This window comes from Dermochelys coriacea, chromosome 4 (genome assembly GCF_009764565.3).
Source record: "Dermochelys coriacea isolate rDerCor1 chromosome 4, rDerCor1.pri.v4, whole genome shotgun sequence".
Taxonomy (NCBI): domain Eukaryota; kingdom Metazoa; phylum Chordata; order Testudines; family Dermochelyidae; genus Dermochelys; species Dermochelys coriacea.
In genome coordinates, this window is record NC_050071.1 from 14546316 (window position 1) to 14834673 (window position 288358).

General features: G+C 44.4%; 5 protein-coding genes and 1 long non-coding RNA gene across 17 annotated transcripts; 3 read left to right on the forward strand and 3 right to left on the reverse strand.

Annotated features, from left to right (window-relative positions):
• Positions 1–3354: 3354 nt before the first annotated feature.
• Positions 3355–8060, reverse strand: LOC119855155 (16 kDa beta-galactoside-binding lectin-like). The gene is made up of 4 exons (XM_038400700.2): positions 7905–8060; positions 4330–4409; positions 3926–4097; positions 3355–3563 (listed from the first exon to the last, which is right to left on the reverse strand). Exons 1-4 carry the CDS (start codon positions 8040–8042, stop codon positions 3417–3419), a joined length of 537 nt encoding a protein of 178 aa, XP_038256628.2. The 5' UTR covers positions 8043–8060; the 3' UTR covers positions 3355–3416.
• Positions 8061–40873: 32813 nt separating this feature from the next.
• On the reverse strand, positions 40874–46972 carry SOWAHB (sosondowah ankyrin repeat domain family member B). Its single transcript, XM_043513668.1, has one exon. It carries the CDS (start codon positions 46422–46424, stop codon positions 44418–44420), a length of 2007 nt encoding a protein of 668 aa, XP_043369603.1. The 5' UTR covers positions 46425–46972; the 3' UTR covers positions 40874–44417.
• Positions 46973–60861: 13889 nt separating this feature from the next.
• Positions 60862–132514, forward strand: SEPTIN11 (septin 11). 5 transcript variants are annotated; one of them, XM_038400688.2, is made up of 10 exons: positions 60862–60989; positions 98062–98176; positions 105174–105369; positions 109216–109402; positions 111520–111681; positions 114834–114930; positions 116693–116861; positions 120425–120557; positions 122497–122684; positions 132191–132514. In XM_038400688.2, exons 1-10 carry the CDS (start codon positions 60963–60965, stop codon positions 132285–132287), a joined length of 1371 nt encoding a protein of 456 aa, XP_038256616.1. In that variant the 5' UTR covers positions 60862–60962; the 3' UTR covers positions 132288–132514. The 5 variants fall into 5 exon arrangements, with proteins under 5 accessions (XP_038256616.1, XP_038256620.1, XP_043369604.1 ...); XM_038400692.2 differs by having other exon boundaries at positions 131171–132213; XM_043513669.1 differs by lacking the exon at positions 132191–132514 and adding an exon at positions 131386–132178.
• LOC122460007 lies at positions 65776–69990 on the forward strand. The gene is made up of 2 exons (XR_006281017.1): positions 65776–66085; positions 69957–69990. It is a non-coding gene; the product is annotated as an uncharacterized LOC122460007 (long non-coding RNA).
• Positions 132515–142684: 10170 nt separating the features above from the next.
• On the reverse strand, positions 142685–193881 carry CCNI (cyclin I). Of its 8 annotated transcripts, none has more exons than XM_038400699.2 (7): positions 193779–193881; positions 172036–172192; positions 153376–153510; positions 147481–147555; positions 147171–147311; positions 145300–145530; positions 142685–143732 (listed from the first exon to the last, which is right to left on the reverse strand). In XM_038400699.2, the coding sequence occupies exons 2-7, from the start codon at positions 172147–172149 to the stop codon at positions 143274–143276; spliced, it is 1155 nt and encodes a 384-aa protein (XP_038256627.1). In that variant the 5' UTR covers positions 172150–172192; positions 193779–193881; the 3' UTR covers positions 142685–143273. The 8 variants fall into 8 exon arrangements, with proteins under 8 accessions (XP_038256627.1, XP_038256624.1, XP_043369608.1 ...); XM_038400696.2 differs by lacking the exon at positions 193779–193881 and adding an exon at positions 193052–193360; XM_043513673.1 differs by lacking the exon at positions 193779–193881 and adding an exon at positions 193061–193209 and having other exon boundaries at positions 172036–172194.
• A 33691-nt stretch (positions 193882–227572) lies between these two features.
• On the forward strand, positions 227573–237333 carry CCNG2 (cyclin G2). Its single transcript, XM_038400850.2, has 8 exons — positions 227573–227925; positions 229740–229877; positions 231454–231591; positions 232554–232804; positions 232978–233056; positions 233141–233239; positions 234289–234494; positions 235752–237333. The coding sequence occupies exons 2-8, from the start codon at positions 229740–229742 to the stop codon at positions 235879–235881; spliced, it is 1041 nt and encodes a 346-aa protein (XP_038256778.1). The 5' UTR covers positions 227573–227925; the 3' UTR covers positions 235882–237333.
• The last annotated feature ends 51025 nt before the right edge of the window (positions 237334–288358 follow it).

Below are 288358 nucleotides of genomic sequence, written 5' to 3' on the forward strand. Positions count from 1 at the left end.
GTTCTGCAAGATTCCCAGAGAACTTAAGAGTGGCCTACCTGGAGGTAGTGTGTCGTGGACCTATCTACCAGAACCAAGACTGGAATGTAGTAGATTTTGGGAGTTGGCAGGGGAGTGTAAAATCAGCAGTTGTGGATGCATTTTGAGTGCCCTCTAGTGGCGGGGCTAGGCTATATCTGCGCTATGAGCTAGGAGTGATTCACAGCTTGGGTACACCTATTTGTGTTAGCTCAATGAGAGCTAGTGGGAGTGTAAATAGTAATGTAGCTGGGCAGCATGGGCCGCGGTTGAGTGTAATATTTCTCTCGACCTATTTTATCCTGTTCTATTTAGCAAAGGTTTTATTAAGCTGCTAGTACAACACGAGCCAGCCTAGGTGCCTATTGTTAACTTGGTACACCAGCCTCCTTGGTAACAACAGGAGTAGTTACAGCTCTGGAGCTTCAGCCATCTCACTTCACTTCCCCCCTCAGGGCTTCCCGCAGGAAGTACTGCGTACCACACCGTTCCCTCCTACTGTCGCTCGTTGCAGTTGTTGTATCCAGAGCACTGGAAGCTGCCAACCTCTGTGAGCAGGTCAGTAAACCCAACTTACCCAACAGTGAGAGAAGAAGTGGTACCAGCTGGCCCTAGATGGGTCAAATGAACAGGTATGATCTTAAAGGGTTAGAGGGCAAGGCACCTACCATGCATGCACCAAACAGCTACCTCCTGAGCACCTGGGGAAAGGCAATAGAGAGAAGTCTCCCCTGTCCTGCAGGGGACCTGAGTTTCCATGGTTTTCCTTTAAGGCCTCTCTTCCTTCCTCTGCTATACCTCTTAATGACAGGTTTCAGAGTAGCAGCCGTGTTAGTCTGTATTCGCAAAAAGAAAAGGAGTACTTGTGGCACCTTAGAGACTAACACATTTATTAGAGCATAAGCTTTCATGAGCTACAGCTCACTTCATCGGATGCATCTGATGAAGTGAGCTGTAGCTCACGAAAGCTTATGCGCTAATAAATTTGTTAGTCTCTAAGGTGCCACAAGTACTCCTTTTCTTTTTGCGAATACCTCTTAAGACTCCTTTCCCCACCTGTGCTTTGGCTTAAAGCACAGGGGAAATCTGAGGGGGGAGAGAGGCAGCCAGTGTTCCCCCAGGATAAGGATGGAGGCCATACCTTAGCCAGCCTGCATTACATCCCTCCCATCCTGCTTGGAGTTGCGCACTACGACCCTGGTGGAAATCAGAGTGGGTTGAGGTGCAGCACTAGTCCTTCCCCACATTCACAGCAAGCCTGGAGGGGCAGGGAGCAGAGAGTTAGACACCTGCACCGTGCCACCCCCAGCACTGGAGCCATTCCCATGCTGGGCTGCCATGGAAACAAACATGCCTTTTGGTGTGGGAGAGAAAAAACTCCCAGAATACTCCATGCTCACCCTGCCCCTGAGCTTCGCGCACAGCTAAAGGAGGAGAGAGTGTAGCTTGTGGGAGGCTGTTTTGAATGGGTTAGTTGGAGGGGCAGCCCCCATCCTTTCCCTAGGAGAAAGGTATTTCTAAGAGCCAGCCTGCTCCCCGCTTACTCAGGCACCCTGCAGCCAGGCTGAGGCAGAATGCTAGCGCCTCTGGTCCTGGGGAGTATGACAGCCTTCTCCCCTCCAGCCCTAGGTTCTTTGGGGAAAGTGGCACCTCAGTTGCTGTAAGACATCAGCTCAGCTTGATAGAAAACCTCTAGCTTCCCATCCTAGGAGGGGATAAAGTGTGTGAGGCCCCCCGCACACTCCAACCCTCCAGGAGTTGATTTAAGTGGAAGATCCAGGTATAGTCCTTATGTCGGAGCCATCAGATCATTCTGCTGTCCCTCCCTACCCAAAAGGCTTGGGGTATTCTGCTGTGAAAGGCCCAGCTACAGAGCCAGAACTTTCCTAGAACCCCCATCTTTGATAATGACCTTCAGCTGAAGGCCTAGCCAAGGCATGATTGGGCCTTATTTGGCCAGAGGACCTAGCAGCAGTTGCAGCAGCATTGTCTCCTCCAGCTTTGGGGAGAGGAGTCTTTTCTTGGCTTTGAGGCACCAGCTGGGAGGGAGTTCCGCCTGGGCCGTGGGGAAGCAGACAGTTTTGCTGTAAGTGTTCCTTCTGCATGCCTAAATCAGAGGGCAAAGGCAGGTGATATGGAGAGGAAGTTTGAGTGGATCCCAAGTTTAGCAGGATTAGCCCCTATCCTGACTGTTCTCCCTATTTTCAGGGGCTCAGCCAGGATAACAACTAGCCAGCTGCATTGATTCAGTCTGTTCTCTGCCTTTCCCAGCTCTTCTCCTCCCTGCTTATTGAGGAGGTCAGCTCTAACCCCACCGGCAGTATCTGAATGCTGTGTGTAGTGGCCACAGAGCTCCTCTGCCATCCCACTCTTATTCTCCTACATGGCTGTGAGGGAGGCTGGGGCACTAGCTGGAAGAGGGCATTTAGCAGAGGCAAGGAGAAAGCTGCTGCCAGAAGCCAAGGTAAGCAACACTTCAATCAGCAGAAGCTAGAAGAGCAAGCATGCTCCCCCCCACCCCACTTTGAGCCCCACCAGAGATGGTTTTAAAAAGTCTCCTAGAGTTGATGTGTCCCCTTACCCCCCAAAATATTGACTACTAGAGTTGTTAAAAAAAAAAAAAACACTAAAATATTTCACAAGTTCTCATTCCACTCCAAGAGCCCCATTCCACCAACAGGATCTCCCCTGCCCTGAGCTGGATCATTTTCCCAATGACAAGTCCCCATTGACACCTGCCCAGTTAACACCCCCGACTTTCTCCCCTCCCCAGAAGATGCATAAGAGACTCCTATGTAGCCCTCCCTCCCAGTGAGGAACACCACTGGTACAGTTGTGAGGAGAAAGGCAGTCCTTCAAAGCCTGATCCACTCTGTCAAGAACTTCAGACCATACCTACCTGTAGTGCATCCTAGTCTAATAACCCTAGCTATCAAAGAGCTAGGACTTTTACATTGCCTGAAATCCAGCAAGCTAGGACAGCCAGCCACGTCCAGGATTCAGCCCTAGCTCCACAACTGCATTTACATAGCTGAGCAGATGATCACTGCAGGAGGTGGGGGCGGTATCCTTTAACAGTGAGAAGTTCATGGGGGTGTGGAGGGGGAAGATGAGTGGAGTTAATAGCCTCTTTCAGCTAAGAGGTGGCATTTACACTAGGCAGCAGCAGGACTGTTAGATTACCATCAGTTTTCTTTAAGGGGGGAAATAGGTGTCTCAGGGCTGGCGATTAGGTAAGTGTTGGCTCCTGGTGCAATTAGCTATTCCTATTTAGTGCAGGAGAGGCAAGCTGGCTCAAGCAGATGAAATGGCAAAGAGCGAGCAGACACGGCAAGCTTGAGGGCCAAGTTTAGATTTATTTCACTGAGCAGAGAGGTGGAAGGAATAGGACTAAGCAGTTAGCTAAACTTAATGGCTTTTATGGCAAAGTCACCTTCCACAGACAGGTACTCAATGTTCTGCAGGCCCAGCCGATTGGGGAACATGATCTCCTTGTCACCAGCTAGTTTCACCCTCAGCTCTGCTGTGTCAAAGGAGATACAGATCTGCAAGGAGTAGACACGTTAGAACCAACAACACAGGCAGCCAATCCCCATGACTTCTTAGAGACGGGTTAACCAGGAGCTTCCCCCAGACAGCATTAGCTACTCTTCCCTCAACTAGCATCTGTCCTGAGGGGGAGAAAGTATGATCTCCCCAGATCTGGCTGAGAGGGCACCCCAAAATCTCAAGGGGCCTCACCTGAGTGAAGAGAGGCCTATTTCATTAGTGTGAAGTGCTTTGCTGTATGGTGTGAAAGGTGCTGTAGGAATGTAGGGCTAGGAACTCCCCAGATCCAGAAGGACCCCAGCTCCACAAAGCAAGTGCCCTCTTAGCATAGCTTTGTTCCCCACTCCCGGGTCCTCACCTCAGTCTTGTCACCCCGCTGGAAGGGGAAGTCAGTCTCCCTCTCCTCTGTCCCCCACATCCCATCCTCCATGGAGTTGCACACAATGATGTTCACATCCCCATGGCTGTCGAAGCGTGGGTTGAAGTGCAGCACCAGGTTGCTGCGGTCCTTCCCCACGTTCACAGCAAACCTGACATGGAGGAGACAATCAGACACACAACCACACTACGCAGCCCCTCCCACCAGAGTCCGGACCATTCATCTCTGTAATGCAGAGACAGATCTAACAAGAGAGAGAGCTGTAGCTGTCCGGAGGTAGATTCACCTCTAGCACCTACCCCGTCATGTGCTAAGGGAAGAATCCCCACTTGTTACCTAAATGATGATGCAACATCTAACCCTTCCCAAGCTTCCCAACTCACCCCTTGGCTTCCGGCAAGATCTTCCCCTTCACTTTGATGCACTCTCCAGCCTGGACATTCAAGTGAGTAGCAACCAATCCCTAAGGGAGTCAAGCCACAAACGTATTAGCCTCCCCCTTGAGGATCAACAGACCTACTTCCTCGATTTGAAGGGAGAGGCAATACCACCAGGGACACAAGAAATAAATGCTGAGCATGAGCTAGAGACAAGACAAGTTCCAAACCATCCCCCTGATCAGTCAGCGACCAGAATCACTAACATGCAACCACAGTTCCGTGGCCTACGGAATGAGGTTTGTTGGTCTCGGCCCAGTTCCCATGGGGCAGGACTCCAAGTGTTCCCAGCCATAGGCACTAACTGGCCTGATGGCCAGCAGTCTGTCCAGAGGTCAAGGACTGAATGGACTAGAGGCACACATTGGTCTCATTAGCTGCAGCCCATAGGATTTGGGGATGTAACACACACAGGGAAGCCTGCACTGCTGTGCCTGCCACTGCTTGGGCTTTACCTGCACTGGAGTTAAGAGGGCTCAATTCTTCCCTGGGAGTCTGATTAGCATTTTTCCCTAGCTGCCTTTCTAAAAGAAGCCACTGTTCATTTCTTAGGCATCCGACCCTTTAGCATGCAGAGAGGTAATTTCCCCAGCCCTCAGGAATTTGAGACTTAATCCTCCTTTAATCTACCCTCCCACATTTAAAACCATGGCTGTTACTGTGCAAATCTACAACCCACCAGCTTGATGTGCACACTGTCTTATCCGGCCACTGCTCCCATGCACTGGGAGCCCTGACTGGGGCTTGGCTTGCTAGCTGAAAGCGCTTGCCCATCAGCCACCTTGCTTGCATACATCCCAGCCTCTGCTGCAGAGGAGCAAATGAAGTACATGAAAACACCCACCTTCAGCCCCTCGCTACCCCATCTCCACGAGGTGCCACCCTCCTCTTGCAAGGGGCAGCCATTAACCCTGAAGGGAGCTGACCTAGATAAACAGCCTCCATATCCAGCCTGTGTCTGGCCAGAGGCCCCATTCCACCCACTGCATCAGAAACACAAGTGCCCTCACCCGAGGAGCTATTGGAATTTAGCTCCAAAGATACCGCAATAATGAGCTTAAGACAGAGACCTGTCACAGACGGGGTTATATTGCATTAGACCAATGGAAACAGTAGCATTTGCACCAGTATCACCTCCTCCAGTTTTGGAGAAAGGGTCACTCTCCTTCATTTGGATACAGTTTTTCCTTTTACCCCTTTCTCTAGAAGGTGGGGAGAGACAGTTCAGAGCCTGGGAACAGCTGCAACATTTCTCGCTTCACACCCCACTCCCAGGCAGACCTTCCCAATCCCTATGTTACAGGGCACAGGGAGTCAGTGACAAATGGAGAGGCCAGATCTCTCCGTTTAGTGGAGCTGCCTGTTCTGGAAACTTGAACTGTCATCATTTTAGTTGGATCAGCCAAAAGGATATCCAGCCACCTGCATAGTCTATTCTGTTTTGTTCAGTTCTCCCATTCTCGCCATAATGCTGAGGTCAGCCCAGCTACGATCTGCAGATTGCTAAACTGCTTATCACCATAGTATCTAAGCCCTACTTATCCTGGCTCCCTACACATCCCTCTTTTATTCTGTTTCTGGAGCACAGGCTGAAACTTGGTCGGATCGCAGAGCCAGGGAGGAGGTAGCCACCAAGACTGAGGAAGGTAGGCAATATTTAAGAGCTGCATTTCAGAGTTAGAGAGGGCTGAAAGGCCAAGGTTGGGTCAATGACATGCCCCTATCCTGTAGTGCCCTATAGGGCTGAGCTGAAGGGGGTTTATTTTAAGTTAAAAGAAACCAACAAAGGCTTTATACAGGCATGAAATGTTTTACAGTATTCAACAACTATTTTATAAGAGTTCTCAAGGAAAAAAAAAATGTGTACTTCAATATCCTTTCCAGACCATCTAAAACATTGGAAACATTAGTATAGTTAGGTTTCAGAGTAGCAGCTGTGTTAGTCTGTATTCGCAAAAAGAGGAGGAGGACTTGTGGCACCTTAGAGACTAACAAATTTTATTTGAGCATAAGCTTTCGTGAGCTACAGCTCACTTCATCGGATGCATTCCGTGGAAAATACAGTGGGGAGATTTATATACACAGAGAACATGAAACAATGGGTGTTACCATACACACTGTAAGGAGAGTAATCACTTAAGATGAGCTATTAGCAGCGGGAGAGCCTGTTGCCAACTGCGTCCACATATCTATTCAGGGGACACTATCATAGGGCCTAATCACATCAGAGGCTCGTTCACCTGCGCATCTACCAATGTGATATATGCCAGCAATGCCCCTCTGCCATGTACATTAGTCAAACTGGACAGTCTCTACGTAAAAGAATAAATGGACACAAATCAGACATCAAGAATTATAACATTCAAAAAACCAGTCGGAGAACACTTCAGTCTTTCTGGTCACTCGATTATAGACCTAAGAGTGTCAATTCTGCAACAAAAAAAAAAAACTTCAAAAACAGACTCCAACGAGAGACTGCTGAATTGGAATTGCAAAGTGGATACAGTTAACTTAGGCTTGAATAGAGACTGGGAGTGGATGGGTCATTACACAAAGTAATACTATTTCCCCCCCCCCCTTCCTCAGATGTTTTTATCAACTGCTGGAAATGGCCCACCTTGATTATCACTACAAAAGGTTTTCTCTCCCCGCCCCCCCACCCCCCCCTGCCTGCTGGTAATAGCTCATCTTAAGTGATCACTCTCCTTACAGTGTGTATGGTAACACCCATTGTTTCATGTTTTCTGTGTATATAAATCTCCCCTCTGTATTTTCCACTGAATGCATCTGATGAAGTGAACTGTAGCTTACGAAAGCTTATGCTCAAATAAATTTGTTAGTCTCTAAAGTGCCACAAGTACTCCTTTTCTTATTAGTATAGTTACTGACACTACAAGTGCTGAAAACTGTCAACATAAATAGTAAGTGGCCCACCGTGAACACTTCAAAACAAAGGCTACTTGGAAATATCTTGCAAAAATAAAAATTCATCCATCTCTAGTGTTCCTTCCCCACAATGTTATAATCCAATCATGCATTTTTCTCCATTACTGACATATGGCCCAACCCAATACCCACAGCTACTAACCCTTTAGCCATTTCCCCCTCCCTTAGAGAAATTCTTTTATTCCAAGATGCAACAGAAAAAGAGCCCTGCAGCTCACCCTGGGAGAACCTTAAGAAAGAAGTCAGATGAGTAGGGTGTATGCGTACCAGAAGTCTGGTCACCCAGCACATGATCCACAGCTCTCCCAAAAAGAAAAGGAGTACTTGTGGCACCTTAGAGACTAACACATTTATTTGAGCTTATGTTCAAATAAATTTGTTTGTTAGTCTCTAAGGTGCCATAAGTACTCCTTTTCTTTTTGCGGATACAGACTAACACGGCTGCTACTCTGAAAGCTCTCCAAACACACTCACCAGCAGTTAACCTTCTTCCAGGATTCCATACCTAGCTACCTATCCCCTTGTCTTGCAAGTAAAGCCCTAACCAGTCCCAGCTACAAAGAGACAAGACTCACCCATTCCATGCTGCTGACTGAAGCCACACCACAGTTAGGACAACTGCTTGCTTTCCAGTTCCAAGATTCAGCTGTGTGACTCAGCACTACCTCTACAGGACCTTTAAACAGCTGACCTGGGCAGCAAAAGGCTCGCATGATTAAACGGGTGGGTGGGGCTGGTGAAGAGTCAGTTGTTCTTCTTCCAAACTTCAGGCATACAAAGAGAGACTAGCAGACCAGCGTCAATACACTATTTGTTTTGGAAGACTGAGCTTTTTTCAGCCGAGCAGTAGCATTTGCACTGGCTGGCAGCAGCGCGGTTTCTGATCAATATCCCTAGTTTGCTTTAAAGAAGCAGCGAACATGCATGAATCTCAGGGCTGGTAATTATAGAATCATTTGCTTCAGGAACAATTCACTGTACTTATGCTAGCTAACTGAAAGCCAGCCTGTCCACGCACAACCATCCCGCCAGCAGCTGCTATGCCAGTGTATTGTGGCATCTATTCCACAATTCGAAGCCCCGCCAGCTCCATGCGTGCAGTGTTGGGCTTTTGAAAACATACTGGCTAAGGCAGAGGTGTGGGAGCCTAAAGGATATGATTCTAATCCTGGCTTTGCTGCTGTATCTCCTTTTGCCCATCTGTAAAATGGGAGAAATAATTCTCATCCCTCTCACAGAATGTGTGTAACGAGGCCTGATGCTTGCAAAACATTTTGGGATTCTTTGGTGGAAGGGGTTATAGCGGCGCAAAGTATTATTGCTATTGGCAATTAAATAAAAGTGTTGCTATAGTCAAGGATGGTATTAAAAAGCATGTCTAAAAATCGAGGCCGTTCACGTGGGGCACCAGTAAACAAACTGGGTATTCAGACCCCAGCTTTTTCACACAGCGTGGCCTAGCCAGTTTTGATCTGCATGCACTAGAATCCGGGGGTGGGCAGGAGCCAGACTTTGGTGTGAGCTGGGGAAAAGATGTGGTAGAAGGAAATGCAGCCAGCAAGGGAAGGATTGTTTTTCAGCGAGCTGCTACCACACATTATTCCCCTGTATGGGTCTCTTGGCAGAGCCATAACATGGCCCCATTAGGATTCTGCAAAGAGGAGTCAGGAGAGCTGGGTTGTGTTCCTGGCTCTGCCATGGACTTTCCAAGTCACTTAGGCCCAGATCCACACACAGTATATCCATGCTGCAGCTGGGAGCCAGCTTCCCAGGCTGGTACACAGACAGGGACTAAAAAAAGGATTACTTGTGGCACCTTAGAGATTAACAAATTTATTTGAGTATAAGCTTTCGTGAGCTACAGCTCACTTCATCGGATGCATTCAGTGGAAAATACAGTGGGGAGATTTATATACATAGAGAACAATGGGTGTTACCATACACACTGTAACAAGAGTGATCACTTAAGGTGAGCTATTACCAGCAGGAAAGCGGGGGGGAGGGAAACCTTTTGGGTGCGAAGGGTTGACAGTTGACAAGAACATCTGAGGAACAGTGGGGAGTGGAGGGGGGAATAAACATGGGGAAATACTTTTATTTTGTGTAATGACCCATCCACTCCCAGTCTCTATTCAAGCCTAAGTTAATTGTATCCAGTTTGCAAATTAATTCCAGTTCTGCAGTCTCTCGTTGGAGTCTGTTTTTGAAGTTTTTTTGTTGAAGAATTGCAACTTTTAGGTCTGTAATCAAGTGACCAGAGAAATTAAAGTGTTCTCCGACTGGTTTTTAAATGTTATAATTCTTGACGTCTGATTTGTGTCCATTTATTCTTTTACGTAGACTGTCCAGTTTGACTAATGTACATGGCAGAGGGGCATTGCTGGCACATGATGGCATAGATCACATTGGTAGATGCGCAAGTGAACGAGCCTCTGATAGTGTGGCTGATGTGATTAGGCCCTATGATGGTGTCCCCTGAATAGATATGTGGACAGAGTTGGCAACGGGCTTTGTTGCAAGGATAGGTTCCTGGGTTAGTGGTTCTGTTGTGTGGTGTGTGGTTGCTGGTGAGTATTTGCTTCAGATTGGGGGGCTGTCTGTAAGCAAGGACTGGCCTGTCTCCCAAGATCTGTGAGAGTGATGGGTCGTCCTTCAGGATAGGTTGTAGATCCTTGATGATGCGTTGAAGAGGTTTTAGTTGGGGGCTGAAGGTGATGGCTAGTGACGTTCTGTTATTTTCTTTGTTGGGCCTGTCCTGTAGTAGGTGACTTCTGGGTACTCTTCTGGCTCTGTCAATCTGTTTCTTCACTTCAGCAGGTGGGTGTTGTAGTTGTAAGAATGCTTGATAGAGATCTTGTAGGCGTTTGTCTCTGTCTGAGGGGTTGGAGCAAATGCAGTTGTATCGTAGAGCTTGGCTGTAGACAATGGATCGTGTGGTGTGGTGTGGTCTGGATGAAAGCTGGAGGCATGTAGGTAGGAATAGAGGTCAGTAGGTTTCCGGTATAGGGTGGTGTTTATGTGACTATCGTTTATTAGCACCGTAGCATCCAGAAAGTGGATATTTTGTGTGGACTGGTCCAGGCTGAGGTTGATGGTGGGATGGAAATTGTTGAAATCATGGTGGAATTCCTCAAGGGCTTCTTTCCATGGGTCCAGATGATGAAGATGTCATCAATGTAGCGCAAGTAGAGTAGGGGTGTTAGGGGACAAGAGCTGAGGAAGCGTTGTTCTAAGTCGGCCGTAAAAATGTTGGCATAATGTGGGGGCCATACCCATCGCAATGCCGCTGATTTGAAGGTATACATTGTCCCCAAATGTGAAATAGTTATGAGTGAGGACAAAGTCACAAAGTTCAGCCACCAGGTTTGCCATGACATTATCGGGGATACTGTTCCTGACGACTTGTAGTCCATCTTTGTGTGGAATGTTGGTGTAGAGGGCTTCTACATCCATAGTGGCCAGGATGGTGTTTTCAGGAAGATCACCGATGGATTGTAGTTTCCTCAGGAAGTCAGTGGTGTCTCGAAGACAGCTGGGAGTGCTGGTAGCGTAAGGCCTGAGGAGGGAGTCTACATAGCCAGACAATCCTGCTGTCAGGGTGCCAATGCCTGAGATGATGGGGCGTCCAGGATTTCCAGGTTTATGGATCTTGGGTAGCAGACAGAATACCCCAGGTTGGGGTTTAAGGGGTGTGTCTGTGCGGATTTGTTTTTGTGCTTTTTCAGGGATTTTCTTGAGCAAATGCTGTAGTTTCTTTTGGTAACCCTCAGTGGGATCAGAGGGTAATGGCTTGTAGAAAGTGGTGTTGGAGAGCTGCCTAGCAGCCTCTTGTTCATATTCCGACCTATTCATGATGATGACAGCACCTCCTTTGTCAGCCTTTTTGATTATGATGTCAGAGTTGTTTCTGAGGCTGTGGATGGCATTGTGTTTTGCACGGCTGAGGTTATGGGACAAGTGATGCTTCTTTTCCACAATTTCAGCCTGTGCACATCGGCGAAAGCTCTCTATGTAGAAGTCCAGTCTGTTGTTTCGATCTTCAGGAGGAGTCCACCCAGAATCCTTCTTTTTGTAGTCTTGGTAGGAAGGCCTCTGTGGGTTAGTATGTTGTTCAGAGGTGTGTTGGAAATATTCCTTGATTCGGAGACATGAAAATAGGATTCTAGGTCACCACAGAACAGTATCATGTTCGTGGGGGTGGAGGGGCAGAAGGAGAGGCCCCGAGATAGGACAGATTCTTCTGCTGGGCTAAGAGTATAGTTGGATAGATTAACAATATTGCTGGGTGGGTTAAGGGAACCACTGTTGTGGCCCCTTGTGGCATGTAGTAGTTTAGATAGTTTAGTGTCCTTTTTCTTTTGTAGAGAAGCAAAGTGTGTGTTGTAAATGGCTTGTCTAGTTTTTGTAAAGTCCAGCCACGAGGAAGTTTGTGTGGAAGGTTGGTTTTTTTATGAGAGTATCCAGTTTTGAGAGCTCATTCTTAATCTTTCTCTGTTTGCTGTAGAGGATGTTGATCAGGTGGTTCCGCAGTTTCTTTGAGAGCGTGTGGCACAAGCTGTCAGCATAATCTGTGTGGTATGTAGATTGTAATGGATTTTTTACCTTCAGTCCTTTTGGTATGATGTCCATCTGTTTGCATTTGAAAAGGAAGATGATGTCTGTCTGTATCTGTAAGAGTTTTTTTCATGAAGTTGATAGATTTCCACTCCATATGGCTAAATTCAGTGCCTTGCATAATGACAGGTTTCAGAGTAGCAGCCATGTTAGTCTGTATTCGCAAAAAGAAAAGGAGTACTTGTGGCACCTTAGAGACTAACAAATTTATTTGAGCATAAGCTTTCGTGAGCTACAGCTCACTTCATCGGATGCATTCAGTGGAAAATACAGTGGGGAGATTTATAGGTATATAGAGAACATGAAAGAACATGAACATAGAGAACATGAAACAATGGGTGTTACCATACACACTGTAACGAGAGTGATCACTTAAGGTGAGCTATTACCAGCAGGTACTAGTGCACTCAAAATAGCAATGTGGAGGTTGTGGCATGGGCCAGCATGACACTCCGGGACCAAACTCAGGTGGCTAGCTACATCGACACTGGTACTTCCCATCAGTCAGTCTAGTCTACCCATGATGGGAGACATGGTCCCAGCTGGAGTGTAGACATACCTAAAAGTATTTAGGCACTTAACGCCGATTGTGGTAGTTATGTGCGGCTAAATACCTTTGAGGATCTTAACTCCTTAACTCCTCTGTGCTTCATATTTCTCTATGGGGATAACTAGACCTACTTCACAGTGGTGGTGTAAGAGTTGGTTAATGTTTTGCAAAGTGCTTTGTGAGTCCTTCAGATGGAAGCTGCTATAGAAGGGCAAAATACCATTATCTGTTTGGTAAGCAATGACTAATGGCTGAGATGGGTATCCATCTATATAGAAGGGCTGTCAACACTGGACATGTTTAGGGTGTGGGTGAAATTGAGCAAAGGAATTTATGGCTGAATAGCAGAGGGAAATGTCCTGCCAGTGGGATCTACATCAAACTCCAGTGTCCCAAATTACTCTGACCCTAAACAGACTCCAGCCCCCTGACTTCTATTAATCACCCTGAAAAATCACCCTCAAATCCCAAACCTTAGTTATCTGAATGTCCAAATGTCCCCATGACAGAGTGGGAATCACATCTATATTGCCTTTGAGCTGGGAAATGCTCCCACTCCCATGGGAAGTGCTGCTGAAAGCCATATCCCATCAGACATTTAAAACTGGACAAAGTACTAGAAAAAATACTGAAGGAAACTACTTTGTGATCTCAGAAGATGGACTGTGGCTCTGAGCTCCATGTGGGCAGGCCTCTTAACACATGCAGAAGCCCCACTGAAACCAAAGGGGCTTTGCATGGGCACAAGGGGTCTCTGTGTGTGGAGCTCGTTGCAGGATCAGAGCCTTAGTGACCCATCTCCTGCCTGCTTAGGGCCTGATCCAAAGCCCATTGAGGTCAATCTCTAGAACCTGATCTACACACCAAAGCTGTACTGGCTTAATTAAAGGTGTAGTTTTTTGACTGATTTAGTTACACCCTCTCAATCTCCTGTGTGGAGACTCAAATAGGTTTCAGTCTGATTTATATGGGGTTAACTCGCATTAGTGAATGTACAGGTGCAAGCTCACCAGACTAAAAACTGTTTTAAACCAATATAAAAGTTTCAACACAGGGGTTTGCCCCAGTTGAACTCAGTTGGTTTTCAAACCGACGTTAATTAAACTGGCGTCAAGTCTATGTGTGAATGAGGCTGAGAGTGTTCTGATTTCTGTTGGTGGTGGTTGAATGTGTGCAGCCCTATTCATGGCCACTCCTGGGCTACTATAAATTCTGTCCAGGTTCTTGTGGTGTTTTACATTCAAATCCATGGCCTTGGCTACATGAGGCAAGTGACCACATGTAGATCAGAGTAATTGTTCCAGAATAAAATCACTTCTATCCCAGAACAGAAGAGTTATTCTGGAATAGCTAAATTATATTGGAATAGTTATTCCAGAATAGCTGTGCTGGTGAATTTTGTGTCATGTGGACAAGGCGTAAACAACCTGGAAAGGTCCTGCCACTAGCATTTTCTCTTCTCCCTAACTCTCTGTTCTCTCCCTTCACTATTCCTGGAGCTCTGCCATGAGTGTCTCTGCAAATCATGCTGTTCCTTCCCCCAGCCCTGTGGTGCCCCAGACATGATTTGCTGGTGTCACTGCTTTCACTGTTAAAGCACATCTTTCTCACGAACAGCCAGTCTAATCTCTGCTATCCCTGCCCTTAAAGGCTGTTCCTTCAGACAAGGAGATATAATTGCAGAGTCAAACTGAACTGAGTATTTTCCTCAGCGCCCCAGTGACAACGAGGGGTTGGAATGATGTTCAGGACCAGAATGGGGTCAGCAGCAGCCCCTCTGCTCTGTGCTGATGTAATGTGCCACCGCTCTTATGCCAGGCTGAGGGAGCAAAGCATGGGGCCAGAGAAGAAACCCGACAGCGTCTGTGATGCCAGACTGGCTCCCTCCTCCCTAGAAGGTTCTTCCACAAACCTCTCTTCTATGTGGAGGGGAAGGAAGAACTCAGCCCCTCCTTACTTTTCCACAGGGTGAGAGAAAGAAAAGGACCTCTGGCAGCTCCCCATCCCCTCCAAGGGCTTTGTAGCAGGGCAGATGGGGAGCCCTCCTCTCCACATGAAAAAGAATTTGCTCCAAACCTTGGATCCTCTGCACCACACACGAGGGATGGGAGGGAGAACCCATCACCATCACCTCCATCCAGGGGGAAGAGGGACTAAACCAAAGCCCTTTTCCACCCACACCTCAGACTCCTGCTGCTGCTGTGGGTGGCTCTGTGCCTGGGGATGCCAGGTGGACAGCCTCACCAGCAGTGAGTGGACTAAGTTTTCCCTAGGATTTCCTCCCTGGAAAATGTATGTCTGACACCAGTGCCCTCAGCCCTCCTCTGTGTGTTGCTGCTCACTGTGACCAATAGGTGTCACTCTCAGAGCAAACACGAGCTGGGTGGGGATATGGAGAACAGAGAGGCGAAGAGAAGAAATAAAGAGCCCCTCATAACACTCTTGCAGCAAGAAGCCTCAGTGCAAAGGTGCCTGGAGTAACCACACGCAATTGCTGCCAGGGAGAAAAATGCAATATCCCTCACTCTGTGTGGCACTAAATTCAATCCTCACATAAATACAACTGACATATGGCTCTGTGCACCTCCCCAAAGGCCCAAACTATCCCCACCACAGGGATAGTAAGGATTTCCCTCAGGGAAATTGTTTCCTCAGGGGCAAGGGTAACAGGAGCTTCAGCCCCCTCAATGCACAGATCCCCACATGCCTGCGGCTTTCAGAGGAATCTGCTGGATGCCGGAGCCGACCAAATGGAGGCTGCCTCCCCACGCCCTCCTGGCTCCCTCTGCTGCTCACCTCCTGGGACCGTGCCTCCAGGCTTTCATCTCGCCTCAGCCCCCTCGCCCCTTCTGTGTGGGGGTCAGCACGGAAGGGCCCCTTGCACCATTTGCCACTTGTGGAGCCACTGCCTGGAGGGGTGTTCATGTGGGGCCACAAGGCAGCTCTTGGAGAGGATGGCGGGTTTGAGCCATGTCTGCTTCTCCACTGCCCCATGCTTGGAGAGCTACCGCTGAGAAGTTTTATATAAGAGCTAGGTGGTATTTATCATTAAATACTATTAGTATTTATCACCATTATCCGAGATGAGCAGCAGCCCTCAGAGGCTCCATCTGTTTCCCTGGCACCCATGCCCAGCTTTGTTGCTTTGTGGTGCACCCACACGCAGCACCACTTATTTGTTTATTTGCATTTTTTTCTAAATTACTAATTGTCTGAGTGACTGAAGTTGAGAAAGAAAAAACAAAGGTGGGATGAAGGCCCAGTTTCTCGGGTTTAAAAAAGAAAAAACCCAATGGGTTTGCAGAAGCTGCAGTCTCCGTGCATCTGTTCCTGTATGAGGTAGGACTGGCATGCTTCACAAGCTGCGCTGAGGGGGGTGGCTGCCAGCTCAGCAGCTCCTTAGAACTGGAGTAACAAAGGGAATTCGACGCCTTAGCTTATCACAGGTGCCTTGTGAGCACTAGGAAACAATCAGCCTGTAGTTCTCCCCCGCTGGGGTTTTGCAGCAGCAGGGGAAGGCTGGGCTTATAGCTAAATGCACTGGACTCAGGAGAACGGCGTTCAAGTCCCAGTTCTACCAAAGACTCCCTGGGTTACCTGGAGTAATCACTTAGCACTTGTCTACACTGGAAAGTTTTGCCACTTTAACTATACTGGTATAATCAAAGGGACACCACCACTCGTGTGGAGGCAGTTCTGCCCATATAAAAGTGCTTTTCCCATCTAGCTTATCCTGGTTCAGGAAGTGAAATAAACTATACCGGGATAACTACAGTCACATTGGGATTGTTCCTGGATCATTATATCAGTAAAAAAAAAAAATCACACCCCTAACCACCATATTTTTACTGCATTATCTCATGTAGACCAGGCCTTGGGCACAGAGAGTCTATGGCCCAGATGTGCAGAGGGTTTTAATACCTCTCTGTTCCCCATCTGCAGAGTGGGCATAATAATCCTTCCTTTCTTCCACCCTTTGTCTGTCTTGTTTAGTTAGGCTGTGGAGCAGGGACTGTCTCTTACTATGTTTATGTGCAGCACCTCGCACCTGATCTCAGTTGTGGCACCTAGGTGTTACTGTAATCTAAATAATGAGAGGTTTCAGAGCAGCAGCTGTGTTAGTCTGTATTCGCAAAAAGAAAAGGAGGACTTGTGGCACCTTGGAGACTAACAAATTTATTTGAGCATAAACTTTCGTGAGCTACAGCTCAATTCATTGATGCATCCGATGAAGTGAGCTGTAGCCCACAAAAGCTTATGCTCAAATACATTTGTTAGTCTCTAAGGTGCCACAAGTCCTCCTTTTCTTTTTTTTGTAAATAATGAGAGACAGTGTAGATAGGGCTTTTTCCTCAGCAGGCTGTGTAATAACTAATGAAAAGGAGAGAGTTATTTTCAAAAGCCAGCTCCTGTTCTGACTCACCCCCGTGAAACCTGCCTGAGGGCAACAGGGCTACCCAGTTGTGAGAGAGCAGGATTTGCCAACATGCCACCTCCCACCTGTGTTAGAAGCAGGACACCTTCATTCCAGATGTAACCAGGCCGGCCCCCTCAGGGTTTGGGGTCGTGCTACAGCCCTCCTGCCTCAGTTTCCTCTCTTGGCCTGTTCAATAAACTCAAAACCCACTTTTGTCCATTCCTATCCCTTCTTGGGTTCTGCATTATTAAACTCACCAACATCCCAAATCACGTTTTCAAGGCCAGCCAGGATTCCTTGCTAATCAGAAGTTTCTCTTTCTCCTCCTCGGCTTTTCCTGTTTTGCCTTAGTCCTAACTCCCAGGACTCTCTGCTAGAGCCTGCTGGCTCCTAACAATCTCCAATCCCAGGACAATCACCCTGATCGCTCCAGGGTGTGGCTCCTTCTGTAATCAGGGGTGGCTAGCTCCAGCCCTTAAAGAGTGAGCTACCCTGTTACAGCAGGTTATTTATAAGGCAGTTTCTGCAGAATCTCACTGGTGGTGAAAGGAGTTGGCTGGCTCTTGTTCTTCAAGATACTGAAAATTTCACTCCTCTTTTTTATTTTTTTTAATTTCCCTGCTTAATATTGACCCAGTTTGACACGGGTTTGGTTTAAATCCCATCCCCGAGACAGAATTGCTAATCAGAACAAGGGGTTAGCAACCCACAGGAACTGTGGATGTCACCGTTATTTTGGGTTTCTTTAACTTTAGAACCACTCTGCACACCTAATAAATTTGCAGCTGCCAAGCACACCCTCCACCTTTATTTTCCCATGTCAAATGGACTGTGTTCTTTTGTTTCTTGGGCCCTGTCTACACTGGCAAGTTTCTGCGCAGTAAAGCTGCTTTCTGCACTGCAACTCCTGAGGCATACACACTGCCAAGCCATTTAGTGCGCAGAAACCGCACAGTTGCAGCACTGTAAAAAAAACCACCCCGACGAGAGACGTACAGCTTTCTGCGCCGGGATTACAGAGCTGCGATTGGCCTCCGGAAGGTGTCCCAAAATGCCTGTTCTTGCCTTTCTGGGTCATCGCTTTGAACTCTCCTGCCCTGCCCTCAGGTGACCAATCATCAGCCCCACCCCTTAAATTCCTTGCGAATTTTGAAAGTCCCCTTTCTGTTTGCTCGGTGATGCGTACAGTGGTCTCAGCGCATCTTTCCAGGTGACCATGCCTGCTCCACACACCAGGTGATCCCCCGCCTGGAGCAATGCGGAGCTGCTGGACCTCATCAGCATTTGGGGAGAGGAGGCTGTCCAGTGCCAGCTGCACTCCAGCCGTAGGAATGATGATACCTTCATGCAGATTTCACGATGCATGACAGAAAGGGGCCAGGGCCAGGACACACTGCAGTGCAGGCTCAAAATGAAGGAGTTGCGGAACACCTACCACAAGGTGCGGGAGGCAAACCGCCACTCTGGTGCTGCGCCCACGAGCTGCCAGTTCTACGAAGAGCTGGACGCGATACTCGGTGGCGACCCCACCTCCACTGCGAAGGCCCCTGTGGATACTTCAGTGGCTTACGTGCCAGTCAAGAGCGGACTGAGCCCGGAGGAGGAAATCTTGGACGAGGATGTGGAGTGGGATGGGGACCCAGAGGCAGAGGATGACTTTGAGGTCAGAGATGCATGCAGCCAGGAGCTCTTTTCTACCCCAGAGGAAGATAGTCAGTCACAGCTGTCAGATCTTGGTGAAGCACAAACAGGAGAGGAGGCCCCTGGTAAGTGGTTCTGATTTTGGGAATCACTGAAGCGAGTTGCTGCGGGCAGGAGGGTTGCAGAAAGCAGGCTTGTGTCTGTATGATGCATGTACCACCGCATGCCTAGTCTGAGCGGCGGAACAGGGTGTTGATTGACTCCCTCACTTCACGAGAATCTGCCTCAGAGATCTCCACAAAACTCTCATGGGGATACTGGGCAATCTGCTACTGGAGGTTCTTTGGCAGAGCTGCTTTGTTTCTTGCCCCATTAAAGGTAACTTTCCCACACCACTCTGCTGTCATGGGGCTGGAGGGGACCATTGCTGCACACAGGTGAGCCACATAAGGGCCAGGGCGGAAGCCACAGGCTTGGAGAAGACCCTCCCTTGATTCCCTGCTCACCCTCAGCAGTGAGATATCTTCCATAATGATCACCTTCTGTGGAAAGTGTGGGGACAGGAATGATTATCAGGCCCCCCCTACAGTGCTGGCTCTCCCCAAGAGCCATGTGCCCAGTGTACAGCAGGGTCCAGGAAGAGTGATTTACCCTGCCCCTGTGGCTATTCACCATTTTGGGGGTCTTATGGCTCATGTGTGCTTGCCTGGGGTCAGCCAGTTAGTGACAGGTGTGTGTCTGTGTTTTAAAGCACTGAATCAGTGTTGTGTGTGTTGCAAACAATACTGCTTCTGTAAAATGTTGCATTTAAACTTCACAGAGATGATCTTGGGAGCCCAGCCTCCCTCTTTGTTATCACCGGCTGAACGGCTGCAAAGAATTAGAAAGTGGCCACGAAGAACTAAGGAGGACTTTCTGCGTGATGTTATGATGCGCTCCGCAGGTGAAAAAAAGGAATCGAAGGAGTGGCGAGAAGAGGGACCAGAAGGAGAACACAACACACCAGAATGAAGCCACGGAGCGGCTCTTAAACATTATGGAGTGCCAAGTGGACACGGTCCAGGCAATACTAGTTCGTCAAACGGTGCAGCTCCGCACCTGTTCTCCCCTGCAGCCATTGTCGCAAAACTATTTCCCATGCACCCCCCCAGATGCCACCAAAACACTCTTGTCAACCTCCTGGCTTCAGTCTGTACCCGCAGCATTCCACTCCTCTCTCATCACAGTCCAGCACTGCGGACTCCCACTACCCACTCCACTCAACACCCATCCCACTGTAGTTTAGCCCGCTGCACTGTACTCCAAAGGAAAAGGTTGGATATGATCCCTGGACATACACAAATCTTTAGCCGTCCCAGGACCCCACCTCCTCCTGGGACGTTCCCTTCCCTCATCTCCCTCAGTGCTGGTGGGTTTTTTGTTTGACTCTCTCCTCCAGTTGTTGCTTTTTAATAAAAGAATTGTGTTGGTTTTAATGCAATCTTTATTCTATTAACTGAAACCAAACAAAGCCCTGCAAAGCAACAGACAATGATCTTGAACCTTCATATTGAATCGTCTACACCAACCACAATCACCTCCTAGCATTGCAAGCACTGCAATTCTAAGAATAGCAACAAATATTAGTGGCTTTCAGCTTCAAATTGCTGCATTCATGATCCTTATGGCCCCGCGCTGCACCCCTCTAATAGCCCTGGTCTCTAGCTGTTCAAATTCAGCCTCCAGGTGCTGAGCCTCAGTGATCCAGCCCTGAGTGAAGCTTTCACCCTTCCCTTCACAAATATTATGCAGTGGACAACACGTGGCTATAAGCATAGGAATATTGTCATCGGCCAGGTCCAGCTTCCCATAGAGGCAGCGCCAGCAGGCCTTTAAATGGCCAAAAGCACACTCAACCATCATTCTGTACTTGCTCAGCCTGTTGTTGAATGATTCCTTGCTGCTGTCAAGTGGCCCCATGTGTGGCTTCATAAGCCATAGCATTAAAGGGTAGGCGGGGTCTCCCAGGATCACAATGGGCATTTCAGTTTCCCCTATGGTGATCTTCTGGTCCGGGAAGAAAGTCCCTGCTTGTGTCTTCCTGAACAGGCCAGTGTTCCGAAAGATGCGTGCTCCAAGCACCTTTCCAGACCAGCCTGCGTTAATGTCTGTGAAACCCCCACAGTGACACACAAGCGCCTGGAGAACCATTGAGAAATACCCCTTGCAATTAATGTACTCGGTGGCTAGGTGGTCTGCCAGAATTGGAATATGCGTGCCATCTATCGCCCCTTCGCAGTTAGGGAAGCCCATTTGTGCAATGCCATCCATGATGTCACGCACATTGCCCAGAGTTGTGGTCTTTTGGAGCAGGATGCGATTAATGGCCCTGCACACTTCCGTCAATACAAGTCCAGCGGTCGACTTTCCCACTCCGAACTGGTTAACGACCGATCAGTAGCAGTCTGGAGTAACCAGCTTCCACAGTGCAATTGCCACACACTTCTCCAACAACAGGGAAGCTCTCATTCTCGTGTCCTTGCACTGCAAGGCTGGGGTGAGCTCATCACATAGTCCTGTGAATGTGGCTTTTCTCATCCAAAAGTTCTGCAGCCACTGCTCGTCATCCCAGACGTGCATCACAATGGATCCCACCACTCAGTGCTTGTTTCCCGAGGCCAGAAGTGGCGTTCCACTGCGGTCAGCACCTCCGTGAATGCCACAAGCAATCTCGAGTCGTAGCTACTACACATGGTGAGATCAATGTCACACTTCTCTTGCCTTTGTAGTTTGAGGAATAACTTCACTGCCACTTGTGACATGTTGGTCAGAGCGAGCAGTATACTGGTCAACAGTGCGGGATCCATTCCTGCAGACTGAAGAGCCAGAGCGCGCAGTACACAAACCGTTGAAAGAGGGCATCAAATGCAGATGGAAGCACAGGGATTGCTGAGATGCGAAGCAATGGATCACGGGGCATTGGGACAGGACTCAGGGTGCCCCGCAGCCCCCTCTGCCTTTCCACAAGTCTTAGAGGCAGAAGAGGAAGAGATGCTCAGTGAGATAGCTGCCCAGAGCGCACCACTTCGAATACCGCTGCAAGTGCCGCAAGCGTGAACACGCTATTGCGCAGGTAGCTGACAGTGTGAACGCACAACAGCGGTTTCCCTTCAGTGCTCTCTGAGCAGCGCTGTAACTGCCGGTGCTGTAACTCTGCCAGTGTAGACACCTCACTATGTGTCACTCGAAACCTTTCTCCAAATCATGAGTCAGCTTTTCTTTCCTTAAACAGCACACTAAGTCATGGGAAAATAACCCCCCTTCAAGCTCTCTCTTGCCATGATGCCTGCAATAAACTCAATACTGCTTAGGCAGCTGGTATGCTGAGATCACAGACTATCATGCTGACCAGTATCATATCACTGGTTCCTGGTATTCCTCCATCTGTCTGTTGTAGCTTGGCTTATCCTTGAATTATAAATTCTTTGGGGGCAGAAATTCTCTTTTTGCTCTGTGTTTGTACACTACCTAGCACTATGGGGCCCTGGTCCATGACTTGAGCTCCTGGGTGATACCACAATAGAAATAATAAGTAATGGATACCTTGTAATTGACAAATCCTATAAGAACTGGATTTGTTCTTCAACTAGACTGAACTATGTCAGAGTCATGAAGGATTCTTCCATTTTATTTTTAGTGTGTGGGTTTTGCTACAGGAAAGTTTGATGCAGTTATTATTGGGTCAAATTGTGCCCTGACTTGTACAGCCAGTGAAATCCCATTGATGTCAATGGAGTTGCAGGGGTGTAAGTCAGGGCATAAGAACTGCATAGCTCTGGTCCCCAAGACATCTGACCACAAAATCTTGTGAGTCTTTTGCAGCACAATAGAATTTACAGCTATGACAATGGAATATTCCATGTGACAAACTTCTACAACGTATGCCAGATTCTGAATTAGCTTTTCATTGTGATTCCAGTGGATTCACATGGTTTTGAATAGGAAACAGGTATTGGTCTTTCCATCATAAATTTTGGGTATATTCCTTTGGACTTAACAGGCTTGATTTCACTTGTTAATTGTGACTCACTGGTCTGGAGGAGGGGAGTGAGGAAATGAGATTTTTTTCCTCCATCACCTTTGACCCCTCGTTTCATGCCCATCCATGTTGGGGCTACTGGAATATCAGCTCTAGGTGCTCGGGTAGCACGGGAGCTAGATGCTGTTACAGGGAGCAAGGGAGGGGGGAGGAAGGAAGGAGAATAGGTGGCGCTATGGCTCCGCCTCCCCCTCTCCATGCACTGGCCAGCAGAGATGGTTGGCTGGCTGCACATGAGGAAAGTAAGGTGCACTCTGAAAAGGGGGGGTGTCAAGGTTCCCTCCCCACTCTGAACTCTAGGGTACAGATGTGGGGATCCGCATGAAAGACCCCCTAAGCTTATTTTTACCAGTTTAGGTTAAAAATTTTCCCAAGGCACAAACTTTGCCTTGTCCTTGAACAGTACGCTGCCACCACCAAGCGCTTTAACAATGAACCAGGGAAAAGGACCACTTAGAGTTCCTCTTCCCCCAGCAATCCCCCCAAGCCCTTACACCCCCTTTCCTGGGGAGGCTTTTGAATAAACAAGTTGAGCACAGACCAGCTTGGGTTTCTTAGGACCTTAGAAACCCAATCAGATTCATTAAAAAACAGAACTTTATTAGAAGAACAAAACAAAGATAAAAGAAACACTCTGTAAGATTAGAATGGAAGATAATCTCACAGGCAGTCAGATTCCAAACATAGAGAATCCCTCTAGGCAAAACCTTAAATTACAAAAAAACACAAAAACAGGAATACACATTCCCTCCAGCATAGCGAATTTACAAGTCAAAACAAAGAAAACCTAACGAATCTTCTAGCTAGATTACTTACTAACTTTACAGGAGTTGGAGGCTTGCATTCTTGATCTGTTCCTAGCCAAGGTATCACACAGACAGACAAAAGCCTCCCCCCCCCTCCAGATTTGAAAGTATTTTGTCCCCCATTGGTCATTTTGGGTTAGGTGCCAGCGAGGTTATCTTAGCTTCTTAACCATTTACAGGTGAAAGGGTTTTGCCCCTGGCCAGGAGGGATTTTATAGCACTGTATACAGAAAGGTGGTTACCCTTCCCTTTATATTTATGACAGCGGGGGAGGTTGCAAATTACTCCTGCCTCAGTGCAACAAAGGTGTCTTGGGAGGAAGTGTGCCTCTGAGGAATGCCCTCCTATGTCTGGCCCTTGTTCCGCTTCTCAGGAGGTGTAAATCCCCAAGCAGGAGCTAAGATAATGGACAAGAATGCAGGTCTTTCCCCAGCAAAGAAAATACAACCTGTGCTCCTCTTTATCACTCAGCATCTGCCATTCAGAGGCAGTTCTCCACAGAGCCAGAGCTCCTGGGTTAGTCTAAGAATAGCTGAATGCTTTACAGGAAGATGGCTGTAGATTTGTACAATTCCATCCCAAAGGATTAGAAGCTCAACCGTAATGACGGATAAGCCGGAAGCGTTATTTCCTGCATTACCTTCCACAGTGTCTGAGCACTTTCAGCAGAACTGGAGAACAGCCAGAAATATTCGCTTGTGTCAGCTACAGAATGCGTGCCGCTGCTCAGTCAGCGAGGGGCATTACGGGCCTGAGCCAATGCCTCCAGGAGAAGGGGGTCCCATTGACTGCGGTGGGTATTGGATCAGATCCAAGGTGCAGTGTCCGGTAACATTAGGAGTAGGTCCTGCCTGGAAGTCAGAGCTCCTCCCCAGAGCAGCTTCTAGGGCACAACCTCAGTGTACTGGCCCTTACATAAGACCAAGCCCAGAAGCTCACGCTAGACCCATGGCACTGTGCTCTGCTCTGAGCACAACACATGAGTTAAAGCACCAGCAGCTGGCTGAAATAAAACTCACTTCTCCATTCAGCTGGTCATATTTCACTTGTCAGAAGGCCCCTAGCCTGCTAGTCCTTCACTGAGCATTTCAGAAAAGACAGGGCAGGCATGATCAGACCCTGCAAATGTAAAAACACAAGCGGAGGGGAAGCTTCCTATGTCTGAATAACCCTTTCAGCCTTCTCACAGCAACATAATAAAGGGCACAACAAGTCCCATTTATCTCTCCTTTGCAGCTGGGGAGGGGGAATCGTGTCAGACCTCACACCGTTTTTTGAGGTTTGATTTCCTTTGTGTTGCTCATGGTAGAAAAAAAATCCCTGTCAAGGAGTCAGTTAATTACAGGCTTACAGCTCACTGATTTGGGGCTTGAAACGCCTGTTGACTTGAATGGAGCAAGATCAAGCTCTTGGGCTGGGCCAGCATCCATTATAGCACCAATTCTTTGGTCCATCCCGAACACATCCCCTCCCTTGCATTCCCATGTGACAGATGTGGAGGAGCCACCTCTATCGGAATTAGACCAGGGGAAAGATCCTCTTCACAAGGAGAATTCGCTGCTGGCTATTTATAGCTGGAATCCAGCCCCTTTGTGCCACCCCAGCCATGGAAAAGGGGCCAGATAGAGCTGGTTGGGATTTTTCAAACTCAGTTTCCAGAGAAAGCAAGGTGTCGCTGCCCAGTCTGAGAATGGTTTTGATAACATCGGTGATTAAAAAAATTAGCAACAACTTTTGAAATGAAGAAAAAAAACCCCACAAATGTTGGATCCAAAACCTGTTAGATGGAAACAACTTTGCAATTTTGATCTCTTTAGTGATTCCTGCTTTCCCCCCGCCCTCAATTTTTCAACCAGCTGTAGGGTTGGATCAAAAGGGAGAACCTGGCCTTGACAGCTTTATCGCTACAGAAATATAGTCTGCCTTGAAATATTTAAAGGAAATCTTATCTATGTGCACAGAGGGGCACACACACTCACAGGGAAAAATAAATAAAAGTCAACACATGCTCCAATTGTAGGACACATTTCTTTGAACGATCCCATTTGACACATCGTGATCCCATCGTGAACTCAAATGACTGCAAACAGACATGAAAATAGGAGCTTCTTCAAAGGCCTATTCCTGACCTCATAAAATGCCTGACAATATATATAATCATATTACATAATCCAGCGTGGCCTGGCTCTCACACCAGCCATCTGAGGATGTGTGACAGCAGCTTTGGAACAAAGGGCTGCCAAGGGCTAGCATTCCAAAGGGCACTGCCACAGGAAACAAGATGTTTAAACAGATGCTGGGAAGAATCAAGGATTCTGGCTGCGGGCCATGAAATCCAAGAGGTCGTAAATGTTGAGACAGGAAGTTAAAAAAAAAAAAAAAGAAAAAGGATGATGTGCGGGGCCGCAAGAGCAGAGGGATGAAAGAAAGCCAAGTGTGGGAGCTGGAAGCATGTCTCAGTAACAGGGGGCCAGATTATGGCCTTTTGATCCATGCCTGAAGAGAGGGAGTAATGCACAGGTTCTCATCCCACGCATGCCAAAGGAGGCCAGTCCACCTCTGCAATAGCATCCTACTTCTACGAGTTCAGGGATCCCTGTGGGTCAGGGTTTGGCAGGCTGAGGGACATGTATCACCCCCCTGTGCTCAGGAGAGATTCCCTGGAACTATGATGCCACTGTGAGGATCATCCAATTAAGTTGCACCCAGGAGAAAGCTAGGACTAGGAGAATCCGTGGTGAACATGCTGCTGGGACACAGGAGCAGAACTGCAGGGGCAGATGCTACTGTGGATGTACAAGGACTCTGTATGGATCACCCCGTGTCCATTCCAGAGGAACCCCAAGATCCCTGCAGAGCTTGGGGTACCCCAGATTTTGGAGGGCCAGAAAAATTGCTTAGTCTGCAGGGTGCAAACCCTGTCCTCTTGGAGTTGACTGCCCCTGGGTGGGCACCACCCCAACCAGCCCAGTGGAATTAGAAAACGGGGAAAGGAAAATTGAGATGACTCAGTGGAAGGATTGCATGTTAACCCATTCCAGAGACTAAATGAAAAATAACAGCAGCGGGGGGCTCAGCCATTTAATGCTCTGGCCTTTTTCTGTTCTGGAGATTCGTGCTGAGCCGTGGAGCAGGGGTGCATTCATTCTAAGTGCTGCCGGCCCCTTCTTGTTGGGATTACCGAACGGCAGAAGGACATTATTGAGACAGGACGGGATAATGAGGAAAGGCCTTTGGTAGCACTTCCTGGTGTCATCAACCAATCGTACCATTCTGCTAACTATTCCAGGCATTCTCTGCAAGATCATCACATAAGAACATAAGAACGGCCCTACTGGGTCAGACCAAAGGTCCATCCAGCCCAGTATCCTGTCTACCGACAGTGGCCAGTGCCAGGTGCCCCAGATGGAGTGAAGCTAACAGATAATGATCTAGTGATCTCTCTCTTGTCATCCATCTCCACCCTCTGACAAACAGAGGCTAGGGACATCACAGTGCAAGACAGTGTGGGCACTGCAAGGAACGGGGCTTAAAATGACAGGCAGGGCTAAAAGCCTTGCAGGAACGAGGAGTGGGCCTCATAAGGGGCATGTACACTGCAGCCAGGCATGTGAACGGCAGCGTGTGGAGACGCACCTGTGCTAGCTCTACTCTAGCTCCTTAAAACCAGACATGAGAATGCCGCATCTGAGCCTTCTTGCTTGTGCAGCCAGTGCTGCAGCCTGTGCCCTGGCTTCCTCACTTCTCTAGTTAATAAACTACCTAGAGTACAGCTAGCGTGGGTACATCTAGCCATTCACAATCCCAGCTGTAAGGCAGACGTACCCATAGGCCGCATCTAAACTTTTCTTTTCTCTCCCCCGATGTCACACCGTTGCTGCCACCAGTTCATCTCCAGCAGTGGTGGGAGCAGTGGGAATGCTCACGGAGGGTACTGAGAGCCATCAGCATTTTCAGCAGTATGCTGTTTAAAACGGCTCTGCTCAGGATTAGCCAAAGCGACACGTGAAAAGCCAGTCAGAACCAGACAGAAAAGGGGAAAACTTTTTGTTAACAATGTAAGTGATTATTTGGGGCTTTTGTTGAGAAACTTTGTGGTTGAAAATTTCCCAGCTAGCCCCCTTTTCCTGCATGCATCGCTCTATGCAAGAGCATAAAGCACTCTCGGACGTTCTTAAGGAAACTCCATCAAAAGTAGAATTGCTCAATTGGTTAACTTCCATAATTGATGACAGGTCATTTCAGAGACCTAAAACATGTGCTCTTGGTGGATGAACGGAACAAGACATCCAAAAATCCCTGTGAGAAATATAAATGGAGAACAGAACAGTGCCAGCTTCCCCAAACTGCCATGTCTGAACCTTGAACTGGAAGGGTCACTTCTAGAGACACCGTAGTTCAGTTTCCATCAGAAACGGGCCTGAGCCAAAATCCTGCTTCAGAACACGCCTGTTTGAAACTAGATCTCAGCTTGGCCACTGGCTCTTTTCTCTCAAATGGTCTAAACCAAGGAGAAGGTCATATCCAGAATCAGACCCAAACTTGAGGACCTGACCTTTCCTATATGGGCCATGGCCCATTCCTCCACTGGCCTCTCTGCTAAGACTGCCAAGGAGGGGATTGATTTGTGCCAGCTGTGACAGTGGTTTGTAATAACAATGCTTAGTCACTCACCGCTGAGCTGGGCTGGAACAGAACCAGCGTTCAACCATTTCCCCTCCCTGGATAGGCCCCTCACCCTGCTGAAAAGTCCCCTGGATAAGTTTCCCCCCAGGCTGTATAGGGTTGTCCCACCAACTCCCAAATGACGGGGAGCTGCAAGGGAGAGGCTTCCCTCTTTCAGAGCCTTGTCGCATCAGCAGAATTGATCCAGACACAACTGCCTGTCTTGCTCAAACTGCCAATGCTGGGCGCTCATTTCTCCAGCCCAGTGTCACTGCCACTGTGCAGACATTCCCACTTACCGTCCGGCAGCAGCTAAAGGCTATCCGATGCAAAATTGATACGGGAGAACTCGGGTGAGGAGCGACATTGGATTGTCAGAGAGCCGCAGTGGAAGGAGGCCAAGGAACGGGGGCGAGTGGGTGGCTGATATTGATAGGACTGGCGGTTCATTTTTCATTTACGTTTCTCCTCCTCCTCTGCAGTGGCGGAGGGCCCTGGAGGCAGAGCAGCCAGTCTCATGCTGCATTTCACCCACCCTTGGGAATATGGCACTGCTTCTGCCCACTCAGCCAAAGGCTTTTCTTTGCTATTGCACTTACCCGGGATCCAGCTTCTTTCAGGGTATTCTGTCCCTTTTCACAAGTCTGGTTCCTGATTTGTTCTTCCCCCATGTCACCTAGCATTGAATTTTGCTGGTAGTTTGCCACCACAGCATAGATCCATCTTGTGCAAATACTGTTGCTTGTCCTGCTTTTCTGCCCTGATACATAATGGTTTCCCGACCTGTGCACCAATAGCTCCTGGCAGCATGGATAAATGACACAGAAATACCACCTATCAGGCCTGGGGTAGAAGCAGCTAGAAAGAGCCAGCCCAGGTATCTGCTTTGTAGGTGCAGCTGTCCCACCTTTCATTTTTAAAAGGGGAGTCCAAATCCGTGCTGTGCTAGGTTAGTTTGTCCCTTGTGGAGATGCAAGGAAGCATGTGGGGATCTTGGATGGGTGAGCTGTGTCTCCTGAGCACTGCAGAGTCCAACTGTGTGAGGTACCTTCATGTTTCTGAACAGCAGGATTCGGGGGCTGGGATAGAGCTGAGCACAGTGAAGAATGGGACAAAACCAGTGGCCCATTGGTGGATGCCAGTAAGAGCACAGAGCAACCTATGGATATGATTCCCCACCCTACAGCTGCACAGTGCCCCTGTACCAGGCCTATCTACCTTGGCCAGGCACAAACTGTGTGACCTTAAGAATGTGCCAACACTTTTGAGGGCTACTGCAGTGATAAATCAAGCCCAATAGCTGTGCCTGGATTAGTAAACCCAGTTTCTTGGACTGTTGGGGAATAGGTTAAAATAGCATTAACGAACCTGAGTCCCAGGAGAGGGTAGCTTAGAAAGACACAAGGAATCTGCCTACAGCACATACCAGCATATCAATCATGCATGCCAATACACACTCACCCTCCTTGTGTAGTGTTGCATCCCTTTCTAACTCTTTCCAGGCAGGCCAATTAGTGATGGGGGGAATCCCAAAGGTTTGCAGGCTCAGCTGGAATAAGCACCCAGTTTGACAGTGCTTCATCTGATCCTCTTATGTCTGTAAAATTAGGCTGAAATCTCACAAGGACAGGTTTGCTCATGAGCTTCCTGGTGCTTCTCAGTTTTGGATGGGCCAGAAATAGCCTGAAAGCACCCTTCCCCACAGCATCTTCCTTGCTGGCTAGAACCAAAAAGCGCCACGAGATGGAAAAAAATTTAAAATGGGAGAGGAAAATGTTAACCAATATTTTTCAAAGCTCAAACAAAAAAAAGGTTAGAGTCATTGGCTAAAGTTTGCAGGTTGATCACGGTTTATCCAGAGCAGTTCATGCTTCTTTAGTGTTATATGTTGTACGACAATGTAAGAGAACAGAGAGGATGGAAACATGGAGAAGAGGTTAGTTTGGTAGAAACCTATGGCATGGATTTGCAGCTCCATGCTCAACAAGTGGGTCAGGTATAGAGTGAGTTCAAAAAGTAGAAAAACTCTGTCCCACACCTACACACACACATAAATATATCAACATTAAAGGGGATTTCTATTTTGCAGGGTTTAAAACAGATTTTTTTTTCAAAATATTTTTTGAAATCTGTTAAAATTTAGAAGGCATGTGTTTGTTGTTTTTTTTTTTCCCAGGGAGCAGAAATGATGTGGCATCAGTGACCTATCATCAAGTAAGTAAATAAATAACAAGTAAGTAAATAAATCATAATGAATAGTGTTCTGGCTGATGTCACCAGGTGGTACTGTTGAACATAGTCCCCATAGTCTTTTTCTTAATGTGGGAAGACCTGCTGTGTTGTTAATTAGCATGTGATGCAAAGTTCTGGGTTCAGGGAGCTGTGGCAAGCAACAAGTGACTTTGTTTTCTGGCCTGGACTCTGATTAGGGTCAACTGTGGAGGCAGAGTTGCTCTCTGGGAGCTGGCACAGGTGCTGGGCTGTGAGTCCTGGAAGTAGGGATTTGCTTGCATGCTGTTTGTGACCATCTCTGTTCCAGGCCTAGTTTATATACTGTAAATGAAACAAGTTAAACTTACAATGTATCCAGATTCTGTGTCACTAATTTCTCCTCCACTGGAAAAGCTGACCTGCAAGGCCCTTGAAATCCACTACTGCCCATTACTTTGCAAACATAGCTGGGCTTAGAGTTGTTTGCGCAACCCGTCCATCCAATATTTACAAAAAAGGCACTAAAAAAAAATCAGGATGAGTCTGCAGATGATTCATAAACTGAAAAAGGGTTGTATTTCCAATGAATATTCTATACACCAGATACTTCCAATGGATGTATCTGTCTGTCTATATTGTATAAGAGAAGTAAACAAGCTAGATAACTACTACAAGGCTACTTCAGTTGTTGTCTTCTTTCTGGAAAGTATTTATTAAAGCTGCTCTGTAGTTTGGGAGTTGCCCTGGAGTCTTTCTTGTGAAGAGCATTTCATTGTTTTCATACCTATCAAACCACATCTTCTCAAGGAGCTACAGTTTCACCCAGTTTCATCCATCTGCTCATTTTCCTGGAAGAGGATGTGTTCTGACGTGTGCCTAATATAGGTTATGAAATTGGGGTAGGATGTCGTTCATATCCTCCAGACCCAAAGGAACAGTATAGGGAAAGCTTTTGTTGTTGTCATCAGTTTCTTGTATTTGTGATGAACGAGTCTGCCTAGTGAATTTCTAGTCATTGCTGTCTCTGCCCATGCTTATACAATATAGCAGCTTATCAAGCAAGACTCTGACTCTAAAAACAAATAAGAGATAACAGGCTTGCAGCACGAGAACCTCTGGCAAGAAATGTGCTAAAGCAAGACTCAGACTTTACCTTCCTTGTCACTAACTATGACTCATAAGTGTAGCTGCGAATCCAGCTGACAAACCATTTTACTGCAAGGACCCAGCTGACATTTAGGAGGGGAAGATTTTTATCTCCTGTACATTTGAGTTGTTTGGGGATTTTATCTACAGCTGTTCAAGCTGGAGCAAACCCCCTCCTCTTCCCGTGTCCAGCATCAGCAGTCAGATTGTAATAATGCCCAGGCACGGTATAATGGCTGTATGTCTTCTGCCTGTTCTACAGGTGCTAAGGGCAAGGTTGTTCTTCTAGCGCAGAGTCGAGTAAAGAGGGGTGCAGAGGGGCACTCCCCCACTGGGAGGCATTGTGCCTTAGACTCACAGTGTCTTCCATGGCTCCCGGATTGCACAGGGCAGCAGGGTAGGGTTAATATTGGAAGTAATTGGCTACACCTGTCCGGGGTGTAACACACCCTCCCCGGGCCCCCAATCAGCTCCATTTGCCAACGTGTAGTGGGATGGCACTATGTCTTTGCTGCTCCCTGCTTCTCCCCACCTTCTTTCCGCCCAGTTGCTGTCTCTGCAAGGGGAAAGTATCTGAAGAATCTCCTTGTGTTTCCCCAAATGCCAGGGCACAAATATGGCTGGCTCGTAAGTGGCCTTGCCTGGCTGCCTAGGTGCTGATTCACTACCCAGAGTGGGCCCTCCAGCCCTGCCCACGTCTCACCCCCCTAGGTCCAAGCTGAGTTGCATCGGAGGGACAGCCAGGCATTAGCATTTTGGGATGAGCCTGGGAACCAATTTTTGCCACTCCCCCAGATCTAGCTGATCGCCGTAATCACATCACCATGCCCAGGGCCAGCCTCAGGGTTTGGGAGAGGCTTTGTGATACGAGTCTTTAGGGCACACTGACTCACTGTACATCAAAAAGTGTGTGTGTGTAGGGGGGTAATCTCTAAGGCCCCTGCCCAGCCTCCTGCTGCAGAGATGGAGTCCTGTTGCTTCCCCTTTTCCATATGATTGGCTTACATTGATCAGCTGCTGGCGAGAGCTTCGGGGCAGGAACAGTGTCCTCATCAGGGTGCGTGAATATGGCACCAAGTGTGTCATGGGCACTTCCAGAATGCAAATAATAAATAACCCTAATCATTACGCAGAGGAAAGAAGAGCAGGTGGTCAAAGCTCTGGGCCTGGACCAAAAGCATCTGGGATACTAGCCTGTAGAGCAGGGGTGGGCAAACATACATTGGGGGTGCGAAACTGTATGGAGGGCCGGGTAGGGAAGGCTGTGCCTCCCCAAACAGCCTGGTCCCTGGCCCCTGCCCCCATCCGCCCCCTCCCACTTCCTGCCCCCTGACTGCCCCCCTCAGAACCCCCGACCCATCCTCCTATCCAATCCCACCTGTTCCCCATCCCCTGCCCCCCCGAACCTCCTCCCTATCCAACCACCCCCTGTCTCCTGACTGCCCCCTGGGACTACCTGCCCCATATCCAATCCCCCGGCCTCCTTACCATGTCGCTCAGAGCAGCATGTCTGTGGCCGCGCCACCCCGCCACTCAGAGTGCTGCCCACACGGCAGCGTAGCTGCAGGGAGGGGGAGCAGCAGGGGAGGGGCCGGGGCCGAGCCTCCCCAGCCAGGAGCTCAGGGGCTGGGCAGGACGGTCCCGCGGGCCAGATGTGGCCCGTAGGCCGTAGTTTGCCCACCTTTGCTTTAGAGGGTGCTGCTATATTTACTGTCTTCCCCAGTGCTCTAGCTGGGGGAAAAACCTGACCCCAGCCCTTCAGCACAGGGTCCGGAGTACATTGAAAAAAGAAGTTCTACTGCCTGGAGTGGGCACAAAGCCACGCAGGGGCCTCTGCCTCTCCTGTGGTCCCGGGAGCGTGGCCTGGAGCTCTCTGCAGCAATGCAGAAGGTTTCTGTGGGACAAACCAGGCAGTGGGGTGATAGCGTAGCGTAGGCAGTGGGGCCCCAACAGTGGAGCTCAGGCTGTGGAATTGGCTGAGGAGTAGCTCTCTGATGGTGCTTTGGGGGAGGCTTTTAAGGGAGCTGAGCGGTTATTTCCTCTCCCCCATCCGAATGGCATGAACAAACCCCACTCACTCAGTCCTTGCGCTAGGGTTGAGACTCTGGAGAGGACAGTGTGCTCTGGGCACTGGACTGGGCAGCAGGAGACCAGGACCGTATTCCTGACTCTGCCGCTGCCCTGCTGAGGGACCTTTTCGTTTCTCCCCTCAGCCTTTGGCTGCCTCGTCTATTCAGACTGTCAACTCTTCAAGGCAGAGCCTGTCTTTCAATACGCTATATGTGCCTACCCCAGTGGGGCTCTGTCAAAGTGGCAGGCCCCTATAGGGGAAATGGGTGGTATAATTGGCTGCCTCCCAGCGTGAGCACTAATGGTGTCAGGGGCTAGCCTCATGAACATCTGGGTCTCATAAAAATGGGGGCAGGGGAGAGGAGACTACAGGAAACAAGTCAGGCTCCTGTAGGAGGCCCTGAGATAGGGGGGCTATAAAAAGCAGGGAAGTCCCATGGGGAAGCTGCCAGAGTCAAGGAAGTAGGGAACCTACTAGGAAAAAGGGTCTCCAGGAGAAAGCCCTGAGAGGCCGTGTTCAGCTGACAGAGTAGGGAAAGCCTTCAAAGTAGCCCGGAAGTGACTAAAATGGCCACTAAAGAATGGAGCCCAGAAGGCAGACTGGCAAGTAGGCCAACTGGAGTGGAAGAACCATTTGTTTGGAGGTTGGTTTGGACTTTTATTACCCGGGAGGGAACTGAAGTTGAAAGATGACCTGGCTGGGGACTGGACCATGAAAGCTGCAGGCTACTGCAAAACCAGAGCAGACAATAGGGCGTGCTAGCGTGGAAGAACCCCCTGCAATGCTGGGCCCTACTTTGGGATGGGATGCTCAGGTGGTGAGCTCCCTCCAGTACAGGCCCTCACCTTGGCTGGGGCCTGTAAGTGCTGACAGTAAATCATTTGCACCTTAAAACTCACACGCAGCAGAACTCAGTGCCAACAGCCTGCTTCTCCTCAATGTGCAGACACTTGGGCAAGTAGGAAGAAGAGAAAAGCAGAGGCAAGGGCCACCAGGCGGGTCTGAGAGAAGACCTTGCCCTTAGGCCATTAAATTAATTATCATCATTGCTGTGCTTTCAGGGCTGTGCTGGAGAGAGGAATAATAACCGCAGTATCTATTGGTTTCTGATGTCAATGGGAGAATACACTGAAACTCATTGACCCGATCCATGACTGATTTCAGTCTTTGGGAACTAGGCAATTTCATGGATAGAAACACACATGTCTGTAAATGGGGGCGGGGGGCGGGAAATCATTCAATTTTAGACCCTGTCATGGTCTGTAGCTATGGAATCCATTCCTGTGAAGTGCTTGTTAGTGGCGTGAATACAGTTCTAGTCATTAGATCATCTAGTCTGACAATAACAGGATCCACATTTCCCCTTCATCCTCCCTCCTTAGTAAGAGTTTTCTCTTCCCTTTCTGTACATGTAAACAAGAACTAAGTCATTCTCCCAGTTCCCTGTACAAGCCCATGTACTTGTGCACTCTTGCTAACTGCTCTGAGGACTTTGGTCAAGCTGTGATAACATCTCCTCTGTGCTGCATGGGAATTTTATTGCTATGCAATGTAGACAGGATCATTTGTTTCCTTGTCATCCATAATGGGACCCACATAGCTTGTTAATTAGTCTCCTTTGCTATATAAGGAAGATTCTGCACCATGTAAGACACTGTAAAATAACTTGCTATGTCAGACTTGCCATTCTGTTCTGTAGAGCTATGGAGTGCGATGCCAAGAGAACTGAAAGATTAGATTGGCCACAAAACCCCAATAAACAATTCTGTGCGGGGGTCCAGTGTTCATTGGCAGCTACTTTGACTTTGGGTGGATTTTGACCAGTAATTGTGACCCTTTGGAAGGTAATGCCAACCGGTCCGACTGAATTACCTGTTTAACTGTCTGGGGCGTGGGACTTTTGTTTTTTTATGTCCTTCCTAGGTAAAAACAGCAAGAGGCCATTTTAAAGAGCACGATTTTCATTTATCTGCTGCTATTGAGTGCACACAATGCACCTGATAAAGGAATAACATCATGTTAAAAGACAAGATGATAAAAAAGCATTTCATAGAAAAATCTTACTCTAACCAAACCTGCCCCATGTTGTTGTCCATTGCCATTTCTGGTGGTATCGCCACACAAATGTGAGCAAGGCAAAAAAGTCTATTTGCCAAGTATGGATTTTTTTTTATTTACTTATTTTTTTGCATGACTAGTGTGATCTGTAGAATATCTGCGGCCTGTGGGAGATTTAAAATTGGAATCTCTTTATCCCATCCACTTGTAACTCTCCTTTAAAATGCTATGCACACTTGATTACCTAATCCTCATTTCTTTAACAGAGCGCTGGCTTCCAAGGTCCATGACATGAGACCAGATCAGCTGGCCAATATTACCTTCTTGAGGGATCCTCTCCATTTTCTACTTTTATTATTCGTACTCCATGTTTATTACCATAGCGCCTACGGACTGGCCAAGAATGGAGCCTTGTCATGCAAGGCACTCTACAAACAATAGTAAATGGCCCTGAAGAACTTGCAATCTAAATAGACAAGACAGACACAGGGTGGGAGAAGGGGTAGAGCACACAGGCAGAGTGAACTATGTGATAGCAGCCACTGTCCTGCTAGTTCCACAATGGTATTGATTTTTTGGGGTAGGTTTCAGTCAGGAGGGGATCAACTAAAAGGAAAGACGGGGAAGACAGAGGGGACACTGAAGGGGTGAGGGGGACAGGGCAGGTGTTGAGGGAACAGGAGGTAAAAAGACTGTGAAAGAGAGAGAGGGTTGGAGCAAACAGCCGATCAGCACAGGGCAGAGAGAGTTCTGTCAAAACCGTAGAACGTTCTCTGAATGTCTGAAGGTTCCTGCTTAGGTGCTTCTACCTGCTGGTGTCCCGGAGTGGCTCATCCTTGCAATTTTTCTCCAAGGCCACATGGCCTCATTTCCCACAGAGGATCCCTGAAGGAGGGTTTTCTATCCACAAGATCCTCTCAGGTGTATATTTCCATGAAGGAGGAGAGGGGAGGGAGTGATCAATGCTACTGAAAATTACCTCTGTTGTTTGAAATCCTGATCATCTGATCTAAGGACCTGATCCTGCAAACATGCACACATGCCTACCCTTATTCACATGAGCAGCTCCATTGACTTCTATGCCCCCAGTGACAGTTAGATACTAGAGGATGTATTTGCAATGTTTCGTGCCCAAGAACTGCTTGCCAGATCCTCAGATGTCTTAGTTACAGGACCACTGACTTCAAAGGAGCTATAACAATTCACACCTTCTGAGGCGCGGCCCCTGGAGGTTTTCTAATCAGGGTTGTATATGTAGGTGTAGTGAATACACACACATTACAGCATCAGGAAGTGCTCTCTTCACTGTGGTCAATAGCCATAGCGAGACCCTAACACCAAATCACATGTCAGAAGCACTTTGTATACTGAACGAGTCTGTAGCACAAGTGATGTCAATATGTGTCTGCTAATATTGACAGATGGCCAAGGAAAACACTGGATTTGTGCATGAAATTGTATCATTTTTCAGCTGTGCTTTAGTGGCTTAAAAGGTTTTAATTGCATATTCATATTAGGGGAAAGGCTTGCTCATTTTCACCTTCTTTCCTGCCCTTCCCTGCAGTTTCCTCTTTTAAAATAATAATATTAGAACAACTTTTTCTTTTCAGTTTCACAGCTGCTTTCCTGTAATCAGCAATGTGCCTCCTTCATTGTCCTATCACTGCAAACTCCCATCTCCTGCATCCCTTTGCAGTGACTTGGAGCTGCCCCAGCTCATATTCCAGATCTCACCTCACCCTTAGCCCCAAATAGTTATTTATAAACCTGGTTGAAATGTTTCACAGCAGACATTTCTTTGTTCCAGAATGGTCTTTTCTCAAAAGTGAAACTTCTCATGAAAAATGACTGTCACTGAAACATTCTGGTTCTCCCGCCCTCCCCCAAATTTTCCATAATGCTTTTAATTTTATAGAACTTTTAAAAAATAATTATTGAGATTTTTTCCACTTACTAAAAGCCTGGTAAGAAAATTTGCATTTTGATATACAAGAAACTCTAACAACCACATTTAGAAATACCACGAAAGGTGGAGCTGCTTCAAACCCAGCACAACTGAAACCACTTCAAGATCTTAAACTTTTTTGCAAAATGGTTTTCTTGTTTTTCAAACAGTTCTAGTTATTGATCCCTCCTGGAGCTCCCACATTGTACTGTATCAGGGTGTAAACTTGCTCTGTCGCTTTAAAGGGTGCAGCATAAGGCCATGCAGCTCCACCAGCTGGTGTGTGTGAGGGGTGACCCTGGCTCTGCCTGCTATCCACCCCCTTTTAGACAAGCTGCTCGGAGGGGGAGTGGGGAAGCAATTTGATAGCAGCTCCTGTGCTTCCCCCCCCATATTCAGGGGCTACACTTCTGGCTGGCAACACATGGCCTATGCGAGTGGGGAAGGAGGTTTACTCTCTCTCTTTACCCTGTGTGGCCATAGAGGATGGGCTTTTCCAAAGTCCCCAGAGCCCAGATCCTCAATGAGTTAGGCATACAAGTACCTTAGAGGATCTAGACCTGAGTGATGTAGAAGCACAAGTCTCATAGATATTCAGTGGGATTTGTGCTTCTAAGTCACTTAAGCATTCTTGCAAATCCCACTCAGAAAGGCTAGCCTCAATCTAGCCCACTAGGGTATGCCTACACTGCAATAACCCAGCGGCATGTCCAGGGCTGGCCTAGGTCAGCTGACTTGGACTCACGGGGCTTGGGCTGGAGCCTGGGCTCTGAGACTCCCTCAAGGGGGGAGAGGTCTCCGGACCCAGGCTCCAGCCCAAGCCTGAACATCTATATTGCTATTTTTAGCCCTGCAAGCCTGAGTCACCTGACCCAGGCTCTGAGACTTGGTGCCACTGGTTATTGCCCTGTTATTTGTACAACGAAGCCTTGCTAATACTCACATTGCTAATCTGCCACTCTAGTTATTTTCACAACAGCCCTGTCATCTCAACCTATTATTTCAACAAGATCTAAACAGCTGTAGTGAGGCTTCCTGCACTTAAGAAACCACTGCTCATTCAAAACAGGCAATACCTTCACTAGTGCACCACCAAGTACCGGCATAAATAATTTTAACCAAATAGCACTTGTCAAAGTCAAAGAAGAAAGTATGTTCTCTGAGGCAGTTTCCTTGATTTATTCAGATCTTCACATTGCATTTGTTCCCTTACTCTCTGCTTCGCAAAATGTGCTAATATGCAAAGAATCTCCTAGTCATGGACTACATCCACCCTGATTGAATTGGCCCTGCCAGCACTGGTTCTCCACTTATGAGGTAACTCCCTTCTCTTCATGTGTAAGTATAATAATGCCTGCATCTGTAATTTTCACTCCATGCATCTGAAGAAGTGGATTTTTTACCCACGAAAGCTTATGCCCAAAATAAATCTGTTAATCTTTAAGGTGCCACCGGACTCCTTGTTGTTCTAGTCATGAAAGGGGAATTGGGAAGGTTTAACTGTATTTCTTTGCACAGGAACCATTTTCCAGTTGCACTGGATATTTGTTGTACTGAAAGCTCACCACTTCTGAGGTAGTCCCCAGTCATTGGCCCCAGCCCCCTGCTCATAAAAATAGAGCTAAGACAAGACAGTACATTACCAGCGTGGAGTCCTTTGATTCAGAGTGTACACTTAGCACTTTGAAAGCAGATTTCTGTTTGCATGGACTCTCACAAAGCCGAAAGGCTCTGTCTTGTCTAGGTGGTTTTCATACATCTCTTGCTAGCGTCGTTCTAATCTGAAAAGTGACTGTATGTGGGGGTTCCGTGTTCATGTGCCTCAGAGGGTTCATGGGAAGTTTACTCAGTTTTATACACAAAGGGGCAGCAAGTTTAACTGGACCGCTTTGTCTGCTCCCCGGCTCTGGAAAACAAGCTGGGATCTTTCTGGCTTGAGCTTCATCACAGGTGCTTGTCCAAGATAAAGCAGCATTTTGAACAGCCTGAAGGGGAGATTCTTTAGAACTTGCTTCTCAGACTGCGCTGGCAGCAGCACCAAGATGCAGCCATCAAATCTGTTGCCATATACTCTAGAAATGGTGGGTGAAATCCTGGCTCTGCTAAAGTCAATGGCAAATCTCCCATTGACTTCAACAGAGTCAGGATTTTCCCCTTTCATTGCAAAATCCATTTAATTCTTTGAATGTGAAATGCACTCCAGAAGCCTCATGTTTGCACCCTGTGAGAGGGATGGACACGGGGGTTCTAGGGAATCCCCACACTCTGCATGTTGAGGGGGATGCTCTTCGATCCACAGATCTGCTGACCCAAGTTCCTGGAGAGGAAAGGTGCTGCAGTTGTAGCAGCTACTCCAGACTATAGGCTGGTTTGCTAGCTAAGGGGGAGTGGGGAGGGGAGGGAACTGTCCTGTGACCCCATGCTGTACCTATAGGTTGAAGGATGGATTTCACCCTCTTCACTCCTGTAGACTTTGCCTGCAGAAAGCCTGACTACTCAGACTTCGTGGGTGAAGTGAATTTCTGTGCCTATATGAAATGACTGAATGCTTTAAAAAAGGTGTCAGAAGAGCTAGATATTATTAATGTCAGCAGCCACTGGGCTCATAAACAATCCTGTAGTAAAAGATCAAAGAGATCCATCTGCTGGCCCCATCTGAGTGAAGGTTCTGTCAGCATTCCCATTACACAATCACTTTTTCAGACACTTAAGAACATAAGAACGGCCATACTGGGTCAGATCAATGGTCCATCCAGAATACCAGTCTCTGACAATGACCAGTACCAGATCTTCAGCGGGAGTGTACAGAACAGGGCAGTTGGATGGATCCACCCATCTTCCTCTTCTGGCAGTCAGAGGTTTAGATACACCCCAAGCATGAGGTTACATCCCTGACCATGTTGGCTAATAGCCACTGATGGATCTCAGAGTAGCAGCCGTGTTAGTCTGTATTCGCAGAAAAGAAAAGGAGTACTTGTGGCACCTTAGAGACTAACAAATTTATTTGAGCATAAGCTTTCGTGAGCTACAGCTCACTTCATCGGATGCATTCCGATGAAGTGAGCTGTAGCTCACGAAAGCTTATGCTCAAATAAATTTGTTAGTCTCTAAGGTGCCACAAGTACTCCTTTTCTTTTTTACTGACGGATCTATTCTCCGTTAAATGACCTAGTTGTTTTTTGAACCCAGTTATACTTCTGGCCATCACCTCAGCCCATGGCCCTGAGTGCCACAGGTTAATTATGCATTGTGTGGAAAAAGTACTTTGTACAATTAACCTGTGGAACTCATAGCCAGGGGATGTTGTGAAGGCCAAAAGTACCACTGGATTCAAAAGCAAACTAGATAAGCTAATGGAGGAGAGGTCCATCTAAACTTGTAGTTTAAGTACTTCAAGTTCAAACAAGGTCTTGGCCAAGAAGTAGAGTTCCTGCAGCTGATGCAGGGCCCTGTCCTACGCATGATGTTGGCAGGGACTCAGAACAGTGCACATACCTGATACAATGAGTTGCTGCAAAGGGCTGGGAGCAGGAAGGAAGGGTTTTCAGCTTTTATTCAAATGCTGCGGTTTTGCATGTGAACATTAATATAAGCTGAGATTTTCAAAAACACCCGTGGGTGTCTGGTACGCAGTTCCCTTGAATTGGACACCTAATTCCCTCCGATTGCTTGAAAAATCTCACCCTTAGTACACAGAAATATAAACATAACCAAGCAAAGGCTAACAAGGCAGAACTATACAACCGTTCTTCACCAGCTGCTGGAGGATGCGTCTGGAATTTCACCTCAAGGTACAACTATACTTGTTTTTAGTTGCCGTGTGAGACTTTCTTAAGGGAATTAATAGGTGAAATTTTATTAATATGATTCTTCTCCATTCTGCTCTGTTGATTTTTATCAGATGTAACTGATTCTTGCTGGGCCCATTCCTTTTGCCTTGACTGAACTTCCAGAAGCCAGTTTAAAAGTTCCTTCCCTGTTTTTGGATAACATCTTAGTCTATTAAAAATCTAAATTGCTCTTTGCTATTTATGCTCTCTTGGTTTAACTTTGTGCCGTTTGCTCAGCTTGGATAATTAAAATAGACTCGGCAGTCTCATTTTCAGTATAGTCCGCTTCTAGCCAATTTCACTTTCTGGTACTAATGCTTTACAATGCTGCAGCCTTTGGGTTGCAAATACAGGGCAGATCATGCCTTGTTCTACTGAAAAACCCATGCAACGGGTAAAGTCAAGTCAAGTCAGGAGTTTTGTGCATTCATGCTCATAGAGCTCCTGAGATTACGTGATGACAGGGTATATGGCATAGGTTATGGGAAATAGTTGGTTTTACTATTTGGGTGGGATTAGTGATGGTAGTAAAGTTAAGCACATGTTTGTAGGATCAGGGTCTGTGTGATATCATCTGGTGGTTTAGGAGAGAGATCCTTGAGCTCAGGTGATGGAAGCCTGTGGGTTTGGATATTTTTTGTAAGATGAAGGACCAGGTTTCTAGCCCTTCCTCTGCAGGTGATTGATCTAGCAGTAATGGCTGTTGCCTGCCACACATGAGCATGGTTCACCCACCAGAATGGGCAGGGAGCACAAACCTCAATATGTACAAGTGTCCTGGTAGCCTTGGAACAGCTGGGTAGAAGGGTCGAGGCTTCTAGGGAGAGCCTAGCCATTTCTGTGGATGGCTGACCTCACTGCTGCCCTTATCGACCCATATGGCCCTTCCCCTCTCCACTGTAGCTGTGCCCCACTCATCTACCCCCAACAGGGACAGACAGGATGAAGCAGGGCCCACGGGAGTGAATGCTAGAAGAACCCATTCTCCATATGCAGGAAGTAGGCGTCACTCATATCGAGGGGCGGGAACGGGAGGAAATCAGGCTCAGGCTCAGTATTGACTGCAGGATATTTGTCAGGGACTAAGTGGGTAAGTGATCAAGGCTGCCTTGGCCCTACTAAACCTACGTGATAGAAAAATCTGCATAAACGTCAGTCTCGGTCTGTAACCCTGCTGCGGCCGTGACCCTCATCTGCTGCCATTGTGGCCTTCCACCTTCAAGGGACTGGTTGAGGGCCCCCCGTCTACAGTATGTAGCATAGGTACAAGATTCCCTTCATGCCTGCTCCACTCAGCATGCCGTACCCTGGGGGGGGGGTTTTGGGGGGAGGGGTGTTAAGAGGGCCTTATGTGCCAGGGTGAGTGTCACCCCTGAAGTGAGCAGGGAGGTACAGCAGCAGACTGTTAGCATACCCCGTGATGCTGAACACCATAAAGAAGGTGGGTGTGGAATGGCTTGGAATGAATATCACACCCCCGAGTGTCTGCTCTTACCTCCACCCCACCCAGAGACTTCACAGACAAAAGGCCCCTGGAAACTGCAGGGTGCTCGCCACACGCTCTTTAACCTCTTTGGCTTTAAAAGTGAGTTAAGCCCTTGATCGAAATATTAAAATCCATCGAGGTTAAAGGGCCAGTGTCTAAACTTGCCCCTCCCCCCTAATTTAGGTTTTGTAAAATATTATTCCAAAGCTTAAGACCCATGAAATATTTCCTTTAAACTGAAAGAACAAAAAAAATTGCATAGAATATTCAAATGGAGAATTCATCTAATTTTCAAAAGTATCAAAAACCAGTCAGTTGCATTTAGGAATAATTGCCTGTGCAAATGTGAAAGACAGGCCGATGGCATAAATGCAACAGGACTAACAAAGCTGGCCTTGGACAAGTAGCCTAGCACCAAGATGCATGATTGCTGATTGTGTGCGTTGTGTTAGGAAGATGTGAAAGCCCTCAAATAGTCCTCAGCTGTGGATGAAAAGAATAAGAAGAACATCAGACACCCTGCTTTGTTGATCATTTTCTTTCCAGAAAATGTTTTAACACTAACTAGCAGCATGATGAATGACTAATGAATCCACATTATTTAAAAAACAAAAAAATAAAACCTTTATGAACCTTGTTAATTTAAAAACATTGTTTTTTAAATAGATTAGCCATATTTCTCATCTTTGTGACAGTGCCTTTTTCAGTCACTCTTTTGATCTACACTGAAACAACAAGTCTTGGATTTTCATCAAAGCAGCTTTAAAGGTTGGGTCTCTAGGAGGACGACTGTGCCAGGGATTCTTCTTCTCTCTCATTAACATTCCCAAGGGAAGAGTCTCCATTCTCTCCTCACACACCCTTGGCAGCTAACATGAATTATTTGCCTGTATAACTAGTGCAGTGCACATGATGTTCCAATTTAACAGCTTTATCACCTCCCCCTCCCCTCCCCCCACGACACGTGAATATTTCTGTTATTGTTTTGGTGATGATCTGTGCCTCCCTCCACAGCAGGAAGTACCTGAAGGTGAGTTTTGGCTCACTTTCTGCTCTTGGTTTCAATCTGGAGGCCAGGTCAGATAGGGATGATTTAGGGTTTCTCAAATCTTTTCCTCTTGTGATCACTACTTACTCCCTTGCATATCTTTCACCACCACACCTTTCCAGCATCTAAAGAACTGCTTCTGAGACTAACCGCCTGAACTAGGGGCCATGGGCGGGGGGAGGGGAAGTAGTCTGAGATCTCAAGAACGGGTCATGGCTAAGCTTCAGGGAGCGAGTGGCCCCAGCTGCCTCCCAAAGTTGGCTGTCTCGTATGGCAGGGAGTTGTCACAGCATTAGCTCACTGGACAGAAGGTTTCTAGATGGATTTTCTATTAAAGATAGGCCAGAAAAGGATCCCCAAGTAGTTCAAGTGTAAGAGTCTAAGTTAACCAGAAAGTGTCCCCTCTCCTCCACTTCTAGACTGACCCCACATTGTGCAAACCAACCTGCCTAGAAAGGCCCTGTACCAAATACCCAAGGGTTGTACATGTGCTCCCCACCTTGGGGTGGCTCTGCTGCCTTGTCAGTCACTATACTCCTCCTGCTCCCTCAGGGCAGGGTACTTGGGAGCCATTTTCCACTTCATGTGCTTTGGTTTCAGGCAGGCTGCGAGGGAGGTTTTCCTGCTGATGCTCCTGGCCACCTCCTGGCTCTTGGCCTTTCTGGGGGGCGAGGCATGTCTGACTAAGGGCTGGGTAGGGAAGATTGTCTTGCCCTTTGGAGCCCCCAGCAGCTGCCACACTTCTCCAGAGGTTGAACTGCTCAGGTATTGCCAAGGCCTCTTTCCACTGCTGTCCCGCACATGGACCCTGGAGTTCAACTTCTGGACCAGCAGCTTCATGATCGTCTGGTGTCCATGGATGGCCGCTAGGTGCAATGGGGTGTAGCCACAGCTGGACTTCACGTTCACATCCACGGGGGTGCCTGCTTTCTCTGCCCCACTGACCAAGTCCTGGAGCACTTGGTTGGCTCCATGTTTGGCTATCCAGTGGAGTGCGGTGTAGCCCGAAATAAAGTCCTTCTGCAAAGCAAGCTGGGGATCTTCCAGGAAGAGCGTCTGGACCTGCACCCAGGAGCCAGCAGCCACCATGATGATCCAGTTGTGTTCCTTGGGGTCTAGCGGCACAGAGGAGGACCTGGAGTCCAAAGGTCTGTGTGGGACGGGCAGCACCTCCTCTGCGGGCACACAAGTCTGTCTTTGCACAGAGCCCAAGAACTGGAACGTGATGGGAGTGTCCACATCTGGGGAAGCCAATATTGCCCCCTTGGCCATCTTCCTGGACCTCCGGGGGCGCCGGCTTCTCCTCCCCTGGTCCTGGGCCCTCAGCTCATCCTCCGAGGAGGACACCCTGCTGCTCCCCTGGGCGCTCTTGCTCCTGAAGGAGTGGCGGGTACAGGGCACGGTGCCATTCACCTCCACCACCTGCCTGTTGGCTCTGCGCTCACTGCGGAGGCAGCGGTGGCTGGGGGCCCCGTTGCTGAGCAGCTGGCAGCCCGAGGCTAGCGCCCCTGGGTCCCTGGGCCCTTGGCCTGCTCCCCTGGCGGGGCTGGCAGCCCTGTCCCCCGCCTCCTGCGGGGAGTCGCTCCCCTCGCTGCCGGTGCCACCCCTGCTGCCCTCTTCGCTCCCGGGGCTCGCCTGCTCCACGAAATCCTCCAGGTCCTGCAGGGCCAGCTGGCAGCGGATGCTCCTGAAGACGGGCGGGGGGCACCTCCAGTCACCCTCGAGGAGCGGCCGGGCCGGGGCCGGGCAGCTGCCGTCGGCCGAGCGAGGAGCGGACCAGCTGTCCCGGGCCGCCTGCCCCGCACCTCGGCTCCTCTCCACCCATTCCTGGGTCCGCTGCTGCTGGAGCCAGGCGAGAGCGCCGGGGCCGGGAGCCCGGGGCGCCCCGGGGAGGGCGTGCGGGGCAGCTCGGCGCAGCTCCGGGCCCGGGGCGCAGCGCTCCGGGGGGTGCCCCTGGCCGCCCGCGGCCCAAGCCGGGGCAGGAGGCGGCTCCGCTCCCTGCCTCCCTGAGTCAGCCTGGGGGAGGCCGGCAGCCCCCCGGCCAGCTCCGCCCGGGCAGGAGCGGGGATGATCCCGGGGGAGGCGGCCGCGGGGGGCCGGGCGCTGCTGCTCCGGGAGCCCGCCGTGCGCCCCGCTCCCCCGGCCTCCCGGGGAGCCCGCTCCGCTCCCTGGCTGGGCGGCTGGAGGAGCCGCCTCCTTCCCTGGGGGCGCACCGGCCAGGCCCTGCCCCTGGCACCGCCCGGGCCCCGGGGGCGGCTCCGCGGCAGGTGGCCTCAGCTCCTCGCCCAGCAGGTCCCGGTACCTTTTCCTCAGCACCACGTACTTGGGGCCGCCGCCCGCCTCCTGCTTCACCGAGGCCACCGAGTTCACGAGGCTCTTGAACTGCTCCCGGCGCTGCTGCACCTGCCCGGCCGCCCCGGGGTCCCGCAGGAAGCGCTTGAAGTGCCCCAGCAAGGCGGCGTTGGTCACTCGCCCCCCAGCCTGGCAGAGGAAATCCAGCAGCTCCTCCTGGCTCAGCTCCCTGGCCATGGCTCTGCCCCGTCTCTCGGTGCGGGTCACCGCCACCGGGCAGGGCAGCCCCCGGCCGGCCGGCCGGCGCAGCAGCGGGGGGCTCGCACCTCGCCCCTGCCCCTGCCCAGCGAGCCCAGCATGGCCCCTAGCCTGCCCCCCTCTCCCGGGCAGGTGCTGGCACCGCAGGGGGACGCTCGCCCTTCTCCCTGAGACCAGGCCCTGCTACGGTTCCTCCTGGCGTCAGTTTCACCTGCTCGCCTCTGCTCCGCCCAGCCACCCCCAGCTCCTCCCCTCTCTCAGGGGCGAGCCCTTCCCTGCTTTCCCGGGATGAGTCAGGCCGGGGTCACACCGAGTGTGAGCCCAGGAAGGGCAAGAGGCAGAGAAACTCCGCTCTCACCTGTAGGCAAGTGGTTGGTTTTGCTTGCACGTTACCTGCCCCCTCCCGTTTCCTTTGATCACAGCCACGCTCAGGGCTGTCACCGAAAGAAGGTGGGGAGAATGATGCGGTTGAAATGTGCTGCTTTGCCTGGCGTTGAAAGTGGCGTCACAAGTAAGTTTCATATGGAGGGGGAGGTGGTGGGATCATCATAATCTGGGGGAAAGAGATTTTGGAAAACGTGCCCCTTCCCTCCCCCCCCCATTTTCCTCTTAAAGTGTGTGGCATTTCTGCCGGTTAAAGGCTGGCTGTCCATTCCATTTTGGAAAAAATAATCCAGTTTCTTAAGGTAATGTGGCCTGAATTTAAAACAAAAACCCAACCCACTTATTTTTGAAAAAGGTGTGTGATTTGATGTGTAAACAGAAAACAACACAGCGTAAAATTATATGAACAAAACGAAATTACATTTAAAATTTGCTCTGAGGGGTTTTCTGCTCCTCTGATGAAGTTCGAGGGCCTGATCTAGAGGTTTTTAAAGTCAAATGGGCTTCAGAGCAAGCACTAGGTATGCATAAGGGTTTTTCCATGAGAAACTGATTAAGGCCCTCAGGCAAACATTTAGGTGTGGGAGTAACTTTGCACAGCTGAGTAGCTCATGAGTGCCAGTTACTCAGGTGCCTAGATATTGGCAGAATCAGGGCTTAAAACCTTGCTCCTATCATGGGCATTACTAGCATGTTTCCCCAGTACCCTGGCTGAGCCCCACGCATCCTTATTCTATCCCATTGATATCAGAGGGTGAAGCATGGCCCCATGCTAGCAGATCCTGTTCCAGGATTAGAGTACTTGTGGCACCTTAGAGACTAACAAATTTATTAGAGCATAAGCTTTCGTGAGCTACAGCTCACTCACGAAAGCTTATGCTCTAATAAATTTGTTAGTCTCTAAGGTGCCACAAGTACTCCTTTTCTTTTTGCGAATACAGACTAACACGGCTGCTACTCTGAAACCAGGATTAGAGTGTAACTGATGGGCATCACAGGGAAAATAGAGCAAACTAAAATAAAATTAAAAACTTGAAACATCAGAGTAAAATACATTTATTTTTGTAACTCCTGACAGTTATCGTTATCTTAAGTGTAATTTATAGGTATGCAATTTTCAGACAGGAATGTGATTTTCAACTGGATGGATTTAATTTGAAAAATTTATGTGTTTGAGATGGAAGGATTGACTGAGGGGAGAACTGGATTTCTATTCTCCTTGCCTCCGCTCTTATATTTTAGTGCCAGATTTCATTGTAAGACGCAAGGAGAGAGAGACACTCATTCATAGGTATTTATTATTAAATTCCTTCCTGTTGCGTAAGACACTAGGTATGTGAGGCACAATGTCTAATGTGTAGGATACTGGCATTCAAGAGGGTATTTCAAGGAAGGCTGAGAAATACTATTCTGCAATTGACAGTGCACAGGCAGATTGCTGTGAGCCTCATAAAGTTAATGGGGCCCGGCCTGCATTTAGCACTCGGGTTGCATGCTATCAGTTACAAGATTGTATCCTAGGAGTGCAGTTGGCAGGAAAGGGTTTAAAGTGAACTCCCAATGCTGCTGGACTAGTTTTATAGAAAACCTACAAAATTCCCCCTGGACCACTACATATAACTCCAAACATGCTGAACAGCTCTGCAGACGGACTTCAGGAAAACGAAGGAACCACTTACTGCCCTGCACATACTCCAGAAGGGACTGCCTCAAACAAGAAATCATCACTTTCTCTCACACACTGGAAGAAAAAAAATCAGGAAACTTGCCTGGAAATCATGCAAGAAACCCAAAACAATTAGGAAAAAAAACAAACTCATGACAGCCATCCAACCACTAAAACAAAAAGTGGAGCCAACTACAACTCCAAAGCCCATAGAACAGCCTCTCCATCAGAAAACATGGCACCAGGACTCACCACATGGACACTACACAACACCCTGACATCAGCAATTTACCAAAACTACGCCTAAGTGGAGCTGAATTATCTGTACTCTGCAAGAGACTGAACTTCTGCCGCACCACAGAACCTGATACATACTAATATGTGGAGAACTAGAAGACTTCTTCCACTGACTCTGCCTCAAAAAATTCTTTCACAACAATGATAACACCACCCACAATTGCTACATTCCCACTGCCTGTAATAAGGAAAAAACATCATCTGACTGCACATCCCACAACAGATGAAACCACACTCTTGGTCATTACACTCTTTGGTTCAGAAAAAAATTGACTGTGAAATCCTTAACAAATGTCACATCCATTACAATCGCCACTGCCAAGAGGAGAGCTCTACTGCCCCTGAAATTCAACCACCAAATAGTGATCAAACCACAGGGGGAGGTCATCATAGTCCTCAACCATGGTGACACTATCTGCTATAAAGAACACAAAGACCCCACACCACCATTTTCCCAGGAATTTAAGGATATCATGAAACCCTTCTCCAAACAGGTCCTTGAGAAACTCTACAATTTCATCCCCCTTGAATCCACCCCACCTCCTACATACTTCCCAAAATATAGAAACAAGAGGACTCAGGCAGACCCATCTGGCCACAGCTCTCTTAATGAAGGAAGACCAGGACTCATAGAAACCATCCTCAAATCACTCACCACACAAAGGCCCAGCTTCCTCCAGGACACAACCAACTTCCTCCAGAAACTCTGCAACCTTAACATCCTCCCTCAGAACACCATCCTTGCCACCATGAATGTCACCTCCCTATACACCAATATCCCTCACAATGACAGCATCGCTGCCTGACTCGAATATCCATAGGATAATGGACCACCCTCAGGTATCCACCCCAAACACTGGGAGGGAGGGGGAGGTGCTGATCGGCGGGGCCCGCCGGTGGACAGGAGGTGCTGGGGGAGGGGGAGGTTCTGGTAGAGGGGCTGCCAGTGCATGCTCAGCACCCACAGGCACCGACTCCATGGGTGCTCCGGGGCTGGAGCACCCATAGGGAAATATTAGTGGGTGCTCTGCCAAACTCCCCTTCCCCCCGCCAAGTGCGCCGCGTCCCCGCTCCTCCGCCAACCTCCCAGCGCTTCCCACCAGGCCACCGCTAAATGGCTGTTTGGCCACTCCGGGGTGGGGAGGGAGGAGCGGGAACCTGGCACACTCAGTGGAGAAGACGGGGAAGAGGCCAGGGCGGGGATTTGGGGAAGGAGTCGGAATAGGGGCAGGGAGGGGGAGGAGTTGGGGCGGGGACTTTGGGGAAGGGGTCGGAATGGGGGCAGGGCAGGGGCAGGGCCTCATGGAAGGGATGGAGTCGGGGCAGGGCCGGGGGCAAAGTGGGATTGAGCACCCACCAGCGGGAGCAGAAGTCAGCGCCTATGGCTCCAGCCCCAGAATAACCATGGAGTCAGCACCTATGTGCTGACATATCTCCATTGCAACAATAATCAACACCCCCCCACAACACACCTTTCAAGATCCATGGGTCCTACACATGCCGATCACAACATGTGGTGTACCTCAGCCAGTGCACTAAATGCCCGAATAACAACTGTGGGAGTGAAACTAGACAATCACTACACCTTCAAATGAACTCACAGAGGAAAATGATACAAGACAAAAACACCCTATCACCTGTGGGTGAACACTTTTCATGAAGCAATCACTCTATATCTGAGCTCTCAGTCCTCGGCCTCAAAGGAAACCTGCACAACACCTTCAAAAGAGGAGTCTTGGAGCTTAAATTCAAAATTTTGGTAGGAACTAAAAATCATGGAGTGAATAGAGACACTGGATTTATGGATAATTGCAACACTCTATAACCCACTTAACACCCCCTTCTAGCTTTTTTTCCCTCCCCCCCCCCCGACTGGAGAAGTGTTAATGGGCCACTTCACCTTGAATGGTCCCTTGAAATAATCTTGACTTTCGCTAAACAATGGTCCCTTGAAATAAACGACTTTTGCTAAACAATCTGTTCCACCTTGTGTTTAGCTATGACACTCTGAGTATATTTCCCAGACCTGAAGAAGAGCTCCGTGGAAGCTGATCCTTTCACCAACAGAAGTTGGTCCAATACAAAGATACACCTCACCCACCTTGTCTCTCTAATATCCTGGGACCAACAGGACTACAACACTGCATACAAAGTTCCCCTAAGTCACCTCTAGTCTATTGAATACTTTTGATGATGACATTTTACCCTATTTTTTTAAGGACTGGCAAGCATCTGCTTATGAGAATAATCTACAGAACATCTGTCTAGTACAGAGGTGGGCAAACTGCGGCCCAGGGGCCACATCCAGCCCTCCAGACATTTTAATCCAACCCTTGAGCTCCAGCCAGGAAGCATGTGGCTCCCAGAATCAGCGGATGTCCCCCTTCTGGCCCCATACATGTAGGGGCAGCCAGGGGGCTTCACACACTTTCCTGCCCCCACAGCTCCCATTGGCCAGGAACTGTGGCCAATAAGAGCTGTGGGTCGGCACCTGTGGACAGGGCAGCGTGCAGAGTCGTCTGGCCATGCCTCCGCGTAGAAGCCAGAGGGGAGACATGCCGCTGCTTCTGGGAGCTGCTTGAGGTAAGTGCCACCCGAAGCCTGCACCCCTGACCTCCTCCTTGCCCCAATCCCCTCCCACCCTCCAAACCCCTCAGTCCCAGCCACACTCCAGAGCCCTCACCACCACCCCCAGATCCCAATCCCCTGTCCCAGTCCAGAGCCCGCTCCTGCACCCTGAACTCCTCATTTCTGGCCCCACCCCAGAGCCCGCACCCCCTTGAGGAGCCCTCACCCCCTCCCACATTCCAACCCCCAATTTTGTGAGCATTCATGGCCTGCCATATAATTTCCATTCCCAGATGTGGCTCTCAGGCCAAAAAGTTACAGGGTTGTGAGTTCAATTCTTGAGGGGGCCATTTCAGGATCTGGGGCAAAAATTGGGGATTGTTCCTGCTTTAAGCAGGGGGTTGGACTAGATGACCTCCTGAGGTCCCTTCTAACCCTGATATTCTATGATTCTAAGTTTGCCCACCCCTGCCTTAGCCTAGCTGCAACTCAGCATAACAACTAACAGAGTGAAGAGAGAAGAAACAGAGCAACAGGACTACAAAGATATTTTTCTTGCTTTCAGTAATATTTAAAAGCACAGAGACTGAGTCTTTCTCTGTTTGGAAAGCACTTTGAACTACGTAGGTGATACAAGCATCTAATTATATTGCAGTATTTAAAAACCCACCTGTTTGATAAGAAAAGGAGTACTTGTGGCACCTTAGAGACTAATAAATTTATTTGAGCATAAGCTTTCGTGAGCTACAGCTCAAATAAATTTGTTAGTCTCTAAGGTGCCACAAGTCCTCCTTTTCTTTTTGCGGATACAGACTAACACGGCTGCTACTCTGAAACCTGCTTGATAAGGTTTCCAGGAATGGGTGAGTGTGTGGGATTTTGGAGTGGAATGAAGTTTACTGCTGTGTTTATTGGCTGGCATATTAATTTTTATATTGTGTTAGGTGCTAGGTGATATTTTGTTGGTAAATTCAATTGGTAGGGTGCCCAGAGCTTAGATATACACATTCTTTAAGCTTGTGTTAAATAATGGATAATAACACAGTAAATATTAAGTGTTTAAAATATATAATATTTTTAAAAGTCTCATAGACGTTTCAAATATAATTTTTCATTGCTGACTTTCCCCCTTCATTATGCACAAAGTTATAATGAATTGCTGTTTTTCATAAGGAAATAAAAACATTGAAATATTTGCTTTTGGGGGAAAAACGCAGAGAGAATTATATGGCCTCTTTGCAAAGTGATAATAGGAAACAAACAGGCAAAATTTTGCGCCTACCAGTCTTGCCAATGCTAGTGAGGCATGGTAACACAAGGGAGTGGGTTGCTATTGTTCATTACAAAATATACAACATAAAAAAGGAAACCAATTGATGGAATTTATGCTTGCAAGGATATCTGGTATTACAGATGCAGGAACTGGTATGTATCTGGTATTGTAAATGTGCTTAAATGCTACATTGAAACAAAAATATCAAAAACACTGAAAGTGAAGTTATATTAGATACCTGCATTTATCGTTTCGCTGAAGGCAGCTGGAGCACCGCTCCCAGTAAAGAATGGGGTCCTTAATCTTTATTATTATTATTGATATATATTACAGTAGCACCTAGAGCAGGGGTGGGCAAACTTTTTGTCCCGAGGGCCACATCAGGGTGTGAAACTGTATGGAGAGCCGGTTAGGGAAGGCTGTGCCTCCCCAAACAGCCTGGCCCCTGCCCCCATTTGCCCCCTCCCACTTCCCACCCCCTGACTGCCCCCCTCAGAACATCCAACCCCCCCCCCCGCTCCTTGTCCCCTGACCATCCCCTCCCGGGACCCCTGCCCCTAATCACCCCTGGGACCTCACCCCCTATCCAACCCCCACTGCTTCCTGTCCCCAGACTGTCCCAACCCCTATCCACATCCCCACCCCCTGACAGGCCCCCGGGACTCCCATTCCCTATTCAACCCCCCCGTTCCCCATCCCCTGATTGCCCCCAAGAGCCTCCGCACCATCCAGCTGCCCCCTACTCCCTGTCCCCTGACTGCCCCACCCCAGAACCTCTGCCCCATCTAACTGTCCCCTGCCCCCCCAGGACCCCGTGCCCCTTCTCCAACCCCCCCTCGCCCTCTTACCATGCCACTCAGAGCAGCAGGCGCTCGTAGCCCCGCCATCCAGATGGAGGTGGTGGGTGGCAGAGGGGGACAGGGACAGCAGAGGAGGGGCCAGGGGCTAGCTTCCCCAGCTAGGAGCTCAAGGGCTGGGCAGGATGGTCCCATGGGCTGGATGTGGCCCGTGGGCTGTAGGTTGCCCACTGCTGACCTAGAGGCACAGGTGAGATTGGGGCCCCACTGTGCTAGGTGTTGTATATACACATAGTAAGTGATGGTCTCTGTCCTAAAAACTTTAGTCTAAGTAGACAAAGCAGACAAAGGGCGGGACAGTAACTGAAATAGGCAATTTAGGCACAAGGGGACTGAGGCCCTAATCTAAGGCTCATTGAAGTCAATAGAAAGCCATTGGCTTCAGTGGGCTTTGGATCAGACCCTAGGTTATATGACCTAGGTCACAGAAGAAGTCCATGACAGAACCAGGAATGGAACCAAGCCTTAACCACAAGACAGGCCTCTGTCATGTCTCGCGTTGCGTCAGTGGCATGCTGGTATCCATATAACTGCAGATCTTTTAGGTGTTTGGCTTATATTACCACATATCCACAAACGTCATGAAGCATGCACAGTCTTTGCAAACACCATACATATATCATGATGATGATAAATCACAATCACACACACAGAGTTTTTATTTTTGGTTGTTTTAAGTATGGCTATAACAATTAAGGGTCAGTCCGTGCAAAAATGTATCAGCATCAGACGGGCATAAGTGTTTGCAGGACTGAGTCTTGAGGTACTTGTATTCATTCAGGGGACTGATTCTATACCATTAGGTATCAGTGGCAGTAGTCTATCATACTGGGTTGATGTAACACATGGTACTACATAGAAACAGTAATCGTAAGTGTTGCATTTGTGGAAGTATCTCTCTAAGCATAACACCGTCACTATAAAGAAGCTTGAAGTTCCTACAATAAAAGTTACAGTTCAGCAACAAATAGCAGAACTGTTCAAGAATCTGTCAGCACTTTTCATGAGGTTCTGCTGCAGAGCACGCACAGATCGCAATGTGTGATACTATCTGTCTGTACCAGATACTCTTTCATTCTTGCCCAGGGTATCTTTTATGAACGTACGTTTACATCTTCCCAACAATATTCATCTGATGGAGAGTATGCACTGTTAAAATGGGAGTACGCCATGGGAATACTGTGAAAAGTTAATATTTTTATCAACATCAATTAATTTGGATGCAACTTTTCTGTATTTCCTTGTTCACTATTCAAAACAGAAGTAGCTCCAATAATCCCATTCTGTCTCCACAAACAGCTTTTCCTTCTGATGAATCCTGCACTGAAGTCGTAATCCGGTGCTTATGACATCAGTGCATTGCTGAGGAAATGACTGACTAATGCTGCCTAATCTCATAACTGCAGGATCAAATAGGAGAGAATGATAGATTATTAGGGTAAAAAAAATTAAAAGAACTATATTTGATTCTGAAGATAGGGTGACAGTTTTAATGGAGTTATGTGTAAGAAGGATATATTTTTAAAATCCCCCCCCCCCTCGATGTGGTAGTTCCCCTTAATTTCTGGCTGCATTTTCCTGCTTGATATATTGTCTATTATAGCACTCAGACATCCTGTTCATTCTAAGCTTGGAACATTCCCAGCCAGGCTCGTTCCTAGCTTAGAATTGATCAAAAACAGCAAAGAACATTGCCATCAGTAATACAGCCAAGGATAAAGATGGGTAAGTGGAGTTTACCCACTTCTCGTTTGGTGACTTAGTTTAGTTTAGTTCAGGAATTTCCCACTGCGTCACTTCCCTGTCTCTTCCTACTCAGATAATCCGTGATCTTGCAAACGCTGTCCTTGAAGTTAATGGAACTGCCCATACAAGTAAAGCAGCTACATAAGTGTTTTCAGGATGGGAGTCGTACTCAAAATTGCATCATGAGGTCAGGTATATGTATAAATTTGCACTGCTTTAGATAAACTGGTTTACTTAATCTGGTGCAAACCCCTGCATGGACACACTTCTATTTTGGTTTCAAAGTGGCTAAATTCAGTTCAGCTCAAAACAATTCAAGCTGATTCAAAATAAGCCTGGTTTAAACCAAACCATGAATGTCCACACAACCTTTTGCACTGGTTTACTGAATCAGTTTAAAATCACACCTTAACCTGGTGCAATGCTGCAGGCAGGCAAAGATAATGGCTAGGGTACAGTTAGTGTACAGCAAGCCGGGTGTGGATCTACAGCTCTCTATCTTGCCATACACTAAATTGCCGTGTGGACCCAGCTACAGTCCACAAAAAGGTCTGTAGTGCACTTTGATCAACTGCTGTTTGAAATGGGAGTCCATGCAGCTAGTGCGCTGTAGAGTCACAGCCTAGCTTGCCATGCACTAAGGCCTGAGCTACACTCAAAAGTTAGGTTGACCCAGATATATTGCTCAAGAGTGTGAAAAATCCACGCCCCTGCGAGGTGTAGTTAAGCCAACCTAACCCCGGTGTAGACAGCGCTAGGTCAACAGAAGAATTCTTCCATTGACCTAGCTGCCAACTCTCGGGGAAGTGAGATTACCAACACCAATGGGGATGGGAGTACCCCTCCTGTCTTCATAGGTAGTGAAGTGCCACAGTAGTGAACATGCCGATGTTGCATATTGAATGTAGACAAGTGGCTATGTCGCCATGTAGACAAGCACTTAGTACAGTCCTGTCACCTATAATCTTTTCCTTTGTCTATTCCAAGCTAAGTGGTTTAAAGAGATACTATTGTCTGTCCTTGGCAGTTTGTAATTGTTTGCTCTCTCTCTTGTTGGTAATACCCTTCTAGATTCTTGAAGTTAATAAAGTTTAGCTCTTCATCGTTGCTGGGCAACTCTACAGCTCCAAAGGTCATTTCTGACGGTTCTGGAGAAATTTGAAAAAAGCCCCTAGTAGAGTTGGTCAAAAATGATGGAAAAAAAGATGAATCAGTATTTTAAAAATAATAAAAAAAAAGTCAAACAGCTCTAGCCCTTGACACAGGCTTTCTAGACGCTCCCCTTTTAATGATACAGACTCCTCCACATGTACTATACAAACAGGGCTGTCTTTAGGGACCCATATTCCTGGATTTTAAAGCACCAAGATTAAACAAATGGCAAATAATATTTCAACTTATCTTAAATGTCTATTTTCTCATTCAGTTTCATCTGAAAAATAGAATAGTCCCATAGTTACAATGAAACGACTAAAGGACTAGGCCAGGGGACCCCTTATTTGCAAAATAATAGAGCTAGGAAAGTTCTGTTAGAGCAATGATCTGCTTTAGGAGGAATAACTTGCAGTTCTCTTTCCACCAATGTCATTTTAGATTTGGTGAAAGGAAGGTCTGAAATCTTTAAAAATGTGTGGTCCCCCTTTTCAACTGAGCATAAGGGACACCATGCGCTACACTAGAATAACCCAAATCCAAATGGACTCTAGAAAATCTTTTTTATTTATTTGTCAATCTCTCTGCCCTAAACAACTGTATCCAGGAAGTCATCTACATGATTCTATAAGAGAGAAACCTGGTTCACAGCTCTCATAGTTGAAGAAGAAGTGGATGAGTCATCCCAGGGCTTGTCTAAGTGAAAGATTTGTGCACTGGTGTAGCTACACTATAGCAGCCCAGTGGACGGTCCTAGTTCAGAGAGGAGTTAAAACCAGGCTTCCACTGGTGTAGCTGTCCCAGGTATTACAAAGGAGATAAGCGGCACAGAAGCAAGTCACTTATTAGATCACAGCAACATGTCTGCACTAGGGGGTTGTGCTGGTCCAGCTACATTCCCCCAGCATAGGCCAGACCTGAGACTCGACATCCATTGAACTGAGACCTGACAATGCTTTTCCTCTAGGAGAACCACAGCCTAAGTTTCAGCTTCCTCTCACGTCAAGGGTTCCCAGGCCCTTAAAGTGGGATAAAAATCTTTGAGGAAAGAAAGCAGCCAGGCCCAGATAGTCTTTTAAAAATAATAATTAATTAATCGTTAATTAATACTAATTAACAAAAGGCAGATTCCCCCCCCCCCCAAAATGGAGAAAAACTTGTGCAAGAACTTTAAGGCCATCATTACACATCCTGACTATAAATGGCAAATACAGTGACAAATAGCATTGTAGTTACACGTCATGGGACTGCCTTTGGGCTAGAATGTGCACCAAGGCTGCAGCACCATAAGGTTGCTGCACCCCTCCAGGGAGCCGTGATCCTTTCCTTTCTCCCCTCTTGGTCCAGCAGGATAGTAATTTCCTGCTTGCCTAGGCTGACAGCTAACTATTGCCCCTTCCTTCCCAACCCCCTGCTGCTCCTGGCTCAGCTTTGCTGGCCAGAGCATTGGTGGGGGGTGGGGTGGGGGGGGACAGAAAACTCTTCCCATATCCCTCCTTTCCCTATGTGCTCCAGGTACAGAGTAAGGGGGCATACAGAACCACTTGGACCTGAGTGGCTTGTACAGGGGAAGCAAGATGTGAGCTCACTCCCCCTGGAGCATGCTGTCTGGGCTATGAGCTAGCCTTTTGTAAGAGATTGTGTGTGCATTGCACTGTGTGGTGTGCATCTCCTTGCACAGTAGTATGTAGATAACTTTCTGGATAAAAATGTAAAATATTTAGTTAAAGGAGTGTACATATGTACAGATATACACACAACATTGTATTATTGAGCATTATATTACCAAGACCTGGTTAATTACCACCCTGACCAATTTGCTTATTTGATGTCCCTTTTCCCTTATCCTTTGTTGGTGTGTGATTTTGGCCTTCATCCTGGACACACACAAATGTGTAACTTTATGTACTGCTGTAGTGCAATCGATTTCAGTGTGACTACTTGCATGTGTAATGTGAATGTGTTCAGGATCTGGTCCTTACGCTGTAAGCTCTTTAGGGGCTCAATTTTGCAAAATGCTGCGTAATTTGGTCCTGGTCCAGCAACCTTTAAGCATCTGGGTCGGCCCATTGAAGTAACTTGTACTGCTCATGTGCTTAAACTGGTGCTTAAGTGTTTTGCTTGATTGGGGGCAGACTGTTGAGTACTTTGCAGGACTGAGCCTAGGGTGAGAACAGTGCCTCTTCTCTGAGTTTGGAAACCTCAGGCAGGAGCAGCGAGCCACAATTGCAGTGTTATTATTTAGTAACACTGTTTAAAAGCAGAAAAAAATCTTGACGAGACCATCTTTACACATCATAAAGGAGCAGCAAATTGCACAATTTTTCTTTGTTGTACAAAGAAAAGGAGTACTTGTGGCACCTTAGAGACTAACAAATTTATTTGAGCATAAGCTTTCGTGAGCTACAGCTCACTTCATTGGATGCATTTGGTGTACAGTTCGCCTTTGAGATTGCAAAGATGTCGTTAGCTGCCGTTCACAAGCTGCTCCAGCTCTGATGTGCTTTCTAATATTTTATGAAATCCGTGTCCCCCTCATTATCCAGGCGCTGATGCTGACCTCATTGTGCAAAGGCTCTGCAGTGGTATGTCCATCGACTTTCAAATCCTTTCCTCATCTCCACATTTGTGATCTTAAAAAAAAAACAGATGAGTGATATTGCGAATGTCCCAGCTGAAGCAAGACAAATTTAGACTGCAAATAAGGTGTAAATTTTTTAACAATGAGGGTAATTAACCATTGGAACAATATACACAGGGTCATGGTGGATTCTCCATCACTGACAAATTTGAAATCACAATTGGATGTTTATCTAAAAGATGTGCTCTAGGAATTATGTAGGGGCACTTCTATGGTCTGTGTTATACAAGAAGAGGTCAGACTAGATGATCACAATGGTCCCTGCTGGCTAGGGACGCTATGAATCTATGAACACCGCAAAGCCATTCACCATACAAAGGGGAGTGCCCAATAAAGAGGATTTCTTTTCCAGCTGAGAGTAATGACAGTTCTTTTTCACATCTCCACCCTTTTCCTTACCCACTTTAATTATAGGGAAACCTGTACAAGAGATCATCCCTGTTAGGTAATCTCCTGTTTTAAGAGACTGTGCCACAGTGTATCCAATGTAATGAGTGATTCTATTCCACCTGTATGAGAGGGCCACTTCCAAATAAATGCTACTTACAGGTCTTGGGGTCAGGAATGATCTGTGTTTGCATAACAGAGGCCTGGTCCAGGGCTGGGATTCCTAGGTACTACTGCCAAGTAAATAATTGGGGTGAGACCCTTCCCTAATGATTTAAGATGGGATTCACTGTATTCACTTTGATTATGAAGGATTGTTTATAAAGCACAGTGTGTGTGCTGGGTCTGTCCATATCCAGACAGAGAGACAGTCCCTGCCCAAGGATCTTACAGCGTCAGTTAGTCCGGCAAACGATAATTGGTCCTTTCCCAAGCACATATGTTTGTCTGGCAACACTCAGGAGGGAGGGACACGGATTCCAGGTGCAGAAGACTCTGTTTAAAATTCCGGTAAATCCTTTACAGGCCTGGGAAACGCTGTGTGAAAATGTGAACCAGAAGCAGAACCCACCGCAGCCACCCAAGAGGGGGCTGTGCAGCCTGGCTGGGCTTTAATCCCCCTGCTCCCAGCGATCAGCTCTGCAAGGGGGGGGGGCAGCAACTCCCAATCCAGAGCACTGTGTTGGAGGCCGGGGGCATGTGTGGGGCACTGGCCCTCGTGACCCTAGTCACCAGGTAACCCCACAGGTGCTGGAACTAGGGATGCAGGGCACCCCCCCCGGCTGGACGTGGTTCCCAGGCAGCACAGCCAGGGACACAGTTTGTTTCAATGGCTGGCAGTGCCCCCCCCCTTGCACGCATGGCTCCCGTGCCCCCCCTTGCACGCATGGCTCCCACGCTGTCCACCCCTTGCACACAAGGCTCCCGTGCCCCCCCTTGCACACAAGGCTCCCACGCTGTCCCCCCCTTTGCACACATGGCTCCCGTACCCCCCCTTGCACACATGGCTCCCGCGCTGTCCCCCCCTTGCACACATGGCTCCCGTGCTGTCCCCCCTTTGCACACATGGCTCCTGTCCCCTTTGCACGCATGGCTCCCGCGCTGTCCCCCCCTTGCACACATGGCTCCCGTGCTGTCCCCCCCTTGCACACATGGCTCCCGTGCTGTCCCCCCCCTTTGCACACATGGCTCCCGCGCCCCCCCTTCGCCTTGCCCCGCGCGGCGGCTGCCACTGTCCCCCGGCCCCGGGCGGCGGCTGCAGCAGGCCGGGCGGACGCGGGCACTTGCCGGCGCGCAGGGGAGGGCGCGTCCCGCCCCGCCACACGCCCGGGGCTGGCTCTGCCCGCGCGCGGGGGGGGGGGGGGGGCTGCAGCGGGTCCCGGGCGCGCGGCCTGCGCGGGGACTGGGGCGGGGGGCTCCGCTCGGCCCCTCCCCCAGCCCAGCCCCCCGCCGCGCATGGGCCCGCCCAGCCGAGTGGCCATGTTGCGGCGGCCGCCCAGCGGGGGCAGAGCGCGAGCGGCGGCGGCGGCGGCGGCGCAGCGCGGGGATGGCCGTGGCGGTGGGGAGACCCGCGGTGAGTGAGAGCCGAATGGGCCCCCCCCCCCGCGTCTGTACAGCGCCGAGCACGGCGGGCTCCCAGCCGTCGGCTAGACGGTGCTTCCCCAGCCCAGGGCTCAGACCGTGGCGCCTGCCTGGGGCTTCCAGCCGGGCTGGCGGCGACTCTGGGGCGGGAGGCGCGTGGGGAAGGTTTTCAAGCCGCCCTGGTCCTAGCGGCAGCGGCAGTGAACCGAGCCCCGGGCGGAGACGCCTTCCCGTCCCCCCCGCCCGCCCGAAGCGTTTGGTGTCTGCGTGACCCGGGGAAGGGTAGGCTTGGGCCGGAGCCCAGAGGTGCGGGCAGAGAGACGTGGAATGAATGTGGGGGGAACGCGGCGGGCCGTGCCCTCTCGGCTTCCTCCCCAGCCGCCCCCTAAAGACCAAAATAAATTAATAAATGCTCAGGGTGACGCCACGCGGTCATTTGGCAGCTGTGCTTCCCCCGAGCAGTTTCCCACCGTCAGAAACCCCACAGCTGCTGGGTTTCAGCGCAACGGTGCATTGGGTCTAGGATTCATGAGGGAGGGGGAAACGCCCGGGCTTTCAGATTTTTTTTTTTAAGGGGGGGGGGAGGGATTTGTTTGTTTTGACCCTTTGCTGATGGATAATCCATTGAGTTTAGAAACCCAAATGATTTCTTAGCACAAGCTTATGGCTTTTGCGAGTTTTCATGTAGGCCAGTTTGTTTTGATCTCGGGTTCCCACCGAGGTTTTCATACATGTTGGGAAATACAAGAGCATTAAAAGTGATCTTACAAAAAAAGCTTTTATTATGTCTAACTCGCAGAAATGGGGGAGAAACGAAATGTCGACCAGATGAATGCGCTTTCATACATTGTCGAGAGGGGGGAAGGGAAAGAAACTTGATTGACTTTTTCCTGTGCGCACCAGTAAAACAGATGTTGCACATGGAGCTGAAGATTTTAAATGTGGTAACTTTCATAATGTGAAAATGGTGTCTGTGTTCAAGATGTGACCTGGATCACACGGTTTCTGTTAGCATTCATTACGTAATTATGGATCTAACAGGCTAATAAACTGCATATTCTGTGCATTAGATTCAATGTATAAGGTCCCTTAGCAGGGTTGCTGTGGAACGGGAAGTTACGCTGCTAAAGAAAACAAAACAAGAATTAAGTTTAATAATAGAACAACTATAATTTATGCTAGCTACTAGAGAGCCATAGCTGACTGTGAAATGGGTCGCTAAGATCCCAGTTCAGCAAGGCATTAAGCAGGTACTTACATTTAAGCTTGTACTTCAGCACAGGCTTAAATCGCATTGAAATCAGTGAGACTTAAGCACAGGCCTAAATGTGTAGCTGAATGGGAGCCTACGGATCAGATTCTTCCAGGGCTATCTCATTAAGTAGGCTCAGAGCTTGTCTACACGCAGACTTGCACCAGTTCAACATAAGATGATATATAGAACTGATGTAAAAAGAAAAGGAGTACTTGTGGCACCTTAGAGACTAACAAATTTATTAGAGCATAAGTTTTCGTGAGCTACAGCTCACTTCATCAGATGCATCCGATGAAGTGAGCTGTAGCTCACTAAAGCTTATGCTCTAATAAATTTGTTAGTCTCTAAGGTGCCACAAGTACTCCTTTTCTTTTTGCAAATACAGATTAACACGGCTGCTACTCTGAGAACTGATGTAGTTAAACTGATGCAAAAAGCTGTGGGGGGCATTCCTGTGTTGGTTTAGCCGACATCTGTTCCTAATGGACTTAAATTAAACCAAAATAAGCATTTTTTAAACCAAAATAACAGTGCCCCGGTGGAAATTTGCACCAGTTAAACTGGCTTCAAGTCTGTGTGTCGTGGAGCCTTCACTGATTTCAGTGGGACTGCTTGCAGAATAAACTCCTACTCAAGGGGAGAAGAGTGGGGAAAATCTTTGGTTTAGAGTTAACATTGCCTAAGTGCAAAGCCTAAGGCAGTGTCCAGTTATGTAACCTCTGTATAGCACACAGCCTGTTAACCAGTTGTACTGCTAGACTCTGCTACTGCTCTAGAATCTCAGTTTCTGGGCTCTGCTGCTGAACTAGAGCTGAGTTCTGCTCTCCTGGTTGGGCCTGAGAGCATCTCTAGAGAGTTGAAGTCTCACAGCCATTGTGGAACATTCTGTATGTGCAGCTCCTTTTATCTAATCTTCTTTTTCCTACGTTTACTCCTATGTGGGTATTGGGTTGGTGGGAGGGAGAGCTGGAGAAATGGTTAATTGTTAACACGTTATACATGAGGAGAGGGTGAAGTTCCTCCTGTTAAATGTTTGCCTTTCAAACTCTGAATTTGGCTAATTTGTGTGTGTGTGTGTGTGTGTGTGTGTGTTTTAAAGTATGTTTGGGGGGTGGGAAATGGAAGCAGAAGGAATGAAATTAAGAACAACTTGATCTGATTTAATGAGCCAAGGTAGCATTCTTGAGTCGTAAAATTTTACGGCTGAGATGGCCCATGCAGGATATGATCTTCGTTACTTGTGAAACATGCATTAAAAAAAATAACTAGAACAAATATCTAACCAACCACTCCAAAGGAACTATATTTAATGATAGTCTAGTAGGCTGGCTACGAGTACTGAAAAGATGAAAGATTTTAAGGCCCTGATCCAGCAAATGCTAATTCAGTTTATGCCCTCCAAGCAATCTCATTGCTTTTGGTGGTACTAATTACAATGTGTAAAGTTAAACATGGGCATATGGTTTTGCAAGATAAGAGTCAGGGACTCCAGTGAGACTTTGCATCTGCTTAATAGTATGCATGTGCTTAAGTGTTTTCAGGATTGTGACTTGACTTTTGTAGGAAGACCAATAGCTTAAGTCCAAGAACACTGTGCAGGATGAAGCACTACTGGAGTGCAAGTTTTACACATGGGCTTTGGAAGATGTTGTTATAATCTGAATAATTTTTAAAATGGTAGGTTTCAGAGTAGCAGCCGTGTTAGTCTGAATTCGCAAAAAGAAAAGGAGTACCGGTGGCACCTTAGAGACTAACAAATTTATTAGAGCATAAGCTTTCGTGAGCTACAGCTCACTTCATCGGATGCATTTAAAATGGTATTATCTTTATCCTTGACAATATATTAAATATACAGGAAAAGGGCTACCAATCACACCCATCAGAGAAAAATGAGAGAGAAAACAAAAGCACGGCTAATGGACTATTAGAATTTGTGACCTCTTTTAGGATCTTTGAGTATTTGTTGTTGCTGGAAGAATGTCAGACTTCATTTTAAAAAAAAGCCATTGAGCTGAGTGCCCATGGCACCCACTGACATCAGTCAGAATTGTGGGTGCTCACCACCTTTGGAAAGCTAGGCCTCCTTGTGAATTAGCGGAAGGGTACTCATACCTATGTGGTGTCTTAGTTGTTTGGACAACTGGAAGAGTAGTTTATGGAAGGTGTTATGGAGTTGCAGATGGCTCGGGGACCTGGGAGATGGGTCCAGAAGCAAATGTGGTTCACTCCCACACCTTTGTATGGAGTGGGATGTTCTGCTTCTGTCATAGGTCCTTGTATGGTCCCATTACTGTGATAGCTGAGCACCTCACAATCCTCATAGTACCCCTGTAAGGTAGGGAAGTGTTGTTATCCCCATTTTAAAGAGGGGAGCTGAGGCATAAAGAGATTAAGTGCCCAATGTCACACAACCGGTCTGGCAGAGCAGGGAATTGAACGCATGTCTAACGAGCCCCAGGGAGTAGCACCTAACCACTAAATCAGTCTTTTCCCTGCTTTCAATCTTCGTTCGTTCTTTCTTTAATTGTTAGGGAAATTCATTCAAACCTTTCTCCTTGTTGCTCCCACTCTTCCAGCTGGGCCCTGTTGTGAATAGTGTGTCGTGCCCCCCTTCTCCCCTGACATTGTTGCCAGTGCTATCTCAGGTTGAACTACAAGTGATGTCGTCAGGCCATCTTCCTTAGCGCTAGTTGCTCAGTGAAGCAACTGTGGGAAACTCTTGGAAGATGTCCCTTGCCACAGAGCAGTTGGCTTTAAAGTCAAAGGAGGACCATTGAAATGCCAAGGCTCATTAAGCAGCTTCAGTCTGAGAAACAAATGTTTGCTTAGAGAGGAGGCATTTTGAAATGTCCCCTCCCCCGCCCCCAGATTCTGCTTTTCTGGCTCATTGCCCACACTGGAAGCAATCTGGGTTTTTATTGCTTCTTCCTCCTTGGAATCTTTGCGTCTCTAACAATTGCAAATGTAGGATGGGCACAAGGTTTTTCTGTTTTTTTTTAATTAGTGGCAGAAATCCTGTCGTGGGGGGGAGGGGCGGAGAGAGCCGGGGGAGGTGCTGGGAAGAGACAGGCTTATCCTTTTGTCTGATCCTCAGCAGACTTGTCTACCTTTGCAACATCCATTGTCTTCTCTGGTTGGATCTCCTCTAGGTTCTGAACTATGTTAGCACAATGGTTCTTCCTGGAAAGGCATTAAAACAATTTCAGGTCCCAGCATAGATGGGTCCCTCTCCAGGAAGTGCATAATGATGATCCAATCCAAATTCGCCTGTGCTATTAGGGTTCACAATTAATACCAATGAAGCACCCTCCTGACTGGATGGGAGACACACACACAGACAAGCATGTTGCAGGGAGCCTTGTTCTCACAATAAATGAAGTGATAGCAAAAAGATTCCCAGATCACTAGTTACAATAAAAAGAAAAGGAAGACTTGTGGCACCTTGGAGACTTACAAATTTATTTGAGCATAAGCTTTCGTGAGCTACAGCTCACTTCATCGGATGCATCAAAGTGCGCCAGTTCCAACCATGTGCCCTCCTCAACAGTTGTATGCAAAGAGCTCATTTTAGAAATCTGGTTTTTTTTTGATCCAAACATCCTTTTCTTTGGAAATTGGTTACTCAAAACCGATTCCTGAACAGCAGCTGCAAAATCCTTTTGTAAATCTGTTTGTATTTGGTCCCTTGCACTCCTGAGGAACGGTAATTGCTCTTATCGTAAGAATGTTCCATTTTTTTTTTTTTAATTCTTCCACTGAATCCATGTATTGAATTCTGAGGGGAGTCTTCAGAAATGGTTGACTGGTTCCAGGCTGATATTTTTTCCCATTAGGTGGCTGATCCAGCTCTATTGAAGACTATGGGAGTTTTGCCACTGAGTTCAATGACAATAGAATCAGGCCGCAGTTAACTTTTGCAGTTGACGAAGAGATTCAGTGTCTGGGCTGAGTATATCAAAAGCTTGACTCAAACAGCTGAAGATAATTCCAGTCAAGTTTCCAAGATCTCTACCCATGGCATCATCCATTTATATTTTTAAACAGTATAAAGATGAAGCAGGGATCAGCCTTATGAAGACTACTTTGATAATTACAAAGAAGCTTTCCATCTTTTTTTTTTTCCCCCAATGATAAATTGCAGAGCGTAAGCTGCACTGAAGAGTGAACTGAAAATCTCTTATTACGTTGTTAGATGGTTGTACACACTGCTTCCTCCCAACAACCTAGTCTTTCCATTTCATATCCTCTTCCTCAACTGATCTGAAAACCCATCCCTTGGAATTTGAGTGTCAGTATCAGGCTGTAAGAATTATGGTTTTTGTTTTTGTTTTTGGACCAGGCTCATGTGAATGAAGAATGCCATAGTTACAATTAGGGCTTTTTTTCCAGTACACTATTTGGCAGGCAACAGCTTGGTTTGGCAAGTGAGAGACTTGCAACCTGGAAAGACAGTGGCATCTGGCTATCATTGAATTGGCTATCACCTTTTGGCACCCTACTGTAATAATAGTGATTACCCAAGATACTTTGTTACCTGGTAGCTACTGAGGCTTCACAAAACTGGAACTGTCTTTTCTCTTGTTTGTTGCTTCATATTTTTGAGAGTCTCTTGTCTTGATTTTTTTTCGATCAGTAGTATTTGATCTAGAAGACACACGTTTAAAAAGAAACTTTATTAGTAATTTTGCGTCAAGATTTTAAAAAGTGGCTAGTTTTTGTCTGAGTTTTTTGGTTCCCAAGCTGAGATGTATTTTAGTCAGAAAGTGCTGAGCACCCACCTTCAGAAAATTGGGCCCCTATAGATGCAAAGTTGAGATACCAAAATAATCCTATAATTTTCCCAGCTGTGTAACACAGGCCATATTTCACCCAGTGACCTCTGCGTTAAGCCCACTAACCTGGTGTAGAAGGGGCGGTGTGTGTGCATGTGTAATATATTTATCTATCTATCTTAGAAAGACCTCTGATCTGATTTAAATGATGGAGACTTTACCACATCCCTTGGTGATCTGTTCCATTGATTAATTACACATACTGTTTAAAAAACAGAACACCCCTCTTCCCTGCCCACCAATACGACTTATTTCCAGATTGAACTTTGCTCAGCTCAGCTTTTGGCCATTGGCTCTCTGTTTGATTAAAGAGGCCTCTACATCTTCTTCCTGGGCAGGTATTTTAGGGTGTCTTAAATTGAGTACCTGAAATCACTAGTCACTTCAAAATCCAGGCCAACAGTTTCAGTTTTGAACATTTTCCCATCTTGTGTCCAAACAAAATAATGAAGTTAAGGGCTTTACCAAATAGGGGTGGGGGATAGCTTTTTCCCATGGTTTTAGGGGTTTTTTTCCTAAGGCATTAGATTTCAGTTTAGTACTGAAAATGGCTTTTTTCAAGTATGTTTCCAATATACTATAGGTAATACTGTATCTAATCTGAGAAATCCTTCATGCTTTGAATATTTAAAGGAATTCATGTCTGCCACAAAGTGTCTTTTATTACAGAAGGAGCAAACCTAGTCTCACTGCGTTTCATCTGTCTCATTAATATTGAGTACGTGGCACTTTAATATGGCAGCTGAGACAGCGCAGGAGTTTCAGCAACTATCTGACAACTGCAAGCTGAGAATTAACTGGCATTCTAGTGCAGTCTGTTCTATATAAAATAATTTGCACTTTCCAGTAGCATTTGACCTAATTTACAATTCCCTTTTTAACCTGTTTTTGGAACCCTGGATTAGTCAGACACAAGGAGACTGAGTGTTAAGTGTCTGCCAGCCTATGGCACAACTTTCAAAGGTGCTGAGCACCCACAGATCCCGTTGAAATCCATAAGACTTGAGGGGGCCAAGCACTTTTGAATACTACCCCCAGTAGGGCCTGATTCGGCTGTGTATACTCCTGTTCAAGTGCTGACTCTCACAAGGAGTCCCAAAACGATGGTGGAAAGAGCTCCACTGGCATGAAGGGGTGTGAACCCAGCGGATATGTATGTCTAGTATGAAGTTGATATGGCTAGCGCTGAGGATATCATGGGGCATGGAGACATAGCTGTTGTAACGGCCCCTAAGGGCAATCAGCAGCTGTGCAGAGCTAAGTTTGCTGAAGTGGTCCCTAGCTGACCTAAGATAAGAGGACACAAAGGTCTCATGAAGCTCCATCTCCATCCCTGTGTGTCAAGCTCAGGGACCGGGATGAGCTTTTTATTTCGATGGGTGGAAAATGTCTTGGCATGGATGCACTGATAGAAATTAGAACTGCAAGAACCCTCGCTGCCTGCTTCGGGTAGAATGTGCTTTCTGGGTTCGTGAATGTCTGTTGAGTTGCTCGTTTAAAAGTTTGAGATGAGCCCTAAATACACCCCCAGTTTCAAACACCCACAACCTGTGGGCCCAGTCTCTGTAACAGGCTGAAATGAAACTGTGGGGCTGTCATTGTGTTGCTGGTGAACATGAGTAACCACTATTGACTTTAACGAGAGTTACTCACATCCCATGGAGGGGAAATGTGGGTCTGGATATGGCTTAACTTTGGGAAAGTTCAGGTGTGGATCTGAACTTTGGCTTTGAGCCAAAGCAGTAATAAAGCCCTCCTGATGCTTTGAATTTACAAGGAAGCTGAGCTGAAAGATGAAAGCAAGCTGTTTCTCAGAGACGTGCCATATTGTCCTGGATATGCACTGATTGTCATAGTGACAAGGAATGTTGTTTAAGCAGACTTCACAAATCTAGAGTTTCTCATATTCTTGAGCCTATGTGTGTCCCCCCCTCCCCCCGAAGCAATTTATACCTTTCTGTTTGAAGTAGGGGTATCTAGTAATAGTACTATGTGTTGGGTACTATGTATTTACTCTTCCTTATGTAATTAGAGGCAGTGGGGTGTAGTGGACAGTGCACTGACCTGGGATTCAGAAGGCCTAGGTTCTAGTCCCAGCTCTGCTGCTGGTTTACTGGGTGACCTTGGACAAAGTCATGTTGCCTCCTTGTGCCTCAGTTTTGACAATCTGTAAAATGGAGACAATTGAACTCCTTTGTAAAATGTTTTGAGATCTATGGATGAAAAGCGCTATAATAAATTATTTAGAACCTGAGCCAGTTCCTATTGAACTTAATGGGAGTTTTGCCACTCAAATGTTTCATCAGCCTAATTCTAGTGACTACTTAATACTGGCACAAAACTAATATTGTGCAACTGCTTTTTTGAGAAGATTAAATGAGTGATTTTAGTGAATAGCATAAATAAACCTGTTCTGTGAAAATCCAAAGCAACTCCACTAGTGGAACTGGTGGCAGGATTTGGCCAAACATTTCAACCATTTTGTTTGAAAAACATTTCAAAACTTTGAGCACTCATCTGCATGCTCTACGGAAGGGCATTCTTTTAAATACATAAATTATTCCACAGCCTGTCTGCTGCAACATCCATTAGCTGTCAGTGGAGCCTTGCAGAAAGGTTACACGAGAGCCAGCGACCAGCCCTGCAGCTGCACTGTAGAGCTTGCCACCAAGTTCTGCTTTGAATGCCCAACCCAGTCTTTACTTTACTACTTAAAAAAAAAAAAAAGTCTCTATGCCGAATTATTTATTATTGTCCTTTTGCCAAGGCTTGTTGTGAGGTCGCAGGCTGTAACCACTGCTCTTAGTAAGGAAACATGAAAATAAACTCCTCCATTTTTAATATAACATTTTTTGTGATTTATCCCCAAGAGATTTCAGAGTAGCGGCCGTGTTAGTCTGTATTCGCAAAAAAGAAAAGGAGTACTTGTGGCACCTTAGAGACTAACAAATTTATTTGAGCATACGCTTTCGTGAGGAAGTGAGCTGTAGCTCACGAAAGCGTATGCTCAAATAAATTTTAGTCTCTAAGGTACCACAAGTCCTCCTATCCCCAAGAGAAAAAGAGAATTTTCAAGCTATTTTTCAGATGCTTCCAAACACGTATTCCAGCTACCACAACATGCAGAAGGAAAAGTCTAGAGCAGTTATTCAGATTCTATTCCTGGATACTTCAGCTAAACACATACCTGCCAGCATCTGAAATCTTGTGACCTTATTTATGAGACAAAAATAGGGCCAAACCTCCTCACTTCGTTGAAATAGCCTGTAAAAGGAGGAGAGATTTTTTTCAAATGATGAAATGGAAAAGACTGCAGCTCTACTGCCAAACAAGAACAAAAAATCCCAGGGGACTTGATCCTCCATTGCTTTGTGCGTCTGTAGTCACCTACTCCGGTGCAAAGCAAGTCTCCTATATTACACCCACTTTGCATGGAGTAAAGTCATGGAATCACAGAAATATAGGGCTGGAAGGGACCTAGCGAGGTCATCTGTCCATCCCCCCATGCTTAGACAGGACCAAATATACCTAGTCCAGCCTTGGGAGCTGTTTGTCTCTCTAACCTCGTATTTTAAACCTCCAGTGAGGAGGCCTTCATGGCCTCCTTAGGTGCGGGGGGTAGTGAGAACCTCAGGGACTCTTGCACAATGACAGCTTCATGTGGTGAGCATTACAGCACGCGACCGATGTTTTCCGGATACGCTTGTAATCTCAAACAACACCGTTTCAGGAGAGGTGCTGGGCACAGACAGCCCAAGCAGGGTCACAGGCCTGCAAACTGCATCCACACGGACAGAGTCAGGTCTGTGCCAGGGCAGAGTCCCGCGTGGCTCCAGCTAGGTGTCAGGATATTCCCAGCTGACTCCAGCTGCACAGCCTGGGCCTCACTCTGAAGATTAGATACTAAAGTAGGTAACCAACACAACAGGTCATGGCAATTCATTTTCTGGCTTGGCCATCAACAACTCAAGCAGATAATTGTGAAGCGGGTAATGGCCTCGCCAAAAGTCAAACACAAAAGGGTGTGTCACAGAGACTGAGTCAGACAAGACCAGATGCACAAAGTTAGTAGGGGCAGACACTATTCTATTACGTTTCATCTCCTCACAATAGTGTGGATTAAAGGACCTGATAAAGATGCACAATAAATCCACAGCCTTATGAGCCATACCAGTCCTAGAAGACACACCCACCCAGAGGAAAGTTCGGCTTGCTCCAGAAAGATACAGAGACTAGCTCAGTAGAGGTCATACAAAGGAGCTCCCTGCATCCCATGGTCACAGGCTTACTAGTTCTCTGTCCCTATAACTAGGGCACAATTCCCATGTGTGGCCCAAGCTTTACCTTGGCTTACTAAAGACAGATGTTACTAAAGTAAATTATCTGTAGTTAAATGTTTCATACTATTTGGAAATGAGTAAACTTGCAAATAAAGTCCACACGTCTGTATTAGCGCAGTCAAGGGCAAGTAAACTCGATTGCAAATTCTTCTCTAGCTGGCTGAGTTTCATCTGCTGACTGAAGAGCCTGGCTAAGCATCAGGAAGTCAATGTAGGTTCCTGTGGTCCTTTCCAAGAGCAAAGCTCCAAAGATTACCACATATGGCAACGGGCAGGGTGAGTTCCAGATGGTGCTCTTAGGAATGGAGATGCCATGGACCACCTAACATGGCATTCCACAGTCAGGAAAGAGGCATGGGCATTCTTCCCTCGAGACAGGGGACCATGGACCAAGTTCGCTAGCAGCTGTGGAGACTCATCTCAGCTCGATCATGCCCAGAGCACCAGCCTTGATTGTAACGTTTCCTGGGCTTGAGCCAGTCTGAAAACATCTACTCCCAGGCTAATCCCTACAGTGTGACTGGTCCCGTTGATTCCCATGGGAAACAAGTGCCATTTTTAAATGGGGAGTGGAGTGTGGAGGCGATTATTTTGTTCTAATTTCAGAAGTTTCCTTTAAAAAAAAGGGGGGGGGGCATGTCTCAAACATTTATGCAAGAGATGGCAGCAGCCCCAGCCATTGGTTACATAGAGGCAGGTAATGGGAGATAATTTTAAATGTATGTGATTTACTACTTATACGCTGGACCATAACTGCTTGGGTCTAGTGTATAGAGTTACTTTGGACACTTATTGTGCATTTAGAAGGGCACACAAGTTCCTTATTAAGGGTCTGATTCTGTTCCCCTTCCCCACATCCAGCTGTGCTTTTTATTATGCAGGTAAGTCCCACTGAAATCAAGAGGAGTGCTTGTAGTAGCCACATCCTAAAGTCTCATTTCCCTACTCATGACACTCATTATTTACTGTAGTTTAGTTGCTTGGCATTTTTTATAATCATCGCCTCAAAGCACTTAGGCAGAGCCCGGCAGGCACACTGTGACTCAGGGGGATAGAGTGCTGCTGGAGATGCCTGGCGTGCAGACAGAATGAGCTCCTCAACACCTTCCATATTGCCAGCCCGCTCTGCTGCCCAATGAAGTGCCATAGCTACTCCCCATCCCCTTCAGAGCACGATGCAGCCCTGAGTGTATAATGACAGATGTCCAGATCTTCCCACCTCCCTGTGGTTCAAACCCCCATTATTACCGCACTGAGTAGGACCCCATAGTGTTAGGTGCTGTACAACAATGCTTCTCAAGCTATCTGATGTGGGGGACTGGCAATTTTTTTTTCCAGTGTGCGCGTGGACCGGCACCGGTCTGCGGGCCACCACTTTGAGTAGCATTGCTGCTATAAATCCCAGCAAACTATCGTGTGAGAGCAGGGAGCACTACGGGGAAAGATGGCAATATCTGCAAATGCCACACCCCTGCGCTTGGGATCAGTTCCTTTCACAGAGCAGTGAAGGGCTGTGGAAAGACTGCTCTGCGGCTTGAGGGTGGCAGGGAAAGGAGGTGTGTTCAGAACCTTGCAGCCTTTGCATGCCCTAAGATGTGGGAAGCAAAGGCCTGAGTAGCTTGCAGGGAAATACTTCAGCTGTTGGCCCCTCCCATGCAGCCTTCCTGCCCCAAGTTGTTCACTGTCAAGAAAATCTCCAGCTCTGAGTGCCCCACAGGCACTGAATCACTTTGTCTCGCCACTGCTGAGGCTACATCAGTCGTGTTCTCAGTGAAATGGGGATGCGTCGGCTGAGGGCTTGCCCAGAAGTACAGGTGCAAGCTGAACTGATATAAGCCAGGTTTCTACCAATGTAAGAGTGTCCACATACAAAACTGCACCTGGTCAACATCACACCGTTCCTTCAACTGGTGCAGTATTGGGTGTAGAGCAGGCCTGAAATACAGACAGGTTAAAGGCCAGGTTTACAAAGTGTTGAGGCAGCTAAAGATGCAGATAGGTGGCTAGTGGGATTTTCAGACGTGCCTAAGAAGGGCCCATTGACTTGTCCAGTGTTACTCAGAGTAACAGAGCTAGAAATGGTGTGACAGTGGGAATTTTCGGTAATACTCTTATGACCCCCACTCCCCATGTTTGCCTCAGTTTCCCCAATATGCTGAATTGTTTCCCAGTGGGTGGAAAAGGATTGTTTGCTCTCAGGGCAGGCTAAGGAGGTATGAATGTCACTTAGTTATTTGAGTTGGGATGGGTCAATAAAAGGGACTGGCCAAGGCCAATCTCATATCCGCGAAGACAATCACCAAGACATTGACACTTAGCAACCAGCGACCCAAAGGGAGAAGGATTTTCCCACCTCTCAGCAGGGAAGCTGAGCAGCATCCCCCCAGCTCAAGAAAAATGGACGGGGGAGATGCAAAGGGGGGAGGTAGGACACAAAAGAGTTGGCTGCTGGAAGGTGTCAGAGCTCTCACCTTGGATCTGATCAAGGAGGTCAGACAGAGACCCCTTGAACAGGGGGATTCACTACAGCTTGGCTGGGCTCTGGGCTAAGCAGAAAATACTAGAGCTGTGCATTTTTCTCTCTGCTAGCATAAGGACTTCTTATGCTGGGTTCCAGTTGATAAATAAACCAGACTGTTTTGACTATGCTATTTGAGTGTCACTGCAAATGTTTGGTGAAGTGCATTAATCTGAAGAGTGTACAAGTCTCTGCCAGGCATGTCTCTCAGTTGGAGTCGCTGAGTGACGGTGTGAAGCCAGAGTGTTAGAGCCCCAGAGGTTCAGTCTAAGGAGGCAGTGATGCCGCATGCCTTGCCTTGGAGGAAAAGTGAGACCCCCTTGGGGGTCTGGAACACTGAGGGGGTTCCTCCTATGGACTGTAGACAAGCTGGGAGATCTTGTGGATCTGTGACATCAGGGTGGATTGATTTTATTTTTTTTTTTTTTAAATCAAGTTGATTTAATTCTGTGATTGAAATCCTGGCATAAATCACAAAGTAGAAAGCCTTGAGTTGAATAATTGAATTTAATTAACTTTTCCCTTTGTGCATCAGTTATTTTCTAAGGAAAGGTGCATTCTCATTGGTTGACATAACCATTAAAACATGTTGATTGAGAGCTAAATGGATCCTTTACCCTAGAATTGGTACATCTTTTTGCTACCTAGGAGGGTACACTATAACTATGCATTTATTTAAGGAATTATATAGCTTAATATTTTTCAATTCTTATTAGTTGTACAATTTTAGTATGTTAGAAAATGGTGAATGATTGCTTATTTACTAGATAATTAACTTTTTGCTTATGATTTGTGTCAAGCTGTATTAGAATGGTAACTGGAATTTAATTAAACACAAAACATACACAATTTATTTTTATGAAACAAAACCTTACATCTTTTGGAAACATGAACTTCTCTTTTCAGAACTTGTTTCACATTTACAGTGAAATGATTTATGAAACAGAGGGATTAACTGTAGTCAGTGAGTTAAACTGATTGTTTCAGGTCAGCCTAGGAAAATTTTCAAATATACCCAAGTAAAAGTGACTGGGGCTTAAGTTTCTTCTCACCTAAGTCTCTTGAAAATGATGGAGTCTCCTAAGTTACTTAGGCTGAGCTATTGTTGCATATTTATAAAGTCTGACCTCAAAAGTTTGATGTTCCCTCCAGTTCTTTCTTTACATGGCTAAGCAGCCTTTAAGACAAAGTTTTTGATACGGGTTCGTGGATTCAGCAAATTTTTTATTTAGAAGTTTTAAGAGATTATAAGTTTAGGATTTAACATGTTTTGTATTAAATTCAGATTTCGTTGCAAACAGGTTTGCTTTAAAAAAGAAAAACATTATAATTAATAACAACATAAAAATCTAATTCAATAAAAAATTGATTCCTCCATCCCCCCAAAATCTTTTTATATTATTTGTATCCACCCTGCTAGAAATAGACCACAGGTCTTTAGGCTCCTGGCCTGGTGCATTACCCACAAAGCCATCCTTCATGTCCTCTTGCTTAGCTGCTTCAGGAGTGCCAGAGGTGGCAGCTATCCGCACAAGACTTTCATGTGTCTTCAGCTTTTTGCCAAGTGCCTTCTACGTGACTGAGCTATGTGAATAATTAATATTAGCATTACCTCGTGTGCCCAGCGGCCTTTAAGGGACTCAGTCATTTATTAGATGGTGCAATGTGCCCACTGACGTTGGCTACAACCACCAAAGAGAGCAGCCCCTGCCCTGCAGCGTGAGGGATGAGTTTGAAGCTGTCAGGAGAGAACAGTTCAATGGGTTTTGGGGGTCAAAGCAGTTTGGCTCATAGGCCAGTATTTATTACTAGGTGATTTATTTGCTGCTACTCTTTTTGTTACAAATAGCACTGCTTTCTGTTGCAGAAAGCCACCTGTGTTTGATGGGATAAAATGCAGTGCAACCCCAGAAGGTTCTTGAGCTTTGAAATGCATCATGAGATTGCCAGACTTATAACTCTAATCAAGTGTATTGTAAAACCAAGAGCCTTTCAAATATGCTTAAAGAGGTAACTTCTGTAACAACTGCTTGAACAAAACTGTAGTGGTAGCAAGAGATATTGAAACAACCCAGTAACTTTTTTTAGAGAGAGGGGATGGGGATGGGGGTGTGGGTGTTAAAGGAACCCACATAAATCTTATGTTGACTTATTCATTAACTGCTTCAAATAGTAGATGTAGCTTGTATTTAATTACTGAACAAAGGGAGTTTGGACCTGATTCTCCCCTCCAACTTGTGCAGTCGTGTTAGTGCAAAGTGCTACCAAATGAGAGGGGCAGTGTTTTGCACTCACTTTGCCTAGTTGCTTACATCAGTACAAGGTGCAGAGCAATGAAGAAGCAAGCCTCTTGAGTTTTAGAGGGTGGTCAATGGAACTAAACCTCAAACATAATTCACAGAATAGCCTTGATTACTTTAAGTATGGCTGTATATTTCTGTCATGGGCATAGAAACATTAAATGTTCTGTCGGAGTGGTACCAGAACAGTCTCTGCAAATTCTAAGGGACTGCAGCGTAAGTCTAGCTGTTTGTCAAATCAAGTAGATGCCATGAAAGACTTTCTAAGTATAACTTGTGACGTTAGTAGTACCTGATAGTCCTTTATGGAACATACAAACTCGATGAACTTACTACCAGGGATGGGTCCCAGCTAAATGCCTCAACAGTATATCTACCATCTCACTGGAACACCTGGGTTGTATGCAGTAGTGATCTGGAGGGATACATGGAATTGAAACATGATGGGGGCTTGAGTCTCTGACTCCTGATTTACACAACTGTAAGTAACTCCCCTGAAGTCAATCTTTTTGCTCTCTAGGCATGTACGCTATAAAATATATATTTATGTAAGCAATTATATAGCATAATATTTTTCAGTTCTTATTAATTGTACATTTTTAGTGTGTTAGAAAATGGTGAATGATATATTGCTTATTCACTAGATAATTTACTTTTTGCTCATGATTTGTGTCAATTCCAGTTACCATCTCAATGCAGCTTTAAGTAATGCACACAACAGCACATAACATTTATTTTTATCCAACAAAACAACCTTGTGTGTTTTGGATACATAAACTTCTCTTTATCAAAACATGTTTCATATTTACAACTAAATGGTTTATTAAACAGAGGGATCAACTGTAGTCAGTGAATTAGACTGATTATTTCAGGTCAGCGTGGGAAAATTTTCAAATGTGCTTAAGTGAAAGTGACTGGAGCTTAAGTTACTTAGGCTGTCCTGTTGTGCCATATTTATAAAGCTTGACCTCAAAAGTTAGATGTCTTCCTCCACAATTCTTTCTTTATATAGAAAAACAGCCTTTAACTTTTTTTTTTAATAGAGACTCATGGATTCAGCATATTTATTTTTTATTTAAATGTTTTAAGAGATTATAATACATTTAGGCCTTAATATATTTTGTATTAAATTCAGATTTCATTTTGAAACAGGTTTTATTTTTTTAAAGAAAAACTTACTATAATTTTAAATAACAAAATCAATTTTTTCCCCAAAATCATCCATTTTTACCCATCCTGGTTTGTGGGATATTTTTATGTTTTGGGGGCTTTTTTTTGGTTTTCTTAGGGATCATGTGCAACAGTTACTGCATATCTGAAAGAAGGATCAGCCACTTTGCAGTTGATGCTGTGCTTCGGATCAAGCTCTAAACGTTCTTTATTAAACAATATGAATATGGTTGCATAGCTGTGTGACCACTGATCTCATTAGCTTTTGGAATATATCCATTAATTCGGGGTTATTTATAGTGATGCTGTCAACTGGAAATCAGATTTCGCATTTGAAACTTTTTTTTTTTTACCTGCATTTGTTCAAATAACACTTAAGGTTACTCCAACTGAACAAAAATGGAGGAAAAAACCCTATTTATCTTTTTTTTTTTTTTTTTTTTTCCCCCCTTCCCACTTCACATACACTACATTTGAATGCTCTTGGTGTATAGTCAGTTTCATTGTCTCTCCCACACTCTTGGTCATAAGCTTTCATGAGCTACAGCTCACTTCACTGGATGCATTCAGTGGAATGCATCCACTGGATGCAGCCGATGAAGTGAGCTGTAGCTCACGAAAGCTTATGCTCAGATAAATTTGTTAGTCTCTAAGGTGCCACAAGTCCTCCTTTTCTTTTTGGGAATACAGACTAACACAGCTGCTACTCTGAAACTCTTGGTCAGTTTCCCTTTGCACACATTAATAACAGAGAGAAAAATATTTAACAAAATAGGAAGATCTGGTTATAAAACCACAAAAATTGCTTGGGAATTTCAGGGGTATGCATAGCATCTGAAACTATTTTTAATTTACTTGTTAAAAAAAGAATTAGATTTCAAGTTGGTGTCCTATTTAAGAATGTATTTAATGTGGCTGATTCTTCTAAAGAATGCTGGCATATAGTTGCTGGATTTTGTCAGCAGTTGAAGCAAAGTTTAAGACTTTGGTGAGCCTTAAGTGTTGAAAAAGTCTTCTCCTCTTTGAATCCTAAGTAAAGTTCTTAGAATCGTGAGGCGTCCACTCAAACTGCACAGCTGCAGAAAAAGGCATGGTAGACCTACAAGTGGGACGTGGACACTTTAAGTACAAGAAAAGACAAAATGAATGTTGCATCTACTATCTGTAGTGATCTAGTACTGCCGCCTTGCACTCGCCTACTGCAGAATAGCAGCCCAGAGGGCAGTCACATGTTACAGACAGAGCATTAAATGTAATTATGTTGTTCAGAAAACCCGCAGTGCCAGATTGATTCTTGTGCAGCCGCAGTATAAGGAGGGTAGGCTGTCACTCACCTCTTCCTGACACTTAACTCCATCAGTGTCAATGAGTCAGAGCTATAGCTGGTGTAAATCAGTGTAGTTCCATTGACTTCACTGGACCTATGTTGACCTACACCAGCCGAGGATCTGGCCCAACAGTTACATCAGGGTAAAACTGGTGCAAGTTTGAGCAGGATTGTGCCAGATTTCTACTAAATAAGCAAAAAAGCTCATGCTCACCGAGCCACTGAGAGCAACACTTCTCTGGTTTCAGGAAACGGTTGCTCTTTGCAGATCTAGCTTTTATTATACGACTGTAGCTGCTGACTGAGGTGGTGTTTCCTTTTTAACACCTTAATCAGTAATTCGACGTCCATATTTTTAATTCTCCCAATTATGAAATAATAGCTGGTCCCTCCCCGTCCCGTCCCTCCTCCCCCACAGTGTTACTGACTCTGATATTCTCTGCAGCTCAGAATCCCTAGCTGAAGCCATTGGGTGATGGAGAGGGAAAATGTAGAGGGCCTTTTGGGTTAAGTCAGTATCCGCCAAACAGAGGCTACAGGAGGTGGCCCTCTGTGTGTTGCAAAACCATTTTAAAATCCTGGAACCGGATTCGGTATAAATCCGAGCTATGCCAGATCTACCCTAGCTGAGAATCAGTCCTTGTATTCCCAGAACTGGCTTCGTTGAGGCCATAAATATTAAAGCTTTGCACCTTGTGTCATAAAACATTTTGGTCTTTGCATGGAGCCTTTAGCATAGAAAAACTGCAGTTTCTACTCAACCACTCCGGAGAAAAGAATTTCTTCAATGAGTGGGGCAGACTGTAAAGCCTCTGCTCTGTGCTAATGTTTTGTTTTTCTGATGGGTCCTCATCCACGGGTTAGCATTTATATCAAGACTGACATTTGCCTTGATAATAGGCAGTGGGGAATTTTACAGCAAGTGTAAAGTACAGACCATGGTGTAAAGTGCATAATTTTAACAGGACTTGTTTTCTCCGTGTGCAGATCAGAATGTTTTTGCAAAAATAAACATGCTCGATGTATAACCGTACTGCAGAGGATTTGGCTTGTTCTCTGGCTTTAAGGAGCCCAGGAAGTGGCAGTTTCAAGACTACCCCTTAGCTTCCCTGGACTGCACACCATATTGCTGCCACTCCAAGACATCCTGGCGATCCCTCTGCTCTTGCTTCAGCCTGTAACAATTCACGATCTCCATTGTACTGTTCCCATTACTCGGGAGGGGGATTTTTGGGTGGTGTGTGTGGTTGCTTGTTGACAAGAGTAGGGAGTCTGGATTGAATTAACTCAGTGCCTCTGTAAAATGGTGGTGGTGATGTGCCCTGTGTCTGTCATGCCTAGATCATAGGCCCTTCGGGGCAGGGACCGAGTGTCAGAGCTGAAAATATAAATGGTTGATAGTTAGGTGTAGAATTGATTAAATCCCTTTTTGCTGTTATCAAAAGAGCCCTACTTACCATGGCAAGCCAGCACCTTCCAGCTTCTAAAGACGTGCCATTACATGGCTTTTTAAAAAAAAAAAAAAAATGGAAATTGGTCAAAATTTTAGGCTGTCCAAACCTGTGCGTGCATAAGTTTGGAGACCACATAAGTATCCTGGGGTAAATCTGAGAATGACTTGTGGGGTCTCCATTTTGCCACAGATGATTCAGAAATCTTTAGCCTCTGGGCTGACGGTCTGGCAGGAAGCTTGTCAATGCCTAGCAAAAGAGAGGGAGAGCAAAGAAAGGCAGACAGCTGTCAGAAACAGCTTCTGGCCTTAGCTGTGGCCACAACTACTGCACTAAACTAAACCTGCTCTTAGATTGGGCCTGCACGTCCCATTGTGGTCAAATGGTCGTGTTGCTGCCCTGATCACTACAAAATGCAGGTTCTGTCTGACCTGTTTGGGGGAGGTAGGGGGCAACATTTGTTGTGGAGGGTTTGGGGTTTGATTTGTCTTAAATATAAATGGTCTGTGTTAGTTAAGGGCAATAATGTATTGCTGATTTGCTCTGTGAATGGCTTAGTAGGATTTTATAGTGCCCTTTTGTTATCTACGACCTATAATGTGCCCCTTTGGCGCCCTCTTCCTCAGCTCCGTCCTCGGTTCACCGCTGTTTACGAATGACCTGTCCCAGATCAAGCATGAGAGAAGACCCAGAGCCTGTGGCAGAAGTTTCATGCTGAGGCTGATCAATTGCACTGTAAAGATTCTTTGGAATTCTTCTGCCCTGGCTGCGTGGGAGGCAGTGAAATGTTTCTTTGCCTCCACCATAGTATCTGCCTAGCATCACTCGGCTGATTTGTTCCAGGTGGTAGGTAGTCTGGTTAATCTAGGCTGTCTTCACTTGGTTGCTCATGTGTGCTCCTCCTGTTGTGAGTTAATTTGCAGATAAAATCGATCATAGCCAGACTTAACTGTCGGCAGCCATGGAGGTGGGTGAGCCTCTAAAGAGGAAAAACACTAGGTCTTCTCTGTGTGGATGTCAGCCAGTGTCACATCTGATAATTCTGGCTGGTCAGGGAGAATATCTGCTCTTGATCCACTTTATTTCCTGGTTGGGGCTGTCCAGTAGGCAGGGCATCCTCTGTGTGGGCCCTATGACTGCAATTTACTCTTTCCCCCACCAATGCACTGCTACAGGCTGGGGACCAACTGGGTAAGCAGCAGTTCTGCAGAAAAGGACCTGAGAATTACGATGGATGAGAAGCTGGATATGAGTCAGCAGTGTGCCCTTGTTGCCAAGAAGGCTAATGGTGTATTGGGCTGCATTAGCAGGAGCATGGTGAGCAGATGGAGGGAAGTGATTATTCCCCTCTATTCGGCATTAGTGAGGCCACAACTGGAGTATTGTGTCCAGTTTTGGGCCCCTCACTACAGAAAGGATGTGGACAAATTGGAGAGAGTCCAGCGGAGGGCAACGAAAATGATCAGGGGACTGAGGCAGATGATTTACGGGGAGAGGCTGAGAGAACTGGCCTTATTTAGTCTGCAGAAGAGAAGAGTGAGGGGGGGTTTGATAGCAGTTGTCAACTACCCAAAGGGGGGTTCCAAAGAGGAAGGAGCTAAGCTGTTCTCGGTGGTGGCAGATGACTGAAAAAGGAGCAATGGTTTCAAGTTGCAGTGGGGGAGGTCGAGGTTGGATATTAGGAAAAACTATTTCACCAGGAAGGTGGTGAAGCACTGGAATGGGTTACCTAGGAAGGTGGTGAAATCTCCATCCTTAGAGGTTTTTAAGGCCTGGTGTGACAAAGCCTTGACTGGGATGATTTAGTTGGGGTTGGCCCTGCTTTGAGCAGGGGGTTGGACTAGATGACCTCCTGAGGTCTCTTCCAATTCTAATCTTCTATGATTCTGTGAATGCATTGGGAATGTGTTGACTTCTTGTAGCCTGTCTGTCTGAGAGGGCTTCTGGGGAAGGCTGAAGACTGGGGGGTTTTTTTGAGCGAGAGAGAGAGAATGTGAAGGCAATTCTGCTGGTTTGTAAGATGTTCTGGTGGCTGGTATGTGGTGGAGTAGGCGAGGAGAGAAGTGTACCGCTATTGTGGTTCTGCAATGATTTATATATTGTTTTAATTGACATCAAGATCACCTATAGTCCAGGATAGGCCTTTTTATATTGCTCAGTACAAATAAATAAAATGGAAAAACTGGAAAGAGAGAATCTACCTGATCATGGTTATTTTAGCACCATGCTATGTAAGGACAATGCCTCCAGCAGTCTCAAAATGAGACTGTTTGCAGTCTCTGCATTGCCTGGTTATGAAAGTATTTATTTTTCTTCCTTTGCTGTGGAGGTTTGATTATCTGTCTCATTATAAGATGTAATAGGAATTTAACATTTTACGGTGTCTGGTAGGCTTTCCCTAGTGCCCCATTCAAAACTTGGAATATCAACATGATTAGAGTGCTGATCAAATGCTTCCTTTGCAAATGACAAATGTGGGGAATGCTGTGGGAACATTCCTTTTATGCCGTCTGTATCTGAAAAGAATGTTTTGTCTTCTGCTGCTGGTGAAGTCCAGAAATGTTAAATATCTGTAACAATCTATCAGCATAGTAAAGCATTGAGATGAGGAAGAATGTTATAATATGGCCTCGTGCTTCTGACTTTTTCTAAATACACCAATGTTATGACTATGCCACAGGAAGATCTCTCATTGATGTGCCATTAACATTTTCAAATTGACAGAGTTATCCATCCAATTTTAAAGGCAACCACTGAAATCATAATTAGCACGCCCACAAAAAATAATCAGCTAAGGTTGGCACCTCACTCCTTCACGCCATGCATGATCTCATAACTAAAAACTTTAAAAAGAATATTCCAAGTAAAATATAAATGTACAAAAATTAGAAAATTCAAGACTGGTTGAGAATATTATAATATTAAGGTAGCTTACAACTTTAATTCTAGAAAATGAACACTTTTTATGCCGAGATAACTTGTGTCGGCAAAAGTCTGTAGTGTAGATGTGTCCACGGATTTACAAGAGAGTCATATGAGCCACAAGATTTCCTAAATCAATCAATCTCTCTCTCTGTGGCCAGCATTTCACCCTGGTTGTGTTTCACCCATGACTGATGTATGTAGTGTTGTGGAAAGCTGGCCAAGATTCAAACACCGCTTTCAAAATATCACCGGGAATTCTTCACCAACACACGACTGTCGTATCGGGGCAAACTGCAAAATCCAAAGTCTTTGAAACAAACCAGATTTGCAGCTGCAGAGATCAAACTTTTCTCTCTGGGTTAATTTCTCATGGTGTTCTGACTCCACCTCTGGGTTTTTTGGTTTTTCTTTTTGAGCAGAGGCTACCTCCATTTATTTGTGAGTAAGTAAAGTAGCCCTTTTGGGTGGGTGGCAGCGGTGTTTAGGAGGAAATGGTTCATATTTTTCTTGCCACTGCCTTGCTGGCTGAAGTCTGCTCCTCTGATTACATGGGCTGAAGTACAGGAAGGGCTAGAAACTTGAATGGTGACCGAATAACTGAAAATAAACTGTTTTCCAAAGTTCCTGTTCTGAACACTTGCTTTCCCTTCTGATTATGCCTCTTTCCTTCTAATTTGTTATTGAACTCTAAGGGCCAGATCTTTAGCTTGTGTAAATCGGTGTAGCTGCACTATGCTGATGTGCACCAGCAGAGGATCTGGCCTGAACTGTGCATATGTTCATAAAAAGTATTTGAATGAATGGTCCCACAGCTTTCTTTTGTGCTTTGTGTGTGGGGGAAGGATGGGTGTGGGACATAATCTGAGAGACGGTGTACTTGTTTTCTCCTCTTGTGACACTTTGGAAGTCAGGGGGGAAATTAATTTTTAAAAACAAACTGTAGGCTGTTGTGGAACAAAGTAATTTAGCATTCCCCCTCCCCCCAAACCTGGGAAGCTTGGAATTGACTGACTTCTGTTCTGTCTCATCAACTTAATACAGCCATTCAGAATGGCAGTGTTGCACATTATCCGCCTGACACTACAGACCCTGGGCCAGTGAGGGGAACAGCATCTGTTTCTCATTGGACTTTGTCTTTGGAAATTCCTCATGCTTGTTTGTCACATTACTGTCTCTTTCTCTCTCATTCCCTTCAGTAAGTTTACAAGACTCGCCAGAATGCACATATGGTCCTTATCAATTCCCAAACTTCAGCTTTCTGCTGGTTAGCAATTTGTGACATTAGGGCTGTTAGAGGCATTAGTCACACTTACTCCAAATAGAAATGTTCGTGGTTTTTGGAAACCGAAGGAGGAAAATACTTTTTATGTCCGTTCTTGGTGTAAAGGGAGATGTTACTGCTCCGAGTTTGCACTGACCTTTAAGCTAAACCATTTGCCTTGAAGATAAATGTTTGTTCCCACTCTACAGCCACTTGTGAATTGTCACATTTTACTGACTCTTCTCCTACAGCTCATGTGAACTGTACCCTTTTCTCAGCCCCCCTCGCTCAGTTTTTACAGGGTGCCATGGTAATCTATTCCCCTCCCAAGTGCCTTTATGCTATAGGCCGCTGTCTGAGATAGTAGCAACATGGGCTCTATCAACTGCAGATGGGCGTGTGTGCGTCTCGCAGGCTGTGGTTTGGTCCTCAGCAGCCCCGATTGGCTCAGAATTCACTCTCACCAAATACAAATGAACAAGCCTTTTGATGCTGGGCTATTAGGGAGAGAGACAAATATCTCTTGGTTCTTATTTTCTTTGGGGGAAGGTGATGGGGAGAATAATGGGTTTCAGTGGAAAGAGGAGGTGAAGAACGTGAAAATTAGAATAAAGGCCCCACCCTGCTGGGCTTTCCTATTGTGGCTGCCTTTGTACATTTTGTCTATGTGGCAACTTGCAGTAACATTTAAAATGAATATTAACTGAAGAGAGAGCCAGAATGGGAGTGCAGAGGGAAGAGCAGTCTGACGCATGTAACAGGATGAACCACGAGGGGGGCCCTTTAGGAACGGCTACTGCAGAGAGGATGGATACTGGGCCCAATTGTGCTCTCTCGTAGCAGTGTCCATCTGGAATAACGCCATTGGACTGTAACGGAGAGCAGAATGTGGTGCATGAATTGTAACCATCAGTCAGTATGCATGGGGAGAGATTTTGGAGGAGAAATACATATCACACTGTACTAGCATTCAAAAGTCCAAGTACTCCTAGCTTTTAAAATTGACACGAGATTACATTGGATATTTGTAGCCTGATTCCAAGGATGAGCTGAACCATTGATGGGCCTGATAGGTTGTTGCACTAGGGCTCATGTCAGCCAGCTCTGGTAGTGCAAAGGGGCTGATCCAGCCACTGGAGAATTTTTGTATGTGAAAGAAGTCCTTGACTTCTGCCGCACACACTGCCCCATTGAACTCCGGCTATTTCTGGCTGCCACTATGTCCTCCTGAGACCATACATAGCTGGGCACCTGCTCAGGCAGCCCTGAAGGTGTGTTAACTTGTGCCAGAAGCCAGAAGAGGGCAGTGGAAAGGGACCTCTTTCCCGCTCCCTGGGTTCTGCACCAAGCACACTCAAGCTGCACCTGGCTATTTATGTTCAGGAAAATGACTCTTTGCTAACAAGGAAACAGTGGGGGAGACTTCTGGAGAAAAATGGAGGCACTGCAGCCTTGGGATAGTCAGTGCATCAGGGAGGGAAAAGCAGCATTTGCTGATGGATGCTGTGGTAAAGATAACTAAGACTAGTAACCTGGTGTATCCAGCCAGCTCCAAAGTTGCTGAGACTTTTTCTTCCAGGAGGCAGGAGCTGTTGAATGTCTAATTGTGCTTGTAACTTGCATGAGGGAACCCTCCTATTTTGTATCCTACCCCCAGCTTCCATATATACTCTTAGGCGAATATCGGTTATCTTAGGCTGACCCCAGTGCAAATCTGCAGCCATATTCTCATTGGAATATCACTGGTATAGTCAGCATTGGACAGACACCCAGGAAGTAAAGATCTCTGCCCTCAGGAGTTCATAATCCAAACAAAAAGAATCGCGCCTTGCTAGGGTAAAAAGAGCCTCTCCACCAATCGCAAGCACAATCTGTCCAGCTCTAACAATCACTCCCTGGTCATGTAGTTGTTGTCCTACCTGCTTGTCCAAGTTCTTGCAGCCTCCAAGAGTTTTCTTAAAACACATCTCTGAAATGACCCCTGTTTGTGGAATTATTCGCATAGTAACATCTCTGCAGCAGAGTTGCTTGTTTTGCCTGTTTGCAGCCTCCTAGGGCCAAAGGCTGCTCCAGTTTAAGCCGATGGAATGGTGAGTAATTCTGTCTGCAGCCAAGACCAGTTTTGTCTCTTCGTCCCCACAGCTCTTGTTGGTCACACTATCTAACTATACACTGTGTGTGCTCGGGTCTGGCTATCGGCCAGCTCCCTTCCTGCCTCTCTTCCACAAAATAACAAATTTTTACTGTCCAAGTGCTCCAGGATAAACAGAGGAAACAGTAACTATATTCAAGGAGAAATGTCTCCCATCCCCCGAGGGCTCAGCGGCTGTGTTGAGATGGAGCCAACTGTAGCTTAATATTTTGCAATCCTCCTGTTTGGGAGCCTTAATTCTCACTGAGGTGGCTGAGACCTCTTTCCTCCCTTTCATCTTAGAAAGCAGTAGTGGGGCTGTCCCCAAGGGAGGCTCGCCCTATTGTTACATGCTTGTAGGGCGGCAGCAGCAGCATGGGCCAGCTGAGGGGCGTACAACTGATGAGCACTGTCTTGGCAAAGACAGGAGATGGCCGCAGAAGTTCTAGAGGGAAAAGACCTGTTTATAGCAAATCGCTGCATGGGATTGTCATAGGGCAGAGATGCTGAATGTCTGGCTGGTACACCTGCTTCGTATGTCTGTACGGCCCATGTGGCATATTCCCAAACTACAGAATGTTAAGCTTTTTTTTTTTAATGGTGTTTCTAGCCCTACTGGTTTCACAGAGAACCTTCCAAACACAAAGCAAATGTAACCATGCAGAGATGTCTGCATGAGTCTGCAGACAGCCTGCAACAACAGCTCTTAGCAGCACAAACTTCTCAGCCTCCATTAGTCTTTGTGAGATGTTGACTCCGAATCCTTAATGAAGATGCTTTTCTTGTCATTGTTAATGAATGCATAACTGATTAGTTTTTCAGATAGCATGGGTGGATTTAATCCCAAGCTGGATAACTGAGAGTTTCTAGAAAGAAGGAAGTAATAGTCTATTGGATGTTTTCTCCATAGTATTATGCATGGGTTCTCTAGAATGGAATACCTTCATGGTGCAAGGCTTTCAGCATCACTTAAGTCAGCATCGGGAACCAGTGGGGATCACCTATTCCAAACATGCACAGCAGCCTGGCTCACTGTCCCTGTGTTAGGGATGGTTGTGGATTCCTCCACACTCCACGTATATAGTCCCTGAGTACTCTGGTTTTATGTAGCAGCGGATGAGAGCAGTGCTCCAGTCCTTTTAAAAAAAAAACAAAAAACAAAAAACACACACACACAAAAATAAGAGTGCCAAGATGTAAGTACTGTTCCAGCTTGCCCCAAAAGTGCCAGAGCAGTGTTCTGGAGCATTCCCACTTGACCCAAGTGCTGGGTGAGAGGTGGTGGATTTCACCCTCTATTCCTAGCCTCCATTCCCCAAACACCTCCAATGCACTTTCTGCCTGTGCAAGGCATGAAGAATCCTTGAGGTTCCCAGCTTTGGATCCAGTATCCTAAGTCGCATCAGAAATTGGGAAATGTGCTTCCAGTCATCATGCAAAAATGTAGCCTGCTTGAAATGTTGACACTGATAAAAGCCTAAGAATATTTTTAAAGTTATTCCTAAAATGTGTTGCCTCAAATAACTAAACCCTTGCTTCGTATTTGTGGTTTATCTCAGTATTTTACGTACTGGCAATTTTCCCCTCCCCTTGAATTTGCAGTTCATTTATATTTTTTTAACTCTTAAAAGGCATGTGAAATCTCAGTCAAACCAATAAGTGAATTAGTCCTCCATTTAAGGCAGTTGTAAGGGGCCACACCTAAAAGAGAGCCTAATAGATTCTGCCCAGAAATGAGAGCGCGATGGGGTGGAGGGTTTGACTGGGTTTTGTGAACCGGTGTGTGTGTGTTGGAAGGGGTGTGCGGCGGGAGGAGAACACACATGGGAGAGAGAGAGAGAGAGAGCCTGAAGGAGCAGCTGAAAATGGTGGCTGACTCTGGAAGAAACCTGAGAAGAGGTTTTTGGGTCAGGGGTGCAGGCTGAAAAGAAGGCTTTTGGTGCTGTGAGCAAAAGAAGCTGTTTCCTGCTATCTGATTCTTTCTTTATTCAGAGACCCAGGGCATCTACATTTCTCTGTAAATAAATAAACTGCATCAAAGAAAACAGCAGACTCCATCTACTTCCCCTGGTCCTGAAATTTGACTAGCCGCTCGGATGGAAAAGGGACAGCAGCAGGCTTAGTCAGATGCAAGTTATTGGGCTCAGAACAGGGATAACTAATGCAATTATTGCCCTGTAATAGACAGGAGGTCAGACTGCATGATCTAATGGTCCCTTCTGGCCTTCATCTCTATGACTCTCTATAAATTATCCACAGGGCCTCCGATTCAGCCGCATGTTGGAGGCAGGGCTCCCCTGCATGTGGGAAGAGAACAATATACTCTGCTAAAATAAGTTCTTCCTCGTTACCTTATTCAATGAAGTGATGAGAAAAAATGCCACCTTCTCAATCTTCAGGTCAGATTTTTTTTCCCCATTCTGCATGGAGAATCATGCCTGCTGAAAAGTCAGGAAAATAAGTTTTGTATTGCTTTTTATTCCTGTTAGCCCCGGAGAGCCAGCGCACCAGGGCCCCTTCCTTCACTCATCTCAGCAACCAAACAGTTTTACTGAGTTCCAATGAATTTTACCCATGCAAGCCCCTTGGCAACAACAAGAGGTCACTCAGGGTATTGTTTGATCTGCAGAATCGATGTTATGTTTGATGCATAAGAAAAGAACCCTGGTTGAGTTTTCAGGGCTAGCAGTCAGACGCTCCCCTGACTTTTTACTTGTAAATTGAACACATGGGATCTTGAAATTGAAAGGTTGTGACAGGAACAGAGATCATAAACATAAGAACGGCCATACTGGGTCAGACCAGTGGTCCACTTAGCCCAGTATCCTGCCTTCCGACAGTGGCCAGTACCAGATGTTTCAGAGGGAATGAACAGAACGGGACAATTATCAAGTAATCCATAACTTGTTGTCCAGTCCCAGCTTCTGACAGTCAGAGGTTGAGACACCCTGAGAATGGGGTTGCGTCCCTGACCATCGTGGCTAATAGCCATTAATGGACCTACCCTCCAGGAACTTAACTTATTCTTTTTTGAACCCAATTATATTTTTGGTCTTCACGGTGTCCACTGGTAACGAGATCCACACGTTGACTGTGCATTGTATGAAAAAATACTTAATTTTGTTTGTTTTAAACCTGCTGCCTATTCATTTCATTGGGTGCCCCTTGGTTCTTGTGTTTATGTAAAGGGGTAAATAATACTTTTTCTCCACATCATTCATGATGTCATTGACCTCTAGCATATCCCCCCCCCCCTTAGTCGTCATCTACTCTAAACTGCACAATCTGTCTTTTTAATCTCTCCTTTTTGTAGAAGTCCTTGACAAAGCCCTGGCTGGGATGATTTAGTTGGTGTTGGCCCTGCTTTGAGCAGGGAGTTGGACTAGATGACCTCCTGACGTCTCTTCCAACCCTATTATTCTATGATTCTAAGCTGTTCCATACTCCAGATCATTTTTGTTGCCCTTCTCTATAACTTTTCCACTTCTAATACAGCTTTTTTGAGATGGGTGACCAGAACTGTATTCAGTATTCAAGGTGGGGGTACACCATGGATTGATACAGTGGCATTGTGATATTTTCTGTTTTATCTCATTCTTACCTAATGGTTCCTAACATTCTGTTCACTTTTTTGACTGCCACTGCACATGGAGGGGATGTTTTCAGAGAACTATTCACGATGATTCCAAGATCTTTCTTGAGTGGTAACAGCTAATTTGGATCCCATCATTTTATATGTATAGTTGGGATTATGTTTTCCAATATGCATTTCTTTGCATTTATCAACATTGAATTTAATCTGCCTTGTTGTTGTCCACTCGCCCAGCAGGGCTTGGGCTGCAGGGCTGTTTAACTGCAGTGTAGATGTTCCCGCTCAGGCTGCAGCCAAGCTCTGGAACATCTTGCGGGGTCCTCGAGCCCAGGCTGCAGCGCAAGCATGAACGTCTACACTGCAGTTAAACAGTCCTGCAGCCCAAACCGTGCGAGCTCAAATCAGCTGTTAGGGGCCAGACGTGGGTTTTTAATTGCAGTGTAGATGTGCCCTGAAAGTCCTATTACACTAGATCAGCTGGATCAACCTTGTCCATATCCTTGTTCATTCCCTCAAAAAATTCTAATAGATTGGTGAGGCATGATTTCCCTTTACAAAAGTCATGTTGACTTTTCCCTAATGTATTGTGATTATCTGTGCATCTGATACTTCTGTCCTTTACTATAGTTTCAACCATTTTGCCTGGTACTGAAGTTATGCTTATTGGCCTGTGATTGCCGGGATTGCCTATGGAGCCTCTTTTAAAAATTAGGTATTATATTAGCTATCCTCCAGTCATCTGGTACAGAGGCTGATATTACAGTTAGTTCTGTAATTTCATATTTGAGTTCCTTCAGAACTCTTGGATGAATACCATCTGGTCCTGGTGGTACTGTTGTTACTGTTAAATTTATCAATTTGTTCCCAAACCTCCTCTATTGACACCTCAATCTGGGACAGTTCCTCAGATTTGTCACCTAAAAATAATGGCTCAGGTGTGGGAATCTCCCTCACATCCTGTGCAGTGAAGACCGATGCGAAGAATTAATTGAGCTTCTCTGCAACAGCCTGATCTTCTCTGAGTGCTCCTTTAGTGCCTCGATCATCATCCAGTGGCCCCCTGATTGTTTGGCAGGCTTCCTGCTTCTGATGTACTTAAAAAAATTAACAGCAAACTTTTTTTTGTCTTTGGCTAGTTGCCCTTCAAATTCCTTTTTGACCTGCCTAATTATACTTTTACACTTGACTTGCCAGAATTTATGCTCTTTTCTATTGTCTTCCAATTTTTAAAGGATACCTTTTTGCCTCTAACCACCTCTTTTGCTCTGCTGGTTAGTCATGGCTATATAATAATATATATATTAAAATATGGTTCTCTCACTTTTTTTAAAATTTGGGATATACATTTAATTTGAGCCTCTATTACGGTGTTTTTAAATAGTTTCCATGCAGTCATCCACTCACTGACATCCTGCAGTTCTACCTCTCTAACTGGCTCTGTGTGTGTAACTGAAAGCATTTCAGAGAATGCTACCATGGAGGTCCTGGACTTAGCATCCTCAATTTGGCCTCCGGTACCTCTCTCCTTCCTTTCCCTATGTGCATTGTTACCTATTTGTACCATAAACACTGGCTTCTCTCCAGCACTGCACATAAGTCTCAAGAGGTCCGTAACCTTTGCACCCACCTGGCAAGTCACCATGCTGTTCTCCTGGTCATCACAAACTCAACTTTTCATTTGGTTTTGGTTTAAGTGCTATATAGAATGGAGCCTTTCTTTCTGCCCTGGTTAGATTGAAGGTCTTACAGCATCTGAAGGTTTGTGCCTCTCTGCCACGCTTAGTCCTTCCTTCAGCCTGCCAAAATAAACACTGAAAGTTACAGTACTGAAGCCAGAAAGATCATCACTCATCAAAGTTTCTAGCTGTTCATCCATTGTAGCTACATCACATTCCACCTTCCCAATAATATTAAGCATTTTGAATTTTGTCTCAATATTTGTTTCTCTTACTGTACTCTACAGCTGTTAATGGATAAGACAAAATAATTCTAATGGCCTACAAATTGCATCATACAAATGTATACCCCATATGGGAGGGAAAAGCTTACACAAAAAAACCCAAGATGGCGAACAATAGACTGTTTAAGCAGTGACTCCGTCCCAAACCTACAGGAAGGAACAGTCTAAAAATTAAAATTCCCCTTTACCTGCTCTTCAGATGTCTTAAAAAGCCTACAATACATGATATTTTCTAGATGTTAGAGGTGAGAACTTCAGCTTGTGTAAACTGGGGTAACTATTGAAATCAGAGGAACTCTGCTGATTTAAACCAACTGAGGATTTGGCCTAATGATACACTTGGGGAAGGAGCCAGGTAGATGCCATTCCCTTAGCCTCATTCTCATAAGAATGAGAATAACTTTTGCAAATGGCTGTGTAGTAATAAGACCATCCCTTAATTCCAGGTTGTTGTATTCCTCTGAATCATCAGCATTAGTGATGTTTGAGGCATTGTTTTGGCTCAGGGTGGGGAGGTAATACTAGCGATGATGTTGAGCAAGGAAAAAACTGAATGTGCATCCAGACTACCTTCAGCATCTTGCCAGGGATGGATCTGGGTGGCACATGATTTTCAAGGAGGCCATGTTGCTTTGGGATTTGCCGTGGTGGTGGTGATGAAAGGGAAAACTTAGGCTGAAACTCAAGAAGTTTCCTTGTGCCGAGATCTCTAAATCACCTAATGGAAATGGTGGGAAGACGCATTCCTTGGCTTGGATGAAGTACTGGTGCTTGTGATATAGGGGAGAATCCTGCACTGAGAGAGAGGGACCTTTCCATCTAGGAACAAACCCCTGCACTGCAGTGGTTCAGTGATGTCTTTTCACCCTTTGAAAGACTCTCGTTACATAAGAAAAAAGAATGATCCAGATTTTGATCCGAGTTGCACCAGCATTAAACTTGACTAACTCCAGGAACTTCAACAGAGAAAACACATGTTTACACCAGGATAACGGGGATCAGAATGCCAGGTTTTTTTTCTAGATGGAAAAACCTATCACAGTAGGTCATATTGACAGTTTTCCCTCTCAAAGGCAGGAGTCTTTCCTATGTTCCTTGAACAGGTTTTACATAAGTGTACCTGAGAGCAGAATCTAGCCTACTGACTCCAATGTGGCATACATCACGACAGTTAATTACAAGATAAGTGAGGCCATCTGAGTTGGCATCTTTGTGTTTAAAATATTTGTGCCGCACCCCACTGAATGGGTGAATCATCTTCCCGGTCTTATAATTATGTACTGAAATAGTCACACTTACTGCTCCACTGCAGTGACTTCCTTTCCAGGCTCCAGATAAAATCTGTGGCCACAAACTATTTTGTGCTAGAGGAGTTTTTCAGCAGTTTTTGCCCACCCCACCCACTTCTTCAGAGTGGAGGCGAGGGCCAGTGACTAAAGCACAGTTGTGTATTCGCTCCAGTTAACGCAGCTTGGTTTGATTTCTAAATAACAGCAAAAGTGGGGAGAGTAATTCCAGACGTGGTTTTTGGCCCCATGGCAGATCTCACGCTGTTGGTCTGGATCATTCTGCAGAGAGCAGCTCTTCCCTGGCCTAGCTTTGGGGTGGAGTTTTTGTCTTCACACTGGAATAATCATTCCCTTCTCTGCTGATACTGGTCTGTACTAATAATCCAAAGCCGCCTGCCTGTGTACCTGGGATTCCTAAGGATTCCAGTAATTGGGACTACTGGATACTGATGGGGGAGCCATATGCAAACACAAGGGACCATCCTGGGGCTCAACATTCAGCGCCAGATCCTCAGCTGGTATAAGTTGTTGTAGCTCCATTGGCAACCTGTGCTGATTTTACCTAGCTGAGGATGTGGCTCAGTGGCTACCCGGTGCCAGAACTGAAGGGGTGAAGAGCCTCCAAAAAGGACCACAAAACCATTTCAAGACTCTTCCCCTCCCACTCCCACCTTCCCAACCTCTTTCTCTGGGAACACTATAATGAATGGCATTGGCCCAGACTGTACCCTCACCCTGCTCTCAGGTCCATGCGCCTTCCCCCTTCACCTCTGTCCTGTCCCATTTAAAGCACACAGGAACAATCTGGCCCAGTGTAGAAAGGAAAATAGATCCAGCTTCTTCTTTGTTTAAGCTTAATGCATAGGCTTCAGCATTAGACATCGGGCCAGTATTTACTTCTCCCTTTCTCTTTTCTCTGCCCCTGCAAGAGTAATTGCTGTCGCTGTTGGCTTTCCCCAAATATAAATGGCAGCTAATGTCTCATTGCACAGACCAGCCCTCTGTAGGATTCCCGGTGCATAGCAGAATCGGTCGCGTTTCCATGCGGTGTGGTCCCGTTTGTCCAGGAGGGGTTCAGACACTGCAGCACCAGTGACCCCATTGGCATCTAATGCACAGAAACGCAGAGATTTTTAATGTAGGTCTCCCATGCTATTGAGTAGAATTGGCTGGCCTTGCGGAGAGCACCAGCTGTGAAGAGTGGCCGCTGATTGGCTTTGTCCTCTCCTTGCTGTTGCAGGGAGATGGTGGCTCTGGGATCTTGGCCCAGCCCTGCAGTGCGACCTGAAGGTTCTAGTGTGTTCCAGGCTGGCTCTGCCTTGGGCTTCCTCCAGGCTAAGATGTAGCATGAGTTATGACAAATGTTTGGATTACTATGGCGTTCAACTCTGGTGGTCTTTTTGGTAGATAATTGCCATTTCCAGCACACACACACAATTTGCAGTAGAATAAACCAGTTGTACAGCGTGACTCTGTTATGAAATTCTTATCTCCTGGATCTGCTGAATAACTCATTTACAAACAAACAATCACTTTCCTAAAATACTCCACTGAAAGAGCTAAGGGCCTGTTCTTGAGGAGTACTTAACGCCCACCTTTCTTGGTGGGTCAGGCCTCAGCTTCCACAGCTTCATTAAATACTTAATTCAATGGACACTTAAAAAATGTCTAGCATCCACAGAATGTTAGTCATCCCATTCGTGTTCCGGTAAATGCCCAGTCCCCCTTTGAATTATACCTGCATAAGTATCAGTAGGAGATTCCTGTGACCTGCAGTTAATTAAATGTCTTAGGGATTCTTCCTTCAGGTTGTCAGTGCACTTGGCTATTCACGGAAGAAGGCAGGGGGTCAGCGTCCAGATCTAGCACTTGAAGACGCATCTAGCTCTTGGGGATCTACATGAGGTCAGAATCGAGTGTGGAGGCCCTGTGTCCATGCCCTGACGCTGGTTTTCCCTGCTCATTTGCTGATAGGGACATTCCTGCCAGTAGTTACCCCCGGAGTGCACCCCCTAATGGGAGATGTCCAGAGGACAGGGGTGTGGTGAGGATAAAAGGCATTAATGATTCTCTGCTGCTGAAGTACTATAGTGAAGGGTGATTGACAGATACCTGCATTCTGGTATTTGGGTTGCGGAGGGAGGGGGCCTAAAGCCCGTCAGTGTGCAAAGGAAGAAAAGGCAGTCACTGCCTGTGTGTACCATGTGTCAACCTAATTTGAGGATGGCCAAGAGAGCCCCTAGACGCCAGGCTTCTAATGGAAATGACAGTTTTTACATCTATAGTGCTTTCCCCCGCAGCTCTCCATAAACATTAAGTGAAGGGTTTTCAGAAGAACTCAGCCTTCACCTAACTCTGCTCCTATTGGCGTCAATGGTAAAACTCCCCCTTGTTTCAGTGGGAGTAGGTCAGTGCTCAGCTCCTGTGAAAAACCCACCCTTAGACCTGCCCTGCGTGTAGCAGGTTTGCTGGCATAGCTACATCAGTCAAGGGAGTGACCTTCTCTCTCTCTCTCCATCCCCAATGGATGTATCTGTGCTGGCAAACACAGTAATACTGGCAAAAAAGTCCTTTTGCTGGTAAATCTTGGGCCTGGTTTACACTAGAAAATTAAGTCTGTTTAACTACGTCAGTCAGGGTGTGAGTTAAGTGTCGACAAGACCTTACTCTCTTCAGGAAACTTGCTTAAGTTTCACTGGCAAACCCTTTCAAGTATCTGGTAACAGGGTTTGCTGGTATACTTCCGCCAGTATATCTGTGCCAGCGAACCCTTGGAAGTGTAGACGAGGCCCTGGTCTTTTCACAGCCCCTGAGCAATAGGGCTGCTGTTTGTTTCTGGATGGGAAATGGGCACAGGAAAGGTCAATGACTTGCCCCCTGTTGCGCAGCAAATCACTGGCAAATGGGAGAACAGAACAGAGAGCAGCAAATAAGGATGATCCCTAAGAACTAGATTAAACACCATTTCTCTAAGGTCTGGATCCAAACCCAGTTGGAGTCAAGGGAAAGACTCTCCCTGAATTCAGTGGGTTTTGGATCAGGCCCAAGCTGTACAGGATTGATTTAGTTGCAAACATACAACATACATTGAGTAGCTCCTATTTTCCTGGCATTGGAAAACATTTAAAGGTCTGAAGTCTGGGGCACCCAACACAAGCTGCAGGGAATGACCTCTTTTCCTGTTTCATGGAGTTCTGTAATCTGTTCTCAAGGCATTTGTGTCGATGTGATTTGGCAGAAGAGCTAACTAGTGTGGCTGCTTTTTCTAGACTAAAACATAAGTTACTACACAGCTGTTGTGGAAAACTCTCTAAATATAACATTGGATTTGCTCCAACTCTTTATCCTGCGAGGTCTCTGCTGGTACACTAAACCCCATGGAAATATCTGTTGGTGTGTCTTTCAGTTCAGGGTGCCCGACCAAGCCAGCAGAGGCAAATAGATGGGGAGGGAACTACTGGTTAAACCTTCCCAGGTGCTTAAAGTGACCCTGAATGAGGACTTGAATGCGTCTGATTCGGATGACTGTACTATTCCTTCAAGGCTATGGAACATGAGATGTACTCTGTACGGGAAATTGTGCATCATGTTAAAAAGCCAAGGGATGATTGCCCTGCTTTCTCACCTGACGACGATGTTGCGTGTAAACCAAACCACCCATAGAGCAGCATGCACATCGTCCTTGTCAGAATGCGGCATTCAAAGCCTTTCAAAGCCAGGAATTTAGCTGGCTTTGTTCGCATTGTTCAGATAATGCCGCTAATGTGCTGCTGCTGTTGTAAAACAATAGTCAGCTCTGAAGCACAAAGTGTCCCATTTCTGCTAAGTTGCTGTGCTGATTAGTAGAGTTCTGAGAAGTTCCTTTTTCCCTGACAAATATAACGGAATACCGAGCTGGGTTCTCCACTTATTTAAATCAGGACTAACAACATTGAAGTCAAAATCCCAAGGGGCCAGCTGGGGATAGCCAGATGTCAGCATGATCCAGCCCCAGCCCCTTCTCAGCCCAACACACCCCCTATTGTAGGGTTGCAAGGGCAGTGGTGGAGAAGCTGCCTATAGTTCTGCACCAGACGGGGAAATCCTCAACAAGGGAGAGGTAACCAGCTTCCATCGCCTCTGCACCACCGGAGCTGCCCAATGGTAACAAAGCAAGGCAGAGAATCTGTCTCGCCAAGTGCACTGTAGTGGGGGCTCATCTGATCACAGCTAAAATTGCAGCTTGGTCGGGTGTGGTCACAACACTACTGCTGTGAGTGAAGTCCTGCAGTACTTAGTTGTCTGACTGTGTATGTCGGCTCCTAACTTTTTTCTCCTATGGCCACAAGAATGTTGGAAACTGGAGCACAGAACTTCAGTTTCATCTTCTGCAATTTGCTAATGCTTGCTGATCTGCCAGTCACTGGCACAGAAGAACTGCCTACTTCCTGTGGTTTGGGGGCATTGTAGATAGCTAACCCCCCCAGGAGAATTGGATAGATCACACACAAGGAAGACATCTGAGGGTTGGGGCGGAAAATTATCCAGAATAAGTGGTTGAGAATCCACTCTGTCTATCCCTTCACTTCTGCCCTCAACCACCTTGACTAAAATGGGTCCCAGTGAGAGATTATTCTCCTCTCCTTTGAGAGTGGCTGGTATTCCTATAACTTTCACCTGCATACGTTGTTGTTCTACATCTTGGTTACAAATATTTCTATTTGGGATTTTCAGAATGACGAGCTTCGAAACCTGTCCCTCTCCGGTCATGTGGGCTTTGACAGTCTTCCAGATCAGCTGGTCAACAAATCAACCTCTCAAGGGTTCTGCTTCAACATTCTTTGTGTTGGTAAGTGATACTGCACTGCTGAGAAAATGGCTTTTCACATCAAGACATCATGTGACAAGAAAATTTATTTATTTAAACAAAGAGGGGTGTGTGTATGTGAGAATAAATAAAAACAAAAAAACCCTTCCATTCAATAACGTGGATAAGATATAAACCAATAGGGTGAGCATTATAAAAGGGACCCAGGGAGGATTGATTTAAACCACTAAGTGGAAAGCCTTGATTTTAATCAACTTTTTTCCATTTGTGCTTCAGTTATTTTCTAAGGAAAGGTGCATTCTCATTGGTTGACATAATCATTAAAACAAGTTGATTTACAACTAAATAGAGCCTTTACGCTAGTGTTGGTAGGTCTTTTCCTTATCTAGGAGGGCATGCTATCACTATATACATCTATTTCAGCAACATATAGCTTTAATATTTACTGATTCTTTCTTGTACATTTTAGTACGTTAGGAAATGGTGAATGCTATATATTGCTTATTCACTAGACGATTAACTTTTTGCTCATGATTTGTGTCGAGGTATATTAAGATAACTGGAATTTAATGAAAACACACAAACCAGCATTTATTTTTGGTATTTGAAGGGAGAATATGTTTAGGCCTTAATATATTTCGTATTAAACTCAGATTTCATTTTAAACAAGTTTATTTTTTTAAATAATTACTTAAATAATAGAATTGCTTTTCCCCTCCCCCGGGGGTGAGGTTGACCATAGGCTGAACGTACAGACTTCAGGCCTGCTCCTGTCAACATTTTAATATACGAGTCACTTTACGCTTGAGAGTAAGGCCGAGAGATTTCTCATGTGACTGTGTTGGAGCAGGGTGGGCTTGGGCCTGATTCTGTGTTATTATAAGGCCCTATTATAGTCTCAGAGACTTTAAGGTCAGAAGGGACCATTCTGATCATCTAGTCCGACCTCCTGCACAGTGCAGGCCACAGAATCTCCCCCACCCACTCCTGCAATAAACCTCTCACCTACATCTGAGCTATTGAAGTCCTCAAATCATGGTTTAAAGACGTCAAAGTGCAGAGAATCCTCCAGCAAGTGACCTGTGCCTCATGCTGCAGGAGAAGGTGAAAAACCCCCAGGGCTTCTGCCAATCTGCCCTGGAGGAAAATTCCTTCCCGACCCCAAATATGGCAGTCAGCTGAACCCTGAGCAAGTGGGCAAGACTCACCAGCCAGACACCCAGGAAAGAATTCTCTGTAGTAACTCAGATCCCACCCCATCTAACATCCCATCACAGGCCATTGGGCCTATTTACCACTAATAGTCGAGATCAATTAATTGCCCAAAACATGTTATCCCGTCATACCATCTCCTCCATAAACTTATTGAGCTTAAACTTGAAGCCAGATAGGTCTTTTGCCCCCCACTGCTTCCCTCGCTCTGGCAATGCCAGGGGGCCTTAAGGTGGGGGTGAATGAGAATCAGGCCTACCACCTTATTTATATTGTATTTAATCTGGGTACTGCAGGTACGGCATCTGTTCACTTGCCTTAGTTACTTTTGGCACCTTTGAGACTAACAAATTTATTTGAGCATAAGCTTTCGTGATCTACAGCTCACTTCATCGGATGCCTCCGATGAAGTGAGCTGTAGCTCACGAAAGCTTATGCTCAAATAAATTTGTTAGTCTCAAAGGTGCCACAAGTACTCCTTTTTCTTTTTGAGAATACAGACTAACATGGCTGCTACTCTGAAACCTTAGTTACTTTGTTTCTCCCGATTATTCAGAGCTGAAATCCCAAATCCTATTGTCTAGGGGAGACGCACACATCTGTGGGTTGGAAAACAACCTCTCCTCTTCCCCCACCCGTCCTCCAGTGATTAGTACTTTCAAGCTACACTAAATAAAAAAAAAAAAATATAAAAGTACATGGGTCAGACTCAGGGAACCATGTGTCAAAACAGTTTTAACATCTTGGTTGTCTTCAAGATATCATCTAAAATTGCTCAAACATTGAATGCACTTCTGTGTGCAAACAATGCTTAGCTTGGCAGAACGTTCCATAAACTATCTATTTCCATTGCTCATATGTTGAAGCAAAATGTTTTCTCTTTTCTGATTAAGGACTTTAGGTTTTTGTTTTTTGGTTTTTTTTAAATGCTTTGACTGGATTTTCATGTCATGTTTAGAATATTGTCCACTGTGCAGTTTCAGCTATCTGAATCCACATCTGGCTAACCAGACTAGACTGCACTTGCAGCATTAGGTGTTTAGGAGCTAGACAGGAGAATGAGCATGGAGAAATATGACCAGAGCGACTGACCATCTCTTAGCAGCATGAAGCTGTTTAGAATTCAGCAGGGAGCTTCCCGATTAGCAAGCAGTTGGATGATCAAAATGGCATAAATTGGTTGCTTTTTTCTTCCTGCGGTAAACATTCCTAGCCTAGCATGACTCAATTTGTCTTCATTAACATGGCAATTTGCTCCACGTTTTTTCTTTTTCAAAGTGTGCCGGTCAAGTTTTGTTAAGCTCCAAATAGAAATTTCACACACACATTGCTGCTATTGTCCAAAGGAAGGGGGAAAAAAACCTGGCATCTCTTTGAGGGAAAGCACACAATTGGCTCCTGCATGGTGACGTAACGCTTCTAAATGTAGCATGTCGTGAGCCACAGAGAACAGTATGCAATGATGGCTATGTTTGCTTTAGCAGCTCACCATCAAACACTGTCTAGTGATTTACAGTAGAAAACTGTTTAATAATAGTAATTCCATGCACAGTGCATTCCTCATGGGGACCACATTGAGCTGGTCTGTGGCTGATATAGATACATATTTTTAAAAGCCTTATTGCTTTGAGGTTTGTGAACTGGGATTCAAGCTGCTCTTGGTTTGGAGAAAGTATTGCTTTCCAGCCGTAACAGTTTGAGAGACTGGCAGCTAAAACCAGGCCGGGAGTGAAGCAAAAGGGAAAGCCAGATGGCTATGAGAATGACATGATTTTACGGCTCCCTGTGTATCGTGCAACTTTCCAGGATAGGAGCGCCTTGAAAATCTGTAAATCCCAGCATTTCTTGCCTCGATGGTTACTGGCCCCTTAAAATGATCATTGATCCCACAGGCTAGGAGTGGGCTTTTGGACACTGGTCCATGTTTTAAATATTATTAGTTTTAGGCCCAAAACCAATGTTTCGTTCCCTGCCTGTATATCTTTGCAAGCATCAAGACTTATTCATATGGCCTGTGAGTCAATGCAAGAAAAGCAGGAGTTGTGGTGGTATTCCAATGAGAAAACAATAATGAATAGGTATAGATATCTTAAGCTCCCTTGGTGGAAGGATTATGGCTAGGAGAAAATGGTTCCGCTAGAAAGCTGAGCATGCCCAAAACAGCCCTCTGAGGGATAGAATGAAACCAAAGGTGTACAAGTCTGGGTTCAGTGGGGTGGTGTGATTCTGACCTGGAGCAGCTCTGCAATTTGGGACACTTCCTTAGAGCATAGTGAGAAGGGAAGGATCAGCTGATTTGAGAGTGGGCTCTCGAGTATTAGTGTTGGACAGGTTGCTGGAATGCGGGCTGTCCAGTGCTAGCACTGAATGGGCATGTCTAGTCTGCAATAGCTGGGGGTGATTGCCACCGGAGCCAGCAAACCCAAGCTAGCTTTAATCTAGCTTGCTCGGCTCCCAGAGCTGTGAAGCTATGGCATGGCTCAGTGCAGGATGTACAAACCCATCTGGGTCACTGGGTAATTACAGGTGGGGTTAGCCCACACTGTTGTGGCGTCACTGCTCCAGTACCCAACCTAGCCAGATGAAATCTGGTTCAGGTATGTTGGCTGTAGCTGCCGTCACAGTCAGTGATTGTAGTCTGGACGTACCCCCTGTGACACAGTGTGTCGGTTCAACACACGCTGTTCTCATGGAACCCAATCTTTCTTTCCATAGTCCATACCAAATAGAGACAGTGATCTTCTTTTATTTAAAGGGGACATTGTATTACTAAATGTGAAAGGAGTGGACCCTAGCAAATAAACCGTCCTTAACTTAAAAATAGGCTGATCATCTTTGGTTATTAAATGGAAACAGCCATCAGAGACGGGTTACTCTTTGCTGCTGGCCTCTTACAAAGAGGTCTCACATTACCACCTTTATTTTCAGGAAGACACCTTGATGGAAGGCAGTACTGAGGAATGGTATCTTAGTGGTGACTTGAAAACAAATTGGGCCCATACATTCCCTTTTTGCTTGTTTAATATATTTTAAATGAATGGTTTTGTTAACAATTTTTCTCCCTTTCCTGCTTGTGTTTTTACATTAGAAATTCAGGTCTAGTCTGCCCTGGAATGCTCTGTGATAACCAGTGCAATGATGAGGTCACAAGAGTGAAAGTTGAGCATTTGAGAAAAGAGATTGGTAGTCACTCTTTTAAATTCTTGGTTTCTGTGGTTTGTTTTTAGTTTAGTTTTGTCAATACCTACTTACTGTTAACTTCCATGACTAACATTTTGTTTAAGGAATTCTTTAATGGAAGGGAATGCTGATTCTTTACCAGTGTGTTAGTGCTCACAATGAGCAGACTTGGAAGCCTCCAGCAAAACTAGAGAAGATCAAGTTTTGCTATTCTTGTCCCCTTTAAGTTTAAAAAGCAAATAGAAAAGCAGTTTCAAGAACAAAAAACAAACAAACAAACCCCCAACCTTCCTGTCCTTCTGTATACATCAGGCTTGGAAGAATTAGATTTTTACTGGTGAATGTCAATTTCACTGTACACACACAAACTGGCGAAAAAATATTTCCATCGATAACCATTGATATTTACAGATGGGCAAAGTAAGATAAATGCTGCTTCAGAACTTAATTTGATTTAAGGCTCTTTACTTTGTATATGTTGACATGCAGTGCAGGCAATTTGTGTGTTTAACAGTTGCAAAACTATAATTTTTGGAATCTTAACGTTTGCTGTCGTTAAATAATTGTTGTCCGCCCCCCTCCCATAACTTTGCAGAACTGTAAAAATTAAAATAGATGAAAAATGAAAACGATGCTTAAATAAACATCTATATTATCCATCAAAATTATTATATACAAAAAATTGAATTCTGCCAGGCCTAACCATAAATTAGCTAAAACTGCACAAACCTGATTTTTAATATTTATAATCCTTTGCCTTTTAAGTTACCTTTAAGAAATAACTTGCATTTCTATGTATCTATATCCTGGCTTCCTCATTAAGGCCTCAATCCTGCAGTTAGATCTAAATCCAGACCCTGAACGTACACAGAGTCCCATTGACTTCAAACAATATAATTACTGATTTCTGTGAGGATCTACGTGGATGCAGGGGTTTGCCTGCTTTGATTTGATTGCCACAACAGGACCTAGACCAGCGCTATACACCTCCCTCCATTTACTATCTTGTGTGGAATGATGATTAAAGTCTTGGAGCTTGTACATTTGAACAGATCCTTCGACTTAATAATCCTGTTTTAAACATTCATTTACCTGTGTTACTAATTACATCTCAAATTAATAAAATTGAAAGAATTTTAAAAGTCAATATTTATGCCACACCTTTGGATTCTTTTCTTTTTTGCCTTTCTCTCAGCTGAGACTGTGAAAATCAAGTCATCTAATTTTTATTTTTTTTCATTATTGGGTTTTTGATTCTGCAGTGATTTTAGTTTGAAAAATACTGCAGGAGAATTGAATTTATTGTATGTTTGACTAATGCAACAGCTTCCATTGGAATTTAAAAAAAAAAAGTCTATAAATCTGAGTTTGGAGGGTCCCTTTGCTTTATTTCTTTGTAAGAAAAATGCTATTAAGATTAGTGTCTAGCTCATAATATTAAGAGGGAATTTGAGCATGGTTATTTGTCGAGACAGCATTCTGAATGCTATCATATTCTTCTGAATACTGTACCAGGGTTATGTACAAGTTAGGAGAATTTGGGACGCACATGTCCTATAAACAGTGTGTGAGGAGTGTTTGGGGAAAGAATTAACTTCTTCATGAGTTTGTAGAGAAGATATTACATAACCAATCAGTCTAGTGTAAAAATAATCAGCAATGGCAGAAGAAAACACAAAGGAAAAGCGTACTTAAGAATGTAGGATTTGCCATATTTATAACTTGGGTCTAGCAAGTCTAATAACCTGCTTCCAGCAATGGCTGATTCCTGCTGCTTCAGCGGAAGGCAACTCTTGCTTTCCCCCGCCTAGAAAACTCACCTGGTCCATTGACCAATGCTGCACATTTCAGCTTCCTACCCAGCCCATCACACTTCCAATCTCTTCTCTAAGATCACCTAGTCCAGGAGGCCTATAAAGCCTAATTCACCTCCTCCCCAAGAGGGGTGTTAACAAAATTGTTGTCAGGAAAGTATATTTATTAACCCTTTGCCCCTCCTAAAAATGATGAAACATCATTGTGCTCCATGCTGCTGGCCGGTTACCTATGTATTTGTGGTATCCCATCTGTTGTCTCTACGTCGTCTATAACTGTAAATGTAACCCAGTGGTTGGTAGGTAGGGTGTGTGTGTGGTGCTCCCCTCTGGACCCGATCCATACAGAATGGGAGTCGGTTAAAGCTCTCAACCACAGAGCCTGGCTGCAGCAGTAGAAATTCATGCATATAGCTCTAGAGGTACCTGGTGTCTGCCAAACTGGCAGCCATCACATAGTGGATTGGGGCGCTCACTTGGGCCGAGCTTCCTTTGATCAGAAGATGTATGTAGTCCAATGATGAGCATGTCTTACAGATCCCCCTCACTGCCTGATCTGCAGGGGAAATGAGTCTGTTACAACCCCAGCTCAAGCTGTTGCAGAACTCTGAAAGTCCCCAGTGGCTGACCAAGATGGCAGCCATCTTATAAGGCGTCTAGGCCTGAAGAGCTTATCTCACTGTCTGAGAACCATCCACTGTGGTTTTGGTGCTACAGAAGTATCAATCTCTCTCTGCTCTAAAGAGAGCTTTGGACAGAATGGTAGGGGGACGAAGTGATCTCTAGCTCTAACGCATTTTCTGCCTGCTCAGGTGAAACCGGCATTGGCAAGTCAACTTTAATGGACACTCTGTTTAACACAAAGTTTGAAAGTGACCCAGCCACCCACAACGAGCCCGGTGTGAAGTTGAAAGCAAGAAGCTATGAACTCCAGGAGAGCAACGTCCGTCTGAAGCTGACCATTGTTGACACAGTTGGATTTGGAGATCAGATTAATAAAGATGACAGGTAAAGTTGCTTTTGCATAGGAAGGGGGTCTTGCATTGATTCCTCCTCAGGCTGGAAGGGCTTGAACGTACTACAGGAATATTTAGTATCCAATGTCCTCGAGGACTGCAGCGTCAAACCTGCTGCTGTCGTTGTAGTTGAGTTTAATGGCACTCTGATTAAGGAAACTGCATAATCCAGCAGATAGAACACTGGACTGGGACTCGGGAGACCTGGGTTCTATTCCCTGACCTGCTGTGTGACCATGCGTGGGTCCCTTCAGCTCTCTATGGGTATGGGTATGGCTATACAGCAAAGAAAAATCCACAGCTAGCCCCTACCAGCCGACTCAGGCTGTGGGGCCGTTTAATTGCTTTGTAGACTTTCGTGCTCAGGCTGGAGCCTGGGCTCTGGGACCCTGCAATGTGGGAGCAATGAAACAGCCCCGTGAGCCCGAGTCAGCTGGCACAGGCCAGCCCTGGGTGTCTAGTTGCTGTGTAGACCTACCCTAAGCTTCTATCTCCTCCCATCCTTTCAGTCTTGTCTATTTAGAATGTAAGCTCTTCAAGGAGGAGACTGTATGTTCTTACGTGCATGTGTAGTGCTGAGTGTAATGAAGCCCTGATTTTGATTGGGGGCCTCTAGGCACTGCTATAATAGAAATAATAATGCAAAATAATAATGCAGTGGATTGTGGAGATTTATTGTGCCAAGCAAAAGTCAAGTTGCTTCTGAAAACTGTTGGTTTGACAGATGAGCTTATTAAATTGTGTAGGATTTTAATTTGTATTAAATAATATTACTTAATTAGATAATGCTTTGCATGCTGAAAGCACTGTTTCATCATCAACTAGGGAATTAACGCCACAGCCATGTAAAGCAGGTAGATACTATCACTCTTTGATGAATGGGAACCTGATATGGTGAGTGAAGTGACTTGTAGAAAGGTCATTCAAATCCGTGATAAAGTTGGGACTAGAATTTAGGCATTCTTGACTCTGTGTTCATTCCTCCAGACCTCAGCAAGAGAGAACTCACGGATCACATTGTTCTTAAGGTGATGTTGGGAGGTGGATGGGTTTTAGTCTGGATGCAGATTTTCCCATTTCAGACTAGAAGTAAACATTCTGCATGTACGTTTCAACGTATTACGTAGACTATTGTTTAGTATTTCTAGGATGCTCAACTGCGCTGTCTGAATAGACATTCTTACACTTAAACAACACGTCTGCCTTCCCCTGGGATCTCCTAATCCCAGTCAGTATTTTAAGATTGTTGGGCTTGTCTTAATATTTCTATCCCTTGATGGAAAACTTCTCGAGATTCATGGCATTGGTCGGTTATTTTTGTCTTTGGACAGCCATTGCTGTTTTTAAAAGCATCCCCATTGGCTGCAATTGCACCAAAATGCTGTGTGTGTGTTGTGTACTATCCAAGCTTCGCTCCTCCTGCTCTGCAGCAGCTTTTAACTAACGCACCGTGTGCCTTCCCACAAAGGAGAAATGAAAAGTGAAGTGTGTGTGACTGTAGGCAGCTCTGTGCTTTGAGCGATGCCATATGCTCTCAAGCTAGAAGGAAGGCAGGTCAGAGAAGGAGTAGGTGTTCAGCATGGGAACGTGGCAGCTTGTTACTACTGGGTCACTTTGCATTTGATTCATTCAACAGACAGCAAGAGCAGGCAGTATTGTTATTGGAGTCCCTCAGACTTCACTCTCCAGAGCTCCTTTAGAGAGGCAGCCACAGTGTGACGGGCATAGGAAAGCCATTATTCCAACTCTGCCGCAGAACAATCTGAGACTCGTCACCCTTGACTACAGCAAAGGGGGCTACCAGACTAGGGCTTTCCAGACCATTTTGGTGACCCTTTTGTACAGCATATTTTCTAATTTCAGACCACGACAGGCCCCAAGCAGACAGCCATAGCCACTTCTACAATACACTATTGTCTGAGGCCTCCTTGGATCCTCTGGGTCAGATCAGACAGTGTTACCCAGGGGATGGAGACTGGAGGGAGGACTGTGTTCTGAGCATTCATAGTGAGGTGTTTGACAGCTGTTTTGTAAGCCACATGGTTAACAGTGCTGATCACCGTGCGCCCTGTGCAGGTGGTTGTTGGATCATCTGGGCTGTATTCTGCACCAATCTACACTCCAAGAGGAAAACCAGGAAGGAATGTGGTTGATCACACACCCAATCATGCACTGCTGTGTACAGCCTTCAAACAGCTGCCCTGCAGTCTGGAGCCAGATGTGGTTCCCTGCTCTGGATTCAGATACAAGATGCATTTCTGGCTACCTGCACAGGGAATGTCTTCAGCTCCTCCACCTGTGACGCTAATGGGCTCATCTTCATCCTCTCAGCTCTTATCACCATGAGGCTGCTGTGATACGTGAAGTGTCGGGAACATCTCACGGCTTTATGCTCCCGTCACTTCTTGGAGTGTGTTTTCTTGTGCCCGAGACTGCAGTGGGATGAGGAGATGATGGCAGGAAAGCAGCAGAATTTCAATGCAACTCCACTTAACAGAACTAACACCCACTTCTTGCATTGCTCTCTGGCCCTCGGGCAGGTTAAACAGCAGAACATTAAATGGAGCAGATTCTTGTACTTTGTTTTATCTGGGCAGTGTCTTCTAAATGGCTGACTCTAATTTCAGTCTCGAAGGAGCTCTAAAATGTGACTATAAAGCTGGGATTTTGAAGCAGTATTTCCTGTGAATGTAAATGTATTCAAACAGGGGACCTGCTAATGGACCATAGCTTTTAAAGCCCAGGAGGGAGCAAACCAGGGAAGGAGGAGGGTGTGAAAATGGGCTGACATTTTTGCTGAGGTCTGGCAAATGAGGCCAAGAATCTCATCTGGTGTAAACTGGTCTCATTCTGTTGAAGTCGCTGATTTACAGCAGTTAAAGATTTATTCCATGTGTCCAACTGCCTGAGTGCACATTAGCTGCAGGAAAGATTGTTTAATTGACTTCATTTAAAGTTTTCTAACCAGGGGATAAGAATTTGGACAATTGCTGTTTTAGCATGCACTGTGTTGTGGGGGAGAGGGGGAATCCAATGAATGCCTGCTGTTTGAGGGCCTGATCCTACAATATGCTGTGGGTTGCCAACTTTTGTTGGCTTTATTGGGAACTAGGCGTGTTCAGAACCTCAAAGGATCAGTCCCCAACTTAGAAACCTATCGGTAACAGGCTTGCATTGAGCTCAGCTTTTGGCGGATGGTGGCTAGCGCTCAGCAACAAACAGTGTGAACAGCACTAACTACAAAGCTGGGACCATGACACCCTTCTCTGAAAGCAGAGTCAATTAACGAATCAGATCACATCTCCAGTAAAGCTGTAAAAAAAAAAAAAAAAAAAAAAAAAATTAGCTTTGCTCTGAGATCTAAACTCCTGAGAAGCGGTTATCCCAGGTAAGCCTCTCTTCCATTTAAAATAACAGCCTGGAGTTTGGAACAGCTGGTATTTTTTTGCATCGCATGTATCTGGTCTCTCTTGATGATGCAGACAAGCAAACGGTTTGTGCTGTAGTGTGTGTCGAGGCTGTTGTGGCCTCTGTGATTTGAAAGCCCAGGATCTCTTCCATCCACCATAGCTGAAATCTTGTATGATGCGTTTTCTTCTGGTTTAAGGTAAAACACATGGTCATTCCGAAAGGCGTGTGGGCTGAGGACGGGGCTTGGCTCCAGAAGTAGAAAATCTCATGGTGAACATGAAGGTGGTTGATGGCAGTGTCTTAAAATTAGACATGCCCTCACCCCCCAAAAAGGCAATGAGACGTCATGCGTGTCTGCCAGTTAGACTGTAACTTACCAATAGTGAATGCCCTGATCTGAAAAGAACTGTTCCTTCCAAATTTTCAGCTATAAGCCCATAGTCGAATATATCGACACTCAGTTTGAAGCCTATCTGCAGGAGGAACTGAAGATCAAGCGTTCCCTGTTTAATTACCATGACACAAGGATTCACGCCTGCCTATATTTCATCGCACCTACGGGACACTCACTGAAGTCTCTAGACTTGGTCACCATGAAGAAGCTCGACAGTAAGGTATGCACTACCCATGTCATGCCCCTGTGTTTCTCTCCTGCTGCCACTTAATTTGATGACCGTGCCAAGGATCTAGCAAAAGGTGGAAAAAAAATACCCATTCTCTCTAGCAGCTGTGAATGGATAGGAGTGCAGAGAAGGCTTAAAAGAGCTTATCAGATTTCTCGACAGCAAGAGCAGGTTAGCACTAATGAATTTCCAAAGGCTCTCACCATTAACTGGGATTTGGGCAAAAATCTGGGTTCTTTTTTATCCAAACTGGTCCACCATGTCCAGTTAGAATAATAACATCACCCACTTTACTCCACACCAGCCCCAAATGTGTAGCAATCCTGAAACAGGCTGCTGCAAATGAAACGGTAGTGTCTGCTCTCAAGAATGGCCCTCGTTTCATACCAATAGAGCCACATTTTTGGCATTTGGGGGTCAAAACACCCCTGTGCTTTGCTGCAAATGCCCCCGTCACAGCCAAACACTATTTGATCAGCAATTCTGCACTGCAGGCAAAACGATCCTTACTGATGATACAGCCAGTGGATCTAGCGGTGGAGGCGCTGATTTAGCCCTCAGATGGGTAAAGGGAAGCTCATGTTAAAATGTTCAAGAGCATCTTTTAGCATTGAAAAGTTAGTTGAAAACCCAAGCCCCTTGAAAGGAAGCTGGTATTCCTAAATGCTTAGCTGCCGTCTGCTCACCAGTACCGTGACATGGTCAGCTGCTTGCATTCTGGTTTGAAATACGTGCAGGACAGTAAAGCGGGCAGCTGGAGCTCTTCATTTCATATGCGTAGAATGTTCCACGTCTTTTGAGTGACTCTGGTGCCCGAGAGCCATGAAGAATTTGTAACAGGTTGCCTGATGATGATATGGGTAAAGCTTGGAGTCGTCTTGTTCTGTAGTTGCAGAGATTTGCGGAGAATCTGCCTGTAATTGGCACTAGTCTTAATTTTTCCTTGGACAGGGATTAGTTGCTGTTACAGGGCCATCCTCAGAAAGGAATTAGTTTATATAATTTAAGAGGATTTTCAAGTGCTGTAGTTAAAATGTCTCCATATAGGTCAATATTAACGTCTTCCTTACTGTAGCAGCATTTTATATTGCCATAGGACAGAACAAATGAAGGAAGGCTACTAATCAACCCTAGATCACACCTCGCAATATGGTCTTTTCAGAGTTGGTTTAAAAGGCGCTGTCTAGCAAGAGCTACATTAACCTATGGCTGTGGTGAGCTGGATCGGCCAGACCCTTGCGGGACCGTAAGCAAGTTACAACAGCCAGCAATCTAGGGTGAGAGAGTGACCAAGAAAGGATACACAGATGATCTTCATTTGTCACAGCAGAGCTGTGGCCTGATAAAGCTCCCTGATCCCTATCGCCCCGTGGTCCTCGGCCAATGTAAATTAGTGTAGCTCCATCTGAGGATCTGGCTCTGCATCCAGTTTCTTCCTGTATGTACTTGAAGTTTGCCAAATTTGGTCCCACTCTCCTAGGCAGTATATAGGGGATGGAAGCTTCTTTAATGGAGGAGAAAGACCAGGTTGCTTATTTCAGGCCAATGCAATAAAGGGACAATTCATCTCTGTCCAATCGCTACGCTTTGTTCATCTGATATGAACATTTCCTTTTAATACTAGGCTGTAGAGGTGCTCAAGGATAAATCTCTAGGCTGTTTTCTGAAGGCGAGTTCTAGAGTAGTTAAGCCTGCTACAGGTCTGAAGAGGATGAGTGCCTAGATGGTAATTTCCTTTGGAACTGTTTGGATAGTCTGTCTGACAGCATTTCCTCTCCGCCCTATTTAAAAAAGTAAACTACTGCTACAGAAGAGGAAATAATGTGTTGCAAAATTGCATTTGACTTTTAATGGAGCTCTTCTCTACACATGAAAAGCGACTGGCGCAATCCTGTCGCAGCCAGTGTTGCTTGCTTCAACACACACCCAAAAATATCAAATGAATTGGATGGACTGGCAATTCCTGTTCTAGTAGAAAGTTTGTATTGCATCACTGTTCGTTTTTATGTGCCATGTACTTTGTCCTCTTCTGGATGAATATATTGAGGGAGGTGTCTTTTATGAGGCCATTGGCAAAGTAAAATGACAGCACTCTCTTTGCCTTGCAGGTTAACATTATCCCTATAATAGCCAAAGCTGATACGATTGCAAAAAACGAGTTGCATAAATTCAAGAGTAAAATCATGAGTGAGCTGGTCAGCAATGGTGTCCAGATCTATCAGTTCCCCACAGATGAAGAGACAGTGGCTGAGATAAATGCTACAATGAGTGTAAGTATTGTTTTTCTGAACCCATCCATCCCCACCCCCAGGGCAGGGGGATGCTGCATCCTTTTGCTTTTCCAACTGAAACTCAAATATAAGACAATAAATAGAGTTTGATGAAAGCCCCTCTCTGCTCTGCTCTGGTCAGCAAGACTTAATAAAACGGGGTGGGCTTGGGTGCTGATATATATTTTAAAAATCTTGAAAATATTTCTTCTCTGCTGATCGTGTCCTTTCCCATGTGCTTTCCCCCTTACTAAATATTCATATCCCCAGAGGGCAGAGTGATCAGGGCAGAGGACTCGGAGCAAGGCCTCCTATTCCCACTCATTGCTTGTTGCTGGGTGATCCACTTCACCTTCCTTTGATTCAGTTTCTAGGGGAGGACTAGAATCAGGCAGCTGGTGCTCTGGTCCCGTGTGGAGCAGTTCTGGGTAGTGCGGTGGTTAAAGTGGTGGGGACTGCTGACAACTGACCTCTGCTAGCACGAGCTGCACCAGTGGTAGCAATAAGAGAGATTTTAGGGAAATAAAGCTAGCGTAGGCAGGTCTTTACGCAAGGGTTATGCAGAGAGAGATGAATTGCACCCTGGGAGGCTTGTTTGAAAAAGAAGAGGAGGAATCCAAGCCCTTTGCCTCTAACTGTATTACAGTAGCACATAGAGGTCCCCAACCAAGATCAGGGCCCCATCGTACTAGGAGCTGTACATGCACATAGTACAGCTGGACATCCATCTGTCCAGTCCAGAGCTTCTGGCTGTCCGAGGGTAGGGACACCTGGAGCCGGGGGTTGCATCCCTGCCTATCTTGGCTAATAGCCATTGATGGACCTCCCCCCATGAATTTATCTAGTTCTTTTTTGAACCCAGTTGTTGTTTGTTCTCTTTGGTGAGAACAAAGGTTCGACACTCCCCCACGGCTCTTCCCCGGGTGAAGTCCCGGGCTGACTGGCTGCTTGGAACACAGATTTTATTTGTTCTGGTTTTTGGCCATTAGAACCATTGACTTGAGGGGATCGGCCATTTTTGCCATTCTAACAGCTTAGCTCATGGTTACGATTTGGGCCACCTAGAATCACATTAGCTGTGCTTGGTTGAGAGGAGAGTATGTTTCTCGCCACACTTAGTGCAAGAAAACTATTTCTATATAGTTGTATTTTAAAAAAATGTATATTGAAGTTTGTTTCTCGGGAATCTCTCTGGTGCCCGCTGCTGTCTTAACAGCACCTCACAAACGTGAAGGACCATGTTGTGTCTAGCTGCCTTCCCAGAGGCACGAGCAGAACCCAGGCATTGCCTTAATCAGAAGGCTGTCCCTGCTGTCTGTGGTGCCAGCACTAAACTGAAAGTTGTCCTCTGAGGGTCCATCCTGGAGCTCTGGTCATGCGGTTGCACAGCAAAGTGACCGAGGCTGTGTCTGCTCTGCAGCTGGCAGCAAGCATCCCAGCACAGGGTAGAGCAACATGCACTAGCTCAGGGGGAGCACAGGCAGTGACTCGGGCTAGCTGGCCAAGGACGTACAAGCCCGCGCCCCTGGGTATGTACTCGGATGGCTCGCTCAGCTGCCTGCGCCGTTGCAGAGCTAGCGTATGTCTGTCCGTCCATGCTGGGAAGCACCCTCGTGGCTGCAGTGTGGATTTAGCCTGAGAGTTTGGATGCTCCAGGAAAGCAGGGGTGGGTGAGCAGAGTGAAATCCAGCCCCTATGTCCCTGGGGTAACAGAACTCCGAGAGGGAAGGGGGGCAAAATCCCCATGGGTGCGTGCCTGGCACAGTGCAGAGCTCAGCCCTGCAATCAACCTGCGTGGCAGCGAGGGAGGGAGGGAGAGGCAGGCGCGTGGGGTGGGCTAGGGGAGGAGAAGCACATCCTGCTTCTCTGACTTGCACCCCTTTGGGGCTGAGCGGAACGGCCAGTGGGAGTTAGTTTTAGCAAGGGAGCTGCAGCTGCTCCATGGCCAGGCGGGGAGGATTTCTCCTCCCATCCATCTGCCCCATTCTTTGCTTGGCTGCCCAGGCTGGGCGCTGGTCTCTGGACTCACCCCTTGGTCCATACCAGCCCTTTCAAAGGACAGGCTATGAAAATACCACCTGGCCAAGCTCTCCAGAGACTGGCGTGCAAGCCCAGCTTCCTCTTGGCAGGGGTTCTGAGCATCTCTTCCAACTGCCGGGACTGTCTCAAATCCCCTTTCAGGGCTTTGATCAGCCGCCTTTGTCCTGGTCTCTCTCCTCTGTTCTCCCAGAGCAGCTGGGCGGTGGGAAATGGGTGGAGCCTCACTCCATCTCTTCTCCCCACTCATACTCAGGCTCTCTCCTTACTGGCTAGCACAATTGGCCATAGTGGGTCCCAAGTGTGCTGCTGGTGTTGGCCAGCTACAAATTAATACCCACCCACCCAGTAGGAAGCCAGGGATGAGTTGTGAGGAAGGCTGCCTCTGATGGTGGTGCAGTTTACACACCACCTCTTGCGTAGGGCTGTCTGCAGTCACAGCCTAGCCCTTTGCCCGGGAGATCTAACAGTTACTTCTAGCTACTGCAAATGGCTGGATTAAAAGGCTTTGGCAAATATTTAATTTTTAACTTTTTTTTTTTTTAAATGGCCCCTTCTTTTGAGAAGCAGAGTTGTTTTTATTGTGTGACACTTGATTTTTTTTTAACATTCAAATCCGTTTCCATTTTGATTGCCTTGTGCAAAGGACACCGGTTCCGGGTTTAACATTCGTATGTTCATCCGTTAGACACAGATATAAAAGAAAACTCATTACTCTGCCATTTACAGGATTTCATCTCTGACCCATCTCAAATAACAGAGGGGTTGAATTTGTTCTGAAAATGAATGTGTTGGGTATTAAGCCGCAGTAAAGTGCGCTGACCTTTATATTTAAAGTCCATGTTGTAATGAAATGCAAGTGCTGTAGCTGACTAGGACTTTTTTGTGGGAGGTGGCTCATCTGCTTTAGATTTTTCCTATCTGAAGTCCGAGCATGCCTCTGATCTAGAGCCTCCATTGATCATCCAAAGACACCAGCTGGATTGCAAAGGCATTTTAGTAACTTTAAATAAAAAAAATCACAGCTGCTATAGTAAATAGAGCTTTCTTCGAAAACACTCCCTGGCAAAACAACACAGGAAATCCCTAATGTCTTTGTCTCTTTGCTTTTGTAGGTCCATCTTCCATTTGCTGTTGTTGGCAGTACTGAAGAAGTGAAGATTGGCAATAAGATGAGCAAGGCCAGGCAGTATCCATGGGGGGTTGTGCAGGGTATGTCCAAAGACAAACAAACAAACTCCTTGTTTTATGCCATCCAGTTTAAAAAAATAAATAAATAAAAAAATTGCTGATCTGTTGAGGCTGTCTGCCAATTTCTGGCCTTGGGTGGGAAGAATTTTGCAGTGGTCGGGCAAAAAGGCCGTTTAAAAAGCAAAACAAAACAGGGCTTCGCAAGCACTTCTTAACCTTGAGATTGGTCTCTTGGTCACTTGAGAAAGGCATGAATCCACAACCTGACTGTCTGATCTGGGGAAGAGCAGGTTAGAATTCAGAGACGTTGGCAAATATTTCATTTGTAACTTTTTTTTCTTTTTCTTGTGTTCCTGATGTTTCTGGGCCAGCAAACTAATTCTGAATAACAGGGAATGGTCAGACAGTTGAATGGTTTGCTTTATTTTCAAGGAATATGCAGCACCTGCCGTACTCTTCTCTGATGAAAGTCAATGGGAGTTTTCTCATTGATTGAAATGGGATCGGAGTTGAGCAAATGCTGAGTGCTTGTGAAAATCTCACCCTGACAAACAAACAAAATGCTAATAAAGGCCAAATTCTCCCCTTGGATGTGCTGGTTCCTCTGGAAGTCACTGGAAGCCCTGCATCTACCTGAGACTAGAACTTGTCTCTGAGGGCACGTGTACATTGCATGCTAAGCCTGGGTGTGTGGGAGCTGGGCTTGTGGATTTGTTGCCTCCATGCCCATACTTGTGTCCACACTGCATTGTAAACCTGGGCTTACAACTGCTGGCCCCAGGTCTCACGGCTGTGCTAGTGTGTCCATGCTGCACTACTCAGACCTTCTGACTCAGATCTGCAGCTTAAGCTGCATCCACGCTGCAAAATAACAGGGCTTGGACCCAAGTATCAGCAGGAATTGGGCTCTGACCCACCTCCCTTGCTGGGTTTAAGGACCCGGGTCCTGAGTTCTTGCTGATCTGAGGTAGACTGAATTGTGTGTGGACAGAAGGGGGGCTTGGACTCAAACCTGAGCCAGACCCCTGCGTTAGTCTGCAGTATAGATATACCCTTCATGTTTGAAAAACCAACCCAGAATGTATAGACACTGGTAAAGCCTAGGCCCTGCAATTCACCCCCACTGCAGCTCCCCAAGTAGTAGCGATGGTGGATAGGGTGAAATGGAGAGGGCCTAGTTATTTTTACCACTGTATTGTCTAATCCTGCCAGCACAGATAGTACTGATGCCCTGCTCTTGGTACGCACTCAGGCAGGGGACGTAGAGGTATCTGACTGGAAAGCAGCATGTGAGAGACTCAGTACAACAAACTGCTAGAGTGTTTGCAAAATAATTCTTCAGCTGTTAGAATATTTTTCTGCAGTTTTCTCCTGTTCCTGTTGATAATACAAGCTGCTCACTGAGCAACTTGAAACTCGCCAGGCGCTCTATCATACAACACAAATCAGAGCGACGTCTCTGAGTGAATTAGGGTTAGGAAATAAGCTAGTAACATTTGGAAATCTCATACAAGTCATATGCCATGTCAGTTTCCCCTTGTTCCCAGGAAACCTAGTGCTTTATTCCCATTTACAGTGAACCCAGTTTACACTGCTGTGACATGGGCCCCTAATTTCTAACACTCCCTGACCTGTGGAACTCCAGACACATACACAAGCTGCATAGACATGCACCTGTGCACGGTAAATACTAACCATGAAGAAAGAGGAATGGTGAAAACCCGCTGGATGTAACTTTTTTTTCTTTCTTGATGGGCTATTTTTCTTTTCATTTCTTTTGCAGTTGAAAATGAAAACCATTGTGACTTTGTGAAGCTGCGTGAGATGTTGATCCGAGTGAACATGGAGGACTTGAGAGAGCAGACGCACACCCGGCACTATGAATTGTACAGGCGCTGTAAGCTAGAAGAAATGGGATTCAAAGACACTGACCCTGATAATAAACCATTCAGGTATGAATGCGTAACAAAGCCCATATTCCTTTGTTGGTGTGAGTCAGTAGTGAGTGACAGCACTTGTTTTTCCTTCTGTACCCTCCTACACTCTCCTTGGGGTTTGTTTTTTTTGTTTTGTTTTCCCTCATCCAAACAGCCACGCATGTTACCTCTTCAGCACCCAAGTCTTTCCTGGCTGGAGTGAGTTAAATCCAAAATTAGACTCTGATTGCATTGGCACTATTACACCACTAAGTCAGCCTGTGCCTAAATCTGTGGGGGTGTGCGCTTTGAGTCACCTCTGAGAGTAACCTATTGTGAGGGGATGGTTTTTTAATTGTGAAGGGAAATAGTCATGTTAATCCTTGAGATTGCAGATTATCACTGCAATTACTGCAAACAGGATTTCTCTCTGATCCTTGGCAACATTAAACCCAGGTGTGTTTCATAGCTTGAGGTAAAGATGTGGCCTTGTTCTTCTCACACCAATGCTTGCATAACCCCGGTACGGAAGATCAAGTTTGCCTCCCTCTTGCTTAGGCCAGACTGACACCAGTGTTAAGCTTCAGTGACTAGGCTAAGTTCCACCAGCGTGAGTGAGAGGGGCATGAGTAAGAGGGGCGTCGGGCCCCTGCTCTCTAACCAGCTGAAGTGTGAAGTTCATTTGATTTCCTTTCCAGAGAGCAATGACTTAAGATGGGCTCAGCCCTTCCCTTTCAGGAATCCAAGGAATTTCCATTGCTTCCTGTGTACTTGAGGCCACTTTTGCTCAAGTTATAAGTAGAAAGGAAATGGGGAAAGTACCTAATTTTATACATCGGGTGGATGCTAGTAGTTTAAAGTACCCCCACCTCCTTTTCCTGCAGTAGTTGTATTTCCAACATGAGGGAAACGGTCGTGTAGGGAGGGTATCTATTATTCCTCCCAAGACAAGCAAGCAAATATGCATTCCCTTGAGTCTGAGTCGTGGTCTACAGAGGGCATGTCTGCAGCAATCCTAGTTCCTCAGATGGTTTACATTACTCTGTCAGGAGCAGTAAGTATTCTATTAATCTTAAGCAAGCTGGATAAGACCGCGCAGCAAACTATTTACACTAAACAGGATATTGCAGAAAGGAAGCATGTAAATGAGAGGCCAGTATCAGTGAAATTAAGCTCATTGCAAGAATGCAGGCCACTGCTTGTGCAGGCTCAAAGAGGTGCTAAAATAGGAGGAAGTGTCTGTGTTCCTAACAGAAGGCTTTTGGTTTTGTCTTTTTGTTTGAGAAGAGATGGGTTGTACCCCACAAAAAACAGACAGCGTCTCTTTACTGTTGGACTCTCCTTGCTTCCCATGCATTTTCCTCCTCTTTGTGTAATCCTTTCCCTGTCGCTTGTGTTGTTAACTGACCTATCGATTTTTAAAATAAAAGCTAGAATGTTTTTGTTTTTTTTTAAATTGACAGTAATTTGGAAACATGTTTTCCTTAATTGGATGTAAATGTTCAGATTCCGGGAGTTTTCTCTGGAATGTAGGTTTATGCCTCTTTGTTTGATAGCTGAAGTAACAGCATCTCTTGAGAGCTGCGACTGTAAGAAGTTGCTGAAATCCCAAATGGCCTTGCTTTTATACAACTCCAGCGAGTTTTCCATATGTAATTTTGAATTCCTGGGCCAAATTCTCTGCTGGCATAACGGTCGAGAGGTCAGCGGTGTTGCCCCAACAAAGAATTTGACCCAGACGAATTCTAGGGAAGTAATGGAATTCCACCAGCAGAGAATTTGGCCCAGACAAATTCCAAGGAAGTCAGTGGTATTACATCAACAAACAATTTAGTTTGCTGGCTTTCATGTATTTGAAAGTTTCGCACGAAGGGTGGGATATCCAACTGTAGTTGAGGGCCTAACTTTGGTAGGCTCTAATGCAAATCCCAGGCTAAAATAAGGTGATATCGTCAGTAAAAATGAGCAATTTTGTCTGTCGCCGGAAAAAATCCTGCATGAGCTGGCCAGCCTTCCTCCTTCCACACCACCCTGCTCTTTTGTTTGTGACCAAAATGTGGGTTGCAAGGCAGGATATGATTAACTGAGTATGGAGTGCTTTCAGTTTGGTTTCGTAAGGCTCTGCTGCTCTCTATTGCAATTGCAGTTTCTAATCTTCACTCAGATAAACAGGTAAAACTGAAAGCGCGCACAAGGTGCTAGCAGCTCTGTTATGAAGAAGGTAGTGCATCCAGAGCTTATACTTGGACACTTACAGGATTTCAATTAGAGATGGGCCACAAACAGAACCTTCCATCGAAAATTGAGTTTCAGGTAGATTCTGATTCGTTTGTCTGGATCTTTATCTATTATTACCAGTCTGGGATTGTTTCCAGTCTAGATCCAAAAGAAGCTCATTTTCATTTTTCCATTCTCAGATGGTGAGAATCTCATGAGAACTGAACCTTATGAGACTTCACCATTCAAGTGCTGGGAGCCCAGCTAGGTCAGCTGGCATCATGAGACTGTCTCTGTCTGTGGTTGATACTGCAGAAGAGCAACTCATGAGAGACCCATTCCTGCAAGGGGCTGTGGGGAAATTGGTGGGAGCTGGGGTTACTCAGCACTGTGTGCAAGATTAAGCCGGAGATGTAGCAACCTGAAGGCTATGTTTGATTGGGATTGCGGGAGGGACTAACAAAGAAAATCACTGCACGCAATGAAGAATAAAGCACTGGCCCGAAGCAGGGGCAGATGTTTCACTAACTCAGTTTTAATTGTCCTCATTGTGCCTTCGCATAAAACGTAGCCTGGGTGTAAATACAAAATCCATTTCAATGGAGCTTTAATTGGGATTGTTTGTTCTCAGGAATGTAACGTGGGAAAAGAGTTGCTGGCAAACTCCAGCTATCCTTTTGACCGAGATTTTCAAAGCCACCAAAGGAATAAAATGAATGGGAATTTTGCTTCCAAATCCTCTGAGCGACTCTGAAAATCGCAGCTCTATGTATACGTGTGTGGTGGCCCATTTTATCTCCCAGAGATCTGCTGCAGCATCTCCTCATTGGGTAGTAAATCAGTGTCAAGAAACAGATTTCTTTGTGTTGATGGAGGAATGAAGAAATTAAAGCTGTAAAAGATGGTGATTCAGAGGAAGAATAACAGTGTTTTACCAAACATACCAGCCCAGAATCTGTGTTCTGTTAATCCTGGATCCATGGATCCTACATAAGCTAGATGCAGGACAAACAGAAGATGAAGCAAGAAGATTGGAAGCAGACAGAAATGTGTAACTGATCAGCCATGGAAGGCTGTGTTAGCTGCTGGATTGCAGTAAATGCATATGCAGTAGCTGTGTTTGGAGCCGAGTCACTCTTGCTGCCTGTTAAGTGACTTGCAGACTATGAAAGCCTGTATCTTTTATATAACTTCCCAAACCGCAGCCTTCCAGAAAACTGGAACGGAGATCCGGACAATGTGATCAGGTCTCTTCTCTGAAATTCCATGGCGATGCTGAGTGAGGGGTGACATGCCAAGAGGCCCAAAGCCTGGGGTGAATATCTCTGGTCCATGCACTAAGTGTAATCTTGACTGTGTTTTCCCTTGTGTATTTTTAATAGTCTCCAAGAGACCTATGAAGCGAAGAGGAATGAATTCCTGGGTGAGCTACAGAAGAAGGAGGAAGAAATGAGACAGATGTTTGTCATGAGAGTGAAGGAGAAAGAAGCAGAGTTGAAAGAAGCGGAAAAAGATGTGAGTGATTTCTAACCAAAAGGATTAGCGCAGGGGTTTACGCTGGGAGCTTGAAAGGGGCCTAAAGGATTTAGGCATTTGGATCCCACTTGTAGTCTGAGAGAAAGGATGGCCCACTTGTTAGGGCATGTGCCTGGGGTTGGGAGACCTGGGTTCAAGTCCCTGCTCTGCCGTAGACTTCCTGTGGGAACTAGGGCAAGTCACTTAGGGCCAGATCTTTTAAAGGTATCCAGGCACCTACATTGATTTTCAATGGGAGTTAGATACCTAAACACTTTTAAACACCTGGCCTAAGGTCCCTGTGCCTCAGTACCCCCATCTGGACAGTGGGGATAATAGCGCTTCCCAGCTTCTCAGGGGTGATATGAGGATACAGACATTGAAGATTGTGAGGGGTTCAGATACGGGGGGGGGGGGGCAGCAGATAAATACCATAAGCACAGAGAACTCCCTCAGGCTTGGTAAAACCCCAGCCACCACGTAATGCTGGCTCTGCAGATGGGAGTCCTTCCTGCCCAATGAAAGGCGTATACTTGCTAGGTCATACAGCTCAGTGGTTCCCCTTCGCCCAAAACACTGGGGACAGCTGCACTCTGGGGAGCTGATGGCTTTGCAGGATGCACCCAGCGCTGCAGACTATCTGTCTTTGAAGGGGCCATGTTTCAACCATTACAGTTCTTTGAAACCTGGCTGCTGCATAGAGCCTTTCAGCAGCTCAGCCCTGTTCTCTGGACTCCCACCCCCACTGCAGGGCCAGGGTTTCTCAGAGTGCAGCCTTGAAGGGCACAGCCGAACTATCGTTCTCCAAGAGGGCCACTTGAACAGGAGTTGCTCTAAGACCGATTCCCTGCCTCCCTGCACCTTGTCGTCCTGTTATATCTCTGCAAAGGGGGTGTAACATGCCACTGGGTCAGAGTGGTAGCGTTTTGCACCCACTGTCTACTCGCTTTGTGCAAATGTAGCTGTCTCCACATGATGCAGGGCAGAGGAGAATCAAGCCCCGAGTGTGTAAATGCACAGATACCTGTGAATGTTCCGAGAGCATGAGAGAGTTTCTGGAGGGCTTTTCGTCAGGTAATCACGTAGCAGTTTTGCTGGTCATCAGTGTACAACAGTTTGTCACTACACACACATGAAAACACAAATTGCATGAGTCTGTTTATTAAAGTGAACAACAAGACACATCACTGTAACCTTCCCAGTGCTTGGAATTGGGAATGAGTTATCTAGCAGTCCCCAGAAAGCCATAAGATATGGTGGAGGAGAAATGCTTGCTGGCTTGGGTCTTTCATTCAGTCATCTCAAATTCATGTCAGTACTTGAATGAAATAGATGTTTGAAGCAGTTCTCCTCACACGTAGCTTTCCTGCAGCAAAAGGTGAAATCCTAACTTTCCCTGAAGCCCGTTGGCAGAATAACTAGTATATAAGCACCCAGCAATACCTCTCCATACTTTGCTCCTCCTTGTAAAATAACAGGAATGTTTAAAATCCCTTTAGGAAAATTTCTTTTTGAGATCAGTAAAGCTTGGTTTTGTGGTGAAGGCCCTGGACTGGGAAGATCTGCCTTCAATTCCCAACTCTACCACAGCCGTCCTGTGTGACCTCGGGCAAAATTTTCAAAAGTGCCTCTATGACTTAGGCTTCTTCATGCATTAGAAATGGGATGTAGACTCCTAAGTCCCACTGACTTTCAATCTGACCCATATTTCTTTCTCTACCTCAGTTATAGACTACTTCCTTTGGCCGTCGTGTCTGCTTAGATTGGGAGCTCTTCAGGGCAGGCACTGCAGTTTTGCTATAGTTCTGCTTTACGTGTGTGGAGAGCATCTAGACCAGTGGGACCCCTGTAGGAAGTGCTGTAATTCATGCAAATAATAAAAAGCAATATTCTCTCCCCCTCCCCTCCAACTCCATCATCCCCCTCCCTGTCTGGGCAGCTCCATGAAAAGTTTGACCATCTCAAGCGGACACACCAAGAAGAGAAGAAAAAAGTGGAAGACAAAAAGAAGGAACTTGAGGAGGAGCTGAGCAACTTCCAGAAGAAGAAGGCAGCCACTCAGCTACTACAGTCACAGGCTCAACAGGCTGGTTCCCAACAAACCAAGAAAGACAAGGACAAGAAAAAGTAAGGGGCTGTCGCACTACAACCTTGTGGCCTTATTCCAGTGTGTGGTTTTTTTTTTTTTTTCTGTTGCATGTCTGTATTTGCTTTTTCCCATCATCAGACTGGAAACTGGGCTTTTTACCAGACTGATCAAATAAAATATCTCCAAGGGGTGGGCTGGGGAGATGATTTTAATGTTTCATTAAAAGGGTACCGTAAAGTTTAATTTATCCCTCTGGCTGGTTTGAGAGAGCAGTCAGAAAGTGGAGGTCTAATCTGTGATTTCTCAAGTATTTTCTGAACCAACTTTGGGACACTCAGGTCACAGACTTATTCTCCTGAGCCCAATAAGAGTGTCTCTAATTGTACTTCCCTTCCCCATTTATACGTTAACTATAATTCCTAAGTCTAAATACTTTAGGGTTGCGGTTATAGCTGTAAACACATTTAAAACCAAAAGCTTAACAACCATGTCATTTTGACATGGAACATCCTAGTGCCAAAAAGTGAATACTTGGAAAGTTTTGGTTTTTTTTTTTTTTTTTTTAAACTATGGTACCTATAATTACAGGTTAATTTAATTCACGTAGTATCAATTCAACATAAAAAGATAGCACAACTGATGCATCTAGCAAAAGATAAATGGCATTGTATTTTCTATTATGTATTTACACTTGTGAGGCAAACCCTACTCTCAAATACTTATGGGGCTTCTGAATGGCAGAATGTATCGAAGGGCAGAATTTGTCCCTTTATTGGCTTTAAAAACCCCCAAACTGTCTTGGATGGGAGACTTACAATGAAATCAAACAAGTTTGGCAGAGCTGAAGTAGAATAAGAATGGATTGTCTGTATAGCAGAATGGGACAACCTATTCTGAGGGCAGTCTTAGGTAAAAAGTACCAATAGTCCCTCTCTGCCATTCTCAGATAAGGTAGGTTCCCCTTGGATTTCTTCCCAGGTTGCCTGAGATAAAAGCACACATTTATTTTACTGAAATCATATACCCTATAAAGAGAGTGATACTGTAGAATCTGAATAACACACGCAAAACTTTGTTGTCTCCAGACCTCAGCAAATGTTTAATAGCCAATGATCCAGCAAGGTCTTGCATTATACATATGGCATAGGACATTTCCTGGTATTCTATGAAATACGGTCATAAATAATTAACACTAAGCTGTCATTGACAAAAAAAGAATGGTTGAAGTGCAATTCATGATGTGGCAGTTTTTGCTTTTTATTTGTTCACCTAGGGCTTGTCTGCATGTGGAGTTATTCAGGAATGGCTGGTGTGCTTTAAATTCCCATCCTATCTTAATCTGAATTAACTTTCAAGTGTGGGCAAGACCTTACTTGCTAATTGACTAACTTCAACTATTCATAAGAGGACTAAAGCGAGCTAGTGAGCTTCTACTTTATTTCATGTACACTAGTGTATTTTTCTACAATGGGCAGCAGCACCGTGCCCTCATCCTTGTACCAGCAGAAGCTGGAGTGTGTCTCTCTGGTTTCTGCTGCTGGATCAGTGCTCTGAAAGTCATGCCCAATGAAGACATTTAAAATAATGAAGGGCCAGTTCCTCACCTGATGTAAATCAATGTAGCTTCTATGGAGCCATGCTGGCTTACTCTAGCTGAGAATCTGGCTCTAAACGCTTACGCAAAGACCATAGAGAAAATACAGCATTTTCATGTGTACTGGAAACTCCTTTAATAATCCAAAAAGCAGATCAGCACAGAACTAATATCTGGCAGCAACCTTCCTAGAATGCTGAGATTTCTCCCTTGCGCGTTTTCTGTAAATAGGATAGACTGGAACAAGGGTCCTGCCTGGCATGGCTGTTCCCACATTGTGTTCCCCAAGTATGGCCTTTTTTCTAAGTAACTTGGAACTTTTGATGACCTTTTCCTACTCAGAAATCTTTGAAATGGCGCTGCTAACTTAATATTTATATAAAATCTGCAATAGGTTTCTTCATCTCTTCTGTATCAGACTGAAGCTATATGCAGTGAGGTTTGGTTTTGTAACTTTTAATAGTAGTTAGCTACTAGTTATTCCTGTGAATTTTTCTGGCACCTGCATGGAATTGGCATATTATATACGTCATGTTTCTAGTTGCCATTACAAATCGCATGGTTTCTATTCTGCCACAGAAATCCAGTCATGAGGAACATGCACTTTTGCTTTGTAAATATGTTTAAAATAGTCTCGGCTCTCAGTATCATTCCATACCAGCTGTTGGGAGTTGCTCAAATTGTTTTATTATGATCAAATTGGTAACAGAAGCTGGAAAGGAAAATGCGGATGCATCTGCATTGTAGCATATCTTGGTTCCTAAAACTTTTAAATTTCCTCTAATGAAATGCTACAGGTTTAATAGGTAAGGTTTTTTATTCTTATCATTGAACTGCGGTGGCATGACTCTGATGTTTTATACAATTACCAGTGGAAGTTAGGCTAATCCCTGAAATGCTCTCTGCCGGATTTCCCTTGTAGCCTCCCCAGAATGCAATTTATTGGACTGCTTCTTTTTAAAGGTGGAATTACACATCTATAACTTGGACCGCTGAGACCTTATCAAAATTCTGCACAAGGCAGAATGATGAAACGGCCAAATTCTCTGCTGGCCTAACTCCAGCAGAGAATTTGGTCCCATCCCGTGAGAATAAACTGCTGTCCTTATTACTTCCTTTTGACTGTGTTTTTCTGATGGATTCATGAGTGGAATTTGACATCTACAATTTACAGACATTTTTCTAACATTTGTTGTTGTTGATAGCCCTGATTGAGGAAAGAATTTTGAGTGGGGACAGCACTTAAGCATGGGCATAAGTTAGAGGTATATTATTATTATTTTTTTCATTACCACAGCACCTAGGGGCCCTATTTGTAGACCAGGCCCCACTGTGCTAGGCGCTGTACAGCCATGTGCTTAAGTGCTTCCCTAAATCCCATCCTGATCCCATAATCTTAGTTGTGGCCTTGGCATTTCTTCATACCTAAATGTTCCAGAGGCAGTTGCTGGCAACAAGTGTGGTCATGGCACGTGTCTAACCAGAGTGGGTCCTTTTTAATAAGATCAGTGAAATGGTTTTCAGCTCTTGCCTGTTCCATTGAATAGGTCGTCAGCTGCGTACCTAGATGTGTGCATTGTATTACCTGCCATTTCTCAGACAGGCACAGGAGTTGGAACTCTTTTGTTTGGCTTCTTTAATGTAAAGTCACTTTGTAAAACAGTATAAGAAACTTCTCTTCCTTTAATGAAAGGAATTTCAAACTGGTGCAAATATACTAGGCCGTATTCAGTCCTGGTAGAAGTCCTTAAACTACACCATGCAGGGTGTTCAGTTGCGGCTTGGGACAACACCCACTGAAGAGAGACTCCAGTTGATTTCAGTGGGACCCGGATCAGACCGGTCGGCTACATTTTCAAAAGTGGTGATTGACCTTAAAGTGCCCAACTTGAGTTGTCTTAAAGGACCCTGGTTTTCAGAAAATGTGAAGCATCTGCTCTCTGAAAACCAGAATCCCTTTTAAGGTGTCTTAGGTTGGGCATACAAAATCACTAGCCACTTCTGAAAATATTGGCCTAAGTCACTGTCAAACAGTAACCTAGTTTGGACTAACTATGTGGTTGGTTTGTTTTTCTCCACTCAGTTTTTCTTTTCTTTTGCTTGTCATATAGAATAGAATTGACTCCAATTTTAAGGTTTGTTTCACTCCTTTTTAATTTCATAATCCATTTGCATGGGCGTCCACCGAAGCAGAATGCTGGTGTCAGCTCTCCCATCTTTCTTTCCTTTCTTTTGGGTTTCTATTATTTCTAATGTTTTTTGTTTTTGTTTTTTTAACTTGCAGTGCAAGCTTCACATAAAGCCTGGCAAGCCAAGGATGTTCCTGCATTCACCTGCTTTTGCAGTAATGTGTCTCTGACATCTGTTTGGTTTTTGTTTTTGTTTTAAACACAAATAACTATTAACTCATTTAATAATGGAGTGGGTGGGAGAAAGGTGGATGAAGCAGTGAGCATCTGGAAATTGAGTGTGGGGGGAAGGAGAGGGGTGTTCTTGTTTGAAAAGTTGATGCCATTTCTCTCTCTGGTAAGAACAGTAGCAATAGATCAGACCTGCCACTTGGCTTTGAATTGAGAGCAAGACTTGTGCGTCACTGGCTTGATCCAAGGGCACTTAAAGACATCGGAAGGGTTTCAGGATCAGGCCTTAAATGCTGCTGTTACTCGTTTGCACACACTGCTCTCAACAGGCCAAACTGTGATTCCCTTTACTCGCACTGAATAGCACGAGTGCTCCCATGGAAATCTGGGGGTTTAGTTATGAGTGAGTTACTATTCAATGTGAATAAAATCCAATGCAGACTTAGCCAGAGTCTCCCCAGTGTATTGCTAAACCCAGAAGTCCACTTAAATGAGTGTTTCTTTGATAGCTTGACTTGTAAGACTGTAGAAATCCCATTGTTAGGTTTTTGTGTGTGTAGGTATCAAAAGAGCAACTGACCTTGCATGCTTTTATTCTTGCATGACTTTTTTACCTTATGGATAATGACTTTTGGCCTGGCTTTTTGTTATTCACGCAAGAGGTTAAATATTTTTGCAATAACTCTTTTCTCTATTAAGCGTTGTGGCTAACCACTAAAAGCTGTGCAGTGTGCAGCAAAAGGAGCTGCAAATTCCCAAGACAGGAGGTTCTCCTCCCCCCCGCCCCAATTGCTTTGAAATCAAGAGTCCCCCATCAAAAACTAACCAGGTGACTGAATCCCATCCCAAAACTTGAATACACTTTCCACAGATTGCCTGAGTAAAAGTGTCACCCCTCCACACTTCGTTGATTCCTGTAGGGCCCCATCCAGCAAACGCATAAGCACAAGAGTAACTTTACTCATGCAATATAGTTCAGTTGACTATAGTAGGAGTCCTTACAGGAGTAAATTTTTGCACATGCTTATTTGGTTGCAGGATCAGTCTTGGAACATAGTGTCTTCTGTTGGTAAGTGCCAGTGAACCATTAAAGGAGTTAATTAAAACTCCATTAACTTCAGTTTCTCTGGGCTCCTAAAGTGGAGAATATAACTGTTCACTTTCTTTACCGGGCTAAGATATAGCTATCTTGCTTGACAAAGGCATAATAAAGGTAACATCAATGCACTGATCAGCTCTGCGCAGCCGGCTAAGGCTTGGGATGCAAACAATAGTTTGCATTAAAAAACGGTGACTGAACATCTAGCATAAGCCAGGCCTTTTTTTAGGGCGTACTTGGTGTGAAAATTGACCTGTTTGTGTTTTCTATGCCATTCCTTTTTGGACAGAGTCTTTTCTCCTTTCTGATACATTCCAAGAAGTGGCGACCCATGTTTACTCTCTGACTTCTGGATTTTTTTCTCTACTGCTGCTGATCTGCCAGCTTCCCCTATGCTCCTAGCTAGGTAGTCTCCTGTTTCTTTCTTTAAAGCACTCTTGAAATTAACCCTCTTCACTTGATCCCACACATTCCAACTTTGCTTGTTTCTACCCAAGCACAGGGGTCATGTAACTACAGTCACAAAGGCAGGTTTGTGGGGGGTTATTTTGTTCTCTTTTCCACCCATCCCGCACTGCATAAACATGGCTCTTAGGGAGGGGAAAGGGTGGCTGGACAAACTGCATAAATTTAAGCAGAGGAAAAGCAGGGAAGAAACTTTTGAAATTCAAGCTAAGTTGTCATGTGAACACAATCATTGGAAGGACCGACAGTCGCAGTAGCCAGGTTAAATAGCAGTAAAAATCTAAGATCCTTGCAGTTTTGCTTCAGCTTAACCTTAAAAACTCACTTGGTATTGAACACATGAAACCAGTTTCCTAACCATGGGCTGCATTTGATCATGCAATATGCTCAAGTTTGAAGCTTGTGTAGTGTGCTTCCATTAGCTGTGTCTGTGCGTGTCCTATTTTTAATTAACACGCGTGGGGGTTTTTTGTGCCTGGTAAGAGAATTTAATTTTAACATTAGTTTCTCCTGCTCAGTTTAAAAACCCTTTCAAGGGAAGCTTGGCAGAGAAAATTAGCAGAGACTAGGTATTTTTATTTTGGACACAAAGCTGTTGCCAAATGTATTAAATGCTGGGGGGAGGGATTGGTTTGTTTCTCTTTTTAGCAAAACAAAACAAAAAAAACCATCTTTTTTGGAGAAGCTGGGAATAAAATTTAAATTTAATTATTCCTCCCCCCCCCCATGGCACACTAACTTTTAAAAATCCCTGGGCCATGTTTAGCTTGTTACTGCTGCACTTCTCTTTCCTTTCTGTATCTATGCCTTTTTTCACAGTAGTCCCTGGCTCTGCATGGAATAAGTGATACCCTCAAATCTAGTTGGATGTGCTTTCTTTCACCTTCGCATGTAAGTACAGCAGCAAGAGACCTCTCTGCCCACTTTTGAAATGAATGAAAGTTGACTTTTCCACAAGTGGCAATGCTGAGGGGTTTTTAAAAACTTTTATTAAACAATAACCATCTTCAGCTGGGATTTTCAAAGGAGCCAAAGGGAGTTAGGCACCAGCTCCTATTGGCTATGAGGGACCCCTAACTCATTTGAAAATTCCAGTTTAAGGTAGCGTTAGCTTTTGATGACAGCTACGTAACCCTAAATCTTGCTTGTGAGGATCTGCAAACGGTAGGATGTTTAAACAGCAATGACTAGTCACTGATAATGCTGCATTTCCCAGAGGTGCTGGGATGTCCATTAGGATGTTATAAATGAGCAGCAACAAACAATGGAGAGTGCAGATCTGCGCATTAAAGCACTCCCTGGATGTGAAGTAAAACCCATAGGCCAAGTCTGAATGACATACTGGCCACCTGGGGAAGAGCGATACTTGTTCCAAAATGCACTGTTGTGAGTATTGGGGATTGACTTTCAAAAGCACAGATTAGGCACCTGATTCCCACTGACTTGACATCTCCTCGGTTATAAAGGGGTCGTTGTTCAAGAGTGCTCAATATTGGCCTCACTGCTCCTCTTTAAATCCATGGGGAAACTCCCCTTCATGCTTTAAGGAACAGAGTTAGGCCAACTCTGAGGGCTCTAGAAAATCCCACTTTGTATAAAAGAACCTTGATTGTGCTTATCCTCAGTGGTAATTATGGTGACCTGAGTATATCCAATCATGCCCAGAGTTATAAAACAAAACCAAATGTTACCATTGGACCAAAATGCATGTCATCTTTGTGGCTGATGGGAAAGGGGGAATTACAAGGTATTGCACTCAGTGGCCTCTCCAGGCCAGAATTTGAACCAGCTAGTGAAAACTGGCCATGATGCTGATCTGCAGAATGCATCCTCTCAGTTGCCAAGCCAGACTCTGTGTTCCTAGCTCCTGGGAGATTTCCTAAATACAAGATCACTTATCCTTTTGCTGCCTTGTATATTATAACCCTGTCAAGAAGACTTTTGTATTTGTCTTTTAAAAAAAAAAAAAAAAAAGCCTTATTTTATTTAACACAATCAATGGTTATGTTTTCAAGTAGTTCATTCTACTTTTAAACTGTTGTGATGAAATACAGCAATGTCTTGTGTGTTATCAAATCTGTCCATTTGAATCATGTTGTGATTTGCCATTCTCAAGGTGTCAAACAGCTTATTCCTGTCATATCCTTTCTCCAAGGAGCCCAACTGCATTTACAGTATATATCATCGATGAGGCCCTAAGGGCCAGGGTGTGACAGCATGGGATTATACAAATATGAAGGGTGTTTTTTTAAACTTACTGAAAATAAAGCTGTGAACAGCAGTAGGAATATTTTGTGTACTTACTTTTAAATAAATGCCGATGGCCTTAAACTAGAGGTGTAGAACATTGTTACCTTGCTCTTTGAAAATAACCCATGTTTTTGTCCAAATGATTGTATACCATCAGCCAGTGTTAATGCAGAATTATACATGTATGCCTCTTAGATGTCTTACTGATGTCAAAGTACTTCATTTGTGAAGTTCAAAATGAATCATAGCCTTCCACCATAGTTCAGTTCCTTTTTTTGTATGTGCTCTGGGGGTGCAAATGTGAAATAATGCCAACACACAAAGCGGGACAGGGGCAATATATTTTTACCCAGACACTCTAGTTTTTGTGTGGCCTTTGTAACTTTCTTTTGTTGGATGAAAAAAGGAAGTGGATGCATGTGTGAATGCCAAGGGTGAAGTTTTCATGCTTGCTTGATGTTGACGTAGACATTTCTTGTTCTTTGGTTGATTGCTTTCGGGCTGTGCTAAGGCGGTTCACAATGGCAGCATTCATTTTACCTTTTTTAAAACCTCATTCCTTGCTCCTCTTCCCATTCGCTAAACAGTGGCTTGGTGGGCCTAGCCCCTTGCCCTGCTCCTGCTGCATTAAAACCTTCACATATGTACACTCTCCCTTTCCTTCAGAGCTTGCTTACTTTAAAATGTTTCATTTTCTTTTTTCCTTTTGGTTGGATTCTGAACCTTTTTTTCCCCTTCTTCTTCTCTCTTCTGTAGCTTCTTCTTTATGTAATGGTCACCTTGCCAAGCCCCCCACACCCTTTCTCCTAATGGGCAGTAGAAGAGCCAGCGGGACATGTACACACCTGTTGGGAGAAGAGTTACCTCATTCTTCCATCATCTCCACCTTGCTCTTTAAAGCGTGGGTCAGGGAAGTGCATAGCTGTAAGGGTCTGTTTGCTCCCCAGTGCTGACCAGTATGCCTTCTACAGGATTTTCATTACCACAAAGAGACAGAATAAGTGGACTAGAGAACATGGATGCTATCACAGATATTACATTGGAAATTTTTCTTTTACCATCACCTGAACACTGCTCTTGATAAATAAGAAGCTTACGGACCAGGGACAGAATGAGTGTGCAATAATAGATGATTACTGAGTAGGAGACTTAAGCTAGAACTGACAGACAAACATCCTGATCTGGCTACTCTGAAAGCTGTGTGCTCCTGTGCATTTTAAACCAGCTCCTTGGACAGGGATCACTGTTTTTAAGTATGAAGGGGCATGAGTGGAGAAAGCTGCTATTTGATACTGTCAGGTTGACAGAATTGGTTCAGTTGTTTTCAGCTGATCTTCTGCCTCTGTGTGTGCAAAATGAAATCTTTTCCTATGAAGTCCAGCCACACAGATTGCTGCTTGAGGAGAAGACTATTTAAGTATGTGAAGCCCATCCTGTAATTATTTTTACATGCTTTATGTAGTCTTGCTGTGGAACATGTGCATAACTTTTTCACTTGTCTACTTCAGAAGCGGATTCAACAGCGAAGAGCTTGAAAAGTGCCAAAAACTTGCTAAAAACAAAGTAAGCTTGTAACTTAGTTTACACTAAGTCAAGTGCCCTCTAGTGTCAGTGGACTTGGTTCATTATGATTGTCATTGTGAGAAGGCTTTTTTAAGCACTTGCTACCAAACTGTGGATGTTCATTGCTTCTGACCACAAATCAATGCTGTATTTCAGTGTGGAGTGACAAAGGGAATGCAGAGTATTTTACATTGCCTCCTTTCTTGTTTACAGAATAAAAGCCACAGTCGTTCCCAAACTTGCTTACGTGCTTTTTCAGAAGCACAGGTTTTTTTTGGCACTAGAAGAAGATTTGGACTCCTGCTGCTAGAGCGAGAGCTGGGTTTGGAGTGACAAAACAACCCTTTCTTCAGTCTGATTAAGTGGATTTGTGCTTATGCATCAAGGAAATATTTAAATCAGCTGTACAAAATTGTCATGAATGTTTACAATTTCAGCCAGCTAAACTTAATACCAGGACTGGTACTCTCCTACTGAAGGAGTGATGAAGATGGGAGAGAACCTGAGGGTGGAGTTAAAGACCTGTACCTGGAAGAAATGCATTAAGTTTAGAACACCAGGCCTCAATCTGGGAAGCGTTTAAACACAGGGTTAGTGCATTGCTGGATTAAGGCCTGACTCCATTAATATTTCACATCTTCCACAGATTTACCACCACTTTAACAGAGTTGAACCTAGTTTTCTAGCATGGTGTGGTCAGGCTGTGATATTTCAACAGTAAGAGGATACTGGTTTGATCTATATGAAGTATAGGACTAGAGGTTCTCATTATGCTACCACTGAAGCCAGTAGCACAACTTGATCCTGTTCCCATTGAATTGAGTGCCTGGCCTATGTGACTGCAGTAGAAGCAGCTGACTCCAGGTGAAAGTCACACTTTGGCCTTACTTAACTCCCTCTGAAGCCCTCACTTGAGAATAAGATTTATGCATGTGCTTAAGGGTCAGGTAATGCTTTCAAAAGGATCAAGGCCCTGGTGAAATGGGTATAGCTCCCCTGCCACCACTGGATGATGTCTCACCCAGGGAGTTAATAGCCATGCCTTCCAAATAAGTTAAGCTACTTTTTACTTAGCCCCCAATCCATTTCCCCCTCTCTTCTGTTGTGGATCTGCTTGTGCCTCATTCCTTAATGCACTGCTGCATGCTCTGAGTATTTTTTTAAATTGTGTAGGATGTTAAAATCAAATAGTAATTAAGTACCCAACTTTGAAAATGCATGGTCAGAACTGCTTCCCTGCCCATAGTCCTGAAGCCTACAGTCCCCCTGAGTTCACTGCTGTTTTGTGCAAAAGGAGTTGAGATTCATTTAAGTTTGGTTATACAGCCAGGCTCCTCCTGCATTCTCCCATCAGTCCAGCACTAGCTTTTGCATCCTGATCAGGCAGCTGGATAAGCTTAGACCAAGGGTCAGCAATCTTTCAGAAGTGGTTGGCCGAGTCTTCATTTAGTCATGTGCCAGTAATACATTAGTTATAATAGTTTAATATATGTGAAGTAAATAAGGTTTTTAAAATGTTTGAGACCTTCTAAAAATGTTAAAGACACTTAATTTAAAATTAAATTAAAATGCAGAGCACCCTCACCCCCCCCCCCCCCCCCCGACCAGTGGCCAGGACCCAGGCCGTGTGAGTGCTACTGAAAATCAGCTTGTGTGCCATAGGTTGCCTACCCCTGGCTTAGACCATCCTAGAAGAGTGAGTGCTGCATGAGGTAGGGCCTCTGGTGTTTTATTTTAGCTTGAATGCCTTGCAAGCTTTATGTATCACACACAAGGCTGAGCACCTCTGTTACAAACCTATTAGCTGCCCCTTATGGGAGAAGATTGATATAGCTGAGGAGCTGCAGTTTGGTAAGGAGCACATACTTATTTGGGTTCTTTAAGTGCACACCTTTGAATTATTTATGTTGGCCATATGCCTAGAGACAGTGGCTGTTCTAATGTTTAACAAGAAACTGGTGGGTTTCTGTTTCAAACATATTTAAAGTTTCCCCACTTGTTTTTGTCAAGAAATTTTGAAAAGGGAAGGATGGTGTTGACTCACTTTCCCCCTCACACCCAGCTGTTAAGAAAAGTAATAGATTAACACAGGGAGAGAAGCAGTTACATATTACTCACCAGGCAGGATGCTCTTCTCAATAGATGATAGAAGCAATCTATTAATTTGAAAGGTACCAAACACTTTGGTGTAAGAGAAAAAGCAAAACAGGATCAGTTCTAGAGAGCCATGGGCCAGATCCCCAGCTGCTGTGTATCCCTACAACTCCATTGACTCCAATGGACCTACACTGAGGCACTGCCACACAATAGCATCTCTATCCAAAGAGCTAAATAATAGTGCCTACCTGTCTCCAGCCTTGGTTTTCCCTGAGTTAGTGCCCTTCATGTGTGCCCCTTCTACAGCTGGCCTGCCTTTCCCTGCTGCTATCTAAGTCTCCTGAAGTTTTCCTTGCACGTCACCTACTATTCAGATAAGAGCCTGTTCCCCAGAATAAAACAAGTCAGACTTGTTACTATGCCTGCAAGAAAAGAGAGAAGTCAGCATTTACTCAGCCACTGCTAAGAACAGTGTCATACCAATGGTAATTAACCCATCTTCACAGCTATGGAGGACTCCTCCCATCACTGGTGTCAGCTGCATTACACAGGGTAAAAGGGAGACTTGGGGACAGACTGAACTGGCTCAACATGAGGTAGTTCTGTCAACTCCCCTTGAGCTGTGGAGATTTACAGCTGCTGAGACACTGGCCCCTCCAATCTTCACCCTTACCTCTCATGAAGTAGTGTGGTCTGGGATTAGGAACCCCCTCCCCTTACATGCTGTTGATCAATTTGTATTTTGGGATATAGTACTTGAGCCACATCTGCCTCCAGGCCAGCTCCTTGTAGCTCCCACAATTCCCATTCATAGGGAGGGAACGTAGAATGCAGTGATGAGAGAAAGCATAACTCCTCCACTACATCACATGTAAGCTCTTAGGGACCGTCTTTTTATTCTGTGTTTGTACAGCACCTAACACAATGGGGCCCTGCTCTGTGACCAGGCTTCCTAAGCACTGCTGCAACACAACCAAGGCAGAGAGAACTTAACACTGGGAAACCAATCTTACCCCATTATCTAACAGCTGGTGCTGGATTCTCTGCTTGCCATGGTTTTATAAGCAGTGTAACTCCACTGACATCAGAGGAACAATGCCTAAGTCACAGCAATAGGAAGGGAGAGGTACATCATGCTCTCTTGCGTTAGCTGCAGTGGTCCGCAACCAGTTAGCGCTGCAGGTTCTCAGTGCCTTTGGGAAAAACAATGTATTTACATGTCTAACTTTAAAAGCCCCCAAAGATGGGACTTGTACCCATTTTGAGTACCTACCATTTTGAGCATCTACTGAAGTAGCCTGTACAGGGTCAGTAATAGGAGATGCTCACCTGTTCTCTTCCAGAGTAACCACCATCTTGTGCTCTGCTGTATTGGAGGCCCTAGGCTTGATAAGCTCAGCAGTCAAAAAACCTGAGGCAAGGAAGAAGTGGCAAGATGATTACTTTGTTGTCCATTACTAATGTTAATTACAGTAGTGGCTAAGGACCAACCAAGAATAGGGCCAGGCACTGAACAATTATGGCACGACGGTTTGATGTCGTAATGGGAGCTGAATGTGGTAGCCTCATGGGAACATGGTGAACAGTGCAACAGGCTGCCGTGAGGTAGTGACTCCATTCAGTGACTGGCTTGGCAAGGCTGGAGCTCTACGCGACATGGAGGTTCCTCTGGGCATTTGTATCTGTGTCCACAAGGCACCTCCTCCTGTGCAATATTCAGGCGTAACATTTAAATAATAAAAATGTGGTCTTGGTCTCGTGTGGTCTTTTAAATGCTCCATTTTCCCATGCACAGTGGTAAAGTGCAGCCAGGCCACCACCCAGAACGTAAGAGACGAAGTTGGGCCTCACACATTAGCAGCACCTGCTTCCAGTGGGCTGCCCTGCCTCCCCTGTGTTTAGCAGGGGGTCAGAGGCATGCAAGGACTTCATTGCTCACGCGCTGTGGGGACGGAGCTGGAGGAAGACGGGACCAAAAAGCGATGCACTGTTGCCTGTTAAAAGAGTTACTACTTTCTTGGAGCTGCTGCAGCACATTAACAGAAGCAGATGGTACAGAGACATTTGACACACTCCCTCCACTGGACACGTGCGTGTCAGCATGACAAACATGAGCTTGAATCTGGCCAACTTTTAGGGCATAAAAATGTACTTTTCAGCCGCACTAAGGCTTCCGTCAAAAAACCCTTGAGTCCAATGAAAAGACTCCCATTGACTGCAGTAGATTTTGAGTCAGGCCCCAGAGGAGAAAGAAGATTCCCACCCCACCCCCCCAAAAATGAAATTGCCACAGAAAAGAAAGTTGGGCCCATGCCCATCCAGTGTGGTTCGGAGCTGACACACCTGTCTGCTGGAGGAAGTAGATGGTGAATCATTCACTAAGCAACCATGTCCATAACACAATTTGATTGACATCAGTATGCGTGTTATCACCACAACACTGCACTGTGGGAGACAATATACTTCATGAAGGGAGGGGGAATTTGGTTTTTAAATAAGGGATTTATACGGTTAACACAATAAATAAAAGGCAAGTATCCACGTAGGGAGAAGCAAAGATCATTTCCCTAGAGACCTTGGAGAAGTGGCAAAGGACTAGAGGATAATTGCTTTCCCCTTACATCTGTTTCCTCTGCTACCTCTACAAGACTAAGAGCCTGGGGTAGGCTGGATACGTGCAGAAGGAAATTGGGAAACATCTGGAGAGAATTATTTAAAATACTAGGATTCAAATCACCTAAAAGGCAGAGCCTACTTTATGCACACAGCTCACTGCTGCCATGTACACATGTGGTTGTCTACATCAGCACAAAGTAGGTGCACATCAGCAAGGAAGTGCCTACAGGAAGCACAAGGCACCAATGAATCAGGGCCTATAATTCTAGACACCATTGTCTGTTCCCTCTCCACCTGCATGTTCAGTGCCAGACTCAACTGTAGCCCTGTTCAGTCCTGCTGCACCATCCTAGCAAGACGGCTCCTTGGTATGAGAGCAGCTGTCCTTTTCATTCTTCAGACAACTTCAAGGCACCTTTGCAGCCTGAAGCATTTGGCTTTGTAAACTCACAGGGCTGCCATATAATTATGGTTAAAGTGGCACAGCACCATGTTGCCCTCTGGATAACACACATTCACACCAAGTCAAAATAATCTCCGGGTTTCACGTCCCCAAAAAATTCAAAATAGAGTAACAGCCACATCAGCCACAAGAGGGAGGCAGAGGCTGCAAAAGACGACTTACCTGACTCAGCCGACTGCTTGTGTACTCCAGGGCAGTGGTTCCCAAACTTTAACAACCCGCGAACCCCCTCCTAAAAATGAGTATTTCCAGGGATTTTCTCCCTTGCCTCAGCATAAAATTATAAAAGCAGTGATCTTGGAAATATAAAATCTGTTTTTATGACATGCTTATTACACACTTGATCATTATTTTTATTACATTACGAAAACGACAACACTCTTCCAAGATCTCACTTTTGTAGTTGGTATCACCGTTGATTAAGTCCGTTATAAGACAAGGTTCCTATCAGAGGCACCAGTAGAAGAAAGGGGTGTAGGGGCAAAGCCCCCATACACCCAGGGGGGGCCACTGCTGGAAAAGTGGAAGGGCCCCCACAGGGGCCACTGGAAAAAAGGGGAGGTACCCATGGGGGGAGATGCCAATGCAGGGGCAGCACGTGACCCTCATCAGCCCCCCCCCCCCACTCTGGCACTTCTGGCTCCTAAGGACTATCAGATGTGGAACAGCATGAAGGTATTTAACAAGCCAACTCAAAGAGTTCCTCCTACACAAGCATTCAGTTCTTGAGCAGTCCAGGCAAACAACGCACAGTACAACAAAGCTTAAAACTTGTTCTTCATCATAATTAAAAAAAAAAAAAACACTAGCTGCCTATTTAATTTTAAAAACAGCAAAAAAACCCACCTCCCTTTCCATTTTGTACAAGAGTCTTGAAGTTTAAATCACCTCAGTGTGATAGATGCTGCTTGCTTTGATCTGCTTAGTTCTTGGAAGTCCCCAAGGCTCCAGGCTGCTGGCCCCATGCTGCCCCGGGTCCTGAGGGACAGCTCTGTGGGCCATTAGGGAATTTCCCCCCGGCCCGAAAACCCCGTAACATTTCATGAATTTCGTTTTGGGAACCACCGGTCTAGGGTCAGGGTATGTTGAACACGGCAATTGGTGGTGTGATTGCAAGGCAGGCCCATGCTGACTCTCATTGAGCTCGTTCCGCTAGCCCTAGCAGTAAAGATGCAGTAATGTGGGCTGTCCAAGCGTGCCCAGACCCTGGGACTTTAGCCCACACCTCTGCATCGTTGCTATTAGTCTTAGCAGGCTAGCTAGATTAACATTCCTATGGGTATGACTACCTGAGCTACAATCACCCCTCTGACTGCCCTGGAGACATACCCGCAGCCCTGCACTCCCTCCTGCAGCTGGCCGGTCCCGGGGCGGGGGGAGGAGGGAGAGGAGAGAACAGGACACTTCAGCAAAGGAAGGATTGCAGGATCCAGCTCAACCCTAGGAGCAGCTCACTACAGCCATGCTGGCAGGGAGCCGGGGGCCAAGCTGCGGAGGACTCTGAGCAGACACACAGGCACTGGACCTCCATGGAGCTGACCCTGACCCCAGCAGCCTTTGTGGGCCACAGTCCTGAGAGCAGGGGAACCTCATGGAGTTTCCTGACCTCTATGCTAGTGGGCCCAATAGGGGCACAGTCCAACCCTATGAAACACTGACAGCCTGTCCTTATAATTCCCTGTGCTCAGCCAGAAGAGCAGAGGCTACACATCACAAACACTTTAGCATTTCCTTAACTTACAGTAGGTGGAAGACCTGATGAAGTCCATGGGCTTTATTTAAGCATGCGTTTCCAGATGGGCTTTCCAAAAGAGCACATGTCCCCTTGGCAACCCTTGGGCTTTGTACTCCTAAGTCAGTTAGGTGCTTCTCAAAAGTCACAGCCCAGCTGCTTCACTGAATCAGGGTCATTAAATTCTTGAGCCAAAGAACAGGGATCTGCGCTCAGCCCAAGAAAGCAAGGCAGTTTAATTCAGGAGTTAATATCGAACACAGCTCTGTGCACAGATACTTAGGGTCACTAGTTCAGCATTTCCCTGCTGTTAAGTTACACGAACGTATGTCTTTTCAGAATATCGTGCCATTCAGACTAGCTGGTCCAGAATTGCCCTGCCCAACTGGCACAGAACTGTTTTCCATGTGCAAACCAGAGAACTCTACAACGGCGCCTGCTAACCACTACATTTAATTTTGCCTTCCCTACAGTGAAAATTGACTCTGTCTTGAGTAGACATTTTTACAAATTGAAAACTCTGTTCTCCGTCACCCAAGAGCAGAAACGCCTAAGGCAACATGCTTTGTAAGGAAAAAAATATCAGTGGCTCTTTTACTTAAATAATCACCAACATTTTTAGAATTCTTAAGTATTCTGGGCATTGCCAATTTATCCAATCAGAGAATATGGCCCATAGCCTCATCACTAAACTGAGGGGGATTTTAATATAGATTTGATAAAACAATGTGTTCAAATGATTAAATTTAAAACACACAATGCTTCACCTGCCACCCCTCCAACAAAATTATACAATCCTGAAAAATAGTGCTGTGAAAAGACCAGTCCTAAGGAGATAGACTGGGAAAGCATCTATCACTGTGGCTTTTTGGGCTGGGATTTGCGAAGGTGTTTAGGAGAATTAGGTGTCCAATTCCCAGTGATATCCCTAACTCCCTTAGGTTCCTCCAACAGTCCCAGCCATTGTTAGCCTAAAGTTTGGCTGCTCAGCAAGGCACCCCCGTAACTCCTGTTTTTCAGAAAGTGCTGAGCACCCCCAGTTCCCAATGGTCTCTGGCTGGAGCTGCTGGGTGCTCTGAACCTTTGAAAATCAGGCCACTGAGTAGCTTCAATAATAATAAAGTTTAGCTCATTGACAGCATTTTTCTATCAGTAGATCTTAAAGGAGGTCAATGCCATCAGCCCTATTTTACCTATGGGGAAATAGAGGCACAAAACAAGGCAATGATTTGCTCAGGGTCACCCAATAGGCTAGTGGCAGAGCCAGGAACCAAACCCAGCTCTCCCGAAGCCACACTAGATTTTAAGCCCCCATTTTTGAAAATCTTGGCCGTAAAAGGCACAGACTGAAAAAGCCTGAATCGTATTGCTGCAGAAAGATTCACCCGGCTTCAAATAAACCATTGCTTATTACCAGTATTCTAACACACACGGACGAGCCAGTGGGGAAGAACTGGGCGCAGGGGGATTGGGAGAAGCTCAACAGGGCCGAGTCTATGACTACTTCTACACTTACAGCAACATGTAAAGGACATCCGCTGCATACCCCCCCAGCATCAGTATAAAGAGCGGTGTAGACAGTGAGGCATTGCTTAGGCAAGTAAAGACACATCAGAACCACGGCTCTCAAGCAAGGCCTGCCGAATCTACATTGCAATTTGTACTTTTCGTTTACTTTTACTTTGCTTTTCACTGTGGCACAGAGCGACACACACCCTACATGGTGCCGCCAATGTAGACAAAGTCTATACTGAAGCATTCTCTACACTGTCAATATTTAACTTACTTTGTAATCATATAGTGCCCTGGCTGGCTCTGAACAATTTGTATCTATAGGAGTCTCAACCACACAGTAACCACGGCAGCTAGCAATATGCATTCCCCCTCCCTGCTCTGCGCAGAGCCTGGCACCCTCCCAGGTGGCATTCTCTCACCACTCTGCCTCTTTAGCTTGTCAATTTGGTTTCTGGACTCCACATCGCCTTTTCCAAGTTGTTGGGTGTTTGTCAAGCGTCTGGCAGCATCGAGAAACAGCAACAAGTGTATTTCGGCCCCTTCACATCCTCCATCTATTGGCTCTGTAAACCATTTCCCCAAGGCTCCACAAATCAGTAAAAGGTCATGGGAAGAGAATGAGGTGGCTAAGAAATCAAGAGAAGCCAATCGATAAAAAGGGTGTCCTAAGGCCCAATCCCAAAGGCTGTATTGACAGGTGTGCCAATATGGAATCTGCTCCTATTCAGCCTCTTGGAAAGATGTGAGACACCTTCGGCCTTGCATTTAAGGGACAATCCACGGCACATTGAGAGCACGTCATGTTTCTCTCTGGCAACTTCTTTTGGAAGCCTCAACAAGATGCTTTTGGTGGTTCTCAAGACAATTACATCCAGCTAGGTAAGGGCTTATCTACACTGGCCAGCTTTGGGAACTCACCCACAACTGCAGCTGCACCAATGCTAGCATTCATGTTGACTGGCCACCGGCATTCTTACCTCTGTCCCAGCAAGGCCTGCTCAGAGAGGGCATGTGTCCAGAAGGAGCGCATTAGTTCCAAAGCAGCTGAGAAGTCCAGGAGAGCAAGGATGGACTAAAGACCTTGAGATGTGGCCCAAGAGTAGGTTATTAGAAACCTCATTTTCAATGGAGAGGAGAAAGGGGAATCCAGATTGGAGCTGGTACAGAGAAACTTGAGTCAATAGCTGTAAACAGCTTGTTCAATGAGTTTGGAGGGGAAGAAAAGAAGGAAGATGGTAGTTAGAGGGGCAGATGTGGTTGGGAGAGAAACATCTGATAATGGAATAGACAGGATTGCACCTGTATTTGGAGAGAAAGGAACCAGAGGGTGGGAGGGTAAGGAACAACAAGAGGGAGGGTCTGAGGAGTAAAGATGAAGGAGGAATGGATGGAATAAAATCCAGGTGGCATGTGGCTGCAGTTAGCATCCTGGATTCTTGGCAGCTCTGAAAAAAAAATCAGGACTATAGTGTATTAAAACATACGCTTCCTTTTCTCTCAGGTGCCCTGCTTGGAAGAGTCCACTTGGCAGAGGCTTGTCAGCATTGCTGCAGCCCCAGCATAACACTCACCTTTGTCCAGTGCAAAAAGCGAAAGCAAAAAACAACTCACAAATTAAAGGACAACTTTTTTTTTTTATTGCTACCAGAAGGCTTTCATCAGTACAATGGCTCTGAACACCATGCGTTCTTCAGGGCTGCAGAGAGAGCCAAGGATCCAGGACAGGTCTTTCTGAGAAATAGGTATTAAACATTTAAAAAGACAAGCTTTTAAAGGTTTGTTTTTTGTTTTTTTAAACTTTTGGTTAAAAAAGTTACATAAACACAAAACTTGGGGTATTTTGTGGCTTATAATTACACACGTTCCAAAACTCAGAATCACAGAACTGTCCCAGCACCTAAATGACCAGCATTGATCTCATGCTAAAATTTATAAACATATGAATCAAAAATCAATTGCAGAATTTATGGTTTGCATTTGACGCACACATTAATTTAATCTTTTGTGAGCACCTACCAGAGAGCTGATTGACTGCAAAAATCTTTGTGGGTGTGTGACAAAAAACAATATTTTAGTTAAATTGGCCTAACATTTGACTGCTTTCACTTTTTAAAATCAAAACCACAATCACTTAGTTTCTAATCACAATGACTTCTTACTTGTGTAAAACACTAAACACAGTCTCCCTCTTGCTACCTGAATGCTTTTCTATAGCATGTTCACACTGTTCTGGCTTTTTAAATGCGGGGCAGTTTGCAAACACTGTAGGATTTTTTTTTCCCCCCCAAATCTTTTATTTAAAGCCAGTTTGAAATATTCTTACATTAAGACACCAAAGTGGCTAATGAAATAAAGAAGGATTTTTGGTTAAGGAAAAAAAAAAAAAATCTGTGGTGAAGGTCAGAGTACAGAGAATCATACACAAGACTTGCAGAGTGTTAAAGGAAGAGCAAGCAGGAAGAGGAAATCAGAACAGAAAGAAATGGGATGGCTGAAAAACCTGGAACAATTTTGCACAATCAATGTGAGCTCTTGGACATGGATGATGGATTATAATACACAGTAGCAGACAAACAGGGGAACCAATGACACTAGAAAGAAAGAAAAAAATTTTTTTTGCTACTTTTTTTGTTTTTTGGGTCTTTTGTAGATTTTTTATACTTTTTTGTGTTTTTAAGTGCTTAAATAATAGTTGAACTATAATTAGTCACATAAAGGGGGGGGAAATCTTAAAAAAAAAAAAAAGGTTTTCATGGCTCTCTTCACTTCAGCCTGATGAGATACAGCTTCTTTCCCAACCCCCTCCCACATCATAGCCCGATTTTGCATGGTTTAAAAAGTAGCTTTCCTCTGAACGCTTGCGCAGGCGGTAGCTACATAACAGAGACCGGCTGTAAAGGTGGGCAAGGGGAACGGTTGCCCTCTTGCCTCGACACATCAGCACCACAAACAGACCCCACGTTTTCTAGCGCCACCACTTCTGGAGCACTATCTTCATTGTAGAGCCGCTTGATTCCATCGTAGAAGTCATCCACTTCCATCTCTTCCACTTTGCGTTTGGTGGAGGCTTGCTTGCACCCAGGGGGAGCTGGCAGACACTGATAGAATCCGGCTGTACCTTTGATTGGCACTTCTGGTCGGCTGTTGTCCTTGGAGAATTCTGGCCCTGGGACAGAGGAGGAGTTGAATCTGAACGCTCCTCTGTTACAGGTCACAAGGGTATGCTTGAGGGGACTGTAGACGTATACAGAATTGGGTGGCAGAGCAGACTGCAGAGTGGAAAGGTGACGGGCCACAAGCTCCCGACAGTGGATCAGCTGGGAGCTGTCCATCTAGATTGAAGAAACAGACACAGGCATTGCAAAACCAGGTGAGTCACTGCAATTCTGGCTCTCTACACAAGTCTATTGTCCACATACCTAGCTCTTTCTTGTTTTTGTGCTGAATATAGGGAAGTGATCACTTTAGTGGGGAAAATTATTGTGCTTAAAGGTCAAGATTTTTCATAACTGCCAAGACATTTGGACACCTGGTTCCCATTACAATTCATGGGAATTGGGTGTCCAATTCCCCTAAGTGGCTTTGCAAATGTCATCCAAAATGTTTATCAATGGCCTGTGTGTTCCTACTTCTTACATATCTATCTGTATGCAGCAGAAAAAAAATTAACCCTTCCACAGAGCCTTCCTAGTTAGGACAATGTATTTAAGTGTGCTATAACCACCTTCATCTCCGGCGTATCAAGGGAATATTTCATACCTTCCCTTGTTACACTGGCAACAATGATTGCATCCTTCTGGTTAGTTTAACCCTTTGAGGCCAGGCCAGTTGGGCATTCTCTGCTGTAAACAATTTTGATTTGTACATTAGCTCATGCATTAGGCTCCCTCTATCAAGAAGCGAACATACTGATCGTCAAACAATGCAAAGTATTTGCAGAGATATGTCTCAAAGACTCAACCCTTAAGGCTGTAGCCTGAGCATCTTTGCAAAACACAGAAACACCACCCCTCCACCACCCTCCCCACCTCTCCCAAAAAAGAGAAAACAAAAAATCCCAACCACAAAACCTTGCATCCAAAACTCAGAGGCTGGGAATCAGACAGCTCTCGAGGCCTTATCCATACCACAGTGCTCACAGAAAAAATGCTATTTTCAATCCTATTTCAGTTACAGATCCAGAGCATAGCTCCACTGAGGTCGATACAGTTACAACCAGCTAAAGATTTGTGCCATAAAATCAGATCAGCCAAAGTCTAGGCTTATTTCCACTTTCTAATCTGGGGGCTCAGTTCTACTCATGCCCATTTGACACGATGGGGGATATCCTTTGATTTATACCAGCATAAGCAAGAGAGCAATCAGCCCCCCAGTCTGTCTCTGTGCCATGGAGATATATCATTAAAGGTACATGTATATTCTTGTAACTTGCCTATTACTTGACTCAACTTTTATTGAAGGGGTGTGTTACACTGACTGCAGCAACAACTACTATACTGGTGTCAAAGATTTCCTGGCGCCTAGGGACACAAATCAACTTGAACGAACAAGAAGTAGGTCTCTGTTCATCTTCCGTAAGGCGGGGAGAGATGGCATGCAAGAGACATGACAGGAGAGGAAAAACTGCCTGTTCTGCTGAATTTCAATCCATTCAGCTCTCTCCATTAGCTTGATGATTCACTTCCTGGCCTATGGCTAACCCAAGTGATTATCAATTGCCAGCTGCCAGAGTAATGGTCACAAGACGAGAGCGGTTTCATAACCACAGCGGCTGTTTAGTGCAGACCATCAGCTTCTCCTCCTCCTCCTTTCAGCGGCTGTCCCAGAAACACGGGACCTTTCTCCTACCCAGAATGCCAGTTAGCTGGGATGTCCAGAAGACCTCTGCCCGGCCCTCACCTGTGCTTTCTGGAGCAGTTCAATGATGAGCGCGAGCCAATCAGGAATCAGCTTCTCCAGTTCCAGACTGATGATGGCCAGCGCCAGCATGGACCCCTTGAACTGCAGCAGCTGGTAACAGGCCATACAGTGCAGTAACTGCTTGGTGAGAACAGCCACATGCTGAGATGGGTTCATCTTGGGCAGGACGGTAAGTAACTGAGGCCTGGTTGACACAGCAACTGCATGGAACTGAGGAAAAAAGATAAGTAAACCAGTCAGTATGTTACTGAGAGAGTTTAGCACACTGCTTCATGAGCACATGCAAAGGCACAAGCAGCCATTCGCTCCTGAGCCTTGGGGGTTCAAGTGGGCTATGTTATTCCAAACAGCTCACATGGAATAAGAAAAGGAGTACTTGTGGCACCTCAGAGACTAACAAATTTATTAGAGCATAAGCTTTCATGAGCTACAGCTCACTTCATCGGATGCGCTGTAGCTCACGAAAGCTTATGCTCTAATAAATTTGTTAATCTCTAAGGTGCCACAAGTACTCCTTTTCTTTTTGCAAATACAGACTAACACGGCTGCTACTCTGAAACCTGTGACTCACATGGAATGAGATTCCCCCCCCCGCAACCCACAGATCTCCAATCCCATGCTCTGCTTCACCCCAGCCAGGCACTGCCCCCTTAAGCAGACAGCTCTGCGAGGAGTGGGAAGCCTCATGCAGGGTTGAGACAGGGCCAGGGGATGCACACTGTCCCCTCGTTGGCCCTTCGGCGATACCCCAGAAAAGGTACACAACCAGGGGAGCTTGTCCATGGTGGGGACTACCTTGTAAGGGGTGGGGGAGCAGGGTCCCAGGGCAGCCATGGCCAGGGGGAGTCCTGGATGGAGCAGTTCTATAGGCACAGTGCTGCCCGGGAGGAGCACTAAGCCCCTGTATGGATGGTCCTGCCTTCTTCCTGAACTGCAGGCTCAATGGTTCAATTGGCCATGGACAAACAGGGCTCTCTCCTGGGATGAAACCTCTGAGGAGAGGTTCTGTGAGGGCACACAAAGTTTTCCTGCCCACTATCCCCCTGCCATGGGTTTCACCACACGAAAGGGCTCTCTGGCCCGAGTTGTTAACAGGTAAACCAAAACTTGCGTCAGTTGAGGACACACTGAAGCACATTTCACATCCACCAGTTATGTGTCCCTTCCCTCCCCCCCGCCACTCCTTAATGCCTTTGTGTTCTATTGTTGTCTTGCTTTGATCCTGGAGCAGATATACTGGCAATTAACATTTAAGGGCAAGATTTTCAAGAGGGACTAATGATTTTGGGTGCTCAACTCAAGACATAGGGACAGAACTGGAAGAGACCCTCTGTGTCACCAAGTCCAGTCTTGTGCTACCACAGGCAAACCCATCAGATAATCCTGTTCATAAACTTATCAAGCTCCATCTTAAAATTAGCTGGAGGATGTTTGCCCCCACTACTCCTTTTGGAAGGCTGTTCCAGGAACACACTCTTCTGATGGTTAGAAACCTTCTAATTTCCAGCCTGAATTTATACATGGCCAGTTTATACCTTAAAGGGGCCTGATTTTCAGAGGATGCGAGCTCAGCACATTCTGAAAATCAGGCACCTTTAAAGTGTCTAAAATTGGTCCCCAAAAAAATCACTAGTCACTTTTGAAAGTCTGTCTAGATTTTTGTTTAGGCCAAGCCTATGAACACACGGCCAAAACCTAGAATCCTTATCTACCCCAGCAGTAGGGATTTTTGCCCAAGTAAAATCTGAGTAAGTCCCTCAAGATTTGGCAAATACTCACATTCATACCAATGAACCGTAAAAACAAACAAGGACAAGCACCGGAAAGAAGGTAACTAGTAACATATTTACAATATGAAGGAAATCCAGTGGCGTAGCCATGTGAAGATCCCAGTGCAGTTTATCCAGAATAATCTTCTCCATTCTGCGAATTTCAGCTGGAGAACAGCCGCAAAAGCTGTCTCTGGCCAACACCTTCAGTACTGGAACCCTCTGCAGAAACAGATGATAAACAGAAAGAAAAGAAAAGCAAGAACTATCGTCAGTCTCAAAAGAAGTTTCCTTCCCGTCCTGGCCAGCCATCTCCCCCTGCTCAAGCGACCAAAGAATTAGAAGAGCATTAAATTTAAAGTAGATGCTAGGCCTTTGGAGAAAATATTACCTCATCTTCCTCAACGGTTTTGGCAGCAAGGAAGAAGCAGCTGATCGCAATACAATTCAAGTACTTTGGACGGGCCTAGGAAAGAGAAAAAAGTCAGAGTGAGTACAATGCAGAAACGGATTTGTGACCCTTTGGCTCTAACTCCCTTGCCCTGTGATCTCAGGATGCCAAAACAATGCAGACAGGATCAATGGGCCAACCTCCAACTCCACTGCTACTATTGTGAGCCACAGAAAGGAAAAATCCATACTCCATTATATGAGGCAGGATGGAAGTCAGTCAGCCCCAGCGTCCTAACTGGCATCCATGAGCGCATCACTGGAGAGGAGCGCTTGTTTTTCTCTAGTGGGAGCAGTGGTACTGAAAGGAGGTAAACACTAGGTTGACTTCGTCCGCAGGACAAACTCCAGAAGTTCCACTGCTGCAAGGAGCTCAGGCCGATTTTCCAACCAGCTGCGGATCAGGCCAGAGAAGAACATGGGTTAGACGTGACAAAGGAAGAAGAAAAGCTGAGGCGTTGACATTGTATCTCGTCAGAAATAAACACCGAGAGAATTATGTTTTACAGCAGCAGTTCTCAAACGAGGGTAGCCGAGCCCTTTCCAGTGAAATGTTTTGGGGTAAGCAAGCAGTGGAGCGCAGGGAGAGGTGGTGACTAGGAGAGACTCTAGGGTGACCAAACAGCAAGTGTGAAAAAATCGGGAGAGGGCGTGTTAATAGCTGTTTATTATAAGACAAAGCCCCTAATATTGAGACGGTCCCCGATAATATTGGGACATCCAGTCACCCTAAGAGAACCTCTCTTGCAGAGTGACTACAACGAAGAACCTTGTTATGGGCCCCAATTCTGCAAATGCACTTAAGCATGTGCTTAACTTTAGGCACATAGGTAGTCAACTGAAATCAACAGAACTCATGGGTGTGCTTCAAGCTAAGCACGTGCTTAAAAGTTTGGCTGAATTGGGACTTTAGTGGCTATATTAACGTGATTCAGGACTTTGTTTCCCGTACCAGTGAAGCAGGAGAGCGAGAAAGGAAGATGCATCCCTCTATTTTGTATGCACAGAGTACAGTATTCAGTCCTGTGAAAACCAGGAGCAATGTCTGTGCACAAACTGAACAGCACAATTATGTCCTCTCCCCACCAGCCTCTTCCAAACATCTAGCTAACAATTTCTCTCAAGCTGTCTGTATTGTCAAAAATTTAAATGTCCTTGTGGAACATGGAACCGAAAGAAGCCGCAGGGCAAGGAAGAGAGATAAATAGGTAAAAGCCCTGCAGAGAACACAAAATCAGTTTTTAACCTAGAGCACTTCCGAGATTAATTCCAAGCGGATTAATTCCAGCAGACAGAATGGAGCTACAAGGCAGTTCTAAGGCCTGATCCTGCAATCCACACTCTAGGTCCCTAACAGTCATCATGACTCCTCCCAGCATGGATCGAGGGGGAAGGGATGCAGGATCAAGGATAAACACAGCCTCTAATAGGTTCCAGTTCCTGTTACACAAAAGAAATCGCTGATCCCCAGGGACTTTGGCTTCTACTGGCGAGGCACCAGGAGGTTTGAATTAAATAGCTGTATAAAATAGCTGTTTCAACGTGTCCAGGTACTGCTGACAGTGAGGAGAACAATGTCCCTGAAGATGAATCTGTGGTTTGTTCTACATGCCCACACAAGGAAATAAGGCTGGGTGGAAGTACCCACTCCACAGGTGATCGTGTAGGAGGAAGGAGCGGCCTCCCCGGGCCCACAAGTGGGGGGAGTCTTGATTCAGCCCCTCTCCCACACAGCACAGCTCAGTCAGCATAGAGCAGGAAGTAACCTGCACAAGGTAAACGGCTGGCACCAATAATTTTCCCTTGGTGCAAGTGGGGAAAAACCAGGCAGCAGAGTCTCCCAGAGTTCCCTGGTCTGCTCCAAGGGCATCACAACGACATACTGCCCCTTAGTCAGGGCCCTGGGTAACTCCCTCCTGAGAGCGCTCAGTGAGTAACCCCTAAATCCACAGCATCCTTCCACACACTGTACAGCACCTACTGTCACCCGACACTACTTGAATCAGTTACACTAGTAAATGCAGCCAGGACGGAGATAAAATCTATTCATTTCTACTAAAAACCTAGGTCCCTTTCATGGTAGGCAGGCAAATCCTCTCCAACTAATATTAACTTACGAAAATGGAGAGAAGAACCCAAAGCCTTTATCCCACATCAGTCAGCCAGCTCTGTAAGAGACCAACAGCTAATCTCCTGGAAAATCTCTCTAACTGCCATCTTCATCAGGAAACCAGATTCTACTCCCATCTTGGCTAGAGATTCACTGCAAGACCTTGGCCAAATCACTTAGGGCCACTGACTTCAACAGGCTTTGGATCAGGCTGACAATCAATTCATGCCTCAGTTTCCCCATCTATACAAATAGGGACAAAATTTTATTGCATTACAGGGGTGTGGCAAGGCATAGTTAAAGATGTTAAGTGCTTTGACATCTCTGGATGGAAGTGGCTGGAGAAGGGCGCATTGGAGCAAGAGGAAAGGATTTGTGAGAAACAGTAAATTTAATTAGTTGTGCTAAAGACAAATCCCTGCATGCAGAAAACTGAAAAGGAGCTGCTGCAGATAGCTTTGTAGGAGAGTTTCAATGTTTATTGAAAAATTCCCCCATAAAATCCTGCATTATTGTAATAGAAATTATCCCCTGCTACTCCTCCTGTCCTCACCCCCGACATCATCAGAGTCCCTTTGTGAGACAGTATTAAAATACAGTCACACTGCTCTGGCTCCCACACCACTCTCTCTGTGCTCCCTCTTTATTGGCAACTGCCACACAGTTAAACCAAGAATAATTATGTTGAGGATTAATTATTTAGTGCAGTGATCTACAGCAAAAGCCACTGCTGGTATGTGAATGAACCAGAGCATGGCTGGGCAATAGGACGGGACATAGAACAGTTTGAACTATTTCAAGGCACATTCAAGTTCAAGGAAAGCTATTAGTATAACAATCCCAGGCTGTGGCTAAGATTCTCCCTTCACACTACTGTACATCGGGACTAACCCCATGTCAATGGAGTTACCCTTTTGTAAATCCGGTTTAAAGGCAGGGAGAATAAGGCCCAGTTTATTTGCAGTAGGGAGAGAAAAAGGACATGTTTAAAACGAACAATGCTATACCTGGGGGGGGGGGGGAACAAACATTAACTGAAACTCCTCCCCAAACTGCTTTCAGTGTTTTCTATTGTCACCACTCCTTGAAGTACAGAATGGAGTTTTTTAGTCCTAGTCTATGCCACTTCATTTCACAGTAGTAGCCTCTATAGAGCAGTCAGAGCCTTTGACTGCTACAGAAATACTGAAAAAATCACCATTTCCTAAGGGCATTAGCTATTTAGGGGTTTCAATCATACATTTTCTATCTGTTCAACATCTGACCCCATCACTGAGATGTCATAATGGTTAGGTCACGATTTCTTTAAAAACAAAACTTTTCAGTGTCTTGCAGTTTAAGCACTAACAATAGTTCACCATATCCAAGACTTAGAGTACCTCCAGAGAGCAGATGTTAAAACATTGCCATGGCAGCACTTTACAGTGGCTGTGTAGTTGCAGCTCCAACGCTGGGCGAGGGGAAGGGCTCCCAGCAAAGGTGCACTGCCATTTTACAGCACTGAAACTGGCAGCGCTCGGGGGGGGGGGTGTTTTTTCACACCCCAGAGCGAAGAAAGTTTCAGCGCTGTAAAGTGGCAGTGTAGACACGGCCTTACTGGAAGATCCAATTTGTACTTTAGTGAGGCAAGCTATGTTAACGATGTAATCACAGGGGTAAAATTTTAAACTCCTCTGACCTCTATTTTAGCAATGTTTGTAACAGGATTAAAAAGCTCACAAAGAGAGGAGACTGACCATTTAATGAGAACCGATCTTAACAGAGCAAACAGAATAAAGGATTATATTAGCCAAAGGCAAGACTGCCAGATTCTAGAACTCAAGGCCAGGGGGACATGTTTCTCCACTACCCTGCACCTTGTGCAGTCACTTACAGAGGGTGTAAAGCCTCTGCAGAGCACTTACCATTTCAATTTGGTGGCATTTTAGACCCACTTTGCATTTACTCTGCAAGCTGTAAGTGACTGCAACAGGGTTGGGCAGGACAGCAGAGACTCGGGGGCCGAGAGTTATGGTACCATGTATGCCCCAAAGGCTGATATTTAAAATATTTTAATCAGTTGTGTGGAATTTTATTCCTTAAACCACTGTGTTCACCATACTCTTTTGAGCACACGCACAGCTCCACTACAATAGACAATACGGCAGGCCTGTTTGGACTGCCACTCCTTCCTTTATAGCCTTCACTGATAATCTCCTGGATTTCTTTTTATTATAATTATTTATATTATTGCAGCACTCTTGGAGCCCTAGCTGTGGGCCAGGACCCCACGGTATTAGGTGCTCTCTTTTGCCCTACCATCTTCATATAGCCCTCTCTCCCAGACCCACCCCTTGATGCTCGGCCCATTGACTTCAATCAGGCTCCTGACATTGAAAGTCTCCACACTTCCCTCCCTGCCTCCTACCTGTGTCACCCTGCTCCTGAAGCCCTTTCTGTCACACTGCTTTCTTTCCCTAGCCTGGCTCCAGCCTTCCCAAACATTCTTCTATCACCTCAGACTCCAGGAAATTATTTTGGGGAGGTTCTCTAGCCTGTGTTATACAGGAGGTCAAACTAAACGATCACAATGCTGCCTCGGATTCTATGAATCCTGTTCCTTGCCATACTTCTGGCTAAGCCACGGCCATCCCACTACGTCCCTAGCCCCTAGGCAACAGCAATTTCAGGTGATACAAACAAAACGAACGCAGACCTACCCAATGTCTGAGTTAAATATTATAGAAACACAGATCCTCCGTGTCATGCCATAGGATGTACGAGTATGGAAAGGGCTTACCACAAAAGCAGTTGCATTTCAGAATTTATTTAGTTTAACAAGCTTTTTTGTATATTTTAAGCTAGATATTTCAGATTTCTATGTAGATCCTTCCCCTTCCCGCCCCCCCCACCTTCCCAGGGGCAATATTTGGCTACAGCTTGGAAGACAAGTGCCTAGGTGAGGCTAATTCAACATTTAAACCAGGTTAGCAGAGACAGCATGAACATGGACAGCTTCTAGAGACGTGGAGTGATTATCTCCTCTCTTTGGTTAAACTGATGAGCTGCAGCATGTCAATGGAAGCTGGCAGAACAGGGAAGAGAGCAAGTATTCCTGACACGGATATGCACTTGGCCAGATTCTCAGTTGAGGTAAGCTGGCATGTCTCCACTGTAATCAATGCAACCATGTTGATTTGCATCAGGTGAATATCTGTCCCATTAACTAAAAAAGGAAACTGGTCCAGAAAGCCATCTATTTACCTAGGGAGGTGGTAGAATCTCCTTCCTTAGAGGTTTTTAAGGTCAGGCTTGACAAAGCCCTGGCTGGGATGATTTAACTGGGACTTGGTCCTGCTTTGAGCAGGGGGTTGGACTAGATGACCTTCTGGGGTCCCTTCCAACCCTGATATTCTATGATTCTATGATTCTATGATTCTATTATTTGTATGACTGTAGCACCTAGGTGCCCTAGTCAGAGACCAGGCCCATTGTGCTCTCATGATAACAGGGGGTTTCCACAGACCCAGCTGCACTGTTCAGGCATAGTCAGGAAGAGATATACTGAAGACACTAATCTCGGTCAGCATCTGAAATCTAAGGCATCATGCAGTGTGTAAAGCGGAAGTACACACTTTCATACACTGAGCCTGCTTGGATTTGGCCCAGCAGCAAGGAGAGTCACTTCCAAAGCCATGAGCTGGTGGTATAAATCCACTGGAGGATACAGATCATGAAATTATTTACCTTTACCGTGGCTAAAAACCGGTCCAAGAGACTGACGGCCAGGGCAAGTGTTTCTGGATAAAGGTGGAACTGGTACTTGAGTTTGGCCAGCCACTGAATCACCTCATCCCGCTGTGCTGGAGAAATGGCTATATCCTGTTGGAGGGGAAAAAAACAAAAACAAAAAACAAGCTGTACTCACAGCCAGAACCTGAAGGCTGAGTGAATTGAGAGAAGGCAAATATTAACATATGCAGAAACAAAGCCCTATGTGCTTGTTCAAGGGATGGGGGACCAGAGGGATGCTTTTAACACAGACTGAAGCCATTTTCTATGTTTGCACCTGGGGTGCTTCGTGGTCATATTGACTCCTCCTGACCTGATTTGCGGGTGCACCCATGGAGTCAGAAGTCTAGCAGGCTGAAGCAAAAATGTAGGATCTACTTTTAGAAATGTGGCCCCGTAACACAGCTGTCTAAACGTAGGTGTATGAAAATGGGAAAGCTTCAATCAGATAGTGTTATGGCTGAAAAGGCTATGTTAGATGATGCTAGTCTCATGTTTAACAAAAAAATATTACATAAAGAAAAATGCACTATCCAAGTGAAGATGCAATTCAATATGAAACCTGTTCTTTATGGTAACCACAGGACACATCCTGTATAATACTGAGCACCCTCTGCGCTGACCTGAGTCAGGAGTAGGAATCAAGAGCATTCAGCAACTTGCAGGATCAAGCCCTCGGACCTTATCCAAGCTGACCTATGAGAGACACCTATGCCTGAAGTGACCCCCTCTACTACAACAGGGGTCCCCCCATAAGGATCTTAGGATTCAGTCCTATTTAAATTCCAAGAGAATATTTCCACCACCAACCATAAACTCTGTACCATCTTGTTTGTGGGGCTTGTGGTTTTTAGTGTGTTTAGGGCAGTGGTTCCCAAATTTTAACAACCTGTGAACCCTTTCACTAAAATGTCAAGTCTCACAAACCCTCTCCTAAAAATGAATATTTCCAGGAATTTTCTCCTTTACCCAAGTATAAATTGTAAAAGCAGTGATCTTGGAAATATAAAATTTGGTTTTATGACATGCTTATTACACACTTATTAATTATTTATCATTACAGTATTTTTATTGCATTATGAAAACGGCAACACTCTTCCAAGATCTCACTTTTGTAGCTTGTATCACTTTGAATAAGCCTGTTGTAAGACAAGGCTCCTCTATTTCATCAAGGAGTATCAGATGTGAAACAGCATGAAGGTATTTAAGAAGCCAACTCAGAGTTCCTCCTACACCAGCATTCAGGTCTTGAGCAGTCCAGGCAAACAATGCAAGGTACAACAAAACTTAAACTTCTTCATAATAATTTTAAAAACAATATGAGCCGCCTATTTAATTTTAAAAACAGCAAAAAATATCCACCTCCCTTTCCATTTCTTATAAGGAGTCTTGAAGTTTAAATCTCCTCTGTGTAACAGAATCATAGAATATCAGGTTCGAAGGGACTCAGGAGATCATCTAGTCCAACCCCCTGTTCAAAGCAGGACCAATCCCCAATTTTTGCCCCAGATCCCTAAATGGCCCCCTCAAGGAGTGAACTCACAACCCTGAGTTTAGCAGGCCAATGTTCAAACCACTGAGTTATCCCTCCCCCAATAATGATATGCTTGCTTTGATCTGCTTAGCTCTTGGAAGTCTTGGAGCTCTGTCAGGCATTAGGAAATCCCCCCCCCCCCCCCCCGCCCCGAGAACCCTCTGTAACATTTTGCAAACCCCAGTTTGGGAACCACTGGTCTAAGGAACAGCCTTTTCTGACTGATCTAAACAGTAATACCTCTTCTAGCCTAGTTTAGACTTAACCAAAGAAAACCCAAAACTGAACACACACAGCCTTCTGTGCGTCACTGAAATGTGATTTGGAAGCTCAAGAGACCCACTGTGCAGCTCCCACTGTGAAAGAGAAGACAAAGTGTGCTCCCATGAAAGTTACTGAAGTTCCACCAACTTGGAGAACATAGTAAAGCCTGATTTTCCAAAAACCTCATGCATCTAAAAAAGGAGGCCATGCCCTCTGATACATATTCATTTCCTATTATCTGCACTGTTTATTATCTGAAATAATTTGATCCCTCCTTTCCAGGCAGATGACAGATGTGCCTGTAACTAAAAAGAACAATTATTGTTCAGCCTCACCGGAAGTGTCCCAGGAGAGATAGAATAACTATGTAATTCACAATTGTGTTCTTGTTGCAACAATGGTTCCTTGGGAACTGTCAAATACTCCTGGCCTCGTTTTAAAATATGCTCCAGAGAGTTGCCATGCTGCTGCAGCCCGTACTGGCAAGAGGGGTGAATTTTATGATCAATCTGGTCTTTTCCATCTCTAATTACTAAGACCTTCGTATTTTACATCTTACAGTATCTAAGCGAACGCATGATTTGGTAACATGTCAGGTGTAATTATCTCTTTGAGGAGGGGTGAGACTTGGAAGGGCATTTTAAGCTTAGCAAGCAAGTCTCCCCCTTTGAATGAATTTACCAATTACTGAGCTGGGTGGATTAAAAAAAACAAAACAAAAAAAACCACCACCACCTATTAAGAGACCAATCCCTTGCCATCCCTGATCATGTGAATTCTGAAAAACCTGAAACACTCTTACGTCTTTTGGCTGCAGCGGTGAAGCACCAACCCCTTGGGCATCAGCCATCTACAGTTCATTGTGTTCATACCACAAGATGAGATCGACCACAGTGTTAACCCATAGATCCCTAGTGTTTTCCAGAGCATCAGCAAACTGAAGGCATTAGGTAAATATATGGCCACAAGTTTAAGGTATAATAATCCACTCCTGTAATATTTACTCTAATATACATTGCCCTAATCAACATCTGGCAGATGTCCTAAGAATCAATGAAATCTTACTTTTGGCCTAACCACAGCAGGGTTATAAGATACATCCATGCTGTTTCTCCACCCCGCCACCGTCAATCTACTTCTCCAAATTCAAACCCAGCAACAGTGGAATCTGATTTTCAGAGGCATTGATTACCCACAGATTCCAATTGTCTGAGGCCCTGAGCCCAGGGTGAGAGGGGCAGCTGGACAGTCATTTATATATCAGTTTGTGCAACAGATTGCAAGCAGAATCTGAACTTCTGGAAAGGGAATCAGCAGAGTGTGGCATCCTACTGCAGTACTGAACCTCCCAGACCAAGTTTACTTTCCCAGAGGTGATCCAGCAGTTGTACTCATACATATGAATTCCTCATCACTGGAGGTTTTTAAGAACAGGTTAAACAAATACCTGTCAGGGATAGTCTAGGTTCACTTGGTTCTGCCTCAGCGCAGGGGGATGAACTAGATGACCTTTTAAGGTCCCTTCCAGCCCTGTATTTCTCTGATTCTGTAAAAAGAAAAGGAGTACTTGTGGCACCTTAGAGACTAACAAATTTATTAGAGCATAAGCTTTCGTGAGCTACAGCTCACTTCATCAGATGCATCCGATGAAGTGAGCTGTAGCTCACGAAAGCTTATGCTCTAATAAATTTGTTAGTCTCTAAGGTGCCACAAGTACTCCTTTTCTTTTTACAGAATACAGACTAACACGGCTGCTACTATTAAATCTGATTCTGTAATTCCAGTGGTCTGGACAACTGATCCACCACATAATTTCGGGGGGGGGGGGGGGCGGGGGAAGAGGATGAATTTTCTCCCCCCCATCTACCCAAGATACCCAAAGAGAATTGCCAGCAGATCAAGGAGGAGCTTTGCATTAAGCAAGGGGTCCATGAGGAGGGGTATGAGTACATCTGTGAGGTAGGGAAGCACTCTCATCAACATGAGGCAGGTAGCAATAGTGCTCAGGAGCGCTAAGCCCCAACCCCAGTGCTCTTTCTCTAGCCCACAAGGGCTCCTGGAACCAGCACTCCCACAACATCCTCGTAGCTTCCCTGTGTTTGTCAAGTTTTCTGCACTTTCTGGGTGGGAGTTTCGAAGAGTGACAAAGGGAGTTAGACAGCTGATTCCCACTGAAAGTCTGCCTTTGCAGGGGAAAAAACCCCTTACAAGTCTGGATGGAACTAGAGCACTCTGCAGCACTCCTGACCTAACTACTAACCAACCGAAAATCGTACAGCACATGGGTGAGGGGAAAGCTCAGCACTCTTAACTTACAAGGTCCTGATCCATTGCCTTCAAGCCTGGCTCCGGTTTTTTCAAAGATAATCACTAACACAAACAAATCAAGTCTGAACAAAACTGATTAAGACACTGGAACTAGACACGCACACAACTTTGCTAGCAGCATGCATGGGACGAGGGGTTTTTTGGTTTTGTTTTGTTTTTAAATTCAACATATGCTTACTGAACTCAAACACACATTTCACTGAAGATTTCAACAACCAAATTACCTATGGCCCCTGCCCAAGAATTGAAAGTCAGCCTCAAAAGATCTTGTTGGCTGAAGTCACAAGCAATGGAAAATGAGGGTTTATGGCTGAAGTTACACATCAACCTTAACTGCAGCAGTCACAGGCATTACCATTAAAAAACAAACATTCTGTTCTGCTTGTATGCGGAGCCCCATTTCCTCTTCTGCGATATTTACAGTACGTCTGCCTAACATCTGGAGGCATGTGGCTGTTCCCACTTCAACTCTAGTGATTGCAACTTGCTGAGCTAGAAGGGAAGCAGCCATCAGGTCTGCTTGTTCTGTCCTTGACAGCCCTTCACCCCTCAGTGCTGCTGCTAATGTGGTTTCAAAATGTGGAATCGGATGATGGTTGCCAAGGCACTGTGGGGCAAGAGAGAGCTAACAGCTTGCACAACAAAACACCACGCTGCTCTGAGTTGTTGTGGGTTGCTTTCCTTTTCAGCAGAAGACCGAAGAAGAAAACCAATTCAAAAAATAAAATAAAAATAAACACCACCACTGATGCAATAACTAATTTAGAGATCTGTTCTACTAACCAACGAGGCCTTCAAAAGGGATTAATGTATCTAATGTAATGCTGTCTATTCTATACACATCATTTCCTTTTTAAAAAACAAAGTTAATTTAATACAGCAAATATACAAGGGACCAACGTGATTATGCAGCCTCCTGCCTTAGATCTGGTCTACACAGTTTTTGTACTGATTTAACTATTTCACCGGGGGGGGGAGGGGGGATATTTACACTGAAACAGTTAAATCAATACATACCATCATATCACGTTTATACCAGTATCACTGTCGATGCTGGGGTTGTACCGATTTAACTATTCCAGTTTCAAATAGATATAGTGAAAGGGTGCCCAATCTACAGCCTGCGCGGGCTGTATACAGCCTACCGCAGCATTTCATAAAGCCTGTTTCAACACAATATATTAATAGTTGATTTATTAGCGTTTTGTCAGGTTTACATCATTTTAGTTAACACCACTGTGTAAATAAACAATACTGTACATAGGTTGCTTCTATCTAAATACATACGAAATAAGCTGAACTTAAAATATAAATCAATATAAGGGTGACTTTAAATTTTACTAAAATATGCAGCATCTGTTTGGCCCACACCAGGTTGTGTTTAGGTTAGTGCGGCCGTCCTGAGTAATAAGAGTGAGCACCACTGAACTGAGTGTAGACTAGCTGTTTGGATACCTCCCCACATGGGCGGTGCATATCATAGGCTGGGGGAAGACTGTGCCTCCCCAAACAGCCCAGCATGGCTCCACCCACGCTCTGCCCAGAAGGCCCCCTCAGGGAAGCATGCTGGGGCTGCCCAGTACTGGGGGGAGGCCCCAGGGTGCTGGGGCTGCATCGCCCAGGGGTGGAGGAGCTGCCAGCACTGCCTGCCCTGTTCTTTGGGGAGACTGCCTACCCAGCGCTTGGGGGGCTAGCCTCCCTGAGCCGGCGGGTCACCCACCGCCCATGCCTCCCCATAGGCAGTGGCCAGAATCACCAACACTGCAGCACGAGGAATAGAAGCAAAGTCTTCAGAAGAACTCAGCTCAGTTCAAATTCAAAATTCAAAACTCAGTTAACCTACCCACCCCAACAGCTGGCAGGGTCAGAACAAGCTGAGCCACCTAGAAGTTAAACCACGTCTGAGACTCCTCCGCAGAAGTAGCTGCAGTGCTGACAAAAAAAAAATGCAAATTACTTTTAAACTCATGTTAACTTCCCAAAGACCGTTTTAAACTGCTGGTTACACCAGTTATTGGCTTTGAGAGACATTTCCTACATTTTACAAAAGTTTAAGAAAACAGCAAGAGGCATGGGTTCAATGTTTGGCTCTGCCACAGCTTTTGGGTGTAGCCTTGGTAAGTCACTGCTTAATTTTATGCACGTACCCATGTCCCACTGAAGTCAAATGATCCTTAACTTGTCAAACTCCTCAATGTATTTAACCACATGCTTACGCGTTTTGCTCAATACTTCCATTTTGCCACTCCCTCTTGTTTATTTAGGCCCCATTCTTGCAAAAACTTTACATGAGCTTAACTTTACAATGAACTCAAAGATTCATTCACTGGGCATAAAGCTAAACATGCGCTTAAGTCTTTGCAAGATCTTTGGGACTGGGAATATTTCTTACTATGTGTAAGTACAGCATCTGGCATAAACAGGGCCCTGATCTCAGTTGAGACCTCTGTGCACTTCTGTAATACAAACAAAACATACTAATAACAGTACCGTTTTTAAAATAAATCTGTCTTATGGAGAGACAGTAAATAGATTTATTTCTAGAACATTATATCATTTTAGCAAGTATCATTATGCTGTGTGAGTGAAATCCTGGCCCAACTGAAATCAACAGCAAAACTCCCATTGACTTCAGATGGGGTCAGAATTTCACTCACTCTGGAAATGCCAGTTGTCATCCTAATATAAAATATTTAGTAAACTGCTAAAAAAAATAATGAAGAGTTTTGGTAATGGTGGGGTAGGGAACAGAAAGTTTATCTGGAGAGAAAAATGGGGAAACGGTATATTAATATTGGGTGATATTATAAGGAACATATATCACATTGTTAATGTGACAGATGAAACTGTACACTAAATAAATTATAATAAATCCACCTACTTCTAAACAATACCCCAAGGTGAAAAGTGACAGAATGAACTTCACTATCCTTTTATCTGGTGCTACTTTTAATACAACAAGGCAAAATACACAAAGGGAGACAAACACAACCAGGTTTGGACAATACTGTCGACTTAGATGGTTTCAAGTACCTCAAAGACTTAGTTTGAACATGTGGTATCTGGGAGAATCTGGAAGCTAAGCTCCAAATGTAAAATGCATCAACGCTGAACCAAAATGCTTCTTCAGACAAACCAAACACTTTCAAAAACCTGATCCCCAATCATTGCCGGAATATTAACCCGGTCCTGTCAGCAGGAGTTTTGCCAGTGACTCCAATGGCAACAGGCCTGGGGCTTTTACAGGCAAAAGGAAAGATTAAAAATAGATACTACTGAAAACAGAACAGCAGTGTCGCCTTCTGAAGCATTTCTTCTTGCTGTGTGGGTCTGTGTACAAGGGTGGGAGGGAGGAAGTGGAGGCTCTTGCAACCGTTGCTGACAGGAGGCGGCATGTCCTGGCAGTTGGCCAGGAAAATGCTCAGAAGATGGCACCTTCCCTGCCAATCTCCAACCCCAACCCTGTACAACTCAGCAGGGTCTCATCTGCCTCCTCCACCAAATTCTTCTGTTGGGGAAGAGGTCTCCATTCCAGCTAGTCCCTAAAGGAACAGACAGTGGGAGATCACTTGCCTATACAGTAGCTTGGAGCTTGTGTGCCTGTATCTGCTTCTGCAGCTTTGCAATACTTCCCTGAACCATCCCCTAAGCTATAGGTCTCTGGCCACATCCCTCCCAAAAGCTGGGTCCATATGATGTGGCAGGGGAAGAGCACACTTCCCAAGCTGAGATTCGGCCTCTAAACCCCTCAGGCTGCTAAGGGGACTTCTGACAGAGACCTCAGAGTGACAATCCCAGGCCTTCAACTGGACAGGAGGCTAGGAAGTCACAAATTCAGTCTTAAAATAATAGGAAGCAAAAGGGCTGCACTTTGTGGACGTTGTTTCTTGTTAAACCTCAGGAATGGGCAGATGTTATTAGACCGAACATTTGTTTTGTGAGGTGTTCTTGAGCGTCGGAAAAAGGTGAGCTCAGTACAGGAAGGCTGTGCTGGGAGAAACATTTAGAATCTTGAAATTTCCTACTCCAAAATTTGAAGTAGTATTTTTTATTTCCCAAAGGCAAATACCCATTTCTCACTCATCCCCATTTAAAGGTTAAAAGTGTCCTGCAGAGGAAAGCAAATGGGTCTGAGCTTTTGATTCCTTTTTTTTTTAAAAAAAAATTAAAATGTTCTACACAGAAAATGTGAGGGATTTTATTTATTTCCCTCCCGTTTGATTTTTTACATTTGAAATTCAGGTCAGGTCTCATTTTCCCTTGGAGACTCCATCAGGTGTATGACATCACAGGCACTTAAGAAACGAAACCCAAGCACCAGAGAAGGAAGGAATTTTTAGTCAAAATGTTAACAACTCTTTGGGTTTCATTAGTAGTTTTAGCTTTAAAAAGGAGATTTTTTTCCTCTCACCTGTTTAGAGACTCACTCTCTTCCCTTCAACTAAGAGCAAAGAAAGCACCCATTCCAACACTCAGTTCCTCTACCTGTGGGTAAGACTGGCATGTGTGCAAATTGCTAACAGTGCAACAAAGAAATGCAAGGCCTGGTTGCCCAAATGAAACAACATCATGAGAGGTGTTCCTTCTCGGGAGGAAGCTGCATTGAAGATGATGAAAGGAACATGTCTGAACATGCTGGATCTTCAGGTTGGTAAATTTTTTTTTATTTCAGACTTCTTTCTTAAGGACTGCCTGTTTTCCTTCTGGACTATTCTTGAATTCTCATGTTTGCAAAAAATATAGTTGTTACTCTATGATACTAGCATTTTAGATGCTAGTGTGATAAAAATTAAATAACTGAAAAAGCCGATCTTCCTTTTACGATTTCACCTTTATAGTACTGAGTGATAGTGAATGCAATGAGTAATACTAAATGAGCAGTATAGTAATAATAATTAAATAACCACATTGACTTATTTTGTTTAGGAGAATCCATCCTCAACATACAGGATTCTGAAGAGTATCCACTTTTAAGATCATCATTTTCTATAGTTTCAGTGTTATCTGCCAATGATAGCGTTTCAGTCACATCATGTATGTCACATAGCCACAGTATATCACCTGTGGCAAAAAGGAAAAAAAAAAATCTCCATCATCCAGAAACTACCATAGATAAGTTTGTGATAAGAACCAGCAGATTACAAAAAGATGTAATTGATGAAATTATGTTATGAATTGATGAAATTATTCATAACATTCATTATAGTTTATGCAACACTCTCCTTTCCATTTGATTGAAAACCCACGTCATTAAAATCAGGATACAGTCCACCCAACAGAGCAGATGTCACAAGCAAGTTGCTGGATAAAGTGTATGAAAGAGAAATTGAGCAGTGTGCAAAAGATCTAGAGGGTGAAATTGTTAACCTGAGTCTTAATGGGTGGAACAATGTCCACAATGATCTGCTTGTATGTGCTTGTCTGACAACAGAAGGAGGAATGTCTTCCTTACAGAAACAATTGATACATCAGCAAATGCACACACAGTAGAATACTTACAAATAGCAGCAGTAAAAGCTATGACATACTTGAAAAAAAAAGTTTTCAAATGTCTAGTATACAGTTTGGTCACAGACAATGCTGCAAATGTACCCAAGATGAGAAGAAATGATTTAGAAGAGAGTCCCAAGCTAAGGTTGCAGGGCTCACTTGATGCACTTCCTAGCCAAAGACTTCAGTGCTCCAGAAATAAAGGCTAGTTGTTGATATTGCAAAATACTTCCATAACAACCACTCTGCAGCAGCTGCTCTGAAAAAAGTGGGAGGAACCAGGCTAACTCTCCCACAAGACGTGCGGTAGAACTCAGTAGTGGACTGTTTTGAGCACTGTATCAAGAACTGGCCTAATCTGATGACAGTTTGTGAACAAAATGGTTGAAAAAATAGATGGCCCTTCACAGCCAAAGTGCTCAACAGTGGGCTTAAGAGAAATGTTGAACACATGCCGAGTACCCTATTTCTGTAGCCTTGAACAGAATGCAGGGAAATAGCTGGTTTATTGCTGACGCTGTTGAAGTTTGGAAGGAACTGAGTGAGATCTTAAAAAGAGAAATATGCAATGACAGCGTTAAATTACAAGCATTAAAAAAAAAACAAATGGGACAAGCGCTATCTCCAGCTCATTTTCTTGCAAATATTCTCAATGCTCGGAACCAGAGTCAAACCTTAAATGCTGAAGAAGAGGAGTTGGCTATGATATGGCCATTGAGAAATCATCCCTCCATAATGCCAACTATAATAAACTTCAGAACTAAGGGTGAACCCTTCAAGAACTATATGTTTGCTGATGTTAAAAAAAAAAATAAGTGTCACACCAACGAACTGGTGGAAATCAGTTAAGCACTTGGATTCAGAGACTGTTGAAGCGATAATCTCACTTTCAACACAGTAGCTTCTTCTGCCGGTGTAGAAAGAATATTTTCTTCCTTTGGACTAATTCATTCCAAATTGAGAAATGGTTTGGAACCTAAAAAAGCAGGAAAGCTTGTTTTTCGTTTCCAGATTATGAACAAAGAGGAAAATGAAGGTGACGACAACTGAGTTAGCTGCAGAACCCAATATTTTAAGTTTCTCACGTTGACCTGGCTGACAAAGTCTATTTAATGTTTGGTTGGTTTTTTTGTTTTTTGTTTTTTAATATTTCATTTAACTAAAAATGATTTTAACAAAAACAATCTGATTTTAAAAAAACTTGAATGTTTAATTAAATTCAAAAATTCATACGCTTGTTTTGTTAAAATATTATTGTTTGCTGTTGAAGGAAAAAAAATGCGTAACAATGTTATTTTAGTTAAATAAAACAATTTAAATGCCTGTCTGGTGATGTTCTCCTCCTAATACAGCATGGCAAGAAAATCCTGCAAACATCAGTGATTAACCTGTTGAATTGGAGATAGTTCAATTCACAATGCCTTCATAAATATCGGCTTTAATTACCTTTGGTAAATGAAATAACCAAACAATCATTTATTTTCTGATATAGCTGTAAAACTAATCTGAAAAGTTTTCAAAATACATCACTTGAAAAATGTAAAGTGTGTACCTCCTAAAAATGAAACCTACATCCATCTTCGAGTTGTGACGAATATGTATTAAGGTTATAACAACCAACAAGAATGCACTTTTATGTAGAAAACCATGATTAAATTGAGTCTTCCTGACTAGTGATTTAAATCAGGATTTAAATAAAATCCACCTGCTGGCAGTTCATGCCTCTTCATATTGAGATGGGGAAAATTCACTATTTTCCACAGAGAAAGCAACACTCCCATCACTAGAGAAGATGCCCGGGCTCTCAAATAGGGCAGGGACCCACTTGTAGAGGAGTGGTCGATCAGACTGCCGCACAGTTTGTGTTTGGGAAATGCCCAAGGAGGTATGCATTTCATATAATCCCAACTGCACAAACAATAAGTAGGAAGCCATAAAACTAAACAAACAGCAGGGTCATAATTTATTGAGCTACACGAGTTAAACTGAAAGCAAAGCAAGATATTTTTGTTCCTGAGACTAAAAAGTCCCTTTCAGTTGCAACAGTAAAGTCCCTTCCTAGACTCCAAAGTGCTTCCCCTTAGACATTTTCTTACACCACAAGCCCATCGCATGTCAGGGTTTTGTTTGTTTTGTTGCCACTTGCCAATTGCACACTTACGTAACAGTCCAGTGCCACTGCTTTAATTACAGCCCCCCATGCCAGGGAAAATGACAGGATGCATGGCACTTGCAGGGTTCACTTTAATTTCCTACACAGCAACAGCAAACTGAAGCAGCCCTACTGCATTCTGCGCTCAAGCAACACTAACAATGGGCTTTAAGATTAAGGGACAGTTCGGCTTGCCCCCGTGATTTTCGAAGGGACATTTTTCATGTTAAAAAGGAGTCCATGGGCCAGATTCTCAGCTGGGCAACATGACTTACAACCAGCAGAGGAACCGGCTGTATGTCTCTACAGGCCTGCCCGATACTGATGATCTATGGAAACCTGCAAGACTGAAGTCAGTGAGAGTTGGGGGTGCTCTCCACCCCTCACCAAAAGCACTGGCAGGATCAAGCAACTGACCAAGCCATTATAACCATCCCGGTTATGGCTGGCTGCCTTGGATCATACCTCCTGCAAAAGTAACTATTCCTCCCCATGACAGCCAATGACTGAGGGGCCCATACACAGAGCCACATGCACTCCCCTCCTTGTGCAGCACAGGGCTAGCATGGGGAACGGGGCTGTGTACAAACAGCATACCCTGCAAGGCGCTCAGCAATCTGGCCCTGACACACCCAAGTACTTAAATACGCTCTCAACTGTACGTATGTGAGCACTGGATTCCATGAGACTACTCATGCTGAAGTTTTGCATGTGCTTTAGTGCTTCACTGTCTTGGAGCCAGAGTGCTCAAATATCCTGCAGGATCAAGCCCTATGACCCAGATCAGGGCCAAGGCAGATATTGGCACAGGCTGCAAGAAGCCAGAAGGCATCTGTGCGGGGCTTGACACACCTCAAAAATAGCTTGCTACATGGAAAGCGTGCAGAGGGAAGAAATGCTTCTTACCAGCTTCTCACAGGGGTTTATCAACACTGGCAGAGATGCATTTAAAGAATTTTTACATTCTCTCGCTAAAACAGTTGTCAGTGCCTTTTTTAAACGGTCCACAGAGAACTACAGTTAGCAATACGGCCGTATGTTGACAGGAGCTCAGAGCAGTATGAAAACCCATAGAGAAGAGAATAGCTGTCTAGCCACTGATTTCCTGGATATGCACCCAGCTGTGATGACATGTGTAACATGGCACTAAGATTAACACTGCTATTTAAAAGCCTTAATTCCTCCCACTATAACCTGCTCACTCCTGTTTGCCATCTCTGCACACCAGTCCTACAGGAAGAGGCCATTACAATACTCCTGCTTCTAGAACATTAACAACCCACCTCCACTAATAGATTCTACGGAACCAATGGGGAGAGGCCTTTAAAAATAATAATAATAATACATGCTTACCCTTTCCCCATCCCTCCTATGAGGAGTAAGCAGTCCCTTCTATCAAAGGAGCACAGTGGTTCAATGGAGAGGGCACTGGACTGGGAATCAAGAGACTAGTATTAGGAGGTAACACTAGATGATAATGGTCCTTTCTTACCTTAAAATCTATTAATATAAACCTTGGTCCATGCAATTACTGTGGCTGTGTTTTCTACTCCAAGTGGAAATGCTGCTCTAGTTCCGAGTTTCCCCGAGTGCAGTGAGATAGTGAACTGATCACCAGCCGCGTATCAGAGGTGTATAAAAACAGGGATCTTACTAGAATTGCAGAACTGAACTTGGCACATTTTAGGAAAGAGGTTGGCTCAGAAGGGGGTCATCTCATGCACATTCCACAATATTTTTTCCTGAAAATACTCATCTAACTCCATGGAGGAAACTCTCGCAGTTGCGGATTCTTAGATGCTCTTTCCAAGGGTGCACATCTGTAGAAATGGATATTCCTGTGAAAGGTTTAAGACTAGACATTTTAACTAATTGGATGGCAGAATACAAATGAACTCAACTGCAGGGCTGATATGCTATAATGTGTTGGTGGCAGTGCTGCCTCTGATGGCATGATTCCATTACCTCAAAACGAGTAACAGCAGAGGAAAGTAAGTATCCGTAAGACAGGGAAGAGCAGCACCGTTATGACCATTAGCTACTGGCTATGTCACAGGTCCTACTTAGACATTCAGGTGTTGGTGTGAATTAAGAAGTTGTTATTCTGATTTCCAGTTTAACCAAAAAGCCATTTACATGACACCTGGGGAGGCCTGAAGTTATGGGCTTGGAAATGGCGAGGGCGGAAAGGGGCTTTTCTATTGCTTTGATACTGACCGGCTGAACTGACTTATTACCATCTCCAACTGCTTAACGCTTCCGGCAGGCTGGGTTTTGTGCTAACCAGACTTGAGTTTTTCAGGTTTGTAGGTGGTTATTAACGGACGTAAGATTCATTGCTAAAATGCCTAGAACTTGTATGGGCGGTTGTTATTTTTCACACTATTGTTTAAATCTAACTCTAGATTAAAAAAAAAAAAGCAGTTAGCCAGCACCAGCAGAGGCCCATTCCCTACCTGCTCTCAAACCTGGATCTCCTCTAGAGCTGAGACGTGCTATTGCTGCACTAGCAGACTAGCTACATGGACTTTTTGCCATCCTCCCTCACTCCAACCTCACAAATGCACACTTTACAGCTGGGGCCTCACAGGAACTTAGGGGAGTCAGGTGCCCAAATCTCTGGACCAACTCCCCACCCAAAAGCTTGCCCACGGTTAGGCTGCTGATGTGCCAGGACCACATGCTGATCAGTATTGTTTCCTTGTGTTCCCTTGTCTGTCATGTCCGTCTGTCTCCTGTCCTACACTTAGGAAGTAAGCCCCTTGGAACCAGGACTGTCGTCTTGTTCTGTGCCAAGCACAACGGGGTCCTGGGGATCGTAGGTGCCTACTTCAACACAAATAATAAATAATAGAACCCCACTGAACGCTCCTTCGGTGCCTTTGAACACCCATCTCTTATTACATTCTGGGCAAACTCAATGCTATTAAATTTTTATGTCTCAAATTCAGGTAAAATATTTTATTGGTTGAAATTTAAAGCCAGTGAATACCTGGGTTTTGTTCTTTCCCCATTTGTTTTTTCTTCTTCTCTTTCCAGGCTATTCTGCAAGCAGCAGTAACCTTTATCAGGATTGGCATACTTAAAGGGCAGCTATAGCATTGCGGAATTAAGACCAATATCCAACCTCAGAGATCACTGGTTTTACACTGGTGTAACTCCACTGATTTCAATGGGGTTGTTTCTCAATTTCACCAATGTGAAATCGGATTCAGGCATCTCTCTGAAGTCTCCAACAGTGCTAATTTATGTTTAGTGACAGCTACAAAATTCATAAGCAGTACAATTTCCTTTTTGTGCATGGCCACATTTGGAAACAGACATCTGTAGAGGCAAAAAATACTATTTTGCACTTAGAGCTTTTCATCCAGAAATCTCTCAGCGCTTTACAAAGTTGGGTAAAGATGATAATCTCCATTTTGCAGACGGGGTGGCAAAAGGATAAAGAGGTTAAAAATGACTTGTCCAAGGTGACACGACAAGGCAGCAGGGAAAAAATGGGAATGAACTGAAGACTCCCAATTCCCATTGTCATGAGGAATGGAAAAAAAAACTAAACAAGCAGGGAAAGGAAAAAGAAAGATGAAATGGCATCAAGCTTCTAAAAAAAAATTTTCCTGGCCCATGAACGTAACTGCCAAAGAAAGTGTTACTTGTTAACGAGAAAACTAACCTTTGACAGACTTTCCAACTTTATATCTCCGATCTTATCCACATGCCAGTCACCCCCTTTCACCTGACCATCATAAGAAATATACATATAATATTTTATTGTGTGTGTATATATGTATAATTTATGTGAACAACTTAATAGTGCTAACAAAACGCAAAGTGGTCCTAAACACACAAGCCAGATGTCTCTTCGAGACTGAAAAACCCCTTTAGCCTTTGGTTTAAAGCTATCAAACACAGGCAGAGTCAGTGTGTCACAAGTCAGAAAAGGAAAACTGAAAAACACTTATCAGGGACTGGGGCTTTCCAAAACATACTCGGACAGAAATTCCCACCAAACTGCTGCAGACTGCAGTACACATATAGTTACACCTTCATCATATACTATTTCCATTCTATTTCCAAGGATCTAAACCAGGGGCGGGCAAACTTTTTGGCCTGAGGGCCGCATCAGGTTTCGGAAATTGTATGGAGAACTGGTTAGGGGAAGGGGTTGTGGCCCGGCCCCCCACCTCCTATCTGGCCTGCCCCCCCCCCGACTCCTGCCCCATGCAACCCCCCCCCGTGAACCGTGCCCCATCCACACACACCCCCCACCCTGTCCCATAACTGCCCCCAGAACCCCTGCCCCTGACTGCCCCCTGCCACCCCATCCAACCCCCTCTCTCCTTCCTGAATGCCCCCCCAGGACCCCTGCCCGATCCAACCACCTCTTCTCCCTGTCCCAACAGCCCCCTCTGCCCCATCCAACCCCCCCTCCTTCCCGATTGCCCCTCCCAGGACCCCCACCCCCATTCAACCCTGTTCCTGCCCTGACCCGTATCCACACCCCTGCCCTCTGACCACCACCCCAAACTCCCCTGACCTCTATTCAACCCACTCTGCTCCGTGCTCCCTTATCGCACTGCCTGGAGTACCGGTGGCTGGCGGTGCTTCAGCCACGCTGCCCGGCTGGAGTCAGGCCACGCCACCGCCACTACCACCATGCAGCACAGAGCACCGGGTCAGGCCGGGCGCTGCAGCTGCACTGCCCCAGGAGCTCACAGCCCACCGCCCCGAGCATGGCGCTGATGGTGAGGTGAGGCTGTGGGGGAGAGGGGGCAATGGGGGAAGGGCCGGGGGCTAGCCTCCGGGAGCTCAAGGGCTGGGCAGGAGCGGCCTGCAAGCCAGATGTGGCCCGCGGGCCATAGGTTTGCCCACCTCTGATCTAAACTAGATCAGATAAGGTCTAGAAACTCTGTGTGTGTGTGTGTGTGTGTGTGTGTGTGTGTGTGTGTGTGTGTGTGTGTGTGTGTGTGTGTGTGTGTGTGCGCGCGCGCACGCGCGCGCGCGCGCGCCTTTCCCCCCTTCAGATTTTAAAAAACAGCCAAGAACCTAGCTGAATTTTCATTAGTGGAAAAAACCTGAAATATACTTTCAGTTTTGATTAGTTTTCCCTTGTGTGTTTCTTCATTTGGAAACCAGAGTACCACATCAAAATAGAATTTATACTTAAAACAGGCAATGAAAATTAAGTGTCCACAGAGTCTCAGGACTGGCTATCCAGTACATCTTAGATTTTTCTGAAGGTCAAGGGAGACAAATGATTGTGTGTTATTGGATGTTTCAGGCTATTGAGAACATTTTCAATGAAGTGAATAGATGCTAAGGAATAATATCCCTGTTTCAGGGTAATATGGGTTGAACTTTATGACTGAAACAGTGCCAAAATGAGCACTGATAAAATGAAATGATCTGTGACAGTCTGAAGTCCAGTGTCATGAACAATAAGCACTAGGAAAGAGTATTTTATACCGCTACAAAGCTGGTTATCAGACACTGAGTACCTATAAAAATTGTGTAGTTTTACATGTCAGTATGTGCTCGCTCTCTTTTTATTCATTTAAATCTAATTACCATGTATTTTTACCCCCACATGCTTAAATTTCAACCTGATTTAGTGATTATTTTCTCTGGAGTCGCTAATGCTAGAAAACAACATTTCATATTGCGTCAAAGCAGTCTGGCATTCCAGCTGATAGAATCGTGTGAATTGAAGTATGGAAAGATGCAAGATAATCATTAAAATGATGTGATTTTAATGACCTACAAAGATTGGAAGTGCTTGGGTGGACCAGTACAAAAACCTTTTCAAGGCCAGTAAACTTTTCCAAGCATGAATCCTAACTCAGCAATCAGAATGAAAAAAAGTCAACTTTATGTGTAATGGCATTATAGCATACTAGAATCCCAAACCTGAATCAGTCAATTCTGAAACTAAACGTTCTACTGAAAAGGAACACTGTAGGATTTTTGCAGGTATCACAAATATTAATCAAGACTGTTTCCATGACTTTATACCACTCTGACGTTTCACAGAATCTGGTAACGCTGCCTCCCCGTTTTCATATCTGCAGACACATTACAACGTCAAATTAATGCCACTGACTACGTACCTATCCTCTGAGTAGCTGACTACCCTTAGCCCCACTGAAATCAACCTCACAGGACAAGGTCCTGAAATATCCACTGACTAACACAGAAAGAAAAGTTCCAAAGACACAGTGCAAGACTGCAGCCATAGCAATGTGTAAAGATTTAATTCAACCAACCACTACCACCTAAACATACCATGGTTGGAGAACCTATACTTCAGGGGGTACTAAACCAATTTTACAATGCAATAGTTGTTACAAAGAACGACTGATGCTTTGAATGCAAATAACCAATTCTTGGCCACAGCTGTTATTAAGTGTCCTGGATATTGTCTGCATAGAGATACAGATCTGTGGCTAAAATACTGGTTTCCGGTAAATATCTGAAGTACCCGCACTCCTGTGTTTTCTGTGTACCAAGCTAAGCAAGGATGGACCTTTTTCCCTTCCAGAGCCCGTCAATACTGTGTTAATACAAACGTGTATTAATTATCAGGGCAATTCACAGTGTCAGTTTAATAAAACCAAATGTGTGTGAGTACTTCTAGAAGAAATAGCAGTGATTTAACACTGTTTTCTGTACACCATGTTCTGTACCTCAGACTGTGGGTATGTTCCTGAAACAAAGCATTAGTCACTACATTGAATTAAAGGTTAACCTCCCTCCCCCAGGCAGTAGGATCACTTCTCATGTAATGGGTTCAGTTATTCACTGAAAAATATACCAGAAAATATGTAAAAATGTACATAGGAGACTTTACCTGATTGGGCTCAATTTTGGGCACATGCACTTTCCACATCTGAGCTTCTCTAGAGATTGCCATCTCCAGGAGGAGACACAATCTCTGGCTCTCCAGGGACCCCGAAAACTTCATGATAATCCTTGGATCCGCCTACCACCCAACTGGATACAGCTACCTGCAAAAGCAAATAAAAAACCAGTGACAACTGTGTCAGGCCTACGTATGTAAAAGAATAAAGACTGCTGCAGGTCAAGAGTTGCACAAAATGGAACTACATACACATCAAGGATAAAGAAGAGAACAATTTACCATTCAGCCCCTGACATATATTTGAAATGAATGTTTAAAAATGATATATATGGTGAAAATGTGAGGACAAACAGCTGTGAGCATTAAATGCAATTTTGACTACCAAATACTTTGGATGATTATTAAAAATGTATTATATAGATCATAAAGTAGATTAAAGTCTGGGCACCACTGCAGGGCAGTACACCCAGACACTAGGATCTTCCTAAAGTGGTTAACATGATAATCAAACTGCTTTAACCAATCAATAATCCCACCAAGAACATATTTAGAAAGAAAAATCATATCTATTTGAGATCCTTTGTCAGCAATTCTTATTGCTTATACGCTGCTCCATAGACATGGTCTACTGTGTAAATAATGCACTACTGAATTTAGGAACAGATCCTGAAAGCTGATCCACAAGGGCAAAACACCCAACGTCAGCTGGATTCCTAAGTCACTTCAGCACTTTTGAAAGTTTTACCCAAAATGTGGTTTATAATTCACAGAAATTGCAATTGGCTTCACATACCCTGCAATGATACGTAGGAGGACAGGAAAGCTACCCTTGGATGTAATTAAAGTAGGTTAGAGTCAACAACTGTGATGGGGAACTTGACTGCACATGTCAATTTTTAAGGCCATGTCTACACTAGGGAACATTTTTAAAATACAAAAAAACCCAACCAGTGTTTATCCCAAGGCAGCTGAACCTGTGTCACCCCTACTGCAGACCAGGCTCCGCTAACCTGAAGCCACCCATCACTAACTCCAGTTCAGCTGGAGCATTAGTGGGAATCTATATAAAACTCATTAGCACAGAAAAGGCATAACTTCCCTGCAATCTAGATAATCAAGGAGGGAAATTTTCCCACAGAAGCCTACAGAATTTAGGAGCACAAGTCCCATTTACTTGTAAAATCTTCCCACAAATGCACCAAGTAAACAAATGAAAAGGGGTGGGGGGAGGAGGGGAGAGCACAGAAGCGTGCCCTCTCCTTCACTATCTTTCAGAACTAAAACTTAGATGTTATTTGTTACAATTTTAAGCAAAAAAAAATTGTTTTTTAAATGGACCCTTTAATATAGTTGAATCAAGAGAAAAGATGTTTTCAAGAGAAAAAGATTTAAGTGTTATTTAAGTCAGCTAGATATCACCTGCCACTTTTTGTGAGCACAGATTTCTTAATTGTACTAAGTCAGTTAGGCAAAAACGATTCATGCAGTAAATGTAAGTCCATGGGAAAGTATTTAAACTTTGAACTATTTGTGTGCTCTCTTGTGAAATCTGAAACATGATACGGAGGAGGCTGGCCAACTCCTGGCCAGGCTGTTTACAAAGACTGCAGTTCTTAGATTTATGAATATAATGTAGTTCATCCTTCTGTCAAATTGTACAGTAAATAAGATAACCCACTACTATTTCTGTCAATGTAACAGCACAGGTAGCAATGACAAGAGAAAATTGATTCCCCCAGACCATGGTTTTGTTGATTTAAAAAAAAAAAAAAAAAAAGGCAGATTCAGTACGCTGTATCACAAATTTAAGGGAGACTAAAGCAAGTTTCTTAATTTGTTGCTAAGATTCCTGCAATTCTTAATAGGTGCCATTCACCCTACCCGAACTATGCACAAGGCCTAAACATCTCTTCAATCCCACTTAGGCTCTCAAGTACAGTTTAAGAGATGTATACACCTTGTGTGATCTCTGTGCATAGGCTGAATTTCACCTCTTCTGAGATTCTTCCAAAACAAGCACTTCAAAGTGAACCAAACCCCCAGCTTGTTAGCCAACCCTATGCCAGCGTAATACTAGAGTAACAAACCAGAGTGACAATGGATGGAGAGATTTCCAGATTCAAGTTCCCAGTGAATATTCTAAACCAGGGGTTGGCAACCTATGGCACGCGTGCCAAAGACGGCAAGTGAGCCCATTTTTAATGGCACGCTGCTGCCTGCTGGGACCGTGCCAGAATCCCGGCAGGCAGCAGCGTGCCATTAAAAATCTAGCCTGGCCCAGCCCACTCTTCTCCACTCTCCGCCCCCTCCTGCGGGGGCAGGGGGCAAGGGCAGAAGCTTGGTCCTGCCGGCTCTCCTGGCTCTCCTACCTCTTCCCGCAGTGTGCTGGGTTCCTACCCCTCCTCCTCCTCTCCGATCAGCTGATGGCCCTTGCGAGGGAGAGGAAGGGGGAGAGGAGGAGTCAGCCTCCTGGGGGGAGGCAGAGAAGAAGCGGGGGGAGGGCCTTGGGGAAGCGGGGCATATCCCCTCCAGCCCTCTGCCATGAGGGCCCCCCCACACACACTCAGCCCTCTGCCCTGAGCCCTGCACACCCCCAAGGCCTCTGCCCTGAGCCCTGTACCCCCCTCACACACACCCAGCCCTCTGCTTGACTCCTTCACACACACCCCCACGACCCCAGTCCCGACTCTGGATCCCCCACACATACCCAGGCCCCCCCACACTCCATGCCCTGACACTTACACCCCCCTCACATGCCCCCAGCCCTGACTCTTGCACCCCCCACATCCCCACTCCCACCCTGAGCACCAAACGGGAGCTCCTGCACCTTCCCCCCCCATATTCCCACCTGCACCCCTCCCACCAAATGGGAGCTGTCCAGGTAAGCGCTCCACACCCAAACCTCCTGCCCCAAACCTGAGCCCCCTCCCTCATTCTAGCTCCTGGCCAGACCCTACACCCCAACCCCCAGCCTGCTCCTTCAACCCCAGCCCTGTGCTCAGTGCACTCCCACCCTCAGCTCAGTGCAGAGAGAGAGAGAGAGAGAGAGAGGAAGAGAATGGCCAGAACCAGGGAGAAGGTAGGTACCCACTGTATGTGGGCAGGGCCGGGACCCCAGACCGGCAGCGGGCTGAGCGGGTCCAGCAGCCGGGATCCCAGCTGGCAGGAGCCGGCAGATGAAACCCCTGAGCGGCAGCGGGCTGAGCCGCTCAGCCCACTGCCGGTCTGGGGTCCCGGCCGCAGGCCCCTTGCCGGTCTGGGGTCCCGGCCGCAGGCCCCGCTCAGCCCGGGTCCCGGCCTAGGTGAACGGAACCCCAGACCAGCAGCAGGCTGGCGGCGTAAGATCAACATTTTAATTTAATTTTAAATGAAGCTTCTTAAACGTTTTGAAAACCTTGTTTATTTTACAATACTACAGTAGTTTAGTTATATAAAATATATAGACAGAGAGAGAGAGAGAGAGAGAGAGACCTTCTAAAAAACATTAAATTGTATTACTGGCACACGAAACCTTAAATTAAAGTGAATAAATGAAGACTCGGCACACCACTTCTGAAAGGTTGCCGACCCCTGTTCTAAATGAATTCAAAATACTTTAAAATTTATGAAAAATACCTGATATTGGCTTCTAATGGATCAGCTGAGGATTAACACAGAATAAATCTTTATTCAAGTGCAGTACCCTTTTCCCATTTTCACAAGGGAAAGTTTCCTTTTAAAAGCAGAAGGGAAGTTGCCCTGTTACATTCTCTGGCATTGTTCCATGTGGGTAACTGTTGTACTTTTCATTTACTGTTTTTTCACAAGTACCTCTTCTCAGGGGGAGACACTAACAAACCTCGAACGCCAGGATAAATCAGGAGTAATTCCACTGGCGTTACCCAGCTGTAGAACTAGTGAGAGATCGAATCAGGCCTGTACACTTAATTCACACGGATGGGGTCCAATCCCACACCCACTGGCAAAACTCCCTCCGACTTCAAGGTGTGCAGAATTGGAACTGTTGGTTCCAAAAATATAGACCTGGGGCCTGATACACCCACTCTGCAGGTGCGAATGACTGTGAAAGGCAAGGGTGGATAACACCAGCAAGTCACAATAATGGTCTGACACTCCCTTTGCACAGGTGTGTGTGACAACACAAGGGTCCAGGCAGGGGAGAATCTAGCTTCCTATATTGGTGGCTGTGATGACTACATTTAGAAAGCACGTTACAATAATTCAGGACCTGATCCAATTGCAATTAAAACAAGCCAATGGAAATACTCCCTTTGATTTCAACACAAGCTGGATTTGGTCCTTACGAACAGATTTAGATAAAACATAACACTAGCTCCCACGTCACAGAAATCAGTCTTCCACACCTCCTAAATAAAACTGGATTTTTTTCAGGGACTCCACAGCACAGAAGCGGGACGTAACTTATTTTCAAATTCAATTAGACCCTTAGGAGTTCAGTTGCTATGTAACTGCTAAGTAATGAAACATTCTTTATACAGGTAATCCTAGCTGGGTAACATCCAACAGGATATCAACTGCAGCCTGTCAGACTGCACTGTAGGGTACATAATTGGAAAAGACTGTAATTAAAGGTTTATGTGAACACTTAACTTTATAGGAGATAAAATAAGTACACGGGGGAAAAGACAGAATGAATGAGGCAGCGGGGGACGGGCAAGCAGTGTTTTTAGGATCTGATCCAAAGCCCACTAAAGTCAATGGAAAGACTTCACCATCTTCCATGGGTTTTGGATCAGCCCCCTAAAGCACTGCCTAAACTCTGCTCTTATACCTCAAACCAGCAGCATCAAAGGCGTGAGCCCTGGGAACAAAATTCAAGGGCTGTTTTGGAGGCACAGAGGTCCTTTCTCCTCATGCTTCACAAGAAGCATGAGTGAACGTTACCCTGAACATCATGTCCCTTTATTTAAAATATTTGTGAATATCTTACCTAGATTTCCTAGCACAGAAAACAATTAGCCAGGCCTTAAACTCCGGACATAAAATATCAAAAGGGGCTACAGATTTCAAGCAAAAGTCAATCTTGCACGATTTTACTCCTCTAGTTATTTTGTTTAATATACACAATTCAGGCCATAACAGTCAGCTTTGATAATACAGGGCTCAATTCTGTTCCCATCACAGTTAATGGTAAGCCTCCCATTGTCTCTAATGGCAGAAGGTCTGGGACCCTTAGAGATTTTTTTTTCCACTTAAGGCTGGATTCCATCCTTCAGAAGAAAAGGAGCGCACACTTTGGCAGCTCTTTGGATTCTAAGGAGAGCAAAATCTATACTCTTTTCTAGGCTGAGTTTTGAAAAAAAAAAGTTAGTTTATACCAGCAGTTGTCAATTGTTTTTCCTATATCATGACCAAAACACCCACTCCAACAATGTTTACAGCACAAATGGATTTCATCACGCTCTAGTCCAGTCACTCACTCTTGCCTAACCTCTTCTTCCAAAGGTCATGCTTTAAAGTATGCTCCCAACTCCTTTGCACAAAGAAACCCTGAGCCAGTATCTCCTACCTAGCAACTGTTCCTCTCATGAGACACTCTACTCAGGGATTCTTCTGAGACAGTCAATGCTCCCACTGGTCTTCCCACTTCCGGCAAGAGGTGTTTCTGTGGGCACTACAGCTAAAAGAGTGAGGAAGTAACTGATGCAAGAGAAGAAAGCAATGGACTCAGAAGAGAACATTTCTTCCTTTCAGCCCCCTCTCTTCCCAACAGTGATGCCTGGTTGGTGAAAAAAGGTCCAGCTCTTGCAACAGAAGGAAGCAGTCAGTGAGGGAGTGTATCGCCTAAGATTTTAAGGGTAGTACTGGTTCTAGGGCAACACAGGGCAGGCCAATCACTGCCTCTCCTCATAAGAAATCAACTGATGCAATGCAAGAGTCATACTGCAGTGTTTAAATTAAATAAAAAAAAAAAAGCACAATTCTGGCTACCCGAAGAGAGATGTCTGACCCACGTCTTTAATAAATGCAGCAGACAAGATTAGCAGTGGGCTTAGCATTAAAACCTCCTTCTATTGAACCAGGAGAGTCTTAACAGCTTAGCGCAAACATGACCAGGTTATATCATACATGCCTTCATTTCTCTTTGATTACAGCAGTCAATATGTAATGGAATGTAGGCTAGGTATATTTTTATAGATATATTTTACACACAGTTACACAAAAGGCACTAATATATTGTATGCTATCATACACCCACTTGATCATGATTCACTTTTTGTACTGCCTTTTTTCCACTGTATACAAGTGAACACAACAAAATGTCAGTATGAAGACTATTTTCATAATTCTATTGTGGGCTTGTAATGTAGTGATGCTTGGATGACTTATCCAATAGAGACTATTAAAACAATCAATATCCATGGTATATCTTTGATGGATGAACAAACTACATACATGAATGAACGAGATCTATTGGTCAGTTTATAAACCTAGACTTCAAGGGAAAGTCATAAACCCACCCTAGAGGGCTGACTCATCCCCAAGAGTGTAGACGAGGGGCAATTTGCATCTCTTCTCCCAGCTGAGTGGGCACCTACACCTGAGGGAGGGAGGGTTGACCAATACATTGTGGGGTTATATTTTATTAACACCGCATATAACTACTATGCATTAGGCCCACAATATCAATATAACATTATACTGTGTATATATTTCTAGCTGTTACATGGCCTGAATCAGCCTATACCTTTTTATAATCCTGTTCATTTATGCTAAGTATCCAATAACACTTTACAAAACAGAGGTCAGCTTTGGCATTAGAAAATAGGTAACTCATCCAAGGCAAAAGTACATTAATGTCCTATCCTGGTACAAGCCAGGGAGGTACATTCACAGACCAGAGCAGAGCTTGTCGCCAAAACAAAGATAAGGAAGATACAGAACAAGTTAAGTAGCTGGTAGGAACTGGTAGGGTGGATTTGAGTGATGTGTAAAGAGTTTTGTAACTTGTAAAATCATCCTCTAAAGAGCATACGCTGAAATGTGTCACTTCAGACACAAACTTTCTTTTTAAGTTGAATTCAACAATGCTACACAGGACAGGTTCCTGGAAACTGGAATCATATTGAACCTTTTTTCCCTGTACTATTCTTTTATTGACTTTTAGCAATAAACCTCACCGATACTGGTTATCTGGTCTCTTGAGAATATTTCATAATGAATCAAAATGTGACCAAGCCCTTGACGATACAATTTACCAGCAGGAGTGAGGAGGAGCAAGAGGTTAACGATTTATACAGAGGCAGATGCTCCATTGCAGGGAAGCACCAGGTGATCAGAGAGAGCACTTGTACCTCACTGAATAGCTTGATAGCCACAGCAAAGGACTGAGGGACACTTTCAAAAGTGCCCAGAATTAATAAACACAGGTGCAGCTAAGAAGGGTTAAATACCTCTGAGAATGTTGAATCTAGAGCCACCACGGGGAGTAAGAGAAGGGAGGTGTGGGGGGTGGAAAATCAAAATTTGCCAAATGGAAGAGAGACATTTCATTTCCAAACTCAGGAGGCAAATAAACTGGAAATGGGAAGGGAAAAAAATATTTACAATAAAATTAAGCACTTGAAAGTGTCCCTGTAAGCCAAAGTGGCACATAACCTTTGCAGCACTCAGAGCACTATGGGCAACTTGCCAAGGAGCCTGAAGGCTGAAACTATCTTGCATATAAATTAAACAGATTATAACCAGATATATTCTCACTTAAAAAAAAAAATTATAGAGCATTGCAAGCATACACTATGCTTTCCAAAGCGCACAGACCAAATGCACATGGAAGGGCTGTACTGGAAGGAACAAATGGAAAGACTGGGATTGCTTCTTTGAATTCAGCTTTATGAAAGTCGGGCTGGAACCATTAGGCAACCCTGTGCTCAGATTCGTAACAGACAAGCTCCCTTCATAAAAGACACTTTCCAAGGTCCCACCAGTGGTAATACTACCTGTACCACATCCAATTAAATGTGTGTGCGTGTGCACCTGAGGTACTACTGTGGCAATTTTGGGGGGGGGGGGCGAGGGGAGGCAAAGGAAGGGGAGCCTAGAGCAGACAAACCTGCTTGCCCAAAGTCAGCCTTTGTAGGCAATTGGATATCTGTCACCACAAACAGTCACCATAGAAATTCAATAAGCTTGGATCAGGGTGGATTGGACCACTGTAAAGCTTTCAACTCCAGATTAATTTTGGCCTCCGCTTTCTTAGCGTTAGAATAAAATGGCTCCTTTAACTAGACTGATTTCTCTCCTTCCTCCTCCTCTATCCCCACCAAATCTTGAAAGTTTTTGAATTACTGCTCAAACATCTTGCAGTTTCTTAATCCATTCAGCATAGGCTCAACTGGCCACAGTCATATTTCTTGAGAAATTGCTGGCAAGTTGGAAAGGGGGAAAGTCAGCTGTGTGAAAGTTTCAGTTTTGTTCTGAAGGCTGCTCTCTTCCAAACAAGGTCATAAGTTGGTGATTCTTGTCCTGAAATTAGAGGTTCAAGTCTTTTAGAGGGGATGCCTTCTCCATATGTCCCTCTGCCACATCCTCCCTCTTCAGGGCCCCTTACAGATTCCACACCGTCTCTCTCATGAGCACCACTGCCCTCCACCCAGGGCTGAATAATGATCACACGCAGTTCCAAAGAGTCCTTCATGTCCACAGAATAAAGTCCTTTTCTGCACCTGAAGGTTTTCACTTATCTCTGGCTCTTCACTTCTCTCATCTTCTGGCTTTATGACCATTACAACATAAATTGACATGTGACAGACAAACTATACAAAGTAAATATCCTTAAACCAAACTAGTAAGCTCTCAAGCAGTATTCTTCTTACTTTGCTAGTCTGTAAATTCCAACCAGCAATGGAAATATTTTTGTCCAGTTTGTATGTGTACAGTGAAAAACAACATTTACTGACATTTATCTAAAAATCGAATCCTTTCAAGCCTAGCTGTAAGTATTTTACAGACATAAGCAGTATGCTATAAGCACATTGATAGATGATGTTCTAGACGGTCATAAATCAAGATTACAAGCAACCAGTTAGACTAACAACCTATGACAACTGTTGGACTCCAAAACAATTGATCAATCAGTTATTAAAACATCTTCTGTTTATAAAAGAGTTCCCTTATAAAAAGGGGGATTGTGCAGTGGGGAAAAAAAAATATCCACGCTGCAAAACTTCTCAAAAAGGCAAAATCCACAGAACTCTTCGTAACAATTTACAAAACTTTAAAAAAAGGACCAAGAATCAAGAAAACAGAAGATGGAAAGTTCTAAATAGAATAAAATATCTCCCAAGAAAACTGAGAACTGTGGGGAAATCTCTCGAGGGTAAGAAGCTTTGGGATAAGAAGTATTACAAATGATTAAAAAGAGGATAGGCATGGTTGGCAGTAGCCCTAGACTTTTAGAAACAAAGCATCAGCCATTTTTAGAGATGAGGAAAAATGGTGAATCCCAGGTCCACCCACACATATTCAAGGCAGGACTGTTGAGGACAGTAGTAAAAAGTTGCCTTTGTTCTGCTCACCCTCTTTCTACAGGCTGGCCTGTATAGACAGGAAATAATCTGATACTGGTATAAACCAGTGGCAAATTTAGTCACAATTCCTTCTCCTGCACTGCTTCTAAGGCAGTGTAAACACCCCCGCTTACTGTTGGCAACATAGAAAAGGAGTACTTGTGGCACCTTAGAGACTAACAAATTTATATGAGCATAAGCTTTCGTGAGCTACAGCTCACTTCATCTCACTTCGGAAGCTGTACCTCACGAAAGCTTATGCTCAAATAAATTTGTTAGTCTCTAAGGTGCCACAAGTACTCCTTTTCTTTTTTGCGAATACAGACTAACATGGCTGCTACTCTGAAACCTGTGGGCAACATGTAAACTCACTGTTGAGATTAGATGCAGCTGCAAAATTTATGCCCGATACTCATTTTTTGATGAGTTTTGCTTTTAGGTTTTGGTCGATTTGTACCCACATTCAAAGCAAAACAACCTTCTTCCACTCACAAGTTAATTTGTATTAAATTTAAACAATCCCCCCCAAAAAAAGCTTTGCATGAATCTCTACAAACCCAAATCACGGTTGAATTTTATACTGCACCGTTGAGCTTTACACTGCTCTTACCATGTGTCCCTTATTTTATATGTCTATATGTTGTTATATATACACAAGATGCTGTTTGAGATGTAAACTTTTATAACGTCAGACTGTGCCCATTTACTGGGCCCAATCCTGCAGTTGTGGGCACTGAAATCTCATACACTGGTCAGACTGACTTCAGTGCATGTCATGGACTGCAAAGTCAGGATTATGTACATTTATTATTGTGGTAGCACCTACTGTGCCAGGCACTGTACAAACATAACAAAGATACGCTCTCTGTCCTGATGAGCTTACAATTTATGCACAGGACTATAGATAAAATGTGGATACAGACAGGGAACCCTAGGAAATAAAACTTGTGACATATAAAAAACACTTTTTATTCCAGTACTAGTCAAAATGAAAGGCAAATACGAGGTAGCAACTGCACCATATGAGCAGAAGTGTATACACCCTTACACCAACGCAACCCATTCTCTTCAGTCTCAAGACAACAGCTGCACCAGTTTAACATGTGGCTCATTACGACTAGAGAGAGCATACACCTTCTGTAGATGCTAAAAGCACAGAGTGCCTAAGTTAAAACATCATCACCATACAGCATTATGAAATGGCTCTTTGCTCCCCTCATTACAAGCATGCTAATGCAGCAGATGCAGAGTCCAAGTTACCTCTCAGTGACACCAATCTAACTCTGATTTACACTGATGTAGATGCAAGGAGAATCAAACCCGCAAAGATTGGGTAGTATATTTAGAATAAGGATCACTGGCTTTCACATTCATAAAATGATAGTTTTTTATATTTGTTACACATTCAGAAACAAAAATATTCTGCATTGCTTTACAATACAACCATCCAAACAAGAGGAATGCAATACATCTGCAGCTAGATACACATGGAACAGATTGAGCAACAGCTCCATTTTTTTGCAGCTCTAGCCAGTCATTAATATAATTGAACAGTGACAAAACAAAATTGGGTAAAAAAATTACTATTCTTAAGTCTTGTTTCTGACCAATTATGTTGTTTCTCTAACACCCACACGCACACAGAGCGATTACAATAATTTGGTTCCCCCTGACAACTGCAAACAGGATGTTAAGAGAAAGCAATCGCCACCAGCCATTTATTAAAAATAAAACTAAACATGTAGTGAGTCCAATATTTCGCTGTGCACACTCAGAACAGCTTCAGAGAAAGCTATCAGAGATTACTGCTAACATGAGGGTGCAGTTTAAGGCACTAGGAGGAGACAATTACAAGGAAATGAGAAATAAGCCACCTTTGGAACAACAGATCAAGTAGGAGATAGGGTACAGAAGATGTAGAACAGCATTCTTAGGCTCTGAGGGTACCATGCTCTCCTCATCATTAACTAAAGACAACCCAGTATTACAAAGCTAAATTGTCTGCAAGGATCACGTGTTCTCTGTCTAGACCAGTGGTTCTCAATTTTTTTTTTTTTTCTAAAATAGTGATCCCTTTCACATAGCAAGCCTCTGAGTGCAACCCCCCTTACAAATTAAGAATACTTTTTTACATATTTAACACCATTATAAATGCTGGAGGCAAAGCGGGGTTGGGGTGGAGGTTGACAGCTCACAACCCGCCATGTAACAACCTCATGACCTCCTGAGAGGTTCTGACCCCCAGTTTAAGAGCCACTGCTCTCCAAGATGCCAATTAGAGAATGTAATGATACAATTCCAATTGTCCACTAATACAGGACTGTACAAGCACAGTTCTGGCTCTTCTGCGCAAGGACCTGCCAAATTGGTACAAATTTCAGTGTTAAGATGGCCCTCCTATGCTGGTTGGTCCTGGGGCATCTGCACAGATTACTCACGTCAGAAGAGCAAGTAACTCAAGCTGGGAAGATCTCATGAGGCCACCAATGGATCAGGGTAATTATTAAAACATATGGACTATTCTATACCCAAAATGCCCACGCCACAGTTCGGAGGAGGTAAACTCTGCAGATTTGGGTAGCGCCAGCCTTTGCGTCTTGCAGTTCCCCTTCTGCTTGCTTTGCAAATGTTTAGTCTGAAGTTGCCATTTGTTCCCATACATTCAGTTACAGCAGCACGTGCAGTTCTCTGTTTCAAACTCTTGTGTGCTTCGCATTTTGTTTCACCAATATAAAACAAGCTACAGCTGATGGTGAACTTGTTTATATAGTAGTTTGATCTTTCAAGGACAGGAATTATCAGCTGGACACTAGTACTTATAGAGAGAAATCTGAGCACTTAAAATTCAAACTGTATTATGAAAGCAAAGCCTTGAGACTCTTGGGATCAAGTTCTCAGCTGGTGTAACTCCACTGAAGTCAACAGTTACATCAGCAGAGAATTTGGCTTGTGGTACAAAGGCAAAAATAATGTCATCATGGCACAGAACCTCTGGCAAATGGTTTAATTCAGCACCTCCCTTATCAAGTTAAAGAAAAGAAACATCTTATCTCTAGACTGATGAGCAAAACTGACTATTTGCCTTAACATGTTACTCATGAGTGAGCTTTTACACCAGTTTATTGCATATCGTTACCAACTGCAGCGTTCCATTATGGTTAGTAAGACAGCACATCAACGACATCGGCAGTTAGTGAACACACAGGAAAACAACAGAGACTTGAGAAGCCTGATCAAATATCATTTGATCCACCTCTAACCCACGGGTTTTATCATTTGATAACACAGACATTTTTAATTGATATTTGAAAAAAACCTCTCTTAACTTTCAGTGTAACTAGATATCTATGGAGCTCAAGAATGCCTTCTTCGGGGCCTGCCTGAATTTTCAATTCACCCTCTATTCCATTCAGAGCCAATTACGTGGTTACAGCACTTGTGGCTCTGACATCTCTGGCCCCATCAAAACTCCTGAGGGAGGGCCTAAAAAATCCTTCAAACCCTGTAATCAGGCAGGTGTGGCCTAGACATTCATTATTTTGCCTTCAACCAAAGACAGCCCAGTATTACAAAGCTAAATTGTCTGCAACGATCAGTTCAAGGGGACTTTCAGAACATGCGACCATGTTTCATCCAACCAGATTGTATTTTGAAATCCTAGAATTACTATTATTATTATTCTGGAATTTGAACGGTGGGACAAAGAGTTTAGCACTTACAGGTATAACTATAAAAAGGTTTTCCAACCATGAGAGTTCCCAACAAAATTTTTGGTAGCCTCAGAGTGTGGCCACAAAGTCTTGCTGGTGGCCGTGCTGACAATTTTTCCTAAAATATTTAATTAACTTTAGGAAAAACAAATAAATATGCACATACACACATCCAAGACATTGTAATTTATTCATGTAGGAATTTGTTTTTGCAGACTCAATAATAAAAATAATGTACAGTTGTCTCTATTCTTTACTGGACCTAAACAGAATAGAAACACAAATAAGACGCTTTGCACATTCTTTGCACAGTGTGCAAAGCGTCTTTGTACCACAAGCCAAATTCTCTGCTGATGTTGTTTCTTTTGCTTTTTTGGTTGTTTTGTTTTTTAAGGCTTGCCAGCTAGTAAGTCTGTTGCTGTAAAAATGATATTATGTATGTTTGTTAATATCACTCTTCACAGCAGACTTACTAAGCCCCAGTAAGCCTGGGGGCAAATCAAACCCTAGACGAGAAGGTGGGCAGGGAGGCTTCAAGGGCCAGAGATGATAGGGAAGGGGGGGGAGGGGAGAGAGTAAGGCCTGTGGCTGGAGCCTGGAACCAGAGCCTGCCACTGCATGGATGGAGCCCAAAGTCTTGCAGCCAAAGCCTGCCTGCCCGCTCACCCACCCCCGCCACTCCGGGCTGAAGCCCAAAGCCAGAGATCTATCCAGGAAAGCGAGGCATTTACCAGCTGCCTGTTCCTCCAGCTTCTGTCTCTCTGGAGGGGGGCCAGGCCCAACCCCTGCTAGCAGCCATGGGAGAGGGGCCACTGGTTTTCCCCCATTACAGTCCAGGAGGCTGTGGCCGCAAGAAAAGCCCCCTGCGTGGCCGCATGCGGCCACGGTGGCTATATTTGAGAAATGCTGACTTACAGCACAGCCATTAACAATCTGCAGCAGGCTTCATGCCCATGATGCACTTTCCAACTATAAAATGCAAATGCTCAGCAACGACTTTTACAATTCAAACATCAGTATGTAAATTCTCTAGCCAGAGAAAATAGCATGATATGGATAGCTATTAGGAATCAGCGAAGTTTAAACCTGGTATCAATTACTTTTGCCCCTGAAAAATTCATTTTGTAGAACTCCACCTACGGGAATTATTCTGACCTCATACAAGAATTTTGTAAACTTGACACAAATTTCCCTTTTCTGTGCATTTATTAAAAAAAAGCCAGACCTATATTTGCAAACCCCAAACCGACACTGACATTTCCCCCTCTGTAGAATTTTTAGCGACTGGTTGAACACTTAGTACAGTGGAAGTGTTAGGAGACAACACCACATCCAAAACCCTGACAACTAGAAAAATGTATTCAATCTCCCCAAAACGATCCTTGCACGGGACTAAAAGCAGTTTAAGAACAGTACAAGCACCTCAACATTACTATAAACTGAATGATGATTAGGTCATAGTCAAGGCCTTAAAAAAAAAATCTACTTGCCAATGACAGTAGCAGAAGGGACTCGGGCTCAAAAGGTATACTCGGGACTCAAAGGTATTTAGGATCAGAGCCTCAGTCCTCCACTGCTGAGGTTGGTGGACAATGGGGAGAAAGAACAGGGCTGCCCTCCACAATTCAATCCCTACCCCTGCTCTTTCCTTCCAAGACCCCCAGTGAAATTTACAAACATCTGGTCAGTTCTGCTGCCCTTCAGAATTTGACAATGAGCAGAAGGGGAAGCATGAGCTAGTGGCCTGAGCAGAGCCAGGAACTCCTGAGGGCTAATCCCAGCTCTGCCAGTGCTGTACGTGATCTTGTGAAAAATCATTAAAACATTCGGTCTCCTCTTTCAGTATTGTTAATTCCATTTTACTAATTAGCTACTGTTTACACATGGCTTTGGAAAAAAAATCTAAATAAGGCCACCAATAAAAGGTGCACATGTAAAGTACCCAACTTTCTTTCTTCTTCAATATAACACTTTCTTGTGAAGAAAAAAAAAAAAATCTATCTAGCAGAGAAGTTTTCATGATCAGCAGCTCTGACAAAATATTCATCAGCTTTTTGGAACTTCAGAATAGTAGCAGCTTCAATGCAAAATGGTTTATATGTTTTAGGTTTGTTTGGCTTATTTGAAATACCTTCTATTCAAGAAGTGCAGCATCTGAAGTTTCAGAGAAAATAAGGGACAAACTGAACTTTCCCTACAAGAATTAAAAATCAGAGGTAAAGAAAAGAAATCAATACATGGGCCTGATTCTCCTCGCTAATCAGATGAACTCCTGAGTTACACACGTGTAAGTGCCGGGTAAATCAGGTCAAATACCTTTAATAAATAATACCAATACCCGCATAGTGCTTCATCAGGAGACCTCAAAACACTTTACAAAGACTGTACAAACACTGAGGCAGGCAGAGGTAAAGTGACTTGCCCAAGGTCATACAGCAGGCCAGTGGCAGACCCAGAAATAGCATCCTCATCTTCTGAGTTCCACTCCAATGCTCTATGCACCACAATATTCTGCTTCTAAAAGCAGCTGAATACAGTATAAATCAAAAGGATTAAACCTGCAAAGATACATACTTTTAAGGACTCCAATCTGGTACCAGGTCAGGGTTAGTAACCAGAGCCTCAGTGAACTGTTAGGTGCAGACATGCAAAGAGAAGGATTCTTCCGTGGAAGGAAATCTCCCATGGGGGATTCTGAGCTCCTGAGTTCCACTGAACTAGCATTTCTCAGTTGTGGGAGTAAGTATATTTTTTTGTTTCTCATCACTGCCACTACAGAAGGTGCACTGGAAACCAGGCAACCAAAGGACACTGGAAGACCCAGCCCTCAAGAACAGGAGGAGGACAGGAGAGAAAACAATTACGAGGGAGATTTTCAAAAAGCATGAAGGGAAGTTAGGTACCCCATTGCCATTAACACCTTTGAAAGTTTATCCTATAATTTTAAAAAAAAGTGTCTAGACAAAATTAGTGGCACTAAAACTCAAAGCATGTTTAGAGTTCTGAAATGTATCTAAAACATTACATCTTTTTAAAGAGATTATCTGTAGAGTTTGAGTTATTTTAGTAACTAAGAAAAATATTATTAAAACGTGCAGGTAAATTGCATTGCAGTGCTAGTGAAAGATGCCAGATTGCCAGCTCTGGAGACGGAAGCCAGTAATTTGTTTAGAGAACTGATACAGCACATGTACCTGTATGTTTTTTTCTACTACCTCAACCCAGACTCATACAACGCTCCCTGAGAAGTGAAAAGATAGCTGGATCTTTATGGTCCATTTATCAAATTCAGAGTTCTGGGAACATGTACAAAATAGATCATTAAGAACTATACAATGCCAAACAAAAATACCCACTGAGATGATTCTCCTCTAAACCAAGACTTTCCCCAACACTCAAGCCTAGAGAAACAGAGCTTAAGATCAATACATTTGGACTTGTGAATTCCAAAGTCATAGCCCCTCATGGAAAGAGCCCAGCTGCCAGCCCCATCAATGACTTCAGCAGATAATACGTGGCTGCTGAGTGCTGAGATCAAACAAGGAGAGAGAGTCTCTGAGATAGCCAGCACACAACCCATTTAAGGATATACAGGTTAAAACTTGCACCTTAAATATCATTTGGAACCAATGGTTAATCAGTACAGATCACTGGTGTGACAAACTCTGGATGAGAGCCACCACTTAACAAGAGGGCAGCTGCATTCTGCACAAGCCATAATAGAGTAGTCCCAAAGGAGGATTAAGTTAAAGAGAACTAAGACCCCTTTATTCCTGAATAAAAGCATCCACACAGGGTTTAATGCACACTGACTTTACACCTTTAGTTCACTTGCCTTAACTTTCCTGAGTGTAGCTTGCTGCGTAGGTCACATTTCAGCCCTGGCCTCTTCAGATACTGCTAGCAAAAGGGACAGTGAGAATGCAAAAGACACCACCACCAGATCTGGCTCTACTTAGGCATATGCACCATGCTCATCGACATAGGATCTGAGCACCTACTACAAATCAGAGACTTGTCTGCTGTAAGCTGAACTGAGACCACCAAACTCATTTCACCTTGGCCACTTAACAACCATTAGTAATATCTTTCAGTCCCTTCCAATCTGCGCTGGATTCTTGCATACCAAGTCTGTCAGCCATTGCCACTCTGACCCAAACCAACCCACCCCTACACTTTCACCCTTCCCTATCCCTCAGAAAGCCCTTTTGTAACCAAAGGCTAGATCCTTGGATATTTGTAAGGAGACATAGTTATTAACAATGTGAATTGCAATAGTACTAAGGGCCATGGATCAGGAACTCATTGTACTAGGCGCTGTCCAAAGACAGACCAAAAAGCCATTTGCTACCCCTAAGTGTTTCCAATATTAAACCTCTAGCTGCCAGCAAGGCCCCATGGGGATTCATCCCAAAAGAAGAGAGGGGGTGTTATTGCAACAACCCCCCTTTCATGGTTCCCACCAGGTGTCAGGAGGTGGATATTGCTTTAATTTTTAATGCCCACCCCAAACTCCATGAGCAGGAGCTGCGGCTGGGAGACACTAATATGCACATCCTGAAGTCATCCTGGCCAGATCCCATCCCAGACAGCACTGCTATGCAGGGGGCCAGCATTAACCCCACCCAGATACAAGGGAACTCCTAGTGGTTTTGTGGTGCCATTTCCCCTCCCTCTGACTTTCCATCTTGAAGGCCTTCACCAGGGTGTCCTCCAGCAGCAGCTGGAAGAGACACAGGAGAGTATTTAGCCCCAGATAGCGCAATCTATATGCCTTCAAATAGCTACAGTGCAATATATTTTTGGAAAGGGCATTTAAGTGACCCAATGGATTTATACTAGCAGAGAAACATTTCATGCAAAATGTCTCAGAAGGTGTTTAAAATTAGATCCCAAACACACAAAAGGCAAGAATCTGTATGAATATATAAGGGCCAGATTAAGATCAGTCTCTTAATGGGGCCTTTCAAACCACAGCTAAGAGAAAGTTCCAAATTTGGGGTGCAGGGCAATTAAATGCACACACCCCAAAATGTTTAACTCCTACTGGGAAAAGCCAATAGATTAGCTTTGCAGAGTTCTAACCCCAGGCTCATTCTGACACAGCAGGTCAGAGTAAGGCACAGAACTGTGCGCTACCTTCACAAATTACAGAGTAGCAGCCGTGTTAGTCTGTATTCGCTAAAAGAACAGGAGGACTTGTGGCACCTTAGAGACTAACAAATTTATTTGAGCATAAGCTTTCGTGAGCTACATTTCATAATGCATCCGATGAAGTGAGCTGTAGCTCACGAAAGCTTATGCTCAAATAAATTTGTTAGTCTAAGGTGCCACAAGTCCTCCTTTTCTTTTTACCTTCACAAAGCATCTGAACAATTTTAAAAGCAAATCTAATTGTTAGCAGGGATCCAAAGTAAATCCCCCAAATCTGGAATAAGGTACTGTGGCTGCTTTCAGAGAGCTAAACTTCTACCAGCCCTATGTTGCAAAACTGGGTGCCTTATATATACATCCCTGAGGTGATTATAAACAAAACACTGCCATCAACCTAAACGTTGCAAAAGCCTACAGACTTATCACCATGACAGTGAAAACATTAGCCAAGCTTGAAAGGGGAAAACTAAAACCACATAGCCTGAGAGACTCTGTACAATTTAAATATGATAAAGGGCTTTAAAAAAAAATAATCAAAACTCTGTGCCTATGTCAGAGATGCAGCTGTCTATCACCCCTGGGATACAAACTAACACTGCTACCCCTCCGAAACCCAGGGAATGGGACATTATGAACTCTACAGCGGCTGAAAAATCAATTGTTTAAATCAACCTTCCAAAATTCTGCCTGCCTAGGGCAAGTAATTATTATTTTTTAAAGCAGGCAAATAAAGCATCATTAATTTTTTCATCATTAGCGTAAAAGTGGGGGAATGGATTTTTTTTGCCCAAGGTGGCAAATTTTCATGAGAATTTTTGCAAAGACTTCTTTTAACCAGTTGCACAAAATAGCCTAAGGTAACATTATCTGTTTATATCATCCCTTCTGGAACGGTTTTACATGAAACATCAGCAGCAATTCAGTCTTCTTTCAAGAAGACTCTCTCCATGGGGAGGGGGTCCATTCTATGGAGGCAACAGATATAACAAAACAAGAACAAACAAAAACAAAAAACAAGAACATCCAAGAGAGCTGCATGCACAAGTTTAGCAATCAGATCAGAAGAGTCGGAAATGAAGCACAGTTGCAATTTTTTTTAAAGCATACTTTTGATACAGAATAATCAACAATAACCCAAAGCAACGGACAGAATTATGGACAATTGACCATATGGCCATAAAACAGGAGCTAAAGTACAAGAGACACAGGATACACTATTTGCAGCAAAATTACAGGATTGGGAAAAAACATTCAAGTGGAATTATGCCCCTTTGAACAACAATATTTAGAACATTTAAGGCCCCAAATCCTGAAATGACTTCTGCTCAAGTAGCCCCCTGAACCCTATGGTGCCCTAATGACTTCATGGAGCACCATGCAGCTGCAGGAGTGCTCCAAAGCAGAGCTTGTTGCAGGACTGAGGACCTACAAATAAAAAGTCCATTCCAGGTGCTGGGCGTCCTCAGTCTCCCCCAGGAGTTGAGAACTCTGAGCACCTTGCAGGAGGGGCTTGCAGGACTGGGCAAACACAGTATTTAGATATATTACTCCCAAAAAACAGAGGATAAAAGTGTGAACACTTGCACGCAAACTGAAATACACCCAGTTAATCTCTTTATTGTATTTGACATGCAATAAAAAAAAAAATCAAAGTAATGTATCTATGATTATTGCAAAAAACATATCTACATATGCAGTCACTTCCATGTAACAGTTTCCATATTTTACGCATGGAAGTAAAAACAAGATACATCACTAAAGTTTAAGATATAAAACAGCAACGTGGGTATATCTGCAAACAATGCTATATATTGCAGAGGAGCGTCTACAAGTATATCAGCACGTATTCTACACTCAACCACACACACTGCATGTATTAGGTATGTAAACAATAACACTGGCAAACACCGTTTAGAGGCATATTTGATACATCTATAGCCATTGAAACCAGGACATCTGCAGCATAAAGAATGCTCCTGTATCCACAAACGTGCCTTATGATGTACAGACTCAAAAAGAAAAGCAGTCTCTAAGGTGCCACAAGTACTAACAAATTTATTAGAGCATAAGCTTTCGTGAGCTACAGCTCACTTCATCGGATGCATTTGGTGGAAAAATGCACCACCAAATTTCCACCAAATGCATCCGATGAAGTGAGCTGTAGCTCACGAAAGCTTATGCTCTAATAAATGTGTTAGTCTCTAAGGTGCCACAAGTCCTCCTTTTCTTTTTGCGAATACAGACTAACAGGGCTGCTACTCTGAAAGATGTACAGACTGTGCATGTATGGTATGCACGTTAGACACTGCCGAATCTGTGCAGACGCATACATTTGTTTGTAGCGGCGTGCGTTATTTAGCCGAGCAGGCACACAAGCAACAACACAAGGGGACTTATCTATTCCAACCCCGCACGCACACAGGGGTGTGTTTGGGTCACATAAGCGCCGCTGTCCTAGTATCCCTCGCACCACGCCATGCCCCCGCCTCCCACCAACCCCCTTTGCGACTCGCAGCGCAGAAGGCCCCCCGCCCCCCCGAACAAAGGCGGCATGCCCCGGCGGGCACGACAGACCCCGGGGCGGGCCGCGGGCCGCGTGCGCGCGCTCACCTCCCCCCCCCCCCGCAGAGCTGTCGGGTTCCCGGTCGGGGCGGGCCAGCCTCCGGCCCATCAGAACCCCATGCTGGCGGCGCGGCTAGTTTCCTGCCCGGGCCATCTCAGAGGCGGGCGGCGGCGGGGCTCATGTCTCCATGGCGGGCGCGAGCGGGAGGGAGGGAGGGGAGACCGGCTCCGGCTGCGGCATGCGGCGGCGACGACCGCCGGCCTGGGACGCGCGTCGTGCTGGGGCGGGGCGGGGCGGGAACCAACCCGGAGCGCGAGAGGCGGAGGGCGGGGAAAGAAGGGCCGGCAGCCGCCGCCCCGCGCTGTTCCGCTCCGCCCCGCCCCCCCCCCCCTCACAGGCCGGGGCGTAAACACACCGGCTGCGTAGCGCGGCCTTGGGTCCCTCAGGCCGCGCGGGCCAGAGCGCATCTGAGCCCCCCCCCGGCACCGGCGTCAGGCCTACGCTCTGGTGGGCGCAGCCGATGCCCAAATACACGGGCGAGTCCCTCAGGGGCCACGAGGCCCCCTTTTCTTTTTGCGAATACAGACTCGCGCGGCTGCTGCTCTGACACCTCTAGAATGCACGCGCCCCTCCCGCTGCCTCCCACCTGTGCATGCATCGAGTCATGCCCGAGCCAGGGGCATGCGTCTCTCCCGCGCACTGTGTCCCCCGCAGACCCAGGCTCTCACCCGCTCACCACGGTGCGCCACGTAGGCCGCTCTCTCTCCGTCTTACCTGGGCCACGGCCACACAAGAGATACTAGTAGGGGGACCCGATCGCAAGTGTGGAAAATCGGGGTGGGCTGAGGCGTCATAGGCACCGCTATCGGACGAAGCCCTGACTATCAGCACTGGTCACCCTCGTATATATATGGCCCTGAGGATGGCCCGCGGGCTGTGGCTGTGTGCTGATTTGGCCGCAGGTTGAGAACCACTGCCATAGCTAGGGGACAGGTTTCAGAGTAGCAGCCGCCTTAGTCTGTATTCGTATAGTGTGTATGATAAACCCATTGTTTCATGTTCTCTCTGTGTGTGTATATCAATCTCCCCTCTGCTTTTTCCACCAAATGCATCCGATGAAGTGAGCTGTAGCTCACGAAAGCTTATGCTCTAATAAACTTGTTAGTCTCTAAGGTGCCACAAGTCCTCCTTTTCTTTTTGCCATAGCTGTATAGGCCATTATATATACATGGCCCCTAGTATATATGCTGTAGCTGTGTGGTGACTTGGCCATAGGTTGAGAACCACTGCCATACGTATATATGCCATTATATGTACATGTCCACTAGTCATCTATATAATGCATACATATGTTCCTTACACTGTGTAGCCCCTCTATACACACACTATATATGTATATATTTATGCCCTACAGACATCTATATAACGCACGCATGTGTCCCTAACATAGTGTATCCTATATATAAACCCACACACAAACTGCGCACCCCTAATTGTTTCCAAAAGAAACTAGTGATTTGAGATGCCCAATTTGAGATACCTTACAAGACCCATACTATGAAAACCAGGTCCCATCAGGATGCCTCACTTTGGGCACCCAAAATCATTAGTCACTTTCAAAAGCGTAGGCTGCTGTACATAGTGGAGTTGTGTGTTATTTACGTAAATAAAGAGATGTTTGTGTTTCTTGTATACTGGGCATACATGTGTCTTGCATGTGACACATCACAGATGGTGGGGAGGGGAATGTAGGTCATACATACAGTGTGTATATTATATATCTACACACCACTGGTTTTGGGTGCCCAATTTAGCACCTAGTACAATGGGGTCATAGGCCAAGACTCCTAGGTGCTACTGCAATACAAATAATAACCAATAATAAGAGGGGGGGTATTTTCAGAAAGTAACAAGCGCTTGCCCCCTTAAAATCAGGCTCATTTAAGGTGTCTCAGGTTGGCGTCCAAAATCACAAGTCACTTTTGAAAAATGTAAACCAGCATGTACGTGTCAACCCTACCTATGTATGCAGTGGTGTTGTAGCTGCAACAGGCCACTTCACCTTGAATGGTCCCTTAAAATACATGTTAGCTACTTAGGCTAATCAATCTGTTCCACTTTGTATTTAGCTGTGACACTGTAAGTACGTGGCCCAGGTCTGAAGAAGAGCTCTCTGGAAGATTGAAAGTTTCTCTCTCTCACTGAGGGATTTTCATCCAATAAAATATTATCTCACCCCCTTTGTTGCTCTAAAACCCTGCCTGTGGACCTGAGGAATACGGATATATCAATAGATGTCTACCAAGGAGACACGTATGCCTATGGATACAGGGAATAATACACTTTCTAAGAGGGCTATAGGCCCAGAGAATATATGTTTTTATACAGGAGATAAATAGTGGAAACATACTGATAGATGTGCAGAACATTCTGTATACCGTGGACATAAATTTACCAGCCCAAACATGAAATCTACTTACTCACCCTTACAATAATGCAGATAATCATTTAAAAACAAGTGATATTTTATCAGCACCTCAAAAATATTACTTGACAAAGTTGAGCGGATGAGTAAAAGATTGATTTTAATATTTAAATCCTACCTAACCTTTGTAGCTATAGCTGCAATATATGTCATGTGTACTGTGGGGGAGGGTGAACAAAGCGAGTTACAAGCACTGAGTGCTTTTTCTATTCCAATCTTTCATAGATATGTTGTTAAAAAGGGACTTGGTTTTCCTTTCACTGCTTGGCGGAAGCATCAGACCTCTGTGTTGTGATGTTCCTCATCCTTCCCTCTGTGCCCTCCTCCCCCTCCTCCATTCTGGAGTGGCCTCACTGCGCATGCACCCCAGTGGCCAGCTGGAGGAGGCAGGGAAAGAAAACAGCAGAGAGCAGGGATGGGAGGAGAGTGGGAGAGCAGGTGGCAGATGGGTTAGGAGACAGGGAGGGCCAAGTGAGCAGGAGGCGTGGAAGTGGTGGGACTGGAGTATAAGGGTAAGGGAACATAAGGGAGAAGATGGCAGAGACTCACTGGGGAAAGATTTCAGAGTAGCAGCCGTGTTAGTCTGTATTCGCAAAAAGAAAAGGAGTACCGGTGGCACCTTAGAGACTAACAAATTTATTAGAGCATAAGCTTTCGTGAGCTACAGCTCACTTCATCGGATGCATTTGGTGGAAAAAACAGAGGAGAGATTTATATACACACACACAGAGAACATGAAACAATGGGTTTATCATACACACTGTAAGGAGAGTGATCACTTAAGATAAGCCATCACTAGCAGCAGGGGGTGGAAAGGAGGAAAACCTTTCATGGTGACAAGCAAGGTAGGCTAATTCCAGCAGTTAACAAGAATATCAGAGGAACAGTGGGGGGTGGGGTGGGAGGGAGAAATACCATGGGGAAATAGTTTTACTTTGTGTAATGACTCATCCATTCCCAGTCTCTATTCAAGCCTAAGTTAATTGTATCCAGTTTGCAAATTAATTCCAATTCAGCAGTCTCTCGTTGGAGTCTGTTTTTGAAGCTTTTTTGTTGAAGTATAGCCACTCTAAGATCTGTGATCGAGTGACCAGAGAGATTGAAGTGTTCTCCAACTGGTTTTTGAATGTTATAATTCTTGACGTCTGATTTATGTCCATTCATTCTTTTACGTAGAGACTGTCCAGTTTGGCCAATGTACATGGCAGAGGGGCATTGCTGGCACATGATGGCATATATCACATTGGTAGATGCGCAGGTGAACGAGCCTCTGATAGTGTGGCTGATGTGATTAGGCCCTATGATGGTATCCCCTGAATAGATATGTGGACAGAGTTGGCAACGGGCTTTGTTGCAAGGATAGGTTCCTGGGTTAGTGGTTCTGTTGTGTGGTGTGTGGTTGCTGGTGAGTATTTGCTTCAGATTGGGGGGCTGTCTGTAAGCAAGGACTGGTCTGTCTCCCAAGATCTGTGAGAGTGATGGCTCGTCCTTCAGGATAGGTTGTAGATCCTTGATGATGCGTTGGAGAGGTTTTAGTTGGGGGCTGAAGGTGATGGCTAGTGGCGTTCTGTTGTTTTCTTTGTTGGGCCTGTCCTGTAGTAGATCATCAAGGATCTACAACCTCTGCCCCCCAATCTGAAGCAAATACTCACCAGCAACCACACACCACACAACAGAACCACTAACCCAGGAACCTATCCTTGCAACAAAGCCCGTTGCCAACTCTGTCCACATATCTATTCAGGGGATACCATCATAGGGCCTAATCACATCAGCCACACTATCAGAGGCTCGTTCACCTGCGCATCTACCAATGTGATATATGCCATCATGTGCCAGCAATGCCCCTCTGCCATGTACATTGGCCAAACTGGACAGTCTCTACGTAAAAGAATGAATGGACATAAATCAGACGTCAAGAATTATAACATTCAAAAACCAGTTGGAGAACACTTCAATCTCTCTGGTCACTCGATCACAGACCTAAGAGTGGCTATACTTCAACAAAAAAGCTTCAAAAACAGACTCCAACGAGAGACTGCTGAATTGGAATTAATTTGCAAACTGGATACAATTAACTTAGGCTTGAATAGAGACTGGGAATGGATGAGTCATTACACAAAGTAAAACTATTTCCCCATGGTATTTCTCCCTCCCACCCCACCCCCCACTGTTCCTCTGATATTCTTGTTAACTGCTGGAATTAGCCTACCTTGCTTGTCACCATGAAAGGTTTTCCTCCTTTCCACCCCCTGCTGCTAGTGATGGCTTATCTTAAGTGATCACTCTCCTTACAGTGTGTATGATAAACCCATTGTTTCATGTTCTCTGTGTGTGTGTATATAAATCTCTCCTCTGTTTTTTCCACCAAATGCATCCGATGAAGTGAGCTGTAGCTCACGAAAGCTTATGCTCTAATAAATTTGTTAGTCTCTAAGGTGCCACCGGTACTCCTTTTCTTTTCACTGGGGAAAGAGGCCCTTGGCACTACCTTCCCTGCTTTAGCCAATCTGGTCTCTTTTTTCTGCTTGGGAAATGTGTGACAATAGTCCCCACTCCACCATCCTCTTTCTTAGTATAACTCCCCTCCTACCACGTTTCCAAATCACACGTTTAAGCTTTAGGACTTTTATCTTTTTTTTAAAAAAAAAAAGAAAAACAAAAAACACCAGAAAGACACCACATTTCTTTCAATGAAACCTATGCAGTGAAAGTCTGACTATGGTTATAGGAACAATCCAGGAGTGTAGCTAGGGATTTGTATGCACTGGTTAGTTCATTTCCCACCCTCAGCCCCCATCCACTCCTTGCCCAGTATTGCAGTCATCTTCCGAGCTAGTCAATGGACCAAATTCCATCAAAGGCAGCAGAGTTACACAAGATGAATTTGACCTGATGGGTTCACTAACGCAACTCACATGGTTAGACTAGGGTTGCCAACCCTCCAGGATTATCCTGGCTTCTCCAGTAATTAGAGATTTTTTTTTTAAATTAAAGACTATGTCATGTGATGACATCTCCAGGAATATGTCCAACCAAAATTGGCAACCCTAAATTAGCAAGAGATCTCTTGCAGTGTGTTAATAAAAGGCCTATCTGATGCAGAACAGAAAGCAGCAGCAGTTACTCAAAGGTTCCCTCTAGGAAATGATACACTATTGGCATACATAGCATGTGCTTGCCTACGCTAATAGAAACAGTTCCAGCACTGAGGAAAAATTTAGTTTGCCCCTGCATCTCTAATATGGGTGTGGACATTGTGTAAAGGTACAGATTAAAACAATGCAGGCTCTTGATGAAGAATGTGTATTTATTCCTTCTTGTCACTATATATGCACGCATACAGCAGTGGTAGAAGACAGCCGCTCAGTCAGCTTTCTTACTACCACCTACATGGGAGCAAAGACTTAGGGAAGCTCTATCATGGCTTCACTTCCCTCCCCCGCTGAGTGCAAGTGGTAAGCAGGAGTTTTTCCCTCTTGTGGCCCTGATCGTCCCTACTAGCTCAAAGACCTCTCCTCTTCCTTCACTACAGTCTAGCAGTTACCAGAGAGGTCATGTCCTCCATCCTGTGGTCTCACTCATGAGAATTTCACTAGAGAGCTTCTTGAAGGTTGAAGAGCATCGCTATTGGCCAATATCCCATACTAGAGTAGAAACCTAGTTGAGATTCTTTTGTGTAGTTTGATTTTCTGTACATACCCTGCAGTGGAGAACTTAGGGGGCAGGAGGGGAAAGGGGCATGTTGCAGGAAAATTTCCACAGACTGGACCAGACCTTGGGAGATGGATAGCCTTCAGCAGTCTGTTCTGATTTGTGTCTGTAACTCTTCTCCATGTCCTCCCTCCCTCTACTGTGTTTTGCCATCTCTGTAAAGGTTGCCTGTGCAACCTTAATTCTTCCCCCTTGTGTATGTATTACGATATGCTCATTAATTACATGAGGTAAGGGAGACGCATACTATTATGCCTTACACAGACAGGGAAATGGCTAGAGATCAAATTGCAGTGGGACAACTGTTCAGGGCTAGACTTCATCTGCAGTAAGGGCAGATCTGTCTACACCCTTCCTGCATGCTCTATTCTTGGGAGCAAAACAGGGCATTGGAATTTTCAAGATACTTACACTTATATATCATCTTGTTTGCTCTTAAAACTAAGCAATCATCTAAGCATAAATGTGATGTAACGTGCTCATGAACTGAAAAGAAAGGTGTTAGAGCTGCCACATTTGACAGTAAAAAGAAAAGGAGTACTTGTGGCACCTTAGAGACTAACAAATTTATTAGAGCATAAGCTTTCATGAGCTACAGCTCACTTCATCAGATGCATTTGGTGGAAAAAAGTGTTGTTTTTTTTTTCCACCAAATGCATCTGATGAAGTGAGCTGTAGCTCATGAAAGCTTATGCTCTAATAAATTTGTTAGTCTCTAAGGTGCCACAAGTACTCCTTTTCTTTTTGCGAATACAGACTAACATGGCTGCTACTCTGAAACATTTGACAGTGTTTCTTTAGCACAAACAACTTTATAATAAGGGTCTGAGATTATATGACAAAATGCAAGGAAGTTCAGAGTGAAGGTAGCCCCTTTTCTTTAAACTCTCTCCCCTACATGTAGGGATTAGAGCAAATGGTCTCAGCTATGTAGTTCATTCAATAGGGTAAATTCTCTATTAACACTGAATACGAGTAGGTCAAGAATAGAGGAACCTTAACTCAGAAGTTCTTCCACTGAGTGGCTGAAGTAGAATATTTTATATCAAATGAACAGGATGGATGTTCTGTCTCTGTAGGACTAAGTAAAAACTCTTAATCAGAAAGGGTAACTGTGCAGTTTCAGACTTTCATGATAGGGAATCTCATATCTTTCTGCAAGATGAATTCTGATCACTGCACTGCACTCTCAGTCTGTCTTTCACTCCTATGACTTTAAAGGGACCCTTGCTCTACAGCAATCCAGCAGCAGAACCAGAGGTGTTCTTGAACAGTTTTCAGAGTAGCAGCCGTGTTAGTCTGTATTTGAAAAAAAGAAAAGAAGTACTCGTGGCACCTTAGAGACTAACATTTATTTGAGCATAAGCTTTTGTGAGCTACAGCTCACTTCATCATGAAGTGAGCTGTAGCTCACGAAAGCTTATGCTCAAATAAATGTGTTAGTCTAAGATGCCACGAGTACTCCTTTTCTTTGAACAGTTTTGTTTCCCCTTTTTAAAATGGAAGTTTAATTTTTAGAAAGTGGGGTGGGGGGGGGCAGTCAGTGGCCCTAATGGAAATTTCAGTAGACTCTATTGGAATCTTACATCTGGTCTCTCTTGTTCCTACTGATCACTTTTGGCACCTGCTAGAGGATCAGCATCACAAGAACCTGTAGAACAGTAAATCCAGTGCGCTTTCCCAAAATCTATTTTTCCAACTAGAACTAGCAGGAATCAGATGTAAATAATTCAACTCCTATTCCAGTTGGGAAGGAAAAATAGAAGCTTTCATTAAAATTTCTGAAGTGGCTGGGATTCAGAAAGAAACATCGCAATAAATGGTTTTCTGAGTATGCATGGCCAAGAATAGCAGAAAGATGTAAAAGTAGACAGACTAATTTAAGCAAGAAAGAGCACAGACATAGCGACTCCAGGAAAAATATGCCATAAACAAAGGGCAAAAAGAATGCTAGGAAAGCCAGACTTTATCGACTAAATGGCAGCAAATGCTTAAGTCACAGCAGCACAAAATGACATGTAGGAACTGTATGTCATTAATCAGTTGTCAGTAGGTATTTGCTTTTGTTTTTCCTGACATGTTCAAGATCCCAAAGGCAACTTAATGAAGACATCAAAACACCCAAGAAAAACACCAGTACTACTTTCTGGGAGTGACATAGAAGAGGTCCAATATTTCATATATTTTGACAGCATTGTAAGCACAACAGGTGGAACAGATGAAGACATGAAAGCCAGAATAGCAAAAGCCAGGCATGCCTTTCTACTCTAAAGCCAATTTGCAAAAACAGAAATTTTACCCTCAAAACTAAACATGGAATATTTAACACCATTGTAAAGTTGAAAGAAGAAAAGGCGTACTTGTGGCACCTTAGAGACTAACAAATTTGAGCATAAGCTTTCGTGAGCTACAGCTCACAGTCTTCCTATAGGGTGCTGAAACTTGGAAACTTAACACCTTACCAGCTAAACTCCAAATTTTCATAAATAGCCGCCTTAGACAAATCTTCAAAAATCAGATGGCCAGGGAGAGTGGGGAGAACACAAAGAACTCTGGACGACAACAAAACAGAAACTGACAGGACAGGAAATTATAGAATGAAAATGGAGATGGCTAGGATATACATGGAAGAAAGACCTGATCATAAGATGGGTGTTGAACTAGAATCACCCCCCATGACAAGAGCCAATGTGGTTAAACCAAGGATAACATTGAAAGCAGCTAACTGAAAGTTATTAAAATAACATGGGAAGAAGCTACGTCTGCTGCAGGAGACCAGCAAGGATGGAAATCAATGTGAAGGCCCTACGTTCTGCATGGAATAGTAGGGCAGGAAAGAGAGGAGAGAGAGAGAGAGAGAGAGATGGAGGCACTGTGTCCCCAGACCAGCTCGGGATTATGGCTGGCAGGCTCCCATAAACAAGAGACTGCCAGAGAGCAGGGCCACCCAGGGGGTGTGTGTGTGTGTGCGCAAGCGTGTGTGTGCATGCGTGTGCACACGTGTGCACGCAAGTGGGGCAATTTGCCCCAGACCCCACACAGGCCGCCCCCCCCCCCATGAGAGTTTTCGGTGGTGGGTCCTTCAGTGCTGCTGAACACACCCGGAGTGAAGGACCTGCTGCCGAAGACCCCAGGCCCTCTGAATCCTCTGGGCGTCCCTGCCAGAGACCATAGGATTAAGAGCTCACGGAGAAAGGGGCAGAGAAGCCCAGCGGCAAACTAGCCAGTAGAGGCTTGCAGCCCAGAGAGGAAGCACAAGAGGCAACGTGGAGCCACCAAGGGCCTGGAGATGAGAAAACCAGCAATTGTAGTGGAGAGGACTTGAATGGCCTCCCTCCAGACCAAGCCTTCAGCACATAGGGAACCAGCTTGGGAAAGAATTGATGTGTCAAATCTGTTCTGTAGGACAAAGGGGGCTCCTTTCTCAAAGAGTAGGAATCAAAAAAGGCTGATTGCCCTGAAAGAGGATAAAGGCCTTTGGGACCGTGTCACCTGAAAACCAATGGCGATAGCTGTGGGGAACAAGGTTGGGGGAGGACATGCACACAGGAATGTCACTACCAGACATGGTGAGAGGTTGTAGTCTGTCATCCAGAGGAACAAGGGACACCAAGGCCAGGTCTACTCTCTAAACTTGCATTGATATAACTACATTACTCAGGTGTGTGAAAAATCCACATCCCTGAGCAATGCCATTCTACTGTCCTAACCCCCGGTGTAGACCAAGCTTTGTTGACAGGAAGGCTTCTCCTGTTGACATTGCTTCAGCCTCTCATGGAGGTGGATTAACTACTCTGATGGGAGAAGCTCATGTTAGTGTATTCACTGGAGTGTTAAAGTGGTGCAGTTGCACTGCGTCACTGCAGTGTTTTAAGTGTAGAGCTGCACTAAGTGCAGGACATCAGGCTATTGGTGCAGCTAGGTAACAGGGAGACAACATAGAACCCCACTGGTGCAGAGGCAGAGGTTGAATCATTGGCTCAAGAGACCTAGAGTCAAAATGCTTAGACTTCCCTGAGAGGGACAGACTGAGGCTCTCTCTATTTTAAAGAGATTCACAGTGGTATCACTACATCTGTTTAGTTACCACATAGAGGAGACACGGTGTACAGACACGAAGCAGGACTTACACTGATGCAGATTAATCTGGTAAAATACCAACGTAAATTGCCCCAGCATTGTCCCAGTGCAGCATGTCTGCTGCATCTGGATGGGTGTAACCATGGTGATGTAGTCAATCACACTGGTGACAATTTCCTTAATGTAGACAGGGTCCTAGAACGACAACATAGGTAGCTGAGCCTAAGACAAAGCATCTGATGCACCTGTGGTGCTTGCCTTCTTGCTCTTGGAATAGTAGACCCTCCACCAGTGTCTAGGGGGCATGAAGGTACACTGCTACACTCAATTATCTTTTACCTGATTTGTTCACTAAATTGCCAACCCCAGAGAACATAATTTTCCCCTCCAAGACAATTTTCCTGTGGTTTGCCTTATCGTTAGCAAAGTATTTTTCAACACTCTTCTAACTTGGTCTTGTAAGCGTTGATACTAGGATGAGGGAAGCCAGGTAAAAGTAATTCCACCAGTAAACAATGGATTCTTTCAAAAAGAGAGTCAGAAATGCATGTTGTAACACTTGAGGAAGGCAAACAGCAGATGAGAACGTGTCTTTTTGTCCACAATATTTTTCAATTTTCATTTTATATTCTTAGTGCTATTACAATGAATTATATATTGGAGCCGTTAGTTGACATTAATATTTTATAGATGGTCTAATTAGGTCTCATGCACATGCTCTAGATCAGTGGTTCTCAACCAGGGGTACATGTACTGCTGGCGATATGCAGAGGTTTTCTGTGGGGGGGGGTACAACAACTCATCTAAATATTCACCTAGTTTTACTAGAGGCTACATAAAAAGCACTCAAAGTCAGTACAACTAAAATTTCATAGACAATTATTTGTTTATACTGCTCTATATACTATACACAGAAAAGTACAATATATTCCAAATGATTTTATAATTATATGGTAAAAATAAGAAAGTACACAATTTTTCAGTCAGTGTGCTGTGGCACTTATATTTTTAGGTCCGATTTTGTGGGCAAGTAGTTCAAGTGAGGTGAAACTTTGGGTACACAAGACAAAATCAGACTTCTGAAAGGGGTCCAGTAATCTGGAAAGATTGAGAACCACTGCTCTACATGCCTAGATCTAAATAGTTTTGGAAGACTTCAACATTATCAGCATCCAAATACATTTTAGACTAATTTCTTGGATTTAAAAAAAAAAAAAAAGTCCATAGCTGACATGTCAACACAAAATAATCAGATCATTTCTGAATATGTTGAACAGCACTGGTCCCAGTACAGACCCCTGGGGGACACCACTATTTATCTCTCTCCATTTTGAGAGCTGACCATTTATTCCTACCCTTTGTTTCCCATCTTTTAATCAGTTACTGATCTATGAGAGGACCTTCCCTCTTCTCCCATAACTACTTACTCTGTTAAGACCCTTTGGTGAGGCACTTTGTCAAAGACTCTGAAAATATAAGTACACTATATCCACTGGATCACCCTTTTCCACATGCTTGTTGACCCCCAAAGAATTCTAGTAGATTGGCAAGGCATGATTTCCCCTTATAATAACCATGTTGAGTTTCCCCAACAAATCATGTTCATCTATGTGTCTGATAATTCTGTTCTTTACTATAGTTTCAACCAATTTGCCTAGTGCTGAAGTTGGGTGTACTGGCCTGTAATTGCCAGGATTGCCTCTGGAGCTTTTTTTTTAAAAAAAAAACAAAAAACAAAAAAAAACAGCTTTTTTTGTAAATGTATACAACAGTCTGGTAGCACTGTACCAAATCTTAGTTACAGAACATTGGGAATCACTTTACAAGATGCCCCAAAAGCCACAATCCCACCACTGAGGAAGAAGGCAATGTTGGTTAAAAATTGACCTCTTTGAGAGGAGAAGTGAAGGCAACTATAAAAACAAAAATGGAAGAAAGGGGAAAATGATAGTAATAAATATAAATCAGGAGTTAGGAATTGTAGAAAGTTGGTAAGGAAAGCAAAAGGACACAAGAAGAACTCTATGGCCAGTAGAGTTAAGGACAATAAGAAGTTGGTTGTTTTAAAAAGTATATTAGGATCTAACAGAATCCTGAAAATTACATTGGTGCATTAGTAGATGGAAGTGGTAGAATTATCAATAATAATGCAGAAAAGTCAGAACTGTTTGATAAATTAGTGTTCTGTATTGGGGGGGGGGAGAGAAACAGGTGATATAGTCTCATCATATGTTGATGATAATACTCTTTCCATTCCACTAATAGTTGTGGAGGATATTAAACAGGAGCTATTAAAGTCAGACATTTTCAAATCAGCAGGTCCAGATAACTTGCATCCAAGAGTTTTAAAAAGCTGGCTGAGGAACTCGCTGGAGTGTTAATGTTGATTTTCAGTAAGTCTTGGATCACTTGAGACATTCCAGAAAATTGGAAGAAAGTTAATGTGCTATTTTTAAAAAGGGTAAATGGGATGACCTGGGTAATAGGCCTGGCAGCCTAACATCAATCCAGAGCAAGATAAAGGAGTGGCTGAAATGGGACTCAATAAATAAAGTATTAAAAGCAGGGAAACAATTAATGCCAATCAAATGGCCTTATGGAAAATAGATCCTGTCAAACTAACTTGATAACTTTTTTAAAATGAAATTACAGGTTTGGCCAATAAAGGTAATAGACTTCTTTAAGAAGTTTGACTTGGTACTGCATGACATTTTGATTAAAAAATTTAAGAGATATAAAATTAACACAGCACACATTAAATGGACTAAAATGGCTAATTCATAGGTCTCAAAATGTAATTGTAAATGGGATTTGTCATTGAGCGGGTGTGTTTTCCAGTGGGATCCTTCAGGGAACTGTTCTTACATTTAAAATTACTACAGTGACCTGGAAGGAAATATGAAATCATTGCTGGTACAGTTTGTAGATGACACAAAGTTAAGGGATTGGTAAATGGAGAGGAGAGAGAGGAGATGAGACGAGACCGATTCAGAGCAATATGGCTAAACATAAACACATTCATCTAGGAACAGATCATGTAGGCCATACTTACATGGATGGGGGATTCTGAACTGAGAAGCACAGACTCTGTAAAAGATTGGAGTCATGGTGGATAATTAGCTGAACACGAGCTCCCAATGTGACACCATAGCCAAAAGAGCTAATGTGATCCTGGGATACATCAATGTGGGAATCTTGAGTAGAAGTAGAGAGGTGCTGGAATATTGTATTCAGTTCTGATGTCCACAATTCAAGAAGGATGTTGAAATTTGGAGAAGGTTCAGAGAAGATCCATGAGAATGACTGAAAGATTAGAAAAAAGTGTCTTATACTGATGAGCTCTTTGAGTCTAATCTATTTAGCTTGAACAAAGAAAAGGTTAATCAAGTCATCCATTTAAGACGAAGTATCTACATATGGAACAAATATTTAATGGGCTCTTCAGTCTAGGAGTGAAAGGTATAACATGACCCAATGGCTAGAAGTTGAAACTAGTCCAATTCAGAAATAAGGCATAATTTTTTTAACTGTGAGAGTAATTCCACCATAACCCTTGGTAAATTGTTCCAATGGTTAGTCTCCATCACTGACAATTTTAAAAATCAAGATTGGATGTTTTTCTTAAAAAAAAAAGAAAAAAAATCTGCTCTAGGGATTTTGGGGGAAGTTCTATGGTCTGTGTTATACAGGAGGTCAGACCAAATGGTCACAGTGGTCCCTTCCGGTCTGGAATCTATGAACATGAAATCAAAAGAACACTATGATCTGCCTTAGAGCACAGTTTAAAAAAAAACACACACCAAACCACACACCACTCAGCTCCTCAGGCAGCAAAAACTGCCTCTTTCTGACAAGATCTGCCCTTAACTACAGACTCCTTCAGTAGTAGCATCATAGTTTTAGGAGCCAGTTACTTTTTTCCATTTTCCTATGGGGTGGGGGGGGGGAGAAGAAAAGGGTGAGAGAATTCCTCCAAACTGCATACTTGTATTGAAGTTTCACTTGATGCAGCCTTTCTTGATTATGTTATTTCCTTCCCAAGACACCTCAAAAATCCCTTTCCTTCCTCTATTTTCATACTGAGGAGGAGTTGTTCAAATTAATTACCAATGTCTTAGTTTCTCCTGGACTGGTTTTACCAGAAACCATTATCTGTAACATTTGACTTGACTTACTTGATAGTTTTGCTTAGGCAATCAGTCTCATGAAGTTTACTATGTTAGGGGGCTTATTCCTTCATCCACTTACTTCCCTGGTCCTTCTCGCATGACCAGAGAGCAACAATACTGAAGTCCAAAAGGTGCAAACAATTCGATGTTTATTGGGGGTGAACTTCCAGCAAGTATGATTCCAGTTTCTTTCCTTAGTGTCCCCCTTCCCAGCTCAGACACCACAGAGCCTTACACCTGTGTCCCTGTTCCCATTCCTGCCCTTAGCCAAACATGATTCCAATTTCCCCCCCCATTCCTTGTTCCCATTTCCCCCACCCATCCCCTTCCTTCCTGATTGACTGCAGACTATATAGTAAAACTTGAGTTCTGCTAATCTATACCTTAACCAATCATTTTACTGGTTTCAGAGTAGCAGCCGTGTTAGTCTGTATTCGCAAAAAGAAAAGGAGTACTTGTGGCACCTTAGAGACTAACAAATTTATTAGAGCATGCATCCGATGAAGTGAGCTGTAGCTCACGAAAGCTTATGCTCTAATAAATTTGTTAGTCTCTAAGGTGCCACAAGTACTCCTTTTCTTTTTGCGAATCATTTTACTGAAATTTAACTAACCAATCCTAACATATTGTAACATGATTTAACCAATTATATTCCACCACCTTAATTAGTTTTCATCCAGCAAAATTAATTATACAGCAGATAGGAACAATCACAGAACCAGACAGATTATACAGACAACAATAGCAAAGTGGCAACTATAATGACAAAATACAGAAGTGAGGATTTCACATCCCAGCTATTGGGAAGTGAGTTCTTGCCAGACAGGATGCTATCAAACTAAGTTTCCTTTTACATTTTCTAGGCACTTCCCTTTCTCTGGAGGTGATAGGAATACAATCCTGTCCTGATAATGCCCAACAGCACCTTATTTCAATGAGACTAGTTTGGCATGTGAGGATGCGACTGGTCGCTTCCCAGCTTATGGCTGCCTCTGTTGCTTAGCCAAAGGCCTTAGCCTAAGCACAGGGCCTTAGACTGTCACAGTAAGAGAAGCCCTTACACTGGCAGACAGTGATTTTGATTCTCTCTTTTATACCTCTATAACTAGCCAAGTGATAATACACCTAAATTCTTAGTGTATAGGCCTTTACAGACAGGCCTGAATATCTATATCCCAACACCCCCGCCCCCTTCTTTCTTTCAGGATCCTCTTGCCCAGATATCCCTGGAAAAGCATAAGACATATGGCCACACATTTCCTGATAGGGCCAGGCAACAAGGTGGAAGGTGTTGATATTCCATTTGTCCCACTGCCCCTTGTGTAGTATAGTGCCCTGCACCTTCTCTCATACAGGCATACCACACCTATTCCAATTAGTGTTCCAGACTTCGCATTAGAGTGGGCCCAGGTTGTCTAGTACATGGTAGGGTTTGGAGGGCTTATTACTTATAGGTTATCTCCATATGCAATATAACACAAGTACAGTTAACAATACAAAAATCCACAGCAACACCGATTCCTGACCACTGCAGTATGGTCCAACATCCAATACACCCCCAAAACACTGCCTCTCCTCCTTCGACAGGGTCACGACCTTATGTGTCCAGTTGCTGGCAGTTGCAACAAGCTGCCCCTGTAGGTTTTGCTTGCTTTTGTCCATATCATAAGTCCATTGAATGTTCACAGAGAAATGGGATATTGTCCAAACCAACTTGACCACTTGGTATGGAATCAGGCGGTATGCCCTGGTTTGATTATTCACAGCAATAAAATTCACAGATCCATTTGTGCACCAAAAGTCCAGATAGCAGCATGTAGATAGATGTGTGTAGTTTGGTTATGGGCTGGTGTAATTGTGCCCCCATTTCCAGGTACCACGGTAGCTATTAAACAGGTGCTGGCCTCCTAATTGAGGATTTTGCATTCCCCTTACACATCTTCCCCCTCCCCATCAGCCTTTTGAAGCCATCCCCCATCCATGTCGTGAGGTTTTCTGTTCATTGAAACACAACTATGCTAGCAACAAGACAAACACCACAGACAAACACAGATCCATGGTATTCTGGGTTATTTTTCCTGCTGGTGCCAGCTTACTTGTAGAGTGTTGGAAAAACAAAAGAAACAATTTCCACTCCCCTGGTGGGGACAGATTATTGCTTAATAGTAATAATAATAATATACACTTTTACAAGTGTCCTTGCTAATTGCAGGAAAAACAGAAGAATTACCTCCAGGCTGTCCTTATTTTGTTCTATAGTCAGGCTAGTGAATTAGCCCACTCACTGGTCATTTATGAAATTCATTGAGGTGGTGTACCTCAGTTTCCCCTCTTGTACAACAGACCATGTTTGCAATAGTTTCTCTGCAGTACCAAGCTTTAAGTTTATTCTCAGGTAATAGCTGAGACACAGCTTCAGATTTTAGCACTGTGCACATCCTGGGAAAATGCACATGCCTTCCATAATTGAACCTCCATAACATTAGCAATATTAATCTTACACAAGGTGTACCTGCCTCCCCCATGCCCACAGAGTTTTCATGCACACCCACCAAAGCAACAATCTGATCCCCCAGAGACACCCCAAGGCTCAGTGTTCCCATCATTCCTCCCCTTTTTCCTGTGCACACACAAAATTCTCTTTTGCCCAACATCCCTTGCACTATGATTACTCTTTTACACAACTGTACCCCTATTACACTTCCATCTTGTACAACTAGACAACCGGGGCAGCCAAGTTAAGTTCCAATAGAAACCCCTTACATCCTTTAGTGATTTTGATTACATTACCCAATTGATCAAAATTATTTGACTGATTCTCTCTCCTCCTGCTGCTGCAGCCTGCAGCAGTCCCTTATAGACCATTTCTGTGGGAAAAGGGCCGATTTTCCTTCAGAATAGCTGTAAAGGCTTCTGGGGACAGAAGCCTAGTGGTGGTAGTAGCCACTCTACTTAACCCCCTTGGATAATTTAATTACCAAGCTTCCATCCAATGTGACTGCAGAGAGTTGCACATACAGTTACATTTATATAACTGGGTTTTATCATTGAACAACTTCCTTCTTGTAACACCACAACTGCTACTCTTTTACCATTTCCACAACTCCCAAATGTTTACTTTCCTGCAAACCCTGTATCATCAATTTTTGCAAAAGCTATTTGTAACTTTTCACTCACTTCTTTAACTCGCTTACTCCTACATTTAGTTCTTTAAAGGTAGTGCAATTTGTCTAACAACTTAGCCACCAAGTACAATTATTGCCACACAGCTGCCTTAACCTGTGCTGTCTTTACCTTGAGACTGTTCAAAGAGGCAGTAAAACATTTGTCTCCATGGATGCCCATAGATCTTTTACTCCAAAAATTCCAGTGAAATACAGCAGACTTCCCTAATACTTTGTCCAAAATAATCAAACACATCTCACATAAGTATCCAAAACTACCCTCCATTAAAACTTCAGAAAAACAAAAGCGTGTTGAAAGGAAGGGGGAGAGGTGGAAAGAAACCAATTAAGCCTGTCAGGTCTGGTCAAAGTATAGGCTACCAGCAGCCAATTAAGTAAACCGAGGAAAAGAAGAAAAAGGACATAGTTAGCTCTGAGCCAAGAGTAGGCTCCCTGGGTGAAACAGTTGAGAATCCTTATCCCCAGGTTCTCATTCTGGCTCTCGGGGAAAAGTGGGGGTTGTTATCTGCTCCTGCAAACCCTGCTATTTCGCACTTTGAAGCTTTTTTTTTTAAAAAAGGGAAGGAAACTGGAATCATGCTTGCTGGAAGTTCACCTCAATAAACATCGAATTGTTTGCACCTTTGGACTTTGGGTATTGTTGCTCTCTGTTCATGTGAGAAGGACCAGGGAAGTAAGTGGGTGAAGGAATAAGCCCTCCTAACATCCTGCATTTCTGCAACATCTGGCTACTGTGTAGGTCAGGTCAAACAGGACTTTAGAAGGGGTAATTTGCTTTCAAATAGCCCAGGGATTTCTACACTTGTGTGTCACAGGATTTTTCCAGGTTGATGGATGGACCAGATGTTTTAGTACTTGACAGAGCAACAGTTTCAATACTGCAAATTGAATTAAACACCATAGGCAACATTTTCAAAAGAACTCAGCACCCAGAGTTCCCACTGTTCTCAACAGGAATTCCTGTGTGCCAAGTGCATTTTAAAATCTGTCACCAATTGCAGGCAATATGCTCTTTTGAAAATCTGAGCTCATAAGTGCAAATGGAAGCTGTTCCGACAATTTCCACAATCAGAAAATGCTTTTCAACTCTATAGCTATACTATCACTGAAAGGTAGTCAACTCTGGGGCATAGGACATCACCTCTAGGGTGGGGTTGGGAGGAGTTTTTTCCCCAAATAACCCATTGAGGCAAACCCATTCTTAAGTACCATGGACTCCAATGGCATTCAAAGCATATAGGACATAGATAAACTGCATGGACCTCAGGTTTCCTAACTGAGAAGAAAGGAGACACGAGTTGAGCTTCCATGGATTTGAACTTAATGTTCATTTCTTTTCAACTTTGGATGTAAACAACCAACAACAATTAGACAGTGTATAAAAACAGGCAGCAAATGGAAGCAAAAGCTTGCTGTGACAAAACAGTTTAGCATTACCTCCAACCACAGGATGAGTTGTGTCCACTTCTCACACAAGCCATTCTTAATTCACTGCAGTTACACACGTGTTATGAGAGGGTCTATAAAACATGATGATACTCCTGCATCTGGCTTGGGAACATCTGGTATTCCATGTATCATAAATGCCACTATATAAATCCATGATTCACTCACCTTGAATACTTTATGCAATTATGATTCCCTCATCTCAAGATATTAGAAGTGGAAAAAGTACGGAGAAGGGCAACAAAAATGATAAGGGGTATGAAACAGCTACTCTATGAGAAGAGATTAAATAGACATGGACTGTTAAGCTTGGAACAGAAAGATGACTGGGGTGGGGGGAGGGGAATATGATAAAGGTCCATAAAAAAAATAATCACAAATCTTATAGAGAAAGTGAATGAGGAAGTGTTAATTACCCCTTCACGTAACACATGAAGAAGGGATCACCCAATGAAATTAAATTGGTGGCAGGTTTAAAACTAACATAAGGAAGAACTTCACACAACGCACAGTCAGCCTTTGGAGTTCATTGCCAGGGGTTGCTGTGAAGGCCAAAAGTATAACTGGGTTTTAAAAAGAATTAGATAAGTTTATGGTGAATAGGTCTATCAATGGCTACTAGCCAAGATGGTCAGTGATGCAACCCCATACTCCAGGTATCCCTAACCCTCTGATGGCTAAAAACTGGGATTGGATCACCGAATAAATTGCCTTGCTCTGTTCACTCCCTCTGAAGCATCTGGTACTGAGCACTGTTGGAAAACAGGATACTAGGCTAGATGGACCATTGGTTTGACATAGTAAGGCCGTTCTTATGTTAGTCATGATAGTTCCCCAAAACGAGTTAATTACTGAAGCCAGAACATCGTCATCCACTTTCATACCAAAGGAGTACTTGTGGCACCTTAGAGACTAACAAATTTATTTGAGCATAAGCTTTCGTGAGCTACAGCTCACTTCATTGGATGCATTTCTGATAAATGATTTCTTCTCGCGCCCCTTCTCCCCCTGACAAACAAAAACTCTGTCTCCTGGAACTCGCACTGTTTGGAAGGCTGGCCTTACTGTTTTTATTAAGTAAGCTTGCTGGCAGGGCAAATAGCTTATTCGGGTTCTACTTCCGTACTAAGAAAGATGAGGGGACCAGGAAACTGGTACATGCTGGTCTTAATATATGGCATATTGAGTATGGCTATTGTTTGTTGTTTACTGCTTTTGTTTGAGGATTTTATGTGCTCTTTGTACTAGAATTCTGTAGTCCAATTTCAGCTCAGATGTGAGTGGGCTCAACTCCACTGATGTTGCTATATCAACTGTATAAGAACATAAGAATGGCCATACTGGGTCAGACCAAGGATCCATCCAGCCCAGTATCCTGTCTTTTGATAGTGGCCAGTACCAGGTGCCCCAGAGGGAATGAACAGAACAGGTAATCATCAAGTGATCCATCCCCTGTCATTTTGGGGAACTATCATGACTAACATAAGAACGGCCTTACTATGTCAAACCAATGGTCCATCTAGCCTAGATCCATCGGAAATGCATCCAATAAAGTGAGCTGTAGCTCACGAAAGCTTATGCTCAAATAAATTTGTTAGTCTCTAAGGTGCCACAAGTACTCCTTTTCTTTTTGTGAATACAGACTAACATGGCTGCTACTCTGAAACCTGTCACTTTCATACCAAATGCCTTGGGGGCTTTTTACAGCAAAGTTGAAACCGCTTGTTATAATGCTTAATTGTGTGTGACCTGCAGTAGCCACACACAAATAAAATAAAACCAGTGAACTCCATGCTAGACTGAACGGATGTAAAAGCTACATGAATCTATGAAATGGAGAAGCACATGTATAATAGGTCTTGGGTTCAGTACCATGTATGCAATGTAAGGCCCTGACTCTGTAAAGACTTTCCCATATGCTTAACTGTACAAATGGTGTAGATCCATTGGTAAGTCTCTCAGGTGAGAATGTCAGAAGAGCTCTTGATTACTTTAATAAAAGTTCCCATGGCACTTGGACAGATTGAGGGTCCCAAATTTTAGTTAGGCAATTACATTTCACTTTCCTAACATTCCCCTTGAAGTTTGAATTGGAGAAGGTAGTCTTCACTTCCTGTCCCAAAGTTCCAGATCATATTCCTGTTGAAATCAACAGGAGCAAAAGGGCTAAAACAGCCCCATTTCAGTGTTAGATAAAGCGACTCCCTCGTGAACACTGGAATGTTTGTCACTGTTGGGGAACTGCTCTTTCAATCTTACAGTATAGTAGATCTGTCTTCCTTTAGAATTACTGATGATTTGGTAACATCCATGTCTGTACATCCTGATAAAGGCAAGAGTATATGGGATGATAACTTGTTATTTATTATTAAATGCTAACAACGTTGTTGTCCCAGTACAAACCAGAATGTGTCTGCCCCAAAGACTTTATTTAAGCAAGGTAGATACAAATAGGTGAGGTGGAGAAATCCAGATGGAAGCACACTGTAGTTTTTGTTTATAAGATATATTGTTGACTCACTTTTTGTAAGGTTTTTGCCCTTTCTCCCTTCAAATCCTTGTTAGCGGCTTTGTTGAACAGCTCAGGAATGGCCCTCCGTGCAAAGGGGATGCCTGAGAAGAAAGTACAGAGATGGCTGTGGGAGTCTCCATCTTCTAATGTCTTCAGATCCAGACTGGATGCCTTTCTGGAAGTTATGCTTTAGTCAAGACACAAGATACTGGGCACATTACAAGGGTAACTACATGAAATTTAATGGCCTGAGATTCACAGATGATTGAATTAGATCTGTGCATCTATGAAAAAAAAAATCAATGGGGAATTGAGAAGGGCATTATTAGCAGAGAGGAAAATGGCAAGATGAGAGAAGAGAAGAAATCCCAGCCCCTCTGACACAATGAGAGTTTTGCCATTTGCTCCTGCAGCAGTCAGATTTCATCCCGTATCTGTGGGTCTGGAAGGATTATATTTTTATCCATCAATGTCAGTTTCACTGGATATTGGGATTTTTTTTCCTCAGGACCTTTTCCACTTGCTTCCCAAGAAATTAGCTCAAATCCAGATTTGTTATTGGCATACAGCACCACTACGCCGAGATGATTAAGTGTAAATGCAGTGGAGTGGGTATAGGGGTTTACCACAACTTCAAAAATAGATAGTCCATATGCAGGCATGTGCATTATATAAACAAATTCTGAACAGTCCACAAGCTACAAAATATGCTAGTAAATAAAACTGCCACTGCAAACTTATCACACATTATTCTTCTTAACATTTATTTAGTAAATAAATAAAGTTTACAAGGCCACTTATGAATTCATGCTTAGTCCACCATTAACCTCCGTTTCCTTACTTCTATTTTCTTTCGTTGTTCATGCAAGGACTAAACTGGACACAAATCAACAAAAAAATTTCCATTGAAAATTTACAGATCACATTTTTCTGACTTTGTCTACTTGCTAGAGTTTGTTTTTAAAGATATTTACTTTATATTTTGACATGCGACATTGACAATATGTGTTTTAAGGTTAGAGAGCTTTAACTTTTTGAATCTCACCATCTCCTGTCATTAAGTAGTTATTGTTCCACCCACCATAATTTTACAACTGTGAAAAGCTAAATAGATATTAGGGGGAAAATGCTTAACAAAACAAACAAGTAAAAAAAAAAATCAAATTCTGCCAAGCCTAAATGATGTACTGTGGTGTACTCTGGGATGATTTACATGATTGAATGAGTGTAATCTCCATGCAATACTTTTGTGCCATACAGTTTAGCTGTACAATAATGCCTGTATTCTCCTACAAGTTTAATCAATACGTTTTCTGGTGACTGTCTTAGGGATTGATCCAAAGGCTAGTGAAGTCAGCGAGGGAAGGTATCTTTCCATTGACTTCAGTGTGCTTTGGATTAGCTCTTGATGCTTTTAGTTTCTGACATGAGAGTTGTATGTAATGGACTGAAATTGTAGATGGGTTGTTAAATCTACAAATAAAAATCTCCTAATTTATGTTCTCTACAGTTGAATGTCTTCCAGAACGTCATTTTACACAGCAGTTGCCTGGGTGTACAGTCAGAAAGGTGATTGGTTACTCTTGTTTTCAGACTTATTTAATTGCTTAATAACTATAATTTAAACTCCATTTTATTCAGATTCCATAGGATTTTGAAAGTGGCTTTGAAAGTATGCACAGAGGTCCCCCCCGCAACATACTTTAAACAAACCACAAGTACAGCATTGCCTAGAATTATCTTGTCAATTAAATGAGCAAATCATTTTGAAATAAAGTGTCAAAAATGCACAGTGGATGAAAGACACCTTCAAACGACAAGCCGTTATTAAAAGAGAAACTGAGAACTTCATGCAAACTGCTACTTACATGGCTATGATCAGACAAGTATATGACCATTGAAACATACAGCTCAGTCTCAGACAATTTAACTTGCACTGAAGGGAAATTGTTGCCAGAAAACACCGAGGCTGATTGCGCTGCCTTTTACACTGGCATAATTCTATTCATTTTATAGGGTTAGTCCTGTTTCACACCAGTGTGAATGAGAGCAGAATCAGACCTCATGATCTTTAATTGCTAATATTATAAACTGCAAAAGAAACACTCAACTCGGCACAATTCCCTGCAACACATTCCAAGGGATATTCAAATGATACATAGAACATGGCTAGAGAGGTGTTTACTTTTAAGGGAGGAAAGGAAGTAGATTTGCAAAAAGGTTGTAGATGCAAAATAGATTTCTGATTCTAGGACAGAAGATATCATGTTGCCTCTATATAAATCCATGGCAAGCCCACATCTTGAATACTGAGTGCAGATGTGGTCACCCCATCTCAAAAAGATATATTGGAATTGAAAAAGGCTCAGAAAAGGGCAACAAAAATGATTAGGGGTATGGAACGGCTTCCGTATGAGGAGAGATTAATAAGATTGGGACTATTCAGCTTGGAAAAGAGAATGCTACGGGGAGATATGATGGAGGTCTATAAAATCATGAATGGTGTAGAGAAAGTAGATAAGGAAATGTTGTTTACGACTTCTCATAACACAAGAACTAGGGGTCACCAAATGAAATAGGCAGCAGGTTTAAAACAAATAAAAGGAAGTATTTCTTCACACAACCTGTGAAACTCCTTGCCAGAGGATGTTGAAGGCCAAAACCATAACAGGGTTCAAAAAAGAACTAGATAAATTCATGGAGGATAAGTGCATCAATGGCTATTAGCCAGGATGGGCAGGAATGGTGTCCCTAGCCTCTGTTTGCTAGAAGCTGGGAATGGGTGACAGGGGATGGATCACTTGATGATTACCTGTTCTGTTCATTCCCTCTGGGGCACCTGGTACTGGCCACTGTCAGAAGACAGGATACTAGGCTAGATGGATCCTTGGTCTGACCCAGTATGGCCATTCTTATGTTCTTATACAGTTGATATAGCAACTTCAGTGGAGTTGAGCCCACTCACATCTGAGCTGAAATTGGACTACAGAATTCTAGTACAAAGAGCACATAAAATCCTCAAACAAAAGCAGTAAACAACAAACAATAGCCATACTCAATATGCCATATATTAAGACCAGCATGTACCAGTTTCCTGGTCCCCTCATCTTTCTTAGTACGGAAGTAGAACCCGAATAAGCTATTTGCCCTGCCAGCAAGCTTACTTAATAAAAACAGTAGGGCCAGCCTTCCAAACAGTGCGAGTTCCAGGAGACAGAGTTTTTGTTTGTCGGGGGGAGAAGGGGCGCGAGAAGAAATCAGACCATAAATTGCCTCCTCTTCCAGTCCTGTTGTGGGATGACGCGAGTAGATTGGAGCTGGATTTTTTTCCTCCTCTTCGAGGGCCATTGCTGGAGAAGGAGACAGAGCTCAGTCATTAGCTGCAGAATTTTCATGGCCTCCAAAAACCTCAGTCCCAACTTATCACTAGGGTCCTGCATTCATTAGTATGACAGGGTGTATCCTTATGTTCACCATTTTTATAATACTGTGATAACTTTTGTACAAAGGATGCCTTGTGAGGTATCATTTGAAAAACTCATAATTTGCTGAACATTAGTTTCCTGGTAAAATGTGTATGGAAACATTGTATGTAAAGTTATAAAATTCTACTGTTTAAAGACATATTCCAAGTCTGAGGGGGAAAAAACAAAAAAAAACAAAAACTTCAAACCAGTTACCCAGAGACAAAAGGCTAACCAGCACCTCAGCTGGGTGTCAGCAAAATCAAATGGATTATCACTTGGTTAAGTGGCCATTCTTTGGCAGGAATAAGTGTCTGAGCCAGAGATTTACATATTGGCAGACAGACTTGCTCTCACCTGAATCCTAGCTGGAAATGATTCTCAAAGGAGAAAAATGCTACAAGAAGGGAGAACAGAGGACACAAATCACCTCTCTCCCCTCATCTCTACTCACAGCATCAACAATATTTGAAAGATAAAGAAAGCATCTTTGAACTGGAGGAGGGGTCCTGGCTAAGAAGTCCAGCCATACTGCCATAAGCATATGGTGGGAGAAACCCCTTTGCTTTAAGTTCACTTAGCTTGTTAAGTTAGGTATTAGATAGCATTTTACCTTTTATTTCTATGTAACCTATTCTGAGTTTTATGATTCATTACTTGTAATCACTTAAAAAAAAAATCTTTCTGTAGTTAATAGCTTGTTTTAGCTAAATCAGTGTGTGTTTGGATTGAAGTGTTTGGAACCTCCATTTGAGAGAGCAGGGTTTATGCATATAAATTTCTATTAATAAAGTGACAGGCTTTCTATGAGCTTATATTGTCTAGAAGGAAAGAACTGAGTAGTACAAGAAGTACATTTCTTCAGACAAATCTGGGGCTGGGAATTTGCTGGTTTCACTCTGCAATATAATTCAGGACTGGCTGACCTACAGCACTAGTATAACTCAGCTGGGAGTAATTTACATGCTAGAGGCTGTGTTTGAGCAGTTTTTCTCAGAGCACAGCAGTGTAAAAGGCACCCAAGGTTGGAGAAGTGAGGTGACACTGCTCTTCAACAGTCCAGATTGTACCCTGGGGAATGTCACAATTAGAAAAGTGGGTTTTGGTTAAAACCATGCTTGCCAGGATTGACCTCGACCAGCTAACACTTTTTTAAAAAGGTGTTAAGTCCTTTCTAGCAGTAGTGGTTAAAGATATGTAGTTGAAGTGTGTGCAGAGGGGACGCTCAGAGTCATACAGTCTGTCTATCTATGTGACAAATATGGCAGTTTCCTGAAATATACTGGACAAATCTTATTTAATTAAAAGTATCTTAGGAGTTCACTGTATCAAAAAAAGATATATGTTTATGTATTGTTGTAGAATTTTATGTAATGTTTCTAGGGGTGGAGTCATGGCAAATGTAAACCCTGGAAGCGTTAGGTGCTTCAAAAGACTATTGCAAATAGCATGCCAGACAAGAATGCACTTTAAAGTTGAATGAATTTCCTCAGGAAATCTTTAGGAGGTGTATGCAAATGTACCCCCACCACTTATGCAACAAGTCACCCTTTTGAAGCTTCACCCTAAGGTGAAGCAGACCTTTGTCTGCTGATCACCTGGTACATGAAGATGCAATTAGAGGCCCAATAAACAATTAAGAGTGTGCTTGATCTGAGCCAAGGCCGTTATGAACTTTGTAACCTCACAGAAAACCCTTGCTGAGTTTTGAAGGACTGACTCCTAGCCAAGCCCTTGTTGGAACAGGGATGGTTACTGATAAGCTTTTTAGTATGCATGGAGGCTCTTATTTTTTCTCTGTAATGCATTAACCTTATGAATAAGGTGTTCTTCCTTAGGAAAAGCAGTGTGGTACCTTATAATTGTGAGCAATTATGCTGTTTGTAGCCTCTGAAGGGAATGCAAAGCTGGTCCATTTAGGCAGTCTGACTTGCTGGGGAATTCAGAGCATAGGCAGAGAACCATGCAGCCTGGAAGGACCCCACTCAGCAGAGAAAGACACAGATCTCCATCCAAGAGATGTGATGACCGAGAAGCCTGGAGTGGCCATCCTTCCTGGGCCACAGTGGGGAAATAGAAGTGCATTTGCCCAGAGATGTGACAGCCTACATTAGCACTTTTCAGGAAGTCTCTCATTGGTAGGAGTGCTAGATAAGCCATCAGTGTTTTTTCAACATGTTGTCTAGGCACATTCAGAGTCACAAAAACAACAACTATGGGTCTAAGCCTGAAGTCTTTACTCAGACAAAATCCCATCGTATCAATGGAAATTCCCATTAAAGACAATGGGATGGACTTCTGCCTGAGTCAGGACTTTGGGACTAGGTCCTTAGCCCAGGCAACTTGGCTCTTAGCTGTGGTCTTCACTGGTTTCTCATGTGCTGTGCTAGACGGTGCTGGCAAGAAGTAGTTCTTACCTTTGGACAGAGGATCCCAAGCAGGGGTAGATGTAAAGAGCTCTCTTCAAGGACAAAGGTTAGTTTACCTATCCTGGAACAGACTGTGAATTTCACAACAAACAAACAAACAGTCTTGCACAATAAGAATCTGTGAAGGCCAGCTTAGAAAAAGGGACAATTGTATTAAAACAACATAATATAGAAGCAGATTTAGCCTTAATTCAAATATTAATCTAGACAGCTAGAGATTTACTGGTATGAAAACAGAAGTTAGAAATAGCATGTTGCATCAGCATGTCATGATCTACCAAAGTTTGGCCACAACTTCCTTGCTGATAAACTGCCATTCAGCACATCAGCCTCAAGCATGGCTATACTAAAAAGCTTCGCTGCTTGAACTATACTGGTATAATTCAAGTGGCAAACTCCCCTCCTCTAATATAGATGCAATTATATCAATATAAAAATAGTATACGGGTATAGCTTATTCCAGTCTCGGAAGCAAAATAAGCTATACAGTATAAAGCACATAATGTCAGGAGGGGGTGCCTTTGTCTGTCAGTGCCCCCTTGCAGGGGGGAATGGGGACCTACACCAATCTAAATCCATGCCACCACTCCCAATTCTGCATTTGTCAAGGCCCTGTTATGATCCAGCCCTCTAGCTGGGTTATTAATGGTCTCTACCCCCTTCAAGGTGATGGGGAGTCAGAAGTCCCATGACTGTAGTGGGGGCTAGTCAGCCCCAGGTCTCCTGGGTTCAGAGCCTTCTTCTCCAGAGTCCTTGGCTAGAGCTGATCAGGGAACCCAGTCCCACTCTCTCCACTGGGTTCCAGCTCAGGGCCCTTGTTGGGAGCTGCCAGAACTAATCCTTCTCAGCCTCTTTCTGCTCCCTGAGCTACTTCCTACCTTTCCTCCTCTGTACGCCTCCCTCTTTGGAGCATTGGCTTGTCCCTCAGCTTCTCCTCCCACAGTTAGAGGGACTCCTCTCTGACAGCTTCCATTCTCCTCAAGAGTCCCCCTCTAACAGAGGTCCTTAGCCTTTTATCAGACAAAGGTGCCTTCCTGCCTAATTAACTGCCTCCTAGTGACTCAGTGAGTTAAGGACTCCCAGGAGAACCTGAACTACCTCATTCCCCCTTGTGGAGCCTGTCAGAGGTAGGCTGGGCCCCTGACCCCTTCAGAGAGCCCTCTGACGGACACCCTTATACCAGTATAGTTGCACTCACACTAGAGTTTGTATTGGTATTACTGATGCAGTTAAAAACACACATACCTTACTGACATAGCCATACCAGTATTACTTTTCTAGTGTCAACCAGGCCTGCGTCCCACTATTGTAGAAAGTGCCAATAGCTTCCTTTTGTCAGAGAGACTTACCTGGTATATCAACAAGTATTTTAAAACATTAGTTTTATTACAGTACCACTTAGAGGCCCAAGCCCCTTGTGTTAGGCACTGTGCCAACATAACAAAAAGACAATCTCTGCCCCAAAGATCTTATAGTCAGTGCTAGCCTGCCTTTCCATTCTGATTATGTCATTATTAGGTTGCGCATATAAGATCCAAACACGGGTTACTTCCCCCAGGTAAGTATATCTTGTTTTCCTTCTCCTCTACCTTCCCACTTTAATTTCAAAAGCTATATTGAACTCAGACTGGAATCACTGAGCCACACATTCAATGGTCATTGCTTAATCCTGGCTCAGAGGAAAGGCCACCTCTAGATCTATTCTTGTCCAGCCAAAACTAAACCCCTTTTCCACTCCCACCCCAGATTTACCTGTCCTTCCTGGAAGAGAGCTTTTAGAATGCCGATTAGGCTTTCATGGACCTGTCTCAGGGTTTTACTTGAAGCAATTCGTCATACATCCTCTGTCGATCCTGAATTTACAGAGACAGGCACATACTTTTCAGTAACATCCTTTCTTCAGAACAATCATTTCCACTCTCTGTTGTATTGAATTCTTGACAGACCAACCTTGTTCTGTCCCGTTATGTGAGAAGAATGTCATAAACGTGAATAATCTAATTTATTTGTGAATTCTGAGCTTGATTCACCTCCACTAGCACAAGGGAGTGCACGTTACAGACCTCTGAGATAGATGCACCAGCAGGGACATTTAACTCAAAGGAGAGGACACCGGATTCACTGCCACCCTCCTTTGCGAGTTCTGCCAAGGAAGGGAGCTTTATATGCCAGCAGGGATCTGAATCAGTGCATTTTCCGGGTGCCCCTGCCATGATCCCGCCCCACCAAAGGGCCTAAAGCCCACTGAAGTTATGCAAAGATTCCCATTGAATTCAGTGGGCTTGGATCATGTCCTTTGCTGGCAGCACTGCCTGGTCCTGGCCCTCTCCCTTTACAAGTTGCGATTACTACAGTAGAGTTCTCCAATAAAAACACACCATATTTTATATGTAAATGAGTTTAATGAAACATTTTTATTCACATCAGGTTTAGAACAAAATCTTATTTTTAACAAACTGAAATGTGGAGCCTAAACTACACAGGCAAGGTACCTCTTTAAATGGTGCCTGCTAGAAACACTTTTTGTATGAGGTCTGCTTACTGATTATAAAAAGAGGAGGAAGAAGTTTTCTGCATTATTACACAAACATAGGAAATGGAAATTCAGTCGGGGCTCTTATCATACAACAGACAGACTCTCTTTGTATTGGATACTTTACTCACATTTTTCAACTCAACTTGAATTACATTTGGAGAAAATACTGATTAACGGATGAGCTGTTCTCTGCTCGATCATCATAGAGGGTGTTTTCAATAAAGGGTGTTTTCAAACTAATGCCTAGTTTTTCCAAAACCAGGCATTAGTTTCCTAATATCAAAGGGAAGCAGCGTGGCATCGTCGACAGGATTAATTAATGTTCATAAAGTGTCTAGAGATCCTTGGATAAGAGTTACATATGTATAAAGATTTCACACTGGGCAACTTCTCTTATTATGCAAGAACCCTGTTTGGTGATCAAAGAGCAATAATGATGTAGCTAAATTGGTAAGCAGCAATGTAGCACTCAGCCAACACCTTTCAAAGTACACAACACGGAGCAATAAAATATGGCAAAGCATAGAATTATGGAACATCTACCTGTGCTTGGTGGCTGCTGTAATAGGCTAAGGTTGAGAATAATTTATAATCACAGTATGCCAAATAAATACCGTACTGCTTTGTGCAAACACAGTTTGTTTACACCAAAAACATTAGGGAACCTGGTAGAACCTGTTAAAGCTAATGTTGATAAGCCATTTCTATCTTCATCATAACTTTCCACATTTATCTTTGAGACTGAAATTTTCCATCCTTGGCCTCTGCACAAAAGTGAATCCCCATCTTTTAAAAGTGATGGGAGAGTGGTAAAATATATCCACACTTCAAAAGTGGCTATAATAATAAAAGCAATTGGAGTTTGAAGCTTGGCAAGTACTCAGTGAGGTCTACTACCGTTCTAGTCTTTTAAGCAAAGATAACAAGCATTAAAAGTTTCTGCACAAGCTAAGGTTTTCCCCCTTATAAAGCCTAATGGAAGGTCCATCCTTTTTTGACATATCAACTTCAGTGGGACTAGCCTACTGACAAGCTTAAAGATAAGCACACACTATAGCGCTTCTTCAAACTGGACCCTCCTGGTAGGATGAGGGCATATCATGATTCCCCTGAGTGTGCCCTTGCAGCTGGTAGGCTTATTGTCTCCCTTTCTCCTCAAAGACTCCACCACAAGTTCTCTTCCATCCAAAATTACCTTGACCTGGAGTTGGTTTGTTATCCCACATAGTGCAAGCAGTCCTTGAAAGCCCAAGACACATTCTGTTTCTCCCACACAGTGCACATGGTGTATGTAGCTAAGAAACTGTTATAACTTTGTTTTCACTGTACTGAGCCTTTAAATTTCCAAGGAATATCCATCTCCAGGAGCAGCTGCTGTTCCGTGAGGCACAGCATGTTACAGAGGAGATAAACTATGGTTTCCTACAGGATCTGAACTATGTTATATTCTTTTTTGTTGCATCCTTTCATCCAAAATAAGTCACTCAGAGTAAAAGAGCAGCAGTTGCTCTTCGAAAAAACTAACTGTTGTTACTGAACTTTGTTACTGTATAAGTGCACTGACAGCTCCTGTCCGCCTGGGGAGCTAACCAAGATTTTGAGTTTTCCCTCATTACAATTCCAACGTTGAAGAGTGGGTCATTTAAGTTGCTGAGGAGCAGTTGCTCTTGCAACTTTGCTCCACCATTTGCAGGGCCTCAGTCAATTAGGGAGGAGCAAAGATGATACAGTTTGTGATCCTCTTCTGCCGCACTGACGAGAAGGAGCCCTTCTCATGCAACGTTGCATAGGAGAAACACAAGTGGTTCATGCTCTTTTAACAGGTTTTCTTCTTCAAATTATTTAGTTAGTTACATATATATGAATCATATTTGGGGAGTTTTTAATTAGGTTTAAATCATTGGGAGAAACAAAAGCAATTTTCATGTTCAGGTGGAAAGCCAAACCCGTATTTTTTAAAAATGAAATGTTTGGGTTTAATCATTTAAAAAAAATGAATTACTGCAATTACTTAGGTTTATTACTGGAAGAAGATGATATGCGGGGCCTGTTATGCTATTTCATTCAGGGGCCTGAAAGAGTGTTTACATCTGTATTGTATGTTGACATTGCAAGATGCACTTCACCCAGTAAAGAGCATTGATGCCATTAAGAATTTGAATAGAAATTGGAGTCGAGCCTTATTCTGCAAATGTTCACTAGTGTAAGCAGTGTTTGGTACTGTGCGTAGTTCATTTTAATGTAGCTAACAGTAAGCACTTCCCTTAGAAGAGGCTGATCATTAGAGGTGAGATCACTTTAGAGGCTGAAATTGGGTTTAATCCTTAAAGTACTGGCCCTACTTATAATATAGTCAGTAGTCATTCCACATATCCCAGTTTGCAGGACTGCTTTGAGGATAAGGCTTGGGAGATGTTCAGATACCACAGTGATAAGGACTATATAAGTACTTAGATAAACACATTGGGAGAGCAATATGGGGAAGTTTGCAGTGCAGCTGACTGTCTTATGGAGTAAAAGGCTTTGTTTTCTGAACCTGGGAAACTTCATAAACACTAGCATAATTTTAGCTATTCGTTAAAATCATTTCCTTTCTGTTTGCTAATCTTGTTTCCACCCTGCCACCTCCACCCCAAAGTGTTATATATGAAAGCTGTACACTGAGGTCTTTGCAGTGCCTGTAAATAACATGCTGTGGAAAGATGCATAGGTACAGTGATTCCAATGCTCATGATTTTAGGTTTGTCTTAAACCCCAGCTCCTGAATATATGTGACTACGACATCTCAACTTTCATTTAATTTTTTTTTCCAGCCCTTGTGGTGGCACAGAAAAGCTTGAAAACACAAACCTGAATGGTTCCAACACTGGAAGACAAACAAAAATGTTATTTTTCAACCAATCTCATGATTTTTTGGGCCTGACTCATGATTTTTGAACATGTGGCATTGGTGTTATTGAACCACATAGAATAACAACAAAGGGGGGTGGATAAGTCATAAATGTCCTGCAGCCCTGTTGAGGGAGAGATGGGGTGCTGGAACAATTTGTATAGTGGGGGTTCTGAGAGCCATTGAACCAAACTGTAAACCCTGTATATGGTGGAAACCTCTTCAAGTCAGGGGGTGCTGCAGCACCCTTAGTTCCAGCACCTATGGGGAGAGATGTTTTGGAGGGGGGGAGGAGGTAAGTTTCCTCAAAGGATTGTGGGTTAATGGTGCTGTCCTGAAGTGTTATTTGGGAGGAAATGTGAGTCCTGTCTCTGACTACCCCGACGGGTGTGCATGTAGGGATGGGTGACAGTGAATCCTGTGCCACTCAGGCCTTGTCTACACTACAAATGCTTTACCAGTATAGCTATACCGGCAGATTCCTCCTAGTATAGACACAGCTTATGCCAACATATGGAGTTTTTCCTGCTGGTAGAGTAACACCATCTCCCCGAACAAGGGTAGCTATGCGATGGGGGCACCCTCCTGTTGGCATGGCAGTGCGTACATTAGGGATGTTGCTGGCACAGCTGCTTTTACACTGGGCATGCTGCCACTGGAGGTGTTGCTGGCACAGCTCTGTCTACACTTGGGGTGTGGTGGGCACAGCTCTGTCTATGCCATGGGGCAATGGCGGCCGCAGGGCCGTGGCTGCACGGTGTGTGTGTGTACGTGTGACGGCGGCAGGGCTGTGCCGTGCAGCGTAGCCTGGTCTGAGCAGTTTGGGTCATGGCTATAGTACCAGACTGGAGCGGCCTGATGGCCATTGTGGGCCCACCCCCCCAGTCCCTCAGCTGCACTAGGGACCAGGACTCAGCAGGGACCTGCCCAATTGGGCCTGATCCTGCAAAGGCGGGAGCTGGGGTTCACTCTGCACCTGCCAGGCCCGGGCCCCAGTGGGGCTCCCTGGCAGCAGTTCAGTGGGAGCTGGGCCCCGTGCAGGATCGGGCCCACGGAAGCCAATGGCATAACAGCCAGTGCCCTCGCAGGGCGCAGGATCGGGCCCTGCACGAGCTGAAGCCCTCATCGCAGCGCGCCCCCGCCTCGCGGCCGCGCGCAACAGTTGCTAAGGCCTGGAACTGGAGGTGTGTCCGTGTGTGTCCCCGGCCGGCCAATCGCAGGCGGCTGTCGTCACCGCCGACCAATCTCAGACTCAGAACAACAACAGCAGGGAGAAGAAAGGAGGGGGGCGGTTCTATCCAATCAGCGAGCAGGATTCACGGACCAATCAGCGCGCAGGACGATTTGGGCGGACTTTTCAAAACGTAAAAAAATCTCGGGTCCCTTTAAAAGTGTGATTCGACTTAGTTTCTGTCTCCTTCCGCGTCCCCACCTGGGTAAACCCCCGGAGAAAGCTCTCTGCCAGGGAGGGAGTGGGATGCATCCGGGCGCTGCTTGGGGACAGCTGATAGCCTAACGGAGCGCGGTGGTTGCCCTCTCGGCCTCTTTGTCTACGGCGCCCCTGGGGGGATTCTTTAACCTCCCTTCCCCTGCCTGACATTTCACCGGCCGGACCTGCCCGAGATCAGTCCGCCCGGGAACATCTGCGACGCCGGAGAAACAAAAACAAGGGGGCGGGGTGGGTCACGTGACGGGGCTGAGCGGAGGGGCCGGGGAGCGAACCAGCCAGCCGGGCCGAGCCGCCTCGCCTCCATTTTGCTGTGGCCTCAGCTGTCCCTCGCTCGGCGCCCGCGGGGGAAGGTGGCCGCCATGGTGCTGCTGCCCGCGCAGTGAGTGCGGGGCGGGCTGGGCCGGGCCGCTCGCTGCGGGCGGTCGCCGCCTGGATGCGGGGCTGGGATCGGGGCCGCTGCGCGATTCTGCGGTGACAAGAGGCTGGAATCGCCCCGAGCTCCGCTTCACCCCCGCCCCCGGACCCGCTTCTCCGGCCGGGGGGGAACAACGCTGCTGAGAGGTAGGGGCCGCCCCGAGAGCGGTGGGGGGGTCGGCCCAGGGGCTGGGGCTGGTGGAGGGGGGGAGCGAGCCATTGGTGGTGGGGAGCAAGAGAGGGGGCGGGGAGCAGTCGCTGGGGGGGGAGAAGGGGGGAGCCGTTGGTGCTGGGGGGAAGGGGGCTGGGAAAGGAAAGGGGGGGTTGGGGCAGTCGCTGGCAGGAAGGGGGCGCCGTTGCGGCTGGGGGGCAGTCCCTGGGGTGGAGGGGGGCTGGTCTCTCCCTCTGCTGGCTCCCGGAGCTTTGTGTTGTGCCCCCTCCCTGCTTATGTTATGTGTCTGAGAACTGGTGGCACCCTAGTCGGGACCCCCCATCGGGCTCGGGACCCCTTTGTGCGGGGCACTGTGCGAAGGCAGAGCTGTCTGCCCCAGTGCCTCCTGCCCCACAGCTGGGTCTGGCTTTCTTAGGGCTGCTGAGCAGCCTCCCTTTGTTTTGTTTCTCTCTCTCTCCCTCTTCTTCTCTCTCCTTGTGATAAGTTTCAGTTATTGAACAAAGACCGCCCCCCCCCACCCTCCCCCCGTCGTGGGTGACTGGTGATTTAAGTGTATAAAGAGCCCGATCACTTCAATGTACTGATTCAATGATTTCTAAAACATACCTAGATTTAGATGGGGAGAGTCTGGCGAAAATTAAACCTCGAGATGGTTTGAGTAGAGAGGTTTCAGAGCGGTAGCCGTGTTACTCTGTATCAGCAAAAAAGCGAAGGAGGACTTGTGGCACCTTGGAGACTAACAAATTTATTTGGGCATAAGCTTTCGTGGGCTAAAACCCACTTCATCGGATGCGTGCAGTGGCAAATACGGTAGGTAGATAGATAGATAGAGATATATACACAGAAAACATGAAAAAATGTGTGTTGCCATACCAGCTGTAAGGAGACTAATCTATTAAGGTGGGCTATTATCAGCAGGGGGAAAAAAAACTTTTGTAGTGATAATCAGGATGGCCCATTTCAAACAGTTAACAAGAAGGTGTGAGTAACAGTAGGGGAAAAATTAGCATGGGGAAACAGTTCTTACTTTGTGTAATGACCCATCCACTCCCAGTCTTTATTCAAGCCTAATTTAATGCTGTCCAGTTTGCAAATTAATTCCAATTCTGCAGTTTCTAATTGGAGTCTGTTTTTGAAGTTTTTTTTATTGGAGAATTGCATTTTAGGTCTGAAATTGAGTGACCAGGAAGGTTGAAGTGTTCTCTGACTTATGCCCAATTAAATTTTTAGTCTCTAAGGTGCCACAAGTACTCCTTGTTGTTTTTTTTTTTTGAGTAAAGAGTGGCCAGAAACCATTGTGTGTCTCCAACCACCTAACCGAAATGCAGTGTGATTAATTTCTGTAAGGTATTGAACTGTTGCTGCTGAACCTCCCTCTCCAGTATTATTGTTTTCTTTAATAACAAATCAGGCCAGAGCTCTCCCTGGGTCGCTGTAGGAGACAATACCCCAAACCCAACAGCAATTGCCAAACCCACCCACACTGTCACAGGAGTGACTCCTCTCCCCTCCCTCTTCAGGGTGGGAAGTATATATCACCATCTTCTCCCAATTCGTCGCAGTCTACTTTCCCGGTAGAAGGGTAGGACTAAGTACACCACCCGAAGCTTTTTCTCAAGTAAAGACAGAATGTTTAATTGGCAAGACAAGGGGAGTAAGTGTTGCTAAAGTTGGACTTTAGTTTTGTTTTCACACTGGTATTTGAGTCTGTAGATCCTGTCTGACTCCCATTGTCTAATTTTCATTCAATGGCAAGCTACCTGACACTGAGATTTGTTTTCCTATTAAGATGAAGGATTTGGGGGCTGAAGAACAAATGAGCAATGAAGCTTTCTGGCTGTTCAAGCAGTTAAATCTACATTTGGAGCAAGAATTGAAGTTTCAGCCTCAGGAGAAGGGGCTGAGCCTGATTGAGCGCACTGCTGAGGTGAGGAGCAGGAAGAGAGCTTTGGCTCTAGGGGTGGAAGAGTTAATTATTCATGAGATTGATGCATTGCAATGAGAACTAGCTGTGAAATTATCAAAACCTCTGCTGTAGTTTTTCACTAGGGAATTGCAGTACATGAAGATAAATAATAAAGCGATGCTGTTAGTTCAGATTTAATACACAATTTAGGTTTTATAGAAACAAACTTGTAGGAAACTGAATACCAGTAGAAACACGTGTCTTTTAAAAATCCCATTATCATTTTTTCTATATAAACATCCTTTTTATGTGTTTGTGGAGGTATTTTAATTAAAATAAATGTATATATTATGGTTATGACCTGTCTTTAAATTCCAACACTTAAATCCACTAGATATCTTCATTAATAGAAGAACTAGCTTAAAAAAATAAGGTGAGTTGTATCCACATCTGATCTGTGATCTGCAAAAATGGCCTGTGGATAGCTGTAGATTTGCAGGGCTCTAGTATATAAAATTTGGATCTGCATCCATCTGTAATCCACAAAAATGGTCCATGGGTAGCCGCAGATTTGCAAGGCTCTAGGGATGCTTTCCTGAGTTGGAGTCTAATGCTCTAATCTAACAGCTCCATCTGGGCAGACTCCTGCTGAACTCAGTCAGCAGGTACAGAGCCCCACTGATTTCAATATGAGGTTAATAGTTTAGGTAAAGAAACTTATTTTAATGTATTAATGTTTCTATCTTGATTGTGTGCCTTCAGGTATAGAAATTATTGTTGGATTCTTGTAGATTTTAATGATATGCTAAATCGTAGTGCTTTGTCTTCAAAACACTGTATGAACAACTAGAACAATTCTTGGGGTTGTAAACTACTTGGGGTATCTTGACAAATTAGGCAGTGGAGACAGATTAAGGGTAATGGGCTTCGAAAATATATTTAACCAAAGACATGTGAAGTGTCATCCCATGTAATTTAATATTTTAATGATCTCTGTAGAACTGACCCAATGAGCTTTTCTGAATTTCAGCTGCATATGGAATATTTTAACTGGATACTATAAAGAGGAATTTTGATGAGTAATCTGTATTATTCCACAAATAGCTCCAGAGGCACCCCTATCTACATGCCTACAAATCATATGTCTGCAGTGGTCCCTCAATACAAGCAGGGCTCATAATGGGTTAAACTTTTGCATTCTGGTGGAGAGTAGAAGGAACTCCATTTAATACAGGAATTTTTCTGCAACCTTTGCCCACCCCCTTAGGTCAGGGCTTGTTCTGTTTTTTTATATATATATATATTTATATATTTTGGTAACAATTGTCTTTCAAAAACAAATGCATATTATAACTGTGGTTATACTGGATTTTGCACTAAGTTGACTTAGAAGGTCTGGCCTTCAGTCCAGACACCATGGGTTTGTTGTGAGGCTCTGTAAGATAACTTACCCCTTGTTCGGTAAATTAAAAAATCCACTGTTTTCACAACGTACTTCTTTTAAGAGAATATTTGCCATCTGCTTGCTTGCTTCTAAAACAGATGACACTGCATTATATAGTGTTGGTAAATGCTGATTTTGCTCATTTCATTGCAGAATGAAAACACTTTATGTCCAAGACTAAGGAATGCCAAGGTTGAAGATCTATGGAGTCTGACCAGTTTTTTTGGATTTACAACTGAAACATTTGTCCTGGCTGTCAACATTCTGGACAGATTCTTGGCTCTTATGAAGGTATCTTGAATGGGGAAGAAGTACTATTATGGCAAAGATCCTTGTGTTGAATATGCACGCTTCCTGTTTAGTTTTACATTGATGAGGTTTGCTTTGAACAAAGTTAAAAAACAATCAAGATTCTTTAATAATAAACTGCAATTCCTGTCTCCTGGTTAGCAACATCCTGTGATAGCTCCTACTTCCTAGATCAGAAGTGGGTAGGTCACTTCACGACAGATAAGATTCTCAGAGTGACTATCAGATATTTATATGGTATCATAACTTTGCACATAACTCTACGTAGGTAAACAAAAAATAAAGGCAAGAACCAGAACCATAAAAGCCTATAATGTTCATCAAATAAGCCGAGTCACAATATTTTGCAAACTAATCTTAGAGTATTGAGAAATCTGTATAACAATGGCCAATCTATGTGTAGTATTAATGTATAGTCCAGTGGAACTGCTTCAAGAATGCATTGCTGGACTATTCTCAGTAGAGGGGGCTCAGATATGGAATTGGTTCCCCCCTATGGCCTCTGGAAGTTGTGCATTTCAGGATTTGCATTAGTGAACTTTTTTTTTCTTCCTATATTTTCTTTGTTATACTGACATCGCTTTGCAGGTACCTTTCTAGTGAAACTACCATGACAAAGTGCATTTTATATATAGGATTTTGTTAGACAGGCATCATGTACCAGTAAATGCAGTCTAAATCTTTTACTTAATGTTTATATTGTAGTAGTGCCTAGAGGTCTCAACCAGGCTAAATCCCTGTTTAGCTGGGTGTTGTAGGATCGTACATAATAGTCCTACCCAAAAGAATTTGCAGCCTAAAACATGAAATGCTTCGTGTTTAACTGTAAAGGTTGTGTGGCTTTTAAACATGGTACTTCCATAGTAACATCATGTGGGTCACTAGGTTGTCACAGATATAATAATTTATAAATGTTGAGGTGGGTTTGTTTGTTTGTTTTCCAGGTGAAACCTAAGCATTTATCTTGCATTGGAGTCTGTTGTTTTCAACTGGCTTCCCAAGTCATTGAAGAGGAATGCAATATTCCGTCCACTCATGATGTCATCCGGATTAGCCAATGTAAATGCACTGTTTCCGACCTGAAACGGATGGAAAAAATAATTTCGGAAAAACTGCACTTTGAATTTAAAGCTACTACTGCCTTAACCTTTTTGCACTTGTACCATACTATTGTACTCTGTCATACCTCGGAAAGGTAAGTGTAGTTATATATCCTATACCATATCTGCAATGATCTGTCATGGTTATAAGACCCTTTTCCCCCCTTTTAGAAGTCTCATTAAATGAATTCTGACATTAGCTTAAAAATCGCCATCTTTTAATCTTAGTCTTTACCTGAGTACAAATGTTCTCTTTTATTATTTGTAGGAAAGAAATCCTGAACCTTGACAAATTGGAAGCGCAGCTGAAAGCTTGCAACTGCCGATTAGTCTTCTCTAAAGCAAAAGTATATACATTTAAATTGCTTTTCTTAGTAATTCATAACTGGATTTTGATTTGTGTATGCTGAGTGTGTTTTTTGTGCTTCCAGCCATCCATATTGGCCTTGTGTCTTCTCACTTTGGAAGTTCAGACTTTAAAATCCATTGAGCTGTTTGAAATTGTTCTGCGTGTTCAAAAGCATTCAAAGGTAAACTATTTTAAATGGCTTGTTTACCTGTTGGCTTTAGCACTGAATAATGAAGTATTACTTTCCCAATTATGGGCATCCTGAACACAACCATAAGATGTTTGATAATACCAGCACCCTTCCCCTTAGCATCTTGAGGTGTAAAACATACCATACCACTAAGACAAAATTACATTGAATACACATTTTGCACTCTCTTCTTTACCAAGAAGCAATCTGATAGCAGGGTCTTATTGGATTATATTGGCTTATATGATTAAGAACCTGTTAAGTTCTTCATCTTACCCAATCTACTTAAATGTATGGATCCGAGGAAGCTCCCCAGTCATCCTGCTTCTTACATGGGAAGGGGCTTAAACATGACACTTAAAATGTGGTCTATATAAATGTACCTGTTTGTTTTTTCTTACACTAAAGATGTTAAAAATATAGAAAAAGTGAAAGGTACTGTCTTAAAAGCATTAATGAAACTAGTATAGCTGAGTGCTTTTGTCTTTAAGTGTACAATAAAACCAAGACTTTACAACAAACAAATCTACCCAGATTTATTTAACCTGAAATGATAATGATGATCCCAGCCCTGAAGAAATTATTTCCTAGCTCTGAATAGTTTTGTCTGACATCCTTTATAAAATCATTACTATACAATTCTAATGTTCTTAATACACATTAAATAGTATAACAGATACCTCTGCTGTTTTGTTACTTTGTGAAAATCCAAAGATTCAGGGTCCTGAGTTATACTGGCATGCATTGTGTGTTATGAGGCAGGGACTAACTGGCTTATTTGCTTAAACCTGTCTTTAACTTAAAGGCAACATGAATTTTATTTGAACTCTCAGCTTCACACTATATTGCACAAGATTGTCTTAGGCCACGCTAAAAGAACTGAATTTAAAAAGTGAAAAGGACTGACTTTTTAGTCCATTACTTCAGCAACATATCACTTGATTTACATGCCAGCAAGTTTGTAAAGGTGAGGGGGGCCTCATTCTAGACCGTCTGCAGTATAACTAATTTAGATTTTTTTTTTTTTTTTTTTTTTTAAGATAAGTGATAGTGACTTACTCTACTGGCGAGAGTTGGTTTCCAAATGCCTAGCAGATTATTCTTCTCCTGAATGTTGCAAACCAGATCATAAGAAGTTAGTTTGGATTGTTTCAAGACGTACAGCCCAGAATCTACAAAATAGTTACTGCAGTGTTCCTGAGTTGCCAACTATACCAGAGGTTGGATGTTTCAATGAAAGTGAGAGGTAAGTAACATTTCCTAGGTTGGTGGTTTTCACTGATTTGATAGTTTCTGCAAGCGTTGTGGTGACACGTAGTCATAAAAATAGATTTGATTCAGTAGTACTTATTTGCATGAACAGTTGCTTAAGGAAGTGTAGTTTTTCTGGTTGCAGTCCAAACTGACTTAAATCTCCAAAACTATATATTGCTTTGGTAACTAGAAAATCACCTCAGTTTTCCCAAGTAGTTGAAGTCATGTGGCATGATCTGACTTAGCAGCTCCCAGAAATGTAATTTTAAGGACTGCAACCCATATGTTCTATAAACAAGTAGTTTTATTGTTGGCTTTTTTTGTCACTTAGTCCATGTTAACTTTTGTTTCAACAGTTTCTTAAAGGACTCTAGCTAAAAAGTTAGCATGTTTGGGAATCAAATTTAAGGGAAGGTGAGGGAAAGCAGAGGGAGAGGAAGGGACAGGGCTGGAGCAAACAGCCAATCAGCACAGGGCAAAGGAAGTCCAGTCAAAATTGTAGATAGGTGTCTGAATGTGTGCTGGTCCCTGTTTGTCTGCTTCCGCAACTGCTCCTACTGGCTGGAGTCTCTGGAGCAGTTTGGCTCCAAGGCCACATGCTGAGGAGGCACCACCTGTGTCCTTGTGCCCCCAGAGTTTGTGGGGTTCCCTGCATAGTTTTGGGTCCGTGTAATTGCTTGTGCAAGTGATGCTGGGCCCCATTTTACAATATGCAATAGTTCCTAACTAGAGTTCTTTGCACAGCAGTCTGATCCTACATCTGTTGACTTAAATGGCAGTCATATTAAACCTTTAGTAACTTAGATGGTTGTCGATACTAAACATTTTAAAGAAACTTGTAGCAGTGTCATTTCACACAACAGTATAAATATAGTAATAAGATGTACAGTGCCTGTTCGTGTTAATAAGTGGTAGCATAATTGTGCTAGTGGATTTAAACTAGGTCCAACGCTTGCTAATATGCTGTGATTTGAGCATTGGGAGCACAGTAACTAGTAATACAAGCTTTTTTTCTAATATTTTTGAAGTCTCTTTGCCAGGGGAATGAAATCCTGTAGAACTAAAAGTATGAAGAGCTTTTGAATTTCATTGGCATCTGACATTCCACAGCAACTCAATACCTCTATAGGAACAAAATATTTAATGAGAATGTGGGATCAAAAAAAAAAAAAGTTGCTACCTTCATGGCTGCTTGTGCAGTCATCATTACTTGAGTAAATTTTACAAATAACTCTTCCTTCTCTTTTAGCGAAGACTCCTGTGAAGACATGAGCTGTGGAGAAGAAAGTCTTAGCAGTTCTCCTAGTGATCTAGAAGGCAACTTCTTCTTTGACCTCAAACCTAAATCTACATGGAAAGCTCTCAACTGTCAGTCTTAGCAATTTGATTGCACTAGAGTACAATTTTTAAATGTACCCTAGGTTTTCTTGGCAATAATAAATGAGTAGGTAGTATCCAGGCAAGAGTTGCCGTGGAATACATAAGTGCTTATAATGCCTGCCTTTTTTTAGAATTCTGATTTAAACAGCCATTTAGGTGCCCGTTCAGCAAAATACTTAAACACAGCCACAGTCCTGTTGAAGTGGACTACTCATGTGAGTAAAATGATGCATGTGGAAAAGTACCTTGCTGAATATTTGTCTAACAGCATAATGGGCTAGTATTTCAAATGGTAAAACTGCTTCAGAGCACGCACATCATCCTCGAGAAAAGAGGTTGTATGTGCTCTATTGTACTCATTTGTTTTGGGGCAGGAAGTATTTTAACCAAAATTATATATTTTAATGGTGTACTCTAAGGATTTTAAAATCTTTGCTTTTTAAACTTAAGGAATCCTTGTTTAATCAGGAGTATGCATGATCTATTTTGGGAGGAATATAGACTTAAATACCTTTAAACCCATTCATATGAATGATAGTCTAGTATGTATGTGCCGGGGTTTATTTTAGCAATTTCATTTTAAACTAATGCAGATAAGCTTATGCTGAAGTTCATTTATGAACTTCAATGTTTAAAAATTTAGTGTGAACATGCCAATTCATACTATTAGACTAGAAGTATAAACGTGTTAAATTTGGTAAGTCTACATTCCTTTAAATATTTAACACTTGTAGTTGATTTCAGTATTCTTACACTGTCAAATGACTAAATCAATAATCAGACTGGTTTGCATGCTTATGTGAAAGTTTTTAGTGCAAGAAGAGTTGGTATTATGCAGAAATGTCAGGTAAATGTGAAGTTGATTAAGTGGTTGATATAATGACAGAAACTTGGTAATTTTTTTGCATTTTTGTTAAAGCACACATTAGTATGATTGCATTTCACTTGAGTATGGACAGCTAGCAAATGAGGAAATTCACTCTGTAGAATAACGGTAAATGTGTGGTAGTGCCAATGTAAAAATGAAGGGGCAAAAAAATGACAAGCTAAAGTTTAGCGTTTGTAGAAGTATACATCTTTCTAGTATGATGTGCAGATGTGAATGGTGACGTAAGTTCCTAAATATTACATGCTTTCAGTTTTATAAACTTATACAAAAGTTTACAAAATGTATAAAAAAAATGTAAATTTTAAAAATGTACAGAAAAATCTTAACTTTAAATGAACAAAAAGACTGTATTTTTTTACATTGTGTATGTAACTTTCTGTAGGTAGCTTGCATGTGGATATTAATTTATTGTGTATTCTCTGATACAAATACTGTCGAAGTCTTGCTTTTTCTACAGCAGGCCTCAACATCCAACAAGATATTTTCTGAACCCAATCTCTGATAAAGGTTTTGCTTCAGTTCAGAATAAAAAATAAAGCAGTTGTATTTCTATTTGTGTAAATCTACTGAAAACTGGCTTGGTCTGAAACTTTACTACAGGGACTATTTAAGGACTATATAAAATTTTCTGAAAAATTTAAAGGAAAATGGTGTCCTTTATATGCTAGATTTTTATAGATTGGGTCTCCAGTAAGAACCTAGCTAACTAGACTTTGATACCTGTTTTGATTCATGAATTGTAACATACTAGATAATTGTTTAAAAGATTTCTAAAATGGCTCTACATACTGATTTTGCTTAACTAAGTTCTGATTTAATCACAGGGCAAAACCTAACCTACCTAGGCAGAATTTTCTGTTGCCTCCAACTAAGAAAATTCCTATCACAGATTGGCTTCTCCTTTGCCAAAGAAAATAAGATCAGCTAATTATATACTTTTTTCTCAGTCTTTTCTTAATGTTTTTAGATTTCATACGCCATTACATAAGTCATATGGGGTCAGACCAATGATCTGTCTAGCTTAGTCGCCTATATTCTGACAGTGGCAGGTGCCATGTGCTTCAGAAGGAATTAATAGGACTGGGCAATTATTGATTGATCCATCCCCTGTTGTCCAGTCCCAGCTTCTGGCCGTCAGAGGCTTAGGGTTGCATCCTTGGCCATCTTGGCTAGTAGCCCGTGATGGACCTATTCTCCATGAATTTATCTAATTCTAGTTACGGTCAGCCTACCCCTAACACCACTGCATCTCAAAGTCCTGGAACTGACACTATTACATGTTCTAGATGGAGTTGGGCATTCTTTCCTAGCATTGTAACAATATGAACTTTACTATAGGTTTCAGAGTAGCAGCCGTGTTATCCTGTATTTTGCAAAAAGAAAAGGAGTACTTGTGGCTCCTTAGAGACTAACAAATTTATTAGAGCATAAGCTTTCGTGAGCTACAGCTCACTTCATCGGATGCATCCGATGAAGTGAGCTGTAGCTCACGAAAGCTTGTGCTCTAATAAATTTGTTAGTCTCTAAGGAGCCACAAGTACTCAACTTTACTACAGTTTGTCAGCTAACAAGATTAAGTTGTGATTACTGCTCTGTGCTAGGCTACTGGGTGACTTGACTTCTACCATAAGTTCCCTTTTCCCTCATCAGTGTGTTGTATATTCACACCACATGTCACTTAGCCTGTCTTCTGAACAGTGTTTTTAGATGGCTCTAGCATGAATTGCATGAGATGTCTGCTAGCCTATGTGCCTAAACCAAATTATTCAGAATATGGTAGCGTTATTGCATATGACTGGCTCTCATTTTCTACATTTAAAAAAAAAAATCTTGGTTTTCAATAACCTTCAACTCTTAAACAGATGTCCTAAAGCTCAAGATAAGTTTAGCTCAAACGCAAACCTTGGCATTGATGACAACTAGCCCACTGGCCTAAGCAGAGGCAGCTAGACTTACTGTCTTTGAACAGGTTTCAGAGTAGCAGCCATGTTAGTCTGTATTCGCAAAAAGAAAAGGAGTACCCGTGGCACCTTAAAGACTAACAAATTTATTAGAGCATAAGCTTTCGTGAGCTACAGCTCACTTCATCGGATCCATTTGGTGGAAAAAACAGAGGGGAGATTGATATACACACACAGAGAACATGGAACAATGGGTTTATCATACACACTGTAAGGAGAGTGATCACTTAAGATGAGCCATCACCAGCAGCGGGGGGGGGGGGGGAACCTTTCATGGTGACAAGCAAGGTAGGCTATTTCCAGCAGTTAACAAGAATATGTGAGGAACAGTGGGGGGTGGGGTAGAGTGGGGGGGAGAAATAACATGGGGAAATAGTTTTACTTTGTGTAATGACTCATCCACTCCCAGTCTCTATTCAAGCCTAAGTTAATTGTATCCAGTTTGCAAATTAATTCCAATTCAGCAGTCTCTCGTTGGAGTTTGTTTTTGAAGCTTTTTTGTTGAAGGATAGCCACTCTTAGGTCTGTAATCGAGTGACCAGAGAGATTGAAGTGTTCTCCAACTGGTTTTTGAATGTTATAATTCTTGACGTCTGATTTGTGTCCATTCATTCTTTTACGTAGAGACTGTCCAGTTTCACCAATGTACATGGCAGAGGGGCATTGCTGGCACATGATGGCATAGATCACATTGGTAGATGCGCAGGTGAATGAGCCTCATAGTGTGGCTGATGTGATTAGGCCCTATGATGGTGTCCCCTGAATAGATATGTGGACAGAGTTGGCAACGGGCTTTGTTACAAGGATAGGTTCCTGGGTTGGTGGTTCTGTTGTGTGGTGTGCGGTTGCTGGTGAGTATTTGCTTCAGATTGGGGGGCTGTCTGTAAGCAAGGACTGGCCTGTCTCCCAAGATCTGTGAGAGTGATGGGTCGTCCTTCAGGATAGGTTGTAGATCCTTGATGATGCATTGGAGAAGTTTTAGTTGGGGGCTGAAGGTGATGGCTAGTGGCGTTCTGTTTTCTTTGTTGGGCCTGTCCTGTAGTAGGTGACTTCTGGGTACTCTTCTGGCTCTGTCGATCTGTTTCTTCACTTCAGCAGGTGGGTATTGTAGTTGTAGGAATGCATGATAGAGATCTTCTAGGTTTGTCTCTGTCTGAGGGGTTGGAGCAAATGCGGTTATATCGTAGAGCTTGGCCGTAGACAATAGATAATGTGGTATGATTTGGATGAAAGCTAGAGGCATGTAGGTAGGAACAGCGGTCAGTAGGGTTCCGATATAGGGTGGTGTTTATGTGACCATCGCTTATTAGCACTGTAGTGTCCAGGAAGTGGATCTCTTGTGTGGACTGGTCCAGGCTGAGGTTGATGGTGGGATGGAAATTGTTGAAATGCATCCGATGAAGTGAGCTATAGCTCACGAAAGCTTATGCTCTAATAAATTGGTTAGTCTCTAAGGTGCCACAAGTACTCCTTCTTTTTTCCGATATTCTTGTTAACTGCTGGAAATATCCTACCTTGCTTGTCACCATGAAAGGTTTTCCTCCCCCCCCCCCCCCACTGCTGGTGATGGCTTCTCTTAAGTGATCACTCTCCTTAGTGTGTATGATAAACCCATTGTTTCATGTTCTCTGTGAGTGTATATCAATTTCCCCTCTGTTTTTTCCACCAAATGCATCCGATGAAGTGAGCTGTAGCTCACGAAAGCTTATGCTCTAATAAATTTGTTACTCGAAGGTGCCACAAGTACTCCTTTTCTTTTTGTCTTTGAACAGGTTTCAGAGTAGCAGCTGTTACTCTGTATTTGCAAAATGAAAAGGAGTACTTGTGCCATCTTAGAGACTAACAAATTTATTTGAGCATAAGCTTTTGTGAGCTACAGCTCACTTCATCGGATGTCTGACCCATGAAGTAAACTTACTAGTTCATTCATGTAAGCTGTGGAAAAAACCACCCCCAAGTGGCTACGTTCTGTATCCTCAAGTTCTTGGAATTTCATCAAAAATGGATTTTAAGTTTGCTGTACCCTCATTCTATAATGTTCTGAGTATATGTACATGCAAAAAGGAATAGTTAAATAGTAAAAAAAAAAAAAATTACAGCATGAGCAGTGATGATGCTTCCTGATGTCACAGGAGTCAAATAGTGGTAAACAACTGTTTTGAGATGCTCAAATCCGTAGTTGCATCTGTTTGCAAGACTTCTCCAATGTTGAGAAGGCTGGGTCTACTGCTGTTTCTACCAGCCAAGAGAGAGCTTTGTACTGAAGAAATGACATTTTTAGGATTTTTGAGAAACATGTCAAAAGGAAACATACTTACACATGTGGTGGTTGTGCTCAGTAATTAAAATTTTGGAGGAAGTTAGAGGTTCATTTTATGACAAAATGGCAACTTCCTTAAGATCCCCTGACCACCTTACTTAACGCTGCAGTGAAGGATCTACATTTTAAATAGAATAACTAATTTTATTGTTAGCAGCAAGACTTTCACATTGGAAAAATGTGACTTCTCTTATGGAGTTGTGATATAATATATTGACTGTTCTTGTAATGGAAAAGCTTTCACACCCAGGCACCTCATTGGCATCAACTTTTCTCCCTTTGGCAGTGGGGGCCTGGAGTAAATCAGTTTGACTGTGGAGTGGGTTGTTGGTGGGGTGTGTTTTTTTTTTTGTGTTTAATTCTTCTCTGGTTTATTTTTCAGTATTTACAAAGTGGGCCTCATGGTAGGCCCAAGTTGGTTGTGTGTGTTTAGCTGAAAAATACTCGGAGGGAATACCTTTCCCTGCCATTCTCTGGGGTGTTGACTTATTATGCTGGCTTCTGGGTCCCAAACAGCAGTTAGGGTGGTTGCTTCCCCTGTAAGAAAGAGGCCAGCCTTTTCTCCCTGCTGCAGCTTCTTTCCCATTTCTCCTCCCCTTCTCACCAGAAGAGGGGTTTGTAAAGATCACAGACAGTCCTTAATTGGACTCAGGTGGGCCTTGTTAACATAACCTTTTCAGCTCATGGGGATGGAAAGGGCCTTTACTATTGTAAGGCTGATATAGCAGCATTCCACCACTCTTAAAGGGGTCAGGTGTGACTTTGTCAAAGTATGGACACACAAGTGCCAAAAAAAGAAGATAAGTATTTAGAAATTGTTACTCTTTTAGTGTACTCTGAGCAAGCAGCCTTCCCAGCCTGCAAGCCAGAAGCATTAGCCAGGTTTGTTTAATATTAAACTGAGTCTGAATATGTAAGGTAGGATGTATGTTAATGTTTTGTTGTAGCTTTGCCTTACTAAAAAAACCTCCTGGAAAGTAAAGGCACTTTTCTTAAACATAGGATAGTGGGAATTCTGGAAAGTAAAGTTCTATTTGTCAAAAAATGTCTGAGGGTGCTGCTTTAAACAATCTGCTTTAACCTCTCTTTGTAGTAAGCATATCTAAGGATCAAGAGAAGGCAGTTACGGTCCTCATACCCATTCAACTCCTGGCAGAGACGCTTTATTGTGATTAGAAAAGGAGGACTTGTGGCACCTTAGAGACTAACAAATTTATTAGAGCATAAGCTTTCGTGAGCTACAGCTCACTTCATCGGATGTGATTGTATTAGGAACAGCTATTTTCTAGGCCCCCAGCGGAAACACAGCCTGTAGTTTTCTTCTTCCTTTCTCCTAGCCCTGCTCTCGTTGGCTCAGATAAAAAGCTATTTTGGGCTAAGACCATCGTTTCTGTGTGTATGTACAGGGTCTAGCACAATAGTGTCCTGCTCTCAGCTAGAGCCTCTAGCTTCTGCTGTTATACAAATAATACTAATAATTTACTTGTATTGTGGAAATAGCAGTGACTCCAGTCAGGGATCAGAGCCATGTTGTCGTAGGCACTGTGTAACCAAATAGAAAATGCTGGCCAGCCCCAAAGGTCTTACAATGTAATTACAAGCCAAGGTATGACAAAAAAAAAAAAAAAGGCCAAGTCTCCCAAGGTGACACGATAACAAGTGCTATTAGTTTGGTTGGCAAAGTGAGGTCAATGTTGCTGTGAAGGCAATTTTGTGGGGGTTTTTTTTGTTTTTTTTTTAAGTAACTTCCAGTTTCCAAAGTTTTCTAGGCCAGGGCCTCACAGCTATTAATTATAAACATAGAACATAGGTAAGTGTTAGAAAAACAAAGATCAACACTTCCTTCTCTTCTAGTCTTAAGCCTGTTTATGAGGGAGGTCAGCTATTTGCATCCTTCTGCTCCATTCTAGTCTGTCTTGAAGCCGTTCCGCGGAAACTCTGTAGCTAATCGAATCCTTTTGTATGACATTCATCTACTGTTGTGTTTTCCAAACCTTCTCTTATCCTTCACTTCTCAGTTTAACACCCCATTGCCTATATATTCTTCCAATCTTTTCACCTGCCCAAACCAATTAAGACTGGATTCCTTGTGCTGTACTATAATCGGTACCACCATCACACTTTCCCTAATTCATTCGTTCCAAACGTGGTCCATTGCTGTAACTCCAAGCATCCAAGCTTTACACCGGAGATCCAAGCTCCGGTCCTGTCTCTTCCTCGGGGCCAAGCATTTGGAGCCATACAAAAGTGCAGGCCTATTTAGTTGACGTTCCCGAGGAAACTTCTTCCAAAGAAATTCAAAAGCTGATCTCTGCCATAACAATTACATACCAGTTAAAAAATACATTCATCCCTGTGCTATAATAATTAACACTTAGTACTGTTCATCTTTCAACCTTTAATCAATCTTAACACCTCTAAAAGCATAATGGCTCCTTAGGTACTCTATGGTACATCATGGCCACTCCAGCAGTGATGGTGACAACCAGACCTGTTCTGATTAAGAGCAGATGGTTTTGTGGTTCTACCCTGTCAGCTGCTGGACTAACAGCCAGCTTTTTATGTAGACCAGTCACTACAAGGGGCTGAGCACACACTGAAGTACATACATTTTTCATGTTTCAGAGTAGCAGCCATGTTAGTCTATCCGCAAAAAGAAAGAGTACTTGTGGCACCTTAGAGACTAACACATTTATTTGAGCATAAGCTTTCGTGAGCTACAGGTGAGCTGTAATAAATTCTCCAGTCTTTAAGGTGCCACAAGTACTCCTTTTTGCGGATACATTTTGCATGTTCAGTTTGAAAGGCAGTGTGACTAAGACTTTAGTTGTATAATCTCCACTCTGTCTGCAGTGATCTTCAGCTGTCTGTTAAGATATTTGTAAGAGGGGAGCGCTAATATTTGACCACCACCTGAGACAGATGTATATGATCTTAGTCAGATTCATCACAGATGTGTAACATTCCATAAAATCCAGTGCACTTGAGAGCTGATGGTAACAGATTTTAAGCAACCACTCAAAGGGCCAGGAAAATGTGTCTGTCTAGGACAGGTGACATTTAAATGAAATAAGGGAATGATTGGTTTGGCTTGTGACCTCTTGAGTTTATGCCTTGTGTGTTTTATATGCATGTAATGAAAGAGGCTGGGCAATGTAGGTGGAACATTCAGCAAATTAAAAGCAAACCCTACTGAGTATGCGCAAATGGTATTTTCAGTGTTTTATATTTAGCCAAATCTGCATAAGTTTTCAAAAACAGCAAAAGGCATCTCTCTGACCCCTATCTCTTCCCTACTAAATTTCAAATGGCTACACCAAGCCCCTGATGAGAGAAAAAAGCTATTCAAGAAAATGTTCAGACTATCTAATTGTATTTATTTAAAACACACTCGTAAGATTACCATAACTAACTTCATTCTCAAAACTTGGTTGTCCAAAAAAACCCCCCCCATTCAGTCTTAAAAGAAAGTCACGAAAGAACCAAACCCTGACCTAACCTAGAGGCAAAGCATAGAAATCATGAGTTTGATCAGTTGTCAGCAAATGAAAATAGATCCTTGTAATTCTAGCCTCGATTTTTGTGTTCCCAATTAATAGCTTAAAGATAAGGAACAGAACCTAACTGAACTCTTTAAGGTTGGAGCCTGCAGATTAGTTAGAGACAATTTAATTTAGTGGAGGACTGTGAATGGCACAAGTGTCAGAATTAAAGACTTTGTTTTAAATATAATAAGTTAAAGTGAACACACATTACAATATAACGATACACTGCATTGATACTCACGTTCTAAGATGAAATGGTGCATGCAGGGGTATTCTGTCCCTGGATGAGAAAAATGGGCATATAATCCTTTCTCTAACAGTATGTTGATCATGGATGAGTGCTCTAATCTAAAATTAGCTTATTACCCTTTTTATAATCCCTTTTAACACCCCTTAATTATTTAGCATTTAGCCTACCTTTTACTGTCTCTATATTTCTACTACCACTATTTTCTCCTTGGCTATTTAACATTAAATGTCTTCTTAATTAACATCTGCGTACATGTTATTCCAATAACTATCAATACAGATAACATTCACAGTTGGTCTAAAACCCTTGTTAAAACCAAAAACATGCTTACAACATGACCTGGAGTTTTGTCCTAACTTATCTCGAACTTGTCTCTGAATTGTCTCACTTCACTGGTACCTTATTAAGCCTTAGCCCAAAAACCTCTTCTCTACTTATATTTCAGAACATTTCTATTTTACATAAGCAAGCATCACATCTGTAGGCTACATAACGGAGAATGTTAGGCAGACTTAACACCTATAACACACACACACACACACACTGTAATATATCTAGTGTTATGTATTGTACGCCTGGTATGTCACAGTGCCTCATTTTGTGAGCCCATAAGATCCTATTACAATGCATATACTGAAAGGAGCCGGTTACAATAGTAACTGAATGAAATCAATTAAAATAAGCAATTAAAATTCTCATTCCACGGCAACTGAATTATATCTATTAAAGTTATAAGCGATTAAAATCTCATCCTTAATGTTGCAAAAATGCAGCATTTTGCTTAATTTATGTGTAATTTTGCCCTAGACATGCATGTTCTGTTCATGATTTGAAATCTCTAACCTTTTTTTAAACCAAGTACATTTTAGACAGCATGTCAGTTCCCCTTCAAAGAGAGGTGTTGTTTTGTTTTGCTGCTATTAGCATGTCTTCATCAGGAAGACAAAAGCACCTACAAAAGAGGCCATGTGGAGTCAATACTAAATGGGATTTTCAAGAGTGCTCAGCATTGGCCTCATTGTCCAGTGACTGGGGCCCAGTAGAGCAGGTTCAATTCCATGCTCTGTCATATGCTTCTTGGGTAACCTTTGGCATGTCACTTAGTCTCACTCTGCCTCAGTTTCACATCAGGAAAGGGGAGGATCATAGTAATACTCCCCTACCCCTCAGCGCTACCAAGGATAAACAAATTGAAAATTGTGAGGGGCTCTGATACTATAGGAACAGAGGACACATGTATGCGAGGTGCTTAACAGCCGGTTTTGGCTCCACTATGATCCACAAAACTCCCACCAAACCCTGTAGGTGCCTAAACTCAGTTGGTACCTATGTTCTCAGGGCAAAAATTCCCTTGGTACATATGTTTCTGCCTCTGGGCATGCATGCTGCTGTCTCCCTTCAGGCATTCAGATGTCTCTCTGCCGCCTAAGCCCCCGAGCGATTCTAAACTGGGAGAAGACACGTGTTCGGCCACCCAAGTTACATGCAGGGCCCAATCCAGAAGCCATCTACTGGATTGGATCCATTCCCTATGTATAAATACTTATCTAGTCATTGGGCTCGGGGCAGGGGTAAATGACTCCATAGTCCAGTGGTTATGGAGGTGAGAGACCTAAGGTCCAGTCCCCCCAGATCCAGTCACTCTCCCTATTTATCCACAATGGAACAGCTTCAGCAAGAGAGATGGACGAAGCCCCACATCAGAATATCACATAGCTCAGTGGTGAGAGCCCTCTGAGTGGTGGGAGACACCTGTTCAAATCCTTTCTCACCCACTAGCAGAAAGGGGAGGGGGGTTTAATCTGGGTCTCCCACAGTCCAGGCAAGTGCTCTAACTAGGCTAAAAGTTGTAAATGTGGCAGCAGCAGCTTCCGTCACCTCCAGATGTCTTTGCGTAGAGCAAGGCAGGCACCTAACTCATTCCCACCAGAGGTGCCTAAGCTGCCTCACTCCATGCCGCTGGTTGCGGTGAAAGGGGCACCTCTAACGCCCCTCTCCAGTCAGCATTGCCCATTGGCTAGTTTAGGCAGCTGCCTTTTGTGGAGCACATTCTAAGGCGCCTCCCCATTCATTGTACAGGGAGCTTAGGCACTTAAACTGGCTTCGGTGCATTGCAGGATAGTTCCTGTGAGTAAAAGCTAAGTCATGTGACCGTCACTGTTGCAATGCCAATGAAAGCCCCTTTGTGGATCCCACCCTAAATGCCTAAGAGAAGATTGTTTTACCACCAACTTCAAAGTTAGGGCAACGCTCAGGTTTTTTTTGCACTCCAGCGTTGCAGCGAAGCGCTAAAATGTCAGGAAATTCCTGCTTAGGAATGCAGGTGTAACTTAAATGCGGCCCCTTTGTGTCTACATTATATACCCCATCTCTGGTGCTTTATCACAAGTCCCAGTGATTTCCCTGAGCTCTGAAAGTGCTCAGCGGTTCTCAGGAGCTGATTGGCATGTAGCAGGAACAGGCAATAGATTACTATTTTCAAGGGCGCAGCTACGTGCTGTTCCTCACCCAGATATAATGTAATGTTAATACTTTTCCCCCTGCAACTGTTTATGCACGTGCAGAATCTTCTACTCCCATGTGATACCTTTTGTACACTGGTCAAAGATAACAAACGTAACTTCTAGAAATGAGAGGTGGATCAAATGGAGCTCTGTAGCCTCATTCACTGTTCATCTTGCAGTGTTGCAGGGGCAAAAAGAGCGTTTGCCATATTTGAGCGGTACGTGATCATGTATGTAGGACTGCACCGTAATCCATACCCGGTGGCAGAGTTCGAAATGTAAGTGCACACTTCACATTGACATTTCTCACAGTCTTAGTGTCGATTTGTTAATGAACTTTCCTAAGTTTCTTTAAAAGAAAAAGATGCCAGGCCCTAGAACAGTTTGCTTAGACACCACCCCAGTCTTATCTCCTACACAAGGTCTGCCCTGAGTGAGTGCCGACACTGTGCTACTGAAAACTCCAGGTGCTGGGCATATAAAGTTATCATGGAACACTTTGTGCTAAGTGCACAGAGTTTTCTACTTTCCAAGGCAACGTGCAGCGAATGAGGTAGGGCTGTATTAAGGCACCAAGCCAGCAAAGCTGGATGTATCTAGTTAACTTTAACCATGATATGTTAATAGTTCCACTGACTTCAAGCTTAAGGATAAGATTTTCAGATGCGGACTAGTGATCACCAGCGCTGGAACAATTTGTATAGTGGGGGAACGGAGAGCCATTGCACCAAACTGCAAACCCTCTGTATGATGGAAACCATTTCAAGCCAGGGGTACGGCAGCACTCCTAGTTCCAGCACCTCTGCAAGTGACTTAGGATTTTAAGTCCCCCGGCTGCTTTTGTAAAATGCTAGACTGGGGCCTCTGTATGCACTTTAATAGGCAGTGACTGAGCCCACAGCTTGAGGAAGCACTGCCTTGTTCAGGACTAAATCGCCACACACCATACTCAGCTGCCTAGGGAAGCCTGAGAAAGTTAGGGGACCTGCCTCCCACCCCCATTCCTGCTCAGGTTATGACTGGCTGTAGTGGGAAAAGTAAAAGCTACTCATCAAATATTGCCTGCTGTAAGCGACAGAGGTGGAAGGGTGTGTGCAAGCTCCCCCCACCCTCTTGTCCACTCATTGGGCAGAGTAGCTGGCAGGCTGCGCAGTGAAGTGAGCTGCTCCAGGACAAGAGGAGTACAGAGCTTCACCATCAGCAAAAGGGGAGACTGGGGAAGAAAGTGGGACTCAGCTCATGGTGAGCTTCTCCTGGGGCCATGTAGCTCCCTGCTGCCCCTTTGACAAGGTACGTTGTAAAGTCACAGCCTCATCTGACACACGCCTTAGACAGATGGCTCAGGAACCCAATAGCCAAAATGATCCCCTCCACCCCAAAATGCCCCTTGTACATTCAGCGGCACTCTGCTGATGAAGTGCCACCCATGTTACTCAGAAGAAAGTACATGCGGTGTGCTGGTGAAAACAACTGGAGAGAGGGTTTATTTCCCAAAGAAAGGCTTGAAGAGGTAGAGATGGAGATGCTGCAGTAAGAAAACACTCATCCTCACTGAATGACCTCCACCCAGCTCAGCAGCACAGCCAGTGAAAATGAAGAGCAACGTTGGGCTCCAGCAGCTCCAAATGCCATGTTCTAGGGACTGGTTTATTCTAAGGAAGGCCGAGCACTCTAGCTGTAGCACATTTCCCCTCAAAGGACAATATGCTGTGGTCACAATCACTTAAAACCCACAATCTTAATCTCCCCCATGCTTTTATTACACCATGAAATGTAATCCTGCTGTCTGCGTCCTATGCTCTGCATGAGCAGCATCCTCTCAAGTCTTGAGTTACAGCATTAGGCAGCTTTTAACAGTGTTCAGAAAACCAAATGTGTGTATATTAGGGCGAGTTGCTATTCATTCTATTCATAACACTTTTATGTGATGTTACTACCATTACCCTCCCATACACACATCCTGCTGTTGTGATTTAAGGAGTACGTGACTACTACAGTTTTACCCGTAAGATCATCATTTTAGTTAGCTAAAAAATTGCTTTTATAAGATGTAGAGCAGTGGCTCTCAACTTTTCCAGACCACTGCCCCCCCCCTTTCAGGAGTCTGATTTGTCTGGTGTAGCCCCACATTTTAACTGACTTGAAAAGTACTTGCTTACAAAATCAGACAAACATACAAATGTGTCACAGCACATTGTTACTGAAAAATTGCTTATTTTCCCATTTTTACCATGTAATATAAATCTTGTACTTACATTTCATTGTATGGTACACAGAGCAGTATAAACAAGTCATTGTCGGTATGAAATTGTAGTTTGTACTGACTTCGCTAGTGCTTTTTATGTAGCCTGTTGTAAAACTAGGCAAATATCTAGATGAGCTGATGTACCCAAACCCCTGGTTGAGAACCACTGATGTAGAAAACTGAGTTTTACCCTGGCCTGCTGCTGCTGACCATTACAGCCAGAAGAGTCCATGATGCAAAGGATTGGAGATTGAGATAATTGTCAGACAGCTAGGTTTATACTCTAGGTTTATGTGAGCAGTGGCGGATTAGCCACTGGGCCAAAGGGGCCCGTGCCCAGGGTCTCTGGCCAACTGGGGAGCCTCAGAAAATGGGTGCTCCCATGCCCCAACCCGCTCTGCCCGGCACTCCTGCTGGGGAGAAGGGGAAGCCCCCATGCCCTGAGCCAGCTCCCCAACAGGAGTGCTGGATGGGGGGGCGGGGCAAGCCCCTGCACCCCAACCCCATTTCCCCAGCAGGAGCACCATGGGGGAGGGGGGGACAAGGGGACTGCAAGTGGAAGGGGTGGGGAAGGGCCCCCGTTTGCTCTGGCTCAGGGCCCCACAAACCCCTAATCTGCTTCTGCATGTGAGCTACCTGCAGCCATGCCTCCTGAGGATGTGGTCTTACATTTTAAGAGTGCAATTCTACAAAGGGCTCACTGCCTCTTGAAAAGGTATTGAGCAGCTTTACCTTGAAGTGAACTGGCATTAAGGGTGTTTAGCAGCTTCCAGCAAATGGGAAAAGGAAGACTTTGTGCTTAAGGCAACACATTGGTATTCTGGTCATGGGGATTCAAGTCACTGCTCTGCCACAGACATCCCGTATAACCTCAGGCTGGCAAGTGCCTGTTTTGGATAAATCCAAGTAATCTGTAAACTAAGGAAAATAGCTGTTCTCTCCCTTTGTCTTGTCTATTTAGATTGTGATTTAGTGAGGGAAAGGACTGTCCTACTACAGCTGTGTATAGCAGCTAGCACCATAGGACCCTCCCTGATTTCAGCTAACATTTTAGATACTGCCGTGATATAAAAATAGCTGTTTTTAATACAAACCCTTTTTTTGCGAGTAACTCAGCTACCAGAAGTGAATGGCAGACTTAAAGAGGAGGTAGCTTGAAGACCATGAAATTGCAGTCTCACTCGCTAGGTTCAAGAGGAGTGGGTGAAGTATATTTCAGATATTGCCTTTGCAAGCCGATGATCCTGAATAACTTCGGCAATGATCAGTGCCCAGGATTCCCTTGGAAAGAGAGCCTTGCAAACTGGCTGGCTTTACGGTGGATTGGCCATAGGAAGATGAGTGGTCAGTTCTGTTTCCTTCCTACGGAAAATTAGTTCTTGGAGCAATTTCCCTCTGTGACTTTCAGGGTATACGTTTGCTTTACCGATTGTGGGTAATGTTCCCTTTCTTGATTACTCTGGCATTTTATGTCTGATACCACTCTTGATCCTTTTATTCTCTTGTATTTCTCTTTTCCAAGTCTGGAATGAGTTGAGTCAACAGAGGTTCGGCTACACCTTTCCCAGGATTCATTTTCTGACTACACTGGGTCCAATTTTCAGCATAGCCTCAACCCAATTTCCCTTTAGTGCCCACAGTTTTGCAGATAATTGCAGTTGTGGCCAGGGGCAGCAGAACCAGGTGGCAGGGGTAGGTAGCACCCCTGTAACTGAAATATTCTGGGCAGCTCATGTGGCTGGGGGAGGGCTGAGGGGAGAGTGGCACCCAAAGGGAGTGGTGTGGCTGCCGTAAAGCCTGGGACTCAGACAGGGAGAAGGTAGGAAGCCCTGAAACCCTCCTTCCCAACCTGGAGCCAGTTACTCCCCAGCTGACTCACTACCTTCCCTCCTGACCTATCCCCTCCACCTCCTCTGGCTGTGACTCCAGATATTATGAGTCCAGCTGATACAATTGAACACCTAGAGTGGATTAGCAGAAGTGCTCAGTGTTGAGCAAAACTCTGCTCTCACTGAAGTCACTGGGAGCCTTCAGGCCAATGTTGAGCACTTTTGAAAACCCCACCCTTAATTACTGGACTGCCTAAATACCATAATTTAACTCCTAAATGACATCATTGCACACAAATTATAGGCATAAGGAGGGAGACCGGGCTTTAAAATGTGATAGAAATCTAACCTTTCCAAGCCTATTGGTAAAAATCAATTTTCACCATACACACAAGCTGACAATCAATATTTCCACTGATAACTGAAGTTAACAGATAGCATTTTTCTTACTCCACCTGCTTGAGAACTTAGTTTGATTTAAGGATATTTACTTTGTGTATTTTGACATGTGATGTTGTCAATTTGTGTTTTAATGGTTATAAAAAGTTTAACTTTTTGAATCTCAACATCTGTCATTTAACTATGATCTGACACCCCTCCATAAGTCCAAAAAAATTAAAAAACACTTAAAACACATGATGCATCAAAATGTTACGCCTCAAGTTCTGCCAAGCCTATTAAGAGACCACAGTAATTTTTCTGTTTTATTTTTAATCAGGCTAGAGAAATGGTCACAGATTCTAGCAAGCAGCACCCTGCTGACCACCCACTAGGACTGCTGTGAGTGGAGTCTGAGTCTCTGCTGTTCTGGATTCCCCCTCCGCCCGTGTTTCAGGCTTCTGGAGCCTTCAGTTGCAGCAACTGGCTTCTCTCTTCACATCTCTGGTTCACTTTGAGCTCTGACTTGCAGTCTGCTTTCCCTTTACAGAAAAGCCATATGAAGCACCGACCCCCAAGCCACTACAGTTACATAAACACACTCTCTCTCTCTCCCAGAACTCCACCCTAAAGGTGTGAAGCTTCTGGTTTACCGTTTAAATCTTAGGGGCAGGCAGTAGTCAATTCTCTCTTTCTCACACACACACCCCCACACACTGAACAGAGTCTCTAACACCTTTATGCTCTCATACTTAATCATGTGAAGTACAGATCATACAGAAACAAATATTACACACATCACTTTCTATTTCATCTTTCCCTTGGAAATCCTTCGGGATCATCGGGATCCAGGAAGGCGGGTAGACTGTCCCCTGTCCAATGCAGGCTGTTACACACTGGGGTGATCTCTCCCTCCTAGAGCCCCTTACCCAGCTGCTGACTTTGCTTTCTCCTGCCCCAGGCTTCTTCTTTGGTTTGCTATTTCAGCCCCCCTGGCTTCCTTCATTCTGTCTTCTGGTAACTTTCCATTGCTCCCTTCAGGGAGTTAAGTTAAAACTGGTTTTCTGGGGAAGCAGCTCACCCATTGTCCAGGTATTCTACCCTGAATAGCTTCACTGAGTCCTAAGCATCACCCCATTGTATCTGCCTGGTGCGGTGACGCTACAGGACCCATCAGCAATGGTGGATCCATATACATGTAGGCATTTATGACACAGCAATTTTTTTAATATGACTCCACAGTATCAACCAGAATTAACAAGTTGTACAGACAAAGCCCCAGTTCATCACAGAAGCCAGGTCATAAGGATAGAATTCTGTATTCCGCTGGGTGCTTTAAAGAATGCTATAGATAGAGGCTCAGTGCCTGATTCTCAGTCCTCTTTATACCACATTGGTAATGTAAAGGGACTGTTTAGTTATTTTAAGGTCCTTTTAAACTGCCAGAGTGATGTAAAAGGGCCTTAGTGTAAATGCCCTCTAGCCCTCATTCTCCATTAAATATAGATTTTTTTACAATAATTTCTATAGAATTCTATTTGTTTTCTCAAAACCCCATTGAATTCATCCATTACAAGTCCAGCTGAATGTATCGGGAGGCTGAGTCCTCAGTGTTCGAGTCATAAGTCAGCTACGATTCAGCGTTGACGTGGCTGGTTTCTTTAGCTCTAACCATTCCCTGGTAAACCATGGAACTTCAGGCTGTGTGGAATTTTTATCCCTGATTAGCAGAGGCTTCATGTTGTGGCTGTCCTGTGATCAGTCTGTGCCCTGGGCAATGTTTCTTCAGCCGTCAACAAGAAAATAACTCCTTTCTGAATAAATAGTAATAATGATAATTACGTGTCTCTGGCATCTAGCCATCAGCTAATGCCTCAGGTGCCTGGCATAATATAAAAGGCAAATAAAAAGCTCTGTAAAATATAGCGCACATCAAAGGCGTTAGAGTGTCAGGCCTAGAGATCAAAGCCTCTTTTTTAACCACAGAACAGCTATGGTAGGCATTTCTCCACACTTTCTCCGCTGCGTGCCTCAAACCTGGTGAGACTGCACATCTAACGGCTGGTCTACACTGTGGAAGCGTATCATGCTAAGTCAAGTTTGTTCCCCCTCCTACAATCGTAAAGCACCTCACATCTGCACAGAGAAGTGCTCCAAACAGTTTGCAAGGGGAACAATAGCATTTGAAGCAGATGATGCTTCAGCAGGGCTAAAGACCATTTGGACATTGTTTCAGTATCATTTTTAATGAGAATCTGGGTACAGACTAGCTGAAACAATTCAACTACTCGTCCCACAGTTAACCAGTGGCCTTTCAAAGTGTCCCAGAAGTGTCTGCTTCTAGGAGTGGAGCAATAGATGGCCAGAGGACATGGCAATTAAATGGTTTAGAACAGTGCTAGTATGGACAACGTACAAGGGCTCTTAACTCCACTCAGCAGGGCTAGCATAGATACTTCTACTTCAACCACTGATTCAGCTAGTTCAGTTTATATAAGCCAATTAGGCTGACAGATGGTAATAGCTTCCCCTCTCTACTGACATGGGCTGGGTTCAAACTGGTGACCTAGCTGTTAGAGGATGTTTCCCCACTACTACAATCCTTTTTGCCAGGCGTCTTCTGTTAGGAAAGGTTTCCACTCACAGACAATATTGCTTGTGGGTAATATTTTTGCAAACAGTAGGCTTGATTAGCTAACACAGGAGGAGTTCTCCTATACTCCAATGGTAATGGTATTTTTGCGCATAATCCTTTACTTTTAACGATAGCAAGTACATTGCTTCTAAGAGTCCCACAGATTGTTGTGTTGCATGTACAGGTACCATTCTGGTTGCATCCAGGAGGTGATCAACCCACATCATCTTTGGACTCAGTACAACTTTGTTATCTTAGATTCGTTCCTGCTGTTAAGAGACTCAAGCTGTTCGAACTGCAGGTTGATTTCTAAAGCCAGAGCTTCCACGTGCTCTACCATTCCTCCCATTGTTAGTAGCAGCATGAGTCATAATTTTTTAGCTCTAGGCAGTAATATATAGAACCTAGTGGTATCAGCGACTTACCCTACCTGTCCTTGGGCCCTTCTGCTTCCTCTGTTTGTCTTCTAACTCACAAGGAAGTGACCAGCTCTCATGTCTTCACAGTACTGCTTTTCTGGGTGCGGTTTGTTACCATAAAACACCCAAGGCCTCCCAAGCCCTTTTCCCTAAACTCAGTTAGTCCTTTGCAGTTTATAATGGTCTGGAGAAGCCATACAAGCCTCCGTCCTGGCTCAAAACTCTTTCCAATGCTTTATCATGGTTTCTCCTCCCTTCTATCCCTCTCTCCAGGCTCACAGTCGTCTGTAGTCCTGCTAGCTAGGCCTACTCACCCAAAAGGCTCCTGATAGGTCTGTTTCCCAGGCCTTCTACTTGACTGGTCTAGAAAGTATCCACCTACCCTTGTCCCAGCAACCTTCCTGTCTGAATGCACTCTACCCTTATATCCCCAGCAGGCTTGGTTCTGAGTCCCATGCTCCCATCACCTCTGGCCTCACACCCTTCACCTGGGGATTGGGGCTAAGCCTGGCACAGCTGCGTTTGAACTCCCTTAAGGACCCAGCTTGCCCCGTGACAGTATCCAAGTCTTGATCTAGCACAGCATTGGGACAGTGTTCTTCTTTTCTTGCTGAGAGTGGAAATGTGAACATCATGCTTCAGCAAAGGATGCCAATGGAAGCCAGCGGGGAGCTAGATGCTGACAGCATTTCAATCTATGTACGGTGGGTTTGATTTTCAGTGTTGTTGAGCCCCTGCAGCTCCCACTGCCTGCTATGGGAGTCACAGATGCCTACCATCTCGGAAAGTCAGGCCTTGTGTGTATTGGAGATAGGCCACAATGAAAACCCTGGATATGAAGCACCTAATCCGGAGCCAAACTTTGCAAATAGTCCCTATCTCTATAAGAACCCCTATTTTTATAATGGACCAAACCTACAGCTAGGATTGAATGCCCCTGGACTTTAGGGAGTTTGAAATTCTGATCTGGACTTTGAGACTGGGGCCATCTTTCAGTTTCCAGCTCAAGACAGGCAAAACACTACGGTGTGTGTTAAGCCAGGAGTGACAGTTTGTATCCAGAGTATTTTAATGGACAGATCTAAGTGAACAACCTAGAAAAATACCAATAAATACCAGGCACAAAATGTGTATTCTAAACTTTATTTCTGGTGGCCTACATTTTCAAAAGCGACTACTGAGTCTGGCTGCCTCCATTTTTGGGTGCCCAACCTGAGACAACATAAAGGGGCCTGAGGTTCAGAGGCCAAGTGCTCAGCAGATGGTCATTTTGGGTCCCAACTGAGGAATTTCTATAGCAGGACACTCAAATTGTATTTTGGAGAGCAAAGCTACATGGTATTTGGAAGGATATTGGCATGAGAGATCCATAAATATCTCTGAAACAATATGCCCTTGTTTGTAACCTTCCCTTGACGAGAAAGAATCTGGTCTATCATTCTTTACGTCTTGGCTAAGTTATTGCTAAAGCCTGCTAGCTGGATTGAAAAATGTTGCCAGATTTTAACTCATCCAAAATTCAACAGCATGGAACCTGCCATGTAATCAGGCTCGCCCTCCAGTGCTCATGTGGATAGTGGAAGGAACCATTTTAGGCCAGATCCTCAGCTGGTGTAAATCAGCCTAACGCCATTGACTTTGGCGGAGGTATGTTAATACACACCAGCTGAGTATCTGGCCTTAGATGTCAACTGGGCATGCTCAATTTGTGTGTGCAAATCTTGTTACAATCTTGTTTTCAAAGCCACAATCCAGCAAATCACATACACAATTCAACACGGCTTTACACATGCTGAAGATCTTGCCCATTATTCCTTTCTTTGCAAAGCTACTGTGGCTTTTTTGTGGGGGCCACTCATTCTTTACCTCTGCAAACTCTGCAATGTGCTACTGTAGTGTTAATATTCTTTACTTTCATCTCTCTTCCCTTCCACCTTGACTGTTAGTGTCTCCTGCTTGGATCTTGTACTTATTGTTGAAACTGATATAAATATTTCTTCCCCATCCCATTTTAAATATGTCCTAAAATCTATTGCTTTTATTGGTCCTCATCATCTAAGTTCTTATTTATCAGCAACCTTCCATTATGGATTTACTTGAAAGCCTTGTGTAGAGAGCCATATATAATGAACAGAAAGGCAATATTCATGAAAATCTTGGTTGTAAAATACCATAAATGTGTTCGTATGTTTTCTTTTTATCAGTGTCCCCAGCTAACATAAATGATGTCGGAAAGCTTTAGAGCCATTGGGAATTTGTAAATATCTGAAAAAAATGAATTCATATTGCTTTGATGGCATTTGTTAATCTCTAAGGTGCCACAAGTACTCCTGTTCTTATTACTGGATTGCTTGACGTTGTTTTTACAGCTTTATGGAAATAGACTCACATTACATCTTGTTTTAGTGCCAGCAAGTTTACAACCTCTTGCCTTTGAAAGGACTGGGGACAACAACATTAGCAAGATTTTCCATATGTTCCTTATTGCACTTATAGTCAAGCATGTGCTAATGAGCTTGCTTTGATGGGTCAGAGCTCCTGCTTTGTCCCACTTCAAAGGAGACAAAGGATGCAATAGCATTTTGAATTAAATCTAATGTATATTTAAACTGGGTTTCTTTTAAACTCCTGTAAACCAGTCATCCTAAAACGGACATCTAACAATATAATGCCACTGTTAATCCACTATACTTGAATCTGATTCTGATTTCACTAAAATCAGTGTAAATCAGGAGTAAAGCCACTGAAGACCACTTACTTACACTGGTGTAAAACAGTGATGTCAAAATCTGGGGATTTTTTTTGTTTGTTTTTTAAAGAAGCTCTGTCTTTCTTCTACCATTTCCCAAGAGAGCTAATTAATTGTAATTAAACCTATTTTTAAGGGTCCAGTTGTGCTTAGCATGCAGTGGATAGCATCTCACTCTAGGAGTAGCCCTATTGAAATCAGTGGGACGGGGTGTATAGCAAGGAATGGGCGTAAGGGTTTTTCTGAGTTCTCTTCTATTCTGTTCAGGCTTTTATATTGCCCTCATCATTGTGGCATCTGAGTGCCTTCTAGACATGAACGAAGTGATGCGACTAACGTCTGTTGTATGAGTGGGGCTGAAAGATGTGAAGAGATGACAGGAGAGAATGAAGTCCTTCATGGAAAAGATACAGCATGGGCACTGGTGGTGGAGACTTCCCCGTGCTTCCCCATCAATGTGCTATGCCCTGAGCTGAATGACCTTGAGAAGTGAGAGATTTGTTCAGTCTTTATATCTATTCAGTCAGAACTGCTAACAAGAAGGCCAGTTAAGGTCATTTAAGGTGGTTCTGGCAGTATCTCTGGTAGACATTTGTCCCCTACGAATTAGTCTCAGGGGAACAACTCTTTCACAGCATTTAGACTGAAATTATTTCTGATTACTACCAACCTGGGATAGCGGGAAACGATTCTCCATAATGGGGCCTGAGTTGCCCAGTGACCATGGATAGATAGTTAATTTTGTGTCCAAGAAATTAATAAGGAGCAGCGATCACCTCCAATATTTTGTGTTTTTCTGCTGCAGAACCAGCTGCCAGTTAAGGAACACACCCAATTCCCAAAGTAGTGCTGCTGACTTCATTCATGAGCTAATAGACTCACAAGAATTATAAATACAGCATGTCTGTGTGAGCTTGTGCTCTATAAAAAATTAAGGAAGTGAAAGGGATTATTGCCAAATGAAACAAGACAAAAACACTAAGGAAACTGGAAAGAAATATTATTTTTTCACCTCCCAAAAGAGTTTTGAAAATCATGGAGAACAAATGCTTGCTCAGCTGATAACAAACCATCAGAAAGCATCTCATTAAAAGATTTTCACTATTTCCTTTGACTTGTCTTATGTCATTTACATGGTCATTATTCTATACTACATTGGCTGGCAGAAGAGTAAGTGTTATGGTTCTGCAGGAGTTTATATGAGGACCATCAGAGAGGAGCTATTGTATGGATTTTCAGAATTGTTCCATTGGAAAGATTTCATACCAGTTAATATACAAAAATGCAAAAGAACATAATGTGAAGTGTCAAGTTAATGAACAAAATAACTAATCACAGACTCACTTGCTACTGATTGTGTGTAGCTGGCAGACTTCAGGGGACACATGCAAACCACACAGGACATTGCTATTCTATTGCCAAGAGGATATTGCAACAAGCTGTAATTCAATCAGGGTGTAATCCTGCACCATGGGAATCAGTGGGATATTTGCCATTGACTGCTGCGGGAGCAGGGCTGTGCTGGATGTAGCAAGGGATAGCTATAGCTTCAGAAAAATGACCAAGCACCTTGATCAGGAATACAGTAGTTGAGACCATTTGGGCGTGAGTGTGATATACAGACATGGCTTGGTGTAGAGGGCCAGATCGGAGTGCCACATTGTGGCGGAAGCCCGCGGGAACCATTCTGGATGACTTGGCTAGAATTCCTCCGGGAAACAAATGCAGCAGCAGAAGCTGTGCTACCCTAGCAGCGCCTTCTCCCCTACATGCCAGGCCAATTCCAATGGCTGGTGGGGACGGCAGACCATGGGTCCATCTTTACCCCCCACTTTCAGAGACACCAATGGCAATAGCCACGTACGGGCATTGTCCTCCCAGCTGGAGTGTGGCTGTTCTCGTACCTTCTCCCCAGTCTCGCACCAGTGGCAATGTAGCTTTTCAGAACTATCTTACTGTATTATCTACTGTGGCCCACTTTGTAAGTAGCATCTTTGTAATGGAAACCGTACACAAACCTCTCCATCCGCCCAGGAGTCGCCTCCTATATCTAATGGCCACATTACCACCCTTATCCAACAGCCCCCAAAACCAATGGTCCCCATAGTCTCCCCTAGCCAGTGACAACAATTTGGGCAAGAAATTTACTTTTTTACCCTAATAATAGAGTCTTGCCTGGGCAAAGGGATTATGTAAGAAAAACTGGCCTTCAGACATTGGCAAAGAGAATTTGCCAAGAGGAAACTTCAGGGATCAGATCTTGAATTTCTGATACCAGGACAATGTACATGTTTCTAACAAGACTTTCTGCCCCAAAATATCACCAGTGCTCAACTCTTCAGCCCATTCATGTTGTTTATGAAAAGGGGATTTTGAGTCATCTAAAAATAATTCTATATTAAACAATGACACTCATAACATTATTAAGGTGGCAATGTTACACACTCAACACTTAGGAAATGCCAGTATGAAGGCTGCCCATGCAATCTTAATTCGGCCCCTTGTCTGTATGCATAATCAATACAATCTTTAACTACATGATCACAAACAATTTTTTTCCACAGATTTTTTTCCAAGAGATGGCTTCTGGCAATGTCATACTAGCAAAGGCACCATTACTCATTGGAATGTTCTAAGGACAGTCTATTTTGGAAGGAAGTTATCATAAGAATTAACCTAGCCTTGCAGCAAGATTTCCAGTATTACCTTGAGGTTGTCGTACTTGGAGACACGAGCCACTCGAATTTCAAACAAACAAACAACAATGAAAGATTATTGTTTCTTAGCATCAGGATGTAAAGTGCTGGCTGCAAAGAAGCTCCTTCTGTCCACTTGGCAAAGTGCAGCAACCCCAGGTATGTCATGCTGGGGTAACACATTTTTAGAAATTATCACGTCACAAATGAGTACGATTTATAAGGCTGGCAGACTTTACATCTGTCATTTCCCGAGATGTATACAGACTAAACACAGAGGACAATAATTCCTTAAGGAAGAAGAATTCAGATTCCCCTGACTGTAACAAAAATATTCATCCAACCTTGCTCCCATTTCAGTCATTTGCAAGATTCCCATTGTCTGAAGTGGAAATACGATTAGGCCCTTTTGACTACATTCTTAGCCTCTGTGCTGACTGCTTTCCAGGTGCAGTAGACTGCTCTAAAGGGGTAGCTATTCAAAATGGGTTCTTATTAGGGCTGTCAAACTTTTAAAATAAATTACAATTAATTGCGAGATTAAAAAAAAAGTTGCAATTAATTGCAGTTTTAATCGCACTTTTAAACAATAATAGAATACCAATTTAAGTATATTATAAATATTTTTGAATGTTTTTCTACCTTTTCAAATATATTGATTTCAATTACAACACAGAATAAAAAGTATATAGTGGTCACTTTATAGTAGTTTTATTACAAATATTTGCACTGTAAAAAATCTACAAGTCGATGCACGAAGGGGCATACAAATGTTTGGCATATCTGGCACATAAACACCTTGCAACACCGGCTACCATAGTGCCATGTGAATGCCCATTCTCACTTTCTGGTGACACTGTAAATAAGAAGTGGACAGAATTATCTCCTGTAAATATAAACAAACTTGTCTTAGCAATTGACCAAATAAGAAGTAGGACTGAGAGGACTTGTAGGCTCTATGTTTTGTTGTTGAGTGCAGTTATGTGGAAAAAAATTCTACATTTGTAAGTTGCACATTCACTATAAAAAGATTGCACTACCGTACTTGTATGAGATGAATTAAAAAATACTATCTCTTTTGTTTATCTTTTTTACAGTGCAAATATTTGTAATAAAAAAATAATACAAAGTGAGCTTTGTACACTTTGTGTTCTGTGTTGTAACTGAAATCAATATATTTGAAAAGGTAGAAAAACATCCAAAAATGTTTATAATACATTTAAAGTGGTATTCTATTATTGTTTAACAGTGTGATTAATCACGACTATTTTTTTTAACTCGAGTTAATTTGTTTAGTGTTAATCGCTTGAGTTAATTGTGATTAATTGATGCCCCTGGTTCTTATATCACCTTCACCACCAGGGTATCTATGCTGCCCAGGGACAGGGAATCCCCAGCTGGCACAAAGCCAGTATAGCGGGCTCTATGCCATACTCTCCTCATCCCTCTCTGTTGGATAGCGAGGGGCCATGGCAGGGCAGGGCTGGAGCACACAGCCCGTATTTCTATGTATTCGTTCTTTAGCTTTATAAACTAACACTAACAAGAGGCACCTGGCTATCTGAACCCTCTAGCTACTTTGGACACATACTTAAAATCACAACAAATCACAGAAAGGAAGAGACCCTCCCCCAGGGCACATAGCAGCACTGAAAAAGCAGCAGTGTAATAATAAGCCAAATCCCTCATTTGTCTTTAAACACCTCCCAATCCAACAATATTAACTTCCTCCACCACCCTCGGCACAAGATGTGCCTTTCAGCATGCAGATCTGGGCTATTTCAAACTGGGGGAGGGGACAGCACAAGTCAAAGGTGTGGGGCCCTCCCAGAGAACATCTTGCCAGCAACCCCTTTTCCAGTGAGGCGGATCCAGCCCAAGCACCTCTCAGATCTCTCAGGTAGGAAGGATCTGAGCCATCTAGGCTTTATATGTCAAAAGCAGCACCTTAAACGCTTCCCCTGGGGTGCTGACAATGTTTATGGGGGGGGGGTACTGATGATGGAAACCAGGTATTTGATGTGTGTTATTACTACTATATGTTCATATTGAGCACTCAATTAACTAAGCAGATAGTTGCATTCTGCTCTAGCTTTCAGAGTAGCAGCCGTGTTAGTCTGTATTCGCAAAAAGAAAAGGAGTACTTGTGGCACCTTAGAGACTAACAAATTTATTAGAGCATGCATCCGATGAAGTGAGCTGTAGCTCACGAAAGCTTATGCTCTAATAAATTTGTTAGTCTCTAAGGTGCCACAAGTACTCCTTTTCTTTATGCTCTAGCTTTAGCTTCCATGTGGCTTTAATGTGTAGCCCCATGTAGAATGTGCTACAGTCGTCTAGTTTCAAGGTGACAAAGGCATGGATCACAGTGACTGTTCTGAGTTACTTTGGGGGCTGTTTCTGCTCCTGGGGGAGCAACAGGTGGCTTAGATCCACCTCGGCCCCCCTCTCCTTTGCAGCACTGAGGGTTTTAACTATTTCCATTCAATGCACATACCGTGCTCTGAGCATACAGGTCTCCTTGCCCTTGCTGTAAATTCCCCCCCCCCCCGCCCCCCCGGGTTGTTATCGGGCCAGATCGTGATCTCAGCTACAACAGGATAGATCCCAAGTACCTCATGTGAAATCTGGATTAACGTGGGTGTAACTGAGATCAGAATCTGGATTGTTATCTAGGGATTCTGTACTGGAGGATTAGGGGAGGAATTTGCCTTGGCCCTGCACTGGGGAAGAAGGACTGTTGTGGTCTCCGTGGGCATCTGCTGTGAGTGATGCATGTAGCACAGCATCCTGACCTGTGATCTAGCCAGCCTGCCCTGTGGTTGTGGCACATTAATGGGGCAATGTGAGGGACACATGCACTGTTCTGTAGATAAACAGCTGTTTCCAGCGCTCTCAACCCCAGACCTTGCATAAGAACCAAAGTCACACACAAAGCACATTTCTGAAGTGTTTCACCACAGTTTGTTTCAAACATCTGGTCACCATATTGACAGTGTTCCTTTAACAGTCAGCAGAGAAGGGCGTACTAAAAAGGGGACAGTATACCTTTAAGCAGCAGAAGCCTGGGAGTGCAGCTTTCAGAGGACCACCCTTCAGTTATGTACTGAGTGACAGTCACCAAAAACCAATAGGAGGGAGCCTGATGGGACCCTAAGCATTCTCATTAGTTTAGATTCCAAAGGAGGTGGGCCTTAGTGCACAAAAAGGATAGTGCAGCCACCACTCCCCCTTAAAGGATTTATGCTCTTAGGTGAAAGCTAAGATGGGTTTGAGGAAAGAAGAAAGTTGTTACTTCTCTTTAACTCTATACAGTTGACAGGAGATTGTGGGGGAACTTTTTAATGTGAGGAAACTTATCAGAAAAGGGGCTGTAGGGAAATAACAGAAGAACTTCAGTAGAGCAATCTCTTAAGTGGGGGCTGCAGGGGGAACAGTCTCTAATGGACATCTCTCGCTACACAGACTAACTTCACTGATTCTAGCAGAACTAGAGCTTCCACAAACACTCATAGACTGAGAGAAGAACATGCAAATGATTCCAAGGAAAGAAGGCCTTAGTCCTTATCTAACAGATAAACCCCTGGCGATCTCAAGAGCTTTATGAAAACTTTTGATCAACGATAAACATTGTTCCTACTGCCAAAAAACCTGAAACTCCTTAATCATGATCCTGGACAAGGGAGAAAAACACTTGCTTTGAAATTATGCTTTAAATCAAAAGCTAGTGTGTGTGTGTTTCCTGAGACCTAACAAACATACTAAGTTAGTTGTATCCTAAAGTCACTTAGATTCCTGAATGTGACTTGTGTTAACCAGCTTACTTGACTTTATTTCTCCTTAGTCCTCTGTTTTACAGCACAGAGCAACTCTGCTTGAGCAGCACTTTAAAGAACAACTGAGGCACTATGATTATTCTCTTGCATGTGGCAAATCTACCAGGAGTCTTATTACAGCATAGTAGAAAGCAGCCTAAAGACTGTAATTTAACTATTGTATGTAAAAACTGAAATATTTTCTAGCTGGTTGCACAGTCCCCTCTATTTTTCAACTCTAAAGGAGGCTGATTGGAAATACAATGATAGCTGGTCATAACTTGTCTTGCATCTAAATTCTTCAGCAAACAAGATGGTAAAGCAGATCCAATTTTTTTAGTACCTAGAGCACAAGTTTAATATTAAATGATTTTTATCTGCTGGGGGAAGGGCCACCTAACTTAAAAGGTTTTTTTTGTTGCCTACGTATACTCATTAGGAAAACACTCCCATGGGCATCCCCTTTAGGAAGTGAGTTAGAACAGGTTTTGGCTCTTTTATAAGATAAACAGATCGATTGTGTGTTGGAGAAGAAGCCTCTCCTATCTACATCTGAGGCTCTCCTGCATCGAGAGAGGGTTTAAGGCTACAAACTAGATGTTTATCTTCCCCTTCAAATGTAAGGGGAATGTATTAAAAGACCAAAACAGTTGTCCATATTTATGGACACCCTCCCCCCCCTCTCCCAGTCCAGAATTATGGATTGGCATAGAAGATTTTAAAGCAAAAACCACAGGTTTCTCACGCAGACTGCTTAGGGTTCTGCACTTACAGAGGAGCTATAAAATTCAGACTTAAAAGCTAATACTGAGGACCCTGGAGGGAACTGGGGAAATAGATGCAACTTCTAGAGTTGATTTCTCCCCTGAATTAAGTTTAGCATTCCTCTACCTGTTGCCGATCACCCAGATTGCTGAAGCATATAGATAATTGGTCCTGTTTGCCACAGCTGTGTTAAGGCTCTTGACAGCTCACTGGCTCTTGAGACCAGGTGCAGGCCCTTCCCCACAATGAAGATCCATCCTAATCAAGTAAAACTGGCAGCTAAAATTCTGAGGCATCTAAAAGGGGAAAGCTGCAAAATCAGCGTGGTGCCTAGGATAGGGGAAACGGACACTTCTCCTCACCAATATCCTGCTGGCAAAGACTGGGCTGCCCAGAGGGGTGGCCTTATAGATGGAAAGCACAAACCTCTTCCAGTAAGGGGTAGTGTCTGGTTTGAATAGGGATTTAGCTTAGTTCATCATAGCTGTGCCTCCATCTGGGGTTGGATGTGGAAATCTCCACCTACTTACCATGCAACCCCTCAACTTGCCATTGCAACTGTTTCATGTTTAATGCTATGTATTAGGATTAGGCAGGCTGCAGCCTACTCTAATAGATGTATCAAACCAGTGGCGGTCAGTGGCGCCTATGACCAATGATCAGAAAGGTTAGATTTAATTTATCTGTATACAGAATTAGATAACGCTTCAAGGAGGGTCTTCCTGCGGGGGCCAGAAGCAGCGTCTATAGGAAGCTACAAGGGGCTCATTAATTAAGTCTCAGGCCCAACAAAAGAAGATGTTAATGAGATCTTTGTTCATTGTTATAACATTAAAAAGTTAAATGTGGTTTGGGGTTTTATGTCAAATTATGGCTGGCTTACAAGGGGAATAACAACCACCATTAAAATGTGTTAACCTCTTACTAATGATACAGAAAGAAGGAAAAACAGAGAAAGCATCTGAAATATGAATGTATGAAAGCTTTCATTTTAACTTATTCCCTTTCTCTTAGCTGTATAGTCTCTTAAAGGGGAACTCAATGTCAAACATTTTTAGATGGTATTCCTGGCCTTTGGGGGGGGGGAAAGGCGTGCTTAGATGGAGTGGACTTCAACAGCTCCAGACCGTCATCCTTTCAGACCAATCCAGCTGTGCGCACACAAGGGAAGAAAGAATACAGCTTCTGTCTTTGGAGCTGACTCTTGCAACTTCACTGCTGGAGAAACAGGCCCAGCATACATTCCTGGCAAACTTGTACCAGCATTGGGCGGCTGGAGGGATTGCTTTCAGCTGCTTCTCTGGTCACAGGCTCACAGCAATGTTGCAAAGGGTGTCTTGGCACTGAAGCCAGATGCCCCTTAGAGGCAAAAGCAGAGACAGACTTGGGAAACAGGAGAAATAAGGTGGGAGAAAAGTGACTCGCGAGGGAGCGATAACAGTTGGGGCCTAAGGCTCACATTCCAGGGTATAGTCAGGATTTACCTGAAGCCTCTGGAGGAGGTGGTGTCATCAGTTTCCCCTATGGCTACTTTTGCCTTCATAGTCCTGCTCCTGAAAGACATCCTGCCAACACAATGTCCCGGTGGGACCCCTGGGGTGGCAGTCATGATGGTAAAGCTCACTCCGTTCAGTCTCACATTTCACTGTTTAGATGGGAGCAACAGCAAAGAAGGGGGCAACCTATCCCATTAAAATCCATCAAAATACTTTCATGAGTTCAACTAGAAACTTTTCTTCCCATTCCTGGTGTCCTTCTTCCAGACATGCCAGCCTTACAAGGAGCCTCAAGGACCCCTCATCAGTTTCTTTAACTGAAACATTCCAGTTTGTACCAATCTCTCAGCTCTTGCTGACTTGTAATAACTTTATGTAACCGGCTGAGATGGAATTACCTTGAATAACTTGGAGTACCAGCTTCTGCACCACAGGGCGCAATACTCTTGCGTAAAAACACTGATTATCTGTATCACTTAATGCAAACTGTCCCTGCAAAGTGAGAACCAGGAAAATCTTCTCTATAGATAAATTCAAATAGAGGTGGAAGTTCTGCTGTAGCTAGGTGGCTGTACAGATGCAGTTTTCACCCTTGGAAAGCTCTGTGTGTATTTGTATGTATGCTTTCTCCACCAAGTGTCGGAGCTGGCCATGTCTCACTGGGGAAAGGAGAATGAGGAAGTGAGGAAAGGAACTGAGCTGCATGAGCGGAGTCAGAACTTCATTACTAGAACTGAGGGACAGACAGTAGTTAAAACCCTGGGATGCTGGCTGGATTTCCTTACAAAAGTTTAGAAACCTGAGGTGTGGATCTTCGCAATTAGCGTGTCAAAGTATTCAGTGTTCCCTTTCTAAACTTTAGAGGGAGAGAGTCCTTGCTGGAATAACTTCCAGTAATGGGCACTAGCCAAACACAGCATGAACCCTGCTCTGAGGCCCTTTCAGCCTGCAGTCCGTAGGGAGAGGTAGGAGGTAGAGGAACCAGATTTCCTATTCACATGTCAGTTTATGTACAGTCTGTTTCCAAATTTGCCAAACTTTTTTCTCCTCTTCTACACCCTTTCACTAGACACCCTGGCCAAGGTGGGGCTTCAGGATGGACTTTGTGAAGAAGGGGTAGGAGACTTGTAGCATCAAAGGATTTTTCTTTTCATTTTAACAAGTTATGCTGAAAGTCAGATAGGTGATTCTGTTTTTCCAGTGCCTGTCATGTAGATCTCCCACTTGCCTTTATCTCCAGGCCCTTCCCCCATAGAGGAGAAAACCTTTTCAGAACTACACATTGGTGTTGGTTGGAGTCTGTTCTTTTCCTGAGGGTTGTCAATAAGTAGCTGTTCTCAAACTACAAATGTCATTTTCAGGAACTTCTAAACAAACCTTGCCCTCGCTGGGTGTATGTCTACGGTGCCATTAAACACCCATGGCTGGCCTGTGCCAGCTGACTTGGGTTTGGGGGGTTTGGGCTGCGGGGTGGTTTCATTGCAATGTAGACTTCCAAGCTCAAGCAGGACCCTGCAAAGTGCAAGAGTCCTAGACCTTGTGCTGTAGCACAAGCCTGGAAGTCTGCACTGCAATGAAACCGCCCCGCAGCCCAAGCCCCATGAGCCTGAGTCAGCTGGCACAGGCCAGCTGTGGGTTTTTAATTGCAGTGAAGACATACCCGGTGACACAAAGTGCAGTAACCCAACTTTCAAGCTGTCTTATGCCATCTAGCCACTCATTACAGGTATTAAAACAAATGCTGAATACATCATACAAGCTTTGGCTCACAGCTAATACAATATGGATGTTATTGGACTAGATTTCACCTATTGCTAGTCATGGTGCCCAGCTGCATTTTGAGACTATGTATAATAGATGTCAGATGGAGACTAGTTGGGTGATCTATTCTCTGCCAGTACAGGATTGTCTGATACATTATTTATGCTTTCTCCAGTCTATGTACTTCAAATGTATTAAGTAAGAGGGTGGTCAGTTGAAATTTCCCCTCAATTCTTATATCTAACTAATACTTCACAATTCTAATATACCTGCCTTTGTAATGAAAATAAACGAAAAGGTGACCTTACAGTGTGTTCTGTGGGCATTCAAACTCCATCTTAGGCCCAAAATGGAAAGAAATGTAGGGGATCCGGAGTCCTGTGCCATGAAACCTTACTCCCTAGTCTACCAACATGCAGCAAGAGTGCTCTAGGTGATCTAAATTGTGTGCATGGATTACAAGGAAGACCTACCATACAGGTTCTGCTTTTGCATCTTCCCTCTGAAACATCATGATAACATTAGCCATTGACCTTGCATTAAACATCATGAACTGTTGAGCAGGGTCCCTGTCAGCCAATGCCCTGCGCTCCTAGAGATGAGGTCTGCTAGAAACGCTCTACTTCATAAAACATGTTGAAGGTGGGTTTTATGGGCTGTAGACACTAGCTGCACAACAGTAGGGGCAGACTATATATTTTGTTTTGTTCCTGCAACTGCAACTCTTTGCAGAGAAGAGTGCCATGGTACAAATCTCAAACAACTTTAGGCTGGTATGAAACCTTGCAGACTGATAGTGTGGTGGAGACCCTATGCGCTTATCTTTCAGATTCTATAAAAGCTATGTCCCTAGCATTTCTGTACAGGATTCCTGACTTGTCAGTTCTTCCTCTTGGTAGAAATATCAGTTCTTTCTGTAGGTCAAACTTGTTTTTAGTCTGGATGCAGGCTAAAAACTTGGTTGTCTCCCAGAGAACCATGTAACCAGTTCCATAGAGTTCTACAGCCTCGGCCTGGAACTAGGTGATTCTGGTTAGATTTTGATGAAAGTGAGGAACTTTTTGGCATGTTAAGAATAATGGCTTGTGGCTGAATTTCATGATAAGATGTTTTAAGTGGATTTTTGCGATCTTCATAACACTTGGGAGCTTCATCCTGAGGTAATATGTCCTGCATCTTCCTCCAGCAATGGCTTAATGAAGTCAGAACCCTTTTTGAAACTGCATGCTACGAAGTGATGCTTGTGAGAACAAGGTTCTCAACCAAGGTCCTAAACTTGGAACAGCGATACAATTAAACTCCAAAAGATGATCTTGCCTAACTAATCATTGCAAGATATGACTTGGCACATCTCTCATGCATACACTTTCAAGGGAGTTTAGTGGTGGTGAATGCCCACAGTAAAACCACCACACTACGAAAAATGTAGCCCCCCCTTTTTTTAAGGCCTTATTTTCATCATGGTGGCAGCTATTGCACAAGATTTCAGACCTGCACTCTGCTTTGACTTGTGATGTCAAATCTTTGTGCCCAAGTACCTACCAAACGTGCCCCACAATGGACAAGTGCCTGCAGCTTTTTATGTACTCTGGTTCAGACGGAGCAGCATGGAAACCTGCCTGAAGGCAGATACTTCACAAATGGTCATATGCCATGTTTTTGTAGCCATGTCGGTCCCAGGATATACGAACAAGGCAGGTGCGGTTACTTGTGAAAAGTGATCCCCCACACGTGACATGGTGTTAGCTGTGACATACTGAGTATGTTTCCCAGACCTGAAGAAGAGCTCTGTGTAAACCCGAAAGCTTGTTTCTCTCCCCCAACGGAAGTTGGTCAAATAAGATATTACCTCACCCATCTTGTCTCTAATATTTCACACAGGCATTCTTAGTTTCACTGCTTTTTTGCAAGCAGGCCAAAGCCAATCCACTACCACTTTTCTTTACTGATATCAAACTCTCTTTTTGGGGTGTCCTCTATAAATGTGATCAGTAAAATATCAAATCTCCTCATATAAAGACTGCCAATAACTGTAGCCCAACCCAATCCCTCTTCCTTCCTGACCCAGTGAGTCATGGTACAGGCACTGTTCTTGCAACTGGTCCAACAAACTGTATAGCCCTATCCAAGCTGAAATGGGCTAGAGAAAATATTGTATCCTTTCAACACCCTTTTATTTTTATTTATTTTTTTTTAACTTCCAACACAGGCTTTGTGCTACCTGATAAACCCACAGGAAGACCTTTTAAGAGGATAAAAGTTACCAACAGAACTGTTGACTACTTTAATACTGGCATTAGGCTGGCTTGTTCTGCCTCTTTCCTCCTGCCCCCCCCCACCCCCCCGATATTTAGAAAGGGGGCTTTGAAACTGAAACTTGCTCTTTCAAATATATTGAGTCCAATTTGGGCTGGGCATAAATACTGCTTTTCAAGTAAAAATAACTCCTCTGCACAGCAGCTGAGATGACTCCTTGCTTCTCTGACCGAAGTGACTTCAGTCTATCAGGCTCTGGAAAAATGCCAGATTGGGCAAGCTTTGCCATTTGGTACCCATTCTCTGTGGTTGGACTCTATTCCATTGTGTCCCAAATAGCTGATGCTCTTGTCTATTTGTGTGCACAATATACCTGTGGCTTGGTTTTCGTACAAGGCACAGTGAGAATAGTCTCTACGTGAACTGGTAGCATGGGTATCTCTTGGAATACACTGGGAATCTAAGGAGATTCTGGAAGTGTTAAATACCTGGCACCTAGATATTTAGGGAAGTTAACAGCATTTGTTTGTAAAATGAGAGTTTTAAGCTCTCTGCACGGCTATACAGACTGATGCCAGCATTTAATGCCTGGGAAAGAGTTTAGGTACTTTGACAGATACATCTGAAGAAGTGGTTTTTTTACCCACGAAAACTTATTCTCAAATAACTTAGTCTTTAAGGTGCCACCAGACTCCTTGTTTTTGACAGATGCTTGTTCTTGCCTACATTTGGAAAGGCTTTCTGATGCTGCTTTTTCATCTTGTACAAGATGGAGGGGGAAAGGGGATGTCACAAGTCTTTTACAGCTTCCTAGAAATAGTGTTTGTCATCTGTAGGTCAAACTTGACTCTGATTTCACGTTGTACTAGTCTAAAAATGACAGGCTTTGAAAAAGCCCCCCCCTCCCCCCCCCCCCGCAACTTTCTGCACCAAATCCTCACCAGCATAAATGTAGGAGATAGCAAACCCAACTATCTGGTTAGACTATGAAGACAGTTTCACTAATGTATTGAGTACTTGAATGGTGAACTTAGGATGGGCAAGACCCACATCCTGAGTCCTAGAACACATTGGTCCGTTGGTGGTACAGTGTGCTAAATGGAAGAGATGTCCCAGCTTTCCACACAGTTTAATCAATATTCAGTGAGCTTGAATACTAGGTAAATATACCAGAAAACCTCACACTCCCTTCAGACTCCCATTTGGCATTGCTGTTAGTCTGTTCATGAGTCTTTTGCCTGGCAACTGATTTGTATACTAAGCCTTTCTCTTTAGTGATCTCATGGAGGGCGCCCGTGGCCTGCTCCAGCAGCAGCTGCCTGTTCTCTCCCACAGATTGTGGAGTCCCGCAGTGTTTACCCTGTCCCTTAATTCTTCTCACTGAGGTTGCTGTTGTCTGGGTGCCAGCTAAGGTCAGGGCATGCATTGACATGCAAACATTTATTGCTTCCAACTCTGTCTGAAAACCTCGCCCTTCAGCGTGCGGGCTGCTGCTGCCTGGTGGCTGACCTGTCCCTCTGACTCAAATGTTCACATTGTGCTGGGAGTGTATATCTGGCGAGACTGGTTTATAAATGCATCTGTCTGGAATTTTGCACCATGTGCTAATGACATCAGCTCTGCCAGCCAATCCCTGCCTTGATAGGCTTATCTTCCCTTTCTAAAAATCCCATAGGTAGGTACTTATAAGTCCCCCATGAGGTGAATGGGGAGATCAGTACTTGCATCACTTCCACAGTTCTGAAAACTCTGCTAGGTGGGGGTCGCTTAGAGAATTCAGTCCTGCAATGCTTAGTGGGACAGCACAAAGTACCTTTAAAAATCTGGTCCCAGCTCTCTTCCCAAACTCTCTCGTATGAATTCCTTGTAAATGTGTGTACCTCATGTAAGTCCTCAGAATGCGATCTATAATTGTCAGCAGTAATGTTGCTTGTAAAGACCCATAGTGTAGACCTAAACTACTTTCGAAGGCTTCTTCGTGTGTGAATGGGGTAGCGTGAGAGACGAGGGTTACAGTGACTAATGGCTCAGCTAGTTTTGTCACTGACTCTAGCAGACAACTCTCATCCTTTATTCGCCCTGGAAATACAAATGAATCCCAAGGGGTTAGTTATCTTTAGAATACAACAGGTGGCCACAGACTCAGAAGAATGTAATGGATTCGCTTTAACTAGCTAGCGAAGTGAGCCTGAGGAACACATGTTAATCATAACTAAATTCATGAAGGCTCAAGTGCCACTTTCTTTCTTTTATAAGGCTTCAACACACCTTTTACAGGTGTGGCTATCTTCCAGCCAGCTGAAATCCTGTTTCTTTTTCTATTTACCAGGCCAGTCTTGGTCCACATCCTGCTTCAGGCAGTAGCCAATACATGATGCTTCAGAGGAAGGTGAAAACCCTCATAATTCACTTGTGCAATGCTGTGTATGGGAGAGAGCTCTTGATACCTGCAGTAGTAGGTTTGGAGCCTCAAATGGGACTTGGCTACCCTCTTATTACCCGAAGCATAAATGGTAAAGTGAAGACAAATTTGTAATTCTCCTCCAGACATGAAGCTTGAACACTTAGACTTACATTGCTGGCCTATCAGCTCCTGCCTCCAATAGTAGGCTCTACATTGGAGTGCAGAAGTGCCAGAGGCTCTTTTCCAAGATGGCAGATGCACCTTAAAAAGTAAAAGATCTGGTTATTCAGAAAAAACTCTTTTGGCATATCGAATGTGTAGTTCGAGGTGCAAAGTGCCACAATCTTTTCAGCTCTACAGTAAGTAGCTCAGCTTGAATTCCTGGAAAAAAGTGTCCAGAATCTCAACTGCTCTTAAGAACATTTAGTTGCTACCAAGGGTACTGGAACCTTTGCAAATATGGAAAGGCCAAGGCCGGAGTGGTGGTGGAATTAAAATACCACTAAAATATCCTGTAGAGTACAACATAAATAACCAGAGTACAATAATAACCACATCATTTTTAACGTATAATTATAGTATGAACAAACAAGGGGGAAAAAAAGACAACTTTTCTAAAATCAGGACTGCATTTTATTTTTGTACTTCATATACACTTGCATTTATCATTTTACGGTGTATACTCCACTACAAATACTGCACTACTTTTTTGAACTGTAACTTGCAATTCTGTAACATTACAATCGAATCATCCTGGTTTACATATAATGCGTAGTTTAACAATTGTAACCCTAAATTGTAAATCTCCTTGGAAAAAGGTGTCAGCAAAATAAAAAATAATAGTGAACAACTTTGAAGGGTGGTAAACATGTCCCCATAAGAGCGAACATAAAATGATTTTTGTAATGTTTTATATATATATATATATATATATATATATATATATATATATATATATTTTTTTTTTTTTTGAAAATCTAACATACACCATCAACAGGCTTTAGCAGATAAATATTGTATTCCTTCTGTTAAGCAAAAATTGTAAACTTAATGCAATTTTATTTTTTAATTCATTGAATCATTTTCATTACCTTACTCAGATGTTTCTAAAATACTGACTGCATCTATCACTGGCAAAACAAATGCATCTGATGAAGTGAGCTGTAGCTCACGAAAGCTTATGCTCAAATAAATTTGTTAGTCTCTAAGGTGCCACAAGTACTCCTTTTCTTTCAGCAAAACAAAAGTTGTGTAAAACATGTTTGAGATCCATAGAATCCATCAGATGTTTATGAATGTGGGGGAAGAGCAGGTGGATTAGATGCTTTTTAGTCATGGATGGTAGGTATGTTTTCATTCATTGGGGAGACACAAAGCTGTGCTCAGAAGTAGCATTACACATTGGGGCTGTAAGATAGATCCTTAAAAGGATATTGACTTGTGAAAACAGCACATCTTGGATCGTTCTTACGATTTCCATTATGATGCCAGCCAATTTTTGTCATGTTTTTGATGCATGTCATTTGATTTGAGTTTTCAAGAGATCTGGCCATCGATAGTAGATTTGAGCTTTTTTTTTTTTTGATGCTCATAAGAAGCAATGAAGTGGGCCAGTTAATTACAGTGGTGAGCAAGTCTATCAGCTCAAAGAACTGGTCAGATGAATGTGCAGCATTTCAACAGTTGAATTATGTCTCTGACGTGATATCTAGTGTCTGCAGCACCTGAGTCACCACTTCAGCTGCTGAGAAAATTTTGAAAGATACTTTAAGACCAAGAATCGGATCAAAGCGCATCCTCAGAACTTGACATCCAGGTGCTTTCTTTGCTGCTTCTGTGTAACCCCCAGCAGCAATTAGCTCCTCTAAAGAGCTTCATTATTATACAATACTGATTCAATTGCCTGACTACTTGCTCTCCAGCGCATGGGACAGAGAGGCTTCAGTGAATGAAAGCCATCAGATTGGGAGGAGTAGGACACTTGGATCTTCTCAAAAACGGCAAGTCTTTTTTTTGGTGATGAATCAATAATGTCATGAAGTTCATACAGCAAGTTCAAAGCACTTCAAATCATGGCACACTTGCTACCAGCTTCCTGCAGAATAAGAGTCAAATTGTGGTTCATACAGTGAACTTGAACAGATTTTGGATTAATGTCTTTGATTAGTTTAGCTAATCAGGCCCTGGAGGGACTGATGCATCATTGTAAATTTTCCTCTCATGCAATCCATATTCAATCCACAACGTACGAATATATCCTGTATTATCAAGAAGATTGATTGATTCTGAGTCTGTTTTGGGGCAGTTGTGCATTCCAATGAAGTCTTCATGCACAAGGTAATCCTGCGACACCCAACGCACTGAAAAAGATATCTGCACATGTCTAGCTACTTTTCATGTTTTGTCAACTGTAATGAAGTAAATTTCTGCAGCCTTATTCAGTGAGACAAGATTGTTGAGACACACTCTATACATTTCCTTGAACAGTTCATTGATAATATCATATGATGCATACTTTCCATTCATCACAAGGGGTTATGTAATTATGCAACAGTAGCTTGACTAACTTTTTGGAAGTCATCCATGTGCCGTCTAAGAGTGATACCCTGCCTTACAAGACATTGCAAACAGCACAGTTTTCTAAAAGGTACTGCCGTTCTCTTCCTGATCAGCAGGCTTTTGATGAACATTGATGGGCACTGCGTTTCAAGTAAGCACCACGTTTTAGCAAACACTCCCTGTGAAAATGCAATTTTTGTTTTCATGCAAATCCAGATTTGCAGGACACATTTTTCCAGTTATTTATATTGACTTTCACATATCCGTCGTCTCCACACGTGGGGGATGTAACGAGCTGTTTTGCTACTGCAAAACAACAAACTTCACAATAAGATCTCTTTCGAGTTTTGCAGAAAACCAGCCACTCTTGGTTTTTGTACCACTCAAAATTAAAATGTCTTTTCTCCTGTCCTGTATACTCTAACAGTATCTTTTTTGCGTGCCCGCCCCGCAGTTCCAGTGCCGTTGGTTGCTGGCTTTGAGTAGCCATCTGAGTGGCTCCACCACAGAAATCTGCACTGCAGCAGAATCCTTGGCTGACCTGCACCTGGTGGATCATAGCTAGGACTTCTTTTAGCCCACACAGCACAACTTGGGCAGGCCAATTCATTAGATGTATTGTGGTGTCTTAGGGCATTCCTGGCCCAAATAGCAGGCACCCTGCTAAGCTACATAGAGCAGGCTCTGGAGCTAGACTCCTGTCTGAGGGTGAGGCCTCAGAGGTTTGCCCCTCTGCTGTCTTAGTGGAAGATCTCCTAGGTGCCTCGCCTATTTTAGCATGGCATACGAACCTGCAGCTATAGAGCTAGTCCAGAAGGACACATTGCAGTAGCATCAGCTCCTCTGCCACAAAGCCTGGAGATGCCATAGGATGGAATTCAGAACACCGCAGGGCCAGTATAAGGAGCATAGCTTGTACACCAGGCTTTAATAAAGGGTTTGCTTTTGAGCCCTGTATGTTTAAAGCATTATTACTAATTATGGCTGGACCACTTGACATTTGGAGGTAGGATTCACTGAAGTTTGCTATCTTTAAGACTACTCTTGTCATCTATAGGTTAAAGGCACCTCTTACACTTTCAGCCCAATTTCTTTAGTTGCTAATTGCTAACCTTTTCTCTATCCTCCCCTCATCTCCTGCTGAGTTCTTAGTTGTACAGTTAAATACTATATTTCCAAACTTTCCATATTCAACAAGCTTGTAGCTGTTGGTGCCTAAGCTTGAATGGAGACTTAGCTACAGCTGACAATTCAACTGTGTACTGGTTCCACTTTAAAATCATACTGGATTCTGGTTGCCAACACCACATAACTTGCAGGCCAGTAGTCACTGCAATCTAGGCCCTGCCCTGCCCGGTGTCCTGCCTAGAAACCTCGGGGCAATAGTGCATGGTTGGAATTGCAATGAGAGCATGTGGAGCAGAGAATTAGGCAGTAGAGAGCCCCAGTGCTAGCATTGGGGCATTCATCACCTTATCTCCTACTGCAAGAGGTAGCCATGTGGCTGATGGAGGTCCTAGGAAACATGACCAAGTCTCTAAAACAACCAACCTCAGATTTTCTTTTCTGCTGATACCACTGCTGTAGCCAGCCAAACAGCTGTACTTCCAGATGGCGTCAATGATCCCCCTCAATCAGTATCTAGTCCTCTGTTTGGAGGGAGGACTCTGGGAAAATGGCTGCTTCTGGGAGAGAAGCAGTAGCCAGTAGGAATAGATGGAGGCTGACTTGGGAGCAGGGTAAGGGTGAAGCACATCTATTTCTGTCCCTCACCTGTTCAGAATAAGTAGACAGGTTCAGTGTTCAACTCTAGCATGCTACCATCTTCCTTCTGAAGTCAGAAATGGACTTGGGTTTTACCACTAGAATGCAGAAAAGGATGGACGTACCTTATAACCTGAGCTGTCTCCAACAGCTGTTTGGCATGTACCCACCATGACTGCATATTACGACTGAAATTTACTGGGTTTTCCATAGGTTAGAGTATTTATATAGGACAAGGTGCTCATTGTGTGTTCACCCCTAACTTTCTCAATGGTTAAATGCCTCCTTATTGAATGTGGCTTCTCGAGAGTTGGGGAGGGAGGGAAGGACAAGAATAATGAGAAACCCCATCCATCTTACAAATTACCATGCATTCTTACAGAAAACCTGCTAGATTGGGCAGGCTTTATTACATGGACATTGTTCTTGGGATGGGCTTTCGTCTTTCATATAGACTGTAAAATGCCAACACTTATTCAGATAATTACAAGCAGTACCCAGACAGCTGCTCAGGGATATCTGGGCTATATAAACATGCCCTCTAGAGCTTAATATCTAAGAGAAGAGAAGACGCAACAATGGGAAGAAATGGGAGCTAGAAGTTAACAGCAACAGTGGGGCTGTATGTTGGCTTTGGGGACACCTTGATTGCTGTTTAAAAGTTGGCTAATAAAATCCATAATCTTAACATACTGGTTAGACAGAAGGTCAGTAAAGAAACTGGGTGTGACAAATTCCTATCTCTTGTAAAACAGATGGAAATGGTTCTATTATGAAATAGACTGAAATCCTTTGACACACCAGATGGGTATGATACAAATAGGTGTAGCCATGAATTGTACATAATCTTCACCTCAGATCTCAACCTGTCCCCTGTCTAAAGAGCCACAAAACAGTTTACTTACAACTGTTGCATCAGCTCAGGTTGCTGAATAGAATGGCAGTTCACTTGCTGTCTCTGCTTACTTCCTTACTGAACTGGCTTGTTGAAGGAAACCCCAGGAAGTGATTAACATGATCAAGAATGGTCTTGCCCTCAAGCACACTCTTCACTACCAACTCCCCTTGTGAGGGAAACGTTCCCAGGTATCTTCTTGTCCTCAGTTCTGCCGCCACCTTTGCACCAAAACAGGCCTTCAGGAAACCAGCAGGAAACACCATCACGACTCTCACAAGGCAAGACTTCCCCCAACAATTCTCCATCCCCCATTGGGTACCAAATGCTTCTGCCACTCAGCAGAATGATGAACTTTGCAGCGTGCCCTGAGGCTCAACAATCCTGAACCATTTTAGACCGTGTGCAGAAGCTGGTTCTACAGCTGACAGCCCATCAGACTCTCTGCCCCAGCCTCTTCTCTTCTGACTGGCTCTAGCTGAAGCATCTCACTGACCAGGGCTTAGGCACTATGCCATGCGGAGAGAGGCAAGTAAAGCTCTTTGTTGAATATGACACTGTCGAGTGATCTGTTTTTGCCAATCATCGCTACCCTTTGGATCGTACCACTGAGGTACACTAGTCAAAGACAAATCTGTATAAATTCAGATCTATATGGCTAAGCAGATATAAAGGAACATTTTGGATGGTAAACTCCAGTGGCAGCTGAGCACAGTGACCTTCTGCCGACACGTCTGCAGGTCTCTTAACTTCCAGTATGGAAAACACCTTGGGAGAGGCAAGTTTCATAGTGATCCCAGTATAAGCTAATATATAAACATTAGTTGGGTGACTCGCATCCTGTCACGATGGCTTTCAATACATCACTGGTTCCCCCAACCCATACATTTAGGGCTTAAGGGTATTGGCAGAAGTTCTAGGTATCACCTGTTTTGAATGACTATAATTATATATGTGGGAGGGTTAAATGGTCCTGTTTACTCACTTATGTAAGATAGAAAAGGTGCTTAAGCTAATAACACTGTGGCTTAAACTTAACCTTAGACCTTCATTAAACCACTTGCTCTCTATCACTACTATAATTTTTGGAAAATAAAGGGCAAACCTATTGAAGAGATTCTGAACAGTCCCTCGGTATCTAACTCCTGGGCAGAGGGATTTGCTTTTCTTAGCCTTACTGACCTGCCAAAATGAATTAGCCCTATTCATATGAATGTGATGGATGCCCTCTGCTGTCTGAACCAGGAGCAAACTCTTGCTTCTAGAGCTACCAGCAAGAGGTTTTTCCTTTAGTTCAAGTGATAGAGGCTGGTGCTACTGGAATAGAAGGGTTCTTGTCTTGGCTCCCTTTGTGAACAGTCTGTCTGTCTAACATGGATTCATTATACTGACTGGTACCTGGATTTAAGGGAGTGGGTATTGAGGGGTCGCTGTACCTGAATTTATGCTACCTCCAATGTCATGACACTTCAGATGCAAAGCTGTCTTCACAGTACTTTGTCATGTAAGTACCTTTTATTTACTACACATTCTTAGAGGTCAGGGTGAATCTAGTTCCTATTAAACTTCATATATCCCTTTTTTTCCTCAATGGTATACCCTGGTACAGAAGATTAAATCAGGGAACCAGAAGGGAACCCCCACCCCCCCGCAACCTCACCCACTGCTCCTCAAAAGCAGCTAAGGAGTCAGTGGATGCTGCCCAGAGGAACTCTGCTCAGAGGCACAAATGGGCAAGGGATTGGAAATAGGCTAGATGGTTGCAGAACACTCCTTCCCCACTACCCCCTGTCCAGCTTCCTCCTCCTGGTGTGATGGTGGTTGTCTTGGCCAGAGCCTGGAAGAGGCGGTCTCATGACTGTGTGGGGCCATGGATGGTGTGTGTGTGTGTGTGTGTGTGTGTGTGTGTTTGAGGAGAGGGCACCCAGACCCTCAGTAAGAGGTTCTGGAAGAGGGGCTGCAGCCTGGTGTATTCTACAAAAAACGTGCACCAGGGTTTCCCTCTTGCTGCAGAAAGGACAGATACACACCCATGCTCATGGCTCCATGGAGGAGCTGCCACTTAATACCCCCCCAGCAGGCCATGGGACCAAGGTGAAATATGAGCTGGCCCGCCGGGGCTCCCTGCCTTCTGGGAATCCCCCCCCCCCTTGGAGTAGGGGCAGGACATGAGGGCAAGGAAGTGGATGATATGGAGCACGAGCAGGTTCAGATGTTCTCCAGTGTCAGTGGGGATGTCACTCAGCCAACTCCAGTGGCATGTGAAGTGGCTGGGGAGGTTTACAGGGTAAGGGAGCGAGGACTAGTTCTGGAGGGTGGTCAGGGGTCAGAAGTGAGCAGGAAGCACCCTCCCATGGGACCTGCTCAAGAGAAGGAAGGGGCAAGGCTGCCCTCATCCCTCCTGAAGCACGCAATAGGATGAATAGAGTGGGGCAGCCCTATCCTCTAGCCAAGTTCCACAGGTCCCTCTGGCTGTAATCCTAGAGGTCTCCAATTCTGGTGGCACCAGCCAGGACCATCCTCTGGTGCACTGAGGGGACTCCACTAGCTGCGCACGGAAGTGTGGGTTGGGTAGCCAGAGTTCTGCTAGGAGATCTGCCCCTCACTAACTGCTGCAGATCTAGTAGCTGCCAGGTCCCAAGGAGGTCCTGGTAGAAGACCAGCAGCTTAGAGATCTCGGGGAGACATCTCGAGTGGAGACAGAAGAGCCTCTGGTCATATCAGAGGGGGAAGAGGAAAGCATGGGCTAGCATGCTCCATGCCATGTGACTAGCACACTCAAACAGTCTTTGCAGAGCCTGAAGGTGGAATGTGTGGACCTAGCTGTGATTACAGACCAGGGCCTGTCTGCCCTCTCCCACGAGGTGGCTCAGGACACCGACAGACACCTCGTTCATCCCTGGCCAGAAAATCTCCAAGATCTTATTCTGGCGGCCGGCCAAGATTCCTAGGGGCGAGCGCAGGGTGTTGAGCTGGTGCCAGAGCATGGACAGGTCTACATTCTAGAGCACCAGCACCCTCCTCCGAAGAGGGATCCACCCTCTCAAATGCATTCTCCTGACTGAGGGACAGAAAGGCCTTATTGCAAATCCTGGGAGGTGGGCAGGCGCAAGCCCACCCACGTCTAAAGGTCCCTCTCCCACTGTACTCAGGGACCAACTGAAAATGGGGGAAACTAAAGAATAATAGGGTCAGGAGTGAAGGTCACCGGTTCAAAACTAGGGATCCAGAGGAAGATACTGAGCAGGGAACCCCAGATAGTGCCCACTGCTCCTCAAAGCTGTCTAGGGAACCAGTGGATGCCACCCAAGGGAAGTCTGCCCAGATGTGTAAGACCAGAGAGGAGTGGAAATAGACCCCACAGTCGCAGAGCACTCCCTCATTCAGCATCTTCCTCCTTGTGTTGTAGAAGGCTACTTTCGCCAGGGCCAGGAGGAGGTGACGAGGAGGTCTTGCAACTTGATGGGGCAGGGTATGTGAATATAAACAGGTGTGGGGAAAAGTGGGGAAAAAAAGGGGAAAAAAACCTCAACAGGAGGTTCTGGAGGAGCTGGAGTAGGGGCTGCAACCTGGCACCTTCGAGATAAGCATGCGCCAGGTTTTCCCTCGCACTGCAAAAGGGGCAGGCGTCGGCACTCGGGGGGGGGAACCACGCCAGGTACATGCCCGTGCTCACAGCTCCATGGAGGAGCCGCCAATAGATATCCCCAGTGAGCTATGGGACCAGGGTGTAATGGAGGCTTCCCACCAGGGCTCCTCACCTTCCACAGATGGTAGATAGTCCCCCCCCATTTGATATCAGGGTAGGACATGAGGGTGAGGACGTGAAACATTTGGAACATGGGTGTATAGTTTCCTTGGCACAGTTCAGAAGCGAACCAGCTGCAGGGCACGCAGCCAGTTTGGATTATGGAAGGGAGGGAGCCGGGAGGGCTCACAGGACAGGAGCTCGCTGAAAGGGTCCGGAGGGCCTGGGGTGAGCAGAGAGCACCCTCTCGAGGAAAACCCAAGAGGTAGGCGACAAGGCTGCCTCCTTGTCCTGGAGTATGCACAGGGGGGTCAGAAGGGTGGAGAGCTCCATGTGCCAACCAAGCGCTCGGGGATCCACCATGTCCCCCCCATCGTAGTCTAGGAAGTCTCCGATTCTGGTGGTTTCTGCCAGGTCCAGCCTCCAGAGCACCGAGGGGGACTCTGCCACCTGCACACAAAGGCAGGGGTTGTGTAGCAGCAGCTCTGCAAGGAGGTCCGCCCCCTCGGTGGCCACAACAAACCTGGTGGCTGAAAACAGCTTGCAGGTCTGGAGGAGGTCCTGGTAGAAGACTGGCAGCTCAGAGAGGTCTTGCGGAAGGCACCTTGGATGGAGAAAAAGGAGCTGCCAGTCGTATCAGAGCCCTCGGAGGTGGCCGAGGAAGGCATGTGCCAATGTGCTCCACGCCAGACTACCTGCACCATAAAGGAGTCTCTGCAGGGCATGGAGGTGGAAGACCAAGCCCTATCCTCCCTCCTCCAGGGGAAGACTCAGGACCGTGCAGAGACCCAGTATAGTCCTGGCCAGAAGAACTCCAGAGCTACCCTCTGGAGCCAGGCCACATCCCCAGCCAGGGTGTTGAGCTGGTGCCAGAGCATAGACAGGACTACATTATTGAGCACTAGCAACCTACCCCAAAGACTGATCCACCCTCTCAAATGCATTCTCCTAACTGAGGGACAGGAGGGCGCACAGACCATCCCTATGTGCTAGATGGAGAAAGTTCTGGAGACTGGACCAAAGATGATCCGCATGGGACAGTGGAGGTCTGGTCAGTGTCGATCCTGTCCACCAGCATGGACTTCAGCTGCAGTGAGATGGCCTTTGCTACAACTTTACAGGCTGCTGCGGAACAATACTAGGTGCCAGTTCCTTATGTCATGGAAGTCTCCTTTTTGGGCTGCATGGCCAGCCCCAGCCTGTCTGCATGACAGGAGAAGCACCCCACTCCCCAAGGACTTGGCTCGATGGTGGCAAGGCTGAGGACCATCCCTGAATGCGTGGTAGAACTCAGTCAGCCCACTGGTACCTGGAGGTTTGTTGCTCCCATGGCGTAGGTTCTCTAACTGGTCTCCTCACCCACACTGACCATAGGCAGTTCATCCCACAGGACCTTGCAGACATCAACATCAGTCACGTCTGGGGAGAAGAAGCTGGCATAGAAGAACCAGGCCTCTTTCCACATCTCAACCAGATCCATGAGATGGGTGCTGTTCTCCACCAGGAGACAGGTGATATGCTTTTTCGTACCCCTCTTTCTCCAGGGCGTAGAAGACACAGGAACCGCAATCTAGCTTCTTCGGGAGATAGATGTGGGATTGACCAAAAGTGGCCCTTGCCTATAAAGCAGTCAAACAGTCTCCATGAACAGTGCTATTATAAACACCAATACTCAAGGATAATAATCAATGATAGCCTTCATCTGCTGCTTGTAGGGACATGAAGAAACAGCTTTTCCAGACAGCTGAATCTGTTCTCTGGTGGCATGTAGGCCACTATAAGAGGGAGTTAGTCTCCTGACGCAGCAGGGAGAGACTAAACTATCCTGTAATTAAGAGGTGCAGAGGGTTGCTGGTCTCAGGGATGAGGTTAGTGACTCAGGTCACAGTGGTGGGGTTACACTTAAACTTTTTACCTTTTTATGCCATGTCTTCAAGACAAAATTATCTCAACCTAACTTACATCTGCCTATAGCCACCAGTGTTGTTAAATTGCATGTGTGAGCACACGCTTGGCTCCTTGTATCGGCAGTGTGCATCCTCGCCAAGAGCACATCTCTCAATTGTATTGTCAGTGTGGGACAGCTCCTGGAGGCCAGTAACAGTCAACATAAGCAACGCAGCATTGATGCAGCGTCACCGTAAACTTAATTAGTGACTGTGACTCTACGCCACTCGGGGAGATGGAATTACTAAATCAGCGTAGAGAGGCACTTACCTTGGTGGGAGCCAAATTTTAAGTGAAGAGACTTTCATGGGTAGATCGATGCAAAGTAGCTTAGGGCGACTTAACCATATAGCGTAGACCAGACTGTAGTCTACCATTCCCCTCCACCTCACTAAGATCTTTATCAGGACTTGTTCCTTAGTCTGTGGCCAAACTTCAGTCTGCATTTTACCCCAGCGTATCTGCTGTTAGCCTGAGCAAAAACTTTTTCCAACACGGTGATGGTTCTCCACATCTGGCATTGCCCTCTTGCATTGCAGTGCGACAGAGTGAAGAGTTGAAAAAATCCAAAACACTCCCAAGGTGCATCAAGGATGTGTTTTCTCTAAAGTTAAAAAAACAAAACAAAAAAAAAACAAGCTGGATGGAAAAAAATACAAGAGGTCATACACAGAAGAGGAACACTCTGAAAATGCAGAAATCTAGTGGGCCTTCTTGAAGAATGGGACAAATTGCATCTTTCAGCTCGCTCCCCAATAGCTATCATAAATCACACTTCAGGCTAGTTCCAGTGGTGCACTATTCTACTTTTTGTACATAATCCATTAAACGTTAGATTTTAAAAATAGCTTGCATCCAATTTTTGTTTAAAGTAGCAGGACAATACCACTTACCATAAAAAGTGAGATAGGAAAGGAGAGTTAACTGTTGAAAAGTCTATAAAAGTGTAAATGAACCCATGTCGGGCACATAAAACACAACCGGCAGTCTGCAAAAGACTTATGTAGACCCTGTGGGGAGACATACAAACATATCAGTCAAAATGCATCTCTTTGTAATCACCAGTTATCACTTTCTTCAAATACGCTAAGCACATAAATAACTCAAAGGAATAAAAAATTGCCCTCTGTCCTCATATACTGTGGGAATAGGATTCCTAATCATTTTCTAGAACTTGGTTTAGGAAGGGCTAGTTTAAAACATCAAAAGCAATTGCATAAGTATTTAAAGGTTTTGCTTTTGCAAACCTACTTGGACTTACAAAGAAGAAATTTGTACTTTGACACTAGTTGATAGAACCCCAAAATACAGTTCCTTGGAATCTCACGGGAGAGAGCAAAGATCTAGCCAGGTGACTTTCAGATACTTAGTGAAATGGAGAAATACAGTCTCTGAAACTGAACTCACCACTTCTTATGCCTGGTAACTCTTGGGTGAGGGGAAAGGGTGTTAGCATTCGCTGATCCAAAGCTTCACGGAGGGTCCAGCTGCACTTGGTGGGCTCAGTAAACTGAGGTTCATCCCTGCCACCTAATACCCTTTCAAGGTTTGCTGGAGGGGACTACCTTCCTATTGGATGCTTGCAAAAGCTTTTTTCTGTGCTTCCAGTTTACATACTCTTGTTGTCCAGTAGATGGCGGTAGTGTCAAATGTCCATGATTCTTTCCTTGTCCGAGGACAAGTTTCATTTGTTTACAAAATTCTTGTAATGTTGGTGAAGGAGAGAATTCCTTCTTTCTAAGCAGTTGCTCTTCATATTCCAAAGTTATGCAGCTTAGCTACTTGTACCTTTAATATATTGTGCCATACATTTCATATTGCCGGCTTGTAACAACCAGAACATTCTATAAAGAATATTCTTTATAGTTCTAAATTTGGTAGATGTAGTCAAAGCAGGTACAAAAACTTTGCCCCCATTTCATAGCCTTTGGGGCCTAAATAAACTGACATCTACTTAGAGGAACAAGACAGACTCTCTACCCACGGAAAAATCTAATTTCATAAAGGCAGGCTAGAGTAAATTTTCACCCCAAACTAGAAACTCATGTCACTTTGATTTTTGGGAAATCTGTGAGTTTGAATTAAACTTTGGTTTTCTTTGGGTCAAACATCAAGTCATGTTTAAACTTGTTAAAAAAAAGTTCTGGTCACATCTTTGCAATTTAGGTCTACTCTAAGCTAGAAAAGACTTGCTGTTCTAGCTATCACTAGTTATGCTTTTGCTGGTATATCTTGTTCCTTGAATGAAATAAACTATACTGAGGGGGGGAGCACTTTTTTGCTGGTATAACTGCATCTACACTAGGGTTTTGCTGATAGAGGAATGGGAAGGGGGGGAAATCACCCCATCCCCAAACTGACCCAACAGCAAAAGACTGTAGTGTAGATCTGACTATAGTATAATTGTAATTTGACCCAATCTGGCTTCTGTTCCAGATGCTGCTTGGCGTGACTGCCTTGATGGTAGTGTATAGAACACAGATCCATTATATTCCATTCATCCACTGACATCACATATCTTGTTAGGACTTCCTGGTACGGAAGAGGTCTTATTTCTGATTTCCCCTTTCTCAGTTGAAAATACTAACTTATCCAGGTCCGAATGGAGACTTTTCCACGCTTGGCACATTGATGTGGTCCTCCAGCAATGAGTGATTTCAGCTTGTGCATCAGTCTCCCTTCAAAGTCAAAGGGAAACCTCTAAAGAATACACTGTGCAAATAACTCAATTGTTGACCTGTGATCTTGCACAAATTGTATCATACCCAGATGCCTCCATTTTCCTCCTCTGTAAAGTGGGGATATTAATACTTGCCCTCCTTTTATAAAGTGCTTCCAGATCTACAGATGAAACACTACTACAGATATTTCTGCCTCAGAAATGCATGGTCTTTCTGTCCCTACTGGCATCTAATCTGAACTACTTGGCATAGAAGATGCAAGCTTGTTCTCTGAGACAACTTTAATTAAATGTTGGCCCATGGAAAGGGCCTACTGCATAGAGGTATGGTCTTCCATTTTGGACACTTTTTCTTGCAAACCTTGTCCCCTGCCCTCTTGGGATAGGAAAGGCTGTATTGAGTTAGCATGTTTTACTTTAAGCTTATAAATAGGCACCTATTACTTAAACTTCCAGGCAGGAAACAAATGGCAGTCTGTTCAGAAACAGGCTTCTGGGAAGAGGGGAGAAATTCTCTTGCCCACAGCTGAAAAGTGGTTTTAAAATAGCTTTAAGTGTAGTGCACACAAAATGAACCTAAGATTGGGGTTTATGTTGCTCAATAGATTCAAATGCCATCACACAGTGCTCTCTAGATAATCATGAAAATCTTCAATCTGAAAGGTAAGGGGAAAACCTACAGAGTTAAAGATTCATGAGCATGGATCATTGTCCAATAGGCAGTTGTTAGCCAGCACGGTCAGATGTTGCTTGTGTGTGTTCAGATTTCTGGGTCATTGGCTGGCTATGAAAAAATAAACTTCTTGGCTTTTATTTTCCTTCCCGAGGCAATTCGTCTGAGCAGGAATGGCCATATAATTTTATTGGGTTTGCAAGGAACCCAAGCACTAGTAGTAAATGCTCTAAACCAGAATTCAGCTTGAGCAAGGTCAGATTTTGTATAAATTCTCATTGGAACCATGCCTGTCGTTCCAGGGACCAACTTGTATATTTGAGAATAAAAGGTTGAATTTAAGCCTTTAATTCTAAAATAAGGTAAACATAATACAGACTCCACCTCTGAAACTTAGGAGCCAAATTCCATTATATCTATAAGAATTCTTACCCTAAACTACACACCAGAAAGAGCCTCATCAATGCCTTGGACTGAACTGGTGTGTGTGTGTGTGTGTTTATTCCAACATTCAGGAAATATAAAACCACACCAGCTGATTCCTCAGGCTCCCAACCAATTGCTACTTGCAGTGTTACAAACTCAAGGTATTCCATGTCAGACCCAGCTGACTGAGGCCAACAGGCTTCCTGCTATAGCCTTTAAGTCATCAAGATTTTCATGACCCCAGCTGCTTTGGAGAGAGCTGTAGAGGAGAATCTCTAAGCCAAGGCTGTATTTCTGATTGGTTTGCATGACAAGATTCTCACTGCAGGTGGTACCTCCTCCTGGCCTTCCTGGGATTAACTGTCTAGGTGTTGCACCCTCCTCCAGCAGTGTCCCTCCTGTCGTCTTGCCCCCCTAGTTCCAGAAACCTCTTCGTGACTTGGCCCTCCAGCCCCAAAGTCCTTCCGCACAGTCTCAGACAGACATCTCCAGCACTGCCCTTATGGTACCACTTCTCCAGTGGTCAGCAGGGGAACCCGGGCCTGCCCACAACTCTGGGTTCCAGTCCAGACACCCTCAACCCAGCAGTTCTGGGCTTTCCTCTCCCAGCCCTCACTGCTCCTTCCCTGGATAGCTTCCTACAATGTCTGGTCCTCCCCCACAACTTTTCTCTGGGTGTACCAGCTCCAAACCCTCCTCCGAGGGAGTGACTGCAGCCCCTCTCTGTTGCCAGCGTCCTGGCTTATATAGGCCCTGCCTGTTCCTCCTGGCCCTGTTACCAGTTTTCCAGTCTCACTCCCTGTGGTCTCTATTAACTTTCTCCCACAGGAGCTTAAATAAGTAAGGTTGCTGTTCAGCCAACTGTGC

Bases quoted from the DNA above. Each gene is read 5' to 3' on its own strand.
- SEPTIN11 (XM_038400688.2), top strand. From the start codon at position 60,963: ATGGCCGTGGCGGTGGGGAGACCCGCG. The intron at 60,990-98,061 runs GTGAGTGAGAGC...TGGGATTTTCAG, and splicing joins TGGCGGTGGGGAGACCCGCG to AATGACGAGCTTCGAAACCT. The intron at 122,685-132,190 runs GTAAGGGGCTGT...TCTTGTTTACAG, and splicing joins AAAGACAAGGACAAGAAAAA to AATAAAAGCCACAGTCGTTC.
- SOWAHB (XM_043513668.1), bottom strand. From the start codon at position 46,424: ATGGCCAGGGAGCTGAGCCAGGAGGAGCTGCTGGATTTCCTCTGCCAG.
- LOC119855155 (XM_038400700.2), bottom strand. From the start codon at position 8,042: ATGCGAGCCTTTTGCTGCCCAGGTCAGCTGTTTAAAGGTCCTGTAGAG. The intron at 4,410-7,904 runs GTGAGTCTTGTC...TGACTCCCTTAG, and splicing joins CAGTCAGCAGCATGGAATGG to GGATTGGTTGCTACTCACTT. The intron at 4,098-4,329 runs GTGAGTTGGGAA...CCTCCATGTCAG, and splicing joins ATCTTGCCGGAAGCCAAGGG to GTTTGCTGTGAACGTGGGGA.
- CCNI (XM_038400699.2), bottom strand. From the start codon at position 172,149: ATGAAGTTTTCGGGGTCCCTGGAGAGCCAGAGATTGTGTCTCCTCCTG. The intron at 153,511-172,035 runs GTAAAGTCTCCT...CCCCTCCAACAG, and splicing joins CCAAAATTGAGCCCAATCAG to GATATAGCCATTTCTCCAGC. The intron at 147,556-153,375 runs GTAAATAATTTC...TCTCTTTCCTAG, and splicing joins GGTTTTTAGCCACGGTAAAG to GCCCGTCCAAAGTACTTGAA.
- CCNG2 (XM_038400850.2), top strand. From the start codon at position 229,740: ATGAAGGATTTGGGGGCTGAAGAACAAATGAGCAATGAAGCTTTCTGG. The intron at 231,592-232,553 runs GTATCTTGAATG...TTTGTTTTCCAG, and splicing joins GATTCTTGGCTCTTATGAAG to GTGAAACCTAAGCATTTATC. The intron at 232,805-232,977 runs GTAAGTGTAGTT...TATTATTTGTAG, and splicing joins CTCTGTCATACCTCGGAAAG to GAAAGAAATCCTGAACCTTG.